Source organism: Paramisgurnus dabryanus, chromosome 13, assembly GCF_030506205.2.
Source record: "Paramisgurnus dabryanus chromosome 13, PD_genome_1.1, whole genome shotgun sequence".
NCBI classification, from domain to species: domain Eukaryota; kingdom Metazoa; phylum Chordata; class Actinopteri; order Cypriniformes; family Cobitidae; genus Paramisgurnus; species Paramisgurnus dabryanus.
In genome coordinates this window covers 10,155,563-10,443,920 of record NC_133349.1, presented here as the reverse complement: position 1 = coordinate 10,443,920, position 288,358 = coordinate 10,155,563, and the positions used below count along the sequence as shown (strand labels likewise).

At 38.2% G+C, this 288,358-nt stretch overlaps 6 protein-coding genes, 1 long non-coding RNA gene and 1 pseudogene across 9 annotated transcripts; 6 read left to right on the top strand and 2 right to left on the bottom strand.

Moving 5' to 3' along the window:
* The first annotated feature begins 8,646 nt into the window (after window positions 1–8,646).
* On the top strand, window positions 8,647–8,763 carry LOC135717762 (5S ribosomal RNA; annotated as a pseudogene).
* Window positions 8,764–47,976: 39,213 nt separating this feature from the next.
* Window positions 47,977–54,295, top strand: snrnp48 (small nuclear ribonucleoprotein 48 (U11/U12)). Of its 2 annotated transcripts, XM_065298530.2 has the most exons (10): window positions 47,977–48,175; window positions 48,567–48,674; window positions 48,883–48,943; window positions 50,079–50,159; window positions 50,646–50,828; window positions 50,947–51,068; window positions 51,298–51,398; window positions 51,506–51,661; window positions 52,366–52,449; window positions 54,168–54,295. In XM_065298530.2, exons 1-9 carry the CDS (start codon window positions 48,026–48,028, stop codon window positions 52,427–52,429), a joined length of 1,026 nt encoding a protein of 341 aa, XP_065154602.1. In that variant the 5' UTR covers window positions 47,977–48,025; the 3' UTR covers window positions 52,430–52,449; window positions 54,168–54,295. The 2 variants fall into 2 exon arrangements, with proteins under 2 accessions (XP_065154602.1, XP_065154601.1); XM_065298529.2 differs by lacking the exon at window positions 54,168–54,295 and having other exon boundaries at window positions 52,366–52,620.
* On the top strand, window positions 54,274–71,784 carry LOC135788985 (uncharacterized). The gene is made up of 25 exons (XM_065298527.2): window positions 54,274–54,405; window positions 58,604–58,694; window positions 59,690–59,755; window positions 60,675–60,943; window positions 61,040–61,093; window positions 61,182–61,235; window positions 61,312–61,365; window positions 61,446–61,499; window positions 61,626–61,679; window positions 61,834–61,887; window positions 66,019–66,072; window positions 66,241–66,294; window positions 66,389–66,433; window positions 66,557–66,610; window positions 66,713–66,766; window positions 66,856–66,909; window positions 67,581–67,652; window positions 69,613–69,648; window positions 69,757–69,801; window positions 69,902–69,934; window positions 70,730–70,876; window positions 70,987–71,163; window positions 71,241–71,331; window positions 71,419–71,496; window positions 71,576–71,784. Exons 1-25 carry the CDS (start codon window positions 54,385–54,387, stop codon window positions 71,776–71,778), a joined length of 1,968 nt encoding a protein of 655 aa, XP_065154599.1. The 5' UTR covers window positions 54,274–54,384; the 3' UTR covers window positions 71,779–71,784.
* A 4,517-nt stretch (window positions 71,785–76,301) lies between these two features.
* LOC135788987 (uncharacterized) lies at window positions 76,302–78,184 on the top strand. The gene is made up of 5 exons (XR_010547475.2): window positions 76,302–76,401; window positions 76,720–76,795; window positions 76,936–77,021; window positions 77,102–77,216; window positions 77,354–78,184. It is a non-coding gene; the product is annotated as an uncharacterized lncRNA (long non-coding RNA).
* A 2,411-nt stretch (window positions 78,185–80,595) lies between these two features.
* Window positions 80,596–84,490, top strand: cd83 (CD83 molecule). 2 transcript variants are annotated; one of them, XM_065298533.1, is made up of 5 exons: window positions 80,596–80,685; window positions 82,035–82,150; window positions 82,777–83,014; window positions 83,102–83,202; window positions 83,285–84,490. In XM_065298533.1, the coding sequence occupies exons 1-5, from the start codon at window positions 80,643–80,645 to the stop codon at window positions 83,426–83,428; spliced, it is 642 nt and encodes a 213-aa protein (XP_065154605.1). In that variant the 5' UTR covers window positions 80,596–80,642; the 3' UTR covers window positions 83,429–84,490. The 2 variants fall into 2 exon arrangements, with proteins under 2 accessions (XP_065154605.1, XP_065154603.1); XM_065298531.1 differs by having other exon boundaries at window positions 83,099–83,202.
* A 26,096-nt stretch (window positions 84,491–110,586) lies between these two features.
* Window positions 110,587–180,257, bottom strand: rspo2 (R-spondin 2). The gene is made up of 5 exons (XM_065298534.1): window positions 179,317–180,257; window positions 156,392–156,580; window positions 144,597–144,740; window positions 142,989–143,177; window positions 110,587–111,824 (listed from the first exon to the last, which is right to left on the bottom strand). The coding sequence occupies exons 1-5, from the start codon at window positions 179,417–179,419 to the stop codon at window positions 111,703–111,705; spliced, it is 747 nt and encodes a 248-aa protein (XP_065154606.1). The 5' UTR covers window positions 179,420–180,257; the 3' UTR covers window positions 110,587–111,702.
* Window positions 180,258–182,682: 2,425 nt separating this feature from the next.
* Window positions 182,683–230,023, bottom strand: eif3ea (eukaryotic translation initiation factor 3, subunit E, a). The gene is made up of 13 exons (XM_065298535.2): window positions 229,870–230,023; window positions 229,505–229,622; window positions 229,288–229,405; window positions 222,891–222,933; window positions 220,066–220,170; window positions 209,215–209,340; window positions 207,079–207,203; window positions 197,966–198,092; window positions 196,118–196,219; window positions 190,327–190,436; window positions 184,965–185,067; window positions 184,360–184,494; window positions 182,683–182,908 (listed from the first exon to the last, which is right to left on the bottom strand). Exons 1-13 carry the CDS (start codon window positions 229,957–229,959, stop codon window positions 182,873–182,875), a joined length of 1,338 nt encoding a protein of 445 aa, XP_065154607.1. The 5' UTR covers window positions 229,960–230,023; the 3' UTR covers window positions 182,683–182,872.
* Window positions 230,024–243,468: 13,445 nt separating this feature from the next.
* emc2 (ER membrane protein complex subunit 2) lies at window positions 243,469–277,553 on the top strand. Its single transcript, XM_065298536.2, has 11 exons — window positions 243,469–243,568; window positions 245,981–246,094; window positions 253,403–253,467; window positions 254,497–254,582; window positions 255,974–256,031; window positions 264,510–264,595; window positions 264,763–264,822; window positions 267,367–267,448; window positions 267,816–267,926; window positions 270,999–271,103; window positions 276,759–277,553. The coding sequence occupies exons 1-11, from the start codon at window positions 243,529–243,531 to the stop codon at window positions 276,843–276,845; spliced, it is 894 nt and encodes a 297-aa protein (XP_065154608.1). The 5' UTR covers window positions 243,469–243,528; the 3' UTR covers window positions 276,846–277,553.
* The last annotated feature ends 10,805 nt before the right edge of the window (window positions 277,554–288,358 follow it).

Genomic DNA, 288,358 nt, shown 5'->3' with positions numbered 1-288,358 from the left:
TTCATTTCAGACAAGAGCAATCCGCTATGTCTATCACACAGCTACCTACCAGCAGGGAGAATTGGCATCTGGCGGAGACAGCAATTAATGTCTGCCGAAAGAGATGCATTCCATCACCTCCCTTTAATAGCCAGCATGTGGAGTGCATCTCGGCAGATGTTACACAGGAATTCATTAACGCCCGTTACCAATCATACGCCTCCCTTGTAAGCTATTATCCACAACCCTGGGTATGAGATATATTCTAAATCCAGCACGCAGCACTCCCTCGACAACTGTCATATAGCAAATAAAACAACATGTGGCGTTTGAATGAGTGGTCCTTCTGGCCCAACTGGAGAATGGCTTCTGGAAAGTGAGAGAAATGTGGGACCAAGGGTTTGCAATAATTTAAACACAATTCACAATAGAGGAGAGAATACAATGTAAAATCAAAATTTCAAATATGATTTGGTCCAGTGTGAACGGTCAGAATTTGTGTGATGTTTGGTCAGTAGTCTAGCTCATGCCCACAGACCATTGACTGAACGTATGATGCATACGTAAGACTTTTGTAAGAATGGGTGTGTTTTGGGCGTAACGTGCAATAAAACAATGTACATCCCATAGATATACGATCTGGGTAAGCAAAATGTTTACACACTAATATGCACACACGCTAGCTGATTGATCTGTAAATGTTAAGTTGATCTTTGTATTTTACAATTGGCCCTTTTTCTACTTAAGGATGGAAACTGTCATCAGATTAAAACCCAAAATTAACACCTCTTGAGCAGACAACAGATGGGTAAGTAAAGTATCATACAAATGGCACTGAATGTGAACCCACTGTGGAATAGGCCATTAAACAGCAGGGAGCTGAATTAGCAAAACATACTTTGCCTCATGTGTGCTTTATGTGTCGTAATGATACAGTGACTCCGAAGAAGGAATTATGAGGTTATAAGACTATGACAAATGAATCACCTAAAAGCAACAGTTGGAGCAAAGTTCCAGAAATCTGTGTGTGTGTGTGTGTGTGTGTGTGTGTGTGTGTGTGTGTGTGTGTGTGTGTGTGTGTGTGTGTGTGTGTGTGTGTGTATGCCGATGTTTTTGCATGTGTGTTTGCATGGCTGTCTGACGACGTTCCCAGAGAGGTCGCATGGGAACTGCTGTCACCTTTAATCTTTAAAACGTACAAACACCCTGCCGTGCACTAAGCAGAGAGAGAGAGAGAAGAGAGTATATGGTCGAGCTGCAATGGCTGAACACTAATTTCAGAACCAATGAGGAACCTGCCATGTTAAAGAGTGATAAAGAGTGCTGTTCAGATCACTGAATGATCACTTTGAAAGATGGATCTCATTATTCTCATCATTCATTCGTGATGGGAGTCTTTTCCATTCATTTTTCACATTCTGCCATCATTTAGTCACCCTCATGTTTTTCCAAGCCAGAATGAGTTTCTTTATTCTGCAGAAACACAAAAGGACCTGATAGGCAAATGTTGGTGACAGCCTCAGTTGCCATTCACTTTCATTAAATAAAGATGCAGTGACAGTGAATGGTGACTGTAGCTCTATGCACTAGAGCTGTAATCGGGCCTTAAAAGTTAGGCCCAAAATGTCCGGAGCCCGACAGAATGCAGCCCGAACCCGAACGTACATTTAGATTGACAGCTTTTTAAAAGCCCGAACCCGTTTACAGCCCGACATTATTTAAATGTGCGCACACACACAGCTTTCGTCAAGAATGAGAAATTTACACAGGTTTTAACATTATTTATTCATGACTAATAATCTACACACCACTTGGAAGTTGAAACAAAGAAATAAAATAAGTCATCTGTAACATTGTAACATCTCATTCTAAATAGGCTTATGCAATACACTATAAATATGCCAATAAAATTATTATTTCTTAACGAATTAAATTAAGATAATACATTCTGAATTAAGATGGGTATTTGGCAATAACGAAATTAAGAGGCAGGCTCCGCGGGATTTGCGTCGGCACTTCTCTCCATTACTGCCAACATTAGTCTATATCCTCTGTCTAAATTATGTAAGACTCGATTCATATTTAGTTATACATTGAAAAACCTACTCACCAAGATTAGGCTACATGTTTTTGATGAGGAAAATCATTAAATCCAATCCACTGTAAATGAATTCAGCGCGATCCTGCGCTACTGATTTGAACTTGACCGCTCATTTACCTCACAAAGCCGGAGCGGAAGCCCGAGCCCGCCCCGAGCCCGTGTAAAATGTTAGAAATGAAGCCCGAACCCGCCCGAGCCCGTCGGGTCCCGACGGGTCCCGTCGGGTTCGGGCAAAGATCTTCAGCTCTACTATGCACTATAATCTCTAACACTGCTAAACTGATTAAGCCCTCTAGTCTTAGCTTTTCTACAATGTAAGTGTCCGAATACACACAGCTAACCACAAAAAGATGAAATTGAACCGGAATTGATTGCTTAAATGCTGATATTAAATGTGTTCTCAGTTTGTGACACCACAGAAAAATGTGATATTAACCACCCAGTCAAATTTGAAAAAAAGCCTAATAAATAAAATAAGTTATCAAAATCTCTGCTATATGCAGGGGGTGTATACGCTGTGTGTGCTGAAACCATGCCCACCCTCATTGGGAAGCTGACGGTGTTTCTTAACTTCAAATACCCCTACAACATTATCGAATGCTTGGAGTTGTGTAATCCTGAACACACAAATTTGGAAAAACTGTTTAACTCTTTTCCCGCCAGAGTTTTTTTTTTAAATGTTGCCAGAATTTTTAATACCTTCCAGAAAATGTTCTTCTTTAAATATATAAACATACAATACATCAAATTGAAGAGCAGATCCTCTGCTTAAAAAAAAAACAAAACATTTAATCCTACCTTGCTTCGTTCTCTTTTTATCACCTCTCAAAATTTTGAGCAAAAACCTGAGATAATTCAATTTTCGTGAAGGACTTTTGATAGAGATCAGATTTAGAACAATTCTCAAAACTTACACAGAGTTCACGTTATGAATTGCTTCCGGGTTGTATAAGTTTTAGCACTTTGAGATTGTTTTTAACTATGAAAAGTGCTTTACAAATAAAATATATTATTATTATTATTATTATTAAGTTGCAGAAGATAATAGCGGTATTGCGGATTGCCGGAAATACTCGTCATTGGCAGGGAAAGAGTTAACAGTGTAAGGGGCTAATCACACCAATCGTGCTTTAAACGCTTGGAAACGCAAGGCGCGACGCACTGCCTTTTTTTTAAAAGAGCAGTGCAACGTGGCTTTTTATAATGCTAAGCAACCACCGAGTCAGCTGTCTTGTCAATCAAATATTGAAGCGGGGGCGCTCTTTTGCTGTTAACTGTCATATTAGCAGAAACTTTAAAAAGAGGACGCTTGCTCTGACCTTGTTTGAGGATGAGAGGTGCACAAACACGCAGGAGAGAGTGAGCGAGTGGAGTCCGGTTCTTCAAAGCAACTGTAAACTTCCCTCACCACAACGTAAGGCCCGCCTCTCCCCTCATTCGATTGGACAATGGAAAGACGCGAATGACGTCGGGTGCTTCTCCGCTCTCAGCGCTCCTTCAAAGGCGCGTGCTGCGGCCGGCGGCAAAAACCGCAAGGCGCTCAACGCGCATAAACAGCACGCAAACGCTCCCTGCCAATAGAATATCATTTAAAAAAGCCACCTGCAACTGCCATAAACGCTTTTGTTGTGATTGGTCCCTTACTCCACAATTCAGTACTACAAAGTTCACAGTTTTTGTAACATGTAACGTTCAGCAATACATTTATAATATGTTTAGAAACAATTGTTTGAAATGACTTTACACAAACTTTATTTTTTATTTTTTTATTTTTTTACTTTATTTTACTTTATATTTAAACACATTAACAAACAATGAACCAACCATTCCTTGACAGCAGTATTTACTCCATATTATTAAGTCAATAAAAAATAATAATAATTAACAGAAAATAATAATAATAATAATAATTGTTATAGTAATAGAATATAAAAAATATATATAAAAGGAAATTATAAGAAAAAAGAAATAAAAAGAAAACATATACAGCGTAGTGAAAATCAATTAAGCAGCAATTTAGATAGATAAAAAAAATCCTTACTGATTAATTAGTTTTTTAATGTGTTTAAATATATTACACAGACTTTTAGAGAAGATTTTTCCTGCCATAGATTCCACTTCATTTCAATTGGTTTGTGAAGTGATAAACAGTTCGAATAATATCCCTGAAGTGCTGTAATCTGCTTAGGATGGGGGAGAGAGACGAGCGAAGAGAGGCGTTAATTTCATCAGAAAGTCGACTGACTGAATGCTGGTGTCTGACGTTTCAGTCTGGTGGAGGAAAAATGACCTTCCTCTTCAAATCATTAAACACCAGAAACACTCCCACAATCCCCCCTAATGAGAAAACTCCATTACATCCCACACGAAACAAGTGTGTCTGGTGTGCGTGTCTGTGTTTTGCGGTTAGGTAAGACGTAACATGATAATCACGTTTGGGCGAGAAAGAAAGAGTGCGGTTAAACCTCAAGTGTGCATAATGTTGTCACACCGCACCTCCCATAATACAACTCGCCAGCCTTCTCCCATGACCTACAACCTACTCTCCTACAGATGCTCAACGCAGAAAACCATCAAAGAAAAAGTTGTGAGGCGTTTCTTTCTTAATGTTTTCCTTCTTCGAATTCTTTCAATTACTCTGCTTTTTTTAATAATTCAAGGGCAATGAAATATTTAGAGTCCATTGCTTTGGCTTTAACAAGGAAAGTTACTCTGCGTGCATGGGGCCACCGCGTGCACAGGATATGATGTCATAAGTAATTTATGATGAGACACCTCGTGGAAGCAGAAGGGGAAATGTTTGGCGGTCAGCTCAGCCAGCTCCAGACAGGGCACCTGTTTATACACCTGTGTTAAATCAGGTGAGCTATTTGTCAACGTTTGCGTCCTTGCTATATTAATGGAGTTGTACATGTGCAGTTATGAATTATGAGGGTGACAACCAGGCCTAATTCTGCAATACTTGTAATTTAAAACTGCACTTACACACAGACACGGGTAAAGACTACTGCTTGAATACAAATCTGAAGTCTAATTCACTTCCTATATTTGCAAAAAAAAATGGAGCAATAAAATGAATTTAGTGAAAATTGATGTGATAATACTGAGAGAGCAGTGCAAAGTGTGTTAGTAGTGCAAAAGGCTGTTGGTTCGATCCCAGGGAAAACACACATGATGATAAAATGTATACTTTATAATGCACTGTAAGTTGCTTTGGATAGAAGTGTCTGTCAAATGCATAACTGTAACATTTTGGAGATACATGATACATATGTCCATCATCTTTCAGACGAACACATTTGGAGTTGTTTAAGTAAATGTCAATTTTTTGCAATCTTATAATGGTAGAAAACTTTTAGGGAACAATTACTGACTTTGAAGTTCACAAAAGTGCATTCATTCTTCACAGAAGTAATCCACACGGCTCCAAGGCGTTAATAAAGGTCTTTTGCTTGTAATCAATGCATTATTGTAAGAAAAATATAAATATTTTAAACTTTATAAACTATAATAACTAGCTTTGGAAGAGTGAGGACATTTACTAAAATAACTCCAAATGTGCTCCCCTGAAAGATGGTGCAACTATATATTTTTGATTGCTTGAAGGTGAGTAAAAGTATTCCTTTAAAGGCGGGGTGCATGATCTCTGAAAGCCAATGTTGACATTTGAAATCACCTAAACAAACACACCCCTACCCCAATAGAATCTGGACCTTCTTTTGACCCACCCCACATACGCAACCCAGGCAATGATGTCGGTAAGTAGACATGCCCCTTTACGCTGATTGGCTACAAGTGTGTTTTGGTACTCAGCCTGACTCCCTTTTCCAAAGTGTTTTTCAAAAATCATGCACCCGCCTTTAAGTTTTTTCAGGAAAAACTTTGCCTTTACCCAAAAGATTTAAAGAGTCTTGCAGACAGACAAAAACATATAAAAATCTGTTAAAAAAAGTCCCTAATAGAAATGTCTTTTTCTGTAGACCAGATTTGTAGAATGCTTAATTTCCCAGAATGCCCTTTTATGTTAAATTTCTTTGAATTTTAATTCAATACGTTCCCATTTCTGTCTTTTTCATTTCAATTTAATTTAAATATACACTGAAAAAAAATATTCATTCAATTTACTCAATTTTTTTAAGGTAAGTGGTTGGAATCAATTTATTTAAGCTACATTTAAACAAAAGTTTTTTTGTTGTATTTTAATTTACTATTTTTTAAACATAGCTTAAATAAATTGATTGCAGCCACTTAAAAAAAATGAGTAAATTGAATGAATAATTTTTTTTCAGTGTAAGCCCTAGTCATGAAATTCTGAATTTTTCTCAGCTCTGATAAACAAACACACAAACAGCAATGTGTTTTACAGCTACGCTTCAGGATTTTCAGGGATCTGTAGCTTTAGGTGGCTTTTAGGCTTTATTTAGCAGTCCCGCACCCCAAACTTTAATTTGATTTATTGATCATTCTAAAGAGGAGATAACAGAGGCTTGAACTTTGTTCTTTTTCCTGAGATTGGCTAACATTCTCTGCCTTTAATGGTTTCTTCAGGGTTATTGACTGATATATTATCCTCTGACTCGGAGAGCCAAGGTTTTCCGATGGTCAATTACTTCACCACTGTGCAACAGGAAAAAGAAAAAGGAAGATAGAGAGTAAAAGTTTTGTTCAGTAATCTAACTGTTTGTTTTTCCCTCTGGCAGGGCTATGACCAAAATCTACTGAGAGGCAAACATCTGATCGATGATTGTTGACAGAGCAGTTAATCTGTTTACCATTCATTATTATAATAGAATCGTATTTATTGTGTGTACTCAATAATTTCTCCTTTGTGGTTTGTAACATGGCATAGTTCATAGTTATTTTCGCATACCTCATATTTAAATTCTAGTTTTTAAAGATTTTATTCTCAGAGACAGACTTCCTTATGCAGTATAAATCATTCACAATGTTGTCTAGTCAAGATCCATCCATGTAGACATTTAGTGACTTGAAAAAACGGTCAACCACAATTTGCGCTTGTTGTTGTGGTTCATTTTCTTTGTTAACTAATCCGAGCCTCATACTGTAAAAATATATGGATGATGCGACGTCGCTTCCTTTTATTGTAATGAATAGAAGCCAAAAATGTCTGCCATGTTACATAAAAATGTCAGTTTGAAGCCAGGGCATGCGCAGAAGGAATCGTCCGTAGAGCCAGAGGCGGAGCCGTGGTATCAAACTTCCGCCCAAATGCTTGCATGGCCAATTCAACCACGCCAATCATGAAGACATGCCCATTTCAATAGCATCAAATTACTAGCTAAAATGAATCTTATCACAAAAATGCACCATTGAACATATATCAGCGTGATAACAACTATATTAAAGGACCAAAACCATCTTTCGGAAAATTTTATTGGAAGTGTAAATAATTTTTTATTGAGAGCTGAGTCCTATTCATTTGCATGGAGAGGGCAGGTTTTATGACTTGTACTGCAGCCAGCCACCAGGGGGGCGATCAAAGAGCCAGCGGCTTCATTTTCAAGATTTATGAGGCACACCCGATCCGAGCATACAAATTGATGTCGTCATCTGTCCTTTGTTGTTCAAGTTCCCAAACTCCCTTTTAGAGGTGAAAAACATCCACATGCCGAGAATCAAGAAACCATTCGATTGTCATGCTGCATTGCTATTTATATCGCACCTTTACGATGATGTCACAGCATTAGAGGCATTGCAACTGTAATGTGACATTCACACCAGTCGCGGAAGAGGCGGCAAAAACGCGCTATTCTGATGTAGTTGGACGCTTGAACATTTTGAGTTTACTCGCTTCACACGCGTGAAATTCTAGTCATTCGAAACATTCACGCGGAAATTCGCCTCATGGGAGGGTCTTCGCCGACTTCGCTTGCTCCCTGTAATCATGTCACTACTACACTGTAAAAAGATTCCGTAGAATTTACAGTATTACTGGCAGCTGGATGCCAGTAACTTACTGTAGATTTAAATTTATGTTAATTACCTTCAGCAGTTTGTTCAAAGTTAAATGAAAATTAAACATTAGCAAGTCTGTATCTTTACAGAATAAAACTAAAATAACAGCCTCAAGCAAAGCATTCTGGGAAACAAAATCTGAAGGAAAAACCCAGAAAAAGGTTGATGAGGATTTTTGGTTCCCAGAATGCTTTGCATGAGGCTGTATTTTTATATTTTTATTCTGTAAGACAAAGACTTGTTAATGTTTAATGGTCATTTAACTTTGAACAAATTGTTGTCAGTAAATAACATAAATTTAAATTTACAGTAAGTTACTGGCATCCAGCTGCCAGTAATACTGTAATTTCTACGGAATCTTTTTACAGTGTAGAGCAAGCTCCTGTTTGGTTAACGCGGCGCGAATATCCGCCAAAGTTCAGATTTTTTAACTTACGTGTTTCTCGCGTCAACGCTCAGTTCACACGAAACACACCATCCGCGTGTTCTGCGCCATTCGTGCTTGCCGCGCCGCAGGTTGCCTATTCGTGTCTTTGAATTGACTTAACATGTAAATCACTCGCGCTTGTTGCCTCTTCCACGTCTGGTGTACCAGCAGCCATATCACCCTGTAGCCCAAGACAGCTTGCCCACTGAAGCTAAGCAGGGCTGAGCCTGGTTAGTACTTGGATGGGAGACCACCTGGGAAAACCAGGTTGCTGCTGGTAGAGGTGTTAGTGAGACCAGCAGGGGATGCTCACCCTGTGGTCTGTGTGGGTCCTAATGCCCCAGTATAGTGACGGGGACACTATACTGTCAAAAAAAAGCACCGTCCTTCAGATGAGACGTTAAACCGAGGTCCTGACTCTCTGTGGTCATTAAAAATCCCAGGATGTCCTTCGAAAAAGAGTAGGGGTGTGCCCCGGCATCCTGGCCAAACTTGCCCATTGGCCTACTAATCATCCCCTCATACTAATTGGCTATATCACTCGGTCTCCTCTCCACTAATAAGCTGGTGTGTGGTGGGCGTTCTGGCGCAAAATGGCTGCCGTCGCATCATCCAGGTGGATGCTGCACATTGGTGGTGGTTGAGGAGATTCCCCAATTCATATGTAAAGCGCTTTGAGCACTGGAAAAGCGCTATATAAATGTAACTAATTTATTATTAATTAATTAATTAATTAATTATGGTGTGAATGCCGCATAATAAGTCTATAATTAAGTGGTACTAAACCAACTCCAATGCAAAAGCAAATTTAGCCAAAGGAAAGCGAGCTGAGCCCAGTCTTGTCTCATCTCTAAACATTAAAACAGCATATGTAAAAAAATTATTGTGATAAATTTTTCATGCCTTAAAATAGCTTGAATGTAACAGTAAACTTTTGCCTTTTTTAGTATATGTGGATCAATAAATATTTAAATATAAATTAATATGCAAATTAGTCCCTGCCTCCACTGTTTTGCACCAGCTAAGACCATAGATATACATGTACATAGATGGGTGATTCTCACAAAATCCTGTTTTAGAAGGTGTCCAGCATCAGAATTTTTAAAAAGCCCTTGATGCCAATTTCTTTTATTTTTGCACATATAAAATTAAGGTCTGAACATACTATAACCATTATTTATTATGAGGATTTAAAAATATTTCCTATAGAAATATTAAAATTTTTTAGATTATCATTATCAAAAATATCATTACTGCAACATGATATTACAGTAAATATATGCATTTACAAACTCATGTTTCGGTAATGAGAACTAAAAAGTTGTCAAGGTACTATGACAAACAAAATGTAAACTTTTATCTGGAGAGAAAAAATAAGAACTGCTTACCTGGTAGCCATCTTGAGTGTCACAGTCAATTATGTCCCTTCCGACAGTATTTTTTTTTAAAATGTTAGTTCATAGAGGGATTAAACAATGATTGACAATTGTTGCAGAGGATAATATAATTGGTCTTGGACACATTCATATTCCATATTTTTGTCTCTACATTTACCAATGATCACCAAATATCACATGTTTCTTTACTGTAAATGTGTATAGTATAGCATGCACTGAAGTTTTTTTTATTTTTTAGATTTTTTAATTATAAATATTTTCATGTCAAAGAACCCAAATCCAGTCATGGACATGTTGCAGTAATGAAAATGTTCCCCTTAAATGTGGAAAAAACTACAAAATTGGTTTGTATGATGTCATTGTATGATGTATCATGCATACATTGTGAGTGTGCAGCGTGTATTTGCTTTAGCTTACATTAACAGGTTAGGGCATTAACACCTCACATACTCATGTCACAGAAGTAGAGCTGAAGTAGCTTTGCTACATTCGTTACACATCTATCACTCGGACTAGTTGCATGTTTAAGCTTTCCAATCGTCTATCTTTGGAAAACTGCAGTTTTATGAAGAAAATACTCAGCAGTGGTGTTGAATAAAGCATATTAAAGCATAATAAAAACACCACAGGCATATAAACAACAATGAAATGTGATTTTCAGCACAGAGAGACTTTAATAAATAAGTCACAAACTTTAACCATCAAGCGAAGGTGAAAGTTATCAACATCATTGTGCATCGGATAAAACCATGCAAAGGCTGTCCTATCTATCTTTGAAATGGGACTTGCCGTCTCTTATTCAAAGCATTATGGCTGCATGCATTCAGTATTAGACACTATTAATTCTTCTTTTAAGGAAAAAGCTCTAATTCTGAATAATTCATAAAGCACAGGGGCCTTAAAGGTTCCAACTTACAACCTTCTGATCTTAGATACAAGAAACCGAGCAATTTACAGTCACTCTCTTTATGCTTTCAACATCTGCTGCTCCTATGCTGGGCTTCCCAAGACTTTCCCTCCTGCAAGTTCTGGAGTCTTCTAAAAGGTCTCCTACATTAATCTTCCTTTTAATGTATTTCATTCAGATAAGGACCAAAAACCCCCAAGGAGAGGGGAAATGGGAGATGCAGAGATACAAAACCTTCCAGAGGGCTGGCGGCCAGACTAATGGAGCTCTGTGAGGTTTGCCGTAGACCCATGGTCAGCTCGACAATGTGTGATAGGAACGTGCACAGCAAGATAGCAACCTGAGCGCATTTGTGGGTGTGTACATGGATTGGAAGTAAGTATATACAGAACAATGTTTCACGTTTATTCATATACTGTTACACGTGTCAACACACACATTTTGGGGGAACTAAAAATGCACAGGAAACATAAACATCAAAAAACATAGACAAACAAATACACACACATAAAAGGTGGTATTTATAATAATAATGTAATGTCAGGCAGCGTTGTGATAGTGGACAGTGGTTTAGAAGATCACTGGTGCCCTCTGGTGCCAACTGCGTGTGTAAAGACAATAACATGGACACATGGGTGAAACCCAGGGGGAAGAGAGGCATTTATACCATGTGCAGACTTATGTTATCCTAAAAGGCCGTTCTCTCACACGTTCAATGACCGAGTCCGATTTAAGTCGGTTACTGTGATCTGCAGCATCCTCATGGACAAATTCAACGTTTGTTAAACAGGCACTTTTGTGTGCAGTATTTCACAAACTAAACGTCACATATAGCTTTTTTCTGAATTTAGCCATTCTTTGTTATTCTTTTCAGCACAAATGTGACATTTTCTGTGTGAATTAGTTTTATAGATTGTGCGTGGTTAACAAAACTCATCACTATTTGCCTGCTGCAGTCAATGTACCGCAATTACCGACAGTAGATTGAAAAAATTTCAAAAGAGATGGCATGTACACTTTCTATCGATCATGGCAGCATTAAATGAAAAATAAAGACAAGCCGACATGCAGATGTACATTTTGCCGTTTTAGAGCAGATTGTGTCTCTCACCCAAAGCCAAGCTATAAAAATGGGAGCTGGGCAATGCAAACTGCATTCAGCACAGATTTTGTGAGCATGTTTACTTGATTTGCATAATTTTAAGATGCTGAAATGTAATTTTGTGTTGTTTGCATTTGTACTGTTTTGTGGAAATACAAGCTTAAAGTTTGAAAGTTGGCTTGTTTTGTGCACAGGCGTCAACAAGTGTTAGATACATCCACACAATAAGTATTTGTCCTGTAGCTTTTGTGTTGGTTTTGCGCTAATAAAGGCAGCTTAAGTGCTCCATGTGTGGAAAAATAAACTGTTTATAATTAATTTCTCATTTTAAGTGCAGTGCATTTGGAACCAATCCGAGTTCTGGATGTGGACTGCAGTCCACTAATTACTGCTTCCCCCTTGGCACTGACTCCACAAGTTTATGCAAAACCTGATGATCCATGTTATCCCAGTATCATTTGAAAACGTTCCAAACAGCATTTTGAGCCTTGCAAAAAAATGCAAATAAGTTAATGTGATTAATGTCACAATCAGTCTTGTTCATTAGATCAGGGGTTTTCAAACTGGGGTCTGGAAAATTTCAAGAGATGGAAGGCAAAGCAGAAAATGTGAAAAAAAGTGTATGTGTAGCCAATTAAAGTTAGTTAACAATCTGCTGTCTTTATAATATCCCAATAACTATTTATCTAACACAGTTAAAAATTTTTCTTTATAAACATTATGGATAAATATTTTAGGAAATGGGTCCCTCGCTAAAAGTTCATCATATATGGGGTCCCTAGCAAAAAGTTTTAAAACCCTGTATAAGAATTGTATAGTGTATAATTTTACACATTAGGTCATTTACATACTTATGTACCATTGTTTTACAACTAAATTAGATTTTTAAACTAGTTTGGTTTCAATTTGGACTCCACTATACAAACATCCTTTAACTATAAATATTCAAAAAATTATGTTTACTTTTGCATATACTTAAAGCGTAACTAAACCCCTGGTCAGAGCCTGACTCCACCCACTGGCAATATTTGAAAAATGCAAGAAAAGTGGGCAGATCCCAACGTAGATAGAGGGGATGAACTAAGCTCATACCCAGGGACGTCACTAGGATTGGAAGACAGGGGGGGCTCAGCCCACAGAGTATTTGTAACTTGTGTTTGCAAAATTTTTGCACTCACATCTGAGTTACAATTATGTCAACAACCAGTCAAGAAACCAAGATGTTAACAAGTAAAACATGACAGACATATCCTCCTCTTCCATTTCTACTCTGTTAAATAAAAGTTACTGTAATGTTAGCTTTTAGACACATCAAAGCTGCATGGGGGAATTTAGGCCAGACTTTGCTCCTGATTAGTTATTCTATAAGCAATGACTTAAATGCTATCTGCAAATTGGTCACATGAAACATCCAAAATGTCCATAAACAGAGGTCAGACAGCTAAAAAGTTGGTAAGTTAAACAAATGAGAAAAAGCAGTACAAGAAATAGAAAAAAATTGGCATCACTGCATACTTTACCAGGTAAGCTATTGACCAGGGCTCTCAAGTTTTAAAGACAGGCAAGAGTGACACCCCTCCAAATACCCCCCCCCCCCACCACCCCAAATATTATTTAACTATTAGGTTGTATACTACTAACCTTATTGCAATCCACTATTCCATTGTATTCCCTGTGTGTCATATATGGGACTAGAAAATGTTCATTTGGGAATGGAGATTTTTTTACAATGAAGACTTCCTGATTCATTATTCACTGTGTAAATACACGTACACATTTCCAGTACAAACACATCATTTTACTGTTTGCATTTCTATGCTCACATAGAAACCTTAGCCAAGGATTTTTTTTGACAAAATAAACTTTTAACCAGAAAATAAGATAAATGTGTGTGTTCACATAAATGTAAACATAAACCGGATTTGCTAATCTTATAGGTTAATATTATTAGTTGATAGCCACTGTGTTAATCTGGAAATTATACAGATCTAAAATTTAGAAAAGGGGAATGACCAACAAGTGATCTACCTTAATACTGAGTTGTCAAGATGCATTATGATGTGGTTTTCAGGACAGGGTTTAGATTAAGCCAGGACAAGGCCTTAGTTATATTAGGATGTTTATGTAGTTTTTACAAGCACAAAAATATTACAGGTGTGCATCTTGAGACAAAACAACGTGACTGATGTATTTTAAGATATGTTAGTGCAAGCTACTTTTAGTTAAGAACTAAAACTCAAACAGGCATTTTAGTCTTGAACAAGACTTAAGCCCTGTTTGGGAAACAGCCCCTATGTCTATACTGTAGGTCAGGGGTCTCCAACCTTTTTATAAGCAAGGGCTACCACAATGGATAAAACAATCTGGATGGGTACTTACTACTTTCTGATATAGTTTAATCAAAACGTTTTTCTTTTACTTGTTGTTTTATTTTACTTTACTTGTTGATACGTTTTAGTATTGTTTAAAATGTTAAGATAGGTAAACCAAGCCAAGCTAATATTAAAAATACCATGTTGAACCCTCAAAAACTTACTAGGAATACACATTATACTACCATACCAAAGACAAATACACAGGTGCCTTACACTTTTTAAAAGGAAGGAGTTCAAATGTTAAAATATTAATATTTTAAATGAAATGAAACAAACATATTTAATAAGCTATAATTTAATTATATTATTAGATTTTAAAAAAGCTATTTTACTGCAAATATAAGGTGAAATGCCCATTAAAAGCTCAATTTGCACGTTTGATCCAGTTTTTCCACAAAAAAAACTAGTTTTATAAAATGATACACTTCACAATCACCTGGTGTTTTGCTGCATGAAATGATCTGCCTGATGCGTTCAGTACAACAACTGTACATAATGCAATGCATCACGCCAGCACATGACTTTAAAACCTGTTACGTTAATAAGCAATATATAGACGCGTGCTTTTACTGGTGACTGACCTGCTCCCTTCCTGGAGAATATTTCTGTGATTGATTTTGCAGCATCTCGCTGCGTCTGTCTCTCTCTCTCTTTCACATGTCAACCTGAGACGACTGCACGGCGGGTCAGAACAGCCGCCAGGTCAACATGGCCAGTCCGCCCTGCACACACCTTGTACTACTGATGTTCGCTCTGCTCGGCCCCCTGCGGATTGATAAACGCGCTAAATCCATGCTGCTGACTCAGATCAGGGGAGGAGACGAAACTTGACGCAGCATGACGCCTTTCATTGGTTGTTGCGTTAAATCTTACCCAGATACAATAGTGCTATTTTCTGATTGGCTATTGTGTAGCCTATTTCTTTTTTTTTGATTGGCTGATAAGTGGCAGGCTCTAGGGGATACGCGCTTGATTCCTGCCGGTTTCCATAGTGAGAGCGGCGCGACCAGATAACTTTTGTGCGCTGCGGGCCTGCGGCATATATTAAATATATTATAAATAGTTTTCTGCGTGAGAAATACAATGTGTGGCGGGAGTGCGTGACAAAAGACCGAAATGAGTGACTGTCACGCTCAATGCGTGACACTTGAGAGCCCTGTCATTTAGGGGGGCTTAGGAACATTTTGGGGTAGCTTCAGCCCCCCTAAAATAGGCCTAACGACGTCCCTGCTCATACCAAGTTTGTGGTGAGATCGTAACAAGGGCGTGGTGAGCTTGAACCTGCTTACGTCACGAGTCATTTTTTTGGACCCAACATCCAATAGGAAAATTCAACTGCAGTAGCCACCGTTCAACCTGAAGAGGGAGGCACTCAGACGTTTTTACACCATATATTGCAGTATTGAAACACTATATATCCAAATGTCAGAAAACTTACTAAAATCAATGAACAGCGCTAATAAAGCTTCATTCTTACATATCATTAACTAAAAAAAGTTGGTTTAGGGTTTAGTTACTCTTTAAGTGACAAATGAGGGGGCATTTAACATTTTGTCTCAAAGTCCCCATGAAATTAGAATTGACTTTTTTTTAAATATCAATATGTTAGCAATAAGGACATCTAGTATGCTGCAAAACTTTGACAAAATGTACATTTAGAAGATAAAAGCATTCAAAACGTCATTCACCTATGCTAATATGAATCATAGACTGTAAAAAACGGTGTGTTTCCATAGACTTCCATTGTAAAAATGAGGCCAAAATACCTTTAAAAAAATGGCTGCTTACATTTTGCGCCAATTACGTCATTTGCCAGAATCCACATAATATTGATTGTGAGGTGAAGCGTAATTTCAAGGACCCACCCAATTTCCAATTCTCGTTTCCCGACTAAATCACAGACACACAAATCAAGTCATCAGCCTCCTTTTTAATAGCATCTATTAACCAACTTAAATCAAACTTATAAAACATGCCTAAAAGTAATAAGAAATAACTAAAATGACAGAAGCTATTTATTTTAAAACCATATATTTATTAGGACCCGAGCACAGAGGTGCGAGGACCCTATTGTTCTCCAATGAGTTAATATTTTGAATCACAATTAGATTTTTTTAGTTTGGCTCGTGTCTAAAGGGCTCATTTAGGATACGCATCGGTTTTCATATATAATTCATGAGCGTCGACATGCAAACACACATGCAGACTGCTTGTAGGCAGTATCCATGCGTGTAACCACAGTAGCAGTGCGTCTGTCAATAAAGAAGCAGCTTGGCAAGTTTACCCACAAACGAAGAAGAAACAGCAACTTGTTGTGTATATTTTGAGATGACCAGCAGTGATGGAAGTATATAAACAGCGACTTTTGTTGCAGTTTGAGTTAAATCACTTCTCAACGTGGTCCATCTTTGTTCTCACCATTGCAAATGGAAATAGCCAGTTTGATGCAGTTTTTTACCTGACGGGAAGGGTTCTAGTGGAACAATCACATCGCTTGCAGAACTGACGCGCTTTTAAAAAAATTGGCGAGGTGCACGTCAGGTTTCACAAAGTTACGCAGAGGCTACAGACCTCTGGCATAGTTACGGCGTAGAACTAACACACGACTATAAATTTTACTTTATTTGTTTACATGAAGAGGGTGGGGTTTTTTTTACCTCTACTGCAGCTAGCCAACATTTATTGCCTTCACTTTTCAAGTGCCTGTGACATGCCTGATATGTACACAGGCGTACACGTGAATTTGTTCTTATACTTGTTCTTGCATTAGTATAATTATAGCCTAGTATTTGATTATAGCATGCATGATTATTGCGTATGAGTGGTTTTAGGTTTTCTTGAAATGTGCATACATTTAGAAGAAATTTTGATACAGAAGTTTTTGTTGAATCACGGTTTGTTTGTGAAAACATCCGTACACACATCTCACACACATATCTCACACGCGTATGCATGCTTAATGAATGAGACCCAATGTTTTTATGGCATTGTTCTACACTTCTCACAAGATTCCAGGCAGTGAGGTACACTAAACACTATTGGCTATTTTAAAAGGGGGAGGAGCCACTCAATATTTTCCACCCTCAATTCCTGTTTCAGTAAAAATTACGCAAATCAAACTACCAAAACCAAACTCATATTAAGGCGTTTCACTTGGTCTTCAAGAGTCAACAATAAGCAAAGATTACAAAGTTATATTTACAACAGTATTAAAGCTAGGAGTGAAACGCATAAAAGATAGTTTCAGCCTCAGATGTCACGCACACAGAACGTTGGCTAAACGTCTGATGTTTATCGTACGCTTTCCAGGAAACCCTGTGGGAATGTCGAAGTCGTCTTTTGATTGGTTGAAATAAACCGGATTTCCAGGAGACATGAGTGTCGAGATTAGTTTCGGTCACTGGAAAACAAAGCTTTGACATTCCATTGAGGAAGAGAATCAGTCGTGTTCACGTGGATAATAATGACCAGTTATCATGATCAGCTAAACATTGGATTCTCAAAAATATGCAAAGTTCGCGGCATACACTGCAAAAAAATTATTTTAAAGAAAAAAAAATCTTAGTATTTAAGTCTTGTTTTCAGTAAAACTATCAAAAAATTCTTAAATTAAGATGCTTTTTCTTGATGAGCAAAACGATCCAAGAAAATAAGTCTAGTTTTTAGACCAAAAATATCAAATTTAAGTGATTTTGTGCATAAAACAAGCAAAAAAAAAACTGCAAATGGGGTAAGCAAAATTTTCTTGAATTCAGTGTTTAAGAAAAATATTCAAGATTTTTTTCCTTAACCCATCTGGCATTTTTTTTTTTTTTTTTTTGCTTGTTTTTATGCACAAAATCATTTAAATTTTATATTTTTGGTCTACCAACTAGACTTATTTTCTTGGGTCATTTTTGCTCATCAAGCAAAAGCATTTTAATTTAGTATTTAATATTTAATTTTAATAAGAATTTTTTGATATTTTTACTGAAAACAAGACAAAAAAACTTAAATAATTTTTTGCAGTGTAGACTCTCTAAAAGACGTCCAAGACTTTTACTTGAGGCAGTTATTGGAGTCAAAAAGTTCGGTTCCTCTACAGCGTCAGCAACTGAAGCAATGCTTGTTCCCGTTATTTCAGGGAACCAGGGTTACGTAAGTAACCTTATCGTTCTCTTGAATTGCTTTTAGGTGTTAAAAAGTGGATATATATGCTTCAAACAGATGTTTAACGGGAGCGTCTAATTGGTGTGGCTGTTGATGAAGTGCACAACGTTGTTCTATGGTGAGTAATGATGTTTATTTAGATGCTATTCGGTTGGCTGGTTATTTTAATAACAGACTTGTTGCTAGCCGGCTCATTCTGAAACGCTAGACGAAACAAATTGTGATTGGTTGTTTGACATGTCAGTCAAACAGCTCGTGGGTGGGCTTTGCCCAAAAAAAGCAGCGAAAAACACCAGACCAGTGTAGGTCTGGCTATGCGAGACTACTGTACATAAAAGAGGGATTTTTAATGAACAAACTGTAAAACAATATACAGTAAAGAGTTATGGATTAGTCAAGTTGCACCATCGAATATATTACTCTGCTTTATGAAATGCACCAGCTTATAAGCCTCATCTCGTGTAGTGAAAGTCACATGAGGTCCTCTGCAGTGAGTTACATCTTTTCTACAACATTTGAGGAATGATCAAAGCAGCTTGTGTGATTTCCTGCCCTTTAGATTATCTCACTGTCTGCTTCACTTATGTTTCTCTCTCTGTCTTATTGCCCGGAGGCAGGAAGGGTTGAAACAGGATCGTACCTGACTAGAGTCCTGGAGATTTAACAGAAAATAAAAAACTGTGTCTGAAGTTCAGAGGGCTGGATGATGGTCCCTGCAGCGTCTGCAATTTCTGGCATCAAACAATACTGAAATAGGATCATTTTTATTTAAAGAAAATGAAGAACAAAAGAAGGCCAGTGCTTCTTTATCAGCAGATGCTGAAGCTGTGGCTAATGGTTAGCACTTGTGCTCTGATATGAGTTATGTGTCTAACATTTACATTACATTTGGCAGACATCTTTATCCAAAGAGACCTCCATGGTACATTTGTATCAGTATCTGTGTTCCTTGAAGTTTAAACCCGTGACCATTGCACTGCTAATGCAATGAACAGTTGAGCACCGAGAACACTTGTTGTGTGATTTGAGTTTGAATCAAGCTTGCATCATATCTTAAAGGCCTCTGTGTGATCTGATATCTAAGCAGTGGCGGCCGGTGACTTCTTTTGTGAAGTTCGTCACAACATGTATGTAGCCCATCATGTGTGTCGTTCCTTTTTTTCTAAAAATATGTGTTCTGCGCATCGAGAGATCATGTGTTCATCACGTGTCTTGTCAAAATAAGTGCCTGCTGCAGACGCGTCTAAAGGGTTCATGATAAAAGAGGCGCTCGCGGATACTCGCATAATCTTAAAAGCGTAATCAGAGTTTACTGTTAAGGGAGTGTCTTGCGTGTATTTTGTGAACGTGAGCGTCTTTTTTATCATGAACGGTTTTGACGTGTATGCAGCAGGCACTTATTTTGACAAAACACTTAATGCACATGGTTTACATGATGCAACAAACACATATTTTGAAAACGCAAGCAACACACATGACACTCCAAACAAATATTTTGAATTAGCGCCCCTCGGATGAGCAGTCACGAGCTGCCACTGTATCTAAGCTCTTCAATATGCTTTACCCAAGTATAGTTTTAAAAGGAAATACATCAAAAAACTATTTAAAAGAATTTCACAGGGTTCTTGATCTAATCATAATTTGGGTGCTTCCCTTAAAGGGATAGTTCACCCATAATTTAAAATACTGTCATCATTTACTTACTCTCATGTTGTTACAAACCTGATTTGTTCTGATTAACACAAAGGAAGATATTTTGGAAGTAAATGGGGTCCACAAACGTTTTGGTTACAAACATTTCTCAAAATATCTTTCTTTGTGTTAATCCAAACAAAGACATTTTTGAGAGGTTTGTAACAAGGTGAGAGTGAGTAAATGATGATAGAATTTTCATTTTTGGGTGAACTATCCCTTTAAACTCTTAATGTAAAAGAAAAAGTGACAAAACTTTTGTTGGATTCCCACCACATTACAACTTCCTAACCTATCTAGTCTAATTCAGGCTGTAAAAAAACTGACCTCATCCTTTTGATCCTTGGATCTTCGCTTTTTCCATCATTCCACCTTACCTCCTTTTGCTTTCATTTGACACTCCAATGTCTTCCACACCTTTTTCCTCAGGCAACTTTGTGTGTTCTCATGAATGTCCTGCTGCGGTTACATTTTGTGAAGTGTATACATGTTGGGACAGTCTATCTTAGAGCATATGGATAATTAAAGGCGGTCGCACACCGGACTCGCAGCTCAGCGCCGTGCCGTTCTAAAAAGTTGTCCTTTGTTTTTTATGAGTATATGCACACCGCCGCCGACAGGTGGCGCCTGTCCACAGCGCCCAGCTATCACTCAGGAAGTTGCTCAAATCCATGTCACGTCACTCATAGTTTACGTAGTTTAACATTAAATAACATCATATTTGTCCCAAATCATTAAAGGTGACATAGAATGATTGAACGGGGTATTTATCCTTGTTCTGTGATGTGACATGTAGACAAAATTTTTTTTGTTTGGGTCTGTAATGCCTTAGAAGCTTCCTAAAAACCTCTCTCAGATAGCTCTATTAGGGTGGGGGATTTTAAACAAGTGGTTTTGTACCTATTTGGCTCCCCCTACTGGCTTAACTTGCAATCTCATTACTGATTGGCTGACTTTGCTGCCACTCAAAAAATGTAGCCAATTATTTTAAAGTGGAGGGGCAGTTAGATGCCTGTGATGTCATAAGCATCAGTTTTTCAGATTGGGCCGTTTTTCTGGCTGACATTTCTAAAAAAGGGAATTTCTATGAGACTGAGATGTTTAGCATGTCTAGAACTTTTTTGCATCTTCGTGAATGTGGGTAGACTACCATTATTCAACAAAGACAAGGTAAAAATGTTTTTTCATTCTTTGTCCCTTTTAACGACTATCATTGGCTGCTAACGTATATTTTGTATTTTGAAGTAGACGCTATGGTACAATACCTCCGAGTTGTCCTAGATGCGACTCGACGCGGCGCTGAGCTGTGCGTCTGGTGTGTGACCCCCTTAAGGCTTTTTTCTCTTAATGTTCTCCTTGCTACAGGTGTTTCTTTAATTGGCAGACAGGGGCAGCTTGTCACACTTATTACCCCAGTGAGTGTTTAACCCAGGGTAAGTTTATTTTTGAAAGTCAGTTTCTGCGCAGGCACAAATGGTAAAGTCTTAACAGATTATTATGTTATTAATATATTAACCCCTTCAGACCTTAATTTTTTAGGTGTTTAATCAGTGTGCCTTATTTTGATTGGTTGATTAGCTTTTTAATGGTTTTGAACCACAAAACATGTGATGTCCATTTCAGTAGATTGTCTGAAGGTGTTAACAGGTAAAAATGCTATTTAACATTTACATGAAATGTGTAGTGGGCCATGTTGTGATAATATAGGGTAAATTGCCATGAAACCTGCAATGACTGCCTGTTATAGATTTTTCTATATTGTGCTTTTTCTAACTGAAGGACTTTGATTTGACATGCAATGACAAAATGTTCAGGTAATCATTGTTCCGATGAAACAATAAGATAAAACAACCTCTATGAGTCTGCCTTGATGGTTTAATCTAAAAGCACAGCTAAAATCTGTGAAAAAATATGGTTTTCCTGAACATTATCCAAATTTCCTGGGCATGATGCCTTTAAATAAAATATCCAATTAAGTTTCTAATAAAATATGTTTGATGTTAGAGTCATGGCCTAGTGGTTAGTGCATATGCTCAGGCTTTGGTGAACTACAAGCTGTAGTGCTTGTAGAGTCAACATATGTTTGAACATATCACCAGAACTATTAGGAAAGCAAAAAAGCTAATTTTTTGACTAGATACAAATGATAAATGACATTGCAAGGCTTTCTGTCAAATGTCACATTTTACAGCATCTACTTTAGCGCTCCATATTGTTGGATTACTAAGACACAGTTTCATTAGACGAACATCACAGTGACATTAATCTAAAGAAAAAGTGTCATCAGGCTGTATCAAGACATAAATGCAGAGCCCATTATAAAACACATTTAAAGATCTATTCACTGATGTCAGCTACTAAAATTAACTGCAATGAAAGATGGCATTGTTCAAAACATAATATGGTATAATTACGGTGGCTTCATAAATCTACATTTAATTCAATTCATGCCTCTTGAATTGAGACCTAAGAATTAGATCCACAGTTTTGTGAACTTTCTATCAAGTCTCGACATTTCAGCTGTCATTTCACTGTTGTTGGTGTTATCACGTTTGTCAAATGATTGTTTTCTGTTCTATCCAGAGTTACAGCAGAGGACTGTGTTTGCGTTATTCAGGATTGCTTGGATTTCCATCCCATTTAAGATTAGCAGAGGCGTTCTGTTTGGGATTATGTGTTTCCCTTCTCACAGGCCTTCTGACAACTGCAGATAAGTTCCCTGCTAGGAAGTTTGTTTAACATAAAACACACAACAGTTTTCTTGTTGTGTTTCCAAGTTTGAAGATGTTTTTGTATTCACCTCAACCGCACATCAACCTTTGATGGAGTGAATAAGAGATGAGGATGTAGGTACTGTTTGTTTTACCAAAATATTTTTTATCATTTGTAGTTGATATCCGACTTAAATTTAGCAAAATGACTCTTGCTATTCATTGAACCCAAATAGTCCACTATATTCAGTTATCCATTTTCTTTACCACTTGTCTATGTAGGGTCTTCTAACATCAAAAAATATATATAAATAAATTGTGACAAGACTTTAATTTCTGGATGAACTGACTTCAGTAATGCAAGCATAATTTTTTTTAATTGTAATAAGATATAAACACAATAGTACACACATATGACCCTGGAATAAATTGCACGGTTATATTTATAGCCAACAATACACTGAAAAAAATGATTCATTCAATTTGCTAAATTTTTTAAGGTAAATGGTTGCAATCAATTTATTTAAGCTACATTTAAACAAAATTTTTTTTTTTTTTTTTTTTTTTAAATGTAGCTAAAATAAATTGATTGCGACCACTTTGAATGAATTATTTTTTTCAGTGCATGGGTCAAAATTATTTTTTGTTTCCAAAAATCATTAGGATCATATTTCATTTATATTTCCTAAATTTCCTACCCTAAATATATAAAAAGTATATTTTTTTAGTTCATTAGTAATATGTATTGCTAAGGATTTAATTTGGACAACTTTAAAGACAATTTTTTTCAATACACCCTCAGATTCCAGATTTTAAAGCAACACCAAAGAGTTTTTTTTTACCTTAAAATAACGTTTCCAAAAAAGTTTCAGTGGTTCATCCACTCAAAACAGGGTGAATGGCACTTTCACATTCGCTTTGCAGCCCTCTATCGGCCAAAACCGCACTAAAGAAGTTTCCAACCGTCGGGTAGTCCTGTAGTTCGAGTGAAAACTACAAAAACTTGCTTTACGGCAGACCTACAATCCAATCAGAGCCAGCTATGCTGCAGTATTTACGACAGTGGTAATGAACAATTACGCTTCTAACCTGTAGGGGGAGCAAAGAGCAATAAGTCTTTAGTGTTGCTTTAAAATAGTTGTATCTCGAGCAAAAATTGTCTTATCTATGGAAAGCTTGTTTATTCAGCTTTCAGGTGATGTATAAATTATTTCAATAAAAAAAAATACTCTTAGTTTTGTGGTCTTGTGGCACATATGAAAACCCTTATAAAATCATGCAATGTAATTTACCCACTTTTAAACAATGATAAAATCTGGCCACTAGGGGCACACAGCCACCTTCCACCCCCTTAAACCCCACCTACATGTTGGAGGTGTTACATCAGGAATTAATTTTAGGAAAAGCTTATTGTGTTTGTTTCTATAAGACAAGACAAAATAATATAATTTTATTGTGGCTCAGTGGGTAGCACTGTTGCCTCACAACAAGAAGGTCCCTGGTTTGAGCCCCAGCAAGGTCAGGTGGCCTTTCTCTATTGCGTTTGCATGTTCTCCTTGTGTCAGCATGGGTTTACTCCGGGTACTCTCGTTTCCTCCCACAGGCCAAAAACATGCAAGTTAGGTAAATTTGAGACCCCAAATTGCCCCTCTCCCAACCTGTGTATGGATTAACCAGAATGTAGCCATATATGCAGAAATTGCGCTAAGAATAAAAAAAGAAAGAAAATAATTAAGTCCAAGCAGTTCCAAACAGGAAAATCCCCAGACATTGTGGGTCGGCAAACTGTAATTTAATTATTCTAGAAAATGTCTAGTTGAATTTTTTTCCTTAAATGTTTGATGTAAAAAACAAGCATGTCAGAATTGTCAATGTGAATGGTTGAAGATAAGTGCCAGCGTTTGATTTTAAATGCTGTGGTTTGAAATCTCTGGGCCAAGTGGCTCTCTACATACTGACCCAGATTGCTCATAGCTGCCAGGAAAATAAAAAACAAACAATGAAGAGTGGGAAAAATTGGTTTTGTGTTTGCTTGATCATTTTTGCTTTTCAATCTCTGTAACATAACTTTAGTCAGAGAAATCAATATACCCTGAATGTTAGGACAAGCATTTACTACTGCTCAGACTTAAGGGTTTGTTCAAATTCTTAACAATAAGTATTGATGAAAAACTGTGTACAGTTACACCTTTAGCAGATGCTTTTATTTATTGTGCGTTCCTGATATTAAACCTGTGACTTTACTGTTGCAAGCACCATTATCAGTTGAAACACAGGAAGTATTAAACATTTTAAACTCATTCCTAGACAATACCTCAAAAAGTCTAGTTTATTGACCACATGTGTGCTATTAAAGCTCTGGGTTATGACTGTTCTGTATTCCTGTAACTAGGCAAGCATGCCAAGATGGTTGGTTTAATTCCCAGGGAACACACAAACTGACAATAAAATAAGTGAGTGGCTTCAAAGAAATAAGTCTCTGAAACCAGTAAGTATTTATTGATGCGAAGGCTTTAAACATTCATCAGACTCCAAAATGCCAAAATTTAAACTCCAGGAATAAGTAGTCCATATTCTTCACATCTAAATTTAAATAACGTTGATTTGAATTCAGAAGTTGTGGAAAATATATTGAGTGGATTAATGAGCGTGTAGTGGGCTAAATGTTTAAGTGGGTTGAGTATGAGATTGTTCGGCATCGGTCTAATTGGCACCATCCATATTAGGCATGACAGTCAGATGCCGTCTGGTCGTGAGCAGAATTTAAATTTGACACTTACGTGCCACAAAAGCAACTCCCCTTAGATATCAGTAGGTAATTTTCAGTCTCCAGTAAGACAATAGGCCAGTTTAGCAAAGTCCAATAAAACCAAGAATAGTTTAAATGTGTGATGTGAATAAATAGTGATCATAAATGGATGTTTAAATAGTATCATCTATTGAAATGAGGGCAGGCTTGGACCCAGAAAAAGTAGTCTTTATGTCAGTGGTGGGCATTCCTGGTCCTGGAGGGCCACTGTCCTGCAAAGTTTAGCTCCAACCCTAATTAAACACATCTAAAAATCTAATCAAAGGCTGCAGGATGACTTGGAAATGGCATTCAGGTGTGTTTGATTAGGGTTGGAGGTAAACTTTGCAGGACATAGGCCCTCCAGGACCTGGAATGCCCTGCCCTGCATGCCTTATGTCATGACTTAAAGGATTAGTCCATTTTCTTAAAAAAATTCCAGATAATTTACTCACCACCATGTCATCCAAAATGTTGATATCTTTCTTTTTTCAGTGAAGAAGAAATTAAATTTTTTGTGGAAAACAAATCCAGAATTTTTCTCATTTTAATGGACCCCAACACTAACAGTTTTAATGCAGTTTAAAATTGCAGTTTCAAATGACTATTAATGATCCCAAACGAGGCATAAGGGTCTTATCTAGCGAAACGATTGTCATTTTTAGCAAGAAAAATAAAAAATATGCACTTTTAAACTAAAACTTCTCGCCTTCCTTCAGTCCTGTGACGCGCAACATCACGTAATTGCGTAATGATATCGAAAGGTCACGTGTTACATACAGTATTGAAATGCACATTTGCGGACCATTTAAACAATAAACTGACACAAAGACATTAATAAGTCTCATTCAACATACAACAACGTCGGAACGGTCCTCTTTCTCCACACTTGTAAAAACTGGGGCGTAGTTTCGCATACGTCATCCGTGATCTCTTGATGTGATGACGTATTAAATGAGGTCACGCTGGCGCGTCATAGGACTGGAGGAACACGAAAAGTTGTGGTTTAAAATTGCATATTTTTTATTTTTCCTGCCAAAAAATGACAATCGTTTTGCTAGATAAGACCCTTATGCCTCATTTGAGATCATTTAGAGTCCTTTGAAACTGCTATTTTAAACTGCATTAAAACTGTTAAGTGTTGGGGTCCATTTAAATGAGAACAATTCTGAAATGTTTTCCTCAAAAAACACAATTTCTTCTCGACTGAACAAAGAAAGACATCAACATTTTGGATGACATGGTGGTGAGTAAATTATCTAGATTTATTTAAGAAAATTGACTAATCCTGTAAAATAGAATAGAACTTACATTCATTCAGTGCATTACAAGGTATACAATTTAATATAAAAAAATTGTCTCATATTTTAGAATGAAAAAAAATTTTCTAAGTACTTTCATCTCAAAAACATTGAGAAAACTTTGTTCATTATCTACTACTTGTAGTAAAAGCAAATTGCCCTTTCTATAGCAATTCTCTTGTAATTGTCCCCCCTCCATATACTGTACCCACACAGTTGAAAACCTGTTTCATTATTATCAAGAGAACTAAAGACATAATGGACTTTTTTGGAGGACTAGAGAACACACTGTAATTACCCAAAGCTTTGATTACCTTTCACACAGACCATTTGAACTGGTAGTTCAATATCTATTACTTGAAACATTTTATAATGGCCTCCAGTCTATCGCACCATAAAGGGAAGAGGTTAAAGAGGACAATAGCCACAGATCTCTCCGCTCAGTTTATGTTTCTCGACTCTCACACCTATTGATTTCAGCGGCGCTAGCAGATTGACTGCCTCGGAAAACCGCAAGTGCAGGCAGAGAACAAGCGGTTACGTAGTGACAAAGCCTGAATCTTAAATAGCATGCGTGCTCTGTCTCTGTTTCAAAACTGACTGGGCTACCTAGAAAGGAATCATAATAAGGCATGGTCCCAATGCAAAGGCTGATTCAAAGGGAACTTAAAGGAACAGTATGTAAGATTGTGGCCAAAACTGATATTGCGATCACAAAACTTGTGGCTAAAACTGGTACTGCAATCACACAACTGGTGGCCAATACACAACATGACAACATAAACATCAGTTGAGGGCTGCAACTCCACCTTTTAAATGACAATATCCTGGCCAGACCACTGTTGTCAGTGATATAAGTATTTGAAATGGAAATGATTTCTTAATGTCTAGTGACATATCTGGGCCATTTTATGATTCATTGATATATATTTCTTACATACTGTTCCTTTAGCTCATTCCCCGCCAGCCTTTTTTTAAATTTGCCTGCCAGCACATTTTTTGTGGTTTTTACAAAATGCCTTCCAGGAAAAAATTTTTTATAAATATATAAACATACAAATATATCAAATAAAAGAACAGAATCTCTGCTTTCAAACAAACAAACAAAATGGGGAAAATGTTTCATCCTATTTTCATTTGTTCTCTTTTTATAACCTCTTAAATATTGGTAGGTTTCTTTAGAGTTAGAGATCAGATTCAGAACATACACAAAGTTTTAACAAAACATACACAGAGTTTTAAATGTTGAAAATTTTGTTTTTGCTTCAGTTTTTTAAATTGGGTAATCGCCATCTAGTGGATAGTAGCGGAATTACAGATTACCGTAAAAACTCGTCAGGAAAACGTCATTGGCTGGGAAATGTTTTCTCTTAATTGATGAGATAACTCGTCAATGGAGTGGAAAGAGTTAAGTACACTGAAAAAACTAACTTTTTGGTGTAGTAAAATATATTAGATTAACTCGCATAATTTCTACATAATAATATTAACATTTATTGAGAACTAGATTTTCCTAAGTAAAAAGATAATAAATACACAATTAATTCATGTAGAAAATGAACTTTGTGGGAAAAGTAAGTCGTATTAGATATTTTCTTGTATTATTTAACTGTTTTATAGTCACTAGTACAAAAATTATTAAGTAAATTTTAATCAAAAACTTTAGCAGATTCAAGTAAAAAAATCTTAGTTCATTTAACTTAAGAATATTAAATACAAAAAATTCAAGTAAAATTAAATAAAATGTATTTGCACATGTTGTAAGGAATACCCACAATCCTTTGCGCCTGAATATTTTTTTTAAGCTTTATCACAGAATAAGAACTGATAAGAACTTTAACTACTTAAATATTTGATAATAAAATGTAATAAAGGTTTAAGCTCTTATTAATTGATGTTGTTTTGTTATAAATTATAATTTTGTGAAGTCACCGTCCAGGTGATCAGTGTTTCTTTACATGAACCCTGTTCGGAACATTATATTGTATTTCTCTCCACAGTGCTGACAATGCATGTCAAAAACGCAGTTTGTGTGCGTGTCTGTTCAGAATCAAGTTTATTTAATGACTGACTTATAGTCAGCCATGAATTTTGTGTTAATATGCAATTTATAACACTAAAAATAACTAAGTCCATAAAACTATGTTAAAAAAAATAACAAACAGTAAATGCGATTTATTTAATATTTTTATGCAGCAATACTAGACAGCAATAAACTACAATTTTCAACAAAAAAACCTAATACAAGTAACATTTACTTAATTATTTAACATATATTTCTCATGCATTATTAAGTAGATTTAATTTAATTTTAGTAGGTAAGTTGTACTTAAAAAAGCAGTACATTTTACTTAAAAAAAGTTTGTGCAAATTGTTACGCAAATTATTTTTTAAAGTAAATTTTACAAGTTTACAAGTCAGTGTATGCTGTCTTCAATACAGTGCTTCCCAATCCTGGTCCTCAAGGACCCCCTTCCAAAAAGTTTTAGATGTTTCTTTATTTAAAACACCTGATAAAACAACTAATCAGCCTCCTTCCTAAATGGTAAACATGTCTCCCTAACAAGCTGATGAGTTAAATCAGGTGTGTTAAATAAGGAGACACCTAAAACTTTTTGGAAGGGTCCTTGAGGACCAAGATTGGGAAGCACTGTCCTAAGATATCTTGTTTGAGCTGAATTCTAATGCTGTGCACACCAAACTCCACTGCTTCACTCCCATTGGTTGACGCTACCAAAAGTCACCCATCGTTTCAATGAAGTTTTTTTTTTTTTTACTTTCTCGTGTAGCTTAACACGCCCACTTCATGCTGACAATGGTCACTGTCGTGTCGCCAGAAGTCGTCATGTTTCCACTGAAATAAAAAGATTGTGTCTTTTTCAGAGTGCACTGTAATTATTTTGTCCTGTTCACATTAGACATAAATATAAGCTTAGTTCTCTGTTTAGTTCACCCAGGTATCTGTGTGACTTTTGATTCAGAAGTAATATTTATAGAAATAATATGTTGCGTTTTGCTTGACAGGAAAATATTGAGAATGTAAGCAGACAGACATTTACCCAGGGCTCCCCTACTCTGTTTATTCTCATTTTAAATGCATTTCATATAGAATTTTCTGACATTGTTTCACATACATCAGGGCTTTTCGTCTCAGCCCTGCCACCACTCACGAAAATAGCAAAAGTTCAACAGAGAGCCAAAAAGGAAGTGGGAGAGAAATCCTCCGCGTTTAGACATCAGCTTTCCTCCTACCGCGGTGTGTTGGTGTTTGATAAAGACCTGTTACCGAGGCAACACAGACCTAATTCACAGACTTGGAGCTGTCATGCAGTAGCCTATGGTGCGGAGGGGGTGCAAGTATGAAGAAGAAGAGAGGTAGGGGGGCAGAGAGACAGTTAATTACAGAATGCAAATTACGTTGTCAGAAGAGCCATTCAAAAAAGTGTCTGCTCCTGTCTTAATGCTCCTCCCCTTTGGTGCAGGTTTAATAAGCGACTCTTTCAAACCATCTTGCCTGTGGCTTTCAGACACAAGTGGAAATAATCTCTGAATGATGAACAGAATCGGATTGCCTCTTCTAAGGCCTCGACAGCCTAATTCATGCAAAACGGAAAGTTGTTGATACAGCCATGGGCATGGGACTATCTTTTATACAATGTGTTGAACAATATCCACCCCTGGGCTTCTCCGAAATTCATACTCTCTCACTTTCTTTCTCTGTAGTTCCCTCACTTGTTGTTAGCCCTTGAAAATGTTCTCTGTAGTATTGCTCTAATACCTTTTCATTTAAGTAGTCACAGGTGAATGAAACCTTTATGTATGCCAGGTCATGAGTGTTACATCTCGAGTCTAAAATAGAAATACACATAGTTTGCATCATACAAATATAGGACATAAATATGGCAGTCATTCGGTATTATGTACCAAAACAACCTCAGATATCAGAATCTGTCAGATCTGTCAGTTATGGTGTTTGTAAACTCTTTATACAGTTATGCATTTGACAAATGCCTGAAGTGCATTTAAATACAGTATAGTGCATTCTACTTTTAGGGCTCTATCTTACCCAGCGCAATGCAACGCCATGCAGCGCAATGCGTGACGCAAGTGTCGTTTGCTAGTTTCCACCCTGCACAATTATCATTTTCACGTTTAGCGCCACGTTGTTTAAGTAGCCAATGCATTTGCGCCCCCTTTCGCGCCATGTGCGTTCTAGTTCGCATTGTTCGCGCATTGCTATTTTGAGGCAACTAAAATAGACTACGCCATTGACCAACAAAAACCTGGTCTAAAGTCTAAAGTCAATGGCGCAATATGTTTTTTGTTATTTAAAGAGCGCATTAGTAATACGCGCCTATAAACGGGATGACAACGCGGGTTTGCTTATCACATACATGAATGCACAGCAGCACAAAAACGCTTTTTAATATGAAAGATTGAAGGATTGAATGTAAAAGATTATTATCGAGTCTCTTGGACATAAATGAGGACCGATTATGAGACGTTAGAAGGGACAAAGAGCTGCTTCACCTGCAGCCTGGTAAGTAAATAAATGCTTTGCTTTAAACAAATGCATCTGTTTTTAAATGTTTTTTTTTAAAATGCTACCTCACGGATTTATTGTATATGATGACTCTGTACCTGTGGATATGGTGAGATGAGAAACATTTTTAAGTAATGCTTAAAAAAACTGACACTGTCCAAGTGCTGAAACTTGCAGAGAGCTGTTTGTAAATTCTTTATCTCCTGTTTGTTACAAATAAAGTATTTTAGGAGTACAAACCTTTTCTTACATACTTGTAAATTATTTTTGATGATATTGGATAGCCATACATTTAAAGCAATTAAAAGCCTGCTTTTTTACTTCCACGACAAAAGCAAATGGGTTTTAAAGGTTTAAATAAAAAATAGCAATTTCAATACAAGTGAAAAACAACAAAACATTTAAACATTAATCTTAAACTGGGGATCTTCTTCCTCCGCTTAGGTTTTCAGTTTACAAAGTCCGTCATCTAAATAGGGATTAGACATAGCGCCAGCAACTGGCTTTTAAAGGGGATGAGAGCTGAGATTCTCATTGGTTTATTGCACGTTATGCACAAAATACTCCCATTACTCATTAAAAAAAGGACCAACCCTTTTTCGACCATGCGCTCAGTGCACAAAGCATTTTTCCCGTTGTTAAATTTGCAAAAGTGGATTTGGACACGCCCATTTAGACGTTGCGCTGTGCGCTTTAGACAATGCAGTTAGATCATTAAAATAGGGCCCATAGTTCCTATAACCTTAACCAGGTGCTAGCTGTGGATCAGCTCAACAGCAAATGAAAAATCTATATCAGGTTATTGAAAATGCTGTGTCACTTGTTAAGAGAAGGGTTATTGAGATAAAACTTTTGTACTTCCAACGCTTTGTTTGTCTTCATTTCCACAGCATTGGAAAAAACTGTGAAGTCAGTTTTTCTGACAGCGCACACTATTAGACTATATCAAGACTTTGCAGCTGCATTCTGAAGGCATGCATGTCAAGCGCAGGCCTGACAGGCATTTGAATACAATCAAAGTCCCAGTAATTTCCCTCAGAGGCAACATCTCTTTCAAAGTGATGTTAAACAGTATATTTTATATTTACTTCTTTTTTCTTATTACGGTTAAAGCGTTATTAGTCAGTTTAAGTGGATATAGATCCCTGTGTTTCACACAGATTTCCTCTGAAGTGAAATCAATAGCGTTACACGAGCACTGCAGCTTCAAACACTATGCATTCTGGATCCCAGCGATAGCCACACAGACTTCCATATGCGGCACGAGCGAGTTGCTGAGAGATTCTTCAGAAAGCTCGGAAGACTTTAAAACACAAGAGATAACAGGGTAAAGAGGGATTTCCAATTACCCCCCGCTGCAGACGCCCATCACAAACCTCTGTTATCTTAATTGTACAAGACAGACCGCTCTGAACTAAAAAAGAATCAAAGAGATCAACACATTTATTTTAAATTAAAACCCATGCAGGCGCACAGGAAATTGTAATTACTTATGCTAATACTCTGGTGATATAGAGGAAGAGACAGCCTGACACAGTTGGGGTGAATGGATGGATAGATGACAGAGTTGGGATTTAAAAGACAAATTTCTATTGGGGCTATTACAAACAATGTTAATTAATATAATCTAAAGTCTCTGGAATGATGTTTGAACAGTAACATGTTTATAGGATTTAAATGGTCAAGAGGCTCTGGAAAAGCATGGTGCTAAGATTGCTGATTGATTCCCACACTGTCAGAAAAATGGTCCCAAGCTGTCACTAGTGGCATGTAAATACAAAATAACCCAGGAGGACCAATACACTCTAAAAATGCTGGGTTGTTTTAACCCATAGTTGGGTAAAATATGGACAAACCAAACCTTTGGTTTTATTTAACCTACTGTAGAAAATGTCCATATTTGAAACAGCTCAGCACTATAGGTTCCAGCAGTGGCGGCTCGTGACTGCTCTTCCAAGGATTGGCTAATTCAAAATAAGTGTTCGGATTGTCACGTGTGTGTGGTTCCCTTTTCCAAAATAAGTGCCTGCTGCACACGCGTCAAAACCGTTTATCATAAGAGACGCTCAAGTTCCCTAAATACACGCAAGACACTCCCTTAACAGTTAACTCTGATTACGCATGAGATTATGCGAGTATCTGGCAAATGCGAGCGTCTCTTTTCAAGCTCAAGTTCAAGGCAGCAGGCCATTATTTTGGCATGACACGTGATGCCCACACGATCTCTCAAAGCGCAGAACACATATTTTGAAATGATGAACCACACACATGACAAGCTACATACATGTTGTGACGAACTTTGCATCGTGCGCTTCAAAAAAAGAAGTCACCAGCCGTCACTGGGTTACAGTAATGCAAACCCAATGGTTGGATTAGTTCATATTTTACCCAACCACTGGTTGAAACCACACATCATATTTTAGTAGTGTAATCTCTCTCAGTGTTAAGTCTGATTAAAATAATCAGTTTATCTAATATGGAAGTCTGACCATAACCAAAGCCTCTCTCAGCCCTCTTTCTCACCATTGAGCAGTAATTACTGTTATCTGCTTCTTGTTTTATTAACACGTGTCCTCCAAGAATGGAGCTCAGCTGCGTCACCATGTGGGCCGATGCCCAGTTTGATAAAGTTTGATAATAATTATTATGGCGAAAGGGCTTTACATGGAATCACCCACGCGGACCTTCACAATGTGTAAGGCTGTTTGCTAATGGAAGGATGAAAATTATTAAACTGCATAAGAAGATGGAGGAGAGATGGAGGGAAGAAGAGGAGACCAGGCGAGGGTTTGTAGGTGCAGACGGCAAGAAATTAAATGAGGTGGAATTTGGGAACTAGAGTTTTAAAAATAATCCAAAATAAAAAGGAAAAGCCCCCCCCCCCCCCAAAAAAACCGTATAGGGCCTTGACTGCGCCAACAGCCACTGTAGTAATTACACGCCAATCATCCACCCTGAGGACAGCACGGAAATTAACTAAGCAGAGAAATTGTATGAAAATTCAATTAAAAACTGAATTAATAAATGCGCTTTGGCTTCGGTGACTGGTGGGAGTTGTGTTGCGGAAACCGGACGGTATGAAATCCACGGCTTTAGTTTTGTGTGTGTCAAGGTGACGAAAGAAGAACCAATGTCATTTGCATTAACCAAGTGTAATGGAACCAAGTACCTGTTGCGAGCAAACAGTAAAAAATCTATTTGTCGGCTACAGGGGCCATCTTTTCATTGAAAAGCATTATTAACCACCTAATTGGCCGATAATTAAACCATTGTTTGTTTGGCACTTTCGGTAAGTGCTTATACTGACCCGGTTTCATGATTAATGACTCCATAATTTACATTCTACAAGTCTAATTATTTCCTCTCCACCTTCATTATTGCTGCCATGTTAATGGCATGCTTCTCGCCAGAGGGTGTTCCCTCTGAGAAAGGGAGGTCCAGATTTATTTGGCACCCAGTGTTGCATCTTTGGGTCTGTGTTGACACTTTGTGTATGTCCTTGATAAAGGCAATTACTCTTTTCTTAATGCAATATGTACATGAGGTTCTTGTAGCTCAACTATTAGCTAAAAGAGGCGGCAGTGGCTCAGTGTTTCTTGTAGGTTGTCTACAAAGAAGGTTGGTGGTTCAATCCCCGACTCCACCTGACCAAGTGTCAAGGTGTCCTTGACGAGCTGGATGGCGCCTTGCATGGCTGACACTGCCGTCGGTGCACTAAAAAAAAGAAAATTCATTGAATTTAATCAATTTTTTTAAGGTAAGTGGTTGCAATCAATTTATTTAAGCTACATTTAAACAAAAAAGATTTGTAACGTAAAATAAAATATAAAACTTTTGTTTAAATGTAGCTTAAATAAATTGATTGCAACCATTTACCTTAAAAAATTTATTAAATTCAATTAATCATTTTTTTTCTGTGTGTATAAATGAGTGAGTGAATGGGTGAATGTGAGGCAAATTGTAAAGCGTTTTGGATGGCCATTGGTCTATAAAAGTGCTATATGTAAATGCAGTCCATTTACCATAATACACTCAAAAAAAATTAAATGTTGGGTTGTTTTGTAGTAGGGTCAGATATGAGCAAATCCAACAGTTGGGTTATTTCAATTCATGTTGGGTTGTTTGAATCCAAATTCAGAGTTGTTTTAAACCATAGTTGGGTAACAACAACTCAGCATAGGGTTGGATTTGTCCATATTAGACCCAACTATAGGTTGAAACAACCCTGCATTTTTAGAATGTATATTGAATCAGTTTTTAGGGAAGGCACATACTAAGGTTCCCCGTTTTTTTGGTGTTCTGTCCAAAATTGTGTTTTATTTTAACACAAGATCAACACATATGTTAAAATTACACATAATGTCAATGTTTTAAAAGCTTAACGCACAAAGATGTGTATAGAATTAACACATCCTTTTTAAGAGTGAACTATGATTGATTAAAGGCGCTCTAAGCGAATTGACGCGTTTTAGACCATAACATTTTTTTTGTTACATACAGCAAACATCTCCTCACTATCTGCTTGCTGCCTGTCCGCTGATCAAACTGTAAAAAAATGCGATCTCTGTAGACAGCCCAGGCTTTACAAACGGCAATAACAACATAGTGGACAAACCTAGCACCACAAAACAAAACAAAGTATTCCAGCCAATAAACGACAAAAAAGATTTGAGGGTGTGGGTTGGGCGCGTTCATGAAAGCACGGAAGGGAGGGGGAGCAGTTAGCTACGCTCTGTCTGTTTGAAAACAATTCAAACGTCAACAAAAACTAACGTCTCGCAGATTTGCTTAGAATGCCTTTAAAAGACACTCAGACATTTTAAGATTGCTTTGCTTAAGAAGCATCAGCTCAGAACCATTCCTCTCTAAAGATATCCGATCAAGGGATACAAAACAATCTCAAAATGTTTAGACATCCATCAGTCTACAGTTAGACAAACTGTCTATAAATAGAGACTGTTTAATACTGTAGAGGTGTAGAATAGTAAAAAAGTAGAAAAACCCTTCCTAGAAGTGGGCGCATAGCCAAGATGACTCCTGAGGACCAACACAGAATACTCAATGAAGTAAAGAAGAACCCACAAGTAACAGCTAAAGGCTTGAAGACATCATTGGAACTGGCACACATCTCTGTTCATGAGTCTACCATATGTAATTCCCAAGTTTAACAAAATATCCTACAGGTTAATGTCACGGTGGCTGTTCACCAGTTAAAGCTCAGTAGAAGTTGGTTGATGCGGCACGACAATGACCCTAAGCATCAAAGTAAATCCACCACAAAACAAAATTCGCCATTTGGAGACCTTAACCTGTGGAATGACCTCAAGAGAGCGGTTCACATCAGACATCCTACAAATGTGTCTATTTATTGGGTTATATTTTTTTACCATTGTCTCTTGGGTTTTGGGTTATAGTTGGGATTTGGGTTATACAATGTCATTTAATGTGTGTAGGTTTCTCAATTTTTGTCTATTTGTAAACCATGGTCGCTTGTATTTGGGGTTAGAATAGGGGTTTGGGTAAGGATGTCATTTTATGTAACAGAAAGTTGTTCTAACCCCAACCCCAAGCAACAATGGTAAAAAAAAGTAGAAAAAAAATGGAGAAAACAATTCATAAAAGTACACAAAAAGATGCATGGTATTAAGTGAATGGGAAGGACTGGCATATCATATGTGCTCCAAATTGGACTTTGGCATATGTTTTGCATGAATTTTCAAAAGGTGTGCTATTTATACACAATTCATGAGAATGGGCTGACATACCATACACAGTAAATTAGATAAAAAGTATAAGTTTTGATAAGATTATTAAGATTTATTAAGATATTTAATATTACAGCACAGTATGCCAAAATGCCACCTGGTAATAACAAAACATTGTCACCATTTTTCTTACAGGCACTTTCCACAGCTGCCACATAATGTCAAGTAGTAATTTTATGCAAAGGCAAATGGACTTGTTTCTTTATGCGCTGCTGCATTTTTTCCCAAAAAGTTTCAAAACTGATCTAGGAAACTTTATCAGTAGTCATTACCATTGACACGTGTCCACATCCTCCAACATCATGACTTTCTCAAACACTCTGGAAGCTGCTTATCTGATGGTGTGAACTGTGCTGAAACTGATGGGATAAGGATGATAAAAATGGCCTTTTTAATTGTCAATAATTAACATCTGTCAAACTAACAAGGTGTTAATAACTAACACCTGACCTCCAGCATGTGCCTCAGGTGAATGGAAAGAAAGTTCTTTAAATAAAGGAACATATCCGGATGATCGTCAATAAAAATCCTGACACTTTCAATTGTGAAGGTAGATTTGTAGATGTAATAACTGCTCTGTCATTCTGATAATCCTCTGCGAGAGACTGTCGGCCCTCCAGCAACAGCTTGACAGAGAAATTAGTTGCTGCTGCGCAAGAAATGCTGGATGTGTATTAAAGCATTTAAAATCAATCTTGACATTTTAATCTCTGTATGTGATGTGTCTCCTTTGCAAAAGACCATGCACATAATAAATATTGTGAAGTTGTGATATTTACAATGAGATTTTAAGGCAACACATTTCCCCCCGATTACTTATTGCATTTAAAATATTAGACAGTTGGCTTACATTAATGCAAACCAAATCACTTAAATTTTAAACTCCTGTAAATGTATTGAATAATTTATATCATAACTGAGAAATATGCAAATATGACTGTTAGGAAATATAGCAACTTCAACATGTTCATAGAAATAATTACGCAGTGTAACTCCTCTTTAAATTATGGGGGATGCCATGCCTTGCCTGTACAACAAGTCTATTTTTTTAAGGATTTAACAAATACAATTTATTTCATTATTTATATATCTTATGCATCTTACATTGTTGTTATATACGTTGAATATACGTTAAAAATTTACTTTTTTAGTTGTTTTAGTGTTTGTGTATGGTTCTAGAGAAAAGTTATCATATTTCACCATATTCTGCACTGCTATATAAGGTTGAAATTACAATAAAGCTACTTGACTTGACTACACCAGTTTTGCTCCATGCTTCACAGGTGATCTAGGTCCTGGAAAAATTTCAACAGGACATTTATCATAGTATACTTCACAATACTGAGGTCTAAACACTCCAGTGACTCCCAAATGCAGTTTGTTGCTAGTAAGATTGTACACATCAAACTACTGCACAAACATTTTATATGCAGCAACTGTAGTCAAATCATTAAATCATTAAAAAGCCAAAGTAACAAAAACTTTTATGTGTTTAAATAATTTTCGAGCTATGTGTTTGTGCTTGGTTGTTGACGAATTAAGGAAACTATAGAAAAATTCAGCTGCCATTGCAACATAAAATATTAAAGTCGCCAATGAAATTGAAATTGAAACTTTATTAAACACATTTTTAATGAAATATTGCATTGTTTTTTTTATGTCTTATCTGTGCACTTTACTATTTTTATAAAACTCATGTGCCCTCATCAGTGGCGGCCAGTGACCTCTTTTTTCGAGGGCGCTCGATGCAAAGTTTGTCACAACGTATGTAGCCCGTCATGTGTGTGGTTCGTAATTTCAAAATATGTTCTGTGTTATGTGCATAGACCGTAAAAAATATGGACGTAGTGTCCGTGACGTCACCCATTGGTTTGTAAAGAAGTTTTTGAAGCTTAAAGTAGGCGTTGCTTGCCGTCGCCATCTTTGCCGCACGTCACTGTGAATCACTCGTGGAAAACCGAAAATGGGTAAAGAGGCGGGACATGGGTGAAGCTGAGGTGAAACCATGCCCGCCTAGCGCGAGTCTAGTGACAGCAGTGGCTGTTCAACCATCACTCAAGCGGCCACGCCCTTAATTATGCAGAAGTTTAAGGCTTAATATAATTTAAACGGATGAGTAATAAAAAAATTCACCCCCCTCACAGTTGTCATGAAGGGCAAAATTAGCTATATAGACCAAAAACAATTTTTGTACCAGGCTTTAAACACATTATTTTCTACTGTAAAGTTGGGCATTTTTAACATGGGAGTCTATGGGAATTGACTCCCTTTTGGAGCCAGCCTCAAGTGGCCAGTCCATGAATTGCAGTTTAAGTCACTTCCGTATTGGCTTCATTAGAGCGATCGGAAGGTTGCCCCTCGGTTATGTGTTCTGCGCGTGGAGTGATCCTATGTGCATCATGTGTCTTGTCAAAATAAGTGCCTGCTGCAGACACGTCTAAAGGGTTTATGATAAAAGATACTAGCATATTAACACATTAAGGGCCAGATTTACTAAGCGCTTGCGCCAGCGTAAACCATCATTTTGGCGGTAAATAGCGATGTCGGAATTTACTAAAGACGCGCAGTGGATCATTAGCGCTGAAAAGGTGTGGTCTAGTTCTTTTTGCGACTGACCTGATTGCATATGCATTTCTAGGAGTTTCCCTTTCAGACGCAAACATTTTGGGAGGAGACTATTTAAATGATTCACGCAACGCGATTTACTAATGTTTGCGCATGTGTTATGTATGGCATTTGCGCGACTATTTAACGCCGAAAAAAAGCATGTCTTAAATCATTTTGCGCTCGAAATGGCTGCAATTGTTGTTGCTAGGAGGAGACATCGCAGAAATCAGAGACTGCATGGTAGAAGGGAGAGGATTTCCAGGATCATTTTACCAGATAAGTTCACGCGTCTCTCTGCCTTTATTTATCGGCCTGTATATTACATGCACCTGCAGGAGCATCATCTCTGCTTATTTGCAACCATGCGCTAATTTGCGCTGCTCTTAGTAGATTGGTTGGTCATTATGGAAATCAGCTGTTGCGCCTGTGTTATTTAATTAGCGCTTTTTTAGTAAATAACCCGCAGATATCACCACTCCCATCAGCGCATTTTTGGAATTGCGCTCATGCGCTAATTTGCCCTGTTTAGTAAATCTGGCCCTTAAACACATTTATAAAATAAACTCTACATAGACTTTCACTGTTACTGTCTCAGTTGATTGTTTGTTTTTATAAACTAAAGGATGATATTCCTTTAAAGGCATAAACTGTGTTTTAAGCGAGATTTACAACAATTTCAAAGCTTCGGTAGCTGTCACAGGACAAACAAGGGACAAAACGTTCTCTGTAGAGCAGTTTGACCATTTAGGGCTCCTGTCCAAGCATGATGGCAACTTCCATGTAAGGGGACCCGCAGTATGTAGATACAAACGGCTCATTCTAAAGTAATAAATACAATACAGCTCATTATGTAGGGTCATTATACACCACTGATAATAGTTATGTATATTATATTGCATTTCTGTCAAGAGATCCTTCTAAAAGTTAAACATTGTCCTTTTAGATCCATTCACTATGTGTCTTTCCCTGCTAGTAATTAATTTTCCAACCAAGAAAAGTCAACTTCATAGGTGGTTTTCTATTAAAATTAGTTCTAGTGCTAAAATTATCAGCATGCGCTGCGATTTCATCACTTCTTACCCTGACCGGGAGCACTGCATAATCGTGTAATTTTAATTATGTAAATCTCACCCTCTGATGTTCTGTGCTGCAAGAAATAGCATTGTCACTTTTTGTCTGTATTTTTTGTTTCAATTTGCTCCCCGAACAGATGTCTGATGTTCATTTCATTGATCTAGTCACTGTACGTTTCTCCATTGCTCCACTGAGAGATTGACAGCAATGCAATTTCACATTCAGCTCAGCATTGTGATGCGGGCATATCGACTCGGCTCTGTTAATTTATCACTGGGGATGAGTTGAACGGGGAGCGAATTTACATCGAGAACAAACACACCTCTGGCCCCCGAAACTCCATCCGACAGATTGAAGACGATTGCTGTCAACACTTGCTGTTCACACTCCGTAATAGAGGTGTCAATAGTTTTGAGCAATTAATTAAAGAAAAACCCCAGCTTCAAAAGTAATTGAAGTGCACTGAGCGCGTTTTCACGATGGCATCCATATTTCTACTTCATTCATCTCAAGAAATAAATAACTACTGTAACGCAGCAAATAAATAACACAATGTGTTCTGTGTCAGATAAAATTTATACCAGCTACAACCCCGGCTGACGCATAAACCTGCATTGGTTCTGCAGTAGAAAGAAATACACAATATTTATGCCGCTTTCTCCCGTCTAATTCACAAGCAAAGCTTAGCGACTCTTTTTATGTACGAGTCTTTTAATGTTCCACAAATTGAGTTTCTTTTGTTTCCCTGCTGGCAACCAGCACTACAAACAGCGCATTCAAGAGATACAAAGGGACCGGAAAGGTCCTTCATAAGAAAGTTAAAACACTTCATTAACTTGTATTTGCATGACTAACTCCTTTCTTGTCTGTCCTGATTGTCACAAAACCAATAAGACCGTGGGCAGTTCATTCCTCACAATTACTTCCCACAAGCCCTGGGGACTTTAGTGGGGACTCTCCTAAAGCAGTGACCTTTAAAATCAGCCTAAAATAAACTCTAATACGGTTTATGTTACAGCACTCAAGCACACAGCAATATTACTGTAAAAATAGGTGTGCTGTAAGCATTCTGCACTTATTTCACTCTTTACTTTTGCATTGTTTATATGTGATCCTATCTGTAAAGTCCAGGTTAATCTAATTATGAGATTAGGAGCATCAAAGTTTGTTTTTATAATGATTTCAATATGGCATGGCCTTACCCAGTCAGTAGTTTATTTATTTTATTCATTTATTTGTCAAGGACAATGCACAGACAAACATTAATCTCAGATAGAGAGAAGATGCTCTGCACCAGATTCAGCTACTAGCTAATTTCCATCTGTAGTCCTTGGGCAGGTCACTAAATAAACAATTTCTCTAAAAAGTCTAACATACACAAATTTCATAAAAACAATTCCCTCTAGAATTGTCATAAGCACTTCAGTTCAACAATAAGGACAACAATTAAATTATTTCCACAATAAACTTCCCCCTAAAATTACAAAAACTCCACTGGTGCATTAAACACTAGAATGTAAAGTTAAAAATAAGTAAATCAATAAGTGTAATTGGACGTGTTATTTCAGTAGCTTCATTAAAAAAAACTATACTTTACTTAGTTTCTACAACAGTATTAAAGATATCAAGGTTATATTTCACAAAAATTGTTCTTTGCTTGAATCGATTTAACTTCATATTGAATGTGCAAGTGTCTAAGAGGCTGTTTACACTTGGTATTAAGATGTGTTTTTATCGATCGGATCACAAGTGGACGAGAGAGACACATTACGTTTACACCTGGTATTTAAATCCGTCTCTTTTGTCCACTTTCGACCGCTTCTGTCCTCAATACTGTGAGGGGGTGGTCTGTGAGACGGTGGGCGAGTCTCTCTGCTGTCATTCAACGCGAGCGGGAGTAATGACGAGTTTATATGAACTAATATTATGTCGGAGTCCACTGCTTGTTTAGCAAGTAAACATGCTACACAGAGTTTTGTACGTGTGTATGTAAGAGCTTTCTCTGAATTTTCAGCGCAATTGATGAAATAGGATCGGGCAACTTTCACACGCTTTCAAAACGAAACTACAGAGATCAGCCGCTTTAGTTGTATCAATGAAAGGCTAAAAATAGCGCTGTTCATCGTATCTTCAAGACAGAAGTTAGAAAAGACTGAAAACTTGTGTTCAGTACCTCAGATTAGATAAATGGGCGGAGAGAAGGCGGTCACGTGTGGCTGTTCGAACACATTCAACCACATGTGCGTTTACACAAGCAAAAGCAATCCGATCGAAAGGGGTTTCGACTCTGAATGTGGTTGAAAGTGGACGCTTTTAAAACGTTTTGGACACCGTTTACACCTGGCATTAACGTCGTCCACTTGTGATCCGATCGATGAAAACGCATGTTAATGCCAACAGCCTCTAAAGGGCCGTTCACATTATAATGATAACTATAACGTTAATTGTAACGATAACTATTAGCGTCGTCCACATCACCGAACAATAACTATACATTTATGCTAATTCGCTCGATCACGCGCACGGCACTCGCACAGATTACTTCCTTTAATATTGCATATTTATTGTAATAAAAACTTTTGCAATTGTTTAAGTTTACATGTCTCTGAAGATGTAAATATGCTGTTCGTGTTGCATTTACACGGCGGGTAACCAGCAGATGTCCTCAACACTTCGCGTAACTCTAGTGAATCTAATAGTTTGTGTAATCTCTTACCTTTTGGCTTAGTTAATGTAATGTAGGAGAATATAAAAGCATTACATAGTCAATTTCACAGCAACTGCATTAGCGCTGGATACCTGAGGTAATTTTATATTATAGACCTCAGCAATGAGCCTCACTATCATTTCAAGTGCCCGTGCACTTGAAGTTCAAATAGATTTGATTGGCTGACAATGGTTTATCGTTCATCAGGTGGGGGAAAATCGCTCAGAAACTGATTCCAACGATATATTTCATTGTATCATTATCGTAGTTGTGGTGTGAACTCCGCTATTCTCTTTAATATAAAATGATTTTCAAAACTGTTTTTTATAGTTTTATCGTTATAATGTGAACATACTTAACACACTGAACACAGGCACAGTAGTGGAAGTTCTCCAACTATTGGTTTTCCAGTACGTAATGCTTACGTTTAGTAAACACACCCACCCTTGAGACAGACCAATCAACCGCAATAGCTGGGGGCGGAGTTATTTGCCAGTTTTTCTTACCCCCCCTCCATTCTGTTCATGTGTGAAATGAGCAAGGGTCTTATCTCTTAGAAACACACCACTGAGCCAGAGGAGACACAAGCAAAGTGAGGATAGAAAAAGAGAGAGAGAGGGCAGAGAGCGAGTGAGTCTTTGAGAGAGTAGTTGCCCACGTTGGCTGCACACTAATAGACTTTGTTTGGTATGCCACAGGCCACACGTTTATTTCCAACAGCGAGCAGCACTAATCCAGACGAGACTCCCAGAATATTCACGAGAAGTCTAGAGACACAGTGTTTTACCTGTGCACTGTTTCCCCGATTTTTCTTTTTTTAGCGAGGGGGTCATTTTGATAGTTCAAGGACCAAAACTAATCGAAGACGACATTGCTTTGTGCTTTCAAAGTGAAATGCGTTCAGTGGCTGAGCCCACTGAGCGAGAAGGGGGAAGCAATAAGGCTTCTAGGTGAATGCGAGAAAATCGAGTGAACTGTAAGGGTCTCTGAGTGGGACACGGTTTTATTGCCACAAATCTTTTCCGCTTCAAACAACGCTGTCCGGTGATGTCCTTCTACGAAGTCTGGACTGAGAAAATTGCCTCCTTTTTCATGACAAACATGATTGCTTCTTGATAAGGGCCATCAAAGGTGTGTTGCAACAGAAATAAAAATATAAGTTTTTTGGAAGTTTTTAAGACAAAACTTTGTAAGAGTTTATAGGAATCATTAGCAACAGTTTAGCAGATGCTTTTATCCCATGCAGATGCTTTTTTAAGCAACTTGCAAAATTAAGGATAGCAATAGACAGATTTATCTTAGGGAAGCAGTAGTAGGAAGAGTGACATTGTACAGACATGGTCACTTGTGACTTACAAGTTCAAATGCCCCAATGTTTAGGGAGAAAAGGCATAGCATTTTACATGCTCTTGTAAGGTATTCATGAAAAACATACATTTTTTGATGTTTTTAGAATATCATTAGAGATTACGCGCATTTACACGGGGCGTAAGCGTTAACACTTAACGGAAGGCTTGTCTGAAGCGTGGCCAACAGCCAATCACAGGGGCCGCAGTACATGCTCCGGTCTTCCATAAACGTAATTGGCTGGCTCTGCCTAGGTTATTTGCATAAGGCAATCTGATTGGCTGACGCTCGCGTTGCCGCTTGAAAAGTTGAGAAATGTTCAACTTCTGCCGCGAGCAACGGCAGTGAAGCGCCGCCGACGGATCCACAATTTAGTTCGGCAACGCATGACATCACCCATTAAAAGTAAAAGGGAAGCGTTAACGCTTACACTTACGTGTGAATGCGCCATTAGGCTGGCCAGACAGAGTTTTGAAGATCATTCCACCAGTAAGGAATAGTGAACGGGAGAGTGATTTTGTGCCCTTTTTGCACTGCCCAATATGTGACCCTGGATCACAAAACCAAAAATATCTGCCAATGGGGTGAGAATAAAAATCTTGAATTAAGTTTTCTTTTTTCTGAAACACTTAATTCAAGCAAAATATTTTTGTCTAAAACTAGAGTTATTTTCTTTGGTCATCTTGCTCATCAAGAAAATAAATCTTGATCTAAGAACTTTTTGATATGTCTACTGAAAACAAAACAAAACACTGCAAAAAAATAATTTTCAAGAAAAAAAAATCTTTCATTAAAAATATCTAAACATTCTTAAATTAAGATGCTTTTTCTTGAGCAAAACGACTTAAGATATTAAGTCTAGTTAAAAAAAAATCAAATTTAAGTGAAATTGTGCATAAAACAAGCAAAAAATCTGCCAACGAGGTAAGCAAAAAATCTTGAACATTTTTCTTAAACACTAAAATGCAAAAAAATTCAAGAAAAATTTTCTTACCCCATTGGCAGATTTTTTTTGCTTGTTTTATGCACAAAATCACTTAAATTCTTGGGTCATTTTGCTCATCAAGAAAAAGCATCTTAATTTAAAAAAATTTAGATATTTTTACTGAAAACAAGACAAAAATACTAAGAACTTGTTTCTTAAAAATATTTTTTTTTGCAGTGTAGTAGCCTGTATTATGTAAAGATCATGTTCCATGAAGATATTTTGTACATTTCCTAAATATATAAAAACTTGGATGCAGCAAACTCACAATCAAATTTGGCCAGAAACTTGCCTACTTAGCTAACAGGTTTCCTATTCAAGTTTGTTTTTTATGTAAAGCTTACAACTTCCCCCAATTGAGTCAACAAGCTCATTAACACAGTAAGCCATGAGTGCTAAAGCAAACCTTTTTATTACTAATATGTGTTCAAAGGAGTTCAATTGGACTTTGAATGCACTTTTCTCATTATTCTAATTTTTTGCAATCTCAGATTCCAGATTTTCAAATTGTTGTATCTCCAAATGTTGTCCTATCTTAACAAACCAAACCATTAGCTTATTTATTTAGCTTTCAGATAATGTATAAATCTAAATTTAAAAAAATCAACTCTAATGCCTGGTTTTGTATGGGTCACATATTTACAATTGTAAAAATCAAATGATGCCTGTCTCATATTTAGACTATGAAACTTTAAACTATATTTCACAGGCAGTGAAGGCACATAGAAACAGTGATATGTGAGATATGCTGTTTAAAAGTATTTCTGCCAACAAGCATTGCATGGAAACCAAGCTTACATTAACCTTATACAACAAATCCTTTTGTAAGATGTTTCATTTGAATTTTGCATGTACCAATTATCTCATTCTCTCTGGTGTACAGTATTCTTACTGCAGGTGTTAATGTGCAGCCGGCAGCAGACGTCAGAGTTAACCTGTTTCTGCGTGGGAGCAGAAAAGTTGTACTAGTAGGCCTACCATCATTATACGTTAGCGTGGCATCAGGGCCGAACACCCACACTAGTTATGATGTGAACATGGAGATGGAAAAATTCATTCACAGATGGCCCATGAAATGAGAGCGTAATCATCATCATACCATATCTATTTCTGGCTAGACAATCGCAGCTGAAAATGAGAAACTTTTCTTTTGCTCATCATTGAATTAACATGCAGTCAGGTCAAGTAAACCCACCTACATTTGTACCAGAATATAAAAAGAAGTCTAAAGAAGTCTTTCAGCTAGAACTCTAGTGCTTAATTTTCTTCTACATGTTTTTTTTTTTTTTTTTTTGTAATTAAATGGTCTGGCATTAAATGTCAAAATGCTACTGGATTTAAACCTCTTTAATGTAAATCAGGTACAGTGAGTTACAAATACCTGGGAAAAGTGCTATGCAATATCGTTATAAATAAGCTCGTTATAACGAGTATTTTTGGACAATTTCATAGTTTTGATGCTGCAATCTGACTCGAAAATAAATTTAGAGCACGTTTGCTTACTGAACATATGATGTGCTGCCATCTCGTGGTCACGTCTAGAATAACATTTTTAGACGATTGCGTTTTTATTGATCAAATAAATAAAAATATTTTAAGATTTTACTTTGGGGGTACATTGCGTACACACAAACATAAGTTATTAGTTTTATGTTTCTGTATATAGTCAAACTTTTATTCTACTTGGGACAAGGACAGTTATCCATGAACCCGATTGCTTTCAGCCAATGCCACTTTAATCAATAACTTCCTTTTAAACTGTCATCTCAAAGTCTTTTCCCTTGTAAAGCGGCAGTGGGGTTTTCACAGTTTTTATAAATACATTTCTGTAAACATAAAAAAACAAATAAAAAAACATAAATTATTTATACTGTGACAAATCAAGACATTCGAAAACAAATAAAAACCATTAAATGTTATAAAAACGTATTTTACAGTTTTCAAACATTATGTCGTTTTTAGGTATTGTGGAAGGGGTTTTCATAGTTATGGCAACCCCAGATTCCTGGGGCGCGTCACGCCTACGTCATTTGAAAGCGCCACCAGATAAGTCTGCAAGACGATCGTAAACGGGAGTTGCTCTTCATGTAAAATGTGTGAAACAGAATTTTCATCGCCTCTTGAGGAGCGTAAACAATGTTTGCAGGAACTCACAGATTTTACCGAAAGTTGTCAAGCGGAGTTGAAGGATTTGCTTGAGGCATTGGGATGGAGTCCGGAGTTTGATGCAAATGATACTCAGGTAGACAATTACTACAGTTAAACACAATCATTCATCAAAAAAAGTATTCCGTGTGTAAGTATTTCGTGTATTTACACAATACATAGTATGCCATTTAGTACATTTAAGTTAGTTACCGCTTATAATATTATATAAAAACGCTATGATAATAGCTTTCTCTGCTAACTTACTCTTACTAACGTTTACTGTAAGTTACCTGCTGGTTGGACGTTAAATTGAACGACTTTATTTTCAAACGATATTTACCTGAGGCCATTCATTGTCAAGGCTTTCTGTGGGCTCTTGAACAATGACAGATCATCCAGCCTGACTATTAAATCATAATGGTTTAAGTTCCTGTGTTGCATAATTTCAAACATTGCACATTTTGTTTTGTGCACTGATGTGACAGATGGAAGTGTGCCCATATGATCCAAACCATACAGTACCTCGGGACAGGATGGAGAAACACAAGGCTTCCTGTCAGCTCAGTCAGCTGGGATACACTAAAGAAGAGCAGGTGACTAAAAAGACATTTCAATTATTACAAATAACTTCCGTTTTTTATGGACAACATGAACATGATATTTCGTATTGCATAATTTACTCATCCTCATGTCATCCCAATATACAAATTCCTTTCTTCCGTTGAACAAAACACTTACATGGCATGAGGGTTACAATTTTTATGCTTTTAAGTTTGATTTTGTTATGTTCTTTGTTGTCAGGCTGAAATGTGTGATCCTTCAGTGTATTATGAAAAAATGAACATTCCTTCCATAATTATCGGTGAGTTTTCTGACTTGCAATACTTTTTATCCAACCATACGGTTCTTTTGTATTGAGGATTTTGATGTTGTTATAAATTTTGGCTCATATTTCCAAAATAATGCTTTAAATCCTTGTGTCTAATCCGGTCCGAATAGGACTGAGTTTTAAAGGGGACCTCTGAGAAGCACGATTTTCTCGTCCTTCTGTGAAACTAATCCCGTACGAATAGGGCCTTGTGTTTTAATCCCTTCCAAATCTGCCATGTCTGTTTTCGCCGAACTCAGAGGTCCTCCGAGAAATTTAAACCAGTCCGAATGCGGATATTTCTGTTTGCCAGGAATATCTTTTATAAAACGGGGGTTCTTTTCGTGTTTTAGCCAACGTGATCTGCTGTATGGTCTTACTAACGTGTGTATATTGTACTTCTTGTGTCCCATTAATTTAGACATGGATTTGTATTTTTTGTATCAAGACGAGCCAAATCTCGTAAACCGTAATATCAGTATTAGTTAATAAACTCAACCTGATTTTGTCCACTCCAGAATTGTAATGGTAATTAAAGGGCATCTATTGTCCTTTGGTGTGTAAATTTGTATTAGTACACGCAAAAGGTTCATACCCCAAAATAAACGATCACGTAAGTTATCGTCTCCAACTAGGGGTGGGCGATAAATCGCCTGTGATTCTCATGCGTATCTCATCAGTAAAGCCGGTTTTGTGATTAGTAGTTAATCGGCATCACCCGCTTTCAAATGGAGCGACATTTACTACACAGAGCCATATTTCACTGAGGAGCTCGGCAAAATCGCATACATTATTGGAGGTGATTTGTCCACGATTTTGCCTAGCTTCTCGGTGAAATACGGCTCTGTGTAGTAAATGCCACTCCATTTGTAAGCGGGTGATGGCGATTTACTGATGAGATACACATGAGAATCGCAGGCGATTTATCTCTACACCCTATCTCCAACGTAAATCTCTTTTCTTGGACTACAACAAACGTAGTTTCAAGGACACGTTGAAACTCAAATGTCGTTTGGAAAACTAATCCCGTCCGAATAATGCTTAAGTTTATTTTGTCAGCTGTTGGTAGTATACATAGAGGATAACACTGCAGGACTGTGTGATGGTAACTTTACTCTTTTTTTCACAGATAAAGAGACGCTGCAGCAAGTAATTCTTCAGGCTCAGGCAAATGCCCCTCCCATGAGATCTGAAGGACTCTATGCACAATGTATGTACTAAATACTATTTGATTTGCTTCTCAGTTTAGACAGTGCAGGGTCAAATATACCATTAACAAGGTAGAAAGCATTGATACATGTGAAACCTAAGGAGTTTGTGATGAATCCTGGGTAATGGGTGTGTATCAGTGATGTCCATACCCCCAAAATATATCTGTGTTTGTTTGTTTTTTTGCAGTAACAGTGGTGAGTATTAAGAGAAGATCTGGTCTATAATTCCACTCATACTTGCTGTATCCTTTTGTGCAATATCCTTTAAAAGGCCTAGTATTTAATATACTTGATAATAAAATTATAAATGTTTCCCTGTCACATTACTTCTTGGAAACATTCTTCTCTCAGACATGCTTTATACATATAAGGGTTATTAGTAGTAGATTAGAAAATACTCTTACTCATGCTTATAGGTTACACTATTTTTAGGATGTTTTGCAACCTGTTGTGATTTCTGTGTAAAATGAGTTTTCTTTCTGTAGGCGATTACTCTTCAGATCCTCCTGATGTGCCTCACAATCACGAACGGGCATTATGCGATCTCACTGTGGCAGACCGACTGGCCCTCTATGATCACGTGACACAAGAGGCCAGCCAACAATGTGCAATAAAGGAATCCAACAACGAGGATCTTTATGTAGATCTTGTCGCTAAACTTAAAAAAGGTACCCGTGTAGATCTAGTTATAGACAGTAGGTCAAATAAAGAAACCAAGATCAATTTAGTGAGCACCACATACTTGATTTGTACCTGATAGATGCTTTGCTCACATTCATTTTGTAGGCGACGATCGTAGTGGACCAAAGTCTCATCTGGAGGTGTTGGCTGAGATGAGGGACTACAGGAGACGCAGGCAGTCTTACAGAGCAAAAAACGTTCACATCACCAAGAAGTCTTATACAGAGGTGATTTTTGCAAAATAAAACTTTTACTTATTTACAAAACACTATTTCCAGTCTTGCAATGCTCTCACAAACCTTAAATGCTTTGTATCAGTTTTGGTTCACGCTGCAAGCTGGCTCAGGATATGGACGAAAACCCAGAGTTAATTGTTTAAGGGCCATGTAGAACGTTATGCTACATCAAGGAAAGAAACAACATTGGCAAAAATGTTTGTTTTCTTATATCTTTAAGGTCATTAGGGAGGTGATTGACGTCCACTCTGATGAGCTTTCCAGGATTTGGCAAGAAGAGAAGGAGGACGAGTCTAAAGCATCACAGCAGTCATCTCACAGGTAATATGTCTGATTATTAGCATAAAGTATACGTAAATATTTCAACTTCTCGCCATCCATAAGGAAAACAAATGGACTGTTTTGATTTTATGATGTTTTGATTGCAGAAGGACATCTGAGAGAGACAGATCAGCATCTGTCGAATCACGTGACTCTCGTGTCAGCTCTCGAGAAGAGCACGGGCGAAAACGGCACCGCAAACGCAGTCGTAGTCGCAAACGCAGTCGAGAGCTTAGCAGAGAAAGGGAGAGCAAGGGTAAAAGGTAAGGCCAGGAAATACTTTAATATATATAAATAATTTACTTTACAATTACAAGCAAAAAACCTTTTTGCATTACAAGTTAAATGTAAGTTAAATACAAGCGTACCGCACAAGCCCTGAAAAGTGAAGCCAAAACGTCTCGATCGCCCCCCAGTGACTGGTCCTAGAATAGGTCATAAACCCCGCCAGATATATTTCTGAAGCTGGTTTCTGTCATTTACTGTAGTTTTTAATACGCTGATGTAAATTCAAGATTTTGTTTTTAAATTAAGTTTGTTTTTAGTTAGTTATTTAATGATATAAAAATAGTGGTGTCACATCATGATTGACAGCTGTGATATGCGCATTCTGCGAGGGCGGGGCCTTGATTTCGCGGCTTTTCTTCCTGCTCACTACTGCGCAGGACTGGTCCCGAAATCGCTACTGCGCAGACTCAAGACCCAAGATGTCAGCACTGTATCGGGACACTGATGGCTTCACTTTTCACCAATTGGAAGACAGCGAACGGGCGTCGTCCATTTTTTTTTCAGTCTATGGTTAAACTGTTTACTACTGGTTCAAACTTGTTTCCAGCCAAACTACACAAAAATATACAATGTTACAAACAAACTTTCTTACGTTTGAACTGCTCAAATAATAATCATATATTAGATGTCCAAATTGGTTAGATGGACTTCCTTAGTGACCATTTTGTTTTGTCTTCAGGGATTCACGTTCTCCAGATGCAGAGAGACATCACAAGAAAAAGAAGAAGAAAAGGAAGTCTTAAAATTGTGCAAATAAACTGGGGTATGATGTAAGGAAATGAGCATGTGCTGTTATTATTTTTATTTTGAATCCATATTTGTAATATGGCCCATTATTTTCACTTCTCTTATCTACTGTGTAATATTTTGTTTTTAATAATAGTGTGCTACTGTAGAATGTGAATAAATATTTGCCAAAATGTTTTAGCAGTTTGTCTCTTTTTGATTTATTTAATCTCCATGGTCCTAATATGTCTTCATATTGTATGTGACTAGGTTACACTATTTCGATAGTTCACTTTTTCGATAGTTCACTTTAGCCATTCTAACAATAAAGTAACTTTGCAACTACTAGTCAATTAACTCTAGTTCATTTTTAACTACATGTCAACTAACTCTCAGAGTACCGGTAGTATTAGACTGTTAGAGAAATAAGTTGACATGTAATTGCAAATTTACTTATTGTTCGTTTAATGTCTGATGAGGGATCATCGCAATAAAATGTTAGCAGGCAGTCTACTAATACTCTGTTGACTGGTAGTTGACAAGAAGTTGCAAAGTTACTTATAGTTAGTAAAATGTATAAAGTTGACTAACAAAAAGTGTTACCTGTGAATAAACTGGTTGACTGTGAGTAGGTAGCTATATAATTACGGAGAACTTTACTTTTACTACAACTAAATTTGGGTGGCAATTGTGTGGAGTTTGCATGTTGGGTGAACTGAAAATGCCAAATTGTCCATCCCTAACTTGTGTGTGGATCAACTTGTGTACCTGTGTTTAGATAGTTCTTGCCATGAATATACTACCCAGTCTCACAAAGTTTCGTGATTTAGTCAAGTATTTTTTTTATTCTTTTTTCGTGCTATTATCACGAAATTTCGTGTTTTTTCGTGATCGTATAACGAATTCCTGTTTTCGTATAATTATCACGTATTGGTTACTCAACTGCTTTTTCCTAATTTTAAACCATTGTCGCTTCGGTTTAGGGTTAGATTTGGTGCTTGCATTAGAATGTCACTTTATATATTGGTTTATACTATTTTTTTCTGATTGATATAGATACTGAAATGGCCTGAAGTATTTTTTTTTTGGACGGTATTTCATCAGCCCTTGGCTGTTAAAGGGATAGTACACCCAATAATAAAAATTCTGTCATCATTATCTCATGTTGTTACAAACCTGTATAAATTTCTTGGTTCTGATGAACACGAAGGAAGATATTTTGAGGAATGTTTGTAACCAAAACTGATCATGGGCCCCATTCACTTCCATAGTATTCTTTTTTCTACTAGAAGGAAATGGGGTTTCTGATCAGTTTGGTTACAAACATTCCTCAAAATATCTTTCTTTGTGTTCATCAGAACAAAGAAATTTATACAGGTTTGTAACAACGTATGAGTGAGAAAATTATGACAGAATTTTCATTTTTTGGTGAACTATCCCTTTAATGGCCCTAAAAAACAGACCCTGTTCTCTCTTGTTAAATGATGACAAACAAGATCCACCCATCATGGATTTTAAAAAATCTCTTACTCAAGTGCTATCCCTTAAACACTTTTTCATATAAACCCAAGGCCAAAGGGTCCATGAAGATCAAATAGCTTTTTAGTACTGGAGGAATTAATCACACATATTATTGAGGATTGCCAAAAAATATATATTTCTGGATTACAGTGAATCTTAACTATGCTATGTTTAGAGTGTCATTATTCTTATTTCTATCTTTTACCGCTGCATTTTTGGTTTGTGTTTGTTTAGTGAAGGCTCAGGTATTTCTCACCCAGCTGAGGAGAGGTGGGAGCCTGGGAGATTCTGGTGAGGGACCATGAGATCAATTCGTCCCAGCACAGGTAGGAATAATGCTTTGAGGAGCACCACAGTCTGCCTGCGTTCTCAAAGTCCCTGAAATTAAGCTGGTGTGAGGGGTAAGATCTCTGTGTCGGTGGACGGGAACCTGACCAGAAAGCTGCTGGCTATGGAAACCTCCAGGGTGAAGGTAAGATGCAGAACAAGACACACTTTGTAGGAATTGAATTGTAATAGACCTGGAAATCAGGAATGAAATCATTTAGTAAATCAGATTATTTGCAGTGGCAAGGCAGTGTTTTAGACAAACAAAAATGTAGAAAATTATATGTTGTTTGCTGGGCTGTTTTCTTTATGTAAACACTGTTTCAATCTTAAATTCAGAATTAAAGCTGTAGCAGCCCTGAATCTAATTCTAATATGAATGGATTTGCCAGTATTTTGTTGTGTAAATAAGTGCATGAACTGTAAAATAAAGTGTAACCAAAAGGCAACTATTATTATTTTATGTAAAGTTGTCAAATGCGTCTACCAAAATGCATAAATGTAAACAATGTCAAAAGCATACCTAAAATATCCACAACTACAAAATAAGTTTCTGGTTGTCCTTTAAGCCCAACATGTTCATATACGTTTATTGAATTATATACTTCTTTAGCTTTGCACTCAAGCCAAGTTTTCTATATTACTCATTTAGAATGTAAACTTGAGGTTTCGGAAAAGTAAGCCGAACTGGAATAGCTGTGGTTATTCAGCACCTCACTGTCCCGGAGGACCAGTGGGTTGATAAGGAATCACATGAATCACTGTCTGAGCTTCACGCTTTGCACCCTCGTGTCATCTGTGGGCTTTGAGAAGCTAGATTCATAAATTAGAGTGGTATAGTTGACTGATCTCTGTACAGCAGTATTGATTCAAATATATATTAGAAAAAAATAAAGATCAAAGTCAATACTGCTGTGGACAAAGTGATATCCACCCTGGGACAACTGATGTAGATATATTATTATAAAAGATGTTGTGTGCATGTTATGTAGTTGTGCTTGGAGGGTAAACTGAAACTCAACTTTCAAAAGAATTTAAGGAGTCTTTGTTAAAAATGACAAACAGCATGGGTACAAAGCTTTGAGTAAAGGCCCGGTAGAATGGCTGCTGGTCAAAGGATTAACAAAATATTAAAATACTTAAGCTTTTTGTTTTACCGTGCATAATTTGCATTTTGGAATACAGCATTTTTTTGTCTGGAATGCTGTATTTTAATTTGTAAAATGAATACCTAAACCATGTTTAGTGTTTTCTCCATTTTGTACAGTATTTCCATATTTTAATGCTTTACTCACACCTATATATGGCTAAAGGCAGTGTTTGGGGCCCCCACGCCAGAGCCAATTATGATTTTGTCTGACTCTGAGCTATAAATAAAATAAAATAGAACTCATATTTCTCAATTTTGCATTATCTTATTATTATTAATAACTATTTTGTCAGTAGACATAGTTGGCCAACTTGAAAAAATTGAAATTTTCTCATCCTTTACATGACATCATTTACATTTTTCATGTCTTCATGTTGTTCCATATGTGCATAATTTTTTGCTATTTTCAATCAAGCAGAAAGCATGAGCACCACTGACTTACATAGTAGGAAAGAAAAATACTATGGAAGCCAGTGGTGCTCAAAACAGTGTTACAAACATTGCTCAAAATATCTTCATTTTTGTTCAGCAGAGCACACTGGGAATTAACGACTTAGAGATGGGAATAAAATATAAATTTTAAAGGCCTAAATAAATGTGGAAATAAATAAAAGTGGAAAAATACAATTATGCATAAATAAGATAAGTATAAATAATCATTTATTTTTGTTTTTACATTTCTTTGTATATTTATTTACATGTTTATTTATTTATGCTTTTTTTATATTTCCTTGTATATTTATTTATGTATTTATTTATTACTATTGACACGTCTGTTGGATGAAAGTTACTGTAGATCAGTTTCACAAGTATGTTTGTGTGGTGATTTTAGGGAATTTCGTAGTTTCTGACTTTCTGTTACTCTGCTTAACGTTGTGCTTCATAGCCACTAGATGGGGCTGTTATACATTCTCAAAACATCAAATAATGTAAACAAACATCCCCCATTTAGCACAGGTACAGGCCTTTACTATAACAGTGTCTTCTATTTATATAAACAAAGACAAAAGAGTATTTTTTGCAATGTGATTCTAGCAGCCTAATTTATAAAAGGTTATGAATGCAACACGTTTATAATTAGTTTATAAATGGCTTGAATTGCAATTTGGAGTCAGCAGCTGTTAAAAGTTTCTGACATTACTACTTTTGTTATAGATATGGGTCAAGACAATACTGGTCCAAAATCATGTTCCTGTCTTTCAATTGAAATCTATAATATAAATAGATTTTTCGATTAATCGTTTTTTAAAACGTGGTCGATTAAAAATCGATTCTCAAAGAGCAGAATCGATTTTTTTTTTCATATTTATTTCTGCAAACATTCAACGAAGGAATGGAAGCATTTTAGATTTTGCAAGCAAGACGTGTTGTGGCTTTTAATTTCTTTTTATTAATTACCCACTTGTAAACTGCTGTTCACTGTTCTTTTTTAATATAGTATGTGTATTAAATCTGTATTCATTGAGTTGAATCGAGAATCGAGTATAAAAACCTACATGAGAACCGGAATCGAAAATTTAATCGAGAATCGGGATCGAATCGATCTGATAGCTTGTGAATCGACATCGAATCGATCTGGAACATCTGAATCGATACCCAGCCCTAAACATAAATGTAAATTCAGAATTAAATGTGTGACCTTATTACAATAGGATAGGAACCAAGGAGATAATATCACCCATTGCGTCACAGCTGTAAAAACAGTATGTCAGTTTGGAAAAAGCTAAACTTTTACGTAATATTTGACCATGTTACCAACAAACAACAGATGACTTGGTCATGCTTTTCTCGTGTTGTTAGAGAAGTTGAGAAATCAGCACACACTACTCTTACGTCCGAGATGTTAATTGATGTTTATTCAAGTTAAGACCACTTTTGTTGTTTGACCCATGAATTTTTTTGATACAGTCAGTGAATGTGTTTTTCTATTAATTTAAGTAAAATATATATATATATATATATATATATATATATATATATATATATATATATATATATATATATATATATAGCTGGAAAAACTATATTTTTCAACATCAACTGCCTTTAAAACTTTTAGTATAAAAAACTGGCATATTTAAAAAGGTCATTTAAGGTCTGGGTTTATTTCGGTTTCAGCCAGAACATGTTCCATGACTTCAATAATGACATATGAGCTAACGCATGAGGAAGTGCTGTACCAAACAGGAACCATTTTTGACAAAGGTCTAATATAGGCCAATAGATAGCTTGAGTGACAGTAGTCTATTAGTGTTTCTACATAACTGCCATTAAATATATATACTCTGGAAAAAACGGTGGGAAATTAATCCCTGATCTTTAAATGACATAAACAACTCCAGTAGTTTAGCTAAAAGGGCACACATTATTCAAAATCCACTTTTCCAAAGTGTTTGGACATAAATGTGTGTTGGCAGTGTGTGAACAACAACAACCCTACAATGAAATCGTTAATGTGACATCACACTGATACAGCCCCGCCCACATTGACTGGTTAATTTTACCCAAAGCCTTTTCTTAATGTTTTTGTTAGCACGCTGTAGCGCTAATGTGGCTTAAGCCCAGAGTACAGCCTGTTTTTAACGTGTATATGACAAAATGCAATGCATCTCCTAGGCTACATACTACATTCTCCTGTAGGCGCATACTCAAGTTTAAAAAATACGGTACATACAGTGAGGATCTGTAGCTCATTTGCATTTAAAGATACCCACATGAAAACTTTTCTCCAATGAAAAAGGGTCATTTTGAACATCCTATAACAAATGAATTGTGAGGTATTTTGAACTGAAACTTTAAAGACACATGCTATGCATACATGAGACTTATATTACATCTTGTGAAAATGGCCATAATATGTGCCCTTTGAGCAGCAGTTTAGCAGTACTTATAAATCATTAATATGCACGCATAAAACAACAGTAAACAAGTCATGAGAAAATCCCCAATCTAAAGAAGAAACCATCTGTGAAACAACATCTGCAAGGGGAGACTTTTTATTTTGTTTCAGTAAAACATGTTTACATAACTGCTGGCTAATTCAAAAACTGCCAACTTACTGCTGTTTATCAATGCATTCCAATAATGCATATGACCTATATTTTCACTACTGTACATTGTCATTATCTTTACATGATATTGTTGATGCATTGTCTATTGTTTATATGTTATGGTGATTTTGTTTTGATGTCAGGTATGGGCCGTGTTTCTCAGCTGTGTTTCTGTGTCTGTACTGTGTGCTCTTCATGCACAGGCCCAGCAAGATTTTTCAGGCTTCCTCTCAGGTGAGACACAGCCCCAACCCCAAAAATACTTGAATATATATATATATCAGTGGTGGCCAGTGACTTTTTCAAGGGCACTCGAGGCGAATTTCGTCACAACATGTATGCAGCCTGTCATGTGTGTGGTTCCTTTTTTAAGTAAAATAAGTTACTGCTGCAGATGCATCTAAAGGGTTTATGATAAAAGAGACGCTCGCGTTTGCCAGATACTCCCATAATCTCATGCATAATAAGTGTTAACTGTTAAGTGAGTGTCTTGCGTGTATTTTGTGAACGTGAGCGTCTCTTTTGTCATAAACGGTTTTGACGCGTGTCCATCAGGCACTTATTTTGACAGAACACATGATGCACATGGTTTACATGATGCAACAAAAACATATTTTGAAAACGCAAGCAACACACATGACACTCCGAACACTTATTTTGAATTAACGCCCCTCGGATGAGCAGTCACGAGCCGCCACTTATATATATAACTTTTTAACATTAGATGTTGTCTAAGTCAGGGGTTTTCAAACGTTATGATTCCCCTAGGACCCCCAAATATAATAAATCTTTTGTGAGGGATCCCCTTCCTTTATATAGTATATAACAATTTACATATTTTTATGTATAATGCAAATAGAATTTGCTACACATACAGTAATGCTAGATGTATAAACCTAAAGACAATTTTTTTATTCAAATTTGTACTACAGCAACTTTGACAGTATATCTTGTTTCAAGGAAATTTGCCTTACAAACCACAGTATAGGGGACTCCATATAAAGACACCATATAAAGATACAAAGCAAATGCAAATTATTCTGTAATGTATGTAGCAAGAAATGAGAGATAAATAACTAATAAATGAACTTCTGGTGGAACCTCCTGGAGGCCCCCTGATGGTCCCCAGACCTCAGTTTGAAACCCCCTGGTTTAGGTCATGACTGGGTATCTCAAATGCAAAGCATAATTGTTATATAAATGTTTTTCTCTTTCTTGTACAATCACAGGTGAACTTATGTATGAAGGATCATTAGTGGAGAGATATGATGAAAATTCTGGATACACACACCATGGTAAACTGACCTGTTACTGTTTCTACAATAGAAACATGACTTTTATTATTTACTTTTAAAGTAATTTCATTATATGTTTGTGAAGTATGTTCAATCCCTTATAACATACAGCAACTCAAACATTACCTTGCTGCTGTTGTGATAAAGTTTATAATTCAAAATAAAACCAATGCAATACAAAAACCGACAATGCTACATGTGTTCCTGTAGCTCACATGGTTAGGGTGACCATACGTGCCATTCTTCCCAGACGCATCCCGTCCAGGATTTCGGTGCGTCTTCCGGAAGTCGTATTTGTTGACCGCATACGCCATTCAGTTAAAAACATAAGTTATACAATCATAGTTTCATTCTCACCTTAAAATGTAATGGTTGCTTTTCTGTAATAATAATAGTCCTCTATGATGTATGCGGTGGACAAATACGACTTCCAGAAGACGAACACAAAATCCTGGACGGGATGCATCCGGGAAGAATGGCACGTATGGTCACCCTATACATGGTAGAGCATTGGGTTAGCAGTGCAAAGGTTGTGGGTTCAATTCATAAACACTGAGAAGGTATACCTTAAATGCACTGTAAGTTGCGTAACTTGTCCATCTCACAAAACTGGCAAGTAATGGCAGGGCCATTTTACATAAGAATATTAGGCCATTTATGGACCAGTAATCTTAGATCTCTTAATTAGCCTACACCCCCAAAAAGTAATGTGAAGTAATATATTTTGTTTACTTAAATTGTAATTCATTACAGTATTTGCTATATAATATTTACGTATCTATCGTATCTCAGAAAACACAATATTTGTAACCAGACAGAATGGTTTGTATTACAGCAGTGAGAATGAGATTTCTTCATTTACCAATTTCTCAGTTAGGAGCTGTGTGTTCCTCACAGTGTTTTTTATGCGTTTTCTCAGTTAATTATCCACAAGAGTCCAGACGCAGCGATGAAGATGAGCATTCGGCATCTGGCTTCGATCCTCATGCACCAGACGTCACCATGATCACAGAAGAGACTTACCCCTACGCCACAAACGTGGAGTCTTTTGATTACGCCAAAGAGGATAAAACCTTGATGACAGAGGTTCCATATGGAGGTGATGCTGAACTGGGACAGGAGGAGGGGCCCACCGCATGCAACTGTGAACCAGGAGAGCCTGGATTTGCTGGCTTTGCCGGCCCCAAGGTTGATTATTGCCATGCACATTATGCAATTTTAAATGTGCTTTTTTATTTTTGGAAAACAGTGTTTTGGCATTATATTTGTATTTTTGCCTATAAGGGTTCCAAAGGTCTCCAAGGCAAGCAGGGGTTCCCTGGGATCCAAGGAAGAGAGGTACATAAGAGCACAACTCATCAGCTTGAAACATTTATTATGCAACCTGTAGCAAAGTGATATACAAGTGTCCTCTTTCTTATATTAGGGTTACAAAGGTACCAAAGGGGTGAGAGGAAGAGGAGGGGACACTGGCCCAGTGGTGAGTAATGTTGTTTATATTTAAAACCTAAGGCGCAGTAGTTTGTTGGTCGATCACACCTTTGCTTTTTCTTAAGGGCGACTCTGGACCTGATGGAGAGGACGGTGAATCTGGTTTCTTTGGTGCAATTGTAAGCAATTGTTTTTATTATTATTTGGTTCAATGCCTCATGCTGGAAGGGTTTCTTATAAAACGTTTTCTACCTCATAGGGCCTTCCTGGATTACCAGGTGACCCAGGTGAATCTGGACTATCTGGAATAAAGGTAATTGCCATACAAAGCAATGCCATTACAGTTTGGGATTATATACACTGCATTAAGTCAATTATATAAACTATTTTATTATATTCATAAATGATGATTATAACTGAGTTTATGCATGTTATGCAGGGTGAAATCGGAATTGAAGGTCCACTTGGAGGAGTGGGGGAAAAGGGAAAGACTGTGAGTTTAGAAATTATTTAAATAATCCCTTCAAAATGATCTCTCTGCATTTGATCCATCCGTGTTATATGAATCCTTATAAGAGCTGCAGTCTATTTCTTTAGCTTTCATGGTATTGATTCATAATATCACAGTTTTTTATGTTTGACTACAGGGTGCAGTTGGTTCAAATGGAAAACCCGGAAAGCCAGGAGGTAAAGGTGTTAAAGTAAGTTATTCTCCTCTTTTGTTAATAAGAAGTTGTTTATTGGCTAAAAGCTAATAACCAGAAGTTCAAGTTCTAAGAAGAAGGAACCCAAATTGTAACAAATATTTCATTAGAAAAACAGTGGTTATTTTCAACACAAAACGGCTGGGTCTGTCCCTTCTTGACCAAACATTCAGTTGAAAATAACCTAAACTTTTTGTAGAGTGTGAAATTCAAAACAACTTCTTTTTTTTAATGTCAATTATATTTCAATAAAATGTTACACCCACGTGGGGCAGTTTTGGAGTTTCATTTCCCATGTGTGTGGGGAGTCAGCGTTCTGCAGTGACATGCTAGTGTATACCTCAGCTAAAAGTAGTTTGAACAGCATTTCTTTTATAGTTATCTGGCATTTTTAGACATTCATACACTCTAGAAAATTATGGGTTGTTTCAACCCCATAGTTGGGTAAAATATGGACAAACCCATATGGTCAGAACCTAACGTCAGTCTAATGTCTGAACCCAACATCGGACTGACATCAGAACCCAACGTCAGACTGACGTCTGAACCCAACGTCGGACTGACGTCTGAACCCAACGTCAGACTGACGTCTGAACCCAACGTCGGACTGACTTATGAACCCTACGTCGGACTGACGTCTGAACCTAACGTAGGACTGAAGTCTGAACCCAACCTCAGTCTGACATCTGAACCTAACATCAAATTGACGTCTGTACCCAACGTAGGTCTGACTTCTGAACCCAACGTCGGACTGACGTCTGAACCCAACGTCGGACTGACTTATGAACCCTACGTCGGACTGACGTCTGAACCCAACGTCGGACTGACGTCTGAACCCAACGTCGGACTGACGTCTGAACCCAACGTAGGACTGACGTCTGAACCCAACGTTTATCTGACATCTGAACCCAACCTCAGTCTGACATCTGAACCTAACATCAAATTGACGTCTGTACCCAACGTAGGTCTGACTTCTGAACCCAACGTAGGACTGACGTCTGAACCCAACGTCGGACTGACGTCTGAACCCAACGTCGGACTGACTTATGGAACCCTACGTCGGATTGACGTCTGAACCCAACATAGGACTGACGTCTGAACCCAACGTTTGTCTGACATCTGAACCCAACCTCAGTCTGACATCTGAACCTAACATCAAATTGACGTCTGTACCCAACGTAGGTCTGACTTCTGAACCCAACGTCGGACTGACGTCTGAACCCAACGTCGGACTGACGTCTGAACCCAACGTCGGACTGACTTATGGAACCCTACGTCGGATTGACGTCTGAACCCAACGTAGGACTGACGTCTGAACCCAACGTTTGTCTGACATCTGAACCCAACCTCAGTCTGACATCTGAACCTAACATCAAATTTACGTCTGTACCCAACGTAGTACTGACGTCTGAACCCAACGTAGGACTGACGTCTGAACCCAACGTTTGTCTGACATCTGAACCCAACCTCAGTCTGACATCTGAACCTAACATCAAATTGACGTCTGTACCCAACGTAGGTCTGACTTCTGAACCCAACGTCGGACTGACGTCTGAACCCAACGTCGGACTGACTTATGAACCCTACGTCGGACTGACGTCTGAACCCAACGTCGGACTGACGTCTGAACCCAACGTCGGACTGACGTCTGAACCCAACGTAGGACTGACGTCTGAACCCAACGTTTGTCTGACATCTGAACCCCACCTCAGTCTGACATCTGAACCTAACATCAAATTGACGTCTGTACCCAACGTAGGTCTGACTTCTGAACCCAACGTAGGACTGACGTCTGAACCCAACGTCGGACTGACATCTGAACCCAACGTCAGACTGACTTATGGAACCCTACGTCGGATTGACGTCTGAACCCAACGTCGGACCGACATCTGAACCCAACGTCGGACTGACGTCTGAACCCAACGTCAGACTGACTTATGGAACCCTACGTCGAATTGACGTCTGAACCCAACGTCGGACCGACATCTGAACCCAACGTAGGACTGACGTCTGAACCCAACGTTTGTCTGACATCTGAACCCAACCTCAGTCTGACATCTGAACCTAACATCAAATTGACGTCTATACCCAACGTAGGTCTGACTTCTGAACCCAACATCAAACCGACGTCAGAACCCAACATCAATCTTACGTCTGAACCCAACGTCAGTCTGACGTCTGAACCCAACATCAATTGATGTCTGAACTCAACGTCAGTCTGACGTCTAAACTCACTGTCGGACTGACATCAGAACACAACATCGGACTGACGTCTGAACCCAACGTTTGTCTGACTTCTGAACCTTACTTCAAATTGACGTCTGAATCCAACGTCCGTCTCACGTCTGTACCCAACGTCAATTGATGTCTGAACCCAATGCCAGAACCCAATGTCAATCTTACGTCTGAACCCAACGTCGATCTGACGTATGAACCCAACAACAACCCAGCATAAGCTAATTTATAACCCATTAGTTGGATTTGACCCGACTATGACTTGAAACAACCGAGAATTTTTGTCTGCAAAAAAAAAAAAAAAATTATAGTCACTTTCATGTGTGACCCTGTCACAAAGAAATTAGTTTATCTAGGTTTTCACAGACAGTGTCACATATAGTCCAGCGGTGTGAACTGAAGGATAAACAATAATTAAAATGGTGAAAAACTATGCAGTTACATCAACTACAAAATATGGTTTGATTATTTATTTATATAAATTTTACCTAAACTGATGCTCGTTTATAAAATAATCATGCAAAAGAATAAATGAGGAGCTCAGATGCAAATGCCGCTAAACGCCACCTCAAAAATGAGATTATGATACTTGTGGTCCTGGTCAAGACAATCTCCTGAACTCCAAACTGAATGCCAAAATGGGAAAGAGCCATTTTGAGCGTGGCATGGTTGTTGGTGCCAGACGGGCCAGTCTTTTACAATCAGCTCAGTAACTGGGATTTTCACCCACAACCATTTCTAGGGTTTACAAAGAATGGTGTAAAAAGGGAAAAACATCCAGTATGCGGCAGTCATGTGGACGAAAATGCCTTGTTGATGTTAGAGGTCAGAGGAGAATGGGCCGACTGATTCAAGCCGATAGAAGAGCAACTTTGACTGAAATAACCACTCGTTACAACCAAAGTATGCAGCAAAGCATTTGTGAAGCCACAACACGCACAACCTTGAGGCTGATGGGCTACAACAGCAGAAGACCCCACCGGGTACCACTCATCTCCACTACAAATAGGAAAAAGAGGCTACAATTTGCACGAGCTTACCAAAATGTTGCCTGGTCTGAAGAGTCTCAATTTCTGTTGAGACATTCAGATGGTAGAGTCAGAATTTGGCGTAAACAGAATGAGAACATGGATCCATCATGCCTTGTTACCACTGTGCAGGCTGGTGGTGGTGGTGTAATGGTGTGGGGGATGTTTTCTTGGCACACTTTAGGCCCCGCAGTGCCAATTGGGCATCATTTAAATGCCACGGCCTACCTGAGCATTGTTTCTGACCATGTCCATCCCTTTATGACCACCATGTACCCATCCTCTGATGGCTACTTCCAGCAGGATAATGCACCATGTCACAAAGCTCGAATCATTTCAAATTGGTTTCTTGAACATGACAATGAGTTCACTGTACTAAAATGGCTCCCGCAGTCACCAGATCTCAACCTTATAAAGAATCTTTGGGATGTGGTGGAACGGGAGCTTCGTGCCCTGGATGTGCATCCCACAAATCTCCATCAACTGCAAGATGCTATCCTATCATATGGGTCAACATTTCTAAAAATGCTTTCAGCACCTTATTGAATCGATGCCACAAAGAATTAAGGCAGTTCTGAAGGCGAAAGAGGGTCAAACACAGTATTAGTATGGTGTTCCTAATAATCCATTAGGTATATCGCTATTGTTAAATACCAATAAAATGTCTAAAGTAAGATTTGTGAAAATAAGGCATTTTAATCACTGCTAATAACCTTTTCATTTCCATTGAATTTAAATTACTGGGAAAAAACGCTCATTTACTGTACAAAAAGCATGTCAGAAGCACTTAGAGGGTTTTGCACCTTAACTCCTTAAATATAATTGTTTATCTTGATTTATCTATCTTTCAATCTTCTTTTAACAGGGTTCCATTGGAAAAACAGGGAAACAGGGTCCTGATGGCCGACAGGGGCAAAAGGTAGACTTTACATGCAGGCATATCACATTATTTATCCCCTGCCTTGTCATGTCTAGATGTTTATGTATACTAGATGACTAGTATTATCTCAACTTGAATGCTTCAGTGGTCATTTCGTCATTCTGTTAGTATGCTAACTGAATTATCATTTTTTCTTTACATCATCAGGGTCAGACAGGAGCGCCTGGGTTCTCAGGGGATCGTGGAGAGCAGGGCTACTTGGTAAATCACTCATGTCTGCTTTCTCTTTCACTCTGCCATCAAAAAATCCCTGTAGTTATTTCTCTGTAACAACATATCTCTCTGGTGTATTCAGGGCTACTCGGGAATTCCTGGAGACAGAGGTGTTCGTGGACAAAAGGTTTGGTCTTGATCTGATTATGATGGTTTTGTTGGCCGTAATTAAGATGAATCTGCATGAACACAAAGGGACTAACATTTAGTATTACAGTAAGCAAATAACTTTATCTGCTATCCATATCAGGGTGCCAAAGGTACCGGTGGCTTGCCAGGAAGCGATGGGGAGCCCGGAGAGGATGTGAGTAGCGAATTGTTTATGTTGTAAAGTTCAGGGAAAAATTTACAAAAAAGTTCAAACGTTTCAGAAATGAAAATAACAACAATGCACAATATTTCTCAGGGTCCCTTGGGAGTTCCAGGAGTTGCTGGTGTGCCAGGGCCTTTTGGACCTAGGGTAATGTGTCTCATACTGGTTTGGATAATATTGTGAAATAAAATATGTTAAAAGCTATATTTTTCCTCTATCATATCTTTTATGATTAGGGTTTGAAAGGTGATCGTGGTGTTAAGGGACTTCCTGGAAGATTAGGATCTGTGGTAAGTGTTGATTTGTCTATGGGGGAATTTTTAACTATTCAAATCACATGAATAGTACAGAAACAGGAACCATGTGCAGAGAGATATATAGTATGACTAACATACGCCATCCACATGACAAAACAAAGATCAGTTTGTTATTATCGTTAAGTGGAAATTACCCTTTATATCTTGCCTGGCTGGTTAGGGAATGTCCCTATGACGGGGATTTACCACAAGACCGAAAGTGAAACTACGTCGAGTCTAGGTTCTATTTTTGCCTCTACCAGTTTCACTTAACTTGCATGGTATTTCCATTAACTTCCTTATAGTCGTATGCTTATGTTTGCTTACAAGTTTCCCTTCCCATTTTGTTTACATTTCTCTAAAAGAAATTCAACTACAGTACTGTGTAGTGCAATGTAGTCTAAGCAAGGCTATAAAAGCTTACTCACTCATTTATTTTCTCCACTGCAAATAAAATGTTCCTCTATCTTTATTTGCATTACAACATCTGCTTAATTTCCCTTCCATGTTCAAAACATTTTGATGGTACTTTCAAATTGTGTGTGAATTTGTTATTGTCTTCCTCTGCAGTTTAGTGGTACAGCATTGAGTTTGCAGCACAAAAGGATATGGGTGTAAAAACAAATGTGTCTGTCAAAATGAGTAAATGTAATCTCTCACCACAGGGTCCACAGGGGGACAGAGGAGATGCAGGAATTCCGGGGAAGTCCGGACCAAAGGGCTTGTCAGGGCCAACGGTATGCACTTGATTTCACTTTCTGAATGATTGACAGCTGTCCTAGTTAAATATTTGTGACTTGGCCTGTGAAAACCAATGAAGTCATTTAAAGGGGCCATGGCATGAAAATCTGACTTTTTCCATGTTTAAGTGCTATAATCGGGTCCCCAGTGCTTCTATCAACCTAGAAAATTTGAAAAAGATCAACACAGTAACTTAGTTTTGGTTAACCATTCTCTGCAAGCACGTGAAAAATTAGGTAATTAAAATGTGTCTCTCCTTGTGATGTCATAAGGAGATCTTATTATGATAATACCGCCCCTTAATCTGCACTTTCCAACCACAGCACAGCCATTTAAGGCAGAGAGAAAGAGAGAGAAAATAATTTACAACACAATTGAGTTTCAATTGCAACAAACCACCATCATTGCGATAAGTGTTTGCACTTTATCCGCTTATTTGCATTTTAAAGGACACCAAAAACGCCACATTTTTCCTTACACCTACAAGGTTTTAATTTTAACATGTTATAACTAATGATCTATATCAGGGATGGGCAACTTTGATAATGACGAGGGCCACCATTTTTCTCCTTTATACCAAGGGGGCCAGAACCACACGCACAATTTACATCATTCTTAATTTTCTTTATTAAGAAACCACAATATACAATGAACCGGTCTTTAAAGATTTTAACTATTAAACTTGGCAATTATGCTAATTCTAAATCATAACTTTATTTTCAGTGGACAAAGCAGTTTTAGATAAAACTTCTTAACTGCATTGCTTTAACATCTGTAACGAACAAGGCAGTTTTAAATTAGTATAAAGGAGTTTCTCATCCTGCCATCAGAGAACAAAATTATTTAAAATAAATATACATAATAATAATAATAAATAATACATACATTCAAAACAAAATATATAAAAATGTTAATAACAAAGTATTTTACATGTCAAATCTAAGAGTTATTCTGTCTCGAGTTCGATCCGTCACCCAAACCACTGGCATTGTTTTGAACTCGACTGGACCCGAATGTAAACTGACGTGTGTGCAGTGTGCAGTCGCAGCCCCGGTGGGCTCGCAACCAATTTGGCGAGCTGCTCCATTTGTTTATATGACGATGACACCAAGGTAACCGCTAAAATGTACATTTAAAATGATCTGACATGTCTGTCTCAACGATATTTACCTATCACCAGCCACACAATGTCGTAATTAGGCGCTCTTGGCAAACAGAGGAGAGGTTTGAAAAGGACATTAACACACACATTAACAGACATAGTTCAGGGCTTCTCGGGTCCATTCGGGAAAAACACATTTATTTTAAATAACCCGAGACCCCGATTATTGTACCTGACCTGTGTCCGAGGCACGCGTGAAACATTTAGATCTGAACTTGATTGGGTCTCGGGTCGGACCTTGGGTTTTCGGACCCCGTGAACTTGAAGACCGCTTCTTCATAAGCCCAAACACGGGACTATGCTTACTGTGACGATCCGCGGGACCCTCCTGGTTGGGAGGTTTTAAGTCCGAATACAAAAATCATAAATTTAAAAGTATTTGATTAATTATAATATGGTTCAGCGGGCCGTATTAAAAGTTACCTCGGGCCGTGTGCGGCCCTCGGGCCGCCAGTTGCCCATCCCTGATCTATATGGTATTTTGAGCTAAAACTACACATATGTACTCTGGGGATACCAAAGATTTATTTTACATCTTAAAAAAGTCTTGTGACATGGCCCCTTTAAGTTTGTTTTTTACATAAAATTATCCTTCAAATTCTATGAAAATCTAACCTTGATATTAATATTTACATATAAGGTCATGTCAAAGATTAAAATAATAAACTAATTTTTATTTGTTCATTTTATGTTCATAATTAGGTTATAAGACCTCATGATGTGTTGTTTTACTCTTTGATTCAGTGATTACAGCAAAAGGAACTAAATTATTGATTAAATGCTCTGTTTAACAGGGTGCCAAAGGGGAAACGGGACCAGATGGTGAGAAGGTAAATTTCTGAGGCAAACGGTTCAGCTATATTTTCTATAACAGGCATTCAAGTAAATAATGATGTCATGATTAAAGACAATTTCATTTTTAATTATGATGTTCACAGGGAACACTAGGAAGAAAAGGAGTGAAGGGTACTAAAGGAGAAAAGGTACTGGAGCCATAATAGTCTCCACACTGTCTCTATTTTAATGACACTATCATGAGTTGTCCTGTTATGCACACATTTGTAATTTCCCTTTATTTCACAGGGAGATGCTGGTTCTCGGGGTGATAAAGGACAGGTGTGTCATCCTTGTTTACAGTTTTACTGATGTGTCATCACCAGTTGTGAGTTGTGAAATGTGTGCTTTCAGATTCCAACCATTGTCTTTCTAAAACAAAGGAAACTCAATTCAATAATAATGAAACAACAATACAGTGGAAATCCCCCTCCAACTGTTGAAAGTTAATCAAATAACTCAATAATAATTTAAGGTCTTGTTAAGTGAAAACAGTGGTGCTAATATATTTTAAGTTATGTTAAAGTAAGTAGTTTTCATTTGAGACAGCTCAACATGCATTTTAATCTGGGACTAGTCTTACAGGAAGACACCACTGTTTTTCAATATTTTACTGTTCTTACCTCAACTTAGACAAATTAATACATACCTATCTTGTTTCAGTGCGTGCACTTTGAATGTGTTAGCATTTAGCCTAGCCCCATTTATTCCTTAGGATCCAAACAGGGATGAATTTAGGAGCCACAAAACACGTCCATGTTTTCCCTATTTAAAGACTGTTACATGAGTAGTTACACGAGTAAGTATGGTGGCACAAAATAAAACTTTTGTTTGGAGCCATAGGAATGAATGGGGCTAGGCTAAATGCTAACACATTCAAGAAGCGCTGTACAAAGATTGAAAGTGCACGCATTGAAAAAAAAAGATATGTATAATTCATCAAAGTTGAGGTAAGAACATAGTAAAGTATTGAAAAACAGTGGCGTTTTCCTTTAATCCTTGTCTGCAAAACTGGGCCTAAATTTTTTTTCCTTTTTATTACTTAAACTATTTTTCATGATTTATGTTACGTTTTAGCGTGGAGTGCTGGGTCGTTTGGGCCAAGATGGCCCCGTTGGTCCAATTGGGCCACCAGGAATTCCAGGCCCCAGAGGAGATATAGGCCCTGGGGGAGATGTGGGGGGGAAAGGACAAAGCGGCCCTAAAGGAGTGCTAGGTGAACCTGTACGTATAAACATGCTTACTAATTGATTTTTTTAAAATACATGTGCCTACTGTACATGTTGCTACTCTTCATTTGTACAAAAACAAATTCATATTGATGCAACTTGCAGGGTCCGGGACTAACGGATGAACAGATACTACAGTTGTGCCAAGGGGTGGTCATTGCTCAGATCTCCCAATATGCTGCATCAATACGGACCAAATGTGCACAGGGCTGTCCGATCAATAACCGAACTCTCATCGGGCCTCCGGGAATCCCGGGATTCCCTGGAGATCGAGGCAAAGCTGTGAGTTGATTTTAAGTTTCCAAAAACATGTGATATGCCAACCAAAGCTACTTTCTAATAACATCTGTGTCATTCAGGGTAAAGCAGGAAAAGCAGGTGCCAAAGGAGAAAGAGGCCATCCAGGCATTAAAGGTTTAGAGGGTGAAAAAGGAGCTCAAGGTGACCGAGGTACGAAATTGACAGAAGGACATGTGCTGACTTTGATACGTTATATGGGATCACTTGCATACAGATAAGCTCTGTGTTTTATTTTAGGCACTAAAGGGCAGAAAGGTAAAATGGGTGACCCTGGCACAGGTCTTCCTGGACATGATGGTCATCAAGGCCTCAGAGGTATAGTATGAAGCTTCTCAATCACTGCGTTAACCACACAAGTTGAAAAATGCAATGATTAACTATGGTTTCTCCAAAGGTCTCCCAGGTCATCCAGGAGAAGCAAAGGATGGAGCCGAGGGGCCACGAGGACCTCGTGGGTTTCCTGGCCCTGTGGGTCAGACCGGCATGGCTGGTAGTGCGGGGATACCTGGTGTGTGCGAGGCCCGAGACTGCAGCATTCATGCGCCTGTAGTGCGCAAAGAGATGGGGTTGGTCAAGGGCCCTCTCACCCAGATCTGACAACACTGAGCCTTTTGAGAGGCCTGTTATAGTGGATATCTCCAGCACAGTCCATGAAAATTGCATATCAGTGAAGTTGTTTTGAAGATACTATGTACAGACAGACTGAGACCTGAAAAACTCTACCAGTTTCTATTTGACTAGATTCAGGGTTTCTTTTAAATACTCAATTACAAATACCACCAGAATTTTCATTGATAACAATGTTGTTTATTATAAATACAGTAGACATGTAAATAATTTTGTAAAGCATCATATTGTACATCTACTGTGTCTTTAAATGTTTTTCTCCAAAAAAAAAAGTGTTAAATTATTTGCTTTTTATGGATGTGGATGACATTCAACCTGTTCTCAGGCATCAGCGCAAATTTCCCCTGCAGTATTATTGATCAAGGGGAATTAAAAATATGCTTTTTTTAAAACGTTTGATAGTGTTTTGGTCATTGTGTAACCACAAGTTTTTTTATTGTGTTAATGTTGAGGTCACTGGATGGTCCCTTCAGGCAAACTAAAAAATACTTATTACAATACAAATACATGAACAAATGTTTATTTAAAATTAGGCCCAGTGTACAAAAAGTAAAAAATGTGGGACAAACAAAAAATGGTACATTTAACTTGGCAGCACCTTTAAATTCAGTTTTAATGTTTATTATATAATGCTTTATATAATGTAATGCTTGCTTATCCATACTCAAAAAAAATTCAAGATCTCTAATATAAAAATGCTGGATTTAACACTGTATGAGACAGATTTATGAGAGGCAGTGTTTAAATGAAAACATTTAAATATACAATATACATGCTAAAATAATACATTATATATGAACATAAAATATTTTAAAAATAGAATTATTTAATACTATACTAATATATTATATAATAATAATAACATCTATAACATTCATACAATATCATCAGAGGTAGATAAAAAAATTAAAATAAATCACAGTATTGTATGAATGAAGCAGCACAATCATATAATAGCAACAAGAAAAGAAACATGGCGTTCAGAGCATATAGGACTGTCACAGAATAAAACAAAATACCTGAAAATATTTTTGCATTTAAGAGTATATGAGATGGAAAATCTAGTGATCTCTACATACAGGCCCAGATTAAAACAATGTGGTGCCAAAGGGTGACCTCCCAATATTTTAAAGGTCTAGTTATTGCAGGGCTCCAGATTAACTTTTTTACTAATAGCACTGTAACTTTTAAACAAATAACTCTACAATTTTGATAATCATTCATGCAACAGTTAAACAACTAACTGACCGTTTATGTAACTCTTAGGTTAAACCTTGTATTCCTTTCCATGAGAATCTTGAGGAACCTTGACCACTTTAAGGACCTGAGGGCTTATTTATAAAATGCTGCGTAGAAACCAAACTACATTTGAGCTTACAATCATTTATCCAAAATGCGTATGTGTGATTCATAGAACGAATGTACGCACAGAAAACGTGTGTACCCTTTTCTTTCATATGGGAAATCTATAAATCGCAAATGATCTTGAACTTGTGCGCAACTGCACAATTTCAGATCTCCGCCTTTAAACCCTGGCTAATTAATGTCATTGACATATAAAATGGTACCTGTCAATGTTTAAACCCTTTTCTAGCAGCAAGAATGCTTATATTTCCAAAAACCTGCAGCAATCAGACAAAGTCAAAGTGTGTACATCTGCTTAGACCCTGACATGGGGCTAAGCACTTTTCCACGTCAAAGACAGTTTTTATAAATATGCACTTTGTTGTGGATTTTTGCGTATGCAAACTTTACGATCAAATCTGTGCGTACGCATGCTTTACAAATGATGAGGCCCCTGGAGTGTTCTAGCAACACATCCAGAACACACAGATGAGACTGATGCAGACAATCCCTCAATGATCTAGAACATGCAGGACAGGTTTCCTATTTTTCCCAATGTTCCCAGAGTCCATAAATTAAACACTTAAGCAACAAGAAACATTGTTCTTCTTTTTATAGTGCAGTCCAGCGCACAGCAGAAGTGCAAAGATAAAACAACCAAAAGCCAAGAAAGCACCTAAAAAAGACAGAGACATTGTTTGAACTGAAAGCTAAATACTTTTTATACTAAACTACTTTCGTAGTTGTAATGCATTTAATATGTATTACCAAAGCGAGCTCTGCTCTCAGAGTTGCCCAGTGGCTGAGGGACCATTACAGCTGCAAAAAAAATAGATCATGCACTAAAATACAAAGTTGTTTCTTAAAAATGAACACATAAATAATAAATAAATACATGTTTATAAAAGACAACAAACATACCATTAAAATGTACACGAGATTCACTAATCCAACTGCCCTTTAAAATGTAAGGAGACACACACTGATCAATTTACTATTCAAATTGTGATTCTTAAAGATATGATATGTGATGCATAGATAATAACTTACTTTTGTGCATATAACAGCCAGGGTAATGTTGACACAGTCAGTGAGAACGATTTTTCCTGCACTTAACTCTTTGCATGGACTGTGACACTCTGGTATTAAATCCAAAAGTGTTCCAATGGACTGAAGGAAACAAAACATTTGCGAATCAGTTATAGATCGTATATATTTTGCCAGAATTTTATTCATGCAATCTATTCATACAGTATTCTGATTGATTCACTTAATACTCACATGATCCTGGACAGACCAATACTGATCACAGTCTGGGTTCTTCATTGTATACTGAGATTCAAGATGGTGCAGTACTCCACACAGCAAAATCACCAGTGTTAAATTTTCAGGGATGGTGTTAAATACACAGTGTTGATGCTGTTTTAACACTATCTGGTAATAAAATAACACTGCCATTGCTAGGCCAGTGTTATATTCACGAAAGTGTCAGTGTAAAACAAGGGTGTTATGAGATTTCACTCTGAGTGGTGTAAATCAAGCCACGCCTCCACTAAACATATCCTGTCAGGGATTTTACCGCCATTTTCTTTCACAGGAGGACTGAAGAGATCAGGTAAATCAGTCTCATAATATTCACATGGTTTAGCTAAATTAAACTGTTATTTCTCTGTCTGACTCTACGCAGCCATATGCCAAAAAACCTAAATAAGATATTTTTCCCATTTTATTTCCCCTTTGTTCGTTATTTGGTTCAGTTTAATCAGAGCTACCTTGTGTTACGTTGTTCCCTTGTTAGTTTAGTATAAAGTTAAACTGCTAGCTAAAAGTTTAAAACCAAGAAGGATAATATTAACAGGAGATATGAACGAAAGAATTGAACCATGATAAAACGCGACATGCACTACAAATTGAAGGTATGAAATTAAGTTAAATGAAAGCTCGTTTATTTACCATATGATGCTCGTTATAAGGTAATCATATAGGCTAGATACCGTGAGTTAACGAGGTCGTTTACATGCACGTGAGTGCACGGATATCGGTTAATTATTCAAATTACTGAAAAACACGGAGAAAACCGCAACCGCATCGTCATGTGTTTTTCTAAGATGTATGCAAACAGGGGAAATATCGCCAAACCAACAATTAATTTGACCAAAACCTCACAATATATCATCATTTGTATGCACAGATTGGATGCATTGTGTGTTGTATGCTTTTCGTGGCGCTAGATGTCAGACAGATGCAAATGGCAAATACATACGAAAGTGTAAAACGTGTATGGCGAACATTTGTTTTTTCTGTCATTATAGATGCTAGTTTGGTGAAAGTTCACACTGAGTGCTTCAAATCATTCAGAAGAGATTAGAGTTGTGACGTTCGCGAACGAACCGATTCTTTTGAACGGCTCACAAACATGAACGATGGGAGCCGAGTCGCGGCTGGAGGGGAGCCGTTCTTTCTGTCGTTCTTTTTTCCTATGCGTGTTTCACACAGATGCACACAAATTAGCTCCTCCGCGAGACAGAACAGTTATAGGGGGAGGGGCGCACCCAGCGGAGGGGTTGTTCATTTAAGACTTGAAGGGGCTGATGTCCTATTTGCAAAGTTTACATTAGTAATAGTAGTAATATTGGACTGTATGTAGACATTTCCATTTTATTTATTCTAAATTGTGGAAGTGTTTGTAGTAAAAGCTATTTTGCACAGAAATTCATTGCAGCAGGCTTTGTTTTGATATTTATTTGTGAGCAGGTATTGTATGAATAACATAAGACAACGTAGCTTTACACTTTGTACTAAAGATAAATCCAAAATAGTGATGTCACTGTCTAATGTTGTGAAACCCTATGGAATATAGTCTACACACGACAAATGAGTTAATGATCAATATTTCAGAATAATTCAAACTCAGATATTGGTGTGTGATATCTGAGTTTTAATGATTTGACTACAAATCTAACCTCATCATTCCTCCCAGTGATTATTTACAGTTTTACAGGATAAACTGAGATGCCCCCAAGCTGGCTTCTTAAAACTGACTAAATATTTAAAAAGAGCCAAATGAGCCGTTCTTTTGAACGGCTCTTTGAAAGGAACGGATCGCCAAGATCCGGATCCCCTGAAAGAGCCATAAATCCCATCACTAGAAGAGATGCTGTTTTTAGGGCAGTTTATTAAAGAAGACCTGACATGGATGACTTCCAATGAGAAACGACTGCTAATACTTATATAAATTCATTACAGAAGGTAAGTTTATATATTTATACATATAAATCATTTTATTTGACATAACTGAACAGTTAACCAATCTTTTTAGTATATGTAGTTTTGTACATTATTATTATTATTAATCTGGAAAGAAACTCACATGACCTGCTGCCAACTTTAATAAAAATATATTATCTTCTCATACATCGTTTTGCTATTGATATCATATTAAATAGCAATCAAATTGATTACTATTTTGAAAATGTATAAATGAAGATTCATATTGTCTTGAGTGCTGTTTTTAATATAAAAAGAATGTTGAGTTTTCAGAGTCTTTATTGTCATTTTTTGTGATAGGACCCTACCAGACTATATTTGAATACGGCATACCCATGAACCCAGTTTGGAGGATAAGAGCTTACCAACTAGTTATGTGAGTACACACAGTACATTTGTACTGTACACTGTCTCTAACATGATTTATTATACTGAGATGATTTTGATTCAAATAACGGTTTAAACTGCACCCTTTTTGGTATTTTCTTGACTCTTTTTGTCTTTGAAAATCTGCAGAAATATGCTGAGGTGATGTATTGCAAAATAGCCAACATACAACAATATGGATGACCCTCTGTCTGGTCAACAGGAGTTTAAATATGGTAAGTGTACATGGGTTTGCTACTTTTACGGTTTTAAAGTTTAACTGTATACTCATGGTGTTTAAATTCTGTTTTGCTAGGACGGGACAGTGATGTGGCAGCTCTTCCCTGGCTCATTCACCTCTTGCCTTCATTTGTGAAAGGAAGAAAGACTGGAGAGGGTCAATGTGCAACTGAAGCTACTGATTGTGCTGTGTAAGTTTTTTAGTATTTTGTTCTAGTTATTTATTCAGCAGTTAGTTTGCTTGCATTGTTCACCCCATGTAAATGCATACAAGTTCATAAATACACATCAAATACATTCATCAAATACACTCTTTTAAAACACTTAGGTGATGAGCATCAATCCATGCTTTGAGGGGGATGAATCAGCACAGCCCTGCCTGCACTGCGTTGGGAACAGAAGTTGCATCCAGAATTTTTGCATCATTCTGGACCAAAAAGCCATTCCCTCCATGATGAAGACCACTGATGCAGCCTTCCACTACATCATGAGTAAAACAACTACAGAACTAAATACCAGGTTGGAACGTATTTAAGAAAAATGAAACGTCTTTTGAATTGAAATGTCTGTTTTGTTATGGATAAATCTTTAGTATTGTGAAGGATAAGCATTTCTGCCTGCCAGTAAGGTAATTGCAGTGTATTTTAATGTTCAAGTTTTGAGTAGGGTGGCTCATTTTTTTTAAACTCTCATTTGATTTATTAAAGACCTTATAATAAGTGGTTTTCATGTCACTGCACTGTGGTATAAGATAACTTTCATTATTCCATACTGTATTCTGTTTCTAATTGTAGCCGAGGTATTTAAATAAGCAGTGTTAAATGCAAAGTGTTGTGTGTATCAATGTAAATATTAAATGTGATGTACTTTAATAAAAAGAGGTTTTGCAATATTTCTTGTCATTTGTCTTTTATAGAAACAACCCATTAGCAACAAAAGTGGCTATTAATCAGTATTTTAACACTTAACATTGTTGAATTCACATTACACCGGTGTTGACTTTAAATTAGGAGTGTTAATTTTTAACACTGTATTTTTGTGCCAACACCAGTGTAGTGTGGAAACAACAATGAATAGTGTTGAACAAAGTGTCAAATTTAACAATATTGAGTGTTAAATTAACATATAATGAGTGTTGTTAAATTAACACTACACTTTTGACTAAATTAACACAGTGTAGTGTGGACACATATACACACTTTTCCAGTGTTAAATTTGACACCCTGGGTGTTATTTTAACACCAGTGATTTTGCTGTGCAGTGCAGCTGTAGTCTTGTGCTGTCTCTGTAACTGCACCAATCTCTAAAAGATGAAAAAGTGAATTATTGACTTTACTGTTTTCCATATTTTCGCTAAGTGGTCACAGTACATTTTATAGGTGACTTGCCTTAATGTATGCCAGTTTGTTTGTTTGTTTGTTTGTTTGTTTGCCTATCAACTTATAACAAAGATATGATTTTAGTTTGCATTAACATGTAATCAATAGGGAATGAGATAAAGCACATTTAGCGTGCTTTCCAAGGGGAGTGCTGCAGAAACTGTTCAATTCAATTCAATTTTATTTATATAGCGCTTTTCACAATTGTTAATTGTTGCAAAGCAGCTGTACATGAGTAGATGTAGAGTAGAATACTGAAAATCAAGCCTCTGTCACAGGACAGAGGTGAGGGAAGGTGTTTTATAGACACCTCTTCACATTGACTGGTTGGATTACATCACCATGCTCCTCCTGAACTTAGTTAAATAAACTACTTTATTTAGAATAAAGTTTAAGAAACAATGTCCCAATTTCAGTTTTGAACTCCTTATAATGTTCAAAACTATAGAAAGCAACATACTGCATAGTGAAAAATGAACACAGTCAGGTTTATAATGAAGAGTATAATTGTTTCATTTTAAATATTTTTTTATTCATAGCAATCTAGTTTTAATTTATGGTACATACAAGATCTAATCATAACAAAAAGATTATTCTCATGCTTTAATTAAATATACATTTCTGCTGAAATGTCTATACATTTGGAAAACGTTGGTTTGTGAATATAAAATTTTGCAACAAGAACAATTTACAGTAGATTCTAATGCTTTGTTTTTATCTTCAAAGATACAAATCACTTCAACTGAAAGTGAAACTCGTAGAAGGCTACGCAAACATTACGCAATAAAGGGAATATAGGGAATTCCCAAATAAAAGGGAATTCCCAGATGAAAGGGAACTTTGGAATGTTAACAACAATAATTTATTATCAAATGTCTTAATAAATATATACTTATTTCCACATAAAAACGATGCACTCTAGTAAACAATGACCCTTACGAAAATTAACCATGGTTTTATTGTGGTAAAAGTGTAGTAACCATGTTTTTTTGGTGTATTGATTACTATCAGCAAAACCATGGTTTTACTACAGTAACTATGGTTTATATATTGTTTTTGAAAACCATGATTGTCAAAACCATGGTTATTTTGTAGTTACTATGGTTTTACTATGGTTAATGTTAGTAAGGGAACCTTGCATTAAAAACATACTGTACTTTTAATGTTTTTACTAAAGAACTGCCTCCACACAACACTTACGAATAAGAAATACGATATATTAAAAAACTAAAACATCGGTGATAAAGCATGAGATGCGCGTTTGAAAAACAATATAATCCAAAGGGACAACGTGGAATAAATACAGTAAAGGGACACAAAATTCCAGCGGATAGCTTGTGTAACGAGGAAAGCCAATCGCTGCTCCATTCATTCAGTGTGACTTTATTACGCACTTGGTTTTGTGAATAACTTTACGCTTTATCTCAACAACAAATAACAAAATAAACTTGTTCTTAAGCAAAGCGCATGCAGTGAAAATTTGCATAACTTACCCAGAGAAACAAAGGGAAACAAGATAAGCGTTGTTAACGTCTTGGCATTCATACTTGAATATATCTGTGACCAGCGTGATGTTAGAATAGAGAAAGAGCGCAGCGCGTCATAACCTAAAACCACGCCCACCGGGGGGAAACAATCCAACCGTCTTCATTGACTTTGTATTGCGAGAGGCCGCCTTCTTGTCATTTCTGGCTTATAACAAAAAAACATAATAATGCCTAAAAGCTGCTGTGTGACAATGTGTACAGCTAACAAGCAAAAAAAAAAAACAGAAATAAGTTTTTATAAGCTGTCGAGCCGTAAAACCCAGCCTTTAATGAGAAAAAATTGGATCGCCGACTACGTTTCCCCTAGTGGACGCAGCTCAACTAATAGAAGTACTATGAAAAGTTGCCTGTTTCCACTTTTGTGTCTTTAAACGCTCGTTTTTTGGGGGTCGAAACTTATTTACAGATAAAACTTAAAAAACAGAAGAATGCCCTAAAAGCTGCTGTGTGACAAGGTGTACAGCTAACAAGCCAAACAAAAACAGAAATAAGTTTTTATAAGCTGTCGACCCCAAAAAGACGAGCGTTTCTTAGGGGCGGGTCTTAAAGGGGCGGGCCTTGATACGTTTAGAGCAACAGTAGGTTAAGATTTTGTGGGAAATCCCAGCAAGACTATATATACAAATGAAAAAGTGTCTTATCTCATGGTACAGTACAGTAAAAAAGAAAGCATCGTAAAATCACGAGGACTATGCGTTACATCACGCAACTGATCATCTGGTCTGTCACATTAGGTAAGACTAACCACTACTTAAAACATTTCAAGAAGGACATCTCCTCCATTTGCTCATTTTGTGACAATTCTGAAGAAACTGTAGTTCACCTTTTTTTGGTATTGTCCATTTACTAAGATGTTTTGGCAAGATGTTTTACGATTTATTAGGAAAGAAATTTATAATGAATGTGTGTTGTTTTGGAAGGATGTGGCATTAGGTTTTGTAGACTATGATAAATCTAAGAGAGATCAGTTTTTTATTATTAATTTGATATTGCTACTTGCAAAGTTCCACATTCATAAATCTAAATACTTGAAAGCAAAACCTCTTTTTCTTGTTTGTTTGAAAGAGTTTGAAAAATACCTTACTACTATCAGAATGTCTGAGAACAAAAAAGCTTTAAAAACTATATCTGTATGTAATTCCTTTCATTTTTTTTTGAGGTCTTATAATTTTATTTATGAATAACACATTTAACTTATACCACCCCCAGGTTGTTCTATTTTGTTTTTTTTTATACTCTTGTTGTTATTGTTATAATTTGTCATTTTCGTTATCTGTACATTATTTTTGAATAGAATAAAAAAACATTAGCTAAGACTCGATCCTGTATCAACTTCATAAATCGCTTTGTCTTGTTTTCCAATACAATTATCTAAACAGCCTTAAAACAAAATATATGATTTTTAAACAACATGATACAAGATTTTATGTCTTCTTTTAAAGAATTACTACATGAAAATGAAGCTGTACATTGTCGTAAATTGTAGTATACAATAATCAATTTTGGTAAACACAAAATTGTTTATCAACCTCTCAGCAACAGGAAAAGACAGCATTGCGTGTAGTCTGGCAATAGATGAAAAATTAGGTTTTAACAGTGTTTTGAACATGTGGCTCAAAAGTTAGACTTGAATCAAAAATCACCCCTAAATTCTTTAGTTTTGGTTTAAACTCCATAATTGAACTATCGACGGGCAAAGTAACCGACCCAGCTTTATGTAATTGGTGGGGTGAACCAATGAGCATAACCTCAGTTTTTTACTGTTAGGACAAAGAACATTTTGTGACATCCATTTTGGCCAGGTTAGTTGAAAACGTCGGTCGGGTGCGGGTTGTTTAGAAATTGATCCACGCATCACTGCTGCAATCCTAATTCGGCTCCTCAGCACTAAATCTGAATGAATGAGCATACCGGCCTCCCTTTATACCCGGATCTCCGGGTGGAGTCACTGTATGCAAATTTAATTCACCAGTGTTCATTGAACATTCATTGGCCATTTTCAGTATCAGAGTGATTGTTCTCCCAAGGTTGATGATGGTAACAGAGGTTACATACGTAACCAAGACGTTTTCTGTCATTGCAGTTGTGGCTGAGGCTGTCAGACATGAGATCCTCTCGGTTGAAGGTGAAGATGTTATATTACGCTGTGAGGCTTCAGCAAAGTCTGGTATCCAGTATCATTCAGTGATATGGTACAAGGTAAAGTTAGCATTTTTTTGGTTGTTCATCAATTATGTGGTTGTTTTAAACTTATGACAAGCAAGTCATTTCAACATTTTATTTAAATATAGGACCGTTTCACAGACAGGGTTTAGCCTAAACCAGGATTAGGCCTGAGTTATGTTATGGCGTTTAAGTAGTTTTTACAAACATACCTTACAGAAAATCAATTCTGGTGTGTATCTTGAGACAAAACTATGGCGATATATGCTAGTGCAAGATGTTTTTAAATTAGGGCAGCTCAAACATGCATTTTAGTTCGAGACTAGAATAAGCCCTGTCTGAGATATCGCCCCATGATATAGTTTATGCTGAAACATTCCCAGCAATTCTAATTGATTTGAATGGTTTTAATGTACACTGTATTAGTCTCTATTGGTAATGTGTTGGGTTCTGTTGGTGGCATGTTATCTGACAGATGGGCACCAACCAATAAAACCTACTGGAGAAACTACATAAAAGTTATTTATGTAATGGGTTTTAATGGTTAACAGCATAATGGGTGTATTTGTAATGAAAACCAATCAAATCTGTATTGTTTTATCACCAATGGTATTATTTATATAGATGTCATTTAACCAAACATTACCTTTAACAATCTGCAGGTTACTAAAGAGCCTTCCCGGCTGTTAACTGGTCTGGTTATGAAGAGACTTTCTAAAATCAATAGTAGAGTTGAAAAATATAAAGGCGTCGTAAGAGAGATAGAGCTCCTGGAAAATTCAACAAATCTTTTTATGCCAAACGTGACTGCTGAAGATGCTGGGATATATAGCTGCTTTCTGTCTGCACCCCTCGGCCATCAAAACCAGGAAGGCGAGGTCCATCTGAAAGTCTATGGTGGTGAGTATTATATAATTTAGCTTTAACTGTGTGAACACTTTAAAAGTCGAAAGTGCACTAACAATTTGACATTTATTCTTTTAGAAGATGCTACAGTTGAAAGACTGCAATTCAATAATAATGATACCATTTTTATCGCGGCCCTTACTGTACTCGGACTGGCACTCCTTATAATGTTCATAAGCTATGTAAGTAATTTAATGTGCTTTTTGTTTTTTAATACTCTTTAAGTTGCATGTATGTTATTTAACATATACATGTTTACCACAGGTTTGCCTAAGAAATATACCTCAAAGCAACAAGAAGATCCAAAAGCAGTTTATGTTTACAATACCCCATCAAGGCAAGGAACTGATCACCACTTTGCAGTCCAAAAGCTTGATTTGTAAGACATTACCTGAGGTGTTTGTGTGATAGTAAACCAAAGTCCTCAAAAAAATCAAACAAAGCTTCAAGCATACGAAACCAACAGCACCAAGGCTGAAGAAGGCCTTTGCTTGATCAAGGCCTAGGACTCTATGCTTGTATACAAACCAACCAATACAAGCTGAATAATCAGCATGCGAAGAATGTTAGTATGTGGCTTCAGCATGAAGACAGACTGCTGAAAGCAAGATGGCAATTGACATTTTTCATCATGGGTACTTTCAGGCTGTTAACACAGTGGAAGTGAAGCAGGTTGGACACTGAGAGGATAAAGATGTTTGGATACCATGTTAAGTTATGGCACAAACCCTGTTGTTGTTGTTCTGTCATGTTAGTGTGTGATACTTTAATACATATGCATTCACATTAATTCATTTAGCTATCAAGCAAAATAGTTCTCATTTAATGTGATAAAAATAATACTCTACCTCATGATATTGTCCTGCTTAAATGTAGAAATAAGCATACATTTCATTTCATGGGCTTCATTACATCAAATTGAATTTTTTTGTTAAATTAATGTTTAATACAAATATGGTAATGATATTGCAGCAGCGCTGTTAACACTAGCTAGGTTAAATCAATGTTTTGATTGGGTTACAAGAAATTATTTAATATGTTTATTTTCTAGATAAAAAAGTATTCATCATAAACAGTAACAGCTTTTCATTTGTTTATTATCATTGTTGAAAGATGTAGTTCAAAAAGTACATTTGTTAATGGTATTGTAGATTAAAGTACTATGTTTAAATAGAATATGGGTCAATGACATGAGAAAGTGTACGGAATGTAGGTTGTAGCATTTTTGGTGAACGGGTAAAGTAAAATAAACTGTGAAAAATGAATCTAAATGCATTGAAATGTAAACAGAAAACATAGTTTCAGACTCAAAAATATGCATTATAAAATCTATTTATAAAAAATATGTTTTTAAGAATTTTTTGTCATTGACCCATGTGCTATATTTTTAAAACATGCTAATTTAATTTCTGCAATGCTTTCTCACACTGTATTGCACAATAGAAATAAATAAATATGACTTGTAACATGGTTTGATTTGGTATATTATATTTATGTCATTAATGTCAGGCTATATGCTTTGTTTTCTCCTGCCTTATTTAAATGTTTAAGAAGAACAGATTGGACACAGCGCCATAAATATAATTTAATTGGTTTAATTGTCAAAATCTATTTAATTGTCTCAAAACCAAGTAAACTGAGAAGAAATTGCATGCCGTGTTAAAAATTCAAACGTTTATTTGTGAGTCACTTTGGACAAAAGCTTCTGCTAAATGACTAAATGTAAAACATACATAGTGCCATCTAGTGGCAGACAAAACACAAATCCTAAACATTTTTAGACAACCTGTTTTTGAATTTTAGCTTCAGCTGAGCTGTATATCTGTATATCCATGAGCTGTACTATATATATATATTTATTACAGGCAAACTAATGGTGTAGTTGAGGAATTTAGTGGAAAACAGGTACAAAAGTACTTCATATCTCCCAAAACACAGCATAAATGTATAGATGGGAAGTTAACAAAAAAATATATTATTTCTATCATTAAAAATGTATATATTTTTTGTAATCAAATATCTGGGGTCATTTTTACCCACAAGGAACTCTAACATATACAGGAAAATAGGGGCTTATGAGGGTTAAATATTTACTTAAATTATTTACTTAAAGAACCCCCTGAGATTTTATGTAAACCGGGTTCAGCTGACAAAAAAAGTTTAAAAAACCCTGGATTATATAAAAATAAAATGTGTGAGTTTTATTGATGGTTGTGATAGACTTTAAATACAGAATGTAAAACATTATGTTTAAACAGGGCACTGTGAGACATCCATTGACCCAAACATAAGAATTGATTTTCACCTCAAACACTCAAAACATTTTATTTTTGAAGATCAAATGGAGTGTTTCATTTCTAAGCCCACGTTGGGACTGACATGTTTCTATAAAGCAGTTACACAAACCAAACCACATTTTACATAATGTTCCAATGGAAACCTGGCAGAATAGAAAATAAAGTCCTTTTGATTTACATAAACCTTGGTTTGTTGTCGTCAATGAATCACTTATTGGATTCCATGATGTAACTTGACTGAACGCCAGTTATGATATCAAATCAACTCGTTAAATATTAAATACATGTTACATTAAAATGCAACTATTATCATAGGACTGGACCTAATCATTTGCTATTTATATTATACAGATGTGAAAAGCGTGTAAAAGATATGGTAAAACAAAGGCTGATAAATTATTTTTTTGCCTACTCTTACATGCTGTAAAGGTGAAGTAGTAAACAAAATACAATAAGTTGCGGGTCAGTCCAGTTCAACTCTATGGTCAATTTAGATCCAAGTTCACAATCATTACTTTAAGGACCCAATCCTTTCTGTACATTACATTTACATTTTAGCAGACGCTTTTGTCCAAAGTGACTTAAAAAGATAAGGAAACAATAAACATATTTACATATTTGAATTTCCCTAAATCACTCCTTAAATCTAGCAAGTATATAAATTGCCAAAATTACAGCTAAAGTTCTGCGATTCACATCCATCTCAGGATTAAACATCATCTGCTTCATTAAACCAGAAGATCTCCACTATTGTTTAAAGATGTAATCCCTCGATACTGCAGTAGTTACTATAACAAGACTGTCTGTCCTTAAGTTCAGCTAACATTTACAATCGCAGAGAGTCCAGTCCAGTGTTTTTCTGACCAGTGCGGTTTTGTGCTTACTGAGAAGGCATTACATGATGTTATTGTGTGCTACTGTAGGTCAAATGCGGTGAAGAGTTTTCATTAGACAGAGACTTTGCCAGGTTCCCACAAGACTTTTCAAATGCTCAATGACTATGAACTGCACCAATGTTACTGCAGATCAAACTAACAGAGAACAGATATGCTTCCAAACCTCAAGTTTTGCTTCAGATCTGATAGCATTGATATCTCTGACCGTAAAAAAATAAACATCTCTGTTTTGACTGTGTAAGTAGCTTTGAAACTCAGGCCTTTGCAGTTCTTTGTAGTTTACCCAAAGTTAATGAAAACATTTAGTTCTCACCTCGAGGTTGCCAAACCACGTGCTATTATTTTGTCCAATGCGTTGCGCATGCGCAGTTTTCTAAAAAAAAAAAAACTTTTATGCTGTTAATTCCAATAAAATAATAAGCGTAGTCAGATGGATCAAGGCATGCACAGTCATACACACGCTATCTGAAGCCATAGCATATTGTCTACATTTTGGTAAAATCTAATATAATACTAAAATGCTGCACTAACCTTACAAAAATGAACTAAGGTTTTTTTGTGTATTAATTACTATTACCAAAATCATTGTTTTACTACAGTAACCATAGTGTAACTATGTTTTATTTATTTTTTATTCTGTGATAACCATGATTTTACTAGTTTGTTTGTTTGTTTTAACTGTCTCATACGGCAAAAAAATCAAATACAATTTTAAATATATTTTAAAATATAAAAACTGTCCAAATATGAAATATGCTTACAAAAAATTATTTTTCGCTAATATCATTTTTGGCATTTTTTGTATATTTTAAAATATATTTTAAAGCATTTATATTCACGTCGCATGGGGAGAAAAACTTTGTTTATGTTATAACCTGTAAACATAACAGGTTTAAAAATGTTAAAAATGTAGGCCTATATGTTTTTTAACTGCAAAAATATACTTTATATACGTTTATATTTTGCAAGAAAAAAATATTTTGCCGTATATAGGGGTTAAAACTAAATATATTTTCAAATTCAAAAAAATATATTTAATTAAGCTTCACTTTCTAAATTTAAAAAAAAAAACGGGGTATGTAAGGTAGTAAAACCATGGTTAATTTTCGTAAGTCATGCGCCATTTTTACACGAATGCGAGCTATAAACTTTGTAACCTGTGTGTATTTGTGTGTAAATGTGTATATGTTACCCTTTCTATGCATATAATTTACCATATCAATAAAGCTATTTGACTCTTAAGTTTTTCAGGATCACCCATTTGAAATAATTGACCTTCTCATATTCAACACAAGATGGCGCTGTCTGTTCAGTTTCATTAGAGGGAACTAAAAGCTCATAGTTGATGGTCGTTTGCTGTTAGTAATGATAGGACGTGAATACACAAAACCTGTATGCCCTGTTCATGTCATGCAGAAAAAATAAATACCGTGACAAACATTATAAATGGTTATCTCATAACAAGTCAGTATGCACTACACTTACAAGAACAAACCATGATTTGTTCGTTAATGAGTTTTTTTTTTCAACTATTTTTTGTAATACTACATAAATACCATTTTCAACTAACAGGTGAGTTTACCATATAGGTTGCCTTTGAAAACTGGACCTAACTGACTGACTTTGAGCAAAAGCATAACAAACACATTACCACGCTGCAACATGGAAAAATCCATCATCAAAACACTTTATGAAGTAGAAACCACCTGCAATATCATGACAACAACCCTTTTTGCATGGGCAAGCATATCTAAAACCAGCAAACTAGACCACCCTAACCTTAGAGGCCTGAGAGTGGTTTATTTTCAGCAGGGTAAGGATTGTAAAGGTGTGTGGACTTTTCATGATATCATTACATTGTAAATGAGGCTTTAAAGGGATTTGGATTAGGATAAACTTTTCTGAATGCAGTAGACATCAAATGAGTAATGCTTACAGACACACAGATACCAGTAACCTACTGTTTGATCTACTCTATAGTATTATGTTGCGCACTTATCTGATTTCACATAGGCTAATATTCCGTGTCTAATCCAGTCTTTCATATTTTCTGTACACAAACACACATAGCATAACATTTTCCAACAAAGCATCCCATCCGCTGACTGCAACCTTCTTCACATGGAAAATTGAGACTATAAATCTGGGTTCAGTAGAGGACTCGGCTGAGCATGACATACAGTAGCGCTGTGACTCTTAGGTCACTCTCAGGTTAAACCTGTGCTATAATTCTTTAGATTAACGTTTATTTTTCTTGGGTTTTTCTCTCCTCACGCACATCTCCCCACCGCACGCTTCTCCAGACGCTCTGGGCCTTTCCTCAAGCCTTCATTTCCTTATTGCAATGAGCTAATAGCAGTAAATATACAACCTCTGGACGGAAACGATGATGGAAGTTCATAACCATTAAATGCTCCCACAATATTTATGTTGATGCTTTTCTCATCAGGTTAAGATTGTTTTAAATCAAGAGACTTGAAAACTCAATAAGGAGAGAGAGAGAATCAACCTTTAACAACCCACATCTTTATCAATGAATACACTATGATGAAATGAAATGAACTAGCAGATAACTAGTCACTAATATAAATAAATATATATTATGATGAAGGCAATTGTGGTCATGGCAAATGGCAGTCCTATTCAAAATACATTTGGATCCCAAAGACTTTTACCACCAATGGAAGTTTACTTGTTGTAGACATCTTGGCTCTTATGATCGACACAATGCTGCTTTTATTTACACACAGTTATGTCGCTTTGATTCTTTGGTTCAGTGTGCAACCAGATCCCTAAACATGATTCACAGGGCTTGTCCATGCAGCCCAACATAAGGAATGTTCATTTACAGTAATCCTTTGAAGAGCTGACGGAAACCCGCTTATTCGACATGTTTCTTCCACGGCCCCGACTCTGCATGCAGTGTGACACGTCCGAGTCTGGGAACGAAACAAGGAATGCAGGTTGCCAGGTATGCGCCTTAAGATCAGGGCAAGCAAGCGAACCCGGTCCCGGACTTCAATAAAAGGCCTTCTGCACATTTTTAAAAGCATTATTCCAAGGCAAATTAAAAAGCGGAGTGCAATTAAAAGAAATCACTGTGTAAATGTTAGCATGTGGAAGTTTTTTCCCTCTTCTTTCCTTTTCGCTAATTTTTTAATGTAAGGAAAAGCCCAGAGGCAGAGTTATGCAGCTGCCTGTTATTACTACATACATCTGGTTTTGATAAGGGCCTATTACAATCAAAATCATAAAAAGGTAATGCGGCCCTCTTGAATAAAAGAAACTCTATAGTTCATCGATGAATAAAGGAAAGGATCACTTTAAAGCCTGTAACATGAAATAATTTCCACTTGGTAGAGCCTGACCGCGTTACAGCATATTCTCTAAATGAACAAATACTGTTAATATCACTAAATGTGTCTGTACACAAGTAAAAAAATGATCCCTATAGCTGTCACTGGGGCAATGCCCTTTAAAAGGGAAATATATACCATTTTGGTACATATATGTACACATTTGATACCAATATATACCTCTGGGGTATTAATATGAACTCTTTGGTAGCAATAACTCTAAGGCTATTATTATGTCATTTTTAGGGTACCAGCAAGGAACCATTTATAACCATTTTCTGACTGTGTATTTAATATGTAAAAAAAGAGATATAATTGAAAAAGTTTTTTGTTATAGTGGGTTTGATATCATGTTGATTTTTTTCCCCGGCTCTACAAGTAAATAGTACAATGCTATGTAATGTTGGCCTATTAGAGTGCCTGTGTTCTGAGTGAGAAATCTGAGAGTCTCTCACTTGTTCAAACTTATGTCTGTTTATTTATTCAAGGTAAAAAAATACGAGCCAAGGGAAGGCCACACACAGACGTTGTGGTTAAGTCCAGACAGCTAAATTGATGAGCATTGCGTTCATTTAAAATAAGGGAAGAGATCATGATGTAAGAAATGTGCAACATCCACGTTTACTGTAAAAGAATACCTTAGAAAAATGGAGGTGTTAAGATTCCCAGCAACAATGCAATAGAATTGAGCCTTGTAGTTCCTAAACCAAACGTTCCTAAAAGAACCACTTCGTTCTTATCTTTTTTATAGTTAATAACCATTCTCCTCTAAAAACTGTTCAATCCTAAAAATAAAGCTGCTTAAAAGGTTTTTAGAACAACAATCTTTGGTTCCTTAAAAAACCATTCAGTCCAAGGTTCATAGAAGAACCAGCAACAGTAAGGATCTTTGGACTTTAAAGATTCTTAATACTGTAGTAGGGATTTTCAAACTTTATGATAGAAGGGACCCCCACATAAAATGAGCCTTTAGCTAGGGCCCCCTTTCCTAAAATGTACTAGTCAACATTTGAAGTAGATTAAAAAAAGTTCATCAGAGTTGCCCTAAGACAAAAACAGGTATTGGGTATTTGTTTTAAGACAACTTTATGAAAATGTTTGACCCACTTCAAATGTTGACTAGTGTATAGATGGTTTCAGCAGTAATAACATAAACAAAGGCTTTCGTGGAACCCACGTAACTTCCGGTAAACTCCACTAAGAATCAATAACAACAAAGTCCTTTTAGAGTAGTTTATTTCTGATAACAAGCTAAATGAGGAGTGCTTGGACCCCAGTTTGAAAACCACTTCTTTATGGAAAAGTTTAGCTAAAATGGTCCTTCTATGGCATCATGAAGCACCTTCATTTTTAAGACTGTAAGGTTCTGTGGATGTTGAAGGTTCTTTGTGGAACCATACAGTCTGACAAGGAACCTTTCAGGGACATTTTTTTATTGTAATTCACCTAAAAATTAAACCAGTTTGTCATCACGGTACACTTATAAACCTTGCATGTCTATAATTTTTTCAGACTGATCTCACGGAAAGTCGTGTTATAGTCACAAAAAACTTGATCAATTCAGTTTTTTCGTGCCTTGAGCACGAATGTCTTTTTCGTGTCACTTGCACGATTTTCTTTTTGGTTTCATTTTATGTATTGTTTTCTCATTGTTTTTTCCTATTTTCTTACCATTGTCGCTTGGGGTTAGAACAGTGGTGGCTGGTGACTTCTTTTTTCGAGGGTGCACAATACGAAGTCCGTCACAGCATGTATGTAGGCCACCATGTTTGTGGTTCGTAATTTCAAAATATGTCTTCGGCACGTCAAGTGAACCTATGTGCATCACGTGTCTTGTCAAAAAAAGTCCCTGCTGAAGACGTGTCTAAAGGGTTTATGATAAAAGAGACACTCGTGTTTTCCAGATACTCGCATAATCTCATGCCTAATCAGAGTTTACTGTTAAGGGAGTGTCTTGCGTGTATTTTGTGAACGTGAGCGTCTCTTTTATCATAAACGGTTTTGACGCGTGTGCAGCAGGCACTTAGTGTCACGACTGGGGTAGGAGAGACAGGACGCAAACGCAAGGTTCCAAATAAATAACATTTAATAATAAAAACACGAGGGCTGACAAGGTGAATACAGAAACTCAGGAACATGAACACAGGAAACAGACAGGGTATCGAAGACAATGATCCAGCAGTGAGCAAACAGAAGACAGAGGTATATATACACACACAGACTAAATGACAAACAGGTGTGATGAGGCAGGCAATTAATCAATGAATGTCCAGGTGATAACAATCGGAACAGAGACAAGACATGACACGGATTAACCGTGACATTACCCTCCCCTCTACGAGTGGCTACCAGACACTCCCATAAAACACAACAAAAACAAAGTCTGGTAGCGAGAGTCCAAGGGAGGGGTGGAGGGCTTGGGGACCCTGGCGAAGCCGGCAGCCGCCAGGATGAGACCAACAGGACGGTTGGCCGGACTGCGCCAGGAGAACCGGAGCGATCGCTCCGAGAACCGAGGCAGACGAATTACCCCCCTCCTGGGAATCGTCGACGATCAGATGCCCCCGGAAATCATCTCCCATCCCCTCGCGGAAACGGAGACCCTCGGTAGCCACCCCGGGGAAATGATCGGGCGTGGTCCGTTCCGGATCCCCCTGCGAGCAGGATGGTGGTCCTCCGAGGGACCGTCGACGACGACTCAACCGTTGGGGGACCGCCTGGGCCGATCCTCCTCCCGCAGGCCCGCAGGAGCGAGCGACCGCTCACGGTGGTCCCCAAGAGACATCGGGGCTGATGGGGAATGAACCCCGATGTCACTACTCCCCCTCGACGAAACTCCTGGGGGAGCCGCCCTCCGTGAACCTGCTGCGTCCAGTTTGGCTGGATCATTCTGTCACGACTGGGGTAGGAGAGACAGGACGCAAACGCAAGGTTCCAAATAAATAACATTTAATAATAAAAACACGAGGGATGACAAGGTGAATACAGAAACTCAGGAACATGAACACAGGAAACAGACAGGGTATCGAAGACAATGATCCAGCAGTGAGCAAACAGAAGACAGAGGTATATATACACACACAGACTAAATGACAAACAGGTGTGATGAGGCAGGCAATTAATCAATGAATGTCCAGGTGATAACAATCGGAACAGAGACAAGACATGACACGGATTAACCGTGACACTTAGGCTATGTCCACACGAAGCCGGTGCATTCCCTATCCGATTGGCTGTACAGACGAAACCGCAAGGGTGTCGGTTTCAGATTTATCCACTTTAGGACCCGGTTTCAAAAATAGCGGATTCAGTCTCCCAAAACGCCGGATCCGTGTGGATGAAATGCCAATACGATAACAAATTTATACGTATACAGTGATACGCGTCTCTGTTTGGACGGCCCGTTATTTTGAAAACACTTTTTCATTTTTAGACATGTTAACCCAAACCCCAACACTAACCCCTACTACTCCAGGCGAGAATAGAAGAAAAACATGTAGAAACCAATAAATAAAAGTACATCCTAACCCAAACCCCAAATTTAACCACAAGCGACAATGTTTAAAAAAAATTCGAAATCAATACATAAAATGAAACGAAAAAGAAAGACACGAAAAACTATGTATAGAAATTATAGAAAAGACATTCGTGCTCAAGGCACGAAAAAAGCTGAATTTCGTGCCATGGACAAAAATATATTAATACAATTTTTCGTGACTATAACACGATTTTCCGTGAGATCATGCTGACTTTTTTGTAGAACAAATAGATCAGTTGAAAATAAATGTTGACCACATCTGTCAGTAAAGATGATGACTGAATAACATTACAGTCTCAATGGCTTCATAAGGCTTTATGTATTGTTTATGCATATTTAATCTACTTTCATGATCCTTAAAGGGATAGTTCACCCAAAAATAAAAATAATTTTTCGCACTCTCATGTTGTTACAAACCTGTATTAATTTCTTTGTTCTGATGAACATGAAGAAAGATATTTTGAGGACTGTTGGTAACCAAACTGTGTGTGAGCCCCATTCACTTCCATAGTAGGAAGATTTGATTACAAACATTCCTTTTTCAACTATCCCTTAATAGCACGTTTTTATAAAAGACAGCATTCAAACTTCTTTAAAACAGTAGATATAAAGGTACAGTTTAACATTTTTGGGTGAACTGTCCCTTTAAAAACATAATTCATTTAATGAAGAGTTTTCACTTTAAACACCACACACTATATTGCAGAAACATCCCTTTAAATATTAATGTGTTTGAATAGCAGCTTTGTATTATCTGGCAAGTAGCTTCATCTTTGGCAGTTGCTCTGTAATTCCTGACAGGTTGATTTGACAGCTGTAGCTCCGCTTCGGAGGGACCACGGACTGTCGAGTTTCCACTAACCAAGAGATGAAATAGTCTGTCCAGACCTACTTTCCCCAGCATTAAAGAAGGATAAAGTCTAGGTTTTCTGAACGTCTCATTGGCAGGACACTTCATTTCCCCTATAGATGCTGCATTCCCTCAAGACCAGACCCCCTCTTGTGGTGAGATGCGGATTCTCTGGAAGCTCCAAGCCAGTGTCGCACAGGCCAGCAGATCACTTTAAACTCCACACACACGCACTCTGTTATTGAGATTCGACACCTCAGCAAAGCCCGTACTGTTATTTCAGCGTTCCAGCTGAGAAAATATATTAGATGCTCGATGTGTAATAGGTGCCATGTTGCATTATGAAAACTTTGTGTCAAGCTAAATGGATCAAATGTGCACAATTTTATTATTTTCCATTATGTCTAGTTCCAGCTGCTTGCAAGAGGAGCTATGGGACTTTTGTAGAAAGATGAAGATGAATCACTGTGTTAAAATCGTTTTGCTCTCTGAAACTCCTCAGGTGACTTCCATCGCAAATCTTCCATTAATGGATGTTAATGTATCGACTGCTGGTGTCTGTCTGCCTTTGTTAGACAGACGAGCTGGTTTCAATCATGAAAATTCATTTAGTTAGCTGGTTAGGTTTAGTTAATAGCAGAACGAATGCCTATAAATGGGTTATTTTTAAATTAAAACAAGACAAGGCATATCAAACATTTAAAAACACTGTACCACTATCACAATGCTACAATGCGTGTGATATATTTCGTGGAGTACTTTCATTATCCCAAAAGTTTCTAAGGATTTGTAAATTCCTTTTTTAAATAAATGTCTCGTCCGTATTTCATTTCCAATTTTTTTCACCTGCACAAATATCATTACATCATCCACAAAACAAGTTGCATGTTTACAATTTAGTGCTAAAAGCTTTAGTTAAAAATTTAAAGGATTAGTCCATTTTCTAAAAAAAATCCAGATATTTACTCACCACCATGTCATCCAAAATGTTGATGTCTTTCTTTGTTCAGTCGAGAAGAAATTAAGTTTTTTGAGGAAAACATTCCAGGATTTTTCTCATTTTAATGGACTTTAATGGACCCCAACACATAACGTTCCAGCGCGACCTCACGTAATTACGTAATGCCGTGGAAAGGTCACATTTGCAGACAATTTTAAACAATAAACTGACACAAAGACATTAATTAGTATCATTGGATACACAACAACGTAGGAACGGTCCTCTTTCTCCACACTTGTAAACACTGGGGTGTAGTTTTGCATTCGTCATCCGTGACCTCTTGACGTGATGATGTATTACGTGAGGTCGCGCTGACACGTCCCAGTACCGAAGACAAGAAGTTGTGATTTAAAAGTGAATTTTTTTTTTCTTGTCAAAAATGACAATCGTTTCGCTAGATAAGACCCTTATGCCTCGTTTGGGATCGTTTAGAGTCCTTTGAAACTTTCAAACTGCATTAAAACTGTTACAGTAAGTGTTGGGGTCCATTAAAGTCCATTAAAATATAAATATCCTGGAACGTTTTCCACAAAAAACATAATTTCTTCTCGACTGAACAAAGAAATACATCAACAATTTGGATGACATGGTGGTGAGTAAATAATCGTTTTTTTTTAAGTAAATGGACTAATCCTTTAATAAGCATCACTGATATACAAAACTTACTTTTATATTTTTCCCTGTATAACAATCTAGGAAGGATAACCAAAAAAAGTAAAACCTGTGGCTATTTATTTCATTTTTCGCTTAGCTTACACATGTCTTTGATGAGTGATAATTGGCCCATTTGTCTCCTATTATGGCTTGTGTTTTAGTAAGGAGTCCTTTTGGGGGTGATGTGAAACACTTTGAGGGCATTTTCACTTCACAAACATTTTTATAGCCCTAATAGTCACTAACCCAGCAGGCCAAGGTTCACAGTGACTTCCACAACAACCACACCAGACAGCTAAATATAACCATCCCGATCCGAATCACCAGCAAAAGAACTGCAGAAACCAAGGTGGTCGTTTTCGGTTTGGTCTTCAGGATTAATTAACCAGCACAGGACACAGTCTGTGCAAATTACAGAGCAATGTAAACTACTGTAGGAGGCTGGATACACATGGAGGCCATATAATACTCATGTGCGCTGTACAAGCGTGCCCGGCTAATGCAAACATCAAGTCACCTGTCTAGCTTTTTAGTTTAATCAGGCATTTGCCTTACCCTTGGTGGGCACAACTCAGCCTTCCTCAGCTACGAGTAAGCATTATTCATGTGGCAATGATTTGGTCTGCGAGCAACCAGTGGTGTATGAATTCCTGACCCACCCTTCTGCCCCTTTTATTTCCCCAATGCGCTTTGAATAACCACATCTTTAATAAAAGTTTGGGGAATGTGATATGGGCCATTAAAAAAGGCCGGTCAGGTCTAAACAGGTCTTAGCCTATGGCTGAAGCTTAACCAGTTGGCAATAATGAGCCAGACTCCTGTACCACATCAATCCAAAACACACCACCTTCTTTGCCAGCTTACTCTGCTACTGGAACTGCAGCAGGCACGTTTTTAATGGAAGTTAGGCACAGATGTTAATGTTTTGTATGTCACATCAACATACTTTACCAATGGCATTCGCTCAACGTCTCATTCATAACCTAACTCTGTTTTATAGGGTCATAAAAATGCATCTCGACTAAACAAAAAGCTCATACAAATTTGCAAACATCCGGCGACTGTAAAACAAGAAAAGCTTCGTATTTGCTCCTGTTTTTAGTGGCAGAAAACATATTTTCTTCTTTAAACTTTGAGCTCCCGTTTAATTGTTTCATTGCTACACTACAAACGCCCCCTGATTTGGAGTCAGTTGACGGCATTATTCGCTTACAAGGTCTCTCAATGAAAGCCATGCGCGCTGCAATAAGCCCTGCTTTGTTTCCAATACATCCATGGTAAAACTATTTATTAGTCTAATTACAGAAGGCTCCCGTTGAATTTTCTTCCTGTGTTACATGCGTTGGCGGAGTTCCCATGTTCTGTCACAAAGTTGTTTTATTCAGCATTGGGCCATTTGGGAAGAAAATAAGCTTTACCTGAGTCTCGCCGGACCCTCCGCACCTTTGGTTTATAACAACTTATTGGCACAGGAGGTTTTGCATTGTGTTTTTTGGATAAAGTTTATTACAAATGAACACAAAATTGCAATAAATTAGCCTGACTTGATCTGGTTTTCTGTAGCTTTAACCTGTTGCAAAGGTTCCTGTTATTCTTTTGAATCAGGTTTTTTATGCGCCGTGAGATAAAGCTGTGCCCACCATGTTATCACCATGCCTCAGTGCAACTGTCTTTGTGTGCGGGCATTGCTCTCTTTTAAACTTTGGTCTATTTAATCCTGTTTTGATTGGAGCTTAAGTCTTCCCTGCGGAGACTGGTGCCGTGTAGCCGGTCTGTCAGACATGGAGGCCCCGAGCGGTGGGCCATCCCCAAAAACCATCACGGTGGATCTCGGCTTCTTGCCATGCCTTGCGCCTAGACGCATACCCACTTTACCGCAAAGAGATAGCAGGGGACAAGACCTTAAATTTTACAATGGAAGTAGTGAAATGGGCCTCTTTTGAAAATACTGTAAATCTTCGTAAATCAGGGGTGCAGTTTCCGAGGGGAAGGGGGGAGGTAACCGACCCAATAATCGAAACTAGCAATTATGACTCTCCCCAATATTTATACATTGATTAATGAAAACATCTGCAGTTGACACTTCAAACCTCCCCCCGATTTTCAAACCAAATCTATGCCCTTGTTTTAAACATTGAAAATCTTTATTACTTTTAAAAACCCAGAACATTCTATCAACCATGTAACCAAGCCCTAGCAACTATCCAAACAGTCCTAACAATTGCTTGGAAACACGCTACAGCACTTATAACACCACAGCAACCGCAAAGCAACACTCGACACTCCTAAAAATAAAAGTGCTATATGATTCTACAGAAGAACCATTTTGGGCTGTATGGTCCCAAAAGAACCTTTAGGATTGCAAAGACCCCCAAATATGATGAACCTTATGCAAGGGATGCCCATCCTAAAAAACATATACATATATATATATATATATTTAAACTTTGTTAGACCCCTTACTTTTGGGGGACCTTAGCTTGAAAACCTACTTTAGACTATAAAAAGGTGAGAATAAAATGGTTCTTTTAAGAACCTCTGACTGAATAGTTCTTTAGAGAATGGTACTTCTTTAAAATCACTTGTAGCACAATGATGCATGACGCATCTACAGAAAATGTCAAATCTAGTTCACTTTGCTTAAAAAAAAACAAACAAGAAAGACCGACACACACATGCAAGCAAGCATGAAGGAGATACATGCGAGGTTGCGCCAAGCATAGAAACATTCTGTGAAAAGGTTAAAGGCTAAACACATACTGCAGTAAAATGTTTCGAATTAAAGGCCTGCACAGAACACCAGCCATTAATTTAGATGTCATGATAGCATGTATTCAGTGTGCAGCCAGACAAACCGCCTGTCATTGCTTTAGACAGATGAGAGAACAGTAATGAATCTCGATACAGTGATGACAAGAAAAAAAGTCTTAGAATAAACTTACTTGACCGATTTTCTATTTTAATGAAAAACAATAACATTTTTATTAGTAACTAACTTACTTCAGGAACATTACATGAAGCTGGGAATCATGACTTGTAATGTTATCAAACCCAGCGTCACTGGGGTGAAACCAACATGAATAAATGAGATCGAACGAACACACCAATTAACCACCTCGTAAAATATGAATGAGATGTTGATTTAAACTCTAAACAATAAAAATATCTGCCATTTAAAGAAAGTAAAACTTGATACGTTTATTGAAAGTTTATTTTTCTTAGCCCACTGGTTCTTGTTTTAATAATAAACTCACTTGATTTCAATAATTATTTTCAGACAACAGGACTTAATATCTTAGGTTATTTTTCTTCTCAAGTAAATTTATCTTTACTGTAAAAGATTTGCTGTAGTTATGCAGCTGTTTGCCAGTAACTTACTGTAGATTTATTGTGAAGATATACCAGGCTATAAATCTGAAGGAAAAAACGGAAAAAGGTTCATGAGGATTTCTGGTTCCCAGAATGCTTTGCGCGAGGCTGTTATTCTATAAAGACAAATACTTGTTAATGTTCATTTAACTTTAAACAAACAGTTGCCAGTAGATAACATACATTTACATCTACACCAATTTACTGGCAAAAAGCTTTTTTAGAGTGTTTATTTAAAAATTATACAATATTTTGTACTGGAAAACAAGAACAAAAAATACTATATAAGAATATTCATTTTTGCAGTGTGATTCGTCAACTTCAGGACACCAAACTGTTATGGGGCAGTTTCGCGAACAGGGTTTAGATTAATCCAGGACTATATTAGGACATTTAAATAATTTTTACAAACACATCTTACAAAAAACAATACTAGTGTGCATCTTGAGACAAAACAATGGCACTGACATATTTTAAGGCATGTCAGGGCAAGATGTTTTTAAAGTAAGGCAAGTCAAATATGCTTGGGACTAGGGGTGCACCGATAAATTATACACTAATAATACGTGCCGATAACTACTCTATTATACGCGGCTATTTAATGTACTAAGGCTTTTGATCAGTAAGTCCTTATGATCTGAAATCACTGTAAGTTTGAGTCGTTTATAACATGCATTTGAAAAGCAACACTTGTCAAACATAATAATTATACATATTCTTTATTATCATGAAAATCCCTGAAAAGGTTTGAAGAACAGCAATATAAATATATCCTTAAGCCATTTTCTGGAGCTGCATGACATAGCTGCGTGAACAGATATGTATAAAGGCTAGATGTCTCGCCCGCAGTGCTGGCCAATTGAGTGGAACGTACGCATTTGGCGGCCATCTTACCACAGGGCGCTCGCTCACTCGTAGCATTGAGTTTTAATGATGCATGTACTTTTAAATGACCATAAACTTGCTTAATTTTCTACCGTTTTTCAAATGGGTTGGTTTGTTATAAACGCCAAAAATGTACCCATGATACTGCATACTAAAACTAAAATAATTTTTTCATGAAACATGTTAAAGCATCCAGAATTATAGCCACGTTAATAAAGTTTGTAAGAAACCAAACCGTTTGAAAATTGGTAGAAAATTGAGCAATTTATGGTCATTTAAAAGTACATGCATCATTAAAACACAATGCTACGAGTGAGCGAGCGAGCGAGCGCCCTGTGGTAAGATGGCCGCCAGGTGATGATATTAGAGACTCCGCCGTAACACATCTAGCCTTCATACATATCTATGGCTGCGTATGGTTCTACGTCTACAGCGCATATTGAGTTTCTACGAGAGAGCGCCCTCTGGCGTTTGGATGAGCGCCATTTTATTGAGAAGCATAGCAAGCATCATCAGAGATATATCGGTGCACCCATACTTGGGACTATATGTGAATGTTGAAAACTTGTGTGAATTTTGTGGTATTGCCAAAGAATCTGTCACTCATGGTTTTTTTAATTGCATATACTCAAAAATGTTTTGGGTAGATGTATCTAACTTCATTTCTAGGTTGTTTGGAATATGTATACAAATTGATATATATAATGTAGATTTTTGATGACATTGTTGATTCCAAAAGTAAGATGTGCTTCCTTATCCAAATTTTTATTTTACTTGGAAAATATCACATTCATGTGAAAAGGTGGACGAAAGCTAAGCCAAATTGTGAACATTTTATAAAAGAAGTTAAAAAATATGGTATTACTTTAGACAAAATCAAAAACAAAAAGGCAAGATGGACCCATGAAACTTCTTTGTTACTTTAAATTGTTGTAACTTACCACTGGCATTTTTTCTTCTTTCTTTTACTTATTTATTTCTTTAATTATTTTAAATTTTATGTTTATTTGGTTTCCACTTGTTGCGAGTTGTATATTTATCTATAACTCCTTGTATAATTTTTGCATTTCTGAAATAAAAAAATAAAATAAAAATAAAATACTAAAAGTCCTGTCCAGGAAACCACCCATATATGAAATAATAAAATTAATTATAATTACAGTTAAAGGGCCAATTTATTGTTCATTCTGATATTTGTATATTTTTGTGTTTATGCTTTTATCAAAAGTGCACATTGTTCATCAATAGAAAAAATGTTTTCCTTATTCCTCACCTTCATGTGAGTGAGCTTTTTCTTTAAATAACGCTTAATATTAACAACAGTCACACGCACAACATTTTTTTTAATAACTATTATAAAGGAATGATCTACAAATAGCATAGTTGTGGCATTAAAATGTGCAGAACATTGAGAAACCATTCCATGCACCATTTAGAAGGAAGCACAGAGTGGTCCGACAGAGGCAGCGGTGGGTGTTAGACCGTGGTGTTATGGCACCAGTAAAGTGTGAAAACAGCAGAGATTATAGACTGCAGCACAGTGTGTCTAGATTCAAACCCATTCATCATACCAAACTGGTCACTAATGCATCCAATAAAACCTGCATACTTTAAAAGCGTAGGTGTGTGACACATAGTGCTTCTTGTTTTGTTTAAAAGTGATTTTTATAAGAAACCTCCAATAAGTGTGTAACAGACCACCTATAAGAGACAGAATCGATCTGCCCACGTTAAAGATCTCCTGTATTGAATAAAAATTCAGGTTTTACTGTTACCCTTTTTTGCACACAACATTGTCATTCAAAATTTTTAAAGCTCCCCCTCTCTGTCCCTTGCTCATTATAAAGTTATTTGCTGTGGGATCAATATCGTCCTTCTGGGTCCTTGCTGGTAATTCAATATTCAACAGTCGTACTATTAAAGGTTTAGTAAGGAGTGTTTCGTATTAATCCTCCCCATGAAACCGCTAGCTAACGTGGCTACTAGACCCCTATAAAATTGAATAAATGGAGAGCTGTTGCCAAACATGTACAATCACATTGGGAGTTTACGGCAACAGGCACGGAAGCTTGGCCAAAAGTGACTTCGGTCTCCACATAGCGCTGTCTGCCCATAAAGGGAGCTCAGAGCTCTAGCTAATGTCTTTTAAATATACGTAACTGTACTCAACAGTGCTGATAAAGACCATATGTTAAAAATCCTTCTAGTAGGACCTGAACTGGAGTCTAGAGGAAGGTGGTGATGGTGTGGTTGACTTGAAACTTTGACCTCTCGTGTGATTATGAGACCTCAAGGCCTCAAGGGATAACCTGAGGTCTTGTGCGGTTGTATGGTTAAAATAAAACAGCTGACTTTGCGTGTGGTGCCGTTGGGGACTGCAGTGGTCACTAACAAGTAAACTACTGTGACCAACCATGGCCAGAGAAAAGACGTTCAGAATAATAATGAATAAAACAGATGGTACTACTTACCTCAAACCCCATGCCACTCTTTCAAGAAATGTCTTTCCAATGGGAATAATACGGAGGCCATATCCACAAGTGCACCTGCAATAATGTAACCAAGACAACCATGCTCCAAAAATAGCCCATAAATATTATTTTACTGCCTATCATCTGGAAGAATGAAACCAAACTTTAAAAAGACAAGTAAAAAAAAAATGCATCAAAGCAAATGTTTGAAATTTTGTAATGCATTAAGAGACCACGATGACATAATCCGGATGTACATTTGTCAAATAAAAGTGTGTATTTAGCAGAAAAAAGTTAATTGTTACTGTTTTATGTTTTGTTTATTATTTTGTTTATGTTGTGTATATTTGTAAGGTTGACTCAGCTGATATAGGGGAGAGCGGGGCACAACTTAACGCTTTTTGACTTTTATTAATTATATTTTTACACAAGCAACACACATCTAAGCTACAAATGAACATTTTAAGTTTGTTTCTAGTACTTACCATTCTTGGACAATTACACCAAATGTGACAGAAGTGCAAACGTTACAGCTTACCTCATAGGTGGGGTTAATTGTAACAGGTAGGGGGTTAGTTGTAACACTTGCTAAAATTAAGTTTGCAGGCAAATATTTTTTTATACTATTTTGTCTATATACTTGAAGTGGATATTGTTTATATATCTGTATATAATAGACAGATATCCACACTGTATTCATTTATTCAGCCGTTTTCTAACAATAGTTCAATTATAAATGGATACAAATGTCTAAATATGTGAGAAAACGCAGCACAATTATGACAAAACATTTTTTTTATATGTGACCCTGTCTGTGATAACCATACTACAGTTTTAAAAATCAAATTCCCGAGATAATGAGCATCAAAGTCTGATTTTAGCCATTCATTTCAATTCAAATTATGATTTCAATCTTTGACGTGACCTTATTCAATCAATATTAAAGATATGAACAAAAAAAATTTGACACATGATTTTTGATAAGACAGCCACATTTATTTTGTTGCAGCCAGCAATCATTCGTGTGTAGCCTATTTAAAACAACGGCAAGAATTACGCTAACGTTAGCGTTTTTTATATCGTAAGTGCTGAGGGGTTAGTTAACACAGCGTTACAATTAACCCCGCAGTGTCAAAATATTTTCAAGCCCACCAAAAAAGTTGCTAAGAGCTGCAGACATTTCAAAACAATGCTATGTTTTAGTCAACAAGACACTGATTAATATGACATAGCATTGGATTTGTTATCTTACACACCCAACTTAGAAACCGAAAAAAACATATGATGAAAAAAATTACTTACATTTAGTGATGGTCGTTTTCGAAGCACTGCTTCATGAGGCTTCGAAACATTTGCGAATCTTTTGTTTCGAATTAGTGGTTCGGAGTATGTTTCAAACTGGCCCAAGTCACGTGATTTTAGCAAACGAGGCTTCATTACGTCATAACTGTTTCGAAACGTTTCGAAAATCCGATGGTTCACCACCAGGGGGAGTTGATCACATGACCAGTGTCTTATATGTTTAGGTGATATCGGGTCAGTTTTATTATGCAAGTTCATAAAACATTTATCCTTCTGACTAACACTGACATTTTGTTTATAGACAGATTTAATGACAAAAATGTGCATAATTAAAAGGGTAGTTAGTTTTAATCATTTGTTTGCCCTAAATAAAACTAAACACACATAATACACTTTTAACTATGTCTTAATTAAGTTAAATAATTATTTTTAACATATTTTAATAAAACTCTTGCTATTATTTTGTAAAAAAAAAGTGTAAAATGTTTGGACACATCTGCTTTTACACTATTTTGACCAGCAGGGGTCGCCAGCGTGTGTGGTGTTTCGAACTGCTTCGAAAAACTGAATACATTTTCGAAGCAATTGGTTCGATTGATAAGAAAAGCTTCGTTTCTCCCATTACTTACATTCCACCAAACACCCGTTCATCAATAAATCTCTGGAAAAATTATACATTTCAAATAATTTGCGTGAGATCGTCTTTTGGCAGCTTTTAAAAAAGACACCGCTCAACCTTGTGCAACAATTTAAACAGTCCGTGTTACAACTAACCCCACCTTAGTTTTTGCTGTTTACTCTACATTAATGTCTCATATTTATTTTAATAAATCAGAAACTTCTCTGCTGTGTCCCGATGAAAGGTGTGGTGGGCGCATCAGCAGGTGACGCAAATTATGGATCCTTTAAAAGCCAGACCATCTCATTTATTTCTCTTATGGCGCTTTTCCATTGCATAGTACCCCACGGTTTAGTTTAGTTTGGGTCGGGTCAGCTTACTTTTGGGAGCTTTTCCATTGGGTGCAGTACGTAGTACCCGATACTTTTTTTCGTACCACCTCGGTTGGGGTTCCAAGCGACCCGAGCTGATACCAAACGTGACGCGAAAACACTGTAGGTCACTGATTGGTCTGAGAGAAGCGTCATCGCTATAATGTAAATATTAGCTTTAGCTTACTGCTAGCTTGCGCTGTCTCAAGCAAACATGTTGTTATCTGTGTTCTGCTATAAGTTTCCAAACACCCTTTTAGCGATTAAAAACATCCACAGGTTGAGAATCCGGGACACCATAACAGTTTTTTCCAGACTTGCAGTTTGTGGCGGCACATTCGCGACGTGCACGTCCGCATTATATATGCTTAAATGCAATTTGAATGAGGCTCAGTGGAGCGCCGTCGACTGACGCCATGGGAACAGAAACTGTCATGTAAGACAGAGGAAGGGATAAACGCGATGAGCAAACATCTATTTGTGGTGGCCAATTTTAATTTTGTGGCAGACTGAGAAATAAATGAATGTATGGGAATGTACAACAACGCTCTCACGTGTATGATGTCACAGCAGTAGGCAGCGTAAATATAACGACACGCCTATAATCCCTCCCACTACGAAGTGATACTAAACTCGATGGAAAAGCTAACCACGCCAAAGTGAGGTGAGCTGACCCGACCCAAACTAAACTAAACCGTGGGGTACTATGCAATGGAAAAGCACCATTAGTGGACTTGGTATGGTAACCGTTTTATAAAGCACTCGAGGCTAGCACTGTATCTTGAATGAGTCACAGCTAAAGGGCCTTTTTAGGCACGACACACCTTTTTTTTACAATACAGCACAGCCTTGTGTACCGAATTGCTTACATGAATCTGTTTGACACAAGATTATTAAGACTTCTTCTGACAATAACTGTGTCATTACTTAAAATTAAAAAAAAATCAGGAAGTCACACACAATTAGCTTTTATTGATGGATTAATACACACTGTAGAAGAGACGTTTAAGAATTTGTCAGTATTAGCACAATTTTTCCACTGGTGCTCTGGATCCCGCTACATAATTTTTTATGCTCGCTCAATAACTTTGCATGTTTATGGTAAAATTGAACCAGACACGTTTGGCCTGTAACGCTGGCCTTGTGCACATACATCCACGCAGTGCCTCTCGCCAAAAAAGTCATTTTCAATGAGAGGGCTAATGATCCCAGATTTCCTTTTGCCTCGGTGGGCAACCAATGCCCCATTACACAGTTATTGAAAACAGCAAATTATTTCAAAATTTATTGTACCAGGCAAAGTTATTAATTCGGCGATACTGTAACCTCCATCTCCGGCATCTGCTCTGGAAGAAATGTGTAATTCGGGCAAGCTCTCTATAACTTACATGACAGAACGATGAGAGAGCAATCCGATGGCAAGAGGACCGCTAGCGCCCCGGGCTCACAGTATTTCCTGTTTGTGGTTCCACTTGTTTAGTCTTTGAAGTAGACCATAATAATAGAACCAAGTGGAGCTAATGAAAATGCACTCCGTCAGATTAAAAGGAAGCCGTAGACTCGAATCAACCAGAACCTCATACCACACACAACACACACACAAGGAAAATACAGACATCCACAGCATGATGCTTTGCCTTTAAGCTGCCACATAGTTTACAGAAGTGGTTTTATGATGAAAAGAGAATTGCAAGATGGGAAGAGGAAATGGGCAACACAGACTTCTGATGTGTGGACAGATATTAAATACCATAACTGACATAAACATAAACTCCTGGCTTTCGCCTTAGAAGCTATAAAGCATTCGTGCTGTATTACAGGTTTAAAATGCAAAAAATAATGCAATGTTTTATTGCAGTTGGTGGTCTTGCCTTTAATGAATTTACTTCACTGTGCTCCTTTCGTGCCCTTCAGTTTCCAATTTGGTTTGGTGATGCATGGTGTGGCCCCTGAGATGACATCTGTGAGCAGTTCATTAACTTGTAACCCACAGCAGATGGGAGTTTTAACACAGTTGGTAAGTTTACATATACATTCACTACAGTACATGCAGAGTTTATAGACCTCACCCCTGCTTCAAAAGATGGGATAAAATTGTGCAGTTCTTACAGAGCAGATACCTTTTATAATCTTTATATCGGCAGTTGTACACTGTTAAAGATGTCAAATCATATATTTTGGTTACTTTAACTTAACAAATTAAGTTAAACAATTTCAAATTGTTTTTATAAGTTCTGTCAACTTATTACAAGTCAAAACTTAAAAATTGTTAAAATTGTAATGTTGAATTGACTTGCAAAACCAAGTTGTTTTAACTTCATGCTGCACTTTTAATCATTAGGAGGTTAAAGGATTCCCTTTTCCAAAAGTATAAAAATTATTTAAAAAAATTCCTTAAACTACATTTACAGTACAAATTGTCTATTGGCTCCAAAATTGATTTGATGTAAAAATGTCATATAGGATCTAGTTCGTATTTGTTAAAAAAAAACACAAGCACACAGTTCAATACATTTTATAACATTTTAATGACCTCAGAACCTGCAGTCAGTAATTTATGCCTCTCTATCACCATCTCTGTTTAAAGGTGCTCTAAGCGAATTGAAGCGTTTTAGACCATAAAACATTTTTTGTTACATACCGGAAACATCTCCTCACTATCTGCTTGCTGCCTGTCCGCTGATCAAACTGTAAAAAAACGCGATCTCTGTAGACAGCCCAGGCTTCACAAACGGCAATATCAACAAATGGCCAAACCTACAAACAGAAACCATAACAAAGTGTTCCAGCCAATAAACGACAAGAAGGATTTGGGGGTGGGGGTTGGGCGCGTTCATGAAAGCACGGAAGGGAGGGGGAGGAGTTAGCTACGCTCTGTCTGTTTGAAAACAGTTCAAACATCAACAGGAAGTGACGTCGCACATTATTCGCTTAGAGCGCCTTTAAAACCTAAAGTTGCAGGTTACATATAACCCAGTTATGTTTTTTTTCTGAGAAATGACCTAAAAGTTCATATTTTAAAGTATTACTGTATTTACCGTATATACTGATATAAGGCTTACAGTTATGAATCATGGTAAAATAAGAATACATGTTGCATAAACTGCTTAGACTAGTCTTACAAAATTGCTCATCTAGGGGTGGTTTCCTGGACAGGGTTAAGATTAGGACTAGGCATTAGTTATAGTAAGACATTTAAGTAATTTTTACAAACAAACCTTACAAAAAATAATGCATGCGTGCATCTCGAGACAAAACAATGGCACTGATATATGTTAAGATTTGTCCGTAAAAGGTGTTTTAAATTAAGGCAGCTCAAAGATTCATCTTTGTGGACTTTCTGGGACTAGGATAAGCCCTGTCTGGGAAACGGCCCTCTAAAAACTAATCCTAACTTTTTTAACTCAGTTATATAAGATAGATTGGTCTAATTTGAAGCCAGAAAGTAAGACTGTTTAGTCCTAACTAATTGATAGTTTGTCAGATAATGCTGGGTACACCCCAAAAGTTTTTTTTTTACATCTTATTAGATTTTTAAAATGTGATAGACCACAAACATGAGGATAAAAATCCTAGATTAAACCATTTTGCTCCTATAGTGTGTGGTGTGCCGTGATGTGTCAAAGACAGCACACCACACACGAACAGATTTTAAACCAGAGTCTCGACTGTGAACACAGGAAATGTCGCAAAATCTCGCGAGACTTCAGAATGAGCATGGTGGACGATATGCAGGAAGAAATGTCAGTGATAGTGTTTGGAATGATTTTCACAGAAAAGTCACGGAATATAATTAAAAGGTTTTGGGTGAAGTCGTGGGGACAAGTTCACTTTGCATCAACTTCACTTTGCAGGCCTGCTTCCATCTTTCATCATCTCGCTTTCTGATTGGATATTGTTTCACGTGATAATCACAAGAGTGTGCGTGCATTTGTCCTGGGGGCGTTGTGTCCCTCAACACATCAGGATTTCTGATCGTAAACATGTTTAATATTTACAATTCACGATCGGGGCGGCTCCGACGTTCTTCTGATCAGGTTTGGGCACTCTTAAAGGAATATTCCATTTTCTTAAATGAAAAATCCAGATAATTTACTCACCACCATGTCATCCAAAATGTTGATGTCTTTCTTTGTTCAGTCCAGAAGAAATTATGTTTTTTGAGGAAAACATTGCAGGAATTTTCTCATTTTAATGGACATTAATAGAGCCCAACATTTAATACTTAACTCAACACTTAACAGTTTTTTTCAACGGAGTTTCAAAGGTCTATAAACGATCTCAAACGAGGCATAAGGGTCTTATCTACCTAGAAATACGATTGTCTTTTTGACAAGAAAAATAAAAAATATGTACTTTTAAACCACAACTTTTCGTGTAGGTCCGGTCCAGGCGCGACCTCACGTAAATGTGTAGTGACGTAGGGAGGTCACGTGTTACATATATAAAACGCACATTTGCGGACCATTGTAAACAATAAACTGCCACAAAGACATTAATTAGTATCAGTTGACATACAACAACGTAGGAACGGTCCTCTTTCAAGACGCTTGTAAACACTGGGGTGGAGTTTCGCGTTCGTCCTCTGTGACCTCTTGACGTCATGACGTATTGCGTGGGGTCAGCTGGCGCATCACGACCGGATCTACATGACGAGAAGTTGTGCTTTAAAAGTGTATATTTGTTATTTTTCTTGTCAAAAATGACAATCGTTTTGCTAGATAAGACCCTTATGCCTCGTTTGGGATCGTTTATAGACCTTTAAAAACTCAGTTGAAAAAAAACGTTAAGTGTTGAGTTAAGTATTAAATGTTGGGCTCTATTAAAGTCCATTAAAATTAGAAAAATCCTGCAATGTTTTCCTCAAAAAACATAATTTCTTCTCGACTGAACAAAGAAAGACATCAACATTTTGGATGACATGGTGGTAAGTAAATTATCTGGATTTTTCTTTTAAGAAAATGGACTGATCCTTTAAAGGCACACAAGGCAAGTCTGAGTATTATTTCTCTACTAGCTCCCCCTAGTGTCTGGGAGTAAATGCGTTCTATATCTAAGACTATACGAGACTGAAGGACACCGGGTCGGATACAGCGAACTTGCAAGTGGGGTATTCTTCCTACAGACGGTAGGGGCGGGCGAGAGAGTCTTCATTCGTCATGTGATGAGTCATTTAACCATATACCGACTTACGAAGATGATTTATTAACATAAAAATGCTGCCTTGTGTCCCTTTAACACACCTCACACCAAGGGAAAATCTGATAAGATAATCTGTTTAACCATCAAGATAATTGGGACATAGATAGAAATGTTGGAAGGGGGGAAATCAGCCCAAAATCAGCCCGATTATCTTTTGGTGTGTACCCAGCATTACAGGCTCATGCAACTGGCCGCAGATTACGTATTTGTTTAATAACAAATTTTTGTTTATTTTTAACCAAAAAAGTCACAGGTTACAGTTTTAAAAAAAGTTCTTGCTATGAAAATGTTTTGTAAGTTTTGAGATTAAGAAGCATTGTTAGTGTGATATTTTATCATAAAATTACATTTTTAAAACATTTTTTTTTTGGACATCACAGGTAAACCAGAAACTGTTCTGCTCTCGCTGACTTAATGAATTTGATCTTTTTGGCATTTAAAAAAGCAGCAATTATAGCACACAGCTAAAAATGGTTGTGACTCAATTTTTTTCTGGCACCTAAAACATATAAAGAAATCTATGTGAAGCTATTTCGGTATCTATGGATGAAATAAAGCCTCTGCACCTGTCTGAAAGACTTACAGCTGGCTCTAAATAATGTCATAATCCACCAATAAGGGCTCCATTCTCTGCCACCAATGGGGCGTATCTTCTGGCGTGCTGTGAAATGACAAATGTTATACGTAATAGTGCCACGGGATGCGAGTGAACGGGATGTTGAGTAAGTTCCGAAAATATACAATGGCACGAACAGCAACATGAACTGCGTTTTAATAGCACACAATATACACATTATCAATCAGTTGCCAATATATTTTAGCTGTTGCAGGTTGTTATCAACATAAAGTACAGGATGCTAAACCAAGTTTACACAATGATTCTTTAGACAGAGAACATTTACCAGCGAATCAGACACGGTCAGTTTCCACTGTTGGAGATATTTGTATTGTTACTTTATAAGTGGTTCAATGTACACTTTAGCTTTGAGGAGTATCAGGTACAGAGACATAGTTTTCACCAAACATAATAATAATAACAAAAAATGACTCAATAAATAAATCAATTATATACCATATAAATGTAATAGCTATGTAACGGCTATGCTTTTTATTTAGCTTTTTGTTCTTTATTTAACTGTAGCTGGTATTATAACCATTAACCGCTGAATGCATCAATACTGGAAATACAGTAATGCTTTTAACCATTATTAGATAAACTCACCAACTATGTACACACGAGATTGTGGACATGCTGTAGTTGAACAACTAAGATTCTTACCCACAATGTACAGTTAAAGCATAAAGCGGTCTGGACGTAAACGTTTTGTGCGGAGAATAGTAATTTTGCAACTATGGATGATGGTTTCATGTTCGTAACATTGCTATCAAAAACAAGGTACCTATTTGACAAAAGGCGATACAACATGACACAATCTGCCTTGGATTTGTAGGGAATGGCGCAATTGTACATAAATACAGAAGAGTCTCTCTCGTTTTTCTTTGTCAGTCAATCACGCTCGATAATCCGCTTTATAAACTTTCTAATCGCATCTTCTTCCTTTCTGTCTTTCGATTTCGCCTCCTCCCGCAGTACGTCTGGTCGTCATGCCCGTTCTTTCTCTTCTTCCTCAAATGGGACGAGATATGAGCCATATGAACAGCTGCTATAGTTTTCCATGATATCACAGTGGGGTCACAGGTTCGAGGGACGTTTCACTGGCGCGGGATGCAGCAGGAGGCGGGAGACAGTGCGAGTGGAGTGCGAATAATCCTGTTTGGATGCATGTGTGTGTGTATTTTCATCAAGGGTACGTGTGAACGTGTGGAGCGTGGGTTAGCAGCTTTCTGGTCTTTGTTCCATCGACAAGTCTTTCACTGGGCAGCCCGAACAGATGCCAGGTGGTCGCTGTGCTGGTTCTGGGCCCGGAAACGCAGCCTCTGCTTGTTGGATTTCTTTTTTTGCTCTTTGTTTCTCTGTCCCTTCCCCGAACCCCCTGCGGCAAAACAGGAGAGAAAAAAAGGACATTAACATACCGTTTGAGACTTGTGAATTATGATTTTATGATTCAAAGACAGCAGCCTTCAGAGCAGAACCCAAAACCAAATGAACCTTTCCTAACCCGCCCCCCTACAACCAACCATTCGCACACCAGCTTAAAAAACACTGCATAACACGCACAGCCAGGTTTCTCAAACCAGAATTAATGTAAGCCAGGTGTGGCAAAGCACTCTGGGATAGCATGGCTCATGGAAGCCACTGTGGCATATCGCACATAACCAAGGGGAGCTTGTTTGATCCAACGGCGGCGAATAAGATAAGGAGGTGTGCATGTGTGCGATCGTTGACTGAAAATTTGTCAAAGGGGGAAGAGTTAGGTTTGGATGCTGGGTGGTATCTGGATCCTGATCTGGCACACATTCCTTGTTAGCAATGCTATGGTTCACATACAGGCTACAGAAAACGATCATACTATAGTTACAGTCCAAGGCCTGGCTCGAAATCGTATTATTGCACTTGTTCAGGCCATTTAGCACCACAAAATGAGGCAAGGCAGCATAATGTGTGGTGACTTTATCTCGAACGGCCTCTCTCTCTCTCACACACACACACACACACATACAGACCAGCTCTTGGCTCTCTTACAGCTGCCCGTTTGCCATTCCCGACTCCGCCATGCGAATTCTTAGAAAATGATTTTCTTAAGTGGAAACAACCCTGAGAAACGAGCACGGCTGCTTTTGCTCTCTTCTGGTGGCGCAGAAAGAAAAAATTTAACAATTTCACTTAATCTTCCACTAGCAATTTCCTGCAATTAATACGATGCTATTTTTGGGAACCATTTCGTGTAGTCCCGCAATCTGGCGCAATTGAAAAATGCCCTCGTTTACACAATGGCCTGCATTGCACGCGGAGACGCTCGTTTCATTTCGCCGACTGCCCGATTGAAACGAACCGAATCTCTATGTAACTGATTTAAAAACAACAGCGACAACAAAACCATTGAACCTATGTAATACATGTCACTTTCAATTGTTTCAATTGAGCTGCAAAGGCACAAAACCGAGCGGGTGTATCTCACAAAATCCAGATTTAGAAGGTGTCCAGCATCAGAATTTTTAAAAAGCCATTGAAGCCATTTTTGTTGCACAATTTAAAAAATATTTCCTATGAATTATTTACATTTTTTAGATTATCATTATCAAAAATTATCATTACCGCAACATGATATTACATTAGATATATGCATTTACAAACTCATATTTCGGTAATGAGAACTTAAAAGTTGTCGAGGTACTATGACAAACAAAATTGTAACTTTTATCTGGAGAGAAAAAAATAAAAACTGCTTACCTGGTAGCCATCTTGAGTGTCACAGTAAATTACGTCCCTTACAACATTTTTTTTTAAATGTTAGTTCCTTGAAGGCCTAAACAATGATTGAAAATTGTTGCGGAGGATGAGAAAATTGGTCTTGGACACATTGATATTCCTTATTATTGTCTCTACATTTACCAATGATCACCAAATACCACATGTTTCTTTACTGTAAAGGTTTACAGTATAACATGCACTGAAGCTTTTTATTTTTTATATTTTTTTATTATAAATATTTCCATGTCAAATCCAGTCATGGACACGTTGCGGTAATGAAAATTTTCCCCTTAAATATGGAAAAAAACTAAATTGGTTTGTATGATGTCATTTGAAATCATGTGCAAAATAGTACAAGAAGTGATGTTTGTAACTCTATGCTTCTTATTTTGATAGCATTTACTTTTTTTTATCAAAATGTTTCATGACACCTCATAAGTCTAATTTCGCGAGAATCACCCGAGCACGTTACGACCATAGGCCATATCTTTTTCGTTTTTCATTTTAAGAGGCCGTTTTATTCGAAACGGTGTTGCTGTGAACTTTATAAACAGTTTGAGGGATGGATTTTGATGGCAGTAAAGAGCAGACTTCTATATTAAAAAGACCAGAACACATATGTTCTTTCCCAACCATTCGAACAATATCCTGTCTCATTAAGCTGTGTTTATAGTATGGAGAGCAGCGTGATTAACTACGAGAGAATTCAATTTGAGGCTATGCCTCTACGGACCACATATTCACTGATGAAGGTTAGTGCATGCTGATCCAATCATTCCAAAGTCATCCATCAAACAAAGTTTCTTGACATAAAGGCTCACACAAAACACTAGCTTTTCCTTTTCACATACTTTGAATTGGTTTGGAATTAATTATATACTATATGTACGCGCACACCTGACCTAATCACTTTAAATCATTGTGCAGTTGTAAAGTTGCATAATATTTCACAACGACAGCTAGAGGGCAACCAATCCTTATGGAAAGCCTTGTCCCGGTGCGAGTCAAAACAATGGCTGAATTGGAAAATCATATCAAGATGTCTTCAACTACTTTAATGTGTTTCAACCTGAGTTTCTGGCAGGCTGTGTTTGCGAATCTAATATTTACTTTTAATTGCCAACTTCAATTAGCAAGGGTCACAGAGAACGGTCAGCCTCAAGACAATAATAATGCGTTTCGAAACAGTTTGTGCTGTTTGCATTACCACGGAGAGAAGTGAGGTCTTTAAAGAGGAAATCGAGAGAGACCAAAACAGTTTTTTGGGGTTTCTGATTGGAAACGCTGAAAGTAAACATGTTGTATATGACAAACATATAGAGCCAGACCGCTTTTACGACTATAAACATTGGTTTGTTATCCTTTTCATTTCGGTGAAAAAACCCCGGCTTTGATTGGTTTCCTTTTGTAGATACGGCAAGCATCTGCCAAAAGACACTAGTTAAGCATGATGTTCAGCATCAAACAAACAAACAAACAAGTTAGCGCTAATCAAAAACAGCTTTAAATGGCCGATATCTGCACGGAAAATTGATTACCACTCCTTGGCAACAAAAGAGAGAGTTTTCCCTAAAGGGTTCGCAAGTGTCAAGGGTAGAAAAGAAAGCAAAGGGAACACAGGTGTAAGTCGAAACACATTTTGTTTTTTCTGTGGAGAAATGAATTCTCTCATTGCTTCTGCCACACGCTGAGATATAATCTGCCAGAACAACTGGCAACGTGAGATGAACCCCAAAATGTTTTGCTCGGTGGAAGTTACCCAGATCAACCACATATTCCTTCAGCACAGCATTATGATGAATTACTTCTTCCAGTGCATTTTTCCTCAGTTTGGCCTTTACCCTACGATCATGACGTGCCATCTACATTTTATATAAATGTTACCATTTATCTGTGTGATGCATTTCAGATTAATCAATACACAAAGTTCAAGTTTAAAATGGATAGCTCTTGACTTCTGTGGCATTATCAAAGCCAATGCAATACATGGATTATAATCTACTATAGAATATTTAACACATTTTAGCATAATTAAAATCGACATAGCGCATGTTGATCCATATTACATAGGCCTGCTCTCAAAGGAGCCGTGACCAAATGAAAAGACCTCCATCCAGCCTTAAAATCCAACCCAAAGTGACTTCATCTGCATGACTCAAGTAGTTCAGGAATCGAAAAGCCTAATCTTATCAGCACAGCATGCGGTTGAAAGAAATCGATGCCTGACCTCAGGAAAGCATTACGGACGAGCGGTAAATGAGGCTCTATGCAAAGGCTCTTCTTCTCCTCAGAACCTTCTCATCTTTCAAGGGATCAACAATTTATAATTGCCTTTTCTGCTGCTCCTTAATTTCATCGACTCTTACCCCCACCCTAAAAAAGAGCCATTATAACAAAAACAAACAAGGTACGAGTTTTCGTGAGAACGTAGGACACGATGAAGCTGCCGTTTTGGTGGTCCATCATTTTCATAGACACCAAAAGCAAAGTCATTATTCGTGAGTGAAAGAGAGGACCGCTGGCGCCAGTAAGATTTGATTTCAGTGGCAGAAATCGGATTAGCAGCCATTAAGGGCCTCCTAACACATACATTTATAATGCTGTGAAGAAGAGCATAACTGTAGCCAGCTCCCCTTGACTTACAACACGGATTCTGTGTCTGGCAGATGATGCAGCAGATAGGCCCGAGTCTGACTGGATTTTCGAAACGTTTTGCATACAAACATTTGCCTCATATTCACTGACCAGATGAACTGATTATGTGTGCATTATCTGCACTGATATAGCATGAATATAATCGTGATATAGTCATGAACTGTTTGCGATGCGTCAACAGAGGCGTGACGCACACCTGGTGTCAGGTAAAGATGTAGCAGACGGCTTTTGTTTACACTGTTTTTGCATGGTTTTCATCATCAGACATTATGAATGTATACAGATGAAAGTTGAAGGACATTTGGGTTCGTTTGCTAATTTAAAGCAGGCAAACAAAAACTAAAGGATGAAAATTAGATTTTTTGTGGTATAAGGACATTGTGCCACAAATGCAAATACAGTCTATTCCAGATAGATGAATAATTTAAAGGATTAGTTCACCAGCAAAATGAAAATTTACTGATTATTTACTGTACTCAACTCTGTGTCATGTTTATGTATTTCTTTATTCAGTCGAACACAATTATATTAAAGAGTTTAAGAGTTATATTAAAAAATACCTTGCTTTATAATGGTATTGACCTGAGATCAATGTTTCGAAGCTCCAAAAGTACATCCATCCACCATCAAAGTCATCTATAAATGTGACCACAAAACCATTCTTAAGTAGCACGGGTATTTTTGTAGCAATAGCAAACAATACATTGTATTGGTCAAAATTACTTTTTTTATATTTTATATTTTTTCCTCCACAAAAATGTATTTATAATTAGTAAAATGTGTTGCTAATGACTTCATCTGGACAACTTTATAGGCGATTTTCTAACAAAACATACTTCAAATGGAAAGGTACTAACTCAACCTTCAGATGTATAAATCTTATTTAAAATAGACCCCTATGACTGGTCCAGAAGCACTTCCTGTTTCAGTTTTTTAACACTGAACAAAATATTAATATTAATTAATATTAGAACAAAATACGACCAACAGAAAATTTTTAACTGAATCAAAATTGTTCTGTTCTTAACAATAAGAATATAAACAAGAAAAATATAAATAAGCATAGTTAAGTTTCAGAATATAAACATGCTTCCTTTAGTCAACATTTCTTCATTCTAAAATGTTCTAGGAATATGCCTTTCCTTTTGTTTATATTTAGGTCATGAACCATGGTCATTTTAAGATCGCGCTGTTCTTTTTGTCCTATTGCGTGATCCGTAGTTGATAAGTAATTTCTCATGCTTTCATTTGCGTTCCCGCAGTTTTCCTCTAGTGCGTTACATTCACGGTGCTTCTTTCGTATCTTTCCTCTTCTCATCTCTGACGTAGCATCGTTGGTATGTATCATTTGTTTTGTGAGATTATTCCGGAAGTATTATGTTGTTTTTGATGATAATTTACGTGTGTAAAGTGTAATCTGAGGATGTTTTGAAAGTGCGTGAATTACGTATACGCTAGCTCTCATGTGTTTATTTGTTAACGAGCTGCACGGTAAAGATGTTATAATATCGTGAATGTAATTCACGTCAGTATTTATTTTAGTACTTTGTTTAGTATTTTCATATGTATCTCTTTTTAGTTTTAAAATGAGTACAAACGGGAAAACGACAGTTATTGTGCAATTTGCTTTTATTTATGAGTAATTTGTCATTGCTTTTTTGTGTGTTGCAGTTTTACTATTTTCCTTGTAACTCCATTAAACCTGTGGAATTAAATCAAGCTTCAGAGTCATGGGGTTGGGAAAAAGTTTAGCTGGCTGTCAAGATATAAAGTAGACATATCGAGGACGGCACAGTAAAACAACGCCTATCAAGCAAGCGAGGTGAAAGAGACCAAGTTGGAAGCTAGCCAAACATGTCTTCTCACGCATCCAGGGGACGGTCAACGGACCATACTCTACAGCCAAGCGCTACTGCAGCTACGCACGCCACAGAGCTACAGGCTGCAGAACAGAGTCTGCATGGAAATATAGCAGCACAAGAGAACCCATACAGTGCATCAATAAGGACACGCTCGCAAGCATGTTGTTCAGTGAGATCCAGTTCATCATCAGTGGGGTCTGCAGCAGTCAGAGCAAGAGCGAAGGCTGAGGCAGCAAAGGCACGCCTATGCTATGCTGAAGAGGAAGCAAATCTGAGGCTACAACAAGCTAAGTTGGAAGTGTCTATAGAAATGCTAAAACATAAAAAAGAGACTGCAGCAGCCATTGCTGAAGCAGAGGCATTTGAAGCAGCTGCTGATGTAAAGAGTGAGAAACATAGTTGTGACCTGAACAAAGACTCTGTTCCTTTAGAAGCCTCACAACGAACAAAGCAGTATGTGCTTGATCAACTAAAAGAAAGGGATTCAGAACTTAAGTCATGTGAAAACGGTGACGCATCAGCAAAGAGAGAGTCGGTCACTAACCACAACGTGTCACCTCCACCACTAAAGCCTGAATCCAGTCCCTTCTATCCGCAACAGAACAATACTGCTTCTCATCATCTCACCTCACAGCAGCCTTACATCAGCACATACGAGGGCAGTCACAAGCCATTTAACAGGACTCCTGAAGACGTTCGTCTATCTCACATCAAGTCCAGTGGTGAGCATGCTTCTCCTACACACCACTTTAGAAAACAAAATCACGACATGCAGCCTCCTCCCGCACAACATGCCATACGGACAGATTTCTATGACTGCAGCTCATACATAAATGATGGTGGCTCACACGTAAATGACTTTGTCAGGTATCTAGCTCGCCGTGAGCTTGTGGCTACAGGCCTGCTTCAATTCAATGACAAACCTCAAAATTACAGAGCATGGAAGCGTTCCTTTTTGACTGCCGTCAGAGGCCTTAACCTGGAGCCGAGTGAGGAGATGGATCTTCTGTTAAAGTGGCTTGGAAAGGAGTCAGCAGAACATATTGAGCAGATAAGAGCAATACATGTTAATCGGCCAGAAGCAGGACTGGCCATGGCATGGGAAAGACTAGACCTTACGTATGGCTCAGCTGAAGCAGTAGAAAATGCTCTGTTCAAACGCATTGACAGTTTTCCAAAAATAATAAACCGAGATGGACCTAAACTGACAAAGCTGGGTGATCTACTAATGGAACTGCAGGCCGCTAAGGCTGAAGGGGACTTACCAGGCCTGGCTTTCCTTGACACAGCAAGAGGTGTCAACCCGATCGTACAGAAACTCCCGTTTCGTCTACAGGAAAAGTGGGTGGTAGCTGGTGCAGCATACAAGCATCAAAACCAGGTGAACTATCCTCCCTTTTGCTTCTTTGTCGATTTTGTCATCCAGCAGGCTCGTATTGCCAATGATCCAAGCTTTAGCCTCAGCACCAATACAGACATAGCCCCCAGGACAGAGAGGATAGCGTGGAAGCCGAACAGGCAACGGGAGGTCTCCGTCCACAAGACAGAGGTATCACCCAGAGCCACATTTGACACGGGTGAGTCTCCAACAAAACCTGACGGCAGCGAAAAACTGTGTTTGTTACATAAAAAGCCACACCCTCTACGGAAGTGCCGGGCGTTCAGAGAGAAGCCCATTGACGAGCGCAAAACACTCCTCAAAGAAAACAATGTGTGCTTTAAATGCCTGTCTTCCTCGTCTCACATAGCAAAGAACTGCAAACTCAATGTCCAGTGTTTCGAATGTAAAAGCAACAGGCACAACACCGCGCTCCACCCTGGTCCCGCGCCCTGGCAGCAGGAAGCTGGCCCTGCTTCTGAGCACGGCGGGGAGGGAGATGAAGCTTCAGCGCAGTCTCAGGTCACCAACAAATGCACAAAAGTCTGCGGAGGTGAACTCACAGATTGCTCCTGCTCGAAAATATGCCTTGTTAAGGTGTTCCCAGCTGGCCACAGAGAAAAAGCCATGACGTTGTATGCAGTTATGGACGAGCAAAGCAATAGGTCACTGGTTCGCTCACAGTTCTTCGAAATGTTCCATGACCAAAGCCCAAGTGCTCCTTACACACTGAGAACATGTGCTGGAGTGAAGCAATCAGCAGGGAGAAGGGCCAGTGGCTATGAGGTGGAGTCTCTAGATGGAGCTGTTCGCATCCCATTGCCAAGCCTCATAGAATGTAACGACATACCGAACAACAGAGAGGAGATACCAACCCCCGAAGTAGCTCTTCATCACGTTCATCTAAGGTCAGTTGCACACCTCATCCCAGACATTGATCCACAAGCCCCTATCATGCTTCTCTTAGGACGGGACATTATCAGAGTGCACAAAGTCCGCAAACAGGTGAATGGCGCTCACAACCTGCCTTACGCACAGAAGTTAGACCTGGGGTGGGTCATTGTTGGAAATGTATGCCTAGGTAATGTTCACAGGCCACTGACAATTAGCACGTTCCACACAAACATTACAGAGCGGCAACGACCCACTCTCTTTAATGCATGCCCCAATGTGTTCCATGTGAAGGAGAGGTTCAGTGACACCCAAGCCACCAGTGAGCCCCCAGCATATCTTGAGGACCAGCCAACCTGCGAAACCGACCACCTTGGATGCACAGTGTTCAGGCGGAACAAGGACGACAACCAGGTGGCTCCCTCCATTCAAGATACAAAGTTCATGGAGATAATGGATGAGGGACTGCAAAAAGACTCAAATAACAGTTGGGTGGCTCCATTACCCTTTAAGAACCCACGTCCACGGCTCCCAGACAACAGACAACAGGTGCTGAGGCGTCTCATGTCTCTGAAACGTAACTTTGATAAAAAGCCTGAGATGAGAGACCACTTTCTCTCCTTCATGGACAACATGTTTCGGAACGGTCATGCAGAGTTGGCCCCCCCTCTCAGCTCGGATGAAGAAAGGTGGTACTTACCAACATTTGGGGTGTATCATCCGAAAAAGCCTAAGAAAATCCGTGTGGTGTTCGATTCCAGCGCCCAATACAATGGCATATCACTCAACAACGTGCTGTTAACTGGACCTGACCTCAATAACACACTATTGGGAGTGCTGATGCGGTTCAGAAGAGAGGCCATCGCAGTCACAGCCGACATAGAACAGATGTTCTATTGCTTCCGGGTAAGAGAAAAGGACCGTAACTTCTTACGTTTTCTTTGGTTCGAGAACAACGACCTCTCAAAAGCCATCGTGGATTACCGCATGAATGTCCACGTCTTTGGCAATAGCCCGTCACCAGCAGTGGCTATTCATGGTCTACACAAGTCTGTCCAAGGAAACGAATTCCATGTCGACCCAGATGTGCAGCACTTTGTGTTGCATGACTTCTATGTCGATGATGGGCTGAAGTCCCTCCCCACAGCTCAAGCTGCTATCAGCCTGTTAAAAAGAACACAGGATGTGCTCTCTAAATCAAATCTGAGACTTCACAAGATTGCAGCGAACAACAAAGAGGTCATGGACTCCTTTCCATCCAGTGACCACGCGAGTGACCTCAAAGACCTTGACCTCGATGCAGACACACTGCCATTGCAGCGCAGCCTCGGGCTTGATTGGAATCTCAAGACAGACTGTTTCCTTTTTAATGTCTCCAGTGAAATCAAGCCCTACACACGGCGGGGTGTCCTGTCCACGATTAATAGTCTCTATGACCCGCTGGGATTCGTTGCGCCCGTCACAGTCCAAGGCAAGGCTATCCTGCGAGAGCTCACAACGGAGAACGGTGACTGGGACGCACCCTTACCTCCTGCAATGAAAGATGCCTGGACGTCATGGAGAGCCTCTCTGTCTGAGCTTGCCAAGCTTTCCATTCCAAGGTGCTACACAGAAGCCTCACCATCAGCAGCGGTAAGAAGAGAACTGTGTGTGTTCTGTGATGCGTCAGTTAAAGCTATCGGTGCTGTGTGCTATCTAAAAGTGACAGACAGTAATGGCAACAACCAGATTGGATTTGTAATGGGAAAAGCCAAGCTGGCCCCCCGCCCTGAACACACAGTGCCAAGACTTGAACTCTGCGCTGCAGTGCTTGCTGTTGAGTTAGCAGACCTGGTTTCAACAGAACTAGATCTACAGCTTGATGCTGTAACCTACTACTCGGACAGTAAAGTAGTCCTGGGCTATATTTGCAATGAGACTAGGCGCTTTTATGTCTATGTCAGCAACAGAGTGTTACGCATCCGAAGATCATGCCGTCCAGACCAGTGGCGTTACGTGCCTACAGACATGAACCCTGCAGATCACGCAACACGTTCCGTCCCTGCTAGCCAATTGAAACACACCAACTGGTTAAGTGGGCCCAAATTTCTCTCCAAGCCAGAGCCCAACATTTCTGAGAGCACTTATGACCTTGTGGACCCAAGCTCAGACCCAGAAATCCGCCCCCTGGTGTCTGCCTTAAGCACTGCAGCCTCAAACCAGCAACTGGATTCACAACGCTTTGCAAAGTTCTCTACCTGGAAGTCATTAACTCGTGCATTCACTCGCCTCATTCACATAGTTTGTCATTTCAAGACAGCTCACAGAGAGAACACAGCATGCAAGGGCTGGCATTACTGCAAAGCTGAATTTACAGTTGAGGAATCTGAGAAAGCGTCAGCTGTAATCATCCAAGCAGTTCAAAAGGAAGTCTACAGCCAAGAGATAAAGTGCATTCAAAAACATGAAAGGATGCCAAAAACAAGCCCTCTCAGAAATCTGGATCCGTTCATTGACACACTTGGCTTTCTCAGAGTTGGAGGCCGGCTTCATTATTCAAGTGTTGATCAGGGTGAAAAGACTCCTCTTATTATTCCTGGCCAGCATCACATCGCCACTTTGCTTATCAAACACCACCACAAACAAGTCCAGCATCAAGGCCGTCACTTCACTGAAGGGGCAGTCCGTTCTGCTGGCCTTTGGATAGTTGGAGGAAAGAAAAAAGTAAGCAGCATCATTCACCACTGTATAACATGCAGAAGGCTCAGAGCTCCTCTCGGTATCCAGAAAATGGCTAATATGCCAGCTGATCGTCTTTCAACAGATCCTCCATTCTCTAATGTAGGTCTTGATGTGTTCGGCCCATGGATTGTCTCCTCGCGGAAAACCAGAGGCGGCTGCGCTCAAAGTAAAAGGTGGGCAGTGATTTTTACGTGCATGAGCATAAGAGCTGTGCACATTGAAGTCATAGAATCCCTCGACACATCTAGCTTTATCAACGCGCTACGGCGTTTCCTTTCAGTGCGTGGCCCGGTCAAAAACATTCGTTCCGACCGCGGCACGAACTTTATTGGTGCCTGTAAGGAACTGAAGATAACCTCAAACATTGACAGCACTGCCGTAAAGACTTTTCTCTCAGACAAGGGTTGCATCTGGTCTTTTAATCCCCCACATGCATCCCATTGGGGTGGATCATGGGAGAGAATGATAGGGCTGGCAAGAAGGATTCTGGATGCAATGTTTCTCCAGCTGAAGGACAAGCTCACCCACGAGGTGCTAGTGACCTTCATGGCAGAAGTCGCAGCGATCATCAACGCAAGGCCACTTGTTCCAGTGACTATGGACCCTGATGACTCGTTCGTTCTCACGCCAGCTGCTCTTCTCACACAAAAGACAAACAGTGTGCCTGCTCCTGCTGGTGAGTTTGGAGTTTCAGACCTCTACAAGTCCCAGTGGAGGCAGGTTCAGCAGCTCTCCAACACCTTCTGGGACCGTTGGAGGAAACAATTCCTCCCAACACTGCAGGCCCGCAAGAAATGGCAGTCCACTCAGCCAAACATTCAGCCTGGAAGCGTTGTTCTCCTTAAGAACATTCAAGCACCTAGGAATGAATGGCCTCTTGGACTGATTACTCAGGCCTTCCCCAGCAAGGATGGGAAAGTACGCCAGGTTGAGGTAAAGATTATCAAACCAGGCGGGTCTAGCCTCTTTCTCAGGCCAGTCAATGAAATTGTTCTCCTTCTGCCTCCAGAGGCACAGTAAATGGACTGTTTAATAAATGGACTGTTTAAAAAAAAAAAAAAAAAAAAGGGGGAACTGTGCATGGACTGTTGGGTGACGTGTGTCCACGTCAGACGGGGAGTGTTCTGTTCTTAACAATAAGAATATAAACAAGAAAAATATAAATAAGCATAGTTAAGTTTCAGAATATAAACATGCTTCCTTTAGTCAACATTTCTTCATTCTAAAATGTTCTAGGAATATGCCTTTCCTTTTGTTTATATTTAGGTCATGAACCATGGTCATTTTAAGATCGCGCTGTTCTTTTTGTCCTATTGCGTGATCCGTAGTTGATAAGTAATTTCTCATGCTTTCATTTGCGTTCCCGCAGTTTTCCTCTAGTGCGTTACATTCACGGTGCTTCTTTCGTATCTTTCCTCTTCTCATCTCTGACGTAGCATCGTTGGTATGTATCATTTGTTTTGTGAGATTATTCCGGAAGTATTATGTTGTTTTTGATGATAATTTACGTGTGTAAAGTGTAATCTGAGGATGTTTTGAAAGTGCGTGAATTACGTATACGCTAGCTCTCATGTGTTTATTTGTTAACGAGCTGCACGGTAAAGATGTTATAATATCGTGAATGTAATTCACGTCAGTATTTATTTTAGTACTTTGTTTAGTATTTTCATATGTATCTCTTTTTAGTTTTAAAATGAGTACAAACGGGAAAACGACAGTTATTGTGCAATTTGCTTTTATTTATGAGTAATTTGTCATTGCTTTTTTGTGTGTTGCAGTTTTACTATTTTCCTTGTAACTCCATTAAACCTGTGGAATTAAATCAAGCTTCAGAGTCATGGGGTTGGGAAAAAGTTTAGCTGGCTGTCAAGATATAAAGTAGACATACCGAGGACGGCACAAAAATGTAAAATAAATGTGAACTAAAAAAACAACAGGAAGTGCTTCTGTGCCAGTCTTGTTTCACTTGCACAAAGGACTATAAGCCAGTGGGTTAATAAATGTTTCCTGAAGCAAAATAAAAGTCATTCTCTCATGTCTCACGAATAGTCGTCATATGAGTTTGGACAAAACATACAGTCATAAGACGATCGAGAACTATGTGGCACTAGTGTTGGGCGATATGCCCCATTTTGAGATTGTCCTATCGTCAGCCTGTGAGATTGTTGGGGGGTTGTTGCGGGACAGTAGTTTACTCATTTATTTATTTGTGCATTTTTGACAAATTTATGACAAGTCACTTTATTGGTGGACAAAAAAGAAGCAAGGGCAAACTGTCATGACCGCAACCTTCTTAAAACTGATGACATTAATCCGAACGCGCCATTAAAGCCTAGGCGCTCTAAAATTTCCTGCGTGCCAGGGAGCGGAAACAACACTGATTTTAAACCCCTGCGCTACTAACAACCTCTCCAGTGCAAAAAAATTTTATGTACATAAATAATTATGTGCGAGGAAGTTTCAGAATCATGCATATTACAGTCCATGCCGCATGTATTCAGGTCCGAGTCCAAGGAGTGGGAATTAAGTTCAAGTGCGCGCAAAGTGAAGCCCACAAACCTTTTAATGCGAGGAAAAGCACGCAATGCGCATGTTAATGTGAAACTATAATGATGATAATAACCTAATATGTCTGACAATCGTCGTTACACGATACTATTGTCTGTCGGCACAACTCTATGTGGCACAGTTCACAGTACCCATAGACTTTCATAGTATTTGTTTTTCCTATGGAAGTCGGTGGGTACCATCAACTGGGTGCTTACAATCATTTATCAAAATATCTTCTTTTGTGTTAAACAGAATGAAGAAACTTAAAAATACAGAGAAACTAAAATACAGGTTTAGAACAACATGAGGGTGAGTAAATTATGAGTATTTATATTTTTGGGTGAACTATCCCTATCAGCTAAGTACATTTATCTGGTGTTTACAAGTTGTCCTTAACTCCTGATGATCAAGTGTCTTAATGCAGTTGCAACGGATCCAATATTTAACATACAGAACAAACAGATCATAACTAAGTCTGACATTTAAAGAGAGCGAAAAAGAGAGCAGGGAGGGAGAGAGAGAGAGAGAGAGAGAGAGAGAGAGAGAGAGAGAGAGAGACCAGTGATACTGGAAAACAAGTGAAATAGACTCACCCTGAGAAGGCAGAAGTCCATCTTGCTAACCACCTGACAAGAAGATTCTCTGCACAGTGTCACTTAGTCTAACAAGGTTATTGTGGATCAAACCTTCTCTCTCTCTCTCTCTCTCTCTCTCTCTCTCTCTCTCTCTCTCTCTCTCTCTCTCTCTCTCTCTCTCTCTCTCTCTCTCTCAAGCTCTGCTTACTATCAGACAAAATGATTTAAAGCACATGCATTCCAACTGAAAGCTAATGTTGAGATGACGTGGGTCATTATTTTCCTAATTCCGTGCAACGGTGAAAGGAAGTGTAGGGAAATTAAGGAGCAGGTTAGTTCTTTGAAGATGATATGTGAAATTGAAAACCTAAGGTTAGATCATCATCAAAAAATTGCCTGACTCGATCAGTCTGATTAATATTTTGCTGTCATCTTTAATGCTGCAGGCAGGGCTGTATAAGAGATAAAGAGTTTGGACTGTTCTGAGTATTTTCATATTTTTAAAGATCTCGTGAAACATATGACAAGCCCAAAAAGCATCTCCTCTACTTTCACTGATAAAGCACGCAACAGCAAGATTAATATTTGATTCCCAGGATTTGACCATGTCTATGAAATCCAGTCCAAAGCCTCAGGATCTAATTTTTGAAGTTTTGGAGACAGGACCTCAGTCAATTTTAAAGATATGAAAGTTTTCACAAAATATTCTTTACATTTTACACATTTGGGTGGGTCACAAATTTAAACTCTGAGATGGGTATCACCTACAAACTCTAGGGACACATTCTGAACAGTCTGTCTATAAATCCTGAGTCTAAAGTGTTACCACAGCGATGTCAGCTGACCTCTGTGCCCTCCACACACAGAAGCTGATATTCCTGCAACCGCAAGCCAACAGAAAGGGCTGCAAACAGTTTCTGTGGTCTCCTATCTCCATGCCTGAGTCACCCCCTCACATCTGGGCATAAGTACATAGAGCTCTCGTCTCGTGTCCCTCAGAAAATGAGCCATAATTAGCTTTAGTTTCATTTAATTACTGCCTAAATGTTATATTGCATTCCTGAAGAGCGACATTAAAAGCTTCCACTGCATTATCAAAGAGAACCTCTGCACTATTTTAGAAAGCATCCAAGCTATTACCAACAGGGACTGAGAAAGTGGGCGATAAATAAATCAAGGGAATACCGCAGATTCACATTTTCACAAACGCATTATCTGATAAGGCAAATAGCGACGGCAGCTGAGGTAAAAGTATTTTGTTTTCTGAAGTCGCTTAAGCGTGTTTGATAGTTACGAATCTTATGTGCTGGCTTTGATCCGTCAGATTTACGTAAACATCTGTTTTGTACTGATATACTAAGGCCAGTTAGCGTTTAGTCATAAGTATCAGTTTAGCTATCAGTGGTTTTAATCTGAAAGGAATTCACATACCGCATTGCAAACCCTGGAAAATGTAACAGGCAATATTTTGTATCGAAAAGCTCAGATGGTAGAGCATTGTTTTTAGTAGTACAAAGGTCATGGGTTCAGTTCCGAGGGAACATATAAACTGATATAAAATTGCTATAGGGGTCAATGACGTGACGTTAATTATTTTGTGTCCGTATGGTTCAATTAAATGTAAAAGGGTTACAATTTTAAAATAAATTTGCAGATTACTTGCATACATTCTCTTTTTTGAGGACCAAGTCTAAAATTGGGGGGATAAAAAATGTCAATGTGGTGTAACCGGTCTGTGTCAATTCGTGTAACTAGTATTTATTTGAATGAAAATATAAATATATTCATAAAAAATGTGGAATAAAATATAATCATCTAGTTTGGTGTAATACGATTTTTTTTATATACATTTTTACATCATTTGTCAAAGATTATTTAGAAAAAAAGAACAGTTTTCAGCATACTACAAAAACGCATTAAAATTTACATTTAAAAATAACTAATAAAATGATATTTTAAAATTATTATTTTTGTGTGATTATGTTTAGATGCCATCAAGGTGGGAAAAATATTTCATATTTCTCATTCTTTGGCGCAATTGGCGGTTAACTTTCAAAAAAACGGTGCAAATGTAATTTTTTTTAGTGCAATAAATCAACATAAATACACTATGTGCATTAAAATAAACCTGATGCATGCTTTTAATTTGTTTTAAAAAGATTTTAAAATTTCTCATCTTGCCAAACCGTTTTTGTCACTAACCCATAGATTACCTTCTTAAAAATAAGGGTGCCTAAAAGGTTCTTCACAGCGAACCATTTTTGTCAAAGGTTCTTAGAAGATCCCTCTCTTTCTGATGTTTAATAATATAAAGAACTTTTTTATTATAATGATGAACCTATTTTTAGAAACAGAAATGTTCGTCGGATGTTAAAGTCCCCGTGAGCAGGAAGTCAATATAGACTTTACACTACAAAAAATGACTTTCTTACTTAATATTTATGTCTTGTTTTCAGTACAAATATCTAAAAATTATTAAATCAAGAGGTATTTTCTTGATGAGCAAAATGACCTAGTTTTAAGACAGAAAATATACAATTTAGGAAATTGGTGCTTAAAACAAGCAAGAAAATCTGTCAATTGGGGATTTTCTGTCAATATTGTCTATGAAATAAAGTTTGTTTAGAAAAAAATTAAGATTTAAGTTTTCTTATCCCATTGGCAGATTTTGTTGCATGTTTATGCTTTTTCTCAAAAAATTTGACTTATTTTCTTAGGTAATTTTGCTCATCAAGAAAATGCATCTTAATTTAAGAATTGTTTGATATTTGAAGTGAAAACAAGACAAAAATGTGGTGCCGCTAGAACCTACAGGCATATGACATCTTAGTACAGATTTTTAAGGGGCACGTAAATAAAAAAAAAAAAAATGACCCACATGAATAAATAGTTTATAATGAACACTTCAATATTCCATTAAAAAATAAGAATCGTCAGTTTTGATTTCATGGGGACTTTAAAGGTTCTTAGGTTCTTTATTGTTTCTATGTACATATAAAACAATCAGTTGCTAGTATTAGCTTATGAACAAGTCTTCTGTCTTCACTGACCCGCAAACATTTATGGGGAAAATATCTGCCCCTCTGGAAATTCTCAATTTATTTGCTCCAGGAGTGTGTACTGCCTAACTGTACAATTACAGTACTTTTTAAAAGCTCATTTCCATGTTTGAAACCAAAAGAACAAAAAGAAAGGAAAACGAAAAAAATCAACAGCTTTGCCAAAGGATGTGACCTCGTCGCACTACAATTACAAAAACTATTTGATGCAACATTTGTTTTCCATTTTATTCCTCAAGCTGCATTTCCTGCGAGCGTTGTGGGTGATGGGAAGTATGGTTCGCGCGTGTGTATGCGTGTTTGCCGCTGCGAACGTCGCGGCTCCCCTATACAGGGGCCAAAGCCTCAGACTCCATCTGGATGCAGAGCTACTATTTTACGCTGTGATGTGTCCTGCTTTATAGAAAGTCTGAGAAAGGGAGTTAAGAGATTGTGCTGGCAGGAAACTAAATGTTCATCATGAAGAAAAACAGTCGGGGCTTTGTAAAACGATTTTAGAGCTGTCATCACCGCTGGGACTTTTTAAAAAAGCGGCCCATGTTAAGTTCATGCTATCTAATCTGTTCCTCATATAAACACATACTCAGATCCAGACTCACTATAAGCAAACTTACTGGCTATAGTTTGATCCATACAGTAAGCGTACCTGCACCTAACCCCGTCTGTTCCATATGTGCGTTTCTGAGGTATGCGTCTGCACTTTGCAGTTTCTCCAGGGCACTTCTGGAGGATGTAAGAGGAAATTGTGTAGCGTGATGTGTTCTTTATATCTCATTTCAGAACAAGGCCCTTCATCTCCAGTGGGAAATAAGGGGAAATCTGCCTCATGTCTTGAGGAACTGAGCGGGTTTCTGCACAAAGAGGAAGTGCCCATGAGGCTGAGGGCCTGTGCCAAATCAGACAGGCTTAAAAGAGTAGCGTGTGTGTGTTTTGGAGAGGAGAGACCCTCTGAAATGCTTCACGGCTGTCACGGCTGCTCTTCTTTACTTCAATTTAATATTGATAAAACTCCTTTCAAAGTCCTTTCAGCTGTCCAAAAAGGTGTTCTTGTATCCTTTTGAGAAAACTTTAAAAAAGTAAAACAGAACAGCTCTAAGGTATTGACCTCTGTGGGCCTGTGAGGTGTGCTTAATGTTTTGAGGATCTGCTTCAAGAGTTGAAAGGGTTCATCTCGAAGAAACAAGCCTTCCTTGGATTTCGTGAGACTAAGGAGGTTTTCACGCTGAAACAGGGCATAGTTTGCATAAAAACTTGTAATATGAAAGCAGGCATGCGAAGCCAGAAGCGCACCGCGGTACCGAATTCGAGACCCTGAAGGAGGTGGTCGTGTTCGGGTAAACGAGCCAATTGTTAATTCTTCACCATGCCCCGGTGATCCATATGGTAATCAAATACAATCAGGGTTCCACTTTGCATCAATGGTGAGAAAAATCTGAGCATGTTAGGGCAAAGATCCAACAGTATCCCAACGGATTTGTCCTGCATTTAGGTATTGTTAAATATAAACATTGTGGGGTGGAATCTTGAGACCTGGAGTTAGGCTGGGAAGCAAAAAAATCAAACAGGCCTCAATGACCAGCAAAGTATTTCTTCTATTGCTGTAAGGCACTTGTACTAAAATTACAGCACTGAATAAATCTGCATAATCTCAACAGCAGCAAATGCATTTAGATTAAAACCCTCCGGGTACGTTTTAACCTAAAACCCATCTGTTTACTTTGGTGCATTTACACAATTTGTAAGTTGACACAGTGTTACTTTCTATTTACTGTACTTGCTATGTATGTGAGCCAGGACTGAAACACACATCCATCGGGAGACAACACTTTGTTTCGTCTGGGTGTCTGTTTCACTGGTCCAGGCCTCTGTGGATGCGAGCAGGTCAGAAGCCACAGCTTCCATCAGTATCACAAGGCTCTGATTACAAGCTGTGATGTCTCAATAAAAATGCCCGCGAGTGAGAGAGAGAGAGGACAAAAAATGAGCGGTTAGACTGGTGCAACTGTGCACCAGATGTTGAAAGTCATACCCCTGCTCCCAGCTCGCCCAGAAAAGGGGCTGTTCTGGACCGTGCCGCTGTCCCAGTGATATTGTGGGCACATGAAACAAAACCTTTACATACACACTATCAAAAGTTGAGCTTGCATTAGTGCTTATGTGTGGGTATATATGAATGCATGTTTATTGAAGGCTTTGTAGAGGAAGTGGATCGCCCATCATGTGTGATGTGTGTACGCCTGTTGCATGAGTTTTTGGAGATGAAAGGGTGTGTGGGGCCTTTGTGGAGGCCTGGAAGACAGAAGGGCCATGTTTAATAGAGAAAGATTGCAGCCCAATACTACATTGGGGTCATAAGAATGTGATAAAGAATCTCTATTCTGTGTATATAATAGTTTGTGAAATGACACACTGCAAGATAAATCAAGAATAAAATATGCCTGCGCTGACCTGCCTTCGCCCCCATATTAACTCTTTCTGCGCCATTTTACGAGTTAACTCGTCAATTAAGAGAAAACGCTTACCTGCCAATGATGAGAATTTCCAGCAATCCGCAATACCGCTAAGTAGCAGGAAGTCGATATAGACTTAACACTGCAAAAAATGACTTTCTTACTTAATATTTTTGTCTTGTTTTCAGTACAAATATCTAAAAATTCTTAAATCAAGATGCATTTTCTTGATGAGCAAAATTAACTATTTTTTTGAAAGAAAATATACAATTTAAGTGAATTTGTGCTTAAAACAAGTAAAAAATCTGACAATGGGGAAAGAAAAAAAAAATGAAATAATTTGTTTGTTTTTTAGAAAAAAATTAGGTTTGGTTTATATATATTTTTTATATACTAACTCTTTCTCGCCATTTACGAGTTAACTCATCAATTAAAGAAAACGCTTCCCTGCCAATGACAAGTATTTCTGGCAATCCGCAATACCGCTATTATCCACCATGTGGTACAACCCGGAAGCAACACCTCACATGAAAGAGAAAGAAATCCGTGTATGTTTTGAGAATTGCTCTGAATCTGATCTCTCTCAAAAGTCCGTCACAAAAACACAATTATCTCAGCTTTTTGCTAAAAAATTTGTGTTTTTGAAGAAACCTACTTATATTTGAGAAGGCATTGAACTTTTGTGAAAATCATGAAAAATGCTTGCTAGCAACATTTAAAAAAACTCTGCCGGGGAAAGATTTAAAGAGAGTTCTTATCCTGCCTTGGATTAAGTAAATTGCTTTTTACATCATGATGTAATAATCTAATAACATTATGACACTAAAGTTGATGTCATGCATATGACATCTCTAAACAGAATTAAGGCTGCTTTCAAGCAATTTGCGAAGTGTTACATGAATAAATGACTCTAGCCTTTTGTCACACCTGTAGGGATACACCTGTGATTGCGGATCAAAATTAACATTTACCAACTGTTGAATGCAAGTAAATTTAGACTTAGAAGAGTTAATAAAACAGATTGTTACCAGCTTTATTAGAAATGGTATTGACAGGCATTGACAGGCACTGTCAAGCTTCTATAATCCAACGAAAAGCATCCAAATTGTTGTCAAAGGGACAAACATTTATTTTGTAATCCATATAAAAGGCATAGGGATCAAGTTTTCAAATATTGCTCTCTGAGAACAGCTGCTGACAGAATGACACGGGCCATATTTATTTTGGTTAGGGAACAGGGCACTTTGTGGCAATTTAATCAAAAACTCCCATTTTCCCCTAAAAAAATTGAACCGTGGAGGAAAAAGGTTAAAAAAGTGGTCAGAAACTACTGGTAATGACTTTCACACCCCGTGAAAGATTTACCACAGGCAAAACCCTTTATAGAGCTCAGAAACATATAGCATGACAGTGTAAAAACATCGGCAAAGTGACTAAATGTACTGTAAATGTCAAAGAGCACCAACGGGATGAGAAAGTTGCCATCTTAAAAGAAAAACGAATTTGCATTTAAGTTGAATATACTGTAAAATCAGCTCTTTTTTCACATAAAGTGAGTTACAGTATTTATGAGTGTTAGTTAATCTGACCTTCTTTTAAGTTCTTTAAGTTTCTAGGCTACTTTTTTAGTTTTAATAATGAAGAGGCTGATTTCCTCAGGTTTAAAGGAACAGTGTGTAAGAAATTTATATCAATTAATCTTAAAATGGCCCTGATATGTCATCAGACCTTAAGAAAGCATTTTCATTTCAAATACTTATATCACTGACAACAGTGGTCTGGCCAGGATATTGTCATTTAAAAAGTGGAGTTGCAGCCCTCAACTGATGTTTATGTTGTCGTTTTGTATATTGGCCACCGGCTGTGTGATTGCAGAACCAGTTTTAGCTACACGTTTTGTGATTGCAATACCAGTTTTGGCCACAATCCTACATACTGTTCCTTTAAATTTCAAATCTTCCAAACAGTGGATTTAAAACTAATTGCACATTTGTACAATATAGTTAAAATCTTTTTAACTAATTTAAGTTAACAGTTATGCTCTAATTTATAGACAATTCCATGCAAATGCCAACCTTAAAGGGCCATTTCACCGATAAGAGCATTAATCTTTATGGAAAGTGGGTCATATTTGTAGTCAAAATGTAACATAAATGTAGAATTTTGTGTCTATTTGAACGAGAAAAGACAGAACGTGACTTTAGAGCACATTTGTATGAAAAACTACAACTCCCACTATGCACCACAATGCACAGCTCTGCAAGCCACTCCCATTAATCAGAACACGGCTCAGACATGCTATTATGTACATAAATGCCACGTTAGTAAAACAAAAAATATAGCCATCACCACTGTGTCTGACAGACACCAATCATGATTTACTTTTAAACCTGATGTTACATTGTGTTACACACAATAACACTCTGGTCTGGTGTGTAGCAAAGTCTTATTCAAACAGTAACGTGCTGTTTCAGATCCGCAGTACCAATGTCTTTACAAGTACTTAAAAAAAGAGTATGCATTTTAAATGTTTATTTAGTTTTACCAATTTTCTTTTTGTCTTTTGTTTACTGTAATTACATTTGTGTTATTATTGGCCTCACTGCTCTCACAATATAGACATATAAAACACCGCTCAGATATGCTATTATGTACATAAATGCCACGTTAGTATAACAAAGAAAATACAAACACTCACTTTAGTCAGACGTCCGTTTATCCCTGCATCCTCCACACAAACGCGTCCCCTGCACAATATCTCCACAGACCCGCTGCCTCAGCTCTTGGAGCTTGTGCTCGTAAACCGAAACGCGTCTTTGAAATAAGCACGCAACCAGAAACATTCACAAAACAAACGTTCATATCCTTATCTGATCCAGAAATGTTAAACCGAAAGCAAACAGCGCGAGTCCGTCCAAGCTTATATACTCCCCAGAGCGTCTGCTCGTAAACCGAAACACGTCCGTGAAATAAACATGTCCAAACGCGCGCAAAGTTCCTCACTTGCCTAGAAACCTTCACCAGATACAGGATTTCCTTCTTTCAATGATGCAAAATGACGATTTTTACATCATTGAAAGAAGGAAGTGCCTCACTGAAATGAGTATTTCTCCCCTCTCAGGGGAAACTGAGGGAATGATGCACGACCATTCAAAAACATGACTGGGGTTCTAACGGTACAAAGCTTAATGCAAATGGGTGAAGTTTCCCTTTAAGATGAAAAGTAAAGTTTTTATCCAAAGTTTTTTCCAAGTATTGGTTTAAATTTTTAAAGCCTTTTTTGTTTTTCTATAGATAAGTAAGTGGAAATTTTAAAATTGTCACGTCCATAACGTTGTTTTTTTTCTGATAAATGTGCATACAGAAATTACATTAAAATATGATTTGATCTTTAAGGAACTGTCCTTTTTTCAAATATTTGGTATTATTGCTTTTGGTTTGTGCCTTTTAATTTCCTACAAAGTGTCTCCCAAAAATGGATTTCCTTTTTGTCACATCCATAATGCATGCATGTTTCCCTCATCTTAAATAGACAAAATATATTTTATATTTACCATCAGGGGTTTAGGAAAATATAAGCAGATGGTTCATTATATTGGCAATAAATGCATTCTCTGATTATTTATATAAAAATCCAATATGACAAAACATTAATTATTTATATAAGAACATCCTTAAATTCCTCAACCTTAAATGATCACAGTAAGTTCTTATAAATAATTGAATTCAAATCATTAGAGATCAATAAATATTGACAAACACCAGTTACTATTGACCTCAGGCCAAATGTCTCATCTCAAATGCTATTGTCCAGCCAAGACTTAGGCTTTAAGTGAACATTTATATTTGGCAGGCACTTTTATTCAAACAACCAGCAAGAGAGGAACAGTGTGAAACAGCCAATAACATTTACCAGAGCAGGAATACAAAGCTGACCGAAAGTGCAAAAATGAGGGAGATTATCCACAAGCATATGTGTGAATGCAGAAAGCCATGTTGGCTGTGAAACAGCGGCCCCCTGCTCCTGTGCCGGACCTGCAGAGTCAACTTATTAAAGTGAGATTAGTCCATTGGCACGGCAGTCCCAACAGACCTGGACGCAATGCACGGATAATCACCCAACACAGCAGCCAATAACTGAGCTCCACTTGCCCTGGGAAAGCAGCGCACATTGTGCTCTTACTGGCCCCGAACTTCTAACCAGTGATAGCCTGCGATATTGCCCAGACATAATTTACCATTTATCATTCCTGAATTTCAACACCAAATCAGGATCTCATCGGGGGTCGTCATCTGCACATCACATTCTCCTGCAAGACGGCCAAGTTTCAGTCGGAAGGACAGAGGCTGCCTGACAGTTATTAAATAAATAATACCAGACTTTAAATGGTCTCCAAGACCCAGTGGAGGCAAAATAGAGGCGTTTGCTATTTGTTTTGGAGGGGCAGCGTATAACAGCACTCAGCACGGGCGGACAAAAAAGAGGCAGGCATAAGATGTGAATTAGTTGTGTGTGGACACATACATCTATGCTGGAGGAACGTCTAACACTCAAAAGACACTCAAAAGGATTTTGGTTTTCCAAACTAAACACGAGCCCAGAATTGCATAATTACAAATGCTCACGGGACAGGACAAAGATGTCTACCAGGGTCTCGAATCAGTCTGCTTACTAACCATGAACAACCAATGCCGTGCACACATAAAAACAAAACTCAATCAGTGTTTTCTTTATGACACAGAGGGGCACGACTTACGGCGGGTCTCATCCTGTTTCCCTTAATAACAGATTAAAGGCAATTACTCCTCTGTGGGCATCATTTCACCATAGTCTCCATCTGGCACCCAGACTGCCATGGACTGACAAGTAGAGGATTTTCAGAAGGGGGAAGGCTTCCCATTGGCTCATCTACAGACAGGACAGCTAAAGCACAAAGAGTGGAAGCTTCTGGCACAGGTGTGAGGTCTTCAGCAGTCTTGATGTTTCCACAACTTCTAATGGGTGTGTAAAGTGAATGTCACTCAAGTTCTGTCCAGTAACCCAAAGATGCTGACAAAGACTCTACAATAAAACGTTTCTAACTTTTTATACTTTGAAAATAATACAATATTAACCCTTTAATACCTGAAGCCAAATAGGTTGTTTTCAATGGTTCCAAACTCAGTTTTTAACACTTTTGTCAACACATTTTTGTTGTTATATTATCATTATTTTAATTGGGTTTTATTGTGCTACTTTTTATATTATGTATTTTTTAGTTATGAAGGTTTAAATCAAAACAAACCAACTGCAGTTTGATTGTTATTGATTAGAATGCACATCAAGAAACACAACTTTTCCAATATCTAGAAACCCTGCGCATGCATTTTTGTTTATGACAAGGAGCGGGTGATGCGCTGTTCTGTCATGCTGGTGAATGATCTAAGCCTCAGTGGTGATAGTGATGAGCTTCCTGATCTCTGCTACAGTCCAGTTTGCCAAAATTTCTCATCGTGAATGTTGATCTGCATTTAAATCTCTTTGTCAAAGAGCTTAACCATTACTTTTTGTTGCGATGACGCACGTGTCTACACTACGGCACAACCCTTACGGCTGGGGTGGGCATTCCTGGTCCCTGAGGGTCGGTGTCCTGCAGAGTTTAGCTCTAACCCTAATCAAACACACCTGAAAATCCTAATCAAAGGCTTCAGAATGATTTGGAAATAACATTCAGGTGTGTTTAATAGGGTTGGAGCTAAACTTTGCAGGACAGTGGCCCTCCAGGACCAGGAATGCCCACCCCTGCCTTACGGCATTGTTTTTGCCTCTTGTTCACACAGAATGCTTTCCATGAATGTAACGGCAATGTTACTAGGTCTTCTTTATTAAAGCGATCCCAGAGCATTTATGGGAAGTGTTTGAAATTGTGTGGGACCAAAGTGCTCTGTGAATGAGGTTATATAAAGTGAATCAAGGCCAAATCCAGATAAAGCTGGATTTAGATTCGACCATCAATGTCTGGTCTTGGTTTTGACTCAGACTCGAGTTGGACTCGACTACAACACTGGCTGATGGAAAGAAAGAAATTACAGTGATAAACCATATATTGTCAAAAAGTGCAATTTGTCTACTTTTAGGAGGAAAAAATTTGATAGTGCAAATGGATAGAGTTACAATAAAATGAGCTTAAATTGAGCTTGGCTGAATGTGTTAGTGACAACACATGCGGTTGAATAAAGTTAACAGGCAAAGCCATCAAACAATTTTGGAGAGTTTCATCTAGCTTTTCGTATGATTTGCATATAAATATATTTGTGCTATTCATTTTAGTGTGCTTGTTTTTTTTAAGGGACTTATTTAAGCGTATAGTAATTGGCACACAAACAAAAGCATACAGAGTATTCAATGCACCATTTCTGGCTGTCTGAGAACCCGAAAGCCACTTTGGTACAAACAGCCAAATTATTCAATAAGTCTCAATGCCGTGTTTGTGTCTTAACCCCAGTTGCACCAAATCCAACATTAGCGAATTATTACAGGATTAAGATGGCAATACTAGTCCTAGTTGTTTATAAAACATATAATATCACTGACATAAAGTAACCTGCTACTTATTGAATAAGGAAAGGCGCAAGCTCTTTTGAGGAAAACCTCTTTTAGAAGAACGGCAAGAAAAGCTTGGAAAATCTATCAACAGAAAAGTGGTACTACTGACAGAAGGAATCCCTGCTGGAATATCACTCTACAAAGCACTTTAGTATTGAATTATTATAGCTTTGTCCTTCCCTTTCTAATGTAGCTGGTTAATCATTTGATTTGATGACAGGGGCCATGTAAGGTGCACATGATGGAGCTCAGCGGGCATTTCATTTTTGCGAGCAGCCGGGCGACTATTAATAAATTGTGTTTACAGCCCACTCTATATACCACCCTGAGGAGTCTCGTCATGCTGAAAGAGACTGATAGGCCTGCTGGGAAAGTGTTGGCCCATCAACCGGTTCTCAGCTCAAAAATACAGAATTCCAGTACGGTAACCAATACTCTCATCTTACTTTAAAATGTACAGAATCTTGAAATAACTGAATGCTGACGCTGGCTAATGTGAGTGGTTTCGACGATTGCACACCAGACGTCTTCATCCGCTCTTTCATCCCATGTGTATTATGTTGGATGTCTGTAAATGATGTCCGGCGACATCATGTAAGCTTATAGACATGGAAGCTGGATGATCAGATAGACGATGTCATAAATACATTCATAAGTTCCCTTTCTGACATTACAGTATTTACCTTCTCGTATTTCCTGCCTCTGTCTAATCCATAGCAATTTGCAAGGTCTCATGTTATGTAATCTCATACCTGTTCCACATGAGAGTCTATAGTATCTCATTATATGTTCAGCTTTGTATGCTTAAATAAGAATAAGTTAAATTGTAAGTCGCTTTGGATAAAAGTAAATAAATGTAATGGTGTTATATTCCTTTTTTTCATTCAATATTTACATCAATTTGCCTTGGGCAAAAGGCATACATAAACTTAAACAAGCATACATGTCTACAGTCTGACTATATAATCCTATTTATGTCTCAGAAGTAATTTGTTATATTGCAGAGCAAAGCCATTGTAATAGGTACCATTCAGGGACTTATGTGCAAAATCCCTGGAATCCAGTGTAATGTAAGAGGTCACTTGGAGGTTATGTTATCCTGGCCTCATATAAAATGAAGTCTTTAGACCAAGCAACCTTATTTTTATCCAAGGGTTTGCCTACTTCCTGGTAACCCATGCACATAAATGTCTCTTGATGCGTCTGCGCTGTGTAAACAATGACTATGTTTACATGCACGCAATTTTGCTATTTTTAAGTTAAGAGAGTCTCCTACACTGCATGTAATCTGCATAACCCCTAACCGAGACATAACACAATAAAGGTTAATATCAACCCAAGCACATAATTGAAATACAATTGTGGTTAATATCAGTATTAGGAGGCATATGGCCCTACACAGGTGAGAGATATTTTAAAACTGCACTGTCAGAAATAAAATAAAAAAATTGTCTCTAGTAAATAAATTACACATTTGCACCAACCCAATCTCACGGAGTGAAGTGTGAAAATCGTGCAACACATACGCCAAATTCCTACGCCAGTCCTTCCCATTCACATAATTGGCGCATCTTTTTTGTTGTTTTATTAATTGGTTTCTCAATTTTTTTCTCTTTTTTACCATTTTCACTTGGGTTTAGGGTTAGAAAACTTTTTGTTATATAAAAATGACATCCTAACCCAAACCCCAATTCTAACCCCAACTCCAAGTGACCATGGCTAAAATATAGACAAAAACATGGAGGAACCTATATATTAAATAACCTCCTTAAGCAAATCTGAAATCTAAACCCAAAGGAAAATGGTTTAATAAACAGAAAAAAATTGAGAAACCAATAAATAAAACGTCAAAAAAGATGCGCCGTTTAAGTGAATGGGAAGGACTGGCGTATCATATGCACGCCAAACTGGAATTTGGCACATGTATTGCACGATTTTCACACTTCGTGCTATTTATACGCATCTACATGAGACTGGGTAGTGTGCACCCTATAGAGTTCATAATCTTACCTCAGAGGTCCATAATATTACCCCGAAGATGCATAATGGTACCAAATGTATACAAATCTGTACCTAAATGGTACATATTAGGACCCTTTTAAAGGAATATTCCATTTTCTTAAAAGAAAAATCCAGATATTTACTCACAACCATGTCATCCAAAATGTTGATGTCTTTCTTTGTTCAGTCGAGAAGAAATTATGTTTTTTGAGGAAAACATTGCAAGATTTTTCTCATTTTAATAGACTTTAATAGAGCCCAACATTTAATACTTAAAGGAACAGTATGTAGGATTGTGGCCAAAACTGGTATTGCAATAACAAAACTTGTGGCGAAAACTGGTACTGCAATCACACAACTGGTGGCCAATACACAACATGACAACATAAACATCAGTTGAGGGCTGCAACTCCACTTTTTAAATGACAATATCCTGGCCAGACCACTGTTGTCAGTGATATAAGTATTTGAAATGAAAATGATTTCTTAATGTCTAGTGACATATCAGGGCCATTTTATGATTAATTGATATAAATTTCTTACATACTGTTCCTTTAACTCAACACGTAACAGTTTTTTTCAGCTGAGTTTCAAAGGACTCTAAATGATCCCAAACAAGGCATAAGGGTCTTATCTAGCAAAACGATTGTCATTTTTGACACGAAAAATAACAAATATACACTTTTAAAGCACAACTTCTCGTTTAAATCCGGTCGTGATGCGCCAACGTGACCCCATGCAATACGTCATGACGTCGAGAGGTCACAGAGGACGAACGCGAAACTCCGCCCCACAGTGTTTACAAGTGTTGAGAAAGAGGACCGTTCCTACGTTGTTGTATGTCAACTGATACTAATTAATGTCTTTGTGTCAGTTTATTGTTTACAATGGTCCGCAAATGTGCGTTTTATATATGTAACACGTGACCTACCTACGTCACTACGCATTTACGTTAGGTCGCGCTGGACTGGATTTAGACGAGAAGTTGTGCTTTAAAAGTGTATATTTGTTATTTTTATTGTCAAAAATGACAATCGTTTTGCTAGATAAGACCATTATGCCTAGTTTGGGATCGTTTAGAGTCCTTTGAAACTCCGTTGAAAAAAACTGTTAAGTATTGAGTTAAGTATTAAATGTTGGGCTCTATTAAAGTCCATTAAAATGAGAAAAATCATGCAATGTTTTCCTCAAAAAACATAATTTCTTCTCGACTGAACAAAGAAAGACATCAACATTTTGGATGACATGGTGGTGAGTAAATTATCTGGATTTTTCTTTTAAGAAAATGGAATATTCCTTTAAAGGTTACTGCACAAGTGTCAGCTTGGGACCATTTTTGACCATTGTTTAGTGTGGCAATGCCAATAAAATATAAATTGTACCAACAAGTAGGCCTAAAGTATATGTTCATATTTTAGCATTTCCTTAAGTTGCAGTACATTTAAAAAAAACTCGCTTGTTGACCGATACGGACCATATCACCAGTGCTTTTTAAAGGTTAGCTCGATAGTGGTTTATAAAGTCTAACACAGGTATGAAAGAATGACTCCATTGCGAATTCAATTAGGACTTTAGCAATGGCTCTTATTCGCTGACCTCAGATGAGATAATTGAGGCCAGTAACCATGCATCACAATGCCAGTGTTTAATTAAAGAAAGCTATAAAATACTTTTGGAAAAGGTCAGCAGGAGCTAAATTAAGGAGGAAAATTCCTGTGGAAAGAGCCAGTGACGGGTACAGGAGGAAATGGTGCCAGAAAATCACAGTTTCCAACTTTGAAATCCCTCCCTGCCTTAAAGCCACTGAAAAGAAAAAAAGAGCAACGTGACGTTGTCTGTAATATATTTACTCCATCAGCACCTCCCTAACCAGCTCTTGGAGCACATTTAAAATTGAGGATATTTTTTAATTTCCTCCAATTTCCAGTGTAACCTGGGAAAATCATCCGGTGTTTCGCTCAAACCTTTTTTGACTTGAATAAAGATGAATGAATATAGTCTTCCCGATGCACTTTTCAAAACTGAGTCTTGACCCAACGGGGCCACATTCAGCGGTTGCGATCCGATACGGAGACATTTCAAACTAAAAGTGGACATTATGAAAATTTTGATATTATGTGAGACTGAGGTAACTAAATAAATAGTCGATTTCGAGAAAGTTCAAACTCTTATGGCTTTTGGGTTTCTGAAACGCTGACAATTAGCTTTTCCATAATCAGTCAAAAATATTCTCGCAGGAAAATTAGAGTAAAATCAGCTCGAGTCAGTGAACGTGTTGTCCTTTACTGAACTTTGAAATTGAAATTACATGCGCACTCGTTGTGACAGTATCATAAGTCAATGACCGCAAAAGATTTTAGTTCGTTATGGTGCGCGGTGCTAAATGTCCGGAGAGGAAACATCTCAATTAATTATTATTTTTATGTTTTTCTCGATAAGCCCTCCTGAAGACCGCGATTATTTCCGTAAGTAAACTTGGCACAAAGTTTCTAAAACTAACCACTATATAAAATATGTTTCCTTGGCTCTATTTCCTCAAAAAATATTTTCCCCCGATTTGACTTCTTGTTTTAGTAAGTAAAATACATGCAGCACCCACCACAAATAACTCTCTTATAGAAAAAGGAAACAGAGCACTATTGAGGAAACCTGCACTTCATACGTTGTGCTATTCCGCTGGGAAGAAAGGTGAACATGTGAGACAACACATGTGCTCTCAAGAAAAAACGCACGGTGAGCCCGGCTAAAGTGACCGTGGAAAAATACTAATAAATCATAAATGAAAATGCCATTCGACACTGAAAGTTCAATTCGAGGAGGTGAGGTTACTTTTAAAGAAACCCCATTTAACATAAATCATGTGATATGCAGATGAAACACCATGGTGCTACACAGAAATCTCTTCTGAAGAAGGTTTGGACATGATATTGATGATTTGCAGATGGAATAAATTCTATCTTTTAAAAAAAAACTTGCATTAAAGCGGATTCACATATGCTTAACCAATCACAAAGTTAAAATGACACACACACACACACACACACACAAGCTGCTCACCTCTCCTGCAATGTCGCATAGCCATTTTGCATCTCCTGGACTCGGCGATGGTGGGACACGGTATTGTGTCCTTTGGTGGCTTCTTTACAATGTGTCGTGTGCGGGTTTCCAGTCCCCATTTGAAACCACAAGTTTTGTTTCTTCTGGTGCAGGTCCCCCACTCGCTCCATTGGCCTACCTCACAACCCTCTATTAGGGGGAGAGAATTCAAAGGCAGATTAATAATATGAGACATATCTACAAGACATTTTAGAAGTGACAAGATCTAATAATATGTGAACCTGCCTATTAGCGCTTTTCTATTGCATAGTACCCCACGGATTGGTTTGGGTCGGGTAAGCTTACTTTTGGGGGCTTTTCCAATTGGTACGTAGTACACAATACTTTTTTAGTTCCACCTCAGTTGGGGTTCCAAGCGAACCAAGCTGATACCAAAAAGTGACCCGAAAACACTGTAGATCACTGATTGGTCTGAGAGAATCGTCAATACCAGCATCATCGCTATAATGTAAAAGATTAGCTTTACCTTCATGCTAGCTTGCGCAGTTTGAGCAAACATGTTGTCATCTGTGCTCTGCTATAAGTTCCCAAACTCCCTTTTGGCAATGAAAAACATCCACAGGAATCAGGAACACCATAACAGTTTTTTTCCAGACTTGCAGTTTGTGGCGGCACATTTGCGACACACACGTCCGCATATATGCTTAAATGCAACTTTAATGAGGCTCAGTGGAGCGCGTCGACTGATGCCACGGGTGTTTGTACAGAAATTGTCATGTGAGACGGAGGTAGTGATAAACGCGATGTGCAAACATCTATTTGTAGTGGTCAATTTTAATTTTGTGGTGGACTGAGAAATAAATGAATGTATAGGAATGTACAACGACGGTCTAACTTGGATGATGTCACAGCAGTAAGCTGCATTCAGACTAGCAGCGACTAGCAGTAGCCGAGCGACGCAATCTCATTGATTTCAATGTTAGATTGGCGACTTCCGGTGTCATGAGCGACAGTGACTGTTGGCGATTGGATGGGGTGTGTTGAGAAATGTTTAACTTTATGCAAATTATGAGCAACTTTTGGGAGCGACTACTAATGAGAATAAAGCAGTGGAGTTCACGTCATCTGTCTCTTGTCAGTAACTGGAGAGGACGGTACTCATTTGTTTATGACAACCAGATTTAGAAACACCTCTTTTGAAAGAGACGAGCGATACACAGTGACAAAGTCGCTTATAATGTGAATGTACCTGTAGGCAGCGCAATTATAACGACACGCCTATAATCTCTCCCACTACGAAGTGTTACTAAACTCGATGGAAAAGCTAACCAAGCCAAATTGAAATGAGTTGACCTGACCTGACCCAAACCAACCATGGGGTACTATGCAATGGAAAAGCTTTTTGCTCTTTGCAATTTACTGTTTTCTACATAAAACCATCCTACATAATGTAAAGAACATTCTGTGAAAATATAACCTTGATATTCAATTGAAATCAATAACTAAAACCAAATTTGATGCTCCTAATCTCATAATTGGATTGAGACTTTAGATAGTCTTATTCACTACATGTATACACTTTAATAATGTTGAGTTGTTTTCACTTACCTCCACACTCCATGGTGTCCTCCAAGGGAGCGAAGCCCTCTGGACACTTGTCGAAGCAACGGCCCTTGTGCAAGTAAAAACCAGGGTTGCACTTCGTGCAGAAGTCTTTGCTGAAACAGGCTTCACAGTTATCTATCCGACACCCTGTGAAAGAAACAACAAAGAAAATGTCACTCAGGACAGCGGTCAAGACCTCTTCATCTGGAGAAGATTGAAAAGTCGGTGAGAAGATTTTGGTGAAAGAAGGGGGATTTAATGCTTTCCAAGGTTCTCCTCTTCTGAGGAGTGAGATATAACAGCGCAGCAGTCTCACGACACACATTTTGAGTCAGGGAGTGACATCTTCACCTTAGGAGGGAAAGCAGATCACCTCAATGTTTGGGAGTCAAGAGCCAGAGCGAAAGGTCTACTTTCATCTTATCTCCCAAAAGAGCAAATAAGCAAGCAAGAGCGCACCGCACATCATTCTTAGCATCAAAATCAAATTTTCACATCTTCAATGAGAATTCAAATGGTTGTAGTCAGCATAGCTGGTCACCATATGTTTAGTTGTTGGACCCCAGCATGGGATGGAGGCTTCATTGGTTAACCAGCATAACCAGAAAAACCATGCTGGTTGACCAGTTTTGCAAGCTAAGTTTTCTTGGCTATACTGGTCCACCACCCACACCAGCATCAAACCACCACTAACCAGGCTGAATCAAATCATCTAGGTGGGAAACGGGGCGTTTCCGGCAGGATGGCCCTTAGGAAAATGACCTAATTTTATCAAGAGGTTGAGATTCTGCGTTCACATCTGAGTTGGGTGGAGTTTTTAAAGAGGGGTCAAGATGCTCTGTGATGAAGGCGACACCACCACGCCGATCCTCTCACGCCCCGCCCTGCCACAGCATATCAAAGGCAGCGTGCCAGCATGTCATCAAACTGTGACTCAAATAGCACGTCAGGCAAAGCAAAATTACACGACCTGCACCAACGGGGCGATGCGCAGGCCTACGTAATTAAAAGGAGCCGATGAGAGCTGTCTAATTTATGGCACTTCTTAAAAGCTTCTTCAGAGGCCTGATAGGCTTTGGATTTCAGATTGCTGCTATTCCCAGGCATGTGAAGCACAGGGTTCTGCTCAGGTGTGTAAGGGTTGTGAATCTTGTAACTTTTACCAGGTGAGTGCGTTTTGTTTGAGAGCGAGAGAATCGGACACATTTAGATCAGAAAGAAAAGTAAAAAACTGTAACTTTTCTGTCATTGGGGTGGTTCCCTCGAGATTCCTTTTTGTACGCTTATGGATATACAACAAATTGAAATGTTGTACTTTTTAGGATGCAGTATTATACTCTAAGGGCCTATTGTGTACCTGTTAAATGTTAGGAATACAAAACATTTAACTCTACCTTAAAAGGTACGAAATAGGGCGGGGTGCACGATTTTTGAGAAACGCTTTTGAAAAGGGAGTCGGGCCGAGTACCAAAACACACTTGGAGCCAATCAGTAGTAAGGGGCGTGTCTACTAACCAGCATCATTGTCTGGGTTTCGTATGTGTGGGGCGGGTCTATCAAAAGAAGGTCCAGATTCTATTGGGGTAGGGGTGTGTTTATTTAGGTGATTACAAATGTCGACATTGGCTTTCAGAGATCGTTTTCTCCTTGCCTTTAAGGTACAATAATGTAACTAAACAGGAACAACATTGTATTATGCATTGTATACCTGTAAAGGTAAAATACATAACCTTAAGGTCCCACTCCAGCGACCGAAAAAGTGAAAATTTTATGTTTTCTGAAGGTTCCTTACCATCAGGCCCCCAAATTATAGCATCTCCAACTATCCAAGTCTGTCCCTTCAGCTGCATTCCTTCCCACCCAAGAAGTCCTACCCCTTTTCCCTTTGAACCCTAATAGACCCCGCCCACTTTCCCAATCTCTCACGCTTTCTTTAACCGGTGTGATGCATTTAACAGATGCACGCACATACTTGCACACACCAGACTCAAACCTACCATACAAGCACCCCAACTCAATGTGCCCAAGCATGCGCACAAGGATGCTACTATGATGTCTCAGCTCTAACAAATATAATATGCAAAACTTATTTTTAAATGGACAAAACATACAGACTAAGATTAAAGAGATGAGCCAGATTTTCTAGCAGCTGTGCTGCAGGGCAAGAATTTAAAACATGTAATTAAAAAAAAAAAAAAACAATTGCAAACAACAAAAAGCATTTCGTGTTTTAACACCAAGACACCAGGTCAAAACCGTGTCTTTTGTTTGATAAACACGTGCTTTAGCCGGTCAAGTTACACTGTGGTGTAGAGATCTTGGCATGGAGTCTGAGAGAAAGGTGGCGGCCGCAACCCGCTTTTGTTCCCAAAGTAACTAGAGATCTGAGAGTTGCTGTGTCCCTACATGTACAATCTATGATGGGGAGCAACAGCTAATAAATCAGCTTCTCTACTGCGCCTGATAAATGGCAGACACGGCATGACTGCCGTCACCTTCTGGATCACATGCTTAGAGAGAAAATGAACTGTCATCATGAACTGTCACCCATGATTTTGTGCAGGTGTTGCAATATTGAAAACATTATTAAATTAAAGTCTAAATAGTCATGCTAGAACATTAATATCCACATTTCTTTTTACTAACAATTCATAGAGCTTTGTGTTAGCAATGTAAAGATTGTGGGTTCGATATCAGGGATCACATATACTAACAAACTGCGTAGCTTGATTGGACTGTAAGTTACTTTGAGTTGCTTGTTTTTCAGTGACTGGTCACCTAAGAGTCGTGAAGATAATACAGTATTAATACGAAGTCGGTCTTTGTAGTCGGCTCAAAAAAAATCAAACACATTTGAAATACTAGACAGGAAGGACGTTTTGCTGCAGCTGTCTTGTAACATAGAATTCACCTTAGCATATTGGATACATGCATATTTTATACATGACCCTGCCTGTGAAAACCCAGCTGAAGTAATTTTTTATGACTTACTGTTTTCTACATAAAATCATCCTATGTAATGTAAAGAACATACTGTAAAGTATAACCTTGATATCTTTAATATTGATTGAGTAAGGGAATGTCATAGACTGAAATCAATATGAAATCAATGATAGATATTAAATGATAAATATCAAACAAAATTAGATTCTGAGACTTAATCCTGGATTTCACAGATAGGGTCACATATACAGTAGGTTAGAAGTATGTAAATAACACCTACAAAACCAACAGCACCACTGGTGAGGTGACATGTGGGACATTATTCTCAAATACTACACATTCCCCCACCAAAAAAATGCCTTCTTAAGCCGGAGTATAGTCTGTTTATACATGTATGTGAACGTACGTGCACGGTTAAATACACAGCCTTGCAAAGCATAGTACACAGATGTTCAAGGCATGCATATTGCAAGAAAATGCTATGCATCTCCTATGCTACATACTACATTCTCCTCTACACACAACCTATGTTTACAAAGTACGCACAGTTACAAAAACCCGGCAGTGTGCATACTGTGCACAGATCCTCGCATATGCATAAAAACAGGACTTATACTTCTAACTCATGCCTGGTTCACCGCCAGGATAATTAGGCCGATTTTAGCCCCGATTCACCCCTTCCGACAATCTAACGCCGCATTCAGACAGCCAGCGATGTTATCGCTGCTCATCGCCTGCCGCTGGTGGTTGATGTCGCTTGTGGGCGTTCCCACTTCTGGTTGCGTAGTAGTGTGACGTTACCCCATGTTGTAAACAACAAATCAGTGCTCCACTTACTTCACTTCCATTGGTAGTCGCTCGTGAAACTCGCTGCTAATTTGCATAAAGTTAAACTTTTCTCAACTTTTGTCGCGCGACTCCGTCGATAATCGCGCCTACATTCTGTCGCCAACGGTCACGTTCGCTCGTGTCGCCGGAAGTCACCCAGTTTCCATTGAAATGAATGAGATTGCGTCGCTCTCCTAATGCTTGTCGTTGGCTGTCTGAATGGGGTGTTAAGGATGCTCCGATAATCGTAAAATAAACTGATCAGATATTCTTGCCGTGTGTGGTGTGTTTAGACTGCTCTCGTCTACTCGAAAGGACCTCGGGACCGCTCCGATCTCAAATCGGGGATATCCAACATGTTGGATTTTTTTGGCCCAATTTCTTCTCGTGTGTGGTGTCTCCCGGGGACAAACGAGCACGCAGCCTGTGGACTGTGACGTGTAGCCAATCAGAAAGCGAGGTGACGAGGCAGCGGGATGTACCGGGAAACAAAATCACGGGTCACAACAACTCACCTCCATATCATGATGTAGCAAGTATAGTCCATGCTCGCGTTGTCTCCACTTCTTTGACCATCGCCTTTTCTTTTGAGATTGTTTTTTGTCGGTTAAAAACAAACTGCAAACTATCGCCACTGTGTGATGTGTTGATTTTGCCATGTGGCGGCGCACCACTAACTGTACGACCAAAACTGTTAGACCCGCGATGTTTTATCGCCGTGTGTGGGGTCTCTCAGGGTTGGAAAATCGGCCGACGATTTTAAATTCGTCCCGTCTGAACCAGCCCTCAAGGAAATGACAAGACAAGACGCAAACGTATTTTAGAAACGCATTTCTGTTCCACTAGACTCGACCAGTTTAATCCCAAACTTTTCCCAGACATAAAAATATTCAAATGATGTGCATGCCATTAGTTCCCCTCTGACATAAAAATTGGTGGGATAATGTGATACTGAATTAATTGTTTACTTTTAAATAAGGTTGTATATGTTAATGTCAGTAAATGCATTATATAACATCAACAAAATGCCAAAAAACTATATTGTTCATGTTAATTAATGCCAAAACAATTATAAACTTTTTATTTTGCGCAATACTCACTGTAACTTTGTCATTCTTAAATTTCTTCATTTCATCCTTCACTAATAACTGCCATTGTAAAATACTTTACATTTGATTAAATGTGTAACTACTTGTGTAACTACTCATGTAACAGTCTTTAAATAGGGAAAACATGGAAGTGTTTGGTGGCTTCTAAATTCATCCCTGTTTGGATCCTAAGGAATGAATGGGGCTAGACTAAATGCTAACATAATCATGACACGTTGTAGAAAGATTAAGTGCACTCATTGAATAAAGATAGGTATGCATTAATTTGTCTAAGTTGAGGTAAGAACATAGTAAAATATTGAAAAATGGTGGGGTTTTCCTTTAACTTCATGCAGCATTTTTTTACAGTGTGGGTTAACCTTAATATCCTTTCAAAAGTCCTGATGCGTAAAGGACACTACATGGATGCAAATAGATAGCAAATTCTCCCAAACACATGAGAATCTAACGGAAACCAATGCAACCACTTTGTCGTTTGCGTGATTTATAAAAGCGACAAAAAACGCAGAAGCACAAACAGAACTTTCAAGGGGCCTGTGTTAAAGGAAGTTGAAAATGTGATTTATGTCTGCCCTTTCTTTCCACTTGGCTTTCAATGTGGTTTTTGAGTCAAGTGCATGCTGAGTTGAATCGTCAAGCTTTGGGGGTGATCTAATCCTGAAAGACTTGTGGCAGGAATGCCTCTCTCCTGTGGTCTGGATGCAACACAAAAAAACAATAAGGCAAATTATATTGTGGACATGCTAGCCAGTGTCAAACTTAAGCAACTGCAAACCACGTTAGCCAGGGTTGTTGAAATTGTCTTCAGTATTTATGCAAATAAAGTTTAACTTTGTTTTCATATGACAAATGGACTTTATATAATATGTGCCAGTGCCTTGCAAATTGGGTATCAAGTCTTGAGGTCACCGTAACCGATGTGCAGTACTCAACACACATCCTGTGGAGTAAAAGGGTTGCCCATGCTTCAGGGGTCGGGGTGGCCACATTTTTCCATTTTCCTCCCAGGCTTTGTGGAAGGAGCCTGGACCATCTGACCAGCATTTTTCAGTGGATTCTGGTGAGCACATCATGCGGTTGACTTTCTCACACCCAGAAATGTCATCTTGCTGCGCCAGTGGGTGCACCAAACATCCTGGTTTTTCCTGAGGTCCTTGCAGTTTCTATTTGTATCATTCACATGCTGACCTGTCAATGTCCCTTTTACTAAATTCGGCATCTCCAAAAAGTATTTGGACACTTAAGCCACACTTACAACAAATAATAAATGTCACTACACTTGATAAGCACATATAACACAAAAAAAGTGAGTTGGGTTTGAAATTGTGAGCCTGTCTGGGAAAACCCAGATAAAGTCAATATTTTTGTGATTTATTGTTTTCAGTATAAAATCATCCTACATAATAAACATTGTGTGAAAATATAATTCTGATATTTTTAATATTGACTGAGTAAGACCATGTCAAAGATTGAAATTTACATTTAGCAGATGCTTTTATCCAAATTGATTTACAAAAATTAGGAAACAAAAGCTTAACTTGGATGAGCTGTCATATTTAAAACCAATGTTAAATCAATTAGTGAAATCAAACTTTGATGTTGGACTTCACAGACAGGGTCACAATTATTCACTAATAGATGTAGTCTATAGACGGTTTCAGCAGTAACAACATAAACAAGCCACTTTCGTGTAACTTCCTGTAAACTCTGCTAAGAATAAATAACAACAAAGTCCTTTTAAAATAGTAAAAAGCAAAATAAAAAATACGTAGATTACATAGAACACCAAAACATTTGCTATTTTTGACGAGGTATTTGTTCAAGAGTTCAGTTTAGCAACTAGTCAGACCATCAAACAAACAGAAACCAGTTTCAGCAGTAACAACATAAACAAGCCGCTTTCGTGGAAAACAAAACACTTAACTTCTGTAAACTCCGCTAACAATAAATAACAACAAAGTCCTTTTAAAATAGTAAAAAGCAAAATAAACAATACGTAGATTACCTAGGAAACCAACACATTTGTTATTTTTGATGAGGTATTTGTTCAAGAGTTTAGTTTAGCAACTAGTCAGACCATTAAACAAACAGAAACCGGAAGGTAAAGTTCCAACCAGACGCGTAATCGCGTCACCGCCATAGACTGTAAAAAAAGATGGACGTAGTGTCCGTGACGTCACCCATAGGTTTCTGAAGATCGTTTTTTAAGCTTAAAGTAGGCGGTGCCTGCCGTCACCATCTTGGCCGCGCATCACTCGCGGATATCCAAAAACGGGTAAAGAGGCGGGACGTCATGGTTGTTGGAACCACACACCCCTAGCGCGACTCTAGTGACAGCAGTGGCTATTCAACCGTCACTCAAGTGGCCACGCCCTTAAAAAAATAAAAGGGCAAAATTTGTACCAGGCTGTACAATTTTAACATGAGGGTCTATGGGATTTGACTCCCATTTGGAGCCAGCCTTTAGCGGCCAGTCAATGAATTGCAGTTTAAATAACTTCCGTATTGGCTTCATCAGAGAGATCGGAAGGTTGCCCGTCGAACACCACACGTGAGTCCGATGAAACCAGCGTCTATATTTGGAAACTTTCTGTTTGTCAAACTTGGACAATAAGTGATAATGTAAAAATGTACACCTGTGGTTACAAGCCACTGTAATGCCATCTATTATAGTGTCCATAGGAATAAGTTCACAATGTGCTTTGGGGATATAAAAAAAATGAGCGTGTACAACTATAACAAATAACAGGAGACAGCTGTCATAATTTCCAATGACCGTACAGACCTTCAGAACTTAGTGTAAACCACTTAGTACCATTTCCTAACAGAACCGCTGATAGATGTGGATAGGTGAAGGAGAGGCGTGTCACTTATACTGTCTGGCAAATCACGTTCTCTGGTTTGCAAGTGAAACGTAGATGCCAAGGGCAACAGTTTCTTTTGCATGTCCCAAATGAGATCACTTTGACTGGAACGACCCATTATTTTCCAGAGGGTACAGGACTCTGGCAGCATCGGCAGGGCATATTACAGAATTGTGCTGATTCTTTAACAGCATTTGGGTACCACTTCAGGCAACAGTGCTTTCGTGTGGCTGACGTCCATCTCAATCCCACTGGAATATCAAAGCTACCCGTAAAATACAGAGGGTTGGGAAGGTAAAGAACTTACAAGAATGCCTGCACTTTTCATTCAAAACAGTGAAAAAGTGGGAATCACTACTACAACAGTATAACAGTAACGTATTAAATAACATCTGGGACAGTAAAACATGGTATAAAATGTGATGAAAAAAATTCCCTTGACATGGGGGCTCTCACGTGGCATTTATACTAGTCTTGGATGAGCTGTGATATTTAAAGGATATTGGCAATCAAAAACCTCTTTACAAGAGTTTCCAAGTGAGTAAAAAGAGGAAAGGAAACTTCACACACTAAACAACACACAGATCTCTGCGAGCTTCAGTGTGTCACCTGGGGCCGATATTTCTTAAAGATTCTGTCACTGGAAGACCTCTTAGCACCACGGGTTGTCAATCATGCAAATAATATTTCATGATGTCGTTTAGCATAAATACTTGCAATCCAGCCCTACATCTATAAAAGAGAATGACCTCCCATGTGATGGTCAGCAGGTTAAGTACCTTGACAACTACTGTAAAAGTTATTGCTAAAATTACTGTAGACTCTTTGCTTGCTGTATGGCTCATCTCATATGAAAGAAAAAACACAAATCAGATCTTAATATCTAGTTGTTTCACCTTCACTGTCAGAAAAAATGATAAAAATGTTCCCAAGCTGTGGCAGTGTCAATTAAATGTGTCCTTATATGACCCATTTTACACCTGCACTCTGTTCCAGCTTTAACCACAATTAAAGACATCTGAACCAACTTATCAAGGTCTTACTAGACATACTAGAAACATTCTGGCAGGTATGCTTAAGGTAAGATGGAGCTAAACTCTGCAGGACAGTGGCCCTTCCGGACCAAGTGCGGACACTCCTGATGTATAACATTAGCCTACTGTGGACCAAGATAACTTAAAGGGATAGTTCATCCAAAAATGAAAATAATGTCATTAATGACTCACCCTCATTTCGTTTCAAACTTGTAAGACCTCCGTTTATTTTCAGAACACAGTTTACGATGTTTTATATTTAGTACGAGAGCTTGTTGACCCTTCCTTGAAAATCTACGTACGGTATACTGTCCATGTCCAGAAAGGTAATAAAAACATCATTAAAGTAGTACATGTGACGTCAGTGGGTCAGTTAGAATGTGTTGAAGCATCGAAAATACATTTTGGTCCACAAATAAAAAAATCCAACTTTAGAGCGAGACTAAAGTCACGTGACTGCAGTGAACGGATGACGTACAACACGGCTGACGTGTTATCTGGTGCACCCCAGCTGTTGTTGTTTTTTTGTGCGCCTGGGCTTCATTTACAGTCTGAGTGAGATGCACACTTTAAGTTTGAAAGAAATCTTCGCAAACATGTCTGAGGATAACACGTCATCCGCGTCACTGCAGTCACGTGACTTTAGTCTCGCAGATGTGCTTCAAAACAGATGCGGAAGAGAAGACAATGTTTTAAGAAAGTCATAATTTTTGCTATTTTTGGACCAAAATGTATTTTCGATGCTTCAACACATTCTAACTGAGCCACTGATTATTACCTTTCTGGTCATGGACAGTATACCGTACGTAGATTTTCAACAAGCTCTCGGACTAAATATAAAACATCTTAAACTGTGTTCTGAAGATGAACAGAGGCTTTACGAGTTGGGAATGACATGAGGGTGAATCATTAATGACATTATTTAGATAAAAAGTCGCTGTCTATTTACTTCCATCACTGCTGGTCTTCTCAAAACATACACAACAAGCTGCTTCTTCTTCTTCGTTTGTGGGTTTACTGGCCAAGCTGCTGCTTCTTCTTTGGTGGGTGAGCTGCTTCTGTGGTTACACCCGGGGATACTTCCATACTAGCATTTTGCATGTGTGTTTGCATGTTGACACGGATGACAGCGCAGAAATATAATATGAAAGCCAAAGCGTAGCCTACACCGTCGCTGATACACCGTAGGAACTATAATTAGATCTTTAGAGAATCCCTAAGAGAATTTGATGAGAAATGTTTGAGTTAATCTTGAAAAGTCAAACCTTTAGTTTTATACACAAAGTTAAAGGTTTTTCTTGACACACAAGACACAAAACTTGGGTCTGTTTCTCAGGAGGAAGTAGCTGTGTTTGAAAAACTACTGCGATACTAAAGAGATCTCATTTGGGATTTTTCTTTCTGATGGGTCATGATTGCCAGTGATAGTTCAAAGTGTTGGTGAACGGATTTCAAAAGCACTCCACCCCACTGCTAAAGCGAAAGAGTCACTGATGGAGTGCAAACCTGTCTCCTCTTTACCGATGTTTCTGCTCAGGGCCGACAGATCTGCAAAGAATCCGAGCAACAAGATAGGATCACACACACGCACACACACTTAGGGTATAACGATAAGCAGCTGGTGCTTAAGTGATTTCAGAGCCTGTTTCTATATACACGATCGGCTCCACATAATCTGGCACTCTTGGAAGAGGCTGAGGGCCCGAGCGAGAGATAGTCTAGTGTCTTTGAATGACTGCTGTGTGTTATCCTTTAAATCATTTCCAGTGACCCCGCGATTACTTCTCACTCAAACCCTGATAGAACAACCCATTATGACTGACGGACACAAACGGCTTAGCGGACATGGCAGAGAAAGAGTAACTTAAGGAGAGACGGTCAAATGCGAAGCTGGATTACAAAGTCATGACTGTAACAGTGATCACATCAAAGTGAGCTTTGCTCTGAGATTTTATGGTACGTGACAATGTGAGGTTTGGTTCTGGGAGACATGTGCTCGGAAAGAAATCCCGATTACCAGGCCACATATCAGTATCATTTAAAATCAAGATTCCACCAGGATAAGGAACGGTTGGGGGACAACAGTATCAGAGAATATTTCTTCTTCTGTATTTATGATTTACAAAAGTTTGCAAAATGTAGTGGTTGTAAGGACTTGCGGCATGCTTCCGTTTACTCTTAAATGGTCTTTCTGTAATGGTAAGTCTAGTCAATTAATATATCCAGTTTATAGTAAATGAAGGGTTTAGTCGATGCCCCTTCTCTTGTTTTGAAACCCAATTGGCAGACGACACTGTATTGAGTTTGTTGAGTGAGAGTGGACAGGATTTTTGTAGGGGTGTCTGTACTTTGTCCGGCTTATTAGTAATGTAGTTCTTGACACGTTGCTCAGAGGTTTCTAGTCTGTCTGTCAGAAGTTTGGCTCAAACAATCTAAAGAGTTAGAGTTCTGTTTTCATATAAAGCATTCAGCCAACACCTCAGGCTTTTCGCTTAACAACAACAAGGGTCCAAAATGTCTCAGGGCTGACTCAAATGGTAAAATAAGATTATTAAATACCAGGGGTGAAGGGAAGAGGGAAATATTATTTTAATGTGATTCCTTTTGTAGGTGGCCATGAAAATGTGGGTTTTTCCCTATTTTGTTGTTTTGTTTCACATAGTGGAAGCAATCAAAAGTCTGTGTTGCATGAGTCCAAGCTTTTTTATCTAGTTTAACCAGTAAACATCTCTTGCTCAATCACGGTCATCATTTTTCAGTTTGGGAACATTTCATTCCCAGTCCTCGAATTACTGAACAGTAAACTAATGGTCTTAACTGGGCTCTTTAACAGGGTAATATTGAGCAGTAGTAGAGCTAAACTCAAGCTTAAATCAATAATAAACCTATCTGTCAGTCTAATAGCATCTACGCACCTGTGCTACAAATATATATATATATATATATATATATACACACATCGGCCTCAAAGATGTACTGTAAATAACCAAGACAGATAAGTGGAAAGGGTAGAAGCTTACTGGAGCACATGTTGATGTCTGTCCCTCGCATGCCGTAGAATCCCGACGGACAGGCGTGGAGACACTCGCCGTACTGCCGCATCCTCTCCCTCCTCAGGAACAAGAAGAGCTTGGGCTGGCAGTTCATACAGCCGTTATCCTTTGAACAAACCGAGCAGCCCTTACAGACGGGGTAAGCTCCATAGCTAGCTGCAATACGAAGAAAAAAAAGAGATTGGTTTTAGTAACTATTCATGCTGTATAGACACAAGTGGTATATGGATTTGAACCATTAGACATAAGCAGAATATAAACAGATGCACTAAAGGGACAAAAAAGATTTTTTACCGTTTTGGAATCCATTCAGCTGATATCTGGGTCTGGCGCTAGCACTTTTAGCATAGCTTAGCACAATCCATTGAATATGATTAGACCATTAGCATCGCGCATCAAGGACTTTGCTGTCGTAACATGGCTGCAGCAGGCGTAGTGATATTACGCAGCGGCTGAAAATAGTCCCCTTAGTAACTTTCAATAGCAGGGGACTACTTTTGGGCACTGTGTAATATCATTGCGCCTCCTGCAGCCATGTTACGGCAGCAAAGTCCTTGACTATTACTGTCTGTCTGGGAAAAATATTGAAACTCTTTGGTTATTTTTGAGCGCAATGCTAATGGTCTAATCAGATTCAATGGATTATGCTAAACTATGCTAAAAGTGGTACCGCCAGACTTTGAGATCACCTGAATGGATTCCAAAATGGTAAAAATCAAATGTTTAACTCTAGGGGAGCTGGAAAATGAGTATATTTTAAAAAAAAGTGTCCCTTTAATACAGTCAGTCCACTTGCAGTACCCTGGGGAAGACAGAAATGTCTAAAACTATTTCTCAAAATTACATTTCAATAACATATTTCAGATTCAAAATAAAATATGACACTTATGGCATCCTGTATTTCTCATTCAACTAAATTCAACCCATACAGCTCATTCAACTAAATATTTTTACTGCAGAGCTGGGAGACAATGGTTATTTATGTTGCGTGGAACCTAAATTTAATGCGGCGCATTATAATATTTCCTGCTTCTCACTTGCCACGAGCACATTTCAATGCCATTCTTTTGATGTGTTTGGCTTCCCAGCAGATAGGATTGAAATATGAAAATAAGCAGAAAATAACATTGTCCACATTTATAATCTAATGTTATAAAAACAAAAGTGTAATGGATAAATCAGTGGCATCATCTAACTATTTAAAACCTTGTTAAAAACCAAAATAAAAAAAATAAATTTGTCCATTTTTTATTCAAAACACTAGCTCAAAACACCAGACCAAAATTACACCTCAAATCAAACCAGTATCCTGACCCCGAAACCAAGGTATGTACCGAAGTGTGAATTTTGTGTCCCATTGCAGACCTCTTTATATTGGATGTCATGATTTCGCCCATTAATTCCTCGGCGGGCGGTCCATCTTTTCTTTCTGCTGTCTGGTTGCAACCACGACACCGCACTACGAGAGCGGAGCTGTTGAACAGTTAAGCATGTGCTGCTATAGAACTGTCAAAGACATTTTCATTGATACATAAAAGTTTCACGGACTAAAGAAACTGTCATTATGGTGACTTTAGCTCGCCCTGACATTTTCGCAGTGGAAACCATTGTGAATGTAAAAAGCCTAGTGATGTGATTCAAGGCTCAACTTCTGTATGTAGAGTTCAGACAGCCGTTGAAAGCCCAAAACCGCATCGACTCCGAGCAGGATCGTGTTGCTGGTAGAAAACAAAGGAGCCAGTAATGACCATACCGTTACACAATAAAGGTCTCCTAATGTAAGCTCCTTAGCATTCCCTTTACAGGAAAATGTCCTTGGGCGCGCACAATAGCATCAAACCAGAGACATTTCTATTGATTGGAGCCAAGTTTTAAATATCACAAACAGAGATACGGTAACAGATGTAACTGGGTGACCAACCATAATGCTTTATAAAATATCATGCAAAGAATTGTGGGAGATGTACGATACAGGTCCTTATACAGGTTTTTTTCATGCCTAATAAAATTTATGTCTGCTTTATAGTAATGTCGGTCTTTTATGTTATTGAAGGGTTTGATACTGTTAGTCTGCACTGCATGCAAACTTGGGAATTACAGCCCATTGTGAACTTCTATGTCCTCCTTCCTATCCCATTAAAAAGCTCAGCACGTTGCATAATGTTTTAGTCTTAATTTCAAGGTAACTGAAACTTTCCCACTGATTTAGACAATGTCCAGATTAAGAGAAAATACTGTATATCCCCATTTATCATTTTTGACAAACGTTTATCAATTGACTGTTTTTATGGGAGAAATAAAGAAAAGAAAACATTATTGTGTATCATGTTTCATGTTCCGTGACCTCAGTGTTCACGAGGAAATGATCTGGACACATTTTTCCCCAACCACACAGTGCGTATAGACATATGGTATACAGTTTGAACATGTTTATAGAAACCTGACATTCACCATAAATTGGTAAAAATCTCCCCGACTCAGCCCACACACTTCAGGCCTGATTGCGATCTTAGTGCAGAGAATGGCGGAAACCAGGACTGGCGTGAGGTTGAAACTTCAAAAAGCTAAAAACTATAAGAGCATTTTCCCTAGTAAATTTCCCTAATTGATGCTGGTATGGCAATATCACAAACCGTTTCCCCTTTCTCAATCATACGCGTATTATTTCTTTCATTCTACTGTCAGGGTTTTACAGCAAAGCCTTGTTAAATTATTTCTTTAACTGCTGCTGTCAACATGAGCAATGCAATTACCCGTGACCGATTGCATCAGTCCATCGATCAACCAAATGGTGGCATGCGAGACTAAATCCACCTGCAGAAATCTTACAAAGAAGATTGTTATAATTTAAATATATTTTTATGGATGGAGATTGTTATCCTAATCGTGTATACAACAATAATTGTCTTTTACATTAAATGTCATGTTACGTTATGTAACTAAAGCTATAAATATTCTCATTTGCATGTACAATTTATTGATACCATTTCGGGCTGCAAGATATGTCAAAAGGATTAAAATAGTGCAAATGGGAATATTGGAATATACATATTCCGCAATGGTTTGCAGAAACTGAAGGATTTAAATGCTTCAAAAAGTTGTGTAGTCTAAGTTTTAGGTCAATGAAGATGCAGATTTCCACACACAGATTACGAAAAAACCCAGAAATACATTTTAAAAAGCCCCTATTTTATTGCTTATAAACAATGTTTTTTGTGTGTATTTGGTATATAACAATGTGTTTGTGTGGTTTATGTAAAAAAACACATTATTTTCCACATACCATACATTTTTATAGCTCCTGATTTCACTCCTTTCTGGAACGCACGGATTTGAAAAGCTCTTCCCTGATTGGCCAGCTTATCTGTACATTGTGATTGGCCTGGATACCTCTGACTTCAGCCGGAAATGTGACGCTCCTTACCATGTTTGAAAGATTGGGTTGCTAACAGGAGTTAACTTACAGGCTGAGTCCGAAGCAGAAGGAATTATGATAATGCCGCTCTCGTACTCGTTAAAAGTCCCCCGATACCGGGGATCGATACAACGTTTTGAGAATGTCTATGTTTGAGCGGCGTGTACGGGGTTAATCCTCGTGTTGTCCAAAGAGGCAGAGTTTACAACAAACTGGAAAACAGGTCCCTTGTTTTTTTGTTAAATTATATGACTAAAGCTGTTACCTGTAAAAATCTGTTAAATCATGGTTTTTTTTATTAAGTACCCAGTATCGGTATCGGCAAGTACTGAAATGCAAGTACTCGTACTCATACTCGTATTCCAAAAACATGGTATCAGTGCATCCCTAGGTTTAACTTACATTTTGTTTAGCTTGTTATTAACTTCTTGACATGACTTTCTGCATTAGCAGTGCACTGACAGGACCCCGGTCTCGCTGGACCGGTTATTACAAATGGAAAGACAAAGGGAGACAGCACAGCTGACAGCTAGACAGATTTTTGCCTCATTTGAGATTTTTGGAACAGCAGCATGTCTGAGGACAGCTTTCCCAGCTCCGACCACAGGCATGTCAAAAAGGAGGCTGGGATATGGTGTGTCTAGGGCAGAGGTGTCCAAGAGCCACTCTAGACGGCCCAACGCTTCCACATTTTACGGAAAGCTTTTCACCGCTAGCTGATTTATACCTAGAGACTTTCATTCAGCATTGTATTTTCATCGATTTATCATGGGGAATATATTCAAGTTCTAAACGCGAAAAATAATGGCTTTTCAATAGCTCTGTCACATTAAACCTTAAATATGTGACTGGTAAAACGTATAAGAAAATGTGCTTACTTAATTTACATTCTGCATTCGACACTTTAGATAATGGAACCGTTCATTCAGAAATTTGTCCCAAGAAAAACTGAAAGAACTGTCTGGTTTTTATAAATGGGAAAAACAACAACTCTGGCTATGTTTTTAAGTCACTCAAGAATGCTAATTATCCAAATGTGTTGGTCTGGTGCTATTTCCAGTTCTTCATAAATTACAGTAGATTAATCTTATTTAGCTGCTAAGAGTGTTAAGACAATTCTCATACCAGTGTGTGCTTTAAACTTTACCATAAGTCTGTCATGTTAACCTGCTGGAGTTTAACTTATGATGGCAAGCGTGTTTTGCAAAACTAAAGAAAAGTTATTTCTTGCCAACTGCAGAACACATTTCTTGTTTTCCCTTAGCTTTACTTTAGCTTGAAGTCAACACGAAATTACAACACTATTTATTTTTAAAGAGCCCCTATTACATTGCTAAAAATGTTATTTTGTGTTTTTGGTGTAACGCAATGTGTTCACGTGGTTTATGAAAAGCTGTGACTGGCCAGCTTTCCAGTGTGTTGTAACTGGCTGAATACCTCAAGCGTCTGGCAGAAAATGACGCTCCTTACCATATTTGGAAGATCAACTTCCCAAGCAATACTGACAGGAGTTAATATTGTCTGTAGTACATTATCAATACGACCCTGAATCTAATCCACAAAATGCAGACGACCAAGCTGATCGATCAACTTTGACAGCACAGCTTGAGAATAATGTAATAGATTGGTAAGGGAAAAAACTAAAACATGTATGCTTTTGTGATAATAGAAATAGCAAACAACAAGCGCTACTCTACACTGCACAAAACTTATGTTTGAATAGTCAGAAGTGAATTCTTTACATATGAAAACATAGGCTACTTACAGGCTTTGAGTCAGAAGCAGGTGGAATTATGATAATGTGCATTGTGTCAACTTCAACTTGCTGCAGAAGTAAACTGTTACAATATGCCTACAATATGGATTCCCCGATTCGCCTGGTGCATCAGCATAACAAGTTAACGATGCGTTACATCGGTTTAAAAACTGTGCATCGGATACATATTACCATTTGCAACCATCATTGCGTTCATGTAGTACAAGAAAAGAGATTTCAGTTAGAAACAATAACTTGCGTCATCGTATACTTATACTATATCGTCACACACTAACACACCAAAGTCAAATGTAAAATCATGCATTGGATAATAGTGGCTCTTTAAATGCGCATTCCTTGCCTGTGTGCATGATTGGTATGCATTAAAAAGGAAAATACACCTGGCTCCATTCTGATATATCCAATCAGTTCCTGATGTGTACAACTTATTAAAAAGTTGCAAATGTCATTTTGTGTCCACTTAAAACTGTCCGTATTGCCTTTCCTGACATGAGACAACCTGTGCAAGTCACTTTGAAGTCTTTCTCATAACAAAAGCAAAAACGTTTACACTGAGAACACGGGACAAATGTTTCACGAAACCACAATACGCAAGTCCTTTCTTTCATCATGCATTAAACACTCTGTCTACAACCTAAACAGTTGTATTTACAAAGGCCCTGTCCTCTTTGAACATCTGTGCTAAAGACACCACAACCGTTCCAAATTGCTACAGCCTGACCGAAGACAAGACAATTTCTGCAAATCGTCTACAACAAGACAGCGTTGTAAAAAGCCAAATGAATCGGTATCTGCTACCTCTGTCAGCCAAGAATGAGGCTACATGGGGAAAACAAAGGATGAGAAGTAAATGATTTGTTTGCAAAGAAAATGGAGGGTCATTTCTCTTTTGAAGATGTTATTTTGTTCTTAGCCATGTTTTCATATCTTCCCCTTATTCTTCTCCAGTTTTGGAACGTATAACTTCTGCGGCAAAAAACGTTTTTTTTTTTTCGGCACATTTCTGTAGACGTTACCTGTCGAAAACATCATAGACATTAAAGGTTCTTTATGGAACCATACAAAGAACCTTTTACAAACCCTTAATAGTGCAGAAAGCAGCAGAAGCCATCTATACTTTGTTCTGACTGACTATGATTTTAAATCAGGTGCCTCACCCCGTTTTCCCATTCAGTGTGGACAGAAAAAATTGTTTGTGACTGGAAAATAGGCAAGCATTCTGTAGACTTCGAGGAAATTACATTCAGAAACAATATTCCATGCTAGTTTTACTCCGTGGCGAGACTGTGGTTCATTCAGGTAAACGCAAAAATTCATCTTTCTTCATTCATGCGGATCGCAAGCTCATAACACCAGATATGACGGCATATTTGGAAAGGTTCGCCTCATTCAGCTTTGGCTGGATTTGTTTTGAATCATGATCAACAATAATTACAGGGTAAGCGAGATCCAACAGAAAAGCCTGTCTAAGGTACATTTAAAGACTCACAAACAACCATGGCGTGCATTGCCCTGGGCCACAACACGCTTATGCAGCACTGATGTCTCACACACACAAATATCTATGACATCACATGGTGACATCATCCCCACTCTTGCAATCTTGATGATAGGAGAAATCAAAAATCAAAGCCATATAAAGTAAAAAATGCAACCCTGTCTTGTTTTTCTCCCGTTACGGCAGACACACACAGAGCAGCCTACTACTGTGCACGATTGTGGAGTCTTCCCTAGGCGTAAAAGAATTTTGGGCAAACGTGCCGACATTCACAAATCACTGGCAGCAATCTGGGAAAAGAAACTCCAATGCAGTAAAACTTTCAGAGCACCCACTAAAAGTGTGCCGGCCCCTTGAGAGCTCCACAACTTTCCACGTGGTTGAAGACAGTACATGGAAAACTCCATAACCACCGAACATGTGGCGCATTCCGACTTTACTCTTCATGGATATGGAAGTCACACTTTGCAAAGATTAATCAACCAGAGCTGTGGCACTGGGGGATGGCAGGGGCGCATTTTTTCTCCGAACGGCACATTTCTGATCCGGTTTATTATAGCAGAAAATATGCTTGACCTCACCTCTGACTACTTGACAGCTGGAAGTAGTCAGGATTTGGGGATTCATGTTTTCCCCCTCCGCTTCAGTTTACTTTAACAGATTGTACTGTATGCATATGTTTACAATTTAGGGCAATCCCATTACTTATAATGATTCTACACCATGTGTTTGAGCAAACACATTTGTTTTGCTGCACTGGCTTATTAACTTAGCGAGAGTGTTCCTGTGATACAGGCCCGGGAGACATGGCAAGCACCGATAGATTTGTAGATGAAATCTGTGCGACTGAATTGGTGGACTTGTTATATAAACATACCCCGTAAGCTTGGGCGGCTGGTAGTGGTGTCAGTGTTTGCTTGCAGTGGGATTAGGTGAGCCAGGGGGCAAACCTGCTGACGCGTGTGCTAATACCTTGGCATGGCCTTTTAGTGCTCAGAAATATCTTGTGCACATGAGCTGATAAGGTTATAATAAAAGACCACTAACTCATAATAACACGTTGTAATTAGACAACGACTAAAAAGTCCTCAGTTACTACAATATAAAGTCACTATTTAACTTTATAATTTGCTTGCGAAAGAGAAGAAAACATCGGTAAATCAAACTTCGCAACTAATTTTGAATAGCTGCCACTGATTTTAAATCTCCACAGATGGCAATTATTAAAAATATCAATTCAGTTGTGAAGCTCTTTTCATACAGAGATACGGAAAATGCATCCAGGATTTGTCCGTGATCGTTTCAATTTTGGTCATTCGCACTGCATGTGATTTACACATAACGTAAAGATCCCATATAGACACGTGAGCTTTTTTACCACAGCGTCTAAAGTTTGCTAACTCTACATGATTTCTCTCTCAAAAAAACAAGGGCGTTCATTTTAGTTTATGAAAAGATCATGTGATGCGCTGTTCTGTTATGCTGGTTAAGGATTTCAGCTTCAGCGCGGATAGTAACAAGCTCCCTGATCTCTGCTTCAGTCCAGTTTGCCAACATTTCTTGACCTAAATGTTCATCTGCATTTAAATCCCTGTGTCAAAGAGTTGAACCATAAATTATGGTTGTTATGACATGCGTGTCCTCACTACGGCATCCCCTTATGGTATTTTTTTCTGCATGGTTTCCATGTATGTAACGGCAATGTTACTAGGTCCTCTTTACGGAAGTGATCCCAGAACATTTACGAGACGCATTTATATTCGCACAGAAGCCTCTGCCAATTTTACAGAAATTATCTTGGACCAAAGTGCTGTGTGAATGGGGTGATAGTTAACGTCGGGATGGCCTGTAGAAGAAACAAAGTAGTTTTAACCAAATACAGTCCTTCCAGAAAATCGCTGCGTTTTTTGTGATTGTTGCGGGGAAAAATCCTTGATCTTGTGGCACGTTTTCTTAAAAAATGCAATGGAATATGCGGGATATTTATGCACTTTTATGCAATGAAATTGCGTGAACTTGCAAAAATTGTGGGAACTTGCAAAAACTGCAGGAACTTGCAAAAACTGCGGGAACTTGCAAAAACTGCGGGAACTTGCAAAAACTGTTTGCAGCTTTTCAATGATGTTCACGTCACATTATCACGTCACTTCATAACGTTCCCATGGCAACAGGGGATTTATTCTACGAAAATGCAGGGATTATCAAATCATGCAAGCCCTGCATATTTCGGCCACAGAAATCTACAAATTATGCTGGGAAAGTGTGGCGTATTTGAAAAAATGCGCCCCCTGCATAAATATACGGACTTTGGCTGATTATGCGTTGAATCATGTGATCACATAATGGTGTTTTTCTGAAGGGACTGCAAATAATACTTTACATTATAATGTTAAGTAGTTTATATTTGCACGTCATAAAAAATCCTTTTAAAATAAGTAATATATATATAGATATAGTATATATTTAAGTTTATAAATAGCTGTCAAACAAAAAACCTACCCCAAACTTCAATGATGGATCTTTTAAAGCAATGAAGTGTATTTTGATTGAGAGGTCAAGTAGCACTTTGCATGTTGTTAACACAAAAATAAGGTTTTATGTGCAGACTATAGAGAATAAGAAAGCGCATGTGTCATAAAGTACAAAACCAATGTGTCATGACGGGGCTATGTGTGAGAATATGTTTTATGTTTCTGCACTGCTTACTTTTTAGGATGGAACTTGGAAGTTATCGACTTTTTCCACTCTGTGAATTCTTTTCTCAGGTCTTTAGAGACAGAGGGGTGAGGGGAGAAAACCCAGAGGAAAATTTTATTGCTTGAAGGTTGCTCTTTCACAACTCTGGATGTTTTATATAGGTATCAACTTTGTCTTAAGTTTCTCCTAAAAATGAAATTATCTTGAAAAAGATACATCCGAGACAACACGGTAAAAAATATGCAGCGTTTTTGTCAAATCCAATTATATGATTCTATATATATATATATATGTTACTTTAACTTAAAACATTAAGTTGTCATGTCAACTTTTCACAAGCCAAAACTTAAAATAGTAGGTTAAAATTTACTTGCAAAAGTTGTTTCAACTTTATTCTGCATTTTGTTTTAAATTTGACAAATGTCACTTTAGTCATTTCATTAGTATTTACATGTAACAAATTTGTCTTTCACTGCAAAACCCTCTAAGTGCATCCCTTATGAATAAAGGTAAAATGTAATTTTTTAAAATTAAACTTCCTTTATCAGGGTATAAATCTCTTGCACCTTGACATATGCACGCTGTTGTTTATTAAATTCTTTTTTGTGCGCTTAGCATCTGAGCTCTTCATTTGCTCTCCATTTAATCTCAGTGCTCTCTAGGAGAAACAATGGGGATATTAGAAGAAAGTTAAAGAGAGTTAAACAGAAACTCAAGAGGTGGTGGAGCGAGTGGGAGGTGGAACAGCTAAAATTAGCACACCTGTTGGTAATTTATCACACATAAACCTCACACCTCATTTTCACACCTGTGGCACGATGGGTTCTGAATGGTGCAATTCACTCACACATGCTGTTCATAAGGAGTCAGCGGTGGGTTCCCTGCTTGGAGAAGGAGCAGCGTCACAGCTAGTGATCAGAGAAACAGCATGCCTGAAATTTTTTCACACCATTGAACATTAGCAGCCTCACGTGGCCCTCTCTTTCCGCCTGCTACTTCAAACTTATACCACATCAAACAATACTACGATTCCAGAATGCAATGCAACAAAATTTGCACAAAGGTTATAAATGATGCATCTTTTGCATCGCAATGGAGTGTATATATGCAGTTCCCACCACATGAAATTGTCACACCTCACACACCATGCTATCCCAGGAAACATGAAAGCTATTAACTCATTAACCTTTTAACAAGTCCTCTTCTCAACGTCCCCGGCTAAACCCTTCCCTACCAGGCCAGATCAGAAGTGATCCATAGGGTCAAAAGTGGAGAGCACCACAGGGGTGGCAGGCAAAAGCATGCTGAGGACTTCATATGGTCCCAACCACTGAGTGAGGGACTTCAAAGCTTTATGCCCAAGACCGAACTTTTTACTCCACAAATAGCTTCTGCAGTTATACGAGGCCCACAAAAACTTTGCCAAACTTATTGAGCTAATTAGGAAACATCGTTCAACAGGATACCACGCATAGCCCCAGCCAGCAACTTTACGATAAGCACAAAGGTGAATGAAAATGAAAAGCGGGTTTGTTTGTTTTTCGCACATGGGTGGCACGTTGTATTAAATGTGCGTGTATTGTTACCCACCTGTCAGACCCTTGTGAAAATCTGGCAAGCGAGGACATGCAAGAACGCTTCCAGAAGCAAATTAACACCAGGGCAGGGGTTTTATGTAATAGTTGCTCATCTCATCTACTCCCCAGGGAAGAACTTACACTAAAGAGCTTTGTAATAATCACTCAACTTCAACTTCGTCTTCTTACCGAAACAGGCCTGTCTGCTGGCTAGACACATCTCATATACGACCCCTGGCCCTAAATCCATAAACAAGTCTGTCACACCATGCAACTTTAAATTTCCAGGGTTTTTTATTTGGCTTGTAGACTGAAGACACCAGACGTATATGCATGCTTATCTCCCCATTATTGCTTTCACCACAGCATTTAGATGGTAAACATGCAAACTACACGTGACCTCTGCCTGCGGATACCTTTTATGTACCTTTCTCTCACTTTGATAGATGTTTACACGAGAAGACGGTGTGCTTTTGAGGTCTGGCTTCGGTTCAAATAAAATAATACACAGTTGAAGTCAGCCAAGATGTAATGCAAGAATTTGGAAAATGTAGATGGATATCCACCAAAACTTTTCTTTTCATTTTACCCCTTTGCAGGCCAGATGAACATCCATCTACCTCTAGGGCCACTTGGTAAGGGCCACAGTGAAAAAAGCAGGGACCGAAAATAGAGACATGCTAAAGTAGCACAATCTAAACCGCAACTGAAATCCTGTGCAACAAACATGTTATGAAACCTAAGAGTCTCAGGAATGCTTTTCAAGCCTACATGCACATTAAAATCATAATTCAAGCTTGTGAATTTCCCTAAATTATGTGCAACTGGGCTTTTCTACTTGGTTCTGTTTCCTACTTGGGTGGCACATTTCCAGACTACAATACTACAGTGTACATGACCCAGAGAGTCAGCTGTCAGTATGAACGCAGACTACAATTGTTGCCTTAAAGTCTACACAACTTTCTGAAATACTCAATTCTGATTGGTCAGTTGCAGAATTCAGCGGTCAAATGTTTATGCATTATGACCACTGTATAATAGGCCACTGTCCCAAACATTTGATTTCCAACAGACAGTAGCTGTGCCAGTTTCATCTTTCTCAGATTACTCAATATCAGTCTCGTTCTTCTCACGTAATAAAATAATTTTAACTTGAATCAATATTTAACCACTTATATATTTAACCTCAAATATTTAACAGTGTATCAAAACAAACCTCTTTTAGGGTAACTCGAGACTTGGTCTGGCCACCCTGTTAGAGTTTATTTTACAATAATGACCGTCTAACATTATATTATCCCTCACATTATGTGGCTCTTTTAAATACTTGATTCCTAAGGTCAATATTGGCATTTTTCTGTCTGATCATTTTTGTATAGTAGGCTATTTGTTCCTGGCAACTGATGGGTCGTGTTGAACTAGGTTCAGTTTTGTTTTTGCTGTCTGTGTAATCCAGGCTACAGTTTAAATCTAATTATTAGATTAGGAGCATCAAAGTTTTATTTTACTCATTTTCATATTTTTTTTTCAATATTTAGCATGACCTTACTCAGTCAACATTTAAGATATCAACAGTGGCGGCCGGTGACTTCTTTATTCGAGGGCGCACAATGCGAAGGTCGTCCCAACATGTATGTAGCCCGTCAGGTGTGGTTCATAATTTCAAAATATGTGTTCGGCGTGTCGAGTGAACCTATGTGCATCACGTGTTTTGTCAAAATAAGTGCCTGCTGCAGACGTGTCTAAAGGGTTTATGATAAAAAAAGACGCTCGCGTTTGCCAGATACTCGCATAATCGCATGCGTAATCAGAGTTTACTGTTATAGGAGTGTCTTGCGTGTATTTTGTAAACATGAACGTCTCTATTATCTTAAACAGTTTTGACGCGTGTGCAGCAGGCACTTATTTTGACAAAACACGTGATGGTCATGGTTCACATGACGCAACAAACATTTTTTGAAAACACAAGGAACACACATGACACTCTGAACACATATTTTGAATTTGGGCCCCCTCGGAAGAGCAGTCACGAGCCGCCACTGGATATCAAGGTTATATTTTCACATGATTTTATGTAGAAAACAATAAAAACGACTTTAGCTTTGTTTTAACATGCAGGGTCACAATGAACTGTTTGTTGTTCTTGCAATAACCAACAATTCTGTGTATGCATTGCGTACGCCGGGTGACTTATACACTATACACACTGTACTTGCAGCTAACACATATAGACTGAGGCTAACGCTCACTTTCTAATGCGTGTGTATATGGTTGGTGACCCTTTCAAATCTGAAATGCATGTTAAATCATCACAGAGAGATACATCTCCACGAGGGAAAGAGACAAGGCAAGACAATGAGCTCAGAGCCTGGGCCCTATAATGATTCCCATGCTTGGTCTTGATGAAAACCACACCGGGTCTAGCAGTGGGCAGGCACAGTCAGGGCGGTTCGCCGTCCCCTCCAAACTGTTAGAAGATCCGCACGCCCTCGACCCAGACCTGGTGACACAAACGGACGAGACGCAGTCCACGTCCATCGGTGGACAAATTACAAGCAAGTAGTGAGGCTTTATTGCCCCTGACCGACTCACTTCCGCACCATACTGAGGCAAGGCGTGTGGAGGGCTGGTTTGATGTGGTGTGGATAAGTAATTAGAGGTCCTATCAAGCACAGGGGGAACCGAGGAGCCTGTCCATCTGTCGGGTGTTAGAGAGACAGGGAGCGGAAATGGCAATGCTGCCCCTGTTTTTATTCTAGCGATTTGTGTAGGCACAGATGTAAATGTCTATCAGGGGAAGACAAACTCCATATGCCTGATAGGGCAGGGAATTGATGATTTGATTTTTAAAGGGGTGCAATTATTTGGCAAGATACTAAATACAATGTAACGTTTCTATATTAAAGTCATGATAAAATATGGTTCACAATGGAGCCAAATACAGATGCCAGTCCTGTTTTACAGAGCTCAACAGGTCTTAATCACTATAAACAAGAGGAAGAACAACTAAAGCCCCGTTCAGACCTCCAGCTTCAGGCATGAAGCCGAAAGTATACTAGGGACGTCCGTGTATGCGTGCCGTCCACATGACGTCATTTTTTACATCAGGAGGGTTTGCGGCCGTCCGAGACCGTGCGGACAGTGCGCGTACAGTCCGCGTACAACAGCGAATGCGCGTGAAAATATTTAGACAGGACGCTCCACTACAACTATCGTTTTTCTTCTTTAATTTTTACTTCTTTCAAGAACAGAAAGCTATGGAGCATGTCCGTTACCATAATGTTTGATTCCTGTTCTTTGTTGTCTTGTTGTTTGTTCTAAACTGTGTTTGCAATGGTGGATCGGTTACTTTTCTTCACCTATGGTAATGTTTTAATGTACTGTAAATGTGGCCAAATCAGTGCTGCACTGATGTCTGGTAGAGTAATAATTTGAATGAGAAATCATTTGTATTGCGTATAGTGTCGAACGCGTCCATTCGCGTGTAGCCGCGAGTAGTATAATTGGATAGTTGCGCGGACGTGTGCGCACGCGAGCCAGACGCGGACACGGAAAAAAGGTATACCCCGGCCTTTAAGAGCGCCAGTGACTGTTGGGAAGTGGGTGTGTCCAGCGACGAGACAACGTTGAGAAAACGACTTTCAGGAGCCAATGAGAGTGAAGCAGTGGATCTCTCATCAGTTATGCTACGTACACACCAAATGCGGGGCATCGCGTTACTCGCTCTAGATTACCGGCGAGATTTAACTTTGTGTCATGCGAATTTTTCGCTATAGTTAAATATTTTCAACTTGGGTGAAGTAACGTTTTAGACGAATAGTGTGTGTTTTCGCGGCAAACGCACTGCCCATATCGCGTAATTTGCATCGTCCCACGTGAGGACACATCTGCTCGTGTCTTTGCATTAACTTTGTATGTAATGTACTCGCGCAAAATGTTGAACTTGCGTCTGATGTGAACCCACAGTTAGTGTAGTGGACACTACTCGGTTGCTTATAACTGTTACTAGGAAGCCCAATGCCTTAGGGGTTTACCCAGTGAGACAGTCGATGGGATTTGAACGGGGCTTAAAATGGTAGAAAATGGAAGTAAAGATCATGTTCCATAAATATATTTAGCAAATTCTCTACTGTAAAAATATACACAATTAATTTATCATCAGTAATATGTGTTGCTATGGACAACTTTAATATTTAGATTTTTTGCACCCTCAGATTCCAAATATCTCAGCCAAATATTGTCTTATCCAATCAAAACAATCAATCAATCAATGAAAAGCTTATTTATTCATCTGTTATAGATGCTGTATAAATCTGGTTTTGTGGTTCAGGGTTCCATATGGTTCTCAATCCCAAAAACTGAACTGATGAATGGTACTTTTGCTCTGAACAAAAGCAATTATAACGAGCAATCCTGTTTACGACCGTCAAAGACCAAATTTACAAAATTATTACTTCAAAACTCTGACTCTTAACTTTTGTGGATCGATCCAAAATCATTTGAGAAGTAACTGGGATACGCAGGTGAACCGATTCCCCCCAACCCCTGGAGACCTGAGGAGCTCACGTTACAATAAGACCTCGCTGATCGATTTAGACTACTGTAGATAGGGAGGGCACATTCTTGAAAACAGCAAACATAAATGTAGGACAGAATAAAAGCTGGCAAGGCCTGGGAACACTGAGAACCTCCTCCGGGCAATTCGATTTCTCTAATTCTTCCAAAGCACTTTGGACCACCAATTAAATTCTTCGAAATGTCCAGCACACTCAACTGACACTCCATTAGCCTGTCTGTACTCTCCAGACCTTTCTCATATAGCAAGCAAAGAACAGGGGGGGGGGATTCATATGGATGTATATGATGCAGAAGAACAGAATAGTCGCCTTACGTTTTGTTGATCATAGTCTACTATAACAAAACAGTCTGTGTGATGCACACGGTTTGTTTCACTTCGCCACATGTCCAGATGATGGCAAACTAAAAGAAACATGCTAAAAGATAACTAAACTTGACAAGGCATCTTAAAAACAAAACCAACATGTTTGCACAATTCTGAAAAAAGCATGACGCAACGCAGTGGACAAAGAAGTCCATCTGACCTTGTGTAAATAAACTGATGATTAAAAACAGCACAGATGTAATGCAATAATGTGCTGTAACGTCCCCTATGATATGATTATGAGAATTCTCTTTTAAGAGTAAAAAAAAAAAAATCTGTAACAGTGTTATGTTTGCCTCTTGGAAACAAATCCCATATTTAAAGCTTTATTGCTTAAACTCAAGAGAATCGAACACAACTGGCTTAGTTATGATATTTAATAGCTTTATAAGAAAAGCATTAGGGCATAATTACTTTAGAGGGCTAGCCGTTGAGGAAATAACAGAGGTGAAGGTCAAAAAGATTTCACTGCCATTTGGACGCCACACTGGATCTTTTGTTTCAGTTACTACAGTTTTTATTTACCGTTGGGAAATACAGAGCGTATTATAAGATTTATATAATAAGTCAATTTTATTTCACGTTTCCGAAAATGAACCTTTTACAACGTGGTAAAATAAAGCATCTGGTTGGCATTTAGTTTTGTCTCTGATGACATTGACCGAGGTCGGTTCAGAGGATCCCCTTGTGTACGCTACGACATAAAAGACTGGAAAGCGCAAAGGCGTGGAAAGTGTTACAAAGCGGTTCTAAATGAATTCTTCATCTTGGTGACGGGAGGAAAGCATTCAGAATTGCAAATGCAGGACAGGCGGTCCAAAGAGCAAAACTTGCCTGTTTAAATGAATCAGAGTGAATTTATTGGTCAGGGGGAAGTGTGGACTCTGCCTTTTGTGGCAAAAAGGAAAACAAAGCGAAACAGATGCAGCCGAGGTCTACATTAAACCAGAAGAATTCAATCAAACCTGAGTTTACTTCACTGTTCTGCTTTGTGTTCTGCCGAAAGCATTTCTGATGGAAAACCTCATACCGGCCAAATTCAATACATCAAAGTTTAAACTAAATATAATACAACATTACTCTTAGGCCACCATGGTTCCATTAGATTTGTTGTTTTTTGCAATTGTATGGTGATCATATAATTATTTCTCACTCTCTTTATTGGAATACAAACAGAAAAAACAGGAAATGTGTATGTAGTATTAAAAACTGTATAAAAGTATAAGCTGAAGTGTCAAGTATTTAGGGTAAAATCCAATTCCACTTGAGCAATAGCAGAAAACTCCAGGATCTCTTAAACCTAAATGAAATTAAATCCTAATTCTAATCAAATGATTTCGGGACTTCAGTCTCTTCAAAAAAGCTCGAGATGTGTTTCGTGCCAAGAGAGTTCATACTAAATACTGACCTAAAGAAGACATTTAGTTTTGAAAATTGTTTTGTTTTTAATTTTTTGTTTATGTCCTGTATTTCTGTTTGTATCTTAAAAATGAGTGATGAAAAAAAGAGTAAATATGGATGGACATTAAAACTTTGCTTAAGGTTGTGGTGATGGTGGCCTCAGACTTTTGCACAGTACTTTATGTATGTAGGTATGTATATTGAAGTGTTTCGATGTAAAAACGAGATAACTCGTTTACGTTTTTTTAATTTTTCAGAAATCTTGTTTTTTGGATGTGCATTCCAATTATTCAACTGCAGTTTGTTTGTTTTGATTTAAACCTTCATAACTTAAAAATACAGCTAAGTAGCACCATAAAACAAAATAATAACATGATAACATAATAATAAACATGTTTTGACAAAAATGTTAAAAACAGAGTTATCTCGTTTAGCAACGAAACTCTTCATATGTGTGTGTGTGTGTATATATGTATATATGTATATATGTATATATGTATATATATGTATATATGTATATATATATATGTATATATGTATATATATATATATATATATATGTATATATATATATATATATATGAAGAGTTTGGTTCCAAAAAAGAGATGAGATTTTTATAAATCTAGTTTTTTGCTTGTGCATTTCCATTAATATCTATCAAACTGCAGTTGGTTTGTACAAAATACAGCTAAGTAGCACAATAAAACACATATAATACAAATATATATAAAATGTCTTTTGTATTTGTATAGCATAAAAAGTTCTGTCCAAATCTGTCTACGGTCATGAAACCATATGAGTGACTGACTGAAGCCAAAACTTTTGCTTGTAAATAAAACCACACTTATGTAGATTTCTCCCATATCTCTAGACCAAAATGTTTATGATTTGCTGGCAAATGTTAAAATAAAAGTACAAAGGGTTACTTGCGGTCATGCCATAGAAGAACCATTTTTGGTTCCCCAAAGTTCCATTTAGACATAGACTATAAAAAATGCAGCATGAAGTTTAAACAACTTCTGCAAGTCAATTGAACCAACTTTTTATGTTTTGGCTTGTAAAAATGTTTAAAAAAACATAAAATCAAGTTGAAGTTGTTTAACTTAATTTTTTTAAGTTAAAGTACCAAACATGTTGATTTGCCAAAAATGCTGCAAATTTTTTTTACCTTTTAATATCCCAAAGAACCTTTAATCCACTAAAAAAATTCAGTGATTGTAAAAGGTTATGGAGCCTGACAAGGATCTTTTAAAGAACCTTGCTTTAGTTAGACAGGGAAAGAGACAGTTAGAGAAAAGGAGAAGAATGGAGAGAAAGAAAGAGAGGTAGAAAGAGCAAGAGGGGACTCACATTACATATTTGTTCACAGAGGACAGCATAAGATTTAATCCTTATCAGGTGATGGAGCTCCCGTTAAACCATCTCTAACTGATCTCCTAAAATATGCAATGCCCTCTATTTCTCCAGCACCCCGAGTTCAAGCTGTACACGTTCTATCAACACTAATGACATTCTCACGCACACTCATTGTTTAAAGAGTCAAAGCCGTGATCATTCCTCAGGTACAACAGAGGAACGAGCTGAGCACTCATCATGACAGAGAGAACCTGCTGTCCAACCATCCACTGAAATAAAAAAAGTCACTCGTGTAAAAATCCCAGTAATGAAGACAGCAAGATCATCACTTTACATGATGAAATGAAACTCCATTCTATACAACATCAGAATGCATTATACGAAAAAGGCAACATCCCATCTGTAGCCGTTTTCAGTTTTTCCTGGAGGAAGTGTGGTGTTTTTTTGCCCTTGTTTAATAAAGAGCCTCTGAAACATTTAGCTTTCCTGTCAGGCACTTCATCAAGACATTAAGTGCATAAGCGTTGCAAGGGCCAACATTAACACTTACACCCACAAACCTGGGACCTTGGGTAAACTTCTAGCAAACATCACTCTAAACTCAACAGCTCTCCGTGTTCCCGCTATTGCTGTCCAAAAGGATTTTAAACCTAAAATGTGCATTTTTCCTATTAAAGCAGGTATCCAAGTTTAATATACAGAGTCAGCTGTAAGTTATCCCTTCATACTGTAGGTTGATTTCCGTGTAGAGTAAACACACTCTCTCTCAAAACATCTCTGTTTGGTTGAGCATCGAGCCAGCCCGGCAAACATTGACTTAACCAGAGGGGTCAGTTTGGGGCAGGATTATGTTTTTTAAGCAACGGATAAGGGGAATGTTTGGGAAACCTGTTTCCATTTGGCGCAGAAAAGGACACGATTTGGCTTAAACGGTTCGATCGTTTTAAGACAAAGAGCGACTTGTACATCCTGCATTTCTCCCTCTGGGAATTTTTTTATCAAGTGGCCTGATACTGTTACCCGTCGCCACCGAAGTGACATGATTCATTCTCTAATTTACACACATCATTCAGCGCCCGCACCGATAGTGTTACGCATTAACTGATCCACTTTCCAATTTCTGTCCACTGGCACCTCTCGCTTTTCGTTCTTTATAAAATATTTATCTTTATAAAACAATTTCATAGGCATAAAGCAAAGCACATCATTGGAACAGATCTCTGTGTGCTGACAGCAGATTAAAGATTGAACTGCGTGATGGTTTGGTGGTGATAAAACACAGGTGCTTTTCTCTAATCCCATCAGGCTGTCTGCCCTGTAGCTCCTAAGCGCAGGGATGGACGTAATCCTTTCCTCTCCTTCACTTTCCCATGGACTTACTTCTAGAAACAGATCTCTATTAGTTCCATTACTATGAACTTAATCTGTGCTAAATTTCATCAAAGTGCAACTAGACTTAAAGGTCGTTATGTAGCTCAAGCAAGGTGCAGGGATAAAGTTTAAATGGAAATAAGTTAACTGTCTTTTCTTGGAAATTTTTAAACGGTAGCTGAGGGGAAACACAATGGTTAACACACCTTCATGCTTGCCAAACTTGCAATGCCTGTGCACAGATCTCCTCTCTGGCCTGCGCTGGTACGCGAGCCCACAATTTTTATGTAGTCAGCAGGTGGCATCATTAGCCAGAGAATAAAAATGAAAAGTTTTACCCCTGGGCCAGGCAATGATATCATAGCAAAACTCGTTGCCATCATTTTCCTGTTCTGCAAAGCAGTGAATGGGAGGTACAGAAGTGCAAATTTAATAGTTTCTTGCTGTTGTTTTTTTTTTAGATTCAAAGAAAAAGTAAGGTTCAGGGATGCATTTCAGATGTGATCACTTTGTAACTGAGGTCTTGATAAAAACAAATACAAATTTGGTTTAGTGACCAAAACAACTTTCTCAAATACAGTTTTTTTTTTTCAGAGGACGGACCGTGTGAAGTTGGACTGTAAAGAACAAACAACACACAAAGCTGTCAAACGTCAGCAAAAACGAATATTTGAGCTTTTCATACGAGTGAACGGTGATCTTAGTTCTATGCTGCTTTCAATATCCATGATAAATATAGGAAGAAAGCTAATTTAAAGTTTGGCAGTCAGCCATGGTATTTCAAACGTCTTGGGTTTTTTTTTTGGAAGGGCGACAGAAAAATAACATTATGCATGCATCTTTCTTCCCGTACAGGTTAAACTTTAACAAATCACGTCCACTGTGCTTGAAGGCATGTATTACAAATGCATAAAAATTTACACAAACACCAAATCCTCACACGCTTCTGCAACAGTTTCCCCGTTACACTTTCTCCATCCCGCTGAAAACATTTAACTGGCCTGATTTTGCCAACAAATTTGATCCCATTAACAAAATTATATTACGTAGCATTTGAAATCGTAAATCTCACAGAGAACCAGTAAACGTGTGCCAGTTCTCTAGTGAGCCCTGCTGATTATTTGCAGATGGGCACTGGATGGGGCTCTCAGCCCAAGCAGAGGTTTCCCCTGGCATGCCATGCGTGTGATTAAATCTATGAACGCCTCCCAATTTACATCCCCGCGGATTTAAGAGAGCATATCGGTCGTGTGTCAGCAAGTGTATTTATTTTGTCTCAGGTTCACATGGGGGCCGTCTAGGAGGCTGTACTGTCACATGCAGTGAGTGACTGGTGTGAAAGGGTTCGAGACTTTAGGGGAGGGACGGAGAAGTTTGAAATGTTTGACTTTCAGCACCCCTGTCTCGCATATGCATTGACTAACCCTTATATTTACCCGGGGGCTTAATCCCTGTGGCTCTTAAGTGTGAATTGTTCCCACCAGTTGTTCAAAGCTTAATCAATGTCTGTCTGTGAGATCAATTAAAAGAGGCTTAGGGAAACAGGGGGTCAGTGCTTTTGAAAAGGGGAAAGGGAAGCTCAACTATTCATCAGATTGCCACCAGAGGGTCTGATCTAGTGTCAGTGCTTTGATGATAAATTGCTCAAATTCTTTAAGATTTTTTACATCTTTACCTCACAGTCTTACCCATGCACAAATGCCAAATCTTTTGGTTGGCTAGTGATCAAATGTTAAGTAGCCAAACCTTGATTGATGGACGCGCAAGAAAATGCGTACTATACGTATGTAATATATGAAACTACACTAATGTATTTTTTTTTTCAGTTTTGTTTGCTATTATTGTAAAAGTGAGCTCTTACAGTAATTTTCAGATTGAAAATGGGACAATGCGTCTCAAAAGAAACAAAACGGTTAAACACAAGTTATACAATGTGCCACTGAAAGACAAGTGACGCGCTTTTTGCGGTTTTGGACCGTTAATGACCTTTTTACGCATGATAGCACCGTGAACGCGCACCGACTGAAACGGACGCGGCAACAAAATCTAGACGTAAACTTGTTTTCTTGAATGTATGAGAAAAAGTACAAACTATTTTTTATCAGGTACGCTACAAAAAGGTGAAAACATCATGTGGGCAAAAGGGCACTCTTAAATTCTGAACAGTACGGCAAATTAAAAACTGATATATAGCTAGTTAAATGAACTTCTTGGACAAACAGTTAAATATGCTATTATAAAATAGCATTGGGTTAGGAGTTATTGTAACACAAAATGTAACTATTTTCAAGTTTTTGAATAAGTTTTAACATTTTGAGAAGTTATTGCTCACTTACTCAAGATTTGATTAGGTGAAGTGGCTTAGTAGTTACGGAAAGGCGGTAGGTTCAAACCCTGCACATGATTGTCCGAGCATCACCCAAAACATTCCCACGCGCATACGAGTTTCCGATAAAATACTTAGTTAGTTGTGCTAAATACTGAAAAAAAAAAATACGATAAATTGTCATCACTGTCATACAGAGAATAACCACAATGACAAGTGATGTCAAACGCGTAACTGTTGCATTTGGAGAGACACTAAAGTTGCCATGGTAAGTTCTAGTAAGCGCGCGTAACTCCAGGTAGTACTGTCCCTTTAATACGCAAATCAGTTTGGCTATCATCTTAAATACTAATAAATTAAGTACAAGGGATCTACTTTTTACTTCAATTATGCACTACACACTTTTCTTACTTGGTAAACCCTAAATATTGGCACACGTTGCACGCAGCAACTGATATAGCACCACAAAATTAGCTAAAGCACTGTAAAATTAAAATGAAAAGCACAAGCTTGTTTTGCAGAAAGTCTCACCTCTTTTATTTCTCCTCCAGCGGTGAGGTTGTTGCGTCTGACAGTGGCTGTAGTCCACACAGTTCAACACTATCAGCGCGAAGGAGAAGAGCCGAAACTGCATCTGTGCGGCTGTGCGTTGATCGCGTCTCGGGTCAGAAAGCGTCAAAGGGTCTCGACGTGAGCCTCCAAGGTGCCTATGTGCGGTTTTAATATGTTTCCAGAGAGGAGCGGGGAGTTGAGGAGTCCGGACTCCGTTTTGTCACACATTAGACGGATAAAGAAACCCCAATTTCTCACCACCGGTTAATGTCATTGTATGGAAAGCGCTTATTCACACTAAAAGTCGTTAAAGTCTTCGCGAGTGAGAAAAGCTCATCAAAACTCACATTGATGTAACAACGTGTTCGTAAGCAAAGCTATTTCATTCAAACAAGTTCAGTTTTGCGCAGCGAAATTGAATGGGCTAATAACTGTTAAACGGACAAAAAAACCAACATCTCCAAAAGCGCAATGAATATGATAGATGTCCTCAAAGTGGCTGCACGCAGTAAATGAAATATACCTGCGAGTCTAGTCCAGAAATGATAAACTTGTATATCAAGTTCCCTCCGAGTGCCAAAGTGGACTTGGAGCATCCAGCATCCCTCTCGAAAGAAAAGTTGAGTCTCTCACAAAGTCCCCTTCGTATCACAATCGGAAAATCTCCTCAGACGAAGCGAAAAAACACATGGATATAACGGTCTGCAAACCCTTTAGTGGAAGCCCTCGAGGTGCGTGAGGATGCGCGCCGTAACTGTGGCATATGCTGCAGCACGCGCCTGATGATGGAGTATTACTGGTGCTGATGCTATATACACGCTCCTGTCACGTGGAGACGCAAAGATCTTGTGGGGCTTTTTAGAGCCGTTTCAGAAGCCCCTCGGTCAGGGAGAGGGACTGTTTCCCCCTCCCCATTTAAGTTTTCGTAGATGACAAATGGGATTTCTTCCACTGTAGGCTATCTATACACCATATACGCTTCCCCATGGTCCTAGTGCATTGGCTTGAATTATTAGTAGTGCGTGTATGTTTTGGAAGCCCTTATCTTTTTTTTTTTAAATCATATGAACTATCACTTCATATATCGCAAGACGACTGGGGCTATGTTATTAAACTGTATTTATATTAATAAAGTATAGCAACATCAGTATAAAGTATATTTCCCATAAGAGTTATAGTAGGCTATTGCATCCATCTGTATTGTATGCGTAGCTATATATTGCATAACTTTTTCCAATTTAGTTTTGATTAGTGAACACATGTGACCGATGTGCAGTCGGACCAGCTATGAAATGGACTTAAATTTAAAATATGTAGACAGAGGAAGGAAAATGGGTTCAGTGTAGCCAACTTTCTTCAGGACTGAAATGTTCTCGTATAGTATAACCCCTGTAAACATGGAGTAACAGTGAAGGGTAAAGTAATTGATTTCTGGAAACCACTGCAGAAGTATAAAGTAAATTATCTGTTTCATATATATATATATATATAGCAAAAACAAAGTCAGTTTTTTGTTAATATAAGTGCAATACATGCAAACAGAAAAATGATCAGGATAGTTTGCTTCTGTTTGCCAAAATGGCCATTAATTGCTTTGAAATCAATGAATTGTTTTACCCAGATTGACCACTAGGTGTGGCACTTAATCTTTTATTTATATATCATTTTCCATGCACTTCGAATGTATCAAAAATGCTTATTTTGTGATTTAGGATTTAACAAGTCAGAAATTGGCTCATCTAAAGTGTGCATTACTTGTTTCACGTACTAGTTACTTCTACCAAACAGGTGTTATGCAACGAATCACTTTATATTTACAAGGAATGTCACCTGTCTTTAAAAACACACCTGACGTAGTCAGCATGAACACAGTTACCCTCCCATTCATCATTTCTAAGCGATGACACCCTCTCTTTCGTCGGTCTTTGATGTAGAGATCAAAGTGAAATTCTCTCAAAGTGAATGTTAATTATATGAAGGCTATTTTTGTCTCACAAGACGAGACAATAGTGTAATTTTCTATTAAAAATCTGTTATTAGAAAGGTCTTTGTTCACCTGCCTTAAGCTAAAAGAAACTGGTATCAGAGAGCACAAAGAATAAAAACACAAGAGATCACATACACTACGTTTCAAGCGATAACCATTTAGGGCTCTTGAGACACTTACAGTAAGTGCATACTATATGCAGAACCTACATATAAAGCTAAAGTACCCGGCACGATTCCTTGAAAGAGACGAGGTAAAGCTTCTATATAGGACTAGATTCTGATAGTATCGTATTACAGAAATCTTTTCTAAATATAGTCAGTGCATAAAACAGGAAAATGAATCCGACTTATGCACTGCATGGAAAACAGGACTCGAGGAATAACTCCAACAAAAAATTTATTAGGGAACATACGTTGTACGTTTTAATAATGTGGCTTTTTTGAACAAACGCTATAACCTTTTCATGGTGGGAAAATAGGAACGAACAATGCGAAAAGGAAAGATTATGTAGCCGGTTTAACCAAAACCTATGTTGACCTTTCGCTTGGGTGTTTGTTTATTTATTTTAAGTGAAGTGACAGACGTTGCGGTGTACGACCTTCTCAGCCACACGTCTGCTGTTGGTCTGGATGTCTTACTAAAACAACATCTGAGACAGCACTCCTAAGGTGAATGTGATAATTAAGGGCTAGGAGGGTTTTATTTTCGTAATGTGTCATGGCAAAGGACCGGTAAACCAATCACTTTAGCCCCCCTCCCCTGCGCTCGCCCGCTCTCTCGCTGGGAAAGTAAAGGTGACGTCAGTTGTTTTAGATGTCTGGCCGAGAGCCCAAGCGCTGTGGCAGCTATAAGCTCCCTCTTCACTCGTCCAGAGAGACAGGGCCCATAAACATGTCAACTGACAGAGAGGCCAAAGCAGACATTAAGACACGCTTCGAATCTCAGCCTGCAGTGTCTGCAAGGTCTTGGTATGTTTAAACTAAAGATACTGACAATGTAGGTGTTACAGACAAAAGATGAGATGGAAAGACAGAGCAGACGTCAGAGGCGAGGAGCTACGTCGATGGGCGCGATCGTTCTGCGGATGCGACGGGGCGGTCACCTTTCCGTGCCCTCTCCGCTTAAACCTCCCGGTCCGCTACATAACAGCGCCGTAAACCCGGCAGTCTAAACACTCGTTCATCATTACGGCGCATACATGTGCAGCCACGCAAAAACACAGAGTCAAACCCCCGTCCCACTCAGTGACTCAGACCACATTAAAACTTCATCTGTTACGCTAAAGATCACAACCACTTAAACCCTCAACCATCATTTGTAATGTCCAGAAATAAAATGCAAGCATGAGGTGAAAATGGTTTTGTAAGGGTTTTTTATTTAATACCAGATGCGTTGAACCCAAGTGCAAAAACAAGATCTCTTGCTCTCTCCCTCTCTCTCTCTTTCTCTCCTTTGAAGGACAAGAGACGGAGCAAGCAGCGAGTTCAGCCGCAGTATGGGAACGCTGGAAAGCGAGATGGAAGTGTACGGTCCACAAAACGCCACTCAAAAGCCAGTTTCTTGACCTGCCCAGTTTGGGGTCTGAATAGAGAAAAAAGAAAGCCAGAGGTGTTACCAACCAACACAAACAGATTAACAGCAGGTGACTTTGTAATAGTCAACTAAACATTATATACGGGGGTCCTAGTGACAAAAATGGGTGATTCTCGCGGAATTAGACTTATGAGGAGTCATGAAACATTGATAAAAAGTAAATGGTATCAAAATAAGAAGCATACAGTTACAAACATCTCTTCATGTTTGCACATGATTTCAAATGACATCATACAAACCAATTTTTTTTTTCACATTTAAAAGTAAAATTGTCATTACCGAAATGTGTCCATGATTGGATTTGGGTTCTTTGACATGGAAATATTTATAATTAAATATTCAGTGCATGTTATACTATAAACATTTACAGTAAAGAAAGATGTGGTATTTGGTGATCATTGGTAAATGAAGAGACAATAATTAGGAAGATAAATGTGTCCAAGACCAATTTTCTCATCCTCCGCAACAATTTTCAATCATTGTTTAAGCCCTCAAGGAACTAACATTTAAAAAAAAATAGTTGGAAGGGACATAATTGACTGTGACACTCAAGATGGCTACCAGGTAAGCAGTTTTTTTTCTCTCCAGATAAAAGTAAAAAAAAAATTGTCATAGTACCTAGACAACTTTTAAGTTCTCATTACCGAAACATGAGTTTGTAAATGCATATATTTAATGTAATATCATGTTGCAGTAATGATAATCTAAAAAAGTAAATAATTCTATAGTAAATATTTTTTAAATCCTCTATAAATAATGGTTATAGTAAGTTCAGACCTTAATCTTATATGTGCAAAAAAAATTGGGCTTCAAAAGCTTTTTAAAAATTCTAAAAACCTTCTAATTCTGGATTTCGTGAGAATCACCCAAATGCATTTTAGTTCAAGTAAAAGTTCACATCAAAATATGGGATTGTGTGGGACAGTTTTCCAACTATTAAGTTTGCATGTACGTAATTATGTGCTTTAAAGAATAAAGGCACTTAAAGACACAATCTCATTTTAAAATTTACTGTCTTTTAAAGTCGTAGCATGTACGTTCTGGTAGCACGTCTCAGTGGGCCAATCAGTGCGGCAAGATCAAACAGATACCGACTGGACCCCGAGCAAAACATCTGCGGTGACTCCTAAATGCAGGGAACTCCATAGATGCTGGCGAGCAAGGGTGCGATTGTGTGCGAGCGTTATTTACTCTACTGAGCTGAGTCACTGGACTCAGACCCTCTTCTTTATGGCTGGGCTGTGCTACCTTGTCATTAGGCCTTTGAAGAAAAACACCATGATGAAAGCGTTCGCTCCGCGTAAACCGGCAAGAGCAAGTTTAACAATGTAAAAGGGTTGATTGCCATTGGACATTCTTCAGGACTCGCTCGGGATAGATCATTTGTTTGTGTTAACTACAGGGATGTGGATAAAGCGGTAGATAAGAGATGCCCTGACCTCATTCCTGTTAGCATTGCTCAGCTTCTTCTCGATGTTCATGGCCAACATTTGACTGCGGAACGAAAGGCTCTTGGTTTTCTCGATCACCTGCTGGTATGGCGAAACAGCGTTGTTGCCCATCACAACATGACCCTGCCAAAGAACAGAAGAAAAGGTTGGGACACAAATCCTTTCCGGTTCCCACACACAAAAACACACCTCACAGTATACAGTACATACATTCTCCCCATGGTCAGCTAAAAACATACCGAAGCTAATTCTAGGTCATTGTTGCCGTAAAATGCCATGTGATTTGTGAGATCAGAGGGCTTGTTTTTCAAACAGGGTGTCGTGACATGCAGCGTTCCTAATAATGACACAGTCCATTTACCTTCGAGGTATAATATGGTGAGAATGCCCACGTTTGCCGTACAGCACAAGGCAGAATTACTGATCTAATTGATTGTCCCGACTTTCCCCATTAAAGCAGAACCTAATCCCGACACAAAAAAAGCCGAATTTGATTTTCGGACTAATTGAAGGACACTAACGCAGCGTCTATCAATCGTGCTATTCGAGGAGGGAGGCAAAGAAACGGGAGTGAAATAAAATGAGTCTCTCACCAGTTTGGAGTCGATCTTGGCGTCTAGCCTGGCGTTGCGAATGAGGTTCACGATCCATCTTTCCGCATCCTCGGGAGTCATATTCAGCTTATCCGCCAGCATGCTGCAAGGAAAACAGAGTCCATTAGGGCAAACTAAGGTAGAGAGAACATTATATACACTGATGGTATTACGTGAAAATTGTAACCAGCGAGGGGTTTGTGTTTAAAGTGCTGATCGAAAGTGCTGGATGATAATGGGTTGCTGTCATACCTAAACATTTAGAAGTCTGTTAAGGAGTGACAGATGACTTGCATTATGTAATCAAAGCCATGATGCTAATTGCAGTAGAAAGCCATAATAAAAGGGAATATGACTACATCATTGTGCATCCATGAATATGGGGCGCAAAGTAATGATGACAAATGAAATGCACTTTGCTGACAAAAATAAATACATTCGCATTGCAAATTCTTGGACAATTCAGTAGCATTTGGATCCACCGTCCATAAATTAAAGCCAGATGTCTCCTCTGATCTTTGATTGGTCACTACATGGATGTGTCACTGAGGGGTTCTAGCATTTTTTGATCTGAAATACTACCACAACTGCTAGCGCATTTTAACAGTTCATTTCAGCAAATGCTAGTTAGAATAAAAGACTCTTGTCCAACTCTGTTCCTAAAGCAAACACCAGGTTCCAACAACTAACAGCGAAAGGTTAGCTCAATCACCCACCGAGGCAACAGTACGAGTCTGGAGACATGCAGAGATGACAGCTTATATCATTTCACTCCCAGTGAAACCCTTAAAAAAAATGATGCGTGACAGGGTAGATTAGTCATAAAACTCATTATTTAAGAGCTAACCGCCAATGAATGTGCCGGTTGTCACATCTGAAGTTCCAAGTTGGTGATGGTTAACACATGTCCAACATCAAGCAGTGACACTTGGTACGGGAGAATGAAATGCCTGTCGACTCCAGGGGTTAAAGCAGGGACATGAAATCCAAGCTCTTCGGCAGCCCCAGAGTATTCGCTGTGTGCGCTGATGAACAATTACAGCAGAAAATGAACAGGAAACCAATTAAAGCACTGGGAAGTTTAGAAAGCTGCACATCCAATCCAGACCAGAAGCGGCAGAGGTCTAGACCTTTTTTTGACAGGGAGAAAGACTGCAACAAATAAACATACCAGACTTCAACTGCTGGTATTAAAAGAGAATCACGATCGATAAAATAACTATAATAAACTTGGTTAACCTCAGCACTCACTGACCTGACTGACACAATATAATTTCACCCATTTGATTAAGTGGCGACACATGTCAGTCAAGCCAGAGTCAAAGATCGACAAATAAGATCACGTTTCGTCTAAGAGGAGTGGACCCTCTGGACAAGCTAAACCAGAGACCAAGGTCAACCACTGCCTGGGCGCAATGAAAAGGCCCACGTGCACTAATCTAATTTCATCCAGAAGAAATTTGACTTGAAAAGAAAAAGGGGGGGATAAAAAAATTCACCCTCTACTCATAAGCACGTCTCAGTGATATAAATGAAAGTCTAAAGTGAAACAAAAATATACAAAGACTGAAAGAAATAATTGGGGCTGGGTAAATGAGCCACTCGACCATAAGTGGCTGACAGGGCGGTTTAAGCCAAGCTACTTGACTCCCCTCGCTGCAGTCTCGTTTTACACAGCCGAAAACCTGGTCCTCTGGGGTTGGGGGGTGGAGGGTAAGGATCATTTTCACTTCGACCCCTTACATGCACCGGGCTCCTCAAAGTTGATTTATCCAATTCCGATTCCAGGCCTAAGGGAGCGGGGCAACTGGCCTCACACCAGGAGCCTTCAGGAGTCATACACTTAAGAGGATGACTGTGAATTCTAGATGAGGAGTGTGTTTACGAGTCGTCGACATACTTTAAAGTAATCCTTTATCATCATAGTAAATGTGCCCTGTCTATGAAATCCAGGTTTAAGTCTAATAATCTAATGATGACATGAAAAGCAACAAAGTTTGAGTTCACTCAGTTTACTTACCCAGTAAATACTAAAGATATGAAGGTTATTTTTCACTAAAATGTTCTTTCCATTATGTAGGATGATTATATGTACTAGTAAAAAAAAAGGTAAATGACCAAAAAATTAGTTTAGCTGGGTCACAAATGATTTGTTAAACATTCCCATACAAAGAAAGTTAGGTTTGCTCCGATAAATGCCGATATACACTAATAATACGTTGCCGATAACTATTCTGAATCACACAGCCGATATTATTCACAGCTATTTCATGTAGAACGGCTTTTGATCAGTAAGTCCTTATCGATCTGAAATCACTGTTAGTTTGAGTCATTTAAAACATGCATTTGAAAAAACAACACTTGTCAAACATAATCATTATACATATTCTGTATTATCATAAAAATACCTGAAAAGGTTTGAAGAACAGCAATATAGTTATATCCTTAAGCCATTTTCTGGAAATGCGTGTCTATGGTTCTTCATCTGCAGCGCATATTGAGTTTCTGCAAGACAGCGCCCTCTGGTTTTTGGATGTAGCAGCATATCACGGTATTTCATTGAAAAACTTAGCAAGCATCATCGGCCGATATATCGGAGCACCCCTAAAGAAAGCCTAACTAGATTATCTATTTCCCAAAACCCGTTTTTATTACAGGTATGGTTTTATCGAGAAAATGACAAAATTATGATGTGTTAAGTCAGAAGTATATTACATTTTTTACCATTTCTGCAGGGTCCGCGTAAATTGCGACCATGCGCGTAAACATAAAAAACAGACTATCCTCTGGTTTTATAGACACCATGGCCATCAATAACATCTAAATAAACCCTAAAATTATGCATGCAGGGATCCCACACCTTAGTTAACTTCAAATTCAAGGACCTTTCAAGGACTTTCCAGATCCAATACTCTCAAATTCAAGGACTTAATGTGGGGACACATTTCAAGTGAGAGCAAGGTTACATCATGTTACCTTTTAAGATACATTGTTACGGTTCCCTTTCAAGGGAACTCGCGGTGCGTCACTGCGGTGACAGGCGTAAGTGCGTCTATATGTATATATTAAATTCAACCAATGCTGAGGCTTAACGACAAAGATGGTGACGTGGAAGCCAGGAATTATATCGCTATCTGAAATATTGCCAAAGACGGCGTTACAAGGATGCAGGAAGTATGGCAAGGGAGACGCAGCGTCTTGTTCCCTTCTCAGGGAACAACAGATACATACGTAACTCGAGACAGTTTCATGCGTCAAACACAACTATGCAAAAAAGCATTTTGGTATGAATCAACATTCGCATACAGAAGATTAGAACAGTTTAGCAAGTGTGCTTAAAAGGCTAAACATTTTATGATGATATCCTACACTACACAGGAAATAATATGGATTTTTTTACCAGAAAACTTCTTGCACAAAATAGATTCAAGCACATTCAATGACCGGTACCCATGTATGTATATTTTCAAAAAATTCCCAAGGCCTTGAATTTTCCACCAGGTTCACAAACCTTCAAGGACCTGTGGGAACCATGTGTATGGCTTGTAGATTTTCCTAATTCACCGACAGCGTGGCAAACAGTTCATCTTGGTCTATAAGTGGAAGTCATAAAATGAAATTTCAAACTGCCTGGTGTCATTTGTTGTTGTGGTCTTTGGGTAAATGCGGCTAAAAGCAAAAATCTTCGCCCACCCACATGGCCAACAGCTATAACCATAACAAAACCGTTGCAAAATTGGTATAATATTTATTTCATCCCACAAGTAAATGCAGTGAGCGTCTGCATACTGTATCAATGACATGCACTCATCAAAAACGAATTTTTCTCCCCAGTCCCCTATAATTTAATTTAGGAGACATATGTAATTCAGGCCACTCTTATAAGCTACTAACATGAACAGATAAACTGCAATCACAATTGAGTTTCCTAGTTCGGCATTACCTTTGCGGCATCTGACAAGAAAATGGATTCAATTGCAACGGAGCTGCCTAAGAGAGCCAGAACTCCAAATCAATCCCAGACTATCTGCAACTGAAGTTTGGGACTGAGCCTGATCGCATTCCATGTTTCAACCTTGACTACGACTCTTCTTGGTTTTATACAGCCCAGAAAATACGGAGAGCAATTAGGCCGTACAACGATGCGTGGAAATAGTGTGCGAACCGGTGGTTGCGCTTCTTAGAAAAGAAAAAACATATTTCAAAGTCTCGTGACTACATATCTGCAGATGCTTTAAAAAACATGCCAATGAAAGAAAGACGCCGTTACACTTAGGCTTTCATCAAACGTAGTATATGATATTGTGTCGGTCAGAACCGTTTGGGATTTCCAGGATGTCATAAATCTCCCAAGGTAGATGCAACCTGTTAGCAGACCTCAAGTTGCTGTCAAGTGCTTTCTGGAAAAAGAATGCAGGACAGATGCTCGAAGACTACTAGTTATGAAAGCTCATTAAACAGGCGGGAGGGCAACGCGGCCCCTTTGCTCTATACTCTGTCAGCGGAAGGCTAATAGGAACCAGGCAGAGGCAAACCAGTGACACCCGCCCAAACCGCCCTTTCCATACAGACCGCTTCTTTTTCACCAATGGAAAATCTTGGGGACTGAAAGCATCGCGTGTCTTCTCTGGAAGCCTACAATGCCGTATAAATACCGTAAAAGGGGTAATAAAAGCTTAACCAGAGTAAAGTGGTAATAAAACACCTGTCGCATTCAACTGGGAATCTACCCTGGGAGTTTATTTGAACAGCAATGAACCAACATAAGTTTACCTAAACTATTCGGCTTACTAAATTTAATTTAGGCGTTACACTCGAAGCAGGTCAGCACACACATAAATTAAATTACTCGTACCGAACTACAATTCAGTCCTTATGAGGACGTGACAAGACGCTGCAGACAATAAGATAAAAACTATTTCAACAGCACTTAAAGGAGACGAATTTGCCCTATACAGCCACAGCCGGAGCCCAGCCATTAATATCCTCCCGTGGGCTAATATGTAGACCCTTTAGATATGCTTCAAAACAGATGGGTGGATGTGCCTGGGATGTCTGGTTCACAATGCGTGTCTGCATGTGTGAGATTAAGGCGCTGGCAGCCTGTCTATGGACACGCTTCCTCCAGCACACAAGTAATAAAAACTTATCAGAGCGGAGTGGGAATGGAAGAGGAAACAGGAAGCAATCCCACATTGTGGACAGATTTTCAGACCTGCTACCTTCTTTTGTTTATCATTTCAATTTGTCTCTTTTAAATGGCATTTCAGTGCTTTGTTATATGAAGTAGCAAACGGGTTACTTAGACACCCATTTCACAATTTCATTTTGTACCTTGAGGAACCAATCTCTAAGCATTTACCTTATACTGATGCACTGGTGAATTCTGCAGAAGGTCTCGAAGATGAACAGACGAGCGTTTTCGATAAAGTCCTCGAGGCACGCCACCAAGAAAAAGTCATTCACCAGCACCTTTAAGAGATTGAAACAATCACATTACACATCATTCATTGCATGTTATAGGAACAGGGATTAACCATTCAAACATTTAAATGGTACACAGAGACGTCTGCGGCTAAATAAGCACAACGAGCAGTTAATATAAACTCAAAGCTGAAATAAAAACAGTTCTGCTTCGTCTGAGATCTCTTACAGTAACAGGTTGCAGGGCTAAAAAAGCCAAAAGTGGGAAAAATGTAAATAGAATTCCAACGAATAATGGAAACGAATCCATAACAGCAGGAGCCAAGTGAGTCCTATAGCTAATGCACATCCTTATAAGAGAAAATCCCTATCTGGAAATAAAACTACTGGGGTCATTCATTGTACTCCGATCTAACCGCAGATCTTGGAATTCCACAGTCCCCACATGAAACGGAGCAGGAACAGAGCCAGCCCCTGAACCCACCGCAATGGCTGTGACTTATCACCGTTTGTCTTGCCCATTGCCGCAGGGCCCGCGGGGTTGTGGCGGTGGAACCAATTTACAGTGCCACTTCTTTCAAATGTCTCAACTACCATCTACGATCAATCTCAGACACGTACGCGCCGTGTACAAACCTCCATCCTGCAGAAAAGCTGTCGTGCCTTTATGTTGCTCTCACATGGAGCAAATTCAAAAAGCAAATAGCTCTGTGCATTCCACAAAGCTGAAGACATGTGCGAGCCCCTGCCGTTCCTAAACGGTTCATGTGAAGTCCTCGTTCGTCGTCTTGCGCGCTCGCGATCCCCGCTTTGTTTGCTTAGGCTTTGAGAGCTACTATCTGCAAAGTTCTGCTTGAAGAAATCCCAACTACATGGCCACGGCCCTATCAGCCAACACACATTTTATCATTGACAACGACTTATCTTAACCTGATAACGGTTCACTTGAGAGCCATAATTACTGTTGAGGTTTTTTGGAGGGAGAACAGGGCTACAACAATTTCAAAGTACAAAAAACCCATCAATTTAAGTTCCACTTACTGGAATTTCAAGTGCAGTTTTCTTTGTTTTTTCCTTCAGTCTTACAAAGATGGAAAACAGGACTATATAAGGTTGGGTCTGTGTTTAATGCAATGCATACCCTATTATGAACCCAAACCATTGTGCAAATAGCCCCTCTCCGCTGAGATGGATCAACTAAAGGAGAACAAATTATACAAGCTGACTGCATAAGCATGATAAGGTAATCACGATGCAAAATAAGCAGTGTGATGATCCACAGCTTGAGGAAAAACCTAAAACGTCTATGCGGTAAATCTCTAAAGATTCACAGGCCTGCGTCCAGTTGGACTCAGAAGCCTACAGACCTCTGGAGCCATGCGAGCTGCTTTTATGCAAAGTAATTGCTTGTAAACAGCAGTTACTTTTTTACCTAGTTCATTTATCTTGTCTATTATGGTGCAAATGTTACATCATAAAAATCTCAGGTTTCACTAACATGTTCATGTAAAGCTGCAATCCATAACTTAAATAAACAAAAATTAGAAATTATATAGCCAGGGCTCAACATAAAGAACTGCCCGATCGTGCCAGTGCTTCACCCTCAGTCACTGAAATATATTTTCATCAATGTATATAATTTAACATCTTGGAAGCAGAGATTTACTTGGGTAAAACACGACAAAAGACACAATGCAATATTTTGCTAGCAGTTTGCTATCAGTTTATGGGTAAATTAGAAAAGTTGTGAGCCTTTTTCGTTGAAACATGTCTGTTGTATATTTATACAATTATATTTGACTTAATTATTATTTTTAAATATGTGACACTGACTTTTTTATCGGGGCTAGTGAAAATTTTGTCAGGGAAGGTGAAAACCTGAAGCACTGGCCCAATCGGGCAAGTATAAATTTTTTTGCGTTGAGCCCTGGATAGCACTCAAAACTCCTGCGTTTAACCAAAGCATTCACCACTTTTTTAATAAAATTTTTAATTGGAGCCTGGAGGCACCCGATATCACAACAAGATAACATATGCGTTCCTTGTGTAGCCGACTGTGTGCTGGTTTGTATTGGCCCCTTCAATTTTCCTTTTGTTTTGCCTCCAGCTAGCACCACGACATGACGTTGGCACTAAAAGGGTCTCTATACGCAAATCTAAGTACATAAAATAACTTGCAATTATATGTTTCATACAGAGGCGGTGATAGAGAGGCAAAAGTTACAGACTGCAGCTTTACTTTTTTATAAAAATTTATTTACTTTGTCTTTTTCAGATACTTAACTTTTCCCCCGCCATTGACGAGTCAACTCAATAAAAAAACACGTTTCCCTGCCAATGACGAGGCTTTCCACAATACCGCCATTATCCACCAGGAACTTATAAAACATGTATGTCCGAGTATGTTTTGATCATCGCACTGAATCTGATCCCTATCAAAAGTCCTTCACAAACATGAAATTATCTCAGCTTTTTTACCAAAATTTTGTGTTTTTGAAGGAACCTACCCATATTTGAGAGGTGATAAAAGAAAACTAATAAAGGTAGAATTAAACTTTTTATTATTGTTTGAAAGCAGAGGGTGTGTTCTTTCAATTCATATATTGTATGTTTATATATTTTAAGAAAAGCATTTTCTGGAAGGCATTCAACTTTTGTGAAAATCATGAAAAAAGCTGGCTGGCCACAAAAAAATGCTGGTGAGGAAAGAGTTGAATAAAAAAGGCTAAATTTAAAAAAGTGCAAACTAAATTTCTTCAAAGCATAGTAAAAGTGGCTCATTTGCCCATTGGTCATGCATATTAATATGCCGATTTTTTTCTATTTTAGTTTACATTGCCTCAAGCTGCCTTGTTTCTAAAGAGCACTTAACAACCAATTAGTTAAGAGAAATGGATGAGTTAAAAGTAAAGATGTTTGTTTTAAATGACTAAAAGGCAGCTGTAAGCAGACACACTGATGACTTGAACAGGAAAAGCCCGGGGCTGCAGACGGGCAACTCATATTTTCGAAGCTCTCCATTCAAGTAGCGTTGTGATTTGTAAGCATTTAGAGTTGACGTATATCTGAACCTAACCAGTTATATTCACATGCCAGAAAGTTTAACTCTTATTTGTAAGCTTGTGATCTTGATAATGCCTCAGGCTTTCATAATCAGGGTCACGACTAATTAGCGTCAGATTACTTGGTGCCTAGACTGAGCTCTTGCCGAAGAACAACGCCTGGTTCTGGAGGTCCGGCAGCCAGAATGCACTAACAGATTTCAGAGATGCAGGTGTGCTAATTACTTTTACGAGACCCAGCCTCCAAGCATGCAAAGTGTAATGGAGATCTCCCAAATGGCTTGATCGTTTAGACCTGCAAAGTCCCACCCGCCTGAAAAACGTGACTCCTGGTGATTTGGGTCTCATTTTCTGCGCTCCCTGACGATAAGCGTTCAAAATGAAAAACATCTGGGCCGATCAAATGGACACTCTTAAAGCAGTAAATGTTTATAAATCATGTCACTGTTTCAGGAAGGTTCCCATTTCAACGTTGCGTTGGGTTATTTTTTATTTCACTCTTCTATAAAAAGCTTGCAATTTAACACAAGGAGCTTGTTACTAAACAAAGTTCAGAGTAATGGCAGACCAAGGGCAGCATGATTGGTCTTTGAATTCATAATAATTTAGAGCGCAGGAATGACTTTTAAGAGCTTCGACATAAGTGCACACAAGGCAAAAGGCACTCAAGCTAATTACGCTTGGGATGAATCCTTGTAATGTAATGTGTTTACTGCAACCAACAATACGCCTGAAGGCCATTTCTGGCTTTTATCACGCAGAAACTTCTAAATACTCTCTCATTCGAAGCAAAAGACTTTTTAATGCCGTTTAAGAATTGGCCACAGTGTTTGTGTGGCAGTTTACCAAACAAATTTATGGTAAAAAGTAATGTTTTCCAGGGATTAGATGACAAATGAACCTTTGCGCCGTGCCAATGTTGTTTATAATCACGTGGCAGAACAATCAAATGCTACTCCTGCACTAGGATGATAAAATCAACATGTTAAAGAGAAAAAAAATATTTACTAAGTTAAACATCTCCAAGATAGATATGCAACATGAATTTGGGTATTACTACAACAAAATGATATCTTTTGCATCTATTTTATAAACAAAGGGGCGGTTTCCCAGACAGGGTTTAGGTTAATCCAGAACTAGACCGTATTAGGTAATTTAAGTAGTTTTTTACAAAAAACACTACAGTTGTGTATCTCAAGACAAAACAATGTCAACGAAATATGTTAAATAAAATGATAACAGGACAAGATGTTTTTAAATTAAAGTAGCCCAAACATGCATTTCAGTCTGGGACTAGGATAAGCCCTGTCCTGGAAACCGCCCCAAAGTGTTCCTGTAGATCAGCGGTTCTCAACATAAGGGTCAGGGGTCCCCCTGGGGAGATGGTAGAACACTGGTCTCCAACATGGTGCCCCCACGGGAAATGTTGGAGACCACAGGGAGGGGTATGACAGTGAGCTCATCAGAAGTTTCCTAAAAATAAACATTGTTCACGAGTCGCGCGGCTCGAGTCTGAGTCGAGTCTGAAGTCACTGTGTGTGCGACTTAAGTCGCACTCGAGTCCGAGTCTCAAACTCGAGTCCCCATCTCTGCCACGAAGTGATGCACCTTACACAAGGGGGGTGCACGTCTAAAAGTTTGAGAACCACTGCTGGTAGAGCATTGCATAAGAAACACAAAAAATATTTAGGTTCGAAACACACAGAATTCTTTAAAGCACTAAGTTGCTTTGGATGAAAGTGTATACAGTAAATGAAAAATAACCTGAATAAATAAATTTGCATAATATCACTGTATTAAATTAGAAAAGGCACCCTTTTAATACAACGACCATTTATCCATCTTACAAAAGTATCTGGTTTAAAAAACTAAAACCGCTTTTTCACTTTGTTGTCTTCCCGATAGTGCCGTGTTGGCACTAGAAGTCGGTGCTTTAACTGTAAAAACAGAAAGAATGACAAAGCAGGGCAGGGGTAAAAACTGATGAAGTGACCATTATAGAAGACCATTTATAAACACGAAGAAAAATACAGATCATTGGCCTGTCTGTACCACAGAATGCTCTTTCCAGCTTGTACGTCCGCCCCTGCTCACCAAAAGCACTTCTTGTTAACCATCCCACTGATCTGACAATTACTGGCTATCATAAAAACATGACAAATGGTGAGTCAGAGACTTTGAGAGGGGCCCGCTTCCACAGCTGCCCATGACACCACGGCACGAGGGACAGCTTGAGCTTTGAGACCCTTTTCTGTGCCTAAAACAGAAGGCGAGGCTGTTTGTGTGGATGGCGAAAAATGACACGCAGCATCACCGATGACCTTCGCCAGATCCAGAAAAAAGTTCAGAGGAAGGCGAGGCTTTAGACCAATCAAAGGTCAGAGATTGGTTGTGATGTCATCATTAGTGAAACTGAGGCATCATCTGTGCTAATCACAAAGTTAAAGGTTCCTTTGTGGTCAGACAATTAGAGAAGCATGAGCACAACGTCATATGAACATGATCGTCATGTTGAACTCTTTAGCTAATAGACCACGTTAGGAGAAGCTTGGATGTCATGGTCAAAATTCAATCATGTGTTTGTGAAAAAAACACAAGATAAGATACAATCACTCTGGTCTTTAAGGACATGCTGAAAAACAAAAGTAATAAAAAGGTGGGACTTACCGCCTCACACTCTCTCAGCTTCTTCTGTGCACTATCAAAGTCAAAGTTTACATACAGGCACTCCACAAACTCGGTGATAGGATCTTTGTATGTATATGACTCCTAAAAAAATAAAAAGAAATGAAGAAAAATTGTTAAACATTTAATTTTTTAAATATTGCTTTAAATGACACGAGTAAGTAGATCATAAAAATTTGTAATTTTAAGCGAAACTGTCACTTTAAAAATGTGGGTGTTATTGTTACTGTACGTAGGGTTATTTTCAGTCAAAGCACACAATAATGATCACGACCTCTGCCTAATGTGCCATGTCTATAAACACCCAAGAGCTGAACGACTTCCAGTTCCCTTCCAGAGGCCCTGATGGGACGATTCCCATTCCGATATGTGATAGTCTTCAGGTCTTCCCTGAATCTAAATACCACGAATGCTTGAGTAACCATGAGAGGGGACGGTTATGCAGTTAGAACGGTGCGCACCTTGGGACACATGTTTAAGTGATTACGCAAACTCGGCGGAGATGCGCTTATTTGGATTTCAGTGCCATTGATCTCTGAAGAAGCTACTGTTGTTGGACACGGAGACATCGAATCACCACAATAAGACCGTCCAGCACCATTCATCAAATCTAATGGGTTCAAGATTTGGAAAGCCTGAGGAGGTATTTAGATAAAGTGAGACGCAGAGAGCGAGCTTTTATTTTCAGGCCAATATACACCACCCGTTCATTCATTCCCACAAACGCAGTGAGGTATACGATCCCATGCAATGTGCCGAATGTATTAACATCAAATAAAAGTATGTTCTCTTTAGAAAAAAAAGTGTTTATCTGGTGATGGTAACCTCCCATTGAAAACATCTGTCACTACATGCGAGGCGGGTGTGAATGATGCCAGGGAGACCAGCAGAGAACTAAACAGTTATCAAAGGAGCAGCAGCAGGCCAATAGGATCAAGGAAAATGAAACGGGCCAACCAATCAGATGTGTGATGTTCTGTGATCATGCCAAAGGCTCAGTCTATGAATTTACAGCTATGTTAATACGAAAAACTTGAGGGTATTTTTTTTTAAGCTGTGGACACATTTGGCTATGTGGATTTTACAAATAGCAACACGTTTCTCAAACTCAACGCAACGTTAATCTGTTCATATCTGAATGGATTTTAAAATTATTTTTCACAATTTGATAAATTTACAGCTTAGCTTTACCTGTTAAATTTAATTTAAAACATTACCTTGGAAAAAAGAGCCTATACGTTTAAAAACATTAGGTCTCATTCACTAAGCATGCATATGCACAAATTTGTTCTTAAATGTGCGTACAGACGTTTTAACTTACAAATCATGATTCAACAAAACTTTCATACTAAAATGTCTTCTAAATGTTTGCAAAAACGTAAGAACAACTTAGACCACACATGCGCAATAATCATGAACAAGAAAAAAATATATATAAAATATAACAGATATATATCATAGGGTTCTTTTCCCTTGTTCATGATTATTGCGCATGTGTGTGGTCTAAGTTGTTCTTACGTTTTTGCAAACATTTAGAAGAAATTTTAGTTGAATCATGATTTGTAAGTTAAAACGTCCGTACATTTTACGAACAAATTTGTGCGTACGCATGCTTAGTGAATGAGACCCATTGTCATTTCATTCATCTGTTAGTCAATACCAGGTTTATTTTTCTCATTTTAAGATACAAGATATATTTTTTTTATTGTTTTATGATACGAAGTTACTAGGATTCAACTTTAAGACTCAATCAACACAAAGCAAAACCAGCATGCAAATGGCAGTGAGAAAAGCAGCACATAAGTAAAGGACCAAAGTCGCGTCTGATACCTGCTGGATGACTTTCACCAAATCCTTTAGCACCTGCCTACGCTTGCGGACGTCCTTGTTGGTGATGACAGCTGTGGTCAGATAGCGCAGTATGTGTGGACACATGGTCTGAATGGCATTGAGGTACCTTAAAAAAACAAAACAACAACAAAGTTACTTCATGTCATTTGTAGAGATTGAATAACATTTGAGATGACTGGAAACATTAACATGACATAGACTATAGAAATTACAGTTTTATAACTATGGATGGAGAAAAGTGCAACCCCAACCAGAATTGCATATCCACTGAAGGCTGACATATCGTCCATTTTTTACTGATTTTTGAAACATTGTACACATTGGTTGCGTATGCGCCTACAGGAGAATGTAGTATGTAGCCCAGGAGATGCATTGCATGTTGTTGCAATGCGCATCCGTTGAATGTTTGTGTACACATGAATAAATAAACAATACTTTGCAAGGTTGTGCATTTGACCGTGTGCGCACGTCTGTATACGCATAAAAAAACAGACTATACTCCGGGTTTAAAGGGATAGTTCACCCAAAAATGAAAATAATGTCATTAATGACTCTCATGTCGTTCCAAACTTGTAAGACCTTCATCTTCGGAATACAGTTTAAGATGTTTTATATTTAGTTCGAGAGCTTGTTGACCCTTCATTGAAAATCTACATACGTTATACTGTCCATGTCCAGAAAGGTAATAAAAACATCAAAGAAGTTCATGTGACATCAGTGGGTCAGTTAGAATGTGTTAAAGCATCAAAAATACATTTTGGTCCAAAAATAACAAAAATTACGACTTTATTCAGCATCATCTTCTCTTAGGCTGTTGTGAAGCGCCTGTGCGAGACTAAAGTCACGTGACTGCAGTGATGCGGATGATGTGTTATCCTCAGACATGTTTGCTAAGTTTTTTTTTCAAACTTACAGCATACTACTACTACTACTACAGCATACAGTCTACTTCAGACTGTAAACGAAGCCTGGGCGCACAAAAAAACCCAGCTGTGGCGCACCAAATAACACGTCATCCACGTCACTGCAGTCACGTGACTTTAGTCTCGCGCATGCGCTTCACAACAGACAAGGAAAAGACGACAACGGTGGATAAAGTCGTAATATTTGTTATTTTTGGACCAAAATTTATTTTTGATGCTTCAACACATTCTTACTGACCCACTGATGTCACATGGACTACTTTGATGATGTTTTATGAGCTTTCTAGACATGGACAGTATACCATACCTAGATTTTCAATGAAGGGTCAACAAGCTCTCGGACTAAATATAAAACATCTTAAATTGTGTCCTGAAGATGAACGGAGGTCTTACGAGTTTGGAATGACATGAGGGTGAGTCATTAATGACATTATTTTCATTTTTGGGTGAACTATCCCTTTAACCACAACAGCACCGACATGCATCAACTACAAATGTAAGTACCAGAATCCAGTTTTATAGAGAACATAAGCAATAACTTTCAATATCCTATAATATCGTGAGCTTGTCTTTCTGTTTGGAGAGAATATGCAAGTAACGCTGCATGTTGAAAGCACCTCTGTTCAATGGTCCCCCTGTGGAGAGAAGAGTAGGAAAACCCCCTTCTAGACACGGATCACCAACTACAGGCCTGTGAAGCAGTGAAACTCTATCCACCAGGGACTTGTTTTTCAGCCACAGGTCAACTAACTGTGGGCTCAGCTCGAGATGGAAAGCTACATAGCACTACTATTACAACCCAAGACAAAGTTTCCTCTCTACAGACCAGAGAAGTGCAAAAGCTTTTTCTGAAATGGACAAAAAAACATACAACAGATGCCTTGTCATAGGAATGAGAGCTCCTGTTAAGGTGCACTTAACTTTGAGTCAATTTGGAGGACAGCCTCTGCGCCTGCGGTATCTGTACGAACATCTTTGAACCCCTCTCCCCCTCATCATCCCCCGTATGAGGACCAAATTAAATTTCGAGAAGGAAGTAGAGCTCCTCTGCCTTGCCTGGGCCCTAAAGCTTTCCAATGGATCAGCGTAGAGAACCACATGTCATTTGGAGGAAGGGAAGAGGGCTTGCCGGATGGTTTAATTAGCAGAAACAATTAAAGGGACAAGGGGCCCTGTGGCACTTGTGATGTCGGAGCTAAAAACGGCAGCGGCGTATGATCCTGGCAACCGCAGCCTTCGGCCTCTCCTCTCTTTGTAGTCATCGGACTTCATGGCAAACCACAACACCTCATGCTGTGTTGCTGATTAACTTACACCTACTAGCTCTCCCAGGGAGGCTCTGATGGCCAGACCGCTCGCATGAGTCACGATGCCATATCTGGAGTTCACAGACAAAAATACGAGTTATCCAACCGAGCCCGACAGCTATGATACGACTTAATCGGATGCTAAATTTTAACAGCACGTTAAAATTGGGTGCATCAAATAATCCTCAGGGAGCTTCCACGAGCACTTAAGGGAACAGTTGACCCCAAACTAAAACTTCTCATAATTTACTCATCCTCATGCTATCCCAAGATCTATATGCCTTACATGCCTCAGGTGAAAACAAACAATTTTATTAATATGGGTCATGTTACCTTCTTAAATGGGATATTAAAATATTCAAAATATTAAAGCTAAAGTAATCCAACTTACTCCACTGGGTTAAAGGGACATTCCACTTTTTTGAAAATATGCTCATTTTCCAGCTCCGCTAGAGTTAAACATTTGATTCTTACAGATTTGGAATCCGTTCAGCTGACCTCCAAGTCTGAGGCTAGCACTACCCATTGAATCTTATTAGACCATTAGCATCGCTTTAAAAATAACCAGTGTTTCAATATTTTTCCCATTTAAAGGCGCTCTAAGCGAATCTGTGTGACATCCCTTCCTGTTGACGTTCGAAGTGTTGTCAAACAAAACTGAGTGTAGCTAACTCCTCCCCTCCGTGCTTTCTGAACGAGTCATGAACGCCCCCAAACCCCACTCCCAAATCCTTTTTGTCGTTTATTGGCTGGAACACTTTGTTATGTTTCGTGGTGGTAGGTTTGACCACTCTGTTTTTGTTGTAGTTTGTGAAGCCTGGGTTGCCTGCAGAGACCGCGTTTTTTTTACAGTGTGTTCAGGGGACAGGCAGCTAGCAGATAGTGAGGAGATGTTTAATGTATGAAACAAAAAATGTTTTATGGCCTAAAACACATGAATTCGCTTAGAGCGCCTTTAAAACTTGACTCTTCTATAGTTATATTGTGTACTAAGACTGACGGAAAATTAAAAGTTGTGATTTTCTAGGCAGATATGGTTAGGAACTATACTCTCATTCTGGCGTAATAATCAAGGACTTTGCTGCTGCCTGAAAATAGTCTCCTTGGTTATTTTCAATAGCAGGGGACTATTTTCGGCCAGTTTGTAATATCATTGCGCCTCCTTCAGCCATGTTACGACAGCAAAATCTTTGATTATAACACCAGAATAACAGTATAGTTCCTAGCCATATATGTGTAGCAAATCACAACTTTTAATTTTCCGTCAGTCTTAGTACACAATGTAACTACAGAAGAGTCAAGTTTTAAACAGGAAAAATATTGAAACTCTTTGGTTATTTTTTTGGCAAGATGCTAATGGTCTAATCAAATTCAATGGATTATGCTAAGCTATGCTAAAAGTGGTAGCATTAAATGTGGGGTATTGTTCAAAAGTCTTAACTCTTCACCAGCTTTGTTATTTTAATGACCATTCCTATTTATTTATCACACTCTCTTTATTAACAGAAACAGAAAATATGTACACAAAAATGTAAAAAAAAGTTTTTTCAGGCACAAGTCAGTATTTAGTGTGCCCCTCCTTGGGAAAGAGCAGATTTTGAGCTCTTAAGGAGACTGAAGTCCTAATGTCATTAGATTAGAATAAAAAAAAAAATTTCGTCTTTGTGTTTAAGGGAGCCTGCAGGTTCCTGCTATTGCTTAAATGTAAGCGAATGTCACACTAAATGCTTGAAACTTTAGCTTATAATTGTATTCAAGTTTTTTTTAATACTGCATACAAATTTTCTGTACTTTCTGGTGGCATTCTAATAAAAAGACTAATAGTTATATATGGGTCACTATATGATTGCAAAAACAAATAATCTAATGGTGGCCAGGTGGCCTAACTGTAGTCTTCGGAAGCATATGAGAGCAATGCTTAATATTTAGCCAAAACAAACCAATACAAACAAAGAGTGATAAATTAATTTCAGTTGTTATTGCATGACAAAATATTACAACAACTAGTCATGAGACACGCAAGAATCCATGAGATTTTATGTTATATAAGTAATAATTGATTTTTTACAACCGAAGAAAGAAAATCTGGGATAGCATGAGGGTGAGTACATTTTTATTTTTGTGTGAACTTTTCCGTTAACTTACACATAACCATAAAAGCACATTGTATTCATTAAAAAAAGAGAGAGAGAAAAAATGAAACCTGTGAATTTGACTACTTTTCAGCATTCATTTTTCTGTCCAAGCATCAATACTACTCTTAACTTGGCAGGGTGATACTGCAGATACTGTTAACTCTTACATGGCAAATCACTTACGATCTCATTTGTACGTTGTGTTGGGTAAAAGCGTCTGATAAAAGACTAGACGATTGAGAGGGTCTAAGAGAAGATGGAGAGAAATAGGTAGAAATGAAGCAAAGAAGGAAACGGTGATGCAGTTTCAATTTCATGATGCATCTGCGAGGAGGAGGGGAGGATTAGAGGTAAATCAAGTGAATCCACTCTGTGCTGGCTGGGATAGTGTTTCTATGGTATTAGCTTTCCTGTTTGCACCTACATCATAGGTCATCTTGTGACAATATTCTTTCTCAAACTGCCCTTGGACGTGGCTAGAAGCGTATTACACGATAGCCTATCTTTGGTATCGTTTTTCCAGCACAAAAAAAATTTGGGTTTCTGTTTTTGTGTTGGCGTCTACTGAGGCAGACTGACCATATGAACAATTTTCAGGCCGAAAGTGTTTATATATCAGCATTTATCCCACATTGTCAGAAGTCTCTTACTAAAGGACTCTGTGTAGAGTTTGTCGGCAGCAACATTCGCGGTCTAATAGGGTTAAGCATATAATGTATTTCCATGTATTTTTAATAAAAAGGCAGTGCGTCGCGCCTTGCGTTTCGAAGTGTTTAAAGCGCGGTTGGTGTGACTAGCCCCTTACAGAGTATTTCTATGATGAATGCACGTTGCCAGGGTTTGTACAAGTTTCGGAAAGTTTTTTTCGATTACAGGTCCAACTGACGTTTCAGGGGTTTCTATACGTATCACTTCTTTATATGGGCACTTCCCCCGGAAAACCCCGCCCACCCGTCAATCAGCGGGAGACGCTAGAACTTGCAAACATCTTATCACGAGACACAGCTTTGTTTCATTTCAAAACTCAACAATTACTCAAGAAGAAGTGTGTTTTTGGATGTAAGGAGAAGAAAGCCAGCAATATGGAAACAATGGATATAGTCTATTAGCAGCGGAGTTTTGAGTGTGTGTTTGATGCGCTGGATTTTCCCAACCGGGTCACGAATTGCATGCAGTAAGTAAGACTTCTGTCTTATGTTGGAAATAGGCGCGTGCATTTTTATATAAATGACACGAACATGTAGTGAATCATAAGTTATAAGTGTTGTATAGTGTTGCATGACTCATACTCGCTCCTCCAGCGGTAGTAACTCCTCCTTCATTTTTTCGTACGTCATCGGAAAGATTCAGTAAAGCTAATATTTATTTTATAAATCTGATTAAACTAAAGACTCTTCGGAGATATAAAGTATGTCATACTACTCTATAGGTACTCCAGATAAACATCAGAAATGCAGAAACAGCATGAGTTATGTGAGCTATAACTCAGAATGGTCTTAAAAGGTCTTAAATTTAACTAACTGAAACCTGCAAGAACCCAAAGTGAAATGTAGGTACATTTTAACTTGCTAGTTAGTATACGTATTTCTGCCATTTATTTCTAAGGCCACATGTTTCCTTTAATGCACTTTTGTGTTAATGACCAGATGTCTTGGTTTATTCAGAGTCATGGCAACACATAACTTATCTGCCTCCATTATGTTTTTTTCCGACAGCACAGATGGTTAAAGATGACCAGACCAGTAATTACTCATAAGTACCCGAATGTAGTGGATACAAATACGGATTGAGGTGGCTTGTTGTACTGTTACAAGCTGGAAACCATGGTTGGGCTTGGCCCTTTTCTCTTGCCCTTGACCGCTACTTCCTGTTTTGAGGGCCAGTGACCTGTGGCTGCGAGTCTAGCTTGAATATTTGACCCGCTGACTCGATCCCACAGCTTTATCCGTGCCTTAATTGTTTATTGCAGCTATACTCTTAAGCCTATGAGACAGTTGGCTGGCCTAACAACCCTTTGGACCTGGGTTCTCATTATAGGAGAACATCCATTGTGTTCCGTTAAAGACCCTTCAAAAAGATACTTTTAATTTGTGGTTGGATTTGTGAGATCAGAGATCTTTCACTGCTGGCAATAAAGATTTGACTTTTAGTAGTTTTGTTGTTGTCGTTCACTCACCTCTTTTGCCTTGAGCTTTTATTTGCCTAGCTGTGGCCACGAAGAGCAATCAAACCCCATAAATCTCAAATCGTAGCAGAATTTACTGCATTAGATACACTGCGTTTTATGTACCAAAACAGTGTTGCGTTCTTGGAGGGCACGTAAGTTGAAAGTCATATTTTAGTTGGAAAAGGGCTTCGTGGTGTGTAACAGACCGGTTTGACCCTTTGTTATTCTTCTTTCACTTGTGTTTTGTTGACAATTAGGCTGACATCACTATGTCATGTTCAGGTTCAGTCATAGTTGATTGGATGGTGTTCAGGAAAAGAGTCGTTCAATAAAAACTTCCTTTTTATTAAGGTTTTTGTAGGTTTTGTATCAGACCTGTAAGCTAAATGTTTCAGCCATCAAGCTAAATAAATTTGTTTTGGAATTGGGATGCAGCGTTTAAATTTTTCTGTGATGATTCCCATATTCGACTACTTTAAATGACATCTACCGATAATGATAGATAGCGATAGTTTAGCTTTTTACTCTGTTTCAAAGTATTATGTTGTGAACTACTAAAAGTGCAAGGCATGCAAACTGCAATTCTTTTGCCATTGTCACCCAATTCAAAATCACAAAGAATAAGATACAATATGTTTTTCTACCCCTTTGGATTGCCAAGATATAATCTGCATTGAACATTGGCTGTTTTTAAACAACCGGCGGAGGGAAAAATGCTTTTATATGACGACACCGATTATGTAAGAATTAACGATGGCAGTTACATTAATCGAAAATAATGCACACCTCATTAATGCGACTTTGCTGATGTAACATAGCTGCAGCAGGCGTAGTGACATTACGCACTGCTCGAAAATAGTCCCCTGCTATTAAAAATAACCAAGGGGACTATTTTCGGGCAGTGCATAATATCACAACGCCTGCTGCAGCCATGTTACATCAGCAAAGTCCTTGATTATTAGACCAGTTTGAGAGTATAGTTCCTAGCCATATCTGCCTAGAAAATCGCAACTTTAAATTTTCCGTCGGTCTTAGTACACGGTGTAACTACATAGTAAAGTTATAAATAGGAAAAAAATCGAAACTCTTTGGGTTTTTTTGCGCGATGCTAATGGTCTAATCAGATTTAATGGATTGTGCTAAATATGCTAAAAGTGCTAGCGCCAGACCCGGAGATCAGCTTAATGGATTCCGAAACTGTAAAATCAAAGGCTACAGCCTTCGGATTGAGAAACGGCCTAAGGAGCTCTGATTCTAACGCTACTCATTTAACTGTAACTCCTCAACAATTTGCACTATCAAAAAGTTTGAATTGTTCCTAAAAGAATACACTTGCACTTTTTGGCAATATATAGTTTATTACGGTACTTTCTTTCTTCCGTCCACCAATCGCTGCTGTTTTGTAAAGAGCTGAGGGCGGAGCGCATTAGGTTCGAGGGCATTGCAGCAGAGAGCAGATTAGAGTCAAGGGAGTGAACACACATGGAGCAGTGAGATAAAAAAGCCTCCTAGGTTAAAACTGTGTAACACTAAAGTTGACTCACTGTTGGTGGCTTTATTGATTTTCAATGAAGCAGTGTTGATTTTTTTTCGCTTCTGCGTCCTCTATGTTTCAGAAACTGGCAATGCTCAGGTAAGCCACAGGCTATTTGGTTGAATTACCCATCTGCAAAGATTTTTGCTTATACAAAACTAAATATAAGGTTTGTTTCTCGCCAAACCCACAGTATACAGTCAGATCACAACACCTGAAATATAGCTTATGGCATGATTTGCATGGATTATGATAGCCTACATGTGCATCTACTTAAAAAAAAAGTTAAAAACTGGATTGAAGTGCAATCCAGTGACCTGCAAAGTGCGAAACTTTTTTTTAGAGGCCCGCCCTTCAAACACTTTCTACCACTGATTAGTTATTCAGTGTTTTAAATTAAAATTGTATTTTCTGCAGGCAATGCTTTTTGGGAATGAACTGAGGTAAGAAATGTAAGACTTGGGTAATTAAATTTAAGACCTAGAATAAAAATCTGGGCGTTTTTAAGACCTTTTAAGGCCTTAAATATAACTTTCTGAATTTTTTAGACTTTAAGAACCTGTGGGAACCTTGTTCACTGCAATATGTATCCTGTGTATAACTGTATGTAATAAACAAACTGAACTGATTCTTATAAGTAAACCTTTTAAAAAGAAACAAATCTGACGTAGGTAAGAATGGGGATAATTCATGCAACTGAGGGCGCTTCTTTGGCATGATGGTTGGCAGCATTTTTTCCATTTATTCAAGTATAAAATACCCAATGAATGTCAACATGGCTTTAAGGAGTCTTAAACACTCAACCTGCAGGTTAAGCGGCCCATTTGCCTTTGTCAGCATTCATCGGAGCTGCCAGACTCATTTTCACGTTGACCACTTGTTTCGTGGGTCTGTGAACACAGATTCAGCAGTTTTGCTTGTGGACTGTGGTGGGGTTACCAACCTGGACCTATGCTATTTTTAAAAGTCAAACCAAGGCAAAACCAAATACTAGATAGGAAACGTGCAGCTGCAAAAGGTGCTTACTGTGGCTGGTAGAGGAAAAGCTCAATGATGTTGTCTCTGCCCTTCGGGTGGTTGAAGAACACAAACAGAGACCAGTGGATCAGCCAAGTCCTTTGCTGGAGAGACTGGAGAGGAGAACTTACCGTCTACAGAGGAAAAAAAACAAATGGGGAAAGGCATTTAAGGAACAGTTTACCACAAAATAAATTATTTTTAAATGAAAGTATTTGAGTAAGCACTGGTTGCACTTTCCCATGCGATTACACATGTACATTTACACTATGCTTTAATACACTTCAAATCAGAATCTGCGAACCCTAGGAATCAAATCCCCAACCTTTGCATTGCTGACACAATGCTGTACCACTCAAGATACACGAACACCAACTGATCTACAGTGCACTGAGGCTTTTAAACTTCAAAAAGGATGCAAAAACTACTATGTTACCCATTAAAAAATTTGATATCTGCCCAAGATTTCCCTTGTGCATTAATAAGAGAAGTATCAAAGAGTGTTTGAGGAATTGATTTGATTAAGCAGTTCACGAAACCGATATAATCGATTTGATCATGAAATGGACAGATCCGGCTTTTGCTGAAGTGTGGGTTAACAGGCCACAAGAGTGGAGATTGTCGGTAAGCAACAAACTAAGTTTTAGGTTGTTCATTACACAAAGCGATCACATGGCTTTAGAAGACTTAGAATTAAAATATTTTTCATATGGACCGTGGACGTTTATTTCTGATACTTTTATGGAGCTTTCATGTCTTTGATGGCACCTGAAAACTTTTCATTTTGTGTTCTACAGAAGTAATCCAGTAATATAAAAATTATTTTGGGGTGAACTAATCCTTAAAGGGACACCCCACTTTTTTTTTTAAAATATGCTCATATTTCAACTCTCCTAGAGTTAAACAATTGATTTTTACCGTTTTGGAATCCACTCAGCTGATCTCTGGGTCTGGCGGTACCAATTTTAGCATAATCCATTGAATCGGATTAGACCATTAGCACTGCGCTAAAAAATAGGCAAAAAAGTTTTGATTTTTTCCGATTTAAAACTTAAAGTTTCAATATTTTTCATATTTAAATTTGACTCTTCTGTAGTTACATCATGTACTTAGACCGACGGAAAATTAAAAATTGCAATTTTCTAGAACGAAATTGCTAGGAACTATACTCTCATTCTGGCTTAATAATCAAGGACTTTGCTGCCATAACATCGCTGCAGCAAGCGAAGTGATATTACGCACTACCCGAAAATAGTCCCCTTTGTTACTATCAATAGCAGGGGACTATTTTCGGGTGCTGCATAATATCATTGCGCCTGCTACAGCCATGTTATGGCAGCAAAGTCCTTGATTATTAAGCCAGAATGAGAGTATAGCTCCTAGCCATATCTGCCTAGAAAATTGCAACTTTTAATTTTCCGTCGGTTCTAGTACACAATTTAACTACAGAAGAGTCAAATTTAAATATGAAAAATATTGAAACTTTAAGTTTTAAATCGGAAAAAATCAAAACTTTTTTGCCTATTTTTTAGCGCAGTGCTAATGGTCTAATCCGATTCAATGGATTATAATTTAAATAACTCTTTGCTATTTTTTTAGCGCAATGCAAATGGTCTAATCAGATTCAATGAATTATGCTAAAAGTGGTACCACCAGACCCGGAGATCAGCTGAATGGATTCCAAAATGGTAAAAATCAAATGTTTAACTCTAGTAGAGCTGGAAAATATGCATATTTTAATAAAAGTGGAATGTCCCTTTAAGAACTCATTATAAAAGGTGACTTGGTCAGTATTTTTAACTTCCACATCATACATGATAAACTTCTGCCTCGAAGAAGCCAAGACTTGGCTTCTGTTGCCTTCCAGGCTCGGTTCACATCAAAATTCAAAATAGAAAATGTACAACATTCGAGCCTTTTCTTTTTTATTTACACATACTTCTCCCCTAGCCAAACCCCTCTGCCTTTCCCAGCTCAATTAAAAATCAAGCTTCACCGACATAACAGTGCAATTAAGGTTTGCTTGACTCGTGATGAGAAGGAAGAAGAGAGATGGAGGGGGTGCTGAAACACAAGGCGGTCAATATTATAGCCTATGTAAGAGAATATGAGTGCAGTATTGAATTCTGAGTGGCGGGGCATTACATTGTTATCGATAGTCTCCCTCAGGCGGGTGAGGTCCTCCATGGCAGCTTCCCAGTTTTGCATCAGGATCTCGGAGGCCAGTTTGCCCCACAGAGAGTTCAGCGCGTTCCTGTCGGTGGATGGAACCTGCACAGAGACATACACATAATTCAACCACTATAAAAACATTAGTAAACACTCGAATCATTTTACACCATACATATTCATACTGGAAACGAAAGTTTTAAGACCCCTAGCAGACTTTGCAAAACGATTAGGTTTGTGTCAAAGAAAACATGCAATTCTTGTGGTAAGGTGGCACTTGATCCCAATACCACAGACTTGAGTATCTTTTCATTTTTAAATATATCATATCATATCTTTTCCTACTGCTGCAAACATACTGTTTAAGCGCTCTTGGCAACACTGTGGAGGCAGCTCGCCGGAGTAACTTCTTTATTTATTTACAGTGGATAAGCGGATTAAACTATGTCATCTTCGGGAAGGGAGCTCGAAAGGGAAAAAGAAATGAATCCTGAAAGACTGTTTAGCTTTTTATAAAACCTCATTTGCTGTATTTTATGATTAAGCCACCGCTTTGCCACACACAAACAGCTCTCCGCAAATTTTCTGCATCTCCCATTAGTAAGGACATCCGAGTCATTCACGCCCCAAAAAACTATTACGAAACTACTATAACTAATCTCTCAAGATTTATAATGACATTGACAAGTATCCATAAGTTTTACAGCAAATGCTTAAACGCCAAAAACACTTTACAGAAGCATGCAAATGCTAGTTTTTAGGTCAGAGGGGTCCTCAAACAAGGGTCAAGGGTTAAAGGGCAACATGTCTCTGACATTACTGGGAAATAATTACGTAAGTTAAACAAGTGCTCCTTAACTAGCCTGGGGTCAAATGCTATCTCTGGGGAAAGGAGGGTCACATCAAAAGATGAAAGAGGACTGAGTCACACGAAGAACAACTCTTTAAACTTCACAACTAAAGTCACTCTTTCGGTAGGGGTGGAGAACAGTCGCCTAGATTCAGTAGGAAAGAAAAGCTTACCGAAGCTAACGTGAACTTGGGGTGACCTCAATGCATTGGCTTTGCCTTCGGTGAGGGTCTTTAATGATGTGTGCTGCTACTGCCGCGGCCCCCGTTACTGGCCCTAACACATGTCTGGGGTCTTTGATCAGTCCTGCGATGTGGACAGGACCCGAGTGGAGGAACGGTAATCAAAGTGTCTTTTCACGGAGGAGTGAGAGAATGAGGTCCAGACGTTAGGCCTCGACCAATCGAACCCGAGTCACAGGCTAAAAACTAAAAACGGATGAGGATGGATAGAGATGTGTCTGTTGGGTAAGTGAGAACAGCTTTGCTGAGTATCTGATACGGTGAGGAGGTCTCTGGACAAATAAAAAACTGGGCATGTCAGTAAGCGCTGCAACCGATCTCGTTTGGTTCTGCCGCTACTACCAGCAGAAGCCAATAAGACTCTGTCTGTTTAAGCAGAAACAGGCCCTTGGAAATAATGTTTAGATAACTTGATTAACTAGTAATTGTGATAATCTCCTGACTATTTAGCGCAAAAGGAAAACATCCTGTGGAATTAAGTTATGAAAGCCCAGAAAGATACTGGCATGGGTTATTGTGTGGAAATATGAATGTAATTTAACATGGACCATTCAAAAAGGAACCCAAGCTGCTCTTTTAAATTATGTCTTAAAAGCTGAAAACAAACACAACCAGGAGATAATCTGTTACAGGTTGGAGAGATGCTGAGGTATCTCTGTGTGATTAAGAGAGGTGAGCTATGGTCAGAAACTCGAAAAAATGGAGAGGCTGGGATGGCCACTGCCCAGGAAGTTAGGAAACTGGGGCCGGATTCACAAAAACATTCTTTTTTCTCAAGCTAATAAAAATCTTACATTTTGAGATTTAAGACTACTGGGAGGTTATCATAACTTTAAAATGCTAAGACTTTTTTTATTTAAATTTTTTCTTATGAACATTCTTAAGAGAAAATTTTTTTTGTAGGGGCTAATCACACCAACCACGCTTTAAATGCTTCGAAACGCAAGGCGCGCCGCACTGTCTTTTTTTAAAAAGAGCAGTGCGACGCGGCTTTTTATATTGCTAAGCAACCACCGAGTCAGCTGTCTTGTCAATCAAATATTGAAGTGTGAGCGCTCTTTTGCTGTTAACTGTCATATTAGCAGAAACATTAAAAAGAGGGCACTTGCTCTGACCTCATTTGAGGATGAGAGGTGCAAAAACACGCAGGAGAGAGTGAGCGAGTGGTGTCCGGTTCTTCAAAGCAACTGTAAACATCCCTCACCACAACGTAAGGCCCGCCTCTCCCCTCATTCGATTGGACAATGGAAAGACGCGAATGACGTCGGGCACTTTTCCGTTCTCAGCGTTCCTTCAAAGGCATGTGCTGTGGCCGGCGGCAAAAACCGCAAGGCACTCAGTGCGCATAAACAGCGCAAAACGCTCCCTGCCCATAGAATATCATTCAAAAAAGGCGCCTGCAACTGCCATAAACGCTTTTGCGGTGACTGGCCCCTTAAGAAGCTTTTTTGAGAATTCAAAATGTGTTTTAAATCCAGCCCCTGGCCTACAGTGCATTTAATTACCAGTATGTGTGGGGATCATTGACTGTAAAAAAAAGATGGACGATGCCCATTTGCTTTCTTCCACTGGTAAAAAGTGATGCCGCCAGTGTCCCGATAAGGCGCTGACATCTTGGGTCTGGAGTCTGCGAAGTAGCGATTTCGGGACCATTCCTGCGCAGTAGTGAGCAAATTCAAGGCCCCGCCTTCGCTCTGGCAGAATATGCATATCACAGCTGTCAATCAAGACGTGACACCACCGTTTTTACAACATTAAAGGTGCTCTAAGCGAATTCACGCGTTTTAGACCATAAAACATTTTTTGTTACATAAGCAAACATCTCACTTTCTGCTTGCTGCCTGTCCGCTAATCAAACTGTAAAAAAATGCGATCTCTGTAGACAGCCCAGGCTCTACAAACTTCAATATAAACAAAGTGGTAAACCTAGCACCACGAAACAAAACTAAGTGTTCCTGCCAATAAACTACAAGAAGGATTTGGGGGTGGGGGTTGGGCGCGTTCATGAAAGCACGGAAGGGAGGGGGAGGAGTTAGCTACGCTCTGTTTGTTTGAAAACAGTTTAAACATCAACAAAAAGTGACGTCTCGCAGATTCGCTTAGAGCGCCTTTAAATAACTAACTAAAAACAAACTTGTTTTAAAAACAAACACTTGAATTTACATCAGGGTGATAAAAACTACAGTAAATGACAGAAACCAGCTTCCGAAAAAAGATAATTGAAGTGTAATTAAATTGTTAAGTTGGTCTCAAGTCCCATTAAATTACATGGGTGAGGCGGGGTTTATGACCTATACTGGGACCAGTCACTGGATGGCTTTGGCTTCACCTTTCAGGGCTTGTGTGGCACGCTTGGTGGGGATCAAAATCATAACCTTTGCAATCCTAACGCAATGGCAAAGTTGTAGTGACATGCAAGAACTTGTCATGTATCGGTATTAAATTTCCATCTTGCAGTAATTGATAGATAGCATGCCGTAGAAAAGCTAATACGGCTTAATAGACATTTGAATAGGATTGTGTTGCGTTTGTTCTGCCACATTGCAAACATTAACTATGCCACATGCTATTAGCAGATTAGTGTATTTTAATCCCGGTATACATTGCACAATTTTTGCCATCCAAAGACTCCCATTAACGCAATGTCATCAGCATGCGCTACTGGTAAACAAATACCGGTACGCTGGTCTTAGCAGCAAACACACTGTGCGTTGATCACGCTGAATTTCTGACCCTGTCTTTGGTCGCAAGACTGGGAAAACTGCAGTCTTTGAACCTCTCTCACTGTACGACATCAGACCACCAATAAAGAGCCATGATCACAGAAATCGAGACGATTGTTTCACGCTTGCAATCCTTCATCTGGCACAACCAAAAATCGTGCAGTGCATCCCGGGCTAGTGGACCTCTAGTTAACTCCGGGGAATGCAAATTGCAATAATCCATGTGTTGCCAATACGTTGGCATCTTAGTTTGGCTATTTTTCTATGTGGTTTTCATACCTTAAACTTTATCTTTTTAGTAATGGGATAAATTGTCTGCAACACTCCTCCCTTTACCTGACTGTTTACTTCAGAGTGCATGTGCGTATGACTGACGCAGCATACACGCAGTGTTTTTTTTTTTTTACTGATCTAAGGAAAAGATAATGCACAATCTTCTTCACGGTATTTGAAGTGCCCGCAAAAACACTAATACCATGTTTTTCACTACCGTGCTGCAGTGCATTATACGAATACAATCACATCTTACTACGGACGCAGCCTCTTCTACTCTGCCTCTATTCTCCTTATACATTTACAACAAGAGTAGACAAGTGCAAATTATTAAAGGTTGAAGACCCAATGAAAATGAAATTTGAGTTTTGTGGCTTTAAGTCAATGTCTATTAGCTCATTAGGAGGTCATTAGGATATATGCATTCAAAATGTACAGTATCTCACTTATGGGAAAATGGATCATAAATATTGATGAGTCATCCTGCACTATTGCTGCGTTCCAGAGCCCATCCAAACCAGTGGGACGTGGGACTTATCCTTCCTGAAGTGTCCTAGCTCCTACTTCAAAGCGTTCCAGGCATTTGAAGTGGAACGTAAACAGAAAACATGGACGACCGACCGATCTTCTTAAGGCTCGTAAAGACTACATGACTTTTAAACGTCAGTCTGAACTGTGCAGTTCACACTACAGTAAAACATCAAGTTAAACATCTTTACAAAGTGTTCTGGGGCCATTATATGAAAGCGCTGCATGTCGCTAAGTAACTTGGTATACTTTTACCGTATTTTCATGCTAACTAGGGGTGCAACGGGTCACAAAACTCACGGTTCGGATCACATTACGGATTTTGAGGCACGGATCGGATCATTTTTCGGATCAGCAAAAAAAAAGTATGGGAAAATTCTAATAACAAATCAAGAAATTACAAACATTTATAAAAAGAACAAGGTTGCACATTAAGTAAAGTCTAAAATCATTAGTTACAGAAATCAAATGAATAATAACATTGCATTTATTGTATTAATTAAATGTAATTATTATTTTTTTAAAGCTTCAGAAGTGATTTTCTCTTTGTCTTGGGTTGTTTGATTAACATTAATGACACAGACTTAAGTAGGTCAATTGAGCTTACTGTCTCTTTAAGACCAAATGTGCACAGACTGCATCTCTCTGTTTGTGCACTACTGAGTCCCCTTAAACGAGCGCAAAGACACAGACAAAGGGTGAATTACAGACGGCGCAGCATTACAGTCGTCCCACATAAAAACGTTACGTTGTTTTTCATTGCTCTATTAGCCAAATGTATTTTAATACACTACAGTATGAGAGAGAGTAGCGCAACTCTCTGAAATTTAAACATCAAGAGTTCTGATCTTTGAAGGATGATTACGTCTGACTCGAGCTGGACCGGACGCATTTAACCGCACGCGTGCGTTTGTGCGTAAAGTAAACTGATCACTTTAGCGCCGTTTTGCAGTTAAACTGTTTAAAATCACTTGAATGTTAACATTTGCAAACCTTTATAACACTTACAAATTATAAACTTTCCCTATTTAAATTTGCGTATTAATCCGCGAATCACATGCGAGCCGAACCGTGGGTCGTGATCCGTACGGATCACGGATCAACTGCGATCCGTTGCACCACTAATGCTAACAGATAATAACGACATAATTTCACGCCATAATATAAAAAAAACAAGTTGTGTTAAAATTACAGTGTCTAAAACAACCCTACAAGCAGAGAAGTACAATTTATAGTCTATTCCTTGAAGATTTCCTCTGACGACGACGCGATTTATGGGCGCCGCCATTATCCTCCGACTTCATTTTCTGAAGTCGGGGTAGGTCAAACTCCCCCGAGTTCGCCGGTAGGAGGTTCCACTTCGACAGGCATTCCAGTGCACTTTTCCTAGTTGGAGGTAGGATAAGTCCCACGTCCCACTGGTTTGGATGGGCTCTGGAACGCAGCATATGCTATGGGTTTCCCCATGCTGCCTTACGCGCAAATTTATTCACGCTGCAAGTCTAGCATGGAAAATATGGACGCTGAAATAGGGAACCAATCACAGAACGGGGAGGGGGCAGCAAGACGATGACGACATCTATGCGACATACCGAAGCAGTTTTGTTTATCCAACGTGGGAGCAGACGCAAAGTTCATTTTTAAAGCAGCCTTAGATAGTGTTCCAAGTTGTTTTGAATGCAAGTTTATATAAAAAGTGAGCAACTTTTGGTGTTAAACAATTTCGTATCCAAGAAGGATGTTTGGATAAGGCAAGGCATGAAAGCCACAGAGTTTTATAGGACCAACCTGCTAGGCATATAACTTATACAATTAACCTATAAATGGTAAGTGGTATTTATTAATATCATATTGTCATTATGCCTGTACTGTGGTTGTCACAGTGCCACTAAATTATGTTCCTTTCAATATTATTATACAGCTACCGGTTTAGTTGTGCAAGTACCGATAAAGTTGTTTACATTTGAATTTATGTCGCTATACATACGTCATATGGTATAATTGAAACCATTGGCTATGAGCTACGTACAGACACATTTGATAGTGCCCAATAAACGGCTCTTGACATTTGTAAACCACGCCTCAAATACGATTATCTATGAGACTGGTCTGGTGTTAGCCAGGCTAGCAGCACCATGCATATTTTTATTCAAAAGAATATTCCTTTCCCTAATACCACCTGCCACAAAACAGCGAGTAGTAAATGACTGTGCTTTTTTTATGATGGAGCTAAAGCTATCTGACATTAGTCATAAAAAAGATGAGATTCTGCTCAACCTTCCTATTTCTACTGGAAATGTGACAACATAGAAAACGGCACTTCTCAAGTACCACGGTGTCTTAAAGGGATGTAGAACTTGTACTATATAAACAAACAGATGGGTAAATGGAATGTTAACCAAAACATCCCATTTGCTTAATATTCCACTGCCAAGAAAGTAATATGTGCGTAGTGCAAGACAGTTGCATGGAACAGCTTAAAAATAAACACAGTGAAGACGCAACTACCCATCCACTTAAAACAGAGAAGTACTTTGATCAAGACTAGCAAAAGTTGGATGGATCTAAATGGCTTTCAAGCCCAAAAACTCATGAGATCTCAACTCAGGGGAGAACCAGAGGAAAAAGCCATCTTTGTTGCCAATATAAAGGTCAACGTTTCATTTCTTAAAGTGTTTGTTTCTTTTTTTCCTGGAAGTCCCTGCTTGCTACATTTGGCGAACATCCATGTCATTATGGGAGCTCTCTGCACACTGACAGGCTTTCAGCAGTGTGGCCATGCAAGAATAGTTTTAATACCTGGGTTTTTCCACGAGTTACCTTGACTTTTCACTGCCTTCTGAAACGGCACATTTTCACTGACTGACCAGCAACAATAAATTTACTGTGCCGGGGATCCGACGAGACACTCAATCTTTATACTCAACATCCAATCCCTGCATTAACAGATGATATGAATAAGTTGCTCTTTTCGCACCGGGCCCTCACTGTAACAGGACCTTGGGTCTGGATTTTGCAAGCCTGGCTTCCTCCGTTAAATGGCAGCAACGTTTCCCACGTTAGAAAGGTTCTAGAGGCCAACCTCTCCCATGCGAGGAGGCACTTGAGGAGATGGGAGGCACAGCATGACCTACAGAAGAGGAATAGATATGGAATACAATGGAGAAGAAAAAGATGGGGCAGCTATTCCTGAATGATTAAACCCATTCGCGCATTTTCCGTGTATCCATGATGATGCAAACCAAAGGTATTGAAATGAAAAAAAAAATAACACTTCGAAGATTTCATAATACTACAAGTCCGTGGAAAAAAACAAAAAGCAGCATAGCTGTTTTGAGACATTCTGGTTTATTTACACTCAGCAGCAATGGAGTAAACAATAATGGCTGAGGTCTTACATACTTTGATGTGCTCGGTTTAGAAAAGACTTTTTTTGTCGTAGCTCCTCCTAATTGCGTAAATAAATACTTGAGTCAAAAAGACAGAGGTGCATGATAACATTGAGGAAGGCACAGACGCATGTCCTTATAGCCTTTTCTTACAAATATGCAAAAACACGAGCACTGAAGGGTGCAATTCAAGGCTCGTCGACTGCCTTTCCCTCAGCTCCCATGAAAACCACGGGGACACAACAAACAAATAAACAAAGGAAAAACAAACAGCATGACTGATTCGGCAAATTGTTTACAAATGGGAAACATGACAACTCGCAGTTAAACAACAAATCTTAAAATTAAGTCGCATTCTTACCTCTTCAAAACTAAAAAAGTTTTTTTTGTCAATGACTTGTTGCCACAGTGACACAGTATTGCTTTGCAAATGTTTGGCTTTTTTACGACACAATTTTGGCTGCATGAATCATACGTGAGAGCAGGTCTGTCTGGCGATCTGAAGAAATAATAGCGCATTCCATTCAGGCAAGCTACGTGGTTACGTGAGAAACACACTACGGCGGAGGAGTCCGATAACTTAGCCGGCCGTGGAGCCTCTCGCAACACTCTTGGCCCAGGGCAGCGGTGACAATGGGCACCTCTCTTCAAGACACTGGACTACCTCCACACAGTGTGACCAGAGAGAAAAGAGAGGGTCAATTTGTTCGTTCCCAGCCGTCATTTCCCCACAACACCCACCCCCCCACGACCCATCTACTAGCTATACAGCGCAGCACTGAGCACCAAGCGTCCGGCCACTTTCACCCGTAAGTTCATCTTTCACTCATTTCTACAGGCAGTGGGAGAGAAGCCACAAACACCAGAGCCCAAGCAATGAGCTCTTTGTTTATAGAGGAAATAAGGAGTACGCATGTGTAACGTGGATACTGCCAGTACTCTCCGTGAACTGCAATTATCTTCCCCCACAAACCTACTTTGGTATTATCCGATTCCAAAAGTATTCCACTGGTGAAAATTATTTAATCTAAGGTCCTCGGTGCATCATCAACCGGATCTTTTTCTAGACAACAACACAGAAAAAAAGTAGACAAGGAGTCCTTCAACAAAGCACAGGACTCGTGCGTGTGTGTGTCAGTGTGCATTCTGGGCTGCATTTACAGATGAAATGACCAATTCAGATGTTCAGCTGAAAAACAAACACATATCTTGCGGAAACAATAGTAAAGTATGTGACCCATGCTGTGCAAACCCAGTTAAAAGCTTTGTTATTTATCTTTTCTAAATAAAATCTTCATAAAAAAATGCAATAAGTAATGCAAAGTCAAATTTAAAAATAAATCTAATATTTAAAATGTTGAATAATATTTAACTCTTGCAAAACTAGGTACAGGGTTCCCACACCTTAGTTAACTTCAAATTCAAGGACCTTTCAAGGACTTTTCAGGTCCAATACCCTCAAATTCAAGGACTAAATGTGGGGACACATTTCAAGTGAGAGCAAGTTTACATCGTGTTACCTTTTATGATACATTGTTACAGTTCCCTTTTGAGGGAACTGGCTCTGCGTCATTGCAGTGACAATATGGGGATGCATCCAGGGGTAAGTGTGTTTGAATGCGTATATCAAATTCAACCAATGGTGACGCTTAATGTCAAAGACAGGGTAACGCGGGAGCCAGGAAGTATATCTCTATCTGAAATATTGCCAAAGACAGCATTACAGGGACGCAGGAAGCATGGCAAGGGAGACACAGCGTCTCGTTCCCTTCTCAGGGATCAACAGTTACATACGTAACCCATGACGTTTTCATGTGTCAAACACAACTGTGCAAAAAAGCATTTTGGTATGAATCAACATTCGCATACAGAAGATATAAGCATTTAAAACGAACAGTTTAGCACGTGTGCTTAAAGTCTAGAATTCTTATGATATTATCCTACATTACACACAGGGAATAATCTGGATTTTTTTTTCAGAAAACGTTTTGCATAAAATAGACTCAAGCACTTTCAATGACCTGTATCTATGCATATTTTCAAAAACTTCCCAGGGTCTTGAATCCCCCCCCCCCATATTTACAAACTTTCTCAAGGATTTCAAGGACCCGTGGGAACTCTGTAGGTAGACCAAAAGTGATCAAGCCCACCACTAATCTATGGGAAGCAGCTCTGTCCATAAACCCAAAAACCTATGGAGGTCTGCCACTGAGCACTTGGCCCAGGAACAACTTCTAACCGTGGTCTTGAAGTTCTCCTCAGTGACAAGGAATTTACTAAAGCATGACACTTTAAAACTAATTAAAGATCAGGTGTTTAGAAAAAAAAGCTGTTAAAAAGTTGACTGTTTAAAAACAAGCAAAGCAATAGATAAATAAATAACTATAATTCATAATAAAAGCCTGACGTTTTTTGGATCCTAACTTTAGAAAAATTTACCTGTGAGTGACTGATCTCCACTTGAAACCACAAAGTTAAGTGCATGTGTAATGTTCATAACTCATTGCATTTGGCAGTCTCATACTAAACTTAAGAGAACCATCTTAAGCGATAATAATAATAATACAAATAATTCAAACTCTCAAAGGAGGGGGGCTTTGCCTTAATTAACACTCACAGGGGAGCTCTCCATCAAAGTTAAACTGTTTGTCCATTAGACAAGAGCATATTAAACAAGAATGCATTAAATGACATCAATCTGTGAAGAAGAAAATGAAAGGGTGTCATGATGAAAAGAAGACCTTTTTAAATTGCCATACTGGGAATGTCTAAGCGCAGAAAACTGTCATCTGTTAAAGGCAGGGGCGTGGTTAAACACATACCAAGACTCTGAAGAAGTAGAGGTACTCCGCTGCACCCGAGTAGTTCCCACACTCGTACTGGAATTTGGCGTATCGGTACAAGGTGTCCAAGTACTCCTGGCGGAACTGCAAGGAAAGGCAGAAAAAGTTCAATTGTAATTGGAAGTCATTTAGGTTTCATCAGGTTTTGAAAACCTCTCTGAAAATCCTAAAATTTATATAGCAAACAATTCCTATATACGGTAATTATTCACTGAAATACCTGCCCCAAATGTCATTTAAACCAACATGCACCATTTACCCTTTAACTGGCACAGTTAAAAATATATAACTCTGGCATTTTTTGGTCTAGAAGCCTAATTTTGGTCTTGTTTTAAAGAAGACACTTTAACGTTTTTTTACGGAAGTGTCTGGAGATGAAAATATATTTTTATAGCAGTTTACATTTATTTGTAATAAATAAAAATGCAATATAGTATTATTTTTAATACATAAAATTATCAAAAAACTGAGGTTTGGGTTGATTTGCCGCATACTTTTGTAAGAAATTAATAAATGACAGTTAATGCATCATTATTACTGCTAAAAGGTTTTGAAATATGAAAACACATTCTTAGACCTTTCCAACAATATATAGTTTGTCGTAATAGATTAACATTTACATGAAAAATATTGAAGTAAACTTAGGTGTCCAACTCACAGGACAGCACTAGTTAACGGGTTAATTTTTATATTTATCTTAATATGGTCATGCACATATTTTTTCTTTCCCATTTCTTTATCCTAAATAATAAAATTATCCAAAATAACGTAAAGAACATTCTGTAAAACCCTTAATATCTTTAATATTCACAACGCAAGGTCATGACAAAAATTACATTCAATGTGAAATTAAACTTAATTAGATTATGAGATTTTAGCCACGGTCATATTTTTGTAAAAAAAAAAAAGTATAATTTTTATAATATAACATTTTGTAATGTTTATAAATGGTAAGCTTTTCAGTTATCTTTTTTTAATCTTAATTAAAACAAACTAAAAATAGACCATGAAATCCAAAATGTTGATGTCTTTCTTTGTTCAGTCGAGAAGAAATTATGTTTTTTGAGGAAAACATTGAAGGATTTTTCTAATTTTAATGGACTTTAATAGAGCCCAACATTTAATACTTAACACTTAACAGTTTTTTCAACGGAGTTTTAAAGGACTATAAACGATCCCAAATGAGGCATAAGGGTCTTATCTAGCGAAACGATTGTCATTTTTGACAAGAAAAATAAAAAATATGCTCTTTTAAACCACAACTTTTTGTCTAGGTCCAGTCCAGCGTGACCCCACGTAAATGCGTAGTGACGTAGGGAAGTCACGTGTTACATATATAAAACGCACATTTGCGGACCATTGTAAACAATAAACTGACACAAAGACATTAATTAGTATCATTCCACATACAACAACGTAGGAACGGTCCTCTTTCAACACACTAGTAAACACTGGGGCAGAGTTTCGCGTTCGTCCTCTGTGACCTCTTGACGTATTGCGTGGGGTCACGCTGACGCATCACGACCGGATCTAGACGAGAAGTTGTGGTTTAAAAGAGCATATTTTTTATTTTTCTTATCAAAAATGACAATCGTTTTGCTAAATAAGACACTTATGCCTTGTTTGGGATCGTTTATAGTCCTTTGAAACTCCGTTGAAAAAAACTGTTAAGTGTTGAGTTAAGTATTAAATGTTGGGCTCTATTAAAGTCCATTAAAATTAGAAAAATCCTGCAATGTTTTCCTCAAAAAACATAATTTCTTCTCGACTGAACAAAGAAAGACATCAACATTTTGGATGACATGGTGGTGAGTAAATTATCTGGATTTTTCTTTTAAGAAAATGGAATATTCCTTTAAGATAAAAAAAAACTGTGAACCTGACCTCTGTTTTTGCCATTCGGCTTTAGTAGTGTTTTAGAAATGAACCATAATTTTCTACTTGCAAGTTGCTTGCAAATTGTGGGACATCCTCCTAATTTAGAGACATTTTTTGGGGAAAAATCTACCCAGTGCAACATGAGCCATCAAATTATCGTCCATCTTCCTATAAAAGAAAGACTATTAAATTTAGCTAAGGTTAGTTAACTTTTGATAGTTCACTTGCATATAAATGTCTTCAAAAGCTAATAAACATAAACTGAAAGCCACATAATTTCACATTTGATTTCATGGTGGCCTTTAAACCACAAACCCACCACTTTAAACCACAATCCTTGAGTTCAGCTAACAGCGATGACAAAACTGTACCAACTGTTTGACGGACAGTTTCTGCAAAACACGCAATAGAAACTTGCTGGCAGAACGTCTTGAACACAGAGCTCATTGTGTGTGTGTGTTATATGTCTCTCTGTTTGTGTGGTCACAGTAAACTCGAACACTGTTGCGGATGTTGTTAAGGCTAGAGGGGCCTTCCCGAGGGCGAGTCTCTGTGGATTGTGTCATGAAGACAGCGGAGCCTGAGCAGTGAAGGTGCACTGAGGACAGGCCTCAGGTCAGCCCCAGGATGCTGGGGTGGGAGGGGAGTGCCGTTAAGTCAAATATAGAATCCCCAGCATTCTTGAGGCCATACCCACGGTCCTTAAGCCATTCGGTTTATTCTTAACAATTCGCCACAGAATGTAAATGTCCGCAGAAATTTCTGCAAGCCATAAAATCCCCGAAACTGAGTTAAGGTTTTGGGAAGTCATTTAATGTCTTTTTTGCTCGGGGCCCTACCCTGCCGTCGCCCCCCCAAAACAACACCAGGTTCAGAGAAAAGTCATGGGAAATCCAAAGGGTGAGGGAATCAACAAAAGTACTTACACCATGCTTTTCTGCAAGATAGTCGAACAGCATACGCCCATCCCTGTAAGATAAAACCATTTTTGTTGTGAGAAAAGACTTGAAATTATAATAACCTGCCCATTTCATTTGATCAAAACCATTTAATAGAGCAAATGTTTAATGTTAAAAAGATTTTTTTTAGACAGATGATAAACAAGAGATTAAAAAAAAAAAACACTAAAAGGAAAGACAAAACCCCCCAAAAATAAATAGCAAACATGCTTCCACACACAAAACCATGGTCTATCATAAAGTTAAATCTTCTCGCCATCTTTTTCTGCCTTCTTTTCATGCTCTACTAAAAATGGAAAACGGACAAAAACAAACATCGGTGCTTGTCCGTGCATATAACCAACTCCATCACACTTGGATAACGTTGGTGGGTGGCACTGCAATGCTATGCGGTCTATAAGACGTTCTAGGTGGTTGCTTACTGTCCCAAATCAAAACAGCCTTCCCTAAATCACAATGATATGCTGGTGCCTAGATATGGCTTGGGATCCTCCTTAAAAAAATAACAGCACACCTTCTCATCAACAATATGAGGGGTCATTCACATCTGGTAGACTAAAGTTTAAAACCAAGAGTAAGGAGTTGTTGTAGACAACAACAATAAGCAGGGTTCCCAGACCTTGGTTAACTTCAAATTCAAGGACCTTTCAAGGACTTCCAGGTCCAATACCCTCAAATTCAAGGACTAAATGTCGGGACACATTTCAAGTGAGAGCAAGGTTACATCGTGTTACCTTTTAAGATACATTGTTACAGTTCCCTTTTGAGGGAACTCGCGCTGCGTTACTGCGGTGACACTTTGGGGATGCCTCCAGGGGTAAGTGCATCTGAATGTGTATATCAAATTCAACCAATGGTGAGGCTTAACGACAAAGATAGGGTGATGCGGGAGCCAGAAAGTATATCGCGTGGGACGTGGGAGCCATAGCATACGCTATGTGAAATATTGCCAAAGACTGCGTTACAGTATGGGAAAAGAGACGCAGCATCTCGTTCCCTTCTCAGGGAACAACAGTTACATACGTAACCAGAGACGTTTTCATGTGTCAAACACAACTATACAAAAAAGCATTTTCCCCCAGATTCACAAACTTTCAAGGATTTCAAGGACCTGCGAAAATCCTGAATAATTGATGAAAAGAAAAGAACGTGAAAAGAAACAAACAAGGAACAAACGTCCAGTGTCAACTCATCAGGTGGGCTGGAGCAAAGCATCCACTGCTGCTTGGGTTATGGTGTATCACTTAGTTTTGGCAACACAATCGGCACCGAGGGCCTGTTAACCATGCTAACCGCACGACCACCTCCGCCAAATGTGGCCGGTCTCTAAAGAACTCGGCAAATGAAACCGTGCGTCACCGAGCGTTCCAGACAGAGAGAGGAGGATGCAAGTTTATTTTATTTGTGGGGAGGTTCAAAGGCTGTTTATAAAAGCGTTCTCCTGCAGTACTGCTTCTGTTCCATTATACTGTTATCCGACAGATGCTGAGAAGCGACACCCTTATTTCCGACACGATAAAGCAAAAAAAAATCTAAGATTTGTTTTCAATGCATATTCAATATATTTTTCCATAACTAGCCACAATCCCAACATGTAAGGACATTTAGAATGGGAAATCCCATTAATCCCATTATATTGTTTGCGGAGAATGACATGGCATTAGCCAGCAAAACATCTCTTATAAGCCTTCCCCTAATGTACTGCGATTGATCACACTGCGAGCCAATCACATGGCTTTTCTGGCAAGTTGGCAAACCCTAGCCAAAGCACCAGAGATCTGAACACTTTTATGGCTCCAAAAAGCACCAGACCTTTTTTGCAGTCAAAAGTCTGGCTATGTGAGACTGCGGTGCATTTGGAACTCACAAAGCATCTCCCATAGCTATTTATTAGCTGTCAGCCTGTGTGGATATTATACCTTTACTCTGTCAATTCTCACCACCACTTGTCTGGATAGACATGGGTGGGGGTGCAGTCTCACGTGGAGGTCAATAATACACCGGTGCTGAGGGAACCGTGAGAAGACTCGGCCCTCTGCCATTCAGAGCAGCTTAGCAGTTTGTCACGCTCAGCCCTTTAAAGATGAATCCATCCTCACTTTATATGTTCTAACAATGACCCTGACAGATTTCCAAACACGACATCACCTGCTTGTAACATCCGATCTATGTATGACATTGGCAGCGACACTGCAAACATCAGAAAAACACACACAGACGCATAGAAACAATTAACAAATAAACGACAAATAAAAGACGAGTCCTGATATGCACTTCCCGGTGGCGTCTCGGCCTATGAAACTCCAGACACAAAAAAATTCCCTCCGAAACCCAAAATATTCCGATCGAACGATAAACTTCAAAGTCGCTCGTTAATGAAGAGCAGACATCTATTTGAGTTTTGTGTTAATTAAGACTGTGCCTGGTTCGAAGGCCACAAACTTAATCCTGTACGGTGACAAAAACATGTTTAGAAGAAAAGAAAAGCAAACTGGTGTTAAAGATGTCTAGGAAAGGCGATACCACCTACTGCGATTTCTCACTTTGGAGACACCGCAAACACACATTGGTAGCACGATCAAGTATATGGAAGCAAGGGGTTGGATTAGCACTAGTCAAAATGAGCAATTAAACAACTGCAGATCACAGCTTCAGCTACTGCCTGTACCTGCATGCAAAGTGTGATACAAAACATGATGGGAATAAGCTGCTATACTATCTGGGAGTGCATGCAAAGATAAACATTAATATTGCAGTGGCTCACTTAGAATTGTTTAATAATTTTAAGTATTAAATACATTTTGATGCACAGATAAACTGAAGCTAGAGCATACCAAGAAATAAGCACTATTCGGACGGGATTAGTTTTCCAAACAACGTTTGAGTTTCAACGTGTCCCCCAGGACGTCTGTGATTTTATGTACCGATTCGGACAGGATTTAAATGATGCAGGCTATTCCAGAGATGGGAGTGTCTGTTTCATATATTTGGGCGTTGCAGAAGAGCACGTGCTCTGGACACGTGTTTGTAATGTTTAACATTTTGCTTTAAAATGTAAAATTATGACAGAACATGTAATTTATTAATTTAATTTTAACAAATCAAAATAAAATATACAAATCCTACTAAAGTAACGAGGCTACACGTTTTATATAACTTTCTGCTTATAATAAAATCAAAGAAATGAAGAAATATTGATTAATAACAATTTATTAATTAACGTTCCAGTTTAACAACTTTGAACGGAGTTTCTTACCTTATAACGTTACTGATATTACAGTGGCCAGTCTTAACAGTGTTTGATATTCAGCTCGTCTTGATTTAGTTATTTTATTTTGCCGAATGCGAAAAAACATCCATATCTGAATGAATGGGACTCAGGAAATAAAATATACGCGCATTAGTAAGACCTTACGGCAGATCACGTTGGCCAAAACACGAAATGACCGCGTTTTCAAAAGATATTGCAGGCAAACACAGACATTTGCATCCGGACGGGATTAAATTTCTCAGAGGACCTCTGAGTTCGGTGAAAAACAGTAGGTAAATTGCTCTGGAATTCTTACAGAGTCGTCAGAGAAAAACACAGACATGGCCGATTCGGACGGGATTAAAAACACAGAGGACCTCTGAGAAGCTCGATTTTCTCAGAGGTCCCCCTGTAAAACGTATCCGGTCCGAATAGGGCTAAACATGGGTATATGAAGTAAATGCCCTTGCAGTGATCCAATGCATTTTTTTTTTTCTTTTAAACATCATGCCAGCTTCTAAAGCTTTTTTCATGGTGAGAATAAACTAATTAAATAAAGTACGATTAGAAAAGATGTTTAAAATTCATTTCATCTAAAAATTGTAGAACTATGTTTGGATTAACTTGATTAAAAACTTTCAACAGAATATATCAACAGAATAAAAAAAGTTTTTTCAAAGAGACAGAGGTTATAGAATCTAGTAGAATATGTTTAATGTACAATGAATTCTGACAAGATAAACATTTTAAAGTAAAAATTGATATGTGAATTTTTAATGTCCTATTCTGCATCTTGTAGAGATGACTTGATCCCAATTCTCAAAACAAAAATTATGCTTTTTCCCAACATCAGCATTTATTTCATGCAACCTATTATGAAGACATTGATCCCATTTCTAATGTATTCAATTATCGTTTGTTTTAAGTCTCTGAAAAGTATAGGACACTTTACTAATTCTGAGGATAGTGCTTCTTTGGATGTATTGTCTGCTTTACAATGCATTTCTAACTTTAGTCAAAAAGACTCAAAGGAACAGTATGTAAGAAATTTATATCAATTAATCATTAAATGGCCCTGAAATGTCACTAGACATTAAGAAATCATTTTCATTTCAAATACTTACATCACTCACAAAAGCGGTCCGGCCAGGATATTGTCATTTAAAAAGTGGAGTTGCAGCCCTCAACTGATGTTTATGTTGTCGTTTAGCATATTGGCCACCAGTTGTGTGATTGCAGTACCAGTTTTAGCCACACGTTTTGTGATTGCAATACCAGTTTTGGCCACAATCCTACATACTGTTCCTTTAATGCTTGTGTTGTAATTTAACCTATGCTGAGATGTTTTAACCCATCGTTGGGTCAAATATAAACATTAGGTGTTTCTCAATGTCAAGGATACTTCCTTGGCAAGACTGGTAATTCCAAGTCACTTCTTTCAGAGGCTAGGCGAGGCTCCTCTTAAGCATTCGGAGAACACGTAAATGGAAAAGGATAGCAAGTGCACGTCATTATGTCAGTGAAAAGGTCTGCTTTCAGTGCCGTGCGCATAGGATTATGGGTAATTTGAGAGCATGAAGGCAATACATATGCATCATTTCCTGTATATGGGATATTTTTTAAACTGAAACACTGAATCCTCAACACTGAAACAGTTTCTTTGACGGATGTCGATTACGTAGCATCCTCGAAATTCTGGCTTCCGAGGATCCTTCCTTGACATTGAGAAACACCCATTTTCTACATTAATGTAACCCAACAACTGGATTTGTCCCTTTTTAGCCAAGGCAGGGTTTGAAGGTAACAGCATTTTTTAGACTCCACTCCAGCTTTTGTATGAGGAACTATTACTATACTGTATACTATATTTTATTCACTATAAATGTTGACATCCATGCTCTGTTTGGGTGTATCATGAGAGTTAAAAAAAAAAATGGCAATATCTGAATTAGAAATGAATTAATCTTTTGAGCCAGTCCTATTTAATTATTTATTTCATCCAATTTACTAAACTGGTCTAAATAATTTCTTCAGAAATAAATACCATTCTCTGCTTTACATGTAAATGTACTTCCTAAAACCCCAAATTTTAAACCTAAAACATCTAAACTGGTCAATGCTAGCGGGTGATGATTTGAAAGTCATAAAAAAGTATATCCAAAAGAAAGCAAAGAAAAGCAAGAGAACTGAGTGTAACCAAAATATTTCAATTACAGCGAAGTCAGCATAAGACAAATTGAGAAAAAAATAGCCTCTGTTAAAGATACTGCAGGACACACAAGAATCCTGCTCTTCTGACTTTGCCGAATGAAACCATACACTCATCCCCAAAGCAATTTCCATTAGATATGAACCAATTGTGATTAAATATGCCTGCTGACGTCTCACCATCCATTTATTAAATGTCACTTATACCCGCGCATCCAAAAAAGAGCCACAAATGTTATATTTGGAGTATCGTCTAGCATCACGCAATGCACCATCCCAGAGGAAAGTGTGCAACTTAACTTGCTTTAAAAGAATAACAAAATATTAATTATGCCTAAAGAGAAAATTACTTATCTACTCTTACTATTTATATTAAAATCCAATTGATTCTCCACGACCTCTTCCAGTAAAAACGGGTGACCACAAAGTTGTACTGTACAGAAAGATGATCCCTTTTAATTTAAAAGCAACCACAATACACCACGAAGCGTGTACCCAGTAGCTTGTTGGTATATCTATGCCATTTTAAAAACATTTAAGCATTACTTGACCGTGCATATTTTAAAATATTGCGTTTTTGTTTCAATTGTTTTCTGGCACTTGTGATTTATTCTGTATTGTGACAGCTTGTATATATTATACTTGGTAAAGATCTGCAAAATTTAACCACACACACATAATTTGACAACTATACTGAAAAATAACAATGGAGGCTAAGGTTGCCTAAAATAGTTTGTTTAAAATAACCAAACACATTTTGTTGGAATGGTCTGGATAAAAATTATGGCAATAAATGTTTAAAATCCAGATAAGAAACAGTTCACAAATTACAAGATCTAATAAACTTTATATAGGTGGCGTACCCATAAAAAACATCCCAGTCCAAGTATATTTGAGCAAATTTACCTGGTTGACTGCATCTGCCTGGTGGTCTCTGGGTCTTCAAACACCTTTACAATTGGCTCTGTGTCAGCTTGCAGTTGCTTCAACTGGCCCACAACCTCGTACCTTTTCTCTCTGAGAGCTGCAAAGAGGGACACATTGTAGATTAGAAACTTTAGTAAACATTTAAACATTTTCCTTAGTAGAATAAGAAAAACAAAAACTCATCACAACTACTCACAGTTGGGTATTTCTTTGTCCGGAAATAAGTTCCTGTAAACATCCATGGCGAAGTCCACCATGTTGGTGTCACTGAGGAGATCCAGCTTTCCATGGAGGAGCTCATGCTCATTGTAGATCTAAAAAAAAAAAACAATTGTTAAAGCATGGACAGTTCTCTGTAGCACATTACATTCTTATTTTATTAAATTAATTGATAGTTGTTTTATTCTTAGTCTGGTTTATGTACTAAGTTACAAGACAAGCCGGTGAAGCAGAAGCATTGTGACCGCCGCACGCGCGCACGTGGTTAAAACTATGCCGTACTTAACACGGAAATAATGACAGAACACACATTTGAAGCAAAAAATAAAGTTACACATATACCTCTTTTACTGAAAGGAATTCCAGCAGAGGAAAAACCAGATGCCGGTCCAGAAAGTTTGCGATTTTGGTGGTAAGATCATAATCCGCCATATTGTCACCGGAAGTGGACGTGACGATTCAAAATAAGAAAACTTTATTTGTGGGAGAAATACAATCACCATACAGTGCATGCAGGAACGGAGCCTGCATCTGGAGGAATGAAATATAGCTGTAGAAAATAGATTTTAATAGTAATTTATGGTATAGCTATGTAAAACCATAAAGTTAAAATATCATATAATATGATTGTTAAAATATTAAGTTTTATTCAATGGTAATAGAATATTAGAGAAAAGACGATTTTAAATAATTTTCTCTAATATATCCTACGCAAATAGAATACATTGGATTTTTTTTTTTTTTTTTTTTAGAAAATTTCAAATAAAAACGTAGAAAATAGGATTTTGTTAAAATAAAAATAAAAACGGTTACATTATTTATGTTTTTAGAAGACAAATTTGTTAAATTTGAGTAAATAAAAATGTTTATAATATAAATAACATACAGGATAAATGTATCAAAACTGAATAACAGAGTAGAAAAGAAAAAATGTAAAGAACAGAGAAGAAATAAAATGACCAAACTGTACTCTACACTTTTTAAAGAATAGACTAGAATAATGTTGAGTAAATAGTACTATTAATTTGTAGATGGAAATATGAGCATGGTTACGTAAAACTTTCAAGAATCCTATAATTTAACTGCAAAATTTATACAGTGAAACATTTTATTTATAAGGGTGCTGCGCTTTGCCAAGTGAACTTGCGGAATATTTAAAATCTTGCTAAAATTATGGGGCTCTTCCAGAACCCACTAAAACTCCTCCAGCAGACATGTCAACAAGAGTTTAAGCAATGAAGTGACCTTTATCTGGAATGCAAAGTTACGTAAATTTAAAGATCAAACCAGAAATTAAGCCCACACTCAGTTTTAGCTTTCCTTGTTACTCACAGACTATAAAAATTAAATTGTGTGGGGTGGAGTGTATTGTCAGCCAAGACAGAAGATAAAACACAAACAGGACACAATGTGTTTTACCCCTTATTCCAGCAGCTGTCAGATGTCCATGTGTTGGCCATACACTGCAGAGCAGAGCCAACATCAGCTTTTAAATGGTGCATCTCTAATAGGTTCCAGTACCATGTTTACTTGACAACCATACAGCACTATCCTAAATCCCAAAACAATTTCTCTCTTGTAACAGTGAACCGTCATTCCCCTGACTTACTGCACGTACGAATGAATCACTTTATACTATGTGTACCTCTGATTTTTTTTAAAGCTGGAAGGAAAACAACAGTAATGTGTAAGCATTCATACCATAATAATAGCTTGACGAAGCACTTGTTTGATGTTGTTTGTTGTTGTTGCCATTGCAACAGTGTTTGTCCATTGCTTTTATTCAAGCATTCGTAATTTTCTAAATTAATTTGATCTCTGACGAGTTGGTGATTTTAAGGTTGATAGGTTAACATAATTTTTTAAATTCTCCCTTTATTAAAAAGAACACTACACAAATTTTCTCGATTGATTTACCATGCTGTAAGCCAGTTTTCACAGTCTGTATGTGAGCATGAAATGGTTTTTTATTAATTTTGTATCGACTGTTTTTGCAGTCACACTCATTCCCATAGTTCTTGAGAAACTTTTTTGTCCAACCTTTCACCATCAATAAAGTATTTCTTACACAAGAGCATACGCTATTAGACAGGGCTGGATTTTAACCAAGAAAAGACAGGACCAATTATGTAAAACTCTTATTTTTTACATTTGTTTTATTATTATGGATAAGACCATTTATTTTTCCCTAACTGTTCCAACAATTTGGCACATCAGTCTAGCTGGCACCTAAGCTTGGGAGGGCATCCATGAGAAATCTTGTGAAATTGTTATGCATGACTTAACTATAAGGAAATTACCGGCTATTACTAAGTGGTTTGGTTAAACTGTGCAAATAGGCACTTAAGGTAGGATTAGTTTTCCTCACCATTCCTATTTAAAAAAGTTAATATGTGTTCCACATTTTCTATCTGGAATCAAGGTGTTGTTTTATATGCAATTTTACCATATGTTCTTCTAAACCGAGATGATACTCTTATTAACAATTTAAACATTTATATATTCATTACTTTAAGCAAACTATACTGTGCTGCTTCATACGAATATGAAAAAAATAAACACATATTATCATCAGTCTGTATTTTGCTTGTAAATTGATAAGGCAATGATTTCCAGAAAAAAGCAATGCTGGCAAAGCCATTGGAAAATTAAATACCGCAATAGAATACTAATTGACATTAGGACTTACATTTGCGAAATTAATTCTGAGGCCAAATCGCTTTGGTTTCTCCTGTTTCAACCAGCCAATCATTTTAATGAAGGAGGCCCTGGATCACAGCATTGGAAAATCCACGTTTACCCTCTTCACCAAACAGGACTGAGGCTACAAGAGGAAAGAGAAAGAGGTGTTTGACTAATTCCGCTTTTATTTCTCTTCCACCTTTATTAAAATCTACTAAATATAATTTAACTAAATATAACACACCAAACTTTTTATATTACGGTATAAATACAAATTACATTGACTCAACTTATGAAATAATGAAAGGATAAACAGTCCTGCTCTTCTTCTGGGATATGTGAGACTCATAAGATTTGTTGAGTATATTTCTTGCTCTATGAAGTATATGTTGCCATTACCCACATTCTAGCTGGATTGACATTTGATAAAGTATACAGTAATTGGGTTTATTTATTGGAGAGGTCAGGTCTAAACTAGTCTTTAAACCCAGTGACCAGCATGGTCACCAAATCCACCTTTCAGTGTTTAAAGCACAAGTGACATTGTTGAGCTCAAGGGGAATGAAAAACTTTCCTCTTGGCTTCAGTACCACTCCTTAACAGGTCATTTAAACACAAATAGAGCCATTTAAGAAGAGGAACTGTGTTTTACAGTGAATCATACCAAGTTGTGGCTTTGTTAATGCACAGGAAACTGTGAGCGCTAAGGTGATTAAATCATTGATGTTGCTTTGAGGGAAACGTACCCATTACACCGGAAAAATAGAGACCTTTCTGCATTCGCAATTGGATGAAGTTAGTAAGCCCAAATCCCTTTGGATGTTAAAAGCCAGTTTCTTAAAAGGAGACCTAATTCTAACGTACATTTTTATAACCTTATTTGACTGACCAAGTGTTGAATGAGCTCATGGTTGAGGGATTTCCCGGCAAAATGCTGCAGATCAATTTGATGTAAAAACCTGACTCAATTAATATTTTGCGAAAATGCCTTGCTTGATGTTTTTGGACATGTAATGTTTATGTAGATGGAAATGGAGGGTTTAAATGTCTGTGGTAGACAGTAAAATGTTTGCAGGAAAAGTTCTGATTGCCCCAGATGTTGTCGCTGCTTTTTTACAACTCTTCTGTCTGGAAACTCCGCTGTGCAGATGCTCCACAACACGCTGGATTGAATACACGCCTACACTCCATCTCCACCCATCTCAACTGAGAAAAGTGGTGGGTATGACCACAAAAATAATAACTTGCACAATTAAGTATTCCACTGTGTGTGCGCGCACACAAATGTTCATCTTTCTTCCTTTCACTATCATAAACCTCAAGCCTCGAAAAAACAGCACCTCACATGAGACTTGTAATTGAAAACCACTGCTGTGTTTTGTGTTTTAAATCTATCACACTTTACTGTCACATGTAGAGGTTTACATCACCATGTATGGCCTTGTACTGCATATCAGAATCAGAAACGGCTTAACTGCCAAGTGTGCTTGTGCACACAAGGAATTCTCTTTGGAACGTCAAGCTTCCGAAGCAGACATCCAAATACTGCAAGACACATAAGACAATTAATGAGCAAAATATAAAAAATGAAAATTATAAAGAGACAATATATTCTGGAAAAAGACAAAACTCTTTAGGGAGCAGCCATCCACATCGTCATCTTGGAGGATAATATATCCCACTTTGCAACTCAGGAAAACTAAATGTCTTTTACACACGAGAGTGGCCACTTAGATGAATCATTTGCGTAAATTTTGTAATTTTGTCTTGTGGAATATTTTTGATGTAGTTTCTTGAACAAACAAATTTAAAGTTGGTCTTGTGGGGCAAAAATACATTTCTAATTTTATAACATATGGCAAGAAATAAACTTTTCCTGCATGGCCAAAATCTAAAAGTTTGTATAAAATGTATCAAGTATAAGTATAAAATATATAAGTATGTTTAAAAAAAGTATATATTTGCAGTTAAAAAAACCTTTTCAAACCTGTTTACAGATTTGTAACATACAAGTTTTTTTCCCCAATTCGACGTGTATATAAATGCTTTAAAATATATACATTTTTAATATTTAAAAATATACAAAAAATGGCCCAAAAATATATTGATAAAATACATTTTTGTAAACATAGTTTAAATATTTTTCAGCATGCAGTATATTTCTTGGCCTTTTTTATATTTTTAAATATATTTTAAATTGTATTTGAATATATTTATTCAGTACTGTGCAAAAGTAGGCCACGATGCCAGAATTAGATTTGTTGTTTTTGCAATGTTACAGTGATCATATATAATTGTTTCTCAGTCTTTTTAATAGAATATATCTAAAAATATAGGAAATGTGTATATTAAACTGTATAAAAATGTAAACTGGTGTCTCAAGTTTTTAGGGTAAACTCCCCTTCCGGTTGAGCAATAGCAGGAAACTGCAGCAACTCTTAAAACGAAAAGAAAAAAAATCCTAATTTCCAATTTTAAAGAAATTAATCTTTTTACTTCATTTTGCTCAAAAAATGCTTTAGATGTGTTTAGTGCCGAGAGGTTACACTAAACACAGACGATGCCTGTCCTGAAAGTTTAATTTGTATTGTTTTGTACATATTTCCTGTATTTTCTGTTTGTATCTTAATAAAATAGATTGAAAAATAAATATGGGTGGACATTAAAACTTCTAAAAAAAACAGTCTGGTGGTGGTGGCTTAAGACTTTTGCACAGTACTGTACATGATCACTAAAGCCAGAATTATTGTATGTCAATGACAAACCAAACACTCAAAGTCGATATTTGAAACATGGGATTTGGTGCTGAAAAGATAAACTTTAAACAAGAGGGTTAAAGGGACACTTCACCCATTTGCATTAAGCTTTGTATAGTTAGAACCCCAGTCATGTTTTTGAATTGTCATGCATAATTTCCTCCGTTGCCCCTGAGACCGGAGAAATACAGATTTCAGTGTTGCACTTCCTTCTTTTAATGATGTAAAATCATCATTTTGCATCATTGAAAGAAGGAAGTGCAATATCTTTGTTTTCAGGGGGTGAGACTTCAAACACCCCTTTTCTCGATCAAATAGGCACCAAATTCTAAATGTATGTTACATTTCGACTACAAATATGACACACTTTCAATAAAGATCAATGTTTCTACGGGTGAAATGCCCCTTTAAAAGAAAAGATTTGTGCCTAACATTGTCAGAAATAATGGTCCCTAGTTGTGACTGGTGTAGTACCCTTTCAAAAACTAAGCTTTTTTAAAGAGTACTGCCTCAACGATAGCTCTTATATAAAAACAACATAGTGTGTGGTAAAGAGTGCCTTTTTGTAATACTTAACAATAAAACTGTAGATTTACTGTTGTATGCATTCCTAAGTATTCACTTTTAAGTAATAGAACTTATTTTGAAACATGGTTGACAGTCAATCATAATTAAAATGTATACTTCATGCATCTGGCCATGTATGATAACATAAGTTATAGGTGTAGCTCTTTATAAAACTCCCATTCCCTCAAGACAATGCTGGAGTTTGCACTTATCTTTGCATGAAACCTGGCAAACTGCATCTTGCTCATCTTACAGAATATGATAGGCTGAAAACCTGAACATGTCTCAATAGAGTTCATCACATGCAATACAAAAAAGATCTAAGGAAGTAAAAGGATATGCATGTAAACACATCAGCCAAACCTTTTGGGAAAACTGTTTCTCTGGTAGATGCTCTATTAAGTTGAAGACACTGCCAGATAAATGCTCCAACTGCTTTATATTCCAATTTCAAATGAATCTAAATCAATAGTCTCTTAACCCTTTAACTGCCAGCATCAAACGGTTGAGCACATTTTGAGTCCCTATATTTTATTGAGAGGAGTACCTAACTTAACTCAAGCTGATTGAGCCATCTCTACTATTTGTGTAAGATATGTTTTGCCAAAAAAATCCACTAGATATCAATGTATCAATCAACAGCACTTGTCACAACACATCTTGTTATGTGGATTTTAGAAATAAAAAAATCACTTCTGTTATATGAACTGTTCTTGTTGAAATTTTGCAAGGAAACCATCTTTTTTTGACATATTACACTGTAAGAGCCCTAACTTTACAAAATTATGTTACTTGGTGCCATGAAAAAACTTTCATATGTTTTGAATAATTTTTCAAAAACATGCTCAACCAAACGGTTGATTTGTCACTTAATGGTAAAAGTAGAAAAGCTAAGGTAATGTTTTCAGATCATTCAATTCTGCAGTCAGAGTGTACTATTTGCTATGAAATATATATTTCTGATCATTCACAGCTATGAATATGACACAGCTATTGTTATTTCTTATTTAATATATTGAGATCATTTCTTAAGTATGTATTTTTGCCACTTCTGGATATTTTTTTGAAATAACTATAATGAATTCATATAATTAATGTATGGAAATCATAATTACTCATTAATTAATCAATAATTACTTCTTAAATTATGTTTTAAATTGTTTGAAGGATTGTCTGCAATGTTGGCTTACTCTACACAGCATTGCTGGTTTACAAATAAATGTTAAAGGGGCCATGTCACAAGACTTTTTTAAGATGTCAAATAAATTTTTGGTGTCCCCAGAGCACATATGTGATGTTTTAGCTCAAAATATCATATAAATAATTTATTATAGCATGTTAAAATTGCCACTTTGCAGGTGTGAGCAAAAATGTGCAGTTTTGGGTGTGTCCTTTAAAATGCAAATGAGCGGATGAAGTGCAAACACCGATCACAATGATGGTGGTTTGTTGAAATTGAAACTTAGTTATGCTGTGAATTATTTTCTCTGTCTCTCCCTCTCTGGATTAAAACACTGGAAATGGCAGTGCTGTGGTTGGAAAGTGCAAATTAAGGGGTAGTATTATTATAATAAGGGCTCCTTCTGACATCACAAGGGGAGCCACATTTCAATTACCTGTTTTTTCACATGCTTACAGAGAATGGTTTACCAAAACTAAGTTACTGGGTTGATCTTTCTCACATTTGCTAGGTTGATAGAAGCACTGGGGACCCAATCATAGCACTTAAACATGGAAAATCTCAGATTTTCATGCCGTGACCCCTTTAATTTATCTAAAAAAAGACAAAAAAAATTTTTTTGCACTACCAAACTTGACAGTGTGTTTCTTAAATCATAAAATACTAATATGCCATTGTATTACTATCTTTGGCCTTCTTTTATTTTAGGTTTTAAATGCAGAATATCCTTATTTTTGTTAATTTTGGTCATTATTATTGCAAAAAACATGAAAACATGTCATGTCCTGCGTTAAAATAAAAACCTGAAATTTTTTAATATGTTATACTTCAATAAATAAAGAAGATTTAATATACAAAACCATTTTATTTGGATTATGTTTGTAAAAAATTAGTATTATAGTTCATATTTTCTAATTTCCATAGAATGTGTTTGAATTCCTTTAAGTGACATATCAACCGTTTGGTAGAGGCCGATTTTTAAAAAATTATGGGATGTGTTGAAAAAAATATATTGATTGTGTTAAGTGGTGACATAAGGAGATAAGAAATGCAAACAAAAACTTTTTCAAATGCCTTTTTCTTGGTGTGGCAGTTAAAGGGTTAAGACAAATGCCTCCATGCATGATACCTCAAAATCAAACATTCTCTCAGGGCCCCAGTGCCAGTAATATGAATTCAAACTCCTTTTTGCCTTTTAGATATGCATCACCTCGTTCGTTGGACGTGTCTAGTGATAAATCTCCAGCCCAGACCCCTAATCTCATGCCCGATGCTGACTTCAGCACTGTCGTATTTAATGCCATTGGACTTGGGTTATCGCTGGAGCCAATGGGGCCAGTGAACAATTCAAACCTAGAGCCTCCCTTAGCATTAAGCGCGGTGAGACATCTGCACCACACATGTAACCCAGAACACTACTGCTTGCTTTGAGAATTCAAGACAACATTTAAAACCTTTTAATGCTGAATGTCCATTCATGTCTTTCTGGACGTGCAAACGCATATGAGATACTGTGAGAACTTGTAAAAACCTGATTGAAATAAAACTACACTAATAAATATTTTATTGAAAAGAATGACTTCTGTATCAGAAGGCTTGCGTTATAAACAAGGTACACATGTATATCTTTTAAATGGTATTTTTTAAATAAATACACAATCTAAAAAAATGTTTTTGAATGGCATATTGATTACATCTTCACTGTTAAAAACCTATGAAAAGGACACTATTCAATAAGGATGGAACGTAAACTGAGAAAAGCCTAGATAACTTTGGTTATCCTTTGTTGGCCCTTCCTGTCTAAATACCATAAGAAAGAATGAGGTATCTTAAAATGAAAGGCGCTAACTTTGCGTATTTAATGTACCAAAACCTCAAATGATCACAGACCCCCTGAGGACACCGACATCTTCAGTTGCAACAATAGCAGGAAGGCCCAGACCACCACTACTTTGGATCTGGCTACTTTGGGAAAACCAATTTCTGTGGAGACTCGAGCAGTGGTCTTGTGAAATCAATGAACTTCGCTTGGTCTTTACCGCCAGGGTAAAGCTCTGGAAATTACAGACATGCTTTAAAACCAAGCTACACTTCCAGCGGTTTCTAATAATTATGCTTATTGTTTAAAAAACTGGTGACAACACCAAGTCATTCCTTTGCTACAGTAGGCGTCCTATATCATTTCTGATGTGGTTTTGCATTGTAAACCCCAAAAGACACGTGAAGTCTCTGACACATGATTTACGGACCCAGTCCAAAGGGTGACGGTGGCATGGGTGAGTTGAAGGTCATGCTCTATTGCCCTCACATATTATGGGGCAACTGAGGCATGACCCATTCGCTCTCAGGAAATGTTATGGGAAACAAATGAGTTCCAATTGAGGATAGGGAATAATTTGCAGTGTTGTAAGATTAAAAAGTATTTCACAACAAGAAATGGTTTCCAGGTTGTTAGCCTAAATACTTTCGCTTCAAATCCGATTAATTCCGGCCTCAGGCCATTCAGAATAAACGTGAATTGAATGAACAGTGCACATATTTTTTTTACCCACACTGTAAACCCGAACAGTACAATGTACTCATTTAAAATGAGTGAACTGAACTCAATACTGTGAAAAAGTTTATTGAGCTTAAAATTTTTATGTGTTTTCAACAAGTTCGCCATTTTAAGTTCCACAAACTCAAATAAAATGAGTCAAAGAACTCAAAAAATTTATTTATTACTTCCAAACGGAGTCATTTCAATACCACAGCCTCATTGTAACAAACACTGCAAATAAGTACAAACTTTTGGTGATTGTGATCAGTTCAATTTGCCAGGTTAGCTAAGAAAGAGTCTGGCACTGCAAATTTACTTCAGTTTAAAGTTAAATCAACACGATTGGTTGAGGAGGTTCCAGTTCCCAGCATGCTTTGCATGAGCCTGCAATACGAGAGCATTTTTTTGAAATTAAGTGCTATTTTATGTGTTTTTTAGTAAAGAGAAAGACTAAATGGTGTTAAACATTGATTTATGTTGGAGATTTAGAAGAGTTTGCTATTTTTTAGTTTTGTGGTTACCATTGTTCAGAAGTGTAGTGCCTGTGCTTAGGCTGTAGGTCGGATACATGTTGGTTTATCATATAAACCATGATGACTGTGTGAAAGTCTGCACTGAGTTCAGTCTCAACACACTTTCAGTGGTATTACATTTTCATAAGTCACATGATCTATTTCTGTGACTTGTGAACAAAATTTAATGGTAAAAAGAGGTTTTAAGTACGGTATACAAAAAATATTTATCGTAAACAGTCCTTATAATAAACAGTAGTTTTATGTATATTGTACTTGAAGAATTAATAAAATGAAGCGTAAACTTTTAAATTTGGGTTAACTGAAATTTTTTAAGTTATCTTTACTTAAAATTTTTGATGTTGGCTTACTTAAAAAAAATTATGTAATCAGTTTCAACAAAATTTTTGAGTACTCTGAACTTGTCGGGTTTTACAGTGCAGTTAAAGATGTTTACTGAATATATTATAATATTGACTGAATTTTTGAGCCTTTTATTATTCAGAAAGAACAAAATAAGAGTGACTGAAGCCTTTTAAAGAAGATTTTTCTATGTACTTTTTTTGCAGCAAAAGAAATTTGTTATGTAAAGGTTAAAGGGGACATTTCACAAGACTTTTTTAAGATGTAAAATAAATCTTTGGTGTTCATAGAGTACATATGTAAAGTTTTAGCTCAAAATACAGATAATTTATTATAGTATGTTAAAAATGGCTGTTTGTAGGTGTGAGCAAAAATTTGACGTTTTTGGGTGTGTCCTTTTAAATGCAAATGAGCTGATCTCTGAACAAATAGCCGTGGTTGAATAGTGCAGATTAAGGGGTGGTATTATCCCCTTCTGACATCACAAGGGGAGCCAAATTTCAATTACCTATTTTTTCACATGCTTGCAGAAAATGGTTTACCCAAACTAAGTTACTGGGTTGATCTTTTTCACAGTTTTCTAGATTGATATGGTATGTCCTAAAGTGAAATTTGTGAAAATAAAGCAGTGCTGAAGCACTATATTTGGATTTATTTCTAAATTTTGTTACAATTCAAAGTACACAACAACAAACAGGTGTTTCAGAAAGTGCTGCAGTGTTTTTGTTTTTCTTATTTAGTGTTTTGTTAAATGTCATAGTGCACAACAGGTGTTTCTGCAAGTGCTGCTGTGTTTTCGCTATTTAGTGTTTTAAGAGAAAATCAAAATCAAGAGGGCTTTTACCTCAGGGCAAAGTGTATGCCTGTGCCAGCAGGAGAAAGAGTAAAACAAAGCATGCGCTTGTGTGTCGGCAGGGAGTCCGGGGTAATAAATAATTGCCATAATGTTTTGCCACTGATTTCACACTTTGGATAGAAGAACTAAAGGTCATAATGCTGTGGAAGAAGCTTCACTACAACAGACAAAGGTCATAATTGAGGTCACGTGTATGATTTGTTTGAGGTTGAATGCCAACCTGTGGTTAAAATGAGCAAACACGAGCCAGTGGGTTCCAAAGGGTGATCTCAAATGCTGTTGCAAACTGCATCTGCTTTCATTTGCTGTAATTGGAAGATTTTGCTCAAAAAATAAAATTAAAATGCCTGGAAAAGCTTAGGGGTTGTTTAAAGCCACAGAACACCTCACCATTTGAACCGGATTTTGCCCTTACAACTGCTTGTGTCAAGAGATCAGTAGCCATAAATACTTCTGTCAGAAATCAAAATAAAATGTCCGAACAGAGGATTTCAATTGAATGCACTCTTTTGTGGACGCATGCAGGCAGACCTGTGATTGGAAACCTTGTGTCACATGTGTCCAAAGACACAGAAAACTAAGCAAACAAGTAGTTAAAGAAGCACCGTTTAGGTTTTTTAAATGGTTGCTTTTGATCTCTCCTTATAGTGACACTTCTGTCAAGAAACTGAGCTCCAAAGTAAACACGGAGCATGTGCAACCCTTTTCCGCACTTCCGCATGGCCAGTTGTAAATGAAACTGACACCTGTAAAGACAGTCGTAGAACAAGAGATGTCTTCAGCTTCAACAACTTCCGGGAGACTGCTGTCTGGATTGCTGAACATTTAAAATTGACCTTTAGAGTCAGACCAAAAAAAAAATAGCACATACATTAATAGATTACGCTTTTCATGGGGTGGTTACACTAATATTACAGCAAAAAGCACAGTGACGAATCAATAATTATACAACATTAACATTGTGTCATTGCCAGTTAAGATTATTACAAGTTGTATAATTTTGACTTTACAGTACAGGTCTAATAACCAATAATATAAGATCAATAAGTCTGTATAGTCACAATATTAACGCAATCAAATGTGCCACACTGTCCAAAAAATGTCCAAAAATGGTCCCTAGTTTTCACTGGGCCAGTAGCCTTTCAAAAAGTACACCTAAAGTGCGCCTAAAGTATTCATATTAGTACCTCAGAGGTATATATTGGTACCAAATATATATATTAGGACATTTTTAAAGAGTCCTGTCCAAGTAACAGCTGGGTACTTATTTTGACCATTTTTATTTAACAATGCATGTCAGATACTTTTTTTATTCAGAAAAAATTGACTTATCATGGTAACACTAAAAGATTTTTTGTGTAATGTAATTGTGCGATATTTACAATGTTAAATAATTTCTGACAGTTTTCTACATAAAATCATCTTACATAATTTAAAGATCATTACGTGAAAATATAAATGTAATATCTGTTGATGTTAAATCAATGATTTATGACTTTAGACTGGATTTACTGAACCTGGCATTGGAGATGGGTTGTTCTTTACTCCTTATCCGTGCCAGCAGAGAGACAATGATATTATAGGTGCTCTTCCTATATCACTACACTAGCAGTGGCCTTTATGAAGTAAAAACCTTTTTGGTTCAACAATACATGAGCAGCGACAATGGGGATGAAATGAAAAATTTGCTATAAACAAGCATGTGCTGAGTCTACTTGGTTAAATGCGCAATGTGGTAGACACAGCAGACTGAAGCAAAGACTGCGCCAGATCCACAGCTCCTAAGAGACCAGTTGAGCACATAGAAAAAATTAGACCTAGCACATGAAACCACAGTAACCTTTACAAACGCTACATAGACTCTCTGTGGTAATAAAACGCATTAAAGCTTGGGAAGTAAATATTCTTCACTTCAAAGGAAACACAAAGTCAGATTGTCATTACCAAATCCACTTTACATATTCGATGATAGGCAATGCCAGAAAGGAAATAAACAGGACATAAAACAAGACATGATTTGATGTTAGTCTGACCGAAGCTTGGCGTGTAATTTTATATTAGTTCAATGCTCTGTACATGTGCTCAGAATTGTACTAAATTAAAAAAACACAATTATGATGGGTTACAGAAATGGAAATATGTGCATTATGCAATACTAATACCATGTATTTTATAATTTCTTTTAATCTGTTTCACAGTACAATACACTTTTATATAAGTATGCCTCTGCTGTTTTTTTTTTTCTAAAATGTATTTTCTTTAATGCTGCTGTGCAGCAATGTAAAATTGTGAACAGTGCCACAGATAAATTGGAATTGAATTACTAAACATTTTCCCGTTTTATAATATTATATTATATTAAAGTCAAACTTTGGTTAAAACATAAGTAGACCATATAATAAAATAAGCAAGCCTGGAAAGTAATGAAATCCACGGATTTGTGTTTGGTTTTGGTCTTTGCCCTTCTTTGACCCTTTGTACAGCGTTAACCCTCGGCGTCATAACTATCCTCCAATCAGCGCAAAGGGAGGCGGAGCTTTAAAAACATGTCGTCTGTATCGGAGCTCTACGATGTCACTTGGGAAGGTAAATAACTTTGTTTTTCTTAACAACACGTATGAATTGTTTTAGTATATCTATGTATTTAAGTTTCATAATCCAATTGATTTATTTATTAAACGTACTGTGACTTTAACCTCTTAGCTGTTACGCTTTTCATTCAGCATAGCAACCCAAGTAGCTTGTTAGCTTATGATGCTAACGTTACAGGCTAGTAATATAATCTGTTTAATGAAACAACAGTGCGATTTTATCCTAATTTAAGATTCTCACAAAAACACGAGATGCATAGTGCAATGATAACTCATTTCGAAAACAGCTGTGACTATTTTTTAGCATTGCTAACAGTGTTTATGTACCAACGATAATCGAGTTATTTAATTAAAGATTATTCCGTTTATGTAAGTCTGATCATGTATGTTATTACACACGTATAAACCATGTAACAAAAGACTTTGCTTATGATCAACTCTTGTTTTTGATTCTTCATAAATCTCCCAAACAAGTTTTATTCATTGATACTCATAATGATAACCATGGTCCCTGATATGATATTTGATATGATTATATGTAGTTTATTTTATGTGCCTCTACATATAATCTAAATCTAAAGACCTGTACAGTAAGTAGCAAACCAAACCATTACAAAATCTAGGTTTTACTATAGTAATAGTATATGTCACATACATTTGTATAATTTTGTATACGTAAATGTCACATAAACTATTATGCTATCATATCAATTAGGAAAATCAAAGTCATTATTTTGATGGAATAAGTACTTACGAATTGTGTTTTGCTTCTGGTTTTATTTTGTACCACAATTTGTTTTATAGAAATCATACATTTACTAGGGTTATAAAAAGCCATACATGGCATGTACTTGTACCCACTACAAATAGTTGTTTAAAAATGGGGACTGTAGGCACTATGCACAGCTTCTGGTATCTTTTGTAATTAGTAACATAACAACTTTTGTAACATAAGCTGTGACTATATAATATTTGTGGGTATACTGTAGGGCTGGGCAAAAAAAATCCATTTTTCGATTAACCGTTTTTTTTTTACGTGGTCAATTCAAAATCGATTCTCAAAGGCCACAAATTGATTTTTTTTTTAATGAAATAACCTGATCCTGTTTGATCAAGGAATGCGACTGTTCTGACTTATTTCAGCATACAATTGTTATCCTGCATCAAAATTGTATTGTATTTACTATTTAACATAATTGTATGCATTTGAAAATTAGACATGGGTTCTGTTGTAATGTACCTAAAATAAGAGTTTAATATACAGGTTTGTATAATTTCTTTTTATTAATTACCCACTTGTAAACTTATGTTCACTGTTCTTTTTTATTAATATAGTATTTGTATTAAATCTATATTCATTGAGTCGAATCGAGAATCGAGCATAAAAAGCGATCCGAGTATCAGAATCGAAAGGAAAATCGTTTTGATAGCTTGCGAATTGAAATCGAATCGATCTGGAACATCTGAATCGATACCCAGCCCTAGTATACTGTGTGTGTCTAATAATTATGTATATATAAATGCACACACATGCATGTATAAGTTTAAGAAAAAAAATCAATTTATATAATAAATATTTGTACTTAATAGAATAATATATGACAACGACAATTTATTTATATAGCACAATTAATTACAACTTTCGTCTACCAATGTGCCTTCCATTAGGTCATTAAAAACAGAAAAACACACAACAAACAAACAGAAAAATTATAAAATCTTAAATAAAATTAAATAAATTATCCCACCAGCCATACGCTTTTGAAAATAAAAATGTCTTTAGCCTGGACTTAGAAATATTAAAAGACTGGGGGCAGCAATACAGAAAGCACAATCATCCCTGCACTGAAGACTCAACTTAGGGGTAAGCAATAGATCCTGGTTGGAAAACCGAAGGTATCTAGTGGGTTGGGATTTATTCAGGGATTTATAAACGAGGGGCAAAATGTTAAAATCCACCCTAAAACAAACAGGCAACCAGTGTAGTGAATGTAAAATATATTAATATATTATAAATATTAAGGTTAGAATCATGTAAATATAAACGTGTGTGTGTGTGTGTATATACCCAAATATATTATGTAAACAAAAACTTGTATTCTGCAAACGATTAGTCGCGAATAACCTTTAGGCAGCCCAAGTATTTAGTAACCCTAACTGTATTTAACATATATTTTGACTCCATTATCATCAGTATGCATATGTCATTGTTAAGGTGTTGAATCCTTTTATCTGATTTATTTATGTCTGATTTTTTCTGATTTTATAGGGAAATTCGAGTTTAGAGTCATAATGGATGACTGAGTCAAATAGCATTTCATTCTCATTGTTCAATTAATTGCTAAATCAAAGCACAAAAACAAATAAGAGGTTTCAGTGGCTAATGAGTTTCTTTATTACATTTCAGATATGCGTGACAAACTCCGTAAGTGGAGAGAAGAGAATTACAGGAACAGTGAGCAGATTGTGGAAGTTGGTGAGGAGCTGATTAGTGAGCATGCATCGAAACTGGGAGATGACAGTAAGTACAATTAGTCTCACCCAAACAAAACACAAAGTCTCCATCATTGTCTTATTTACATTGCACTTAATGTTGATGACTTGCTCTTTTCAAAAGGAAACCGACACAGGAGACAGTTCCAAAATGAATATGATTGATAGACCATTATTGTGAGCGGTATTATATTCATTATATACTATATAATAGGCCAATGACCTTGCGGTAAGAGCAAGGATATGTTCAAGCAGGCGATGCTAATTCTTACATAGATTTTCATTTCATTCAATAATGTTCCTGTACGTCATGAGTTTGAGACATAAGGAAGCCACTTACTGCAAATGTATACCTTGAATGCACTTGAATATCTTGAGTTGCTTTGGATGAAAACATCTGCCAAATGCATAGTGATGGCCATAAGCGTCATACCCAGTCAAACGGAGTTCGCTCTCGATTAAAACGCAGGAGTCGTCTGTCTGAATCAGACTTAATCACTCAGAGGACTCACTACCTCACCGAACGGATGACTCACTTGAAATGACGCATAAAACCTTGGGTACTGAGGTTTGACCTTGTGTTTAGAAGTTTGTTACAGTCAGCCGAAAGCAAGTGCACTTTAAGTACACTCTTAGAAAAAAGGGTGCAAAAGTTACCACTGGGCGGTACCTTTACTTAAAAGGTGCATGTTCGTACCTCAAAGGTACATATTGGTGCATATCCAAAATAGTATATAATAGGACCTTTTTAAAAGGTACCGTCCCAGTGACAACTTATGGACCTTTTTTCTGAGAGTGTACTGTATGTTCAACCTGAATACACAATAGCAATAAATGTATGTTTCTGCATCAGTTGCTTTCCATCAGTTAAATAAGTTATTTAAAGGGGACGTTTCACAAGACTTTTTAACTCTTTCACCGCCAGCGTTTTTAAAAAAAATTGCCAGCCAGCGCCAGCGTTTTTCATGATTTTCACCAAAGTTTAATGCCTTCCAGAAAATGTTCTTCTTTAAATATATAAACATACAATATACCAAATGAAAGAACAGACCCTCTGCTTTCAAACAAAATAAACCGTTTCATCCTACCTTTAGTGGTTCTTTTGCAATCAGCTTTTGAATATGGGTTGGTTTTTGCAAAAACACCATATTTTGAGCAAAAAGCAGAGATAATTCCATTTTTGTGACGGACTTTTCATAGAGATCTCATTCAGAGCGATCTTTAAAACAGACACGGACATGCACTAGCTTGCCATAGGGCAATACTGCGGGTTTAAAAAGTTGCGGAAGGGCGCCACCTGGTGGATAATAGCGGTATTGCGGAAAGACGGAAAATCTCGTCATTGGCGGGGAAGCTTTTTCTCTTAATTGACGAGATATCTCGTCAATGGCGGGGAAAGAGTTAAGGTGGAAAATAAATCTTTGGTATCCCCAGTGTGAAGTTTTAGCTCAAAATACCAGATAATTTATTATAACATGTTAAAATTGCCACTTTTAAAATGCAAATGAGCTGATCTCTGCACTAAATGGCAGTGCCGTAATTGGATAGTGCAGATTATGGGGCGGTATTATCCCCTTCTGACATCACAAGGGGAGCCAAATTTCAATTACCTATTTTTTCCACATGCTTGCTGAGAATGGTTTACCAAAACAAAGTTACTGGGTTGATCTTTTTCACATTTTCTAGGTTGAAAGAAGCACTGGGGACCCAATTATAGCACTTAAACATGAAAAAAGTCTTTATGATATGTCACCTTTAACTAAATGTGTAAATATTAATGAAGATATTGTAACAATTGCCTTCATGATTGGACTGAACTTCAAGTAATAATTATAATGCAAATTCATATTTTATATTTTTTAAGACTCTGTTGTGTACTGTCTGACCTTATAAATATGACAACTGCAGTGGCTAAAAGAAAAACATTTTTACTTTCTCTGGTCTTGATTTCTCTTTAAAGGTTCAATTGCAAAAATACTGGAAAATATGGGATTATACAGAAAAATCTTAGATGGTTTAATATTTATTTGCTTTGGTCAGTTATGTTATCTGTTTCTAAGCTAGACAAGCAGGTGAAGTCTTGCAGTCATGTTATCAAACATAGTCATTAGTCACTAAAGCCAGCTAAAATCATTATCTAAGAGGTGATCCTTGATACTGGCTTTAAAACTCACTTCTCTAGAAAACAATTTTGGTTTAGCAATTGTAGAAATTGAGCTCTTTTCTGCTCAAATATTTTTTTGCATTCATCTGTATTGTTATTTTAAAACCACGTGAGATCTCAAATAACCATTATTAAATGTATTTTTGCCATTTTGTTAGAGAAGATCACCACTGTTTGAGGAATCTTTGCAAACAACAATGAAAAAGCCAAGTCGCGAGCTGCCAAATGGCCCTCAGAAATAAATTTTCTGTGATGCATGTACTGACATTCGAAAACGAAAAAATAATGATGGCTTTTGTGGCTTTAGGAAATGTTTAAAATTTGCTAGATGGTTCTGTTATCTAATCAAGGAAGTTGAGTGAACATTTAGGGATTGGTTTTCTCATCACTGAAATGTCAGAATGTGGTGAAATTTGGTATTGCGCCTTGACTTCAAGGAAAAGCACTTGCTGTGTGATGACTAGTTGCATTTTATTGATTCACGGTGGATTTTATTGATTCGTTATGTAGTCTTGTCGGCTGCTTTTTGTTGTTGTCTGTATGATTCATACTGCCTTTAAAGAGTGGGGTAAACACTTTACACAGCTTGGTTTTATGGAAACCAGCTCTTAAATTGGCTGTGAAACAAGATGGTAATTATCAAAGCAAGACTTGGAATCATAAAACCAGCAAAAAAGCTCCAGGCGTTTGTTTGTTCTGGCATATCAGTTCTGCAGAATTTTACTGTTGTTTTTCAATTAACACTTTTGAAATCATTCAGCCGATTGACTTGAGCATGCTTGTCAAAACACAGTTGTCTGTTATGGAGCATTAACTCCATTAATTGGATTTATTAACCAAGCCCACAAATCTGTAGTTATGATGAAAATAAAACGGCAAGTGGCACTTGCTCTGTTCAAGTTTTGTATTATATGTTGTAAGATTTTTAATTTCCTGTCAGGTGCAGTTGAATTATATTTAGAGTTAATGTAGAGATGAGTTAACAGAGTTACAATGCATTTGTAAATCGTGTTTTAATTTTTTTAATTTTAAGGAAAGGCGGTGTAGATTAACCTCTCTCATTCAAAAAGATTTTTATTGAGATTTAAGTTTTATTTAAATTTTTATGTAGGTGCTACTATTGCAACCACCAAAAAACAAGTAGCTAAATTAGATATCCACTGTTCTTATTCACTGCGATAATTCAGACTTATCTCTGCAGATACCAATGCCGATACCAAATAGTTTGGTGGTTATGTTAACTTGCATTAACAAAATTCTGAAGATTAAATTTTCTGAATGTTATTCATTCATATAATGACCATTTAATATTGAACATTTAACTAGTGATGTGTTTTTTCATTTTCTATATAACCCTTAAAAGTTTGTAAACACTGCAACGTATCCGGGTGGGCGGGGATTAGCTGGAGGCAAAAAGAGGCGCGGACGCAATGTTGACAAGCGTTATTATTAAACATGGATGCAGAAGAAGGTTCGGAACTGTCCGAATATGTACAGCCCATGATTCTTCAGGACCATGACAGCTATTTTTGTAAATTAACTAAAATGATTTTAACCAGGTTAAACATATGAATTACTTTCGGGTGGTTTGGGTAATTTTGTCAAGGTTTACTGTCTAATGTAACCTATCGCTGGGCTAACTATGATAAGCAATGTGGATTATTTTAAGAGACCATTCAAAGGAGGACACACACATCTATCGCTGTATGTTTGTTTAACATTTAAGCTAGCTAGTCCTACATGAAAAAATACTGTAGTATCTTTAGTATTTACTATAGTAAACTGTAGTAAACTGAAGTAAAGTATAGTATATGATAGTATTTACTTACTACACATACCATAGTAAACTGATAAACTGTAGTAAGTACCATAGTATACTTTAGTTCTTACTATAGTAAACTATAGTGCATTGTAGTATACTATAGGATATTATAGTATTTACTAGATAAATTTTACATTTCCTATAGTAAGTTTACCTATAGTATTTTTATACAGTTTACTTTATTATAGAATGGTTCAAAAATACTATAGTATTTGCTAGAGTAATTTACTTCATTTCCTATGGTTAAATTACTATAAATTACTGTAGTACATTTAATACAGTTTACTGTAGTACATTTACTATAGTATGGTTTAAAAACACGACAGTATTTACTAGAGTAATTTTACTACATTTTCTATGGTAATAAAATATACTATAGTATTTTTTCATTTGGGGTGCGCTGAAGTTTGGAGACTTTTTACCTAAAAACAGAAACTTGCTGATTTGTACTAGATAAAACCAACACACCAGTACATGCATAAATTATTTTACCTGATATGAAGTGTGCACTGCAAACACGAGCATTATTTATGATCGTCTCCGTCTAGACTGTACACCATATTGCATTCAAACACAATTGTCTTCTTGATTTCTGTGAAGGAATGTCTGCCGGGATCCGGTAAAACTTTAGTTTTGAACCAAAAGTGCTGTTCCTGCTATTCTGGCAGCCAAAAACACAAGAAGACAATATTTTAAAGTCAAAACCTCAAACTTTTAGCCGCCTGCTGTGAGTTCCTACTTATGTTTTGCCTTCAGCTAGAGTGGTGCCGTCTTAGTGACGTAGGCGATTAAGGGGTCTATACACACAGAGCTAAAATTCATTGCATTTTCCATTGACAGGATATATCGGCCATGACTGTAGGCTCTTTTTAAACTATCGATAGTGTGGAAAAACTGCTTTTATTGTCCGATACTGATTATTGGCCAACATATCAGTGCATCTTTAATATATATATATATATATATATAGATAGATAGATAGATAGATAGATAGATAGATAGATAGATAGATAGATAGATAGATAGATAGATAGATAGATAGATAGATAGATAGATATAGATATTTAGATATATAGATATAGATTAAAGATATATATATATAGATAGATAGATAGATAGATAGATAGATAGATAGATAGATAGATAGATAGATAGATAGATAGATAGATAGATAGATAGATATAGATTAAAGATATATATATATATATATCAACTCGCTGTAAGGCGTTAAAGTTTTATATACCAGTGCGCAGATCATGCAGGCGCGCACACAGTAACCAAAGTGCAGGGAATATAAAACGGACAGATTTACATGGATAAACCGAACAACCGCAATTCACATGCGCGTATTGGACCATGAGGGTCGAACCAAACAGTTCAATATTATATTGAAAACTGTGGCATCCTAGCCTGGTTAGCCAGACCTACATCAAGATGTAAGGTCTGGCAACTCTTCACACAAACGGCTCAATGCAAGGGGCGGGATATAAGGTTGTCCCTCAAAATGCCTCTGCACGCAATAGGATATACTATGACCAATCAGAGCAACGCAAACTTTTACCGTAACCAGTTGGCAAAACTCCAAACACATCTTTCTTGCTTAAAAAGGACTTCAGTAGGGTTATTTGCTCTTCTCTCAAAGAAAAACATAAGTCTAAGTCCTCCAGAGTCGCGGCCAAAGCCGCTTCAAAAGAAAGCTGTTCGCCAGCAGCAGCAGCCATTCTTTGTTTTCAAGTAGGAACCGTCGCAGCTCTGTCGTCATCATGTTAAGCCCGCCCCACAGACGCTACACACGATGTGATTGGCCTGACCAAATTTTGGTTTTTGGAGCTGTTAAGTGTATTGTGAGTGCCTAGACTAAACCCTGGCAGCAAATATATTTTGCGGCCACTAGGGTGCGTCTAGATTTCTAGGCTAGTGGCATCCCTAATATACACAATGCTCTACCAACTGAGCTACAGGAACACCCAGGCCCGGAGTGATCTTTAAGAAAAACTAGAAAATGTGACTTACATTAAATTTCAAGTTGTACATTTGATCAGTATGTGTATTTCCTGGTATTGGAACTAGAGGTCTTCACGGGTCCACTTAGATCCGAAAACCCGAGGTCCGACCCGAGACACGATCGGGTTCGGGTCTAAAAGTTTCACATGTGCCTCGGACACGGGTCGGGCACAATAATAGCGGCATCGGGTCTCGGGTAATTTAAAAATGAATGTGTTTTTTCTGAACGGACCCGAGAAGACCCGAACTCTCTCGCCTGTGTGCGTCAATGTCCTTTTCAAACCTCTCATCTGTTTGCCAAGAGCGCTTGCGGCATTGTGTGGTTGTCGGAAAGTTCATTTTCGTTGAGACAAACATGTCAGTCAATTATAAATTTAAATTTTAGCGGTTACGTTGGTGTCGTCGTCAGATAACAAAGTAAAACGAATGGAGCAGCTCGCCAAATTGGTTGCAAGACCACCGGAGTTTCTTTCTGTCTGACTGCTGTGCGTGGGTCTGCAGAATGCACACACGTCAGTGCCGTTTACATTCGGTTCCAGTCGGGTAAAAACATTTTTTTCACTAGTTCGGGTCGGACTCGGGTCTAATTTTCTCGGGTTTGTCTCGGGTCGGGTCTTTCTTTAAAAATTTTTTATTTATGCACATCGGGTTCGGGTATGAAGTGATTCGGGTCATTTTGGGTCGGGTACATTTCTTTGGACCCGAGAAGACCTCTAATTGGAACCCACGACTTTTTACACTGCTAACACAATGATTTACCAGTTAAGCTACAGAAACACCTGAGGGTGGTATTTACCTGAGATTTGACTTGCATTGAGTAATCTTTAAAAAAAAGAAGAAGAAATGTTACAGCCAGATGTACATGAATATATTTATACCTGTTTAACAGATTAACCCCAAAAATATGCATGTATTTATTACTGTTGTTCTGTAGCCTCTTCTGTCCTATTACTCGTGAATCAGTGCATGGCTGTTTAATTTTAGCATGGCATAACAAATAGAGGGTTAAAACCGCTCACCCTTTGCTGTGTTTTATTGAACCGTTACATGAAACTGATGAGCATTCTAAGATTTTCTTGTCAAAAATCAGCGTCTTAGTTTTGTTTGGCATCATAGTGTGATATTCTTGACCGTTTCCATAAGAGCTGCCAGCTCGCCCACACCCAGAGATTATGAAGATAAACTCCCTTGCTGATGGATGTTGAAGATTGTCTTTTCCAATTACACAGAAAGAAAATGTCACAGTTTGCTTAAAGCGTCCACATGGGCTAGATGTTAATTCATCATCCTTGCTAAACTTACCTACTAATATGGTATCGTTTTTAATGCTTGTCTCCTGTACCCAGTTTGGATAATTTACGAGCAAGTGATGATCGCTGCGCTGGACTGCAGTCGTGATGATTTGGCTGAGGTAAGTTATTTTTAACACTTAAGTGACTTTCTCTTTCCTGCTCTCTCGCTCACCTGCACAACATTAGCTTTCACAGGATACGCTAGTTTGTCACCCCGCTCGCCAAATTTGAAATTATTTTACCCTTCAGAAACACATCATTATGGAGAAACAGCTTTGCTAAAGGTCAGGGGCGCGGTGAAAAATAGCAGAGGTACTGTGTGGTGTCAGCTATAGAAAAGACATTAGATAGACCCTCCTTGTTGACTTCAGATGCTTACAGTAGTCACTTTCTGAGGTTCTAACCAGCGGCTAGGAAAACAGCGGGAAAAAGCGTCTGTGAGCATAATGGGTCATTCGGGTTAAGCCACAGAGCAAACTTTCCATCCGAACCAGAAAAACATTGGAATTGACAGTAACCATTCCTCACCAAGTCATGACTGTGTGAAAAAAGTTCGTTTCGAAAGGAAAGAGCTGGTAAAAGTAGCATCCTGCCTCTGTCTTTTATAGTAGCCAATGTGGAATTGCGGGATCCCGCTGGGCAGCGTTCTAAATTCTCACCCGTGTCACTTGCAATTTTTCACATCTTCCCTCACTGCTGTATGGCCGGCCTGTTTATCATGGCACCCACGGACAGGAAAGTTACTGTTTCACTTTATGGTCAGCAGAAACCTTCTCTATAATATTGTCTTGTCAGACTAGTCACATCACACATTTTAGTATATGTCTTTAAAGTTTTAAATGCTGTGGGTGAAAAATGTTCGAAGGCCACATTTCATCACCTCAGAAAGATGATTTGTGAGGTCTGTATAATACAGCAAGCTCAAACTCTGATGCAAAATATAAAATGATGATTTCTCGTGTGCATTGTTTGTTTGAGCTTCATGACCAGTAACAACATATCTGTACGACATGGGAACATACATTTAGGAATGCATTGCATTTTTTGCTTTTGATATTAGCTGCTGTTATTTGCTAACCTTGATAAATGAGTTTTGCGTGCATGTTCACCCGGTCAAACCCGCTGTTGTTGTTGTTGTTCTTGCGTAGGGTTGTCTACATGAGCTGAAGAAGCACTTTTCAGACAGTCAAAGAGTGAAGCGATTAGCAGGGATGCGGCTGGAGGCACTGGAAAGGTATGATACACCACAGCACCCTCTTAACACCACGGCCTTGGATTAGCTGCAAGGGAGGGGGGTTCTGGGATACGTGGCAGGATACCCGGGAAGGGAGGCTGTTTATTTTGTAAGCCACCTTCGGTTCTGCTAAGTAGGAAAGCGGGAGAGATCGGTTCAATCATTGATATTCCTGCGGCGGCTCTTTCGTCTGAGCGAGGAATTCCGATGACAAAAGCGGTCTTTCCCATAATTTTTCTAGGGGTCCCTCCATCCACCTCTTTGTCTCCGTGGAAGAGAAAACAAGCCAGGTCCGACCTAAAAACACAGGCGGTCATAGTCTTGCAAACCTACGGTCTCTGTTTTCTCTCCTGGAGAATTCCACTCTCCCTATGCGTTTGAGCGAACAATTAAGCCAGCGGTAAATTGATGTTAATGTATAGAATTTCAAAAGGCTTTCAGGTCTGCTCGGTCTGGTCACCATATCTTCGACTTGTTTATCACTTACGCCAGGAGTCGTTTCGTAATTGTAAGTGATTGCCCCTGCACGGTCAAATTTGAAGTATTAAATAAACTGCAAATTTGGGTCTAATTGCCATCAGACGCTCAACCTCGCCGCTCCCACAAAGCTCAATCCTACGTAAACAGAGTAAGTCGAAGCGGCTGGTGCCATGTGAGATGTGCCAGAGAGTGATTGAGCTCTAATGTGGATGTGAGAGAAGGAGCGGCGTTGGAACTCGATGATAATGGGAACCAGAGCTGCTTCTGTTGTCGTTCGAGGGCTGAAACAAGTTTTGATCACGCGGCCGTAGCTTCGCAGGTTGTCGCTAATAAAAAATCGAGCTCGATTTCATCCCGCCACGCTCATTCAACTTGACAAGTGAAGTGCCTGTGGCATCGTTACTCAGAATACACTTTGAGTTAAGCGTGGTAATTCACAACTTCTTTCCAAACAGCCGGCGCACTCCAAGGCTCAGTTCAGGTTGAAGGGCGATGCTCTGATGTGCATGCAGAATATTTATTTATTTTTTTGCATCTGTAACTCATATACGTCTCTGTTCGGAAGGCCTTTTAAGAACAGGGCTCTCAGAAACGGTGCCTGATTTGTGGTAGAAGTGCGGCTGATTTGTTTAGAGGTAAATTAAAGTGCAGGCAATCATGTTTGTGGATTACTCACTTCGTGGAGCTAGTAAACCACTCGTAATACTGGCCATTTGAGCAGGGACGGTAATTGCTGTTTATTTCTGCCGCTTAGATACGCAGAGAAAACGTATTTTCGGACACAATAGAAACAAAGCGCTCTGTATACAGAAAGTTACCGTGAACTTTATTTGATACCCCTACCACCTAATTTTACATGACTGACGTTCCTGGTGATTTCCCCATAATGTGATCTCTCTTTCCCGGTCAAGGTACGAGGACGCCAATAAGCTGTACGACTCGATACTGCAGGATGACCAGACCAATACGGTAAGCAAAAAAATCCTGGGATTGTGGTTAAAACTTGTTTTGCTGCGTAAAATCTACCTAGGTTTTTTTTTAAAGTTGTCTGCGGTAGATGCAACTCTCTCTCTCCCCTTCAGTGATTTCAGCCCTGTCCCGAACTCACACGCAGACACAATACAGAGTGTGTGATGTTAAATAAAGAGCAGTGATTTGTGCACTCAAGTAGCATTAAACATGCTGGAGGCTACCTCAGCAAGAATTGAATAACTCAGATGCAAAAGTCCCATAAACAAAAATTAGAATGCTTTCGGTAAGTTTATATGAAGAGTTTGGTTTCAAAACTTGATAAATGCCATTTCAAAAAATTAAGTTGCCGCCAAAATCAGTATTGTATCAGGTCAGTATTAAAAAGTCAGTTTTTAATTTTACGCAAAATCCGATATCTGCCGTGTTATTCTGTCATCTTTTCTCCCTTTTTTCCAAACCGTGACAAACGGCAGTCCTCCTTCTCTGCAGAAGGAAATAAATCCGCTCAACCAATCACAGCGCACCATTCCACACATTGTAAACAATGTCGGCGCTTTGAATACACAGAGAATCCTAATTTCTCTCATTTACTTTGTACTTCGTGATCAACAAACAAACAAAAACGAAATAGTAATTTTGATGGCATTGATAAACCTGTGGTGGTTTTCTGTGGCGGGGAAGAAATGTAAGCCATCAAATTCGAATAACTCACGTGAGTGGCACTCAGGCAAAGGAAAAATGCGCTGTTGCTTGTTCTCACTTATGAAAAACTTTCCATTATTTTACTCAAAGTCAATGAAAATCGAGCAGGACCAAAACAATTTACAGCTGATCGCTGTCAACACAGTTCAACGACAATGTCTCAAGGATGATTTTTTTTAATCAGTGTATACCACTAGTCAACTAAATGAATATAACATGGCAAAGATAAATGCACATTTATATATCGATTCAATAAATTTATACCATTTTGAAGAAAAAAAACTTGTCATGGATTTATTGCATTTTGCGAAAAAAAGAATCAGTTTTTATAATAAATCTCTGAAAATCAAATTATGGATTTGAATTTTGAATGTTATTATAACCTAAAGATGCTATGTAAAAGTTTGTAACAGAAAATAGTAGTTTTCACTTTCTTGGGATAGAAAACGAATTTTTACCGAAATTAGTCAAAATGGAACCAAACTCTTCATATGTTCATCGAATATTTACACTTCAAATACGCTGAATGCCGGCCTCAGGCAATTCAGAAATCTATTAAGATTCTGATAATAAAATGCTCATTTACGAAAAACATGTCCGACGCACTTAGAGGATTTTGCATCTGAGCTAGTCAATTTCTGCATTGTCTTTTAAAAACGAGGATTAATAGCTTTTCCTAATCCCGAATTTTCATTCGTTTTATTAAACATTTTATCTTTTGATAACTATAAGTTTGGTTCAGTTGTAACTTATTTATTATTTAAACATCACTTAGGTTCAGTTTTAAAAGCCCAAATGTACAGTTTACTATTGATTTCTCAAGTCTTGGCACAACACACTCAATCTGTTTTATTTTCACAAAATATGTATTGAGTTTCAGTCAAGTGGTTTATAGTGTTCAAGTATGCTCTGTATTTATTCCCATCCATTTTTACCTAAAACCACATTGGACCTGGCCTGTTTTCTTACATGTGTCCATGCAATATAATGTTTTAACATTTTTAAGGTGTTTTAAGGCCTTGCCCTGATAACACACAACAAATTTTTGTGCCGTCTTTACACACAGATTTTATATGTGTAGCTATTTGAAACATTTTCTCTGAACTGGCAGGGTTCTAAGTTACGTCTCCGCTTCAGTTCTTTCCACACCTTGTTGTCTGCTTATTGCAAACACATAGAGGTTTTGTTGCATCATACGCAAAATTTTGTTGTCCACCAAATCCAGTCTATATTTTCCTGTTTTCTCCAGCGCTAGCTGAGGGTCACTGGAGAAAAGGCATTGATGTTTGTCAGATAAAGCATTATTTGTCATGTTATCGATATCAAGCATGTTAATTGACTGGGTTATTGTTACCATTCACAACCTGTCGATGTTGCATGTTCTCCCGTTGTCAGCGTGGGTTTACTCCGGATCCTCTGGTTTCCTCCCACAAGCCAAAAACATGCAGGTTAGGTGAATTGGGAATGCCAAATGGCCCCCCAACCCAGTGTGATTGTGGATTAAAGTGTAATTTATAGTCGTGCTTAAGGTCTACGCTGTAGGTTATGCATAGGCTGTGTGTAGCCTGACCCGCAAATCGCCAAAATTGTAACAACGTGTCCATTCTTCGTGGATCGCAAGCGCTGTGATTGGTCCTCTAGAACCCCTCCCGTCAGATAAAAAAATAATTTTGGTTTGCGACGTAAGGACAAAGATAGGCCAGGGAGTGATTTATCTAAAACTGCAACAAAAGTCACTGTCTATTTACTTGCTGGTGTTCTCAAAACATACACAACAAGCTGCTTCTTCTTCATTTGTGGGTTTACGACCAAGCTGCTCCTTTGGCTGTTGCACTGCTACTGTGGTTACACGTGTGGATACTGGCTACTAGCGTTCTGCATGTGTTATTGCACGTTGACGGCGCCACAAAAATATATATTAAAACGGACGTAAAGGCGCTGTTGGACTTACAAACTACTATATTGCCCTTTACTGGTGTTTGAATTAACTAGTTCCCACTATGAATATAGCCATAGATGCTGGAATGGCATTAAGAATAAACAAGCAAAAATTCACAACCTGTCCCCTGTATTTGTTTTATCATTATCACTGATATTTATTTAAAGGGGTAGTTCACCCAAAAATAAAACTTCTGTCATCTTTTACTCACCCTTATGTTCTAAATCTTGAGTTTCTTGATTCTGTTGAACACAAGAAGATATAATGGTGGTAAGCATGCAGTTGACGTTACCCACTGACTATGGTGTAATACTCAAGTGTGTGCTTACCGTCATTTATTAAAATATCTTCTGTCTGTTACAGTTGGACCGAACAGTCCAATCCGTCTTTCTCCATCTGAAAGCAAAAGGTCTGCTCTGTTTGTTTTTTGTGCTTTTAGCAGAGGCACTCTGCCTATTCCCATGATCAGGGTTTAAATTGCAAGCATATTTAACGGCGTGTAAATGGGCAGTTGAGAAGAATGCCATGAAAATGATATCATCAAACCAGTGTGGTTACATTAGTCTTTGCAATCTAGTAATCATATCGCTTTGCCCCTCTGTTAACATCTAAAAGATATGAGACTTATTTTTCCCATTGTTCCCGGTGTTTTGTAAAAATAAAAGTTGTTGCAAAACAATTGTGGCAGTAGTGTGATTTCGTAAACTTTTGCATTTTGTAGAAAAAATATGATATGGTGTTACTGAACACCTGCGGGGAGAATTTTTTTTTTTTAAAACAGCGTTTACATGCAGTTATTATAAAAATTTGAACCACAAGCCTTTTGTTTGTATAAAAGTAGGTCTTGGGTCAAAGTTATATTTGTTAACAATTAGTCAACTACATTAGTTAACATGAACTAATAATTCTACAGCATTCCAAAATTTACCAATGCATATTTTTTACAAGTATCATTAAATATATAATAAAATGGGCAATGAACAACTGTATTTGTATTAACTTATGTTAATTTAGTAAAAACACATTTCAAAACAAATGTTCATTATTAGTTCATGCTAGCTAAGGCATTAACTTGTTTTAACAAATGAAACCTCATTGTGAAGTTTTGCGATATATATTTATACTTTGACATGGAAATAAAACCTTGATTCCATGTCCGAATGACATTTTTCTCTCCACAGTTCTGTTTGAGAATGTCATTTAACCAAATTTTTAAATGTGCACTGTCATCATCAATGTAATGAAATGATCTTTTTACACACAGTTAAGCAGGAAAATCACTGGAAAATAGTGTCCAACCACGTCTCATTACCTCACCAGTCTCTTTCAGAAACCGACTGCAACCGTCATCTCCTAAAAGAAAATGTGCATTTGTGAATGATCACTTAGACAGCCGTCATTTTTTGCACCGAAAGGTCTGGGACATGAAGTGAAATGGGCTGACGGTACACATGCATTCTTAAACCTTCGCTTCATTGCAGGAACTGTGAAATGTCATGCTGTGGGATTGTGTGACTGTGGTCGTTCAGGAGCTGATCTGGTTTGAACTTGATTTTGGTGGTTCTTTGTGCATTGTGAAAAATCCCACTAAAACCTCCTGATGATATCACACCTATAAAAGACCAAAACAGACCATCAGCGTAGGCATCAAGGGGATGTTTTTTGCTGCAAAAAGCATGAAATTCCCACTATCTTCACGCCCAGTGCTTGTTGAGAATGGTACGATGCACACCTCTTGTGGAAACGTTGTGGGCAGGCACCATGTGAACCACCCTACCCTGACACAATTAGGTTCAGCCCAGATTTCTTCGATGGCCCCAAATAGGATTTGCCTGTTTCCTGATCTCTAAATGCAAGCTACCTCCCCATCAAATCCAGCTCTTTTGGAAACAAGGGAGGGAATGGAATAAAATGAAGCCCTTGTGCAGTGTCGACCACACCATTTTTCCCACAATCCATCCCTCTTTGGCTGGAAAGCAGGCGGGGTGGCAGAGGTTGTGGTGTAGGAGGGATGACATCATTTGGGTCACCTGTCTGTAAATGTTTGGTTGAGGCAAGGCTTATCTAAAGTCTGGTTTTTAACATGATCACTGGAATGGGACAAGGGCACGATCCAAGAAAATGGCGGAAAATTGGCGATGAGGACTTGAGAGGCATCTCAGCGTGCCGAGCTGAGATTGGAAACTCAACTGTTGTAATTATAGGCTATTGAATAGATGTGGTACCCATTAACCAAAATTGTTGAATCAACAAAAATTGCACACGGTTTTTCTGCCATGGTGGTGTCCAAAAAATGTTAGAACTCCTAGACCTTCCATACCCATTATGGTTCAATACCTACAGCAATGATTTGGAGAAACGATTCCTGCCAAATATCTAGCGATCTATTTGTCGATATGCCTGTCTATCCATCTTACTTTAGTTTGGTCATAACATCATTTGTTACATTTTTGACATTTTTGCTTCAACCACACCAGCAGCTCTCCTTAGTTTATTTATTTATTTACTTATTAAGTGGAAGTGGTCTTCTCGGGCTCACTTAGCACAGTCCCCATTTTCTAAAAACTTAAAGCTAACACACAGTTTATTTTAACTCTGATTGACACAGCAGGGTTACTTGATTTGTTGAATTTCAGCACTTTCACCCTGACCATAATTTAACAAGATAAACATGGTTTTGCTTGTGAAAGCAATTGAGGTCAATGAGAATTCTCCTGAGGTTGACCCTTAGTATTGCACGCAATTACTATGCATGATAAAATCGAGTTTTAAAGGTCAAACACAGCTGGAAATTTAATCGAAACTGAAACAAAATGTGTGCCCAATTACATTTTGTTCATATTTGTATGATGTTTGTAATTAAATCTGGTTTCCCAACATTTTTTTTCTCAGTACTATTTCGAAAACATAACCACTTTCATTCAAAAAAACTGTATGGCCTAAACTGCGATTTAAATCATTTTTGTCACTGTTGTAAATCATTTATGGGTTGTACCAATCTTTTTTTCATTTCTGTTAGGATTAATGGTAACCTTTTTACATACAATAAAAGTAAATAGACTCTGTCACAAACATTCAGTGTACCATCTCCTTTCATTGGCCCTGTCTTTGGATCAAACTTTGACCGATTGATTCAACGTTTACTTTTATTATTATTTACAAAAACAAAAAATATCAAAAATGTTTAAATTTTCCTGTTATTCACCAAAGCTATATAAGCATATAGGTTAGAAACAATGTGATGTTTAGTAGATGCTGACAGAAGTTTCTACATGAACGATTCGTTTAAAACCAGTAGCAGGTAATTCTTTCATTTGAGGGTGAATTTGAAGTCGGGTCATTTCGGTATACCACAGCTTGAGAGTCAACTCCTCTTCACCCTGTGGGAACGATGGTTGTCTTTGCAATCCCTAGAGGTGGGTTCTTAACGGCCGTCTGACCGCTTGTGAAAGTGAAGCCATGGGTTGATAGAGACAGCCAGGTCCTTCAGCGTGAGAGCCACTCGAAAATGCTTTAGTAATAAGAGTCTTGAGAAGCGTGAAAACGAGATCTCCTGGATCACACAGAGAGGGAGAGAAAGAAACCAAGAGGAGTGGTTTGGAAAAGCTTGCTGTTTAATAAAGTTTCGTAAGACCCTGTATGTGTCTATCAGTCCCAAGTGCTCTAAGAGGAAACAAAAGACATTTACAGGGCCGATGTGGTTTTCCACCTTGTTCAGTGCTAAATACAAAGAAGTCGTCAAAGTGAAATGAGTTTTTTGGCAGCAAGTGAACACTAACAATAAAATTTGATAGCATAAACTACTTTAACTTGTTGTTTGATTCTGCAAAAATAGCGCAATAGTCTAAAAAGCTTGAGATTGTAGCTATAACGTTATTTTACCTGTCATCTATAGTGCAGTAATGTGAAACCGCATCTCCCACTGATCCACTAAGTATTATCAGACTTGCGTATAGTAGAGGTTTGGCAGCTCATCAGCTCCTTTGCTTGTGTGTGTCGGCTTGAAGCAGCCAGTGAAGCAGGTTCGTTTGGCTGCCTGGTTGATGGATAAGTGGATTTGGAGTGGCGGTAGTATCATAACAGTTCCAGATTTATGGCCTTTCAGACGTGACTCATGCCCGGCTCGATGGGCTTTGGTCTGTGCTGTGGTAGCAGGGAAGACCCACTCTATCAAGTGCCAGTCCATAAATAATATCTGGGCAGAGATACTCTCTTCTAATGGTAAAGATTTTGCATCTTAGTCTCCTTTAACCAGCAAAGAAAAAATGGGGGGAAAGAAACGCTCCTGGAAAAGTCGTCGAAAGCGGCGTAATACTTTCTGATTCAGATTGATGAGATTCTAATCCGCCTGAAGGTCACTTCTGCGTTGGAACAAGGCGGACGTTATTTTGTGGCTGATGCAAGCTGGGCTTCGTAAGTTTATGTGAATGTACACAACCCACGGCTGTTTGGCAACGCTCCGTTTCCCCACTTAAATGTGTCAAGTCTTCACCAATCTTCTCCCGTTCAAGTGAGCTGCATCCTCGCCCGTTTGAAAAAAGCTGATGCTTTGCCCACCAGAATCCGCAAGCTTTCTAATCTGATAAAGACATTACTCTTCTGTATCTGCTGGTATATTACTTATGACTTAGATGTAGTGGTGTCAGTAATAATATGCTTTCAGGAAAAATGTATTGGATGGTCTGATGGTGCAAGGTTGTTTATTACAACACAACTTTGGGGGGAGGAAGGCCAAACTGCAGCACTGTCTGTCGCTTTGAATTAAACTCTTGATCAAAGTATCGTGATGTTAAGGCTGTGTAATGCTGAGGTTTTATGCTAGGATACGGGTTACACCTGTATGCTTGTGTTATCATGGGTAGTTTAAATGAAAGTTGAAATATTTGTAACATTCCATCAAATGGCGCTTTTCCGTTGCATAGTACCCCATGGTTTAGTTTGGATTGGGTCAGCTTACTTTTGGGAGCTTTTCCACTGGGTGCAGTACGTAGTAGCTGATAAAAGTACCACATTGGTTGGGGTTCCAAGCGACCCAGAGCTGATACCAAAATGTGATGTGAAAACACTGTAGATCAACGTTTGGTCTGAGAGAATCGTCACCAGCATCATTGCTATAATGTTAAATATTAGCTTTACCCTCATGCTAGCTTGCGCTGTCTCAAGCAAACATGTTGTCATCTCTGCTCTGCTATAAATTCCCTAACTCCCTTTTAGCGATGAAAAACATCCACAGGTTGAAAATCATGAACACCATACCATTTTTTTCCCCAGACTTTCAGTTTGTGGTGGCACATTCGCAAAGCGCACCACCGGTGTTCGTACAGAAACTGTCATGTGAGATAGAGGTTTTGATAAACGCGATGTGTAAACATCTATTTGTTATGGTCAATTGTAATTTTGTGGCGGACTGAGAAATAACGTTAAATGAATGTATGGGGATGTATTCCAACAACTCTCTCACGCCTATAATCACTTCTACTCCAAAATGTTACTACACTCGATGGAAAAGCTTACCAAGCCAAAGTAAGGTGAGCTGACCCGACCTGACCCAAACCAAACCGTGGGGTACTATGCAATGGAAAAGCGCCAAAAGTGTCTTGCATGTAACACAAAACAATGTTTGTCTAACTACAATTATTCTGAATATAGTAAGTTTTAGTCCTTCCGTTCCAGCTATCTTAGGGATCAGAACAACAGAACTCCAGGGGGATGTAGAGATTCCTTAAGCTCACACAATGTTCATTTTTAGATTCCTCTTTTACTATTAGCTCTTCTGTTCCTAACAAACACTTGAAACTCTAAAGCTGTAATCCTTTGTTGATGTCAACCTACAGGCAGCAAGAAAGCGCAAGATCTCCATCCTGCGAGCACAGGGCAAAAGCAGCGAAGCCATTCGTGAGCTCAACGAATATCTGGAACAGTGAGTGTTTTACAAAAGGATTTAGACCCCCCCTTCTCATCCTCTTCCCCTCAACTTTTTAATTAAAAGTGGTTTTGCATTGAGTTGGCCCCCAAGCCTTTCCCTAACCCTCCTTTTGTCCGGAATGGCCTTTCTGATGAGCTAACTACCACTGTTCTCTCTTGCAGGTTTGTGGGAGACCAGGAAGCTTGGCATGAGCTGTCCGAACTCTACATCAACGAGCATGAGTAATGATTTCTCCCCTTAGTTATTTCTTCACTCTTTGTTATACCTCCTATAACTCAAGACGTGGTAGGGTCATGCTCTTTTGGGAATTCCAGAGAATGGTTGATAGTTTGATTAATGCTAGTGTTTATTTGAATTCCATAAATTAATTTCCCTTATAAAAGTAGATTGACTTGTCCTATGGGACTGTTTTCCCATAGGACAAGCGTGTGTTGGTTTTGTATTATATAAAACCCATAATTGGTGATGATATTGCATCTTATTATCAGTAAATTATTAATCACCAGTGGGTGTCAGCAAAATGTCCAGAGGTTGCCTGCACGGTCGGAATTTGATGTTTACGAGGGGTTACGAGGTCACATTCACCACAAACTTGCAGGTCATTCTCAGGACCTTCCGTTGAAACCTGACGGTTACTGCCGAGCTGTGGGACACTTTAGAGAAAAAGACAGTGAAATGCCAGTCTCAGCCAGGGGCCATAATAGGATTTGTTCATTGAGCCCCCTCTTCAATTCCCTGGATAAGACTGCGCTCCCCTGCTGATATCTCTTTTGCCAGGGGTTACTTTCTGCCAGGCGTCAGGATTGTAGGAAACTTACTTTGTGTATGTCTCCTCTCCTCCATCCCTCTTTAATTGTTTGGACTTATTGTCTGCAAGGTGGGCTTCGGGGAGTTAGCGTGTATTGGTTGTCCCGGTCGGAGGGCGCTGGCTGTAGGAATGCGGGCGCTCTGTGAGAGCGTCGCTTATTAGATGCCTCAAGGTTTTGTCTAACGGGCTTTATTGCTGTAGCAGACAGAGCAAATCCAGGGGTGAGAGGATTATCTGCCTGCTTAGCACAACTTTTCTAATATCACACCATTCTTTGACAACCCCCTATCTATAGGCGGGTCAATGTCACACTCTCCTTTCTTTCTTCCTCCTTCTTTATTTTAAGTCACAGACTCACTTTTTCCCTTTCCCTCCTCTTCCGGCAAGGCCCGCATTATCATGTATCCTTGTCCACACCGTGTAAGAGACTCAGAACAGGGAAAAAGAAAAATTCCCAAGAGAATAATCTGCCATCCGTTCTCCCAACCAGTCAAAACAAGATGAAGGGAAACAAATGCCACCCAAACAGCTGATTACCAAACAGTGATTGTCTTAAAATATATTTTTGTCTTCAAGAAGGTGTACATGGAGGTGTGGATTTGGGGATTTAGGGAGGGAGCCTTTTATCATCAGACACTCCAACTTATACTCATTCTGTTAGCATACTCAATTATAGTTTGCCTGAATGCATACAGCCATCAAATGATGGAAGACTTGTACAACTGGCTATTGTGTTGAATCAGGTGTCATGTAATACTCAGGTAATGTGTGTTTAAGTTCGTGTTAGCAGTCATGTGAGTTGATGCCCGCCTTGCTTTCCCTATTTCTGTCTCCATCTGTCCATCTCTCTCTCACTCTTTGCTTTGCTCTGCCGCAGTTTACGCCACGGCATGCGCACATCTGAAAGTCTTTATGTAGAGGAAATGGTAATTGCAAACAGCCTTCAACCTTCTTGAGTGGCCTGATCTTTCTGGCTCGCTCTCTCAACCTCTCTCACTGTCTGTGTTCCTCTCTCGCTCTTTTTCTCCAAAGTCCCTTGAACGTTTTCTAAACGGCTAGATATGCTCATCATCTCGTGCGAGTCTGTAATGCCAACGCTCTTTTTCCACCAAAAAAAGTCTTGTTTACGTCACCGCGCTTTTTCCACCAGTTCTTTAGCCGTATGATTGCTCGAGATTAGCATCCACAACTAGATTGGAAAAGCTCCAGCTCTGTTTTACGATTTGATGCATTGTGATAAATCGGTTTGTGTGCGTGAGCACGTACGATGCCGGTCTTGATGCATGGACCTCGCACGAAATGAAACGGAAAGCTTACCAACAGTAGCCGAAAAGATTTGAAGTGTGGTTTTCGGTGCTAGAGGTAGTACGAGCCTTTCAACTCGCTCTGCAGCCCTTTGGACACATTTGGCTCATTTTTGTGTCTTGCGGCTTTGTCCTAATGCCCCTGCAGTTCTTCAAAATTTTTTTGGTGTTCTGGTTGGGGCAGCTGGGAAGGCCTATACTGTATTCCCATAAAGTCAAGAGTGTCCGAGACATGGATCTGTAGATTCGGTTGAGATCAACAGCTCAGCAGTCTACATAGTAGTGATCTCATCTGAGAAGTGTTCTTGAGAATGACCTCAGGAGAGCCTCGAAAGGACAGATTGGCAGACAGCGTCTAGAAATTCAGCGACGATCTCATGGCTTTTGCTCCTCATTCATCTTCTAGGTTCTGGAAAAGAGGACTAGGGCAGAATTGCCACCTCTGTTGCAAAGCTTCATTCATCATTTGACCATATGTGCATTCATACACAGATTTCCATTAACTCTCATAAAAGCTGATGAAAGGGAAACCTCAGACTGTCCCGTCTATGACTGTCAGCGAGACCGAGCTTTGCTTTGCATAATCAGCCACAAAGCTACTGGGAAATGTTTCACATTATGTGATTTAATTTTTCTCTCTCTTTAACCCACAGTTATGCAAAAGCAGCATTTTGTCTTGAAGAGCTGATGATGACAAACCCACACAATCACCTGTATTGCGAACAGTACGCTGAGGTACATTAGCTGTCTTTTTCCATGCCTGTTGGCCTCCTGGTGTTCTTTTTGTCAACCACGTGTTATGCGATATATTTGTCAAGTCAATTTTTCCTTACTTATTGCATCTACATAAAGTTGTATGATCGTAAAGGTAAATGCGCTTATATTAGTCATGTCATGTTTATTTTTAGGATTGTGTGAGTAATGTTTTATTTCTGTGTACTACCTGATACTGGAGAAAATGTTTGTTTCACTGTGTACTGTACCAACAGTACAAGTACTGTGTAGTGAAATGAGAGTAAATCTTTAGCCTTGATCTTATGTCAGCGTTCTTGGTGCCTGTAACAAAGCATCACATTTCTGTTTCTTTTCCTATCTCTCGCAGGTAAAGTACACTCAGGGAGGGCTGGAAAACCTCGAGCTGGCCAGGAAGTATTTTGCACAGGCACTGAAGCTGAACAACAGAAACATGAGGGCCTTGTTCGGCCTCTACATGGTGAGATCCGTGCAGCACAACCTTAAAAACAAGCACCTTTTCTTATTCGCCTGTGAACACGGGGGTCGTAGTTGGTTAGCGTGGGGCCACTTGCATTCAGTGTTTCCATTCTCTGTGTTGGAGTTGTAATTTTGCTGTAATGTAACCCGTCGGCCCTTTTGTGGGGCAGTTCAGTGTTTATGCCCAAGATAAACAAACCTTTGACAACAAAAAGAATGGAAGAAAAATGGCCACTGCTCTTTCACACGTGGCTCTGCTGCAGAGGTTGCGGCAATATCTGCACTGAATACGCCTTTCATCTGTATTTATTTAAACAGGAAGTTGTCCATTAACACCAATGCATCATTTGTAAGTGACTCTTGACATATGAATACAAACAGCCAGCCAGGAGCAGAAGGCTGACAGAGCGTGCAGGGAGCCACACACAGGCGCACTGTTCAAACATTCGCTAGCGCACTCACGCTCGGGCTTCGGTAGTTTAAACACAGAGCAGCGACGGTCATCAGCTGTCTTTGATGTGTGATTTGCATGTGTGTCAAGGCTGCCAATGGCAGGAGCAGGCACGGAAGTTAGTCAACACAACAAAACTAAGAGAGATCTCCCTCTGCAGCGAGATGCTGCGTGTTAACTACCTCTCCACAGGTGTGAGGCAAATAGGTCCCCATTTGCCAAAAACACAACACACACAAAAATGGTGCTAAATAGCAATAAAAGTGTGATTCACTGGCTTGTAATCATAGGGGGACCACTTGAAGTGCTATATAGCACGTATTGGCGCTTTTCCATTGCATAGTACCCCATGGTTGAGTTTGGGAACTTACAGCAAAGCACAGATGACAACAGGTTTACTCGAGCGCAAGCTAGCATGAAGGTAAAGCTAATCTTTTACATTATAGCGATGACACTGGTAGTGACAATTCTCTCAGACCAATCAGTGATCTACAGTGTTTTCACGTAACGTTTTGGTATTGGCTCGGGATCGCTTATAACCCTGACTGAGGTGGTACTAAAAAAATTATCGAGTACTATTTAATGCACCCAGTGGAAAAGCTCCCAAAAGTAAGCTGACCCGCCACCAAACCGTGGGGTACTAACGGAAAAGCACCATATGTAGAGCCATAAGTGGTGCTATAGCTATAGTTGTTCTATACAGGTGCTATGCACTTAAAGTTGTTCCCCTAGTGCTATTTAGCACCATTTTTTTTTAGAGGAAACCATTGTGAGTATTTGCTCTTGTTTAAAACTAAGTAAGCTGTCTCCATAGGCAGCATTTTACAGCATTGTGGACACGCCCCTTACGGGAAAGCCGGAAGGCTGTTCTTAAAAGGTAGGCAACTTAATTATGCTGCCTTTTAAGAGACCTTGTTTCACCAAAATCTAAGTTAGCATCAAATGTATCCTTCATGGAAAACAGATAATTAATTCAATACTAAGTATTACCTACGGAAGAGGATGAGGGCCAAGAAAATCAGATTTTAAGCAATTATTTCAATCTGGAAACATGACAACTTTTTTATTATGTATATTTATTACTTAAAAATATATATAACTAGTTTAATCTTGCATAATGATGACTTGATTATTTAATTTTTTTTTTTACTTTGTAACTATGTTTGTACAGTACTGTGCAAAAGTCTTAGGCCACCACCACTTGATGTTTTAGACGTTTTAATGTCCGTCCATATTTCTTTTTCAATCTATTTTATTATAATAAAACCAGAAAATAAAGGAAATATGTACAAAAAATTTAACATTTAATTTTCAGGACTATATGTCCTCTTTAGGCATTGTTGGTGTTTAGTGTGACCTCTCTTGGCACTAAACACATCTTGAGCATTTTAAGAAAAATGAAGTAAAAAGACTAATTTCTTTAAAATGAGAAATTATGATTTATTTGATTTAGGTTTAAGAGATCCTGCAGTTTCCTGCTATTGCTCAAGTTGAAGGGGAGTTTACCCTACAAACTTGACACATCAGTTTACATTTTATACAGTTTTATACACATTTCCTGTATTTTCTGGATGTATTTTATTAAAGAGACTGAGAAACAATTATATATGATCACTATAACTGCAAAAACAACAAATCTAATTGTGGCATGGTGGCCTAAGACTTTTGCACAGTGCTGTATGTGTATGTATGTATGCATATTTATGGTTTCCATAGTATATCTGTACAGTATATATTTAGAGTTTCCAGGTCAGTTGTGAGTTTCCGCTTGGCTTTGCGTGAGTGCTGATGTTTGTATAAGGCGTACGAATCATGCTTTTGTAGAACCAAATCAATTACTTGTAAGCTTCCCATTGCAGTTAGGATGCGTTCATGGAAGGCAGATGTCTATCTAGACAGCGAGGCAAATTTCTAGGTTTTGTACTGCTGACCAATAATCATTCCAGACAGGATCTATTTACTGCATCTCGTAATGTTATAAAGCCTGACAAAAATTCGCTTCCCTCCCCAAAAAATGAAATCCACCAGTATCCAAAAATCTTAAGGGTGTTTGCTGCCAAAAACTGAGATGAGGTTGATTGGTGTGCAGTTAAAGTTTCAGCACATCCACTAGGAAAGGCTTTCATGTTCTAGCCGGCCGTGTCCCGCGAGCTCTGCCGAGCTGCTCTAACAGCAATAACGAGGGAAATACGGAGGATTTGTGGTTGTGATAGGGAGCGGCTGGAGAGCCGCACCACGCCGTTCACACGCCGCCTCCCAGACACTCCCAGCTCCTGTCAACACTGGATATCTCTAATGCGAGAGACATCAGTCTATGATAAGTGACACAGGGCTCTGGCTTTTATTCGTTTGCGACACAGCCAGGCCTGAAACCCTCACTTTTTCCACCCTTTAAAAAATACCCTCCATTGCCGTCAGGGTTTAGCCACCCTTCCATTATGTGGGATTTAAGTGAGAGCATGGGCATTTATCTGAATGATGCTGTATTGACGCTTTCCAGGAATAACGATACAGCCTTTGTAACAGAAACAGTTTGGTTATAGATTGCAGGCTCTCGCTGTGATTTAGAACCTGTGATTGTATTCACATTAATCTATTTTGTTTTTTGTTTCTCTCTCGCAGTCAGCGAGCCACATTGCTGCCAGCCCAAAAGTTAGCGCGAAGGTCAAGAAGGACAACGTTAAGTACGCCGCATGGGCCACCTCTCAGATCAGCAGAGCCTATCAGGTGAGAGAACTTAATGAGATGCTGATAATGTGCTTTGGTTGGGTGCCCGGATTCTCTCTTTTTCTTTGATTCAGTCTTATCCACAGACACACGAGCACATCTCCAGACGGTGAGAGTATGCCATGCCTTCATGCTGTTTCTGCACTGGATGCGCGTGCCTGGGCAAAGCGCAGCTAATGTGTTGACATAAGCCCACAGGGCCTGGCATTGTGTTACGCAGCTGTTTTCTATGTCTGCATGCTAAAGCACCACTATCCATATGAAGCGTAACAGCTGGTGCCAAACACTGGCTTTAGGAAGGGGAAAATATGCAGTGTGCACACCACGGATGCACAGAGATGGAATAATGATTGCAAAAGAGAGGAAAAATTAAAGTGGCGCAAATGGTATCACTAAAATGGTTTATGCTGTTGCCATGATACACTATAAATATTATATATTTATTAGAAACCTGACCAGCCGTCAGGATGATATACATCGCTTATTCAAGCATTGAAAATTAAATGTGTAATAAAGAGGCCCTTACTCGGTGAAAGAGGCGGTCAAAGGACACACGTGTACGCATACTCTTGAAATGTTGCGGTTGGAGGACTTGTGTCACACTCAAATGCAGCCCCTTGATATGATGGTGATGGTTAGCATCTCATGGCAGGGATCCGTAACAAGATCATTATCACTTTATACTTTTTATTTGAAACCATTGGCAACACTTTCAAACAGCAAGGCAGATTTGTTGAAAAATAGCAGATGTTATCAGTACAACACTTGCCGTTAATGCTTATGGAAACTATTAAATGAGTATGGTTACCATTTAGGCCTTTGGCAGACGATTTAATCCATTTATATTTATTGTCGCTGTCTGATGAAAACCACGTATGTCCATTTTGCCGATTTGAGGTTTTAAGACGGATAAAATGTCCAGGTTCATTTCCATATACAGTATGCTTCACATATCTAAATGGCCAATGAAAAGTTGTGAAATCATGTCATCTTATTTTCACGTATATCCATTTGGGTCAAAGCTGTCAATCACGCCGCGTATCTCCCGCCCTGTGGAAGCATCTCGCCGGTCTCGTGAAGTTTCATCGAAGCTCAGCACTGGATAGCCAAATAAACATAGCCTGGTGATACAATAACTTCAACTCAAATTAACGTTTTTTTTTATAAATCCATTATCCTGCCCGATTAAAACGTAAACGCTGCAAATAACACCAGAAGTAATTATTAATTTACGTACACACATTCTCAAAATTAATCTTGTGTGACTGATACACTGTAAAGCGGGTGAATTAAGATCATGATTTTGAATGCAAATCAATGACGCCCTCTGACGGTTTGGCATACCAAGATGGCCGCTCGAACTCTGCGCTGGCTTCACCTCACGCTGTTACGTTATGTGTTCTATGCGCAATCCAGTTATTTATATAGATCAGTGGTTCGAACCCATAACCTTTTGCACCGCTAATGCAATGCACTACCACTAAAGCCCGATTTATAGTCGTGCGTAGGTTCTAGGCTATCCGTAGCCTGTGCGACGTGTGCGTAGCTCTGGTAGCCTGACGTGCACCTCGCAAAAATTTTAACAGCGCGTCAGATCTACGGCTACGCGGACCGCAAGCGCTGTGATTGGTCCACCAGAACCCCTCCCGTCAGGTAAAAAAACCTGGTCATAGGTATTTCCGTTTGTGATGGTGAAAACAAAGATGAGCAAAGTTGAGGAGTGATTTAACTCAAACTGCATTAAAAGTCGTTGTTTATTTACTTCCATCATTGCTGGTCTTCTCAAATTATACACAACAAGTTGCTGTTTCTTCTTCGTTTGTGGATTAACTTGCTAAGCTGCTTCTCATTTGACGTTCGCGCTGCTACTGTGGTTACACGTGTGGTTACTGCCTACCAGCGGTCTGCGCATGTGTTTGCAAAAGTATAAATGAAAACCGACGCGGAACCTACGCCGTTGCGGCTACACCGTAGGACCTACGCACGACTATAACGAGCCCTTATACCATACAGGAGCTATATCCAAAGCGACTTACAAAAAACAGTAAAACCGAAACAATGAAGCCATGTCATGTAAGCATACTTTAAATGGTTACTATTCGAATTTATTAAACTTCTGGTCTCTAATCCTCTTATTTAAACTTGGCCAGTTTTCTGTAGGCTTTTACAGACCATGAAGTAATAGAAATTTATATTCATTTCAATCCTAATCTATTTTATCTGTCTGGATGGTTTATCGTTCTAGATCCCTTTATAACCTGTTCTGAACTTTATTCCTTCACAGACTGTAGTCACAAGAATGTCATTGGTTACAGGTAAAAGTAAATATAATGTTATGCCCTAACTTGATGTCAAACACCATCATCAACATTGTAAGGTGTTGAGACATGGCAGTGACAGTGGTTGCTTAGTATCTATTTTTGTTGCATTGCATTGGTTAGCTCCTCTTATCGTGATATGTGATTAGTCCAAATTCATGCCCTGTTTATGATAAGCATGAATAATTGATCGCCACTTTGTTAATGGCCAAAATAAAAAAGGAATATCTGCTGTCTACACCTAAGATGTATTATGCATGATGCATCAATATTTTTGACGTCGTCTTGGTCCAAGTCTTTGATGTTGGTTTTAAAAAGAACACGTAAAAAGCTTTACCTGAAATGCCACATGATGAAACGGCTCTGAATTAACCTAAGGCTGTCCAGAGCAAGCCATTCATTCCTTGTTTTGTTCATAGTGTACTGTACCTGAAAGCACCTTGGTTATATTTTGTTGTGCGGCAGGTTGGGAGGTCAGCCTGTTATACTTGTCGCTTTGAAGAACTTCTAAAGTCTTTCAAAGAGAAGTTGAGTCACTCTCTAGCAGTTCACAGTTGATTGATGAGGTCTTTTAGAGGTCAACGACCAGGTAGGAGCACTGTCAGCATACCTTCATTTTTAGGTGGAGTCAATGAACAAAACACTTCATGAGGTCACGTGCTGGCCATGATGAAGTTCTCTGACAAGGACCGAAAAGCTAAAATTGAATTTGATGCCATATTCTCTATTCCCCTCTGTTCTTCCTAACACTCGTCATCTTTTGACTTTCAGCGTAAACGCATTAAGTTCATCCTCCTGTCTCAATGTTGAACTAATAATTCACAACTGATATTCCTCAGCGTCGAGGTCTGCGTCATTCTACGTTTTTTAATAGTCATATCGAAGGATGACTCACCTCATTGATGGATCAGGATGCAACACAGGGCATCTAATGCGTAATGCTCAGAAATCCACGCAGTCTGCTCGGTTTGTTATGCATGGAGCGGTGAATGTTTGTCCGGCGCACCATTTATTTACGTTCTTAACTTTAGTACTCTTCTAAAAATCAACTGTGATGGAATCCATCATTTTTAGGAGAAACCACACAGTTCACTTGCACAATAATGTGGGGATTTTGCGAGAATGCTGGGAACAGGAGCTTGGCACACAGGCCACATATCATCTCTATTAATCTAGCGAGGTTTCCTGGTAAGAAAATAACATTCGTCTCTGTGTGCGTACACGTCCAGCGGGACTCGTGAATGATTTGCGAGGACACAGATATGCGCTTTCAAGTCCAGAAACGCCACTGCCATGCTTTCTCGGCCATGCTTCATGTGCTCCTTTCTGTTTACCCAGCGAGTTCGCTGGCACCCCTTTTTCACTGAAATAGAGACGTTTTTGTGTATGTATCACTGCTCGGCCAGGGAATCTGCAAACTGCTAATACAGCGTTTCTACTGATTCGAGGATCGAGTGGTGACATAACTGATTATATGACTACATAACTGGCCCACAGATAAATATGGCACTTAAAGGGATTGTTCACCCAAAATCGAAAATTCTGTCATCATTTTCTCAACCTCATTTTTCAATGATTTCCATAGTAGGAAAACAAATATTATGGAAGTATTGTGATAAATGATGGTAAGCACACAGTTGACGATACCCATTGAATATTTGTTTTCCTACTATGGAAGTCAATGGTCACAATCAGCTGTGTGCTTTTCATTATTTATCAAAATATCTGACTTTGTGTCCATCAAAAAAAATAAAAATTCAGACAGGTTTAGGACAACATGAGGATGAGTAAATGATGACAGAATTTCATTCTCTTTAACAGTTTTATAAATATATTAAGAGATATTTTTTCATGCTACATCTTTATGCTATCATAAGCATATTGCAGTTTTTAAAGGGACACTCGACTTTTTTAAAAAATATGCGAATTTTCCAGCTCCCTTAGAGTTAAACGTTTAATTTTTACCATTTTGGAATCCATTCAGTTGATCTCCGGGTCGGGCAGTACCACTTCTGTAGTTACATCGTCTACTAAGACCGACGTAAAATTAAAAGTTGTGATTTTCTAGGCAGATATGGCTAGGAACTATACTCTCAATATGGTGTAATAATCAAGGACTTTGCTGTTGTAACATGGCTGCAGTAGGCGCAATGATAATATGCACTGCCCGAAAATAGTCCCCTTGGTAACTTTCAATAGCAGGGAACTATTTTCGGACAGTGCATAATATCATTGCGCCTCCTGCAGCCATGTTACGGCAGCAAAGTCCTTGATTATTACGCCAGGATGATAGTATAGTTCCTAGACATATCTGCCTAGAAATTGCAACTTTTAATTTTAATGGAACTACAGAAGAGTCAAGTTTTAAATAGGAAAAATATCAAAACTCTTATTTTTTTAACGCGACACTAATGGTCTAATCAGATTCAATGGATTATGCTAAGCTATGCTAAAAGTGCTAGCGCCAGACCCGGAGATCAGCTGAATGGATTCCAAAACTGTAAAAATCAAATATTTAACTCTAGGGGAGCTGGAAAAGGAGCATATTTTCAAAAAAAGTGGAGTGTCGCTTTAAAAACTGTCACTGTAATATGCTTATGATAGCATAAAGATGTAGCATGAAAATAATAATTAATTCACTAATCCATTAATCCATGTTTGTAAATACAATTATTTTATTACTTTGAATAGATTTCAAAGTAGATACATGACCCCAAGATATGTCCCATACTTCTAATGAGGAGAAATACAGTGCACAAACTTGAGCAGATAGTGGATTGGTCCATCATGTCAATGACTGGAGGGGAGGATAGAGCAAAGTGTGCTTTGGCTGATACGGTCAATTTGTTAAGTTTGAGGGGCAGAGAGAGTCATAGCAGATGAGTCACACCGGATGTGGCGAAAGCGTGACTAAGTACGCTTGGCCACGGGGACTTCAGGCTAATGGGCCTTCGTGAGCGAGCGTGTGACTCATAAGGTGGCAGCAACCCTTCAGTCCACTCACTGGATGAAGGAGAGGAAGAGGAAGGAAGACCTGTGACTGCATCCCAATCATACCCCACTAGTACAGGATAGGCCAAAGGTCAAAAAGCTGGCATTAAACCCTTGAGGTTTATCGCTCCACTCTTAGCCGTCATTATTCTTCGCCCACTCAGAAATGAGCTGAATGCAGCTCATGCAAAGAAGATATTGGACGCGGGCTCAAATACTAGTCTTTTAGCATTAGCATGTTATTGAAGCAGACGCACCGCAGTGTTTGTGTTAAAACGTAATACGTACAAAAACACTGTAAATGGAACAATGTCCTTTCGTCAACCCCTCTCTCTTTTTCTTCTAGATGGCTGGCCGTGGGAAGAAAGAGAATAAATGCTCAGTAAAGGCAGTGGAGGAAATGCTGGAGTCCATGCAGATCACCATGTCCTAAACCACAGCTCTGTCCCCCACTCCCCCATCCTCTGTCACCACAACATCATGGCAGTGCTCCCTGCTGACTACAGTACACCACCGCCACCACCCACAGACCAGACCACCCAACCGCCCCGACCTACACTCTCTATACCAGTTCATCCATCTTTGTATTGTTTGAGGTCCATGCATGGGCTTTATACACCCCCAGCTATTCAACCTTCACCACTCCGTTATTAATTTATTAAGAGCTTAACGTTCGGGTTGATTTTGGATGGATGTGAGAGTGCAAGGAAATTCGGTAACACTTTAAGTTATATGTTTATTTGTTAACATTAATAAATGCATTAAACATGAATTAACGAGTGCTTTCAGCATGTATCAATTTTTTTCATCCTGGTTAATGCCAATACAATTGTTCATGTTAGTTCATTGTGCATTAACTAATGTTAACTCTTGATTTTAGAAATGTATTAGTAAATGATGTTACTAAATAATGCATTAGGTAATGTTAACAAATAGAACCTTAATGTTAAGTTATATCGGAAAATATGTTTTGTACATCTAATTCTATGTTGTAGTACGTAAGACTAGCCAGTAAGCTCTGAGTTATATCTAACAATGCAGATGCGACCTTAACAAACTGTGCTAACTGTACATGCAACAAAATTACATCATTCCTGTATCTTTCTTTGCAAAATAAAGGACTGCATTTTTTATTGATGAATATTTTGATGTGTTTTCATTTATTTGGTGCATGCACACAGTGTTGGGTGAAACTAGTTACTATGTAATTAGTTACTGTAATTTAATTACGGTTCCTTCAGATGTAATTGAACTAAATACTGTGTATATACTGTATTACAATAATTTTTATATATAATGCAATAGTGGATTTAAAATCAAATTGTAAAGTCTAAAGTTAAAATGCATGTTTTTATGTATCCTTCTCACTTTAAATACTTTGGTGAGTTAAGAAGAATGATGGTGACACTCTAGTGTAGTTTCCAATTCTTACAATTAGCTGGTTATTAGCATTAAAGAGCACCTATTTCATTGCTAAAAACAACGTTATTTTGTGTATTTGGTATAATATATGTTTGCGTGATTTGAAAAGCGCTGTGTGATTGGTCTGAATACCTCTCACATCAGCCGAAAATGTGACGCTCTTTACCATGTTTGAAAGATTTGGTCGCAATGCTAACAGGAGTTAACTTATAGGCTGTGAGTCTAAAGCCCGGTGCACACTGTGAGATTTCAGCCAGGATTTAGCTGTGTCTGGGACAAATTTTGAAATCCTAAACGATTTCTGGAATCCCAGGCTAAAATCTGCCGTCTTTGATCGCTAGTTTGACATGTTCACAGACAGCCGATTAATGGCCGTTGCGGTCAAAATTATCCTCCGACAAAATTCTGGCAGTGTCAGAAATTTTGAGATACAATCCTGCTGTGTGACATCTCCCTACGACAACCGGCAGCTCAATAACCAATAGAAGCACAGAACCCGATGACACAGTTAGTGCGGCGACAACAACAAATCAACGCAGACAAATGTATAAAAGAACCAGGTAGACTGTACAGCAGGAGGAGAAACTTGTGGAGTTATGGAAACAATAAAGAGTGTTTGTACAATGTGTCATCGCCACTGTACCATGATAGGATAAAAATGAAGCAGCCTGGAGAGAAATCGCGCTGGAAATTCAAATTCCAGGTACTCTTCTCCTTCGTTTTTTCTTCTTTTTATGCTCGAGACAAGTCATGATTAAAATGAACAGTAGATGTTTCGGTTTGTTAGCCTTCGCTTCAGCGTGTGTTTTCCCAGCTGTCGTCAATCGATGACGTAAAACTGCGGATGCGTTTGTTTGCGTGTGTCCGATTTTTAAAAGTCTTTAAACTCGTACAGTCTGACATTGATGGAAACTGAGATCATATAGTGTGACATGGACTTAATTACGATCTTAATCGCACAGTGTGGCAAGCAACAATCCTAAAAGACTATTTAAAATCGCACAGTGTATACCGGGCTTAAGCAGGAAAAATTATGATAATGTCGGTCTTGTCTACAACACCGATCCTAGGAAGTAAACTTGCCTACAATCCGTGTGTTTGTTGTAGTTCAAGAAAAGAGATTTACGTTGGAGACAATAACTCGCATCATCGTTTACTTTGGGGTTTGTTCCTTTTGCATAATGTTAACATGTACTAATACACACTTACACACTAAAGGAAAGGTAAAAATGTAAATCGGAAACTAGGTGCATTTATTTTAGCAGTTTCAAGCCTATCTTTGTATCATTTTGTATCTGTTTCTGTTTCTAAAATCATCAACTATATGTAATACACTTATTTCCCAATAGCTAGGTACATCCTAATAAATAAATAAATTAATGAATAAACTAAAACCTTTTTTTCGTCAACATTCCAAAACACGGTAAATGTCATTAATACTCTTTAGTAATATGCTGTAACTTTGCATTGGTTGTCGATTGAGTCTTAATTGCCAAATATGGTCGGTTTGCAATTTTTGGCTTTTTCCCCTGGCCTTAAAAATAGTATGTCATACAGAACCGCTTGCCACTGTACGTTAGTATTAACGACGGCAGTGGGGCCTCTGGCCTTAGTCAAACGAGTTCTGTTTCTGTTTCTAAAAATCATCAACTATATGTAATACACTTAACCAGCAATAGTTAGCCTGCCCGGAACCGAGCTGACTAAAACCACATTACTGTGTGACACTTGCTTTTTATGTGAACGGCCCCTACGCTAATAAGATTTTGTTTCTCTCTCCCTGTCTCGTCCTCAATCCCGAGGACAATAAGACAAACAGATCCAGTTCCGGTACTTGTGAAAGTCGGCACACCTCTGATCTACTGGCTGTTCTTCAACGTGATGTCCAGCTGATGCCTGACCAAAGATCACCGGCAGAACACACTTAATCTCCGCTTAATCTCCTTCCGTTTCAATGTGTATATATATATATATATATATATATATATATATATATCTCCCAAGGGTTTTTTCCTCCTAGGACTTTTTTTTACTTCCCCGGCTAAAATTCCGGGGGGTTTTTTTCCTAGGGGGTTTTTCAACCCGGGGAGGCAGCCTTTTTGGGCTTAACTTCTATACGTTACATTAGTAATACATTTGCTTATAATGTTGATTTATAGCCGCAGCAAATTTAGCTGCTTGTGCTATCGTGTATTATGTTATGCTATCTGTCGATTTTCTGTGCTTTTCACTACATCTATTATGTAAAGCTGCTTTGATACAATTACCAAATTGTGAAAAGCGCTATATAAATAAAATTGAATTGAAAATTGAATTGAATTGAATCATTCACTAAATAGGATGTAGAAAATAATAAGTAATTAAATACTTTTTGGAAAGTGTAATTTATACATTAATTTTATTATATGATTGAAGATGTAATTATTAACTATTATTCAATTACCCTGCTGAAAAAAACAGCATACCAGCAAGACCATCATATGTTGTGTTGTGGTGCTGGTTTTTTATGGTGACCACTAAGAATGCACCGATAGGATCTTTTTGGGCCGATACCGATACTGATTTAAACAGACAACTTCTGGCCGATGCCGATACCGATATTAAACACTTGTAAACAATACTATACAGTTGGTCTATTAGATAGTTTATTTCTGCATCAAATTATTTTTACTGAACATGGATTTTATCTAATTAACATTCAACTGACCAACCTAATAAGAGAGGCACAAAATAAGCTAAAACAAATATAATAAGACAGCATGACAACCTTAAAAGGTGGTTTTTGCTATTCAGCATTTATTTTATTAACAACATTAACTCTTTTTTTTTTTTTACATATAATGGATTTCTTTATGCAGTTAATTAATAAACAATCGGTATCGGCCTTTCTCGTGCTATTGCCAATATGCCGATGGTTTCAAATTCATCAAAAATCGGTCGATAAATATCGGCGGCCGAAACATCGGTGCATCACTAGTGACCATCAGCATAATACCCATGCTGGTTTGGTGCTGGTTTAGCTGGTGGCCATCAGCATACCAGCACCAGAAAGATCAGCATGTTGTGTTTTGGTGCTGGTATGCTGACCACCAGCACCAAACCAGCATGGGAATTCTGCTTGTCTATGCTGGTCTTATCCACAGGGTACTTTGAGTAACTAACCAACCCTTATGAAAATTAACAATGGTATTTACTACAGTTAAAACCAAAAAAACCATGGTTACTGTAATAAAACAATGGTAACCACAAAATAACCATAGTTTTGACAACAATGGTTTTCAAAAACAATAGTTAAACCACGGTTAGTGTAGTAAAACCATAGTTTTTCTGATAGTAATCAATACACCAAAAAAACATGGTTACTACACTTTTACCACAATAAAAACATGGTTAATTTTCGTAAGGGCAACACGGCATGCACATGTGCTGATTTCTTTTCTATTATTATTATTTTATTTTTTTGGGGATGTTTGGCCAGTCGTTGTTAATCGCTCTGCTTCTCATACTTCTCATAAGGTCAACATTTCCCCCAACCATGAAGAGCGGTTTGGACCTTATCATATCAACCCACTATTCAAAGACTATCACTCTTGCACCACAGATTACACTTGTATGATAATATCAATAAAGAGGATAATTATCACTATTAATATGATCATATAATGCGCCCTCAGAAAACGGAGAAGTGATACCTTCCGAGTTTCTCGCGATCCCACAGGCTGTTCCAGGGGTCTGCTGAACCGTTTATGGCGAGCAGAATTTCCCATTATAAGAAGGCCGAGCAGGCAGTCCCTCACTCCGAGTCATGCTCCTCAATTACAGAAAGACCATCAGGAAAACTTTTTTTTTTAGTAATTAAAACAAAGCCACTTTCATAATTCAACAAAAGCAGGGCATAAATCGAAAGTTTTTTCTCAAGTGGAAGAAGGAAAGATTGAGAGACGTTGTGAAGGTCTGGTTTCCTACTGAACTCATTTGTAACGGTCACATCACTTCGGGACACTAAATGAGTGCTTTTCTCACTCACCCGTGCAGGGTCAGCTGCTACTTCCATTTCTTTTGTTTATTAAGTCGTGGCAATTGTCTCATAATTTCACATGCAGTCCGGTGGAAAAGTTGACTTTATTGCATCCCTTTTTACTCGCGGACCGACTGACTTGTTAAGGGCTTAAAAGCACGAACTGGAAGCGGAGAAAGTAATTTACTCATCAGTTTTAATACTTTGGTCGGTGGATGTGTCTGCGTTTGATTTCGCATTCCAAACTAGCAGAACCGATGAAAGCTCGCGGACCGCGGAGGGAGACTGACAGAGCGGTTATTTTTACAGGAACAGCTGCATTGAAGTGTAGCTTTTTGAGAAGCCATCCAGGATGGTTCATTTGAGAGAGAATATCATTTACATGTGTCTCCAAGGCAACTAGGGAGGGAAGAAGCGAACGCCCTCACTTGTAAAGGTCATTAAAGACTTGTAAGTGGTCTGTAAAGGAGCACGTCAATCATTTTGATGCGCGGGACCTTAAAGATGAGCTTCAACTTGACGCAATAGTGCCATCTGTAGTCGAGAGGGCGCTAGTCTGGTTTCCCAATTTCAGGATGTCAAATACTGTTACAGTGTGTTATGCTTAAAAAATGTTTGGAAAGTTAAAGTGGAACAGTCAGCCATCTCACGTTTCCTTGATGGCACGCTGGCGCACTATAATGCATACTAATTTAGCGTGTGACATTTGTACAGGTAGCAACTAATAAAATTTATTGGAATGTGTATATAACATTGTCAAAGTGAAATTGACTGCATCTGATTTACTGTTCCAGTAATCACAGCTCTAATTTCTGTGGTGCTTCTTATGAAGATGGAAACCCAGGCTCCTATCCGTGCCATAAACATCCAGCAGCTGGAGTATTTAAAGGCTATGCCACAAAGGTCGAAGACAAAGCGCCGTGGATTAGTTTCCTGTGTTATTCTTAATACCTTATTCCCAGTGGGATGGCAGTGGGACTCGACCAGCTTTCAGTCATGTTATGTCACAGCTCAGGTTGTAAACCAGGATGGCGAGCTTGTGGATTACTCCGTGATCCGTAATGCATGGGAATTGGGGGCGGGTTGGAGACACTTGGATGTCTGCTGTGCATTACACACTTAAGCCCCTATAGATACTCCCCAGGTGATGAGGCAGAGGAGGTATTAATCATCTGTAATCCATACACTCACCAACAAAGACTGAAATGGAGATAAATCTCCTATGTAGAAGTGACTCTGTGCTAGTATTCGAAGAGAAATGAAATGATCAGAGGAAGGTGGGGAAAGCGGGAGTCTCCCCATGGTTCCCCATAGGATTGGAATGCTCCAGCGCCGCAGCATCTATCTGTCTCTGGTTTAGAGAAGAAGCTGAAGATGAATTAGATATGTTAACCCTTCCCTGACATGAAGAAACAATGCTTTGTCTCAAAGTGAGCCATGCCTACTTCAGTTTCATTTCTGGGAATAAAATCAAAGATGGAGAGGATGCAAAGAATTTGCTGAAACTGAAACCACAAAACAAGCATCCACGGTATCAATTGGCTTAATGCTTTTGAACAACAGCAGCCTGGGGCGAACGGTTCGGAGGAAATCGAACAAGCAGCTGAGAAATATTTGAGTTGATATGTAAAGTAAATAAATCTGAAAGGTTTGAGAAATATCCGGCGTGTGGTTTCCCTTTCTGCAATTTTCTTTCCAGCACCTGGGAGAATTTGTGATTTTGGATATGTGGATATTTTCCACTACAAAAAAACGTAAATAGATAAATAAATTCAAGATGATGTTCTTAGACCACAGCAGTTCCTGTGGCCTGGTGTCCTTCTGGCTGGAGGGAGTCTGCTTGGTTCTTTGATATTCGACATGGAAACTCTGCATACAGACAGCAAGACGTCAGCATCCATCAAGAATCTTCACGAGCTTCAGCTGTGCATCAAAGCATGTTTTGATTTAAAAATGAATTGATGACATCAATTCCCCTGTCCCCAGTGATCGAATTAAATCAAGTCTTATATCATTACGAAGCACTAGACTCATAATAGCAAAACATTACTACTGTAAAACCAGACTGATCTCACAGAAAGTCGTGTTATAGTTTCAAAAAATTGATTTATTTATTCGTGTCCATGGCACGAAATGCAGCTTTTATCGTGCCTTGAGCATGAATGTCTTTTTCGTGTCACACAAATTTCCATGGGACGACTTTCTTTTTCATGTCATTTAATGTATTGTTTTCTCATTGTTTTATCCTATTTTCTTACCATTGTTGCTTGGGGTTAGAATCACTCTCTGTTACATTTTTAGACATCCTCACCCAAACCCCAACTCCAGGCGAGAATAGTTTTAAAGGTGACATAGAATGATTGAACGGGGTATTTATCCTTGTTCTGTGATGTGATGTAGACAATTTTTGGGGGGGGGGGTCTGTAATGCCTTAGAAGCTTCTTAAAAACCTCTCTCAGATAGCTCTATTTGGGTGAGGGATTTTAAACAAGTGGTTTTGCACCTATTTGGCTCCCCCTACTGGCTTAACTTGCAATCTCATTACTGATTGGCCGACTTTGCTGCTACTCAAAAAATGTAGCCAATTATTTTAAAGTGGAGGGGCAGGGAGATGCCTGTGATGTCATAAGCATCAGTTTTTCAGATTGGGCCGTTTTCTGGCTGACATTTCTAAAAGAGGAATTTCTATGAGACTGATATGTTTAGCATGTCTAGCACTTTTTGTATGTTCGTGAATGCGGGTAGACTACCATTATTCAACAAAGACAAGGTAAAAATGTTTTTTCATTCTCTGTCCCCTTTAAAAGCAGAAGAAAAACATGTAGAAACCAATTATTGTTATATATTTCAGCATTATCTTTAATTTCTGAGCATTATTTTTACGAAACAAAACATTTGAGGGACCCCCCTAAGTAGATTTTTTATTTCTTATAAGGGGTCCCTACTGTCTTATATGAGGTCAAATCCCAGACGCACTGCCTTATGGTGGTGCACGGTAACACATATTTTGTGTATTTTTAGTAATCTCTGTGTGAAAAGGGCTTCAATGTGATTGCCATCAGGTAAATATGCATTGTTTTAGGTTACATACACTGTCAAAAAAGTCAAAAAGCTGTCAATGAGGCAGTACACGTTTGCACCCCAAAAGTGTATAGTAGTACCTCAGAGATATTGGTACTAATGTATACATATCTGAGTCCAAATTGAACTTTTTAAAGGGCACTGTCCCGGTGACCATTTTTAAACCATTTTTTCCCGACAGTGTATGTTTATAACTTAAACATACAGTAGTTTTGGGTTGATGTCTGGCCAATTTTGTAACGCATAGAAAACTATGGGAACTCACTCAACATCACTCATATCTGTGTTTTGGACGCTTGTGTTGTTTAAAGTGAAATGCACAATTTCCAGGAACAATGTGTTTTCTTATGTAATGGTCCTCCAAGTACAGCGCTAGCCATGAAAAACAACCCAAGGGTTTTTTTGCAACAGAAGGTTGTTCTATTTATTCTTCATTTACTGAACTGTCCATGCATTTATGCAGTACTGGAACATATTGACTACTGGGTAAAATAGACATTTAGCTAAGGCTGTTTGATGTTGTTTCAGTCTATCTAAATGATATGGTGCATTGCTAAATCAAGTTTAAATCTAAATCAAGTAAAAAAAATATTTCATTGGTGTTTGTGAAGCAAGGTTTTTTTTTAGATCTATTAATGTGTAAGATTCTCTGTTAGTACACATTTATATTGCAAGATGGCATTTTGATAAAAATGTGCGGTTTAAAAGAGCCAATGCTAATCTTCATGTTTCTATTCATAAAACATGGATTAGCCCAAAGTGGAATGTTCTTCCCATCATAACCAGTAACTGGCAAGTTATACACTGTGGTTTTGCCCCCAAAATAATAATGTAGTTATAATGTGATGGAAATAAAAAATCGACGTGTTTGGTCAGAACCAGATTCAAGTCAACCAATTCAAGTCAAATTTACCACAGAAATACGAGAAATCACAGTCCTGCGTGAATATTTAAATCTGACAAGTAACATGATGCCTAATATCCGCTACCTTGTGTACAAAGTCCAACCTTTTTGCCAGATCTGTCAGTTTGGTTTACAGCATGGTTTTACAAAATATGCAATTTCTGCATTTTATCTTTCAGCTCAAGATGAGAGAGCAATTTCATTTGAAGTACTCATGGGGAGGACAGAGCGGCTAGTGACTAGCCACCTATTTACATACAGTATCTTAGCAAGTACAAAAATCTGGCATGGCCTGAAGAAGGAAAAAGAGGAACAATTTCAAGTACCAATTTTTCAGTTTTTCTGTCAAGCGTGGTCCTCTGCGATCTTGAGATTTGTGGGCTGAGATGCATGCGTTTTAAGTCCCTGAGGCAAAGAAAAGACTGAGGTGAATGCAGAGTGTGAATTACAGAGGGTTTTGGGGAGGTATGGCCCCCTTTAATTAAGGCTTGGCATATCCCTCCACCCCCAAAGGAAGCGCTTAACAAAAGCTTTGGATGGAGGGCTTTAAAACCATACATATTTCATGAGGAACATTACAGTAACCACGAAAGGTAAATTACGGTTATTATTACGTCACGTTGAAAAGATGCTCACAAATGGAAGTCACATTTGCCTGAAGTGATAACCACAGTAAAATATATTGCTCAAGGGTTTTTGAGGACAGTGTCTTGTTTAAAAAATGCAAGTTTTGAATGCTTACATGAATGCACACTAGTTTATAGATATTCATACTAGAGTATAACACAAACCTGTTTTAAACTTAAAACCAGGACCCTAAAACAACATGATCTCATGGAAATTCGTGTTATAGTCACAAAAATGTCCAAGACACGAAATTCAGCTTTTTTTGTGCCTTGAACATGAATGCCCATTTCGTGTCATTCAGCACGAATTTATAAAAATAGTTTTTCGTGTCCGTGGCAAAACTTACTTTTTGTGTCATTTTATGTATTGTTTTCTAATTTTTTACCTATTTTTAAATCATTGTCGCTCGGGTTTAGATTTGGGGTTTGGGTTAGGATGGACTTTTATGTATTGGTTTCTAGTTTTCTTCTGCTTTTAAAACTATTCTTGCCTGGAAATGAGTTAAGAGTTGGGGTTTGGGTTATGTCTAAAAATGTAACAGAAAGTGAATCTAACCCCAACCCCAATTTACTACGAGAAAACAATACATAAACTGACACGAAAAAGAAAGTCGTGCCCCTGACACAGAAAATATTTATAGAAATTTGTGTGACACGAAAAAGACATTTGTGCTCAAGCCACGATAAAAGCTGAATTTCGTGCCATGGACACAAATAAATTAATACAATTATTTTTGGATGTATGGATTTCTCATTTTTTTCCTATTTTTAAATCATTGTTGCTTGGGGTTAGATTTCGGGTTTGGGTTAGGATGTACTTTTATGTATTGGTTTCTGCATGTTTTTCTTCCGCTTTTAAAACTATTCTCGCCTGGAGTTGGGGTTTGGGTGAGGATGTCTAAAAATGTAACACAAAGTGAATCTAACCCCAAGCGATAATAGTAAGAAAATAGGAAAAAACTATGAAACCAAAAAGAAAGTCGTGCCACAGACACGAAAAACTATTTATAGAAGTAATTTTTAAAAGACATTCATGCTCAAGGCACGAAAAAGCTACATTTCATGCCATGGACAAAAAATAAATTAATCATTTTTTTTGCATGACTATTACACGACTTGACGTGAGATCAGTCTTCTCCAAAAACAGGGTGGATGAGAGCAGGGTGACATTGAAGTATGAAAAATAAAATATCAAGATTATAATGTATTTCTCACCAGCAAAAAATTGTGCAATGTGAACTGTGTGCAAAAAAAAAACAGATTGACCACAAAATCTGCCATCCACCCACCGTGTAATTCATAGGCCCAATGTTGTAAATGCAATTGAACAGGAAGGAAAATCAGGTAGACCGACAGTGCGTTAATATGAAAGAAAAAAATTACTCCTGTTTTCACTAAGGTCCTTGTACTTTCTGAATAGCATTCAGGTCGAGGCATGTTTAGTTGATATGAGAAGATGTTCGTGTTGAGTTTCGATAAAAACCAGCTCGCGCTAACTTCTTCGCAAGCATTGTACTCTGCTTCTCATTTCTTCTTTTAAAACAATAATGCCTTTCAGCTGAAGGACAAAGAAGTCTTAGACACTTGCCAGGCAAAATTCATAATGGCAGCTATTGGAGGTGAAAGGAATTTCACTACATTTCCCTCCTTTGATGCTGACACTTCCTCTTCTTGGTTTGGATGTCGTGTGAACAACAGCAGGTTTATCTCTTTTTGTGTATTGCACATGTGCGTAAACTCATGGCCTCGTACATATGACTCAGCGGTTTAACTCAAGGCAAGCAATACAGAATATCTTGTTTGATAATCGGTTACAATGGCAGTTTCTCAATCCGTAGCTGCAGCCTCCAGAGGTCGCACTGTTAGCTGCAAACGTCATCATATGTTAGAATATT

What these genes read in the sequence shown, in the direction of transcription:
- emc2 (XM_065298536.2), top strand. Translation starts at nt 243,529, where the DNA reads ATGTCGTCTGTATCGGAGCTCTACGATGTCACTTGGGAAG. An exon ending in AGGATGACCAGACCAATACG is followed by an intron (nt 256,032 to 264,509) that starts GTAAGCAAAAAA and finishes GTCAACCTACAG; the next exon opens with GCAGCAAGAAAGCGCAAGAT. An exon ending in ATTGCGAACAGTACGCTGAG is followed by an intron (nt 267,449 to 267,815) that starts GTACATTAGCTG and finishes TATCTCTCGCAG; the next exon opens with GTAAAGTACACTCAGGGAGG.
- rspo2 (XM_065298534.1), bottom strand. Translation starts at nt 179,419, where the DNA reads ATGCAGTTTCGGCTCTTCTCCTTCGCGCTGATAGTGTTGAACTGTGTG. An exon ending in CTGGAGGAGAAATAAAAGAG is followed by an intron (nt 156,581 to 179,316) that starts GTGAGACTTTCT and finishes TTCGTATTGCAG; the next exon opens with CTAGCTATGGAGCTTACCCC. An exon ending in GGACACCATGGAGTGTGGAG is followed by an intron (nt 143,178 to 144,596) that starts GTAAGTGAAAAC and finishes TCCCCCTAATAG; the next exon opens with AGGGTTGTGAGGTAGGCCAA.
- snrnp48 (XM_065298530.2), top strand. Translation starts at nt 48,026, where the DNA reads ATGTGTGAAACAGAATTTTCATCGCCTCTTGAGGAGCGTAAACAATGT. An exon ending in TGAAGGACTCTATGCACAAT is followed by an intron (nt 50,160 to 50,645) that starts GTATGTACTAAA and finishes TTCTTTCTGTAG; the next exon opens with GCGATTACTCTTCAGATCCT. An exon ending in TCACAGCAGTCATCTCACAG is followed by an intron (nt 51,399 to 51,505) that starts GTAATATGTCTG and finishes TTTTGATTGCAG; the next exon opens with AAGGACATCTGAGAGAGACA.
- cd83 (XM_065298531.1), top strand. Translation starts at nt 80,643, where the DNA reads ATGCGTTACATCACGCAACTGATCATCTGGTCTGTCACATTAG. An exon ending in ATTCAGTGATATGGTACAAG is followed by an intron (nt 82,151 to 82,776) that starts GTAAAGTTAGCA and finishes AACAATCTGCAG; the next exon opens with GTTACTAAAGAGCCTTCCCG. An exon ending in CCATCTGAAAGTCTATGGTG is followed by an intron (nt 83,015 to 83,098) that starts GTGAGTATTATA and finishes TTATTCTTTTAG; the next exon opens with AAGATGCTACAGTTGAAAGA.
- eif3ea (XM_065298535.2), bottom strand. Translation starts at nt 229,959, where the DNA reads ATGGCGGATTATGATCTTACCACCAAAATCGCAAACTTTCTGGACCGG. An exon ending in AGCTGAGAGAGTGTGAGGCG is followed by an intron (nt 190,437 to 196,117) that starts GTAAGTCCCACC and finishes AATCTCTTAAAG; the next exon opens with GTGCTGGTGAATGACTTTTT. An exon ending in CACCAGTGCATCAGTATAAG is followed by an intron (nt 185,068 to 190,326) that starts GTAAATGCTTAG and finishes TTTTCCTTGCAG; the next exon opens with CATGCTGGCGGATAAGCTGA.
- LOC135788985 (XM_065298527.2), top strand. Translation starts at nt 54,385, where the DNA reads ATGGAAACCTCCAGGGTGAAG. An exon ending in CTGGCTTTGCCGGCCCCAAG is followed by an intron (nt 60,944 to 61,039) that starts GTTGATTATTGC and finishes TTTGCCTATAAG; the next exon opens with GGTTCCAAAGGTCTCCAAGG. An exon ending in AGGAGCTCAAGGTGACCGAG is followed by an intron (nt 71,332 to 71,418) that starts GTACGAAATTGA and finishes GTTTTATTTTAG; the next exon opens with GCACTAAAGGGCAGAAAGGT.